Raw genomic sequence first — 288,358 nt, forward strand, 5'->3', positions numbered from 1 at the left:
TCCCAGGCTAATGGACAACATTATCATTTCTTCCCACCAAAAATATAATGAACCCTGCAGTGCTCGAATAACAATCGGGAAGATTAGCGTGTGAGGCGTCACTAAAAATGACCAATTTAATTTCTTCTGGGTCACCCAATGCTGGAAACTTTAGTGTACATTTGTTAAAACTCAATCTCTTCAATGACTTATTTGCTTTCAGCACTTCCCCAACAGTAGCATGTTTCAACATGGTGCTCAACTGCAATACGCCATTGCAAGCATCCAGCCTAGTTTGTGTGCACAACCAGTTCAACTGATCAATTAAGCTCCTTAACTGGTCTACTTCTTCCTTGGTTGCAGAGTCTTCCTTTTGTGAGGCTCTAGCCCGATTTATTGGGATCCTATTTCCATTCTTTAGCTAAGACTGTTGATTTAAGGTTACCCCCAACTTAGTTTGCCTACTATTCATTAATATATTTCAAAGCTAGTGAAGCCTGAGTTCCAATTTTAAATTCCTGCAGAACTTTACCTACCATAAATTTCTCAAATGCCTCAAATCCTCCCTACAGAAAATTGTCCACATGCATCAAGAAAATGCCTGATAGCTTTTCTTCATAGTACCAATAAAACATTGCTGGATCCACTTTTAGCTGAATACAACCAGCTTTTAGCAGGATGGACCTAAATGAAACATACCACACCCTGGATGCATTGTTTAATCTATAAACACACTTGTTTAACTTCCATAATTTCCCTTCTATATCGCCACCTTCTTTTGGTGGCTTTGAAAATGCTTCCCTTTGAAATTCCTCCCCTTGCAAAAATGCTGCTTTCATGTCAATGGACTTGAGTTCACATGAGTGTGTCGCTAAAAGGGCTAGAAAAATCCGCAAGCTTGCTTTTCCTGCTGTTGGGGAGTCCACTCTAACTTCTTGGTCGCCTAGTCGTTCCTCAAATTCCCGAACTACAAGTCTGGCCTTAGCTTTATACATACCATCGGGATGTACTTTCTCTGTACAGATCCATCTGTGGGACAATGCTGGTTGTCCTCTATATGACCCCTCTGTGTATATGCAAAACTCTCTCCAACTGTTAAGCTCTTTTTGCTTGGCATCCTTTATCAATTTACCATCTAGCTTGTTAGTAGCCACTACAGCTTCTCTATTGTAAGGGCTTCTACTTCTTGTGGCGATCCTCGCCTGCTCTCTGGTCCTTGCTCTTGTGAAACCATGTCCCCTACTAGAGTTCCTATCCCTTTCTGAACTGCTACTACTCAACCCGTACCTCCTACAACCAGACTTCCTTTCATAAGTTCGTGACCTTTTCCTTGGACTATGGTCATTTTCAGGCCCACTGTCTGAGCTTACACTACATTTTCTGGCTTTCCACATTTTCACTTCCTTCTGCCAATCTATAGGTCTGATATCCTGTCCCTTGTCTTGCACATTCAGCCAATGTTTATTTCCCTGTGACCTTTCCTGCCTTTCCTATAATGGTGGCTTCCCTCCGTTCTCTAGTCCCTTCTGGCATATATGTCACTCTAGTCCCAACTTTCAGTAGTTGACCTTTGGGATAAATGGCCTTATCTGGATCTTCACTATCACTTGGTCCACTCTCAGTCAGCCCAATTTCTGCCGCAATCTGTTGCTCGCAAAGGTCTGACATACGTGCATGCAAAGTACATGGTGCATCAGTGTCCGTCATTTGTTCAGATTCTGTCAATGTATAATCAGTGCCAATAAACCGCGAGGAATGTACTCTAATGGTTTGGTTGCCATGTTTCAAAATCACCGTTTTGCCATCAGTGCCTATAATTTTTCCTGGGCCTCTCCATTCTTTCTGCTCTTCTCTTTTGTAATACACCATATTCCCAGGATTAATTTTTTTTCCTGATGGCCTGATCCGATACCTTAAAGCACTCCTGATTTTTTCTGAAACCTCTGCCTTAATAAATGCTCTTTTCCCTGCGTGCATGGTATTTAAATATTCTGCAAAAAATGAACTAATTGTCATTCCCTCTAAAGCCGGGGGATGATGCCACATTACCGAGGATATTTTCGGATTCCTGCCATAAACTAATTGATAGGGGTTGCAGCCCCCAATCGTTTGAAGCATGTTTTTCGCATGTACTGCCCACGCCAGAGCAGTAGTCAATTTACAATTTGGCTGGTCAACTAAAATTTTTCAGAGCACTTCATCAAACACAGCATGATTTCTCTCACAAATCCCATACCTTCAAGTCCATTGCTACGGTTTCATTAAAGTCCCTTGCTAATGGGAAACTCACTATGAGTCGCAATGGGTCATGATGGTGTCCTTTTTTTTTTTACAGATTTCTCACTGATGTCTTTGATAAGTTTAGCATAGTCATCATTTATTAACCCTGCAACTTTTAACAGAATCTTCAACCTATGACAAGATGGATCTGCAAACTGTTGATGTAGTTTTGAAATTATTTGTCTTTTCTCCTTTAAATCCCTACCCCTGGATGCCATTAATACTTCTTTAACATCCTGATTAGAGATGTTAGGTCTCACTAAAGGAATACAATAATGTCCCGACTGTGTAAACCGCCAAGCTACAGATTTCCCAAAGACAATCGTCTGATCATGTTCCATATCCAATTTCATCCGAGCCTTTTTCATAGACGGTTTATTTAACAGCGAAGGTATTTCACTGAATACTACATCCGTACTAATAAAATGGTTTACCCCTGTTATTTTACATGGAATTACCACTCTTTTTAGTGATTTTAACATGTTGTCATCCCCAAACCTGAAACAGGTAGAACTGTCATATTCTTTGATCTTACTTCGGTCTGCCTTACTTAAAGAATCCATGTAACACCTTAATCAGTCCACTCCACAATCCGTGGACGTACACCCACTGTCTAGTACTGCGCAGTTGAACGAATCTGTGACTAAGGCGCTCATTACTGGACTGAAGCTTCTCGTGACCAGTACAATTCCTTCCAATTGATCAATAGCGTCATCCATGCCTTCCGAACCTTCCATGTCATATGTCATCTCAAAAACCCTGTTATTCCTTTTTGGACAATGCAATGCAAAGTGATAATTTGAATCACATGAGGAACACCTGTTGACCATCCCTTCATTATTCCTGGGGTTCATCCTTCTGCCATAATTGCCCAATTCCAGCCATCTGTTATAGCTGCCAAAAGGGTCTCTATCCTCATTCGTTTCGTATGTGATTCTCCTTTCGTACTGACGTTTGGGCCCCATATTTGAACAGCCTCAAAATGCTGTATCCTCCACCTTTGGTGTCACCGCTGAAGAGCCCATTTGCGCCATGAAAGTAGCCGGAAAGGAACGTTTTCCCCAAAATATTTTCAGAGCGTCAGACATCTGATCAAAAAGCGTATCTCTTTCTTTGAATCTAACTCTGGTTAATACCAAGAGCCTATCCATGTTTGATATCCTAGCACAATCCAACAATTTGAAGGCAAGTACTGATCTAGGAATTTCCAAGTAGAATTGCTGCACCCTTGCAAATAGTCAGTTAAACTCCATTTTTTGTTTTTTAGTTTAGTTTAGAGATACAGCACTGAAACAGGCCCTTCGGCCCACCGAGTCTGTGCCGACCATCAACCACCCGTTTACACTAATCCTACACTAATCCCATATCCCTATCACATCCCCACCTATCCCTATATATTTCCCTACCACCTACCTATGCTAGGGGCAATTTCTAATGGCCAATTTACCTATCAGCCTGCAAGTCTTTGGCATGTGGGAGGAAACCGGAGCACCCGGAGGAAACCCACGCAGACACAGGGAGAACTTGCAAACTCCACACAGGCAGTACCCGGAATTGAACCCGGGTCGCTGGAGCTGTGAGGCTGCGGTGCTAACCACTGCGCCACTGTGCCACCCATGATATATTCTTTTATGGAAGAACCATCCATTTTTCTAAATTTATCAAAGTCCGACCATGCCTCTTAGGCACTCAATAAGTCATCTTTCATATAAATTTTATGAGATTGTCCAAACCTTCCTCATTGTCCAAATGATGAGCCTCTAGCTCTGAGAATACTTTGCCCCTGATCTTGGGCTATTCTTTGCTTCTTTTTTGGTAAAGACGTAACCCAAGTCCAGAGATCAACTTCATTCTTCCATTGATCGTAAGGTTTGGCTTCACGAAACAGCGGTGGAAAATCACATCCCGACACCTTACACCTGGTTTCAGTCCTCTTTCTTCAAAAAAAACTCCAATTACAGCCTTCTCAAAACAAAAACTCCAATTCTAATCTCCCGTCTGAAAACAAATCTTAGCCTCCAATCTTCACTTCCAGGCAACCATTCTCTGCTACCAATGTTAGAGAAACTTCCAAGTCTGTTTGTGAAGAAGACACTGAGACTAGGATGCTTGGGTACAGATTGTTTATTGCTTGCCACAGAACTTACTTCTCCACTCCTAACAACACCCCAACCAGTGCTGGCTGGCTCTTCTTTATATATACATTTGAGTACAATTAACTAATCAACACCCAACAACTGTTCACCCTATTACCTTCAACTACCAGGTATTTAACATCCATTAACAGAACTTTAGACCCTAACAGTGGGGATGTTTGCTGATGATTGTAAAATGTTTAATACTATTTACAACTCCTAAGGCACTGAAGCAGTCCGCGTCCATATGCAGCAAGACCTGGACAACATTCAGGCTTGGGCTATTAAGTGGCAAGTGACATTCACGCCACACAATTGCCAGGCAACGATGATCTCCAACAAGAGAGAATTTAACTATCTTCCCTTGATATTCAATGGCATTACCAACGTTGAATCCCTGGGGGTTATCATTGACTAGAAACTGAACTGGAGTAGCCATATAAATATTGTGGCTACACGATCAGGTCAAAGGCTGGGAATTTTGCAGTGGGTAACCCACTTGCTGATTCCCCAAAACCTGTCCACTATCTACAAAGTACAAGTCAGGTGAGATGGAATATTCCCAACTTGCCTGAATGGGTGCAGCTCCAACAACACTCAGGAAATCCAACACCATCCAGGACAGAACATATTGTTTGCCTTTGCTCCATGACCTTCTGGTCAGCTATTCTGTGACCTTGTCCTATCAACACCTCTTTTGTTATCTTTTGCCCCACCCCTGTTTTACTTGCTTAAAATCTTTTACATTTCTTATATCTGTCAGTTCTGAAGCAGGGTCACTGACCTGAAATGTTAACTCTGTTTCTCTCTCCACAGATGCTGCCAGACCTGCTGAGTATTTCCAGCGTTTCTTGTTTTTATACCATCCAGGACAGAGCAGCCCACTTGATTGGCACCCCATTCACCACCTTAAACATACACTCTCTCCATCACTGATGCATAGTGGCAGCAGTGTGTATCCATGTACAACATACAATGCAGCAACTCACCACGGCTCCTTCAACAGCACCTTCCAAAACCGCAACCTCAACCACCTAGAAGGACAAGGGCAGCAGACGTATGGGAACACCATCTGCAAGTTCCCCACCAAGGCACACACCATCCTGACTTGGAAATATATCGCCGCTCCTTCACAGTTGCTGGATCAAAATCCTGGAACTCCCTCCCACGCCAGATGGACTATAACGGTTCAGGAAGGCAGCTCACCACTACCTTCTCAAGGGCAATTAAGGATGGGCAACAAATACTGGTCTTGCTAGTGACGGCCACATCCCATGAAACGAATAACAAAAATGCTACAAATGATGATTATCTGTTCACCTTCTCCCCTATCGTTTTCCCTCTGATGCTACAATCCTTTATCAATTCAAGACTGCATTTCTCCAATGCTGTCCTTCCTAGCCTTTCCACTTATACCCTCTATTAATCATAAATTGTCGAGGATGTTTTGTCTGCATTCTCATTCACACTGAGGCTCACATTCCCAGTCCTTGCCAAGCTCTTCTGAATCCCCATGAAAGTAACTTTTAAGATTCTCATCCTCAGCTTCAAATCCATCGACAACTTTGCTGTTATTTCCTCCAGTTGTATGTCTATGTGGAGCAAGAAATTAAATTGCTTTATAGGAGTGGCTCCTGTCCAATGGACTCAGGTAGGATCAGGCAGAAGCAGTGAATAGATGCCCAAGGGAGAAGAGGGGATAGAATGCATGGCAAGTGGAGAGGACAAAATGCATCACAATGGGAGGGAAGGGGTTAGAATATACAGCAAGGAAAGGAATAAAATGCCATGCAAAGTGGGAAATGAATTGGGAGGGGAGGGTCTGTGGATGGCAGGGAAGAAGAGAAGAAAGAGTGAAGTAGATTGCAATTGTTTTATATATGGTTAGTAGCATGGTGGAGGTTCATATTGCAGCACCAAGGTACAGCTGTGCAGGACAAAAGACCGGAGGTTCAAATCTCTGTCTGCTGTATTCTTGGTGCCAAGCCCACTGTGTGGTGAGTTTCTGGGAAAGGGACAGATGTCTGGATGAGAAGTGAGGAAAAGAGAAAATCAGAAGATATATTGTACCAGGCCATTGTGGTACACCTCCTTGTAGGTGACCGACAATATAGTGTGGTGAAGTAGCTGAGAGCAGAATATAAGGAAAAGCAGAAGGCTTAATTGGAGGGCAACATGCCGTCAAAATATTCATAAGAACAGCATCATTGAGAAAATTAGTATTATCCAGTAATGCCACTAATTGTGTCAAAATAAAATGAAGTATTTACTTTTTTCCTCAAAAGTCATACATTATTAAGGTAGGTTTTCTAATCTGAGACCTTGGAAATTAGATTGGAGTTAAGAAAAGATCATTCTGATACTAACAAATGACCTCCCAATTTAAGGAGCAAGAAATTAAATTGCTTCATAGAGTTTCATGGATTTTTCACCCACCATCTCTACAAAAAGTATAAGTGCATTGTACTGAAATGCTTTGGGATTGATGTGGTTATCTGAGATGTAAATGGATGTGTAAGCCTATAGTTTTCTTTGTGTTTATGTGTATGTGTGTATGATATACAGTCACATATAAGGAGTCAAACAACAGAGTGGAGGCAGACATAGCTGTAATGCGAACAGATGCCTCACACATTGATTCTGGTAGTTTCGGCAAAACAAGATTTGGAACTTCAGCAAAGTGATGATTCACTCTGCACTTGAACTTTTGTATCCAAGGGATAGAATTGCAGCCAACATCACAGCCTGGGAGAGAGTTCCAAAAGCAGTAAATATGATTTGTGAACTACTGGGATTCTATGCTGACTTCTTGGATTAGTGCAGAACATTGAGATGCAACAGTTCTTCTGGTGTAAACATTTAGCTGGTGTAGTGCCAGTTACTGCCATGATACTGCTCTTGACTGGGAAGTGGAACACATTCTCTGCTTTAGAAAACTGACTCAAATATCATTAAATCTACTGGCCTACACTCTTTTGGACTGCATTTTGTTCAGGAACAATAGATGTTTTCTTTCTCTATAGCTTACCAAGCAGGGTATAGTATTGCATGGGCGGAGATTTGCTTTTCAGAAAACTGAAGTTATTGATTTTGAGAATCTGGATTATTTTTATTCTTCTATTAGCTATTCCAGCCATCTTTATCATTGTTTGCATCAGCATAGTTCAATTAGGCTTCTCATTCTATTGAGCCAAATATTTGCAAATAAAGATTCACACTGTTATAGAGTCAAAGAGAAAAAAAGAAAGACTTGCATTTATATTGCACCTTTCACAACATCCCAGATCAATGAATTACTTTTGAAGTGTAGTCACTGTTGTAATGTAGGAAACACAACAGCAAATTTACACACAGCAAGTGCCACAAACAGCAATGTGATAATGACTAGATAATCTGTTTTTGTGACATTTATTGAGGGATAAATATTGGCCAGGACATCATGGATAACTTCCCTGCAGTTCTTTGAAATAGTGCCATGGGATCTTTTATGTCTGCCTGAGAAAGCAGACACATGCACTTGGAGATAAAAGCAACTGATTTCCCATGAATTTTTAATCAGAATTCAGATATCTTATTTTAGGGTTAAACCCAGTTAACAAATTCCTTTTCCTTTTCCCGAAAAGCTAAATTCAACCATGAAATGTCAAAATTGACAATACTCTGTTCTGGTGTGGAGCACACAACTATTTCTTCTATCCATCTCTGGGGATAGGTTGTCTACCAATATCCATTATAAGCCCACCGACTCCCACAGCTACCTCGACTACACTTCTTCACACCCTACCTCCTGTAAGGACTCCATTCCATTCTCCCAGTTTCTCCGTCTCCGACGCATCTGCTCTGATGATGCTACCTTCCATGACGGTGCTTCTGATATGACCTCCTTTTTCCTCAACCGAGGATTTCCCCCCACTGTGGTTGACAGGGCCCTCAACCGTGTCCGACCCATTCCCCGCACCTCTACCCTCACCCCTTCCCCTCCCTCCCAGAACCGTGACAGGGTTCCCCTTGTCCTCACTTTTCATCCCACCAGCCTCCATATCAAAAGGATCATCCTCCACCATTTTCGCCACCTCCAGCGTGATGCCACTACCAGTCACATCTTCCCCTCCCTTCCCCTGTCAGCATTCCGAAGGGATTTTACCCTCCGCGACACCCTGGTCCACTCCTCCATTACCCCCACCACCTCGTCCCCGTCCCAGGGCACCTTCCCCTGCAATCGCAGGAGGTGTAATACCTGCCCATTTACCTCCTCTCTCCTCAGTATCCCAGGCCCCAAACACTCCTTTCAGGTGAAGCAGCGATTTACTTGTACTTCTTTCAATGTAGTATACTGTATTCGCTGCTCACAGTGTGGTCTCCTCTACATTGGGGAGACCAAGCGCAGACTGGGTGACCGCTTTGCGGAACATCTCCGCTCAGTCCGCAAGCAGGACCCTGAGCTTCCGGTTGCTTGCCATTTCAACACTCCCCCCTGCTCTCATGCCCACATCTCTGTCCTGGGATTGCTGCAGTGTTCCAGTGAACATCAACGCAAGCTCGAGGAACAGCATCTCATCTACCGATTAGGCACACTACAGCCTGCCGGACTGAACATTGAGTTCAATAATTTCAGAGCATGACAGCCCCCCATTTTACTTTCATTTTTAGCTATTTTTTTCTTCCTTTTTTTTACATTCTTTTTTACATTTTTTACAATCTTTTTTTGCATTTATTTCATTTCATCTTAGTTTGTTCAGTTTGCTTACCCACTGTTTTTTTCAGGTTGTTTTTTTTCAGGTTTGCACTTGCTGCTGTTCAATATTCAGTGTATTCACACCTAATCTGTACTAATGCTTTGTCTTTCAACACACCATTAACATATTGTTTGCCTTTGCTCCGTGACCTTTTGGTCAGCTATGTGGCCTGGTCCAATCTGCACCTTCTCCTTTGTTATCTCTTGCCCCACCCCCACCTCACTTGCTTATAATCTGTGACTTTTCTAGTATTTGTCAGTTCCGAAGAAGGGTCACTGACCCGAAACGTTAACTCTGCTTCTCTTTCCACAGATGCTGCCAGACCTGCTGAGTGATTCCAGCATTTCTTGTTTTTGTTTGTGACTATTTCTTCTGTGTCGGCTGGGAGCATTTCATCTCTATGTAACAATGGGCTCCACAATGTAAAACTTGTCTTCTGTCACCTGCATCATCAATCAGTGGCTGAATGAAATTCTTGTAGGAGGAAGCACCAAAGATGCAGCTAATGAAATGCACATCAACTCTTTTTGGTATATTATTTATTATTTATTTATTCTTTTATTTAGATGCTGTATCTTACATTTCCTGTTTCAAAGGTTTTTCTTTTGCTGATTAAAGCTGAAATTATCTGATCATTCTTTGCTTTCTTTTTGACCCAGTAAAAGAATATATTATGCTTGATTTTTAATCAGATGATGAGATGAATTCTCCCATTGCTTTGACGGATGAGTGTTCAGCAAGGAGACTGGTTGGTCACAGTCTAGGTTCATGCTGTCTCATTTGTGATGTTAAACCAAATCTTGATTTGCAGATCTGATTGCAAATATTACATACAAAGTCACTTTTGGAGGGGTGGGTAAAGGTGGGTAGGTGACTTTGCATTGTGCTCGCTTATCCTGTAGGGACCTGATTCTTTTCTCCTCAGATGTTGAAATTGCTTGATCTCCATTTGGAAACATCTCCATTTGGATCTGTCCATGGTTGTTTCTGCACCCACCACCGCCACCCCTCCCCCTTCCCACCACCACCATGTAGTGGGGTCCAACTTACAGGCTCTGAGATTGGCTTTCAGAATGTCTTTGTATCTAGATTTGGGACGTCCTATGATGCGGTTCCCATGCTCAGCTGGCTGTAGAATACCACCTTTGGTATATGTAAATTCTCCACGTGCACCAAATTTTCCATGTGAATCTGAGCTCTGACAAGCATGCTCTCGATACCAGGTATGCGGCACCTTGCAAGAACTTCAGTGTTCGGGATTTTGACCTGCCACTTGATCTTGCAGATAGATCTTAAGCAGCGAAGGTGGAATGCATCTAGTTGCTGTATGTGACATTGGTAGGTTGTCCATGCCTCACAGCCATAGAGAAGTGATGTGAGAACCACTGCCTGGTAGACTTTGATCTTTGTTTTGAGGCAGACTCCATGATCACTCCAAAGCCTGTGGGTGAGCCTGCCAAATGCTGAGCTTGTTTTTGCCAGGCAAACATCCAATGTGGTGTTGTTGGAAAGCATGTTCCCAAGATAGCAGAATTTCTGAACTGAGCTGTGGAGTGTATTATTGATTGTGACTATAGGGTCTTGGGGTTTGTGGCCAGGGGCCAGTTAGTACAAGATCTCTGTCTTTTTCAGACTTATTGTAAGGTCGAAGCATTCTGAAGCTTGAGCAAAGCAGTCAACAAACAGCTGGATATATGCTATGAGAGCAGTCGTCAGCAAACAAGAGTTCACTTAGTAGCTGATAAACAAAAAAGCCTAGCACTCAGAAAAGCCTATTAATAATGTATTGCAGTTAATCCTAAACTAAATGCTACTTGTTCAGAGTCATTATTGATAATCAGCAATGTAAACAATTACATTTAGATACTACAGACCCAAAGTAGCAATCTTCAAGTTGAAATTGAAGTAGATTTCCTTAAGACAGTAATATTTTGCCAGTTCTCTTTTCAAAAATATTATTTGAAATTGTGAAGAATGCAACCTTCGCTAAAATGTTATTTATAATGCTGTAGGCAAAGCATTGTTCCTCTTTGTGCATGTGTTCTTAATAAGTATAAAGCACAATTGCCAATACTATGACATTAAAAACCAAAACATTTTATTATTTGGGAATCACTTCAAGGAATTTAGAATAATTTTCTTCCTCTGTTTGAATGAAACGTTTCTCTTAAATACTCATCAATTTTGATTGGTTTGCCATTCATCTTAACCATTTCCTTTTCTTGTGGCATTCTTGGTCTTTGCTTCTATTATACTCTTAGAGCCATAATTTGTAAGAAAATATTTTCAGTATTACCTGTTAGTAGAACAAGGTATTCAGATGATGCCTGCAGCTGGCAATATGAGATTACTGCTCACTGAATACCGACTGTAATATCGGTGTAAATGTCTTTTATTTAAAATGAACAAAATCAATTATATAAAATATTGCCTGGGGTTTCTAAACCATAAACTGCTGTTAAAAATCTTGTCAATATTTAAAGTAACACTAAATAATTTCAGTTTTCTTGTAGACAAATCAAGGAAATTTGATCTTCATTGGCACATATGGTAGTATGTTGATGAACAAAGCTATTTTTCATTATCACGGTTAGTTAACAAAGGAACTCCCAAAATTTACATGTATTCTGTTGCTGCACATATGCAATTATGATACATTAGCTTTAAGTGTACGAATGAAAATTGGCATAAAATCTTTATCAACATAAAATACATTGAAGAAAGGAGTAATGTCACACAATGAGTTTGGCAGGTTGAGCAGAATTAGTCTCCACAAAAGGTGCAATTGGGTTGCAGTCAATTCTCCAAGTGACCAGATTCTTCAATATATTCCTGTTCAGAACTAGACAGATGTGACAAATGTCAACCATTGGGAATGTCATTCTTTCATTTCTTTTGCTATGTAGCACCCCAAAATAAAATAATGCAGTTGCACCTTTGATGAATTTGCAAATGGTGTGAACTCTTGCTTCTCATAAATCGTGCTGCTAACACTGTTTCTGTGGCTCTCATTGCTTGCACACCACCCCCACAGTTGATGGAAACGGCAGCGCGCTGCGAGCCAGCCAGGAGCGCGCGAGCACGGTGACTGTCCCCGGAGCGCGGGCACGGTGACTGTCCCCGGAGCGCGGGCACAGCTGAGCATCATTCTCCCGGGGGGAGAACTACTTGCCACCCCTGAGCAAATGTTAAGGTGTGAATCCTGTGCTGGTCCTTAAGACTGAGTGGCAGCGTGATCCTTCTGCAGATTATATATATATATATATATATACACACACAGAGTTTGTGCACAACTTAAAAAGAATAATGTGCATTCCTGTGTTGCAGGGAGCTCTCGCTTGGCTGGCTCCTTGCATTCTTCAGTGTTTTTGCAGTTTGCCTCTGACAGTTTTGCAGCCGCTCACCTGGGCTGAGAGACCGGCACCAGGACATCTCCATCTCCCTCTCCCTCCCCTACCACACCCCCGTCCCTCTCCCACCCCCTCCCTCCTCCCAGTTTAAAGCGCTGCTGGGCTTGTAAAGCTCACATGGTCGGTCTCTTCGCCACTGGATACAGCCGTGGGCGGCTGCAGGCACTCGGCAAACATGAACGAAGAGTGTTCGAGTTCCTCGGGCTGTGCCAGCGGGAAAGGGCGAGAGAGAGAGAAACTTCCACCCATAGTGACAGTAGCCTCGCCAGGCGCACAGCCGCCCGCCACGGCACTTGCGGTATGTTTCACAAAAGTAGCAATGGTTCCATTGTGATATTATATTCACTCACTCAATAGTTTGGACAAGGAGAAGCCAGTACTGCAGTGAATTGTCACAAAATTAAAGAGCATCCTCTAGGGGAGCTGATAAAATGGCTGCTAGGAAACTCGATCCCAATGGGCAGTAACTTGTTTTTTTTAAAAAACTGGACTCTATGTTTATTTAAAATTACTGTACTAAATATGAATGATTTATTAAATAAAGACCAGAAACAAGTTATGGATAGGCATCTAAGAACCCGCCCCCAAACTGCCACTGGCTCCTTCAGTAATACCTTGTGACACCTCAACGGTTTGACACTTAACTAAACAAAAGTTTCAAACTGTCACGGGGAGATTCGACTTAGAAATTGCTACATGTGAAATGATGATATTCCTTATCTCTCCTCGACGGTGCCACACAAAATAGTGCATTTGATTTTAAATCATCTTCCAATTATGATTTGGCTCCTTCGACTGGCTGCAAATATGCCTGAGAAATTAATTTGCAACTTGTTAGCCAGTCTTTGTATTAAACTTAAAATCTACAACTATGTAAATGTTAATTGGTGATTGAGGCTGTAACGCGAGTATGGTCTATATTCTAGAAATAAAGTGCCGCCTGTCTTTTATGATTGTTTTCATTACAAAACATAATTTTAACATGGATTATTTGATCTGCAAACAACAGCTTGTGTACTCTTTTACTGGTGTTGAAAATATATAATAGTGAGTTTTTTTAAATATGTATGCTGAACTATTTGTCTATCAATCTCTGGGGAATTTATCAATTGTGATCATGCTTGAAACTGACAAGTAAAATGTTGTATTATAATAAAATGACAGATTCAGTTGAAGTTAATAGAATTGCCAATTAATGCATTTTTTTGGTGATTAACTTTTTAAAATGTATTAATTGCAGAAGTTACACAGACTGTTCCTTTTTGAGCTACAATTTAATACTTTAATGCCTTTAACAATGTAAAATGTTCCAACACACTTCATAGAAGAATAATCAAGCAAAAATTGGCACGAAGCCAACAAAGGAGACATTAGGACAGGTGACAAAAAACTTAATCAAAGATCGAGGTTTTAGGATTGTCTTAAAGAAGGACTGAGAGGTGGAGAGGGACATACGTTTAGCCAGGGAATTCCAGAGTTTAGGGCTTAGACAGCTGGAGGCACGGCTGCCAAAGGTGGGGCAAAGGAAGTGGATAGGAGACCAGAATTGGAGGAACACCGAGTTCTCAGAGTTGTAGGGCTGAGCAAGTTGTAGAAACAGACAGAGATGAGGCCATGGAGGGATTTAAACCAGAGAATGAGAATTTTTAAATCGAACTGTTTGTTGGTGGACTGGGAGCCAGTATAGGTCAGCAAGTGCAGGGGTGATGGGTAAGCAGGTCTTGGTGCAAATTAGTTTACAGGAAGCCGAGTTTTGGATAAACTTAAGTTTATAGAGGGCGGAAGATTGCAGGTCAGCCAGGGGAGCATTGAAATAATGGAGTCTGGTCTCAGCAGCAGATGGGCTAAGGCAGGGGTGGACAATTCTCACACTTCCAACCTGGCAGGAGGCTCAAACATTGGGAAATGAAAGGAATGAGGCAGCTCCTGAAACATGTGTAGCTATGTTAATTCACCTGCTGCACAGTTCCAACATCACATCGTTGCAGAACAGAAGAAGGAATGTCACAGAAACAATAAATATATCCTTTTCCCAGATTTAGGTCCCTGATTAGAGAAGGATAAGATCATAAAAAGACCACAAGTTCTCTGCCACGTCCTAAATTGACATGACAACTTGTTACTGAGCTTCTCAAAGTCACTTGCTCAGAAAAATAAACAGAGGCTGAGAACAGGCAAAAGCATTGATGGAGTTGGAGATCTATAGTTATTGTCAGCAGATATTGAAAAAAATTTTCAAGAAAGATTTGAACGAAAATTGGTTGCCCATTAAATTGTCATTAACATTTTATCAATGTTCTTATTTCTAAATCTGTATGACTGATTCAACTTGACGATGTATTATTCTTATATCGCTGTAGAATAATGCCAGCACACTCTGCTCAGGTATGGCGAGGCACAGAGATACTCAGGAGAGGAACAGAAGGTACAAAGACACATATGACTTCTCAACTTGGTGGTACTAGTTGTCAATTACATTGAAAGAAACTAAAATTAATTTCCTCTGGCTTCAACTTATGCATTGATTCTTGATAGTTTTAAAAAAAATTTTCATGGGATGTGGGCGCTGCTGGCAAGGCCAGCATTTGTTGCCCATCCCTAATTGCCCTTGAGAAGGTGGTGGTGAGCCACTGCCTTGAACTGCTGCATTCCATCTGGTGTGGGTACTGCCACAGTGCTGTTAGGAAGGGAGTTCCAGGATTTTGACCCAGTGACAGTGAAGGAACAGTGATATAGTACCAAGTCAGGATGGTGCGTGGCTTAGAGGGGAACTTGCAGGTGGTGATGTTCCCATGTATCTGCTGCCCTTGTCCTTCTAGGTGGTAGAGGTTGTGGGTTTGGAAGGTGCTGTCGAAGGAGCCTCGGTGACTTGCTGCAGGCCACCTTGTATATGGTACACACTGTTGCTACTGTGCGTTGGTGATGGAGTGAGTGAATATTTAAGGTGGTGGATGGGGTGCCGATCAAGCAGGCTGCTTTCTCCTGGATGGTGTCGACCTTCTTGAGTGTTCTTGGAGCCACACCCGTCCAGGCAAATTGAGATTATTCCATCACACTCCTGACTTGTGCCTTGTAGATGGTGGACAAGCTTTGGGGTGTCAGGAGGTGAGTTACTCATTTCAGGATTCCCAGTCTCTGACCTGCTCTTGTAGCCACAGAATCTAAGTGGCTGGTTCAGTTCAGTTTCTGGTCAATGGTAACCTTCAGGATGTTGTTACACTCCCAAAAGATATGGGCCTAGGTTAATCAATGTTATAACTGGAAAGTCTAGGCCGTGATGTGCATGCTATGCCAGGAGGCATTGACTCAGCGTAGCTTGGACTCAGTGACTGGAACAAGTCACCCTAAGTCAGTCATGTACACCACTGCACAGAAATATCTTTCTAGTGCTAAATTTCATGGCCTCTTCAGATCAGATTAGAGATTATAGGAAAATGGAGGAAAGTTGTGTGCACTTTCGATGTAATTCCGTTTCTGTGAACTCTTCTCACAGCAGAATACTCAAAACCTCTCCTTAAACCCATGGCCCACATAGAAGGAATATGCAAATATTTCAGTAAGTATTTCAGAAAGACATTTAAATAGAAAAACTGAATCACAATTGATATCTTCCAATTTTTTTGTAGAGCTGTTAACGATTTTTAAATATCTTTTCTGTAATTATTTTCTTCTTGTTATCTCCCACAAACAGCATCTCATGAGATTCAGTATCTGCAGTACAAATGATTTTTTGAAAATACAGCCAGTAAATACTAACATTAAAAAGTGTTAATGTGGTAGAATAATTTAAAAATGTAGGAAAGTAAAACCACTTTGTAAAATATGAAAACATCTGTTGATCCTAATTGATTGTTTAGGGTGAAACCCAAGGGCATGGAAATTCAACCACAAAAACGTAATCGTGGAAAATTGGTGCTGAGACCGCATTGTAATGAGACAGGCTTGTAGCCCTTGCTATTTGTTGGCTGTGCATGTGTTTTTGTTGGAAGCCGGGAAATTGGCCATCTCTGACACCACATAAAGGCAGCCAGTTCCTCTTAAAGGGGAGGTGCACTGTGTTGCAGACACCAGGAACCATGTAAAATGGCTGCAAGATGTCCAGGGAGGCTACTGTGGTTCTTTAATGCAGCAGTAGAGGCCATGGTCCAGGCTTTAGACAGAAGGAGAAAATGCTGTTCTTCCTCAGAGCAGACAGCCCTCAAGGCTACATCTGCGAAGACAGTGGGAAGAAATGAATACAAGGATCTTAGGATATGGCTATAATACCATAAAAAGTTCAATGATCTCACCAGAGTAGTTAAGGTAAGAATGCTTCCTCTCCCCTCAATTATTATCTCCTCACCTGCACCATTTGCAGCCCCACTATGCACTACACTCCCCTCCCCTTCCCTTCACTCTCCGACAATCATTGCACTACACTCCTTCTCTCACACTCTGCACCTTCCAACTCAACCTTATTCCAGCCCTCACTTCCCAACACCTCACATATTGCAAACAACATCAGCACTATTCAACCATAACAGGCACCTTCTCAAAACGGCTATGCAAGGCTGCCACTAACACGCTCCCTTCTTTCTTGTAAGCAAACGTCATGAAAACATAATGCAGCAGACAGTGATCAGAGAAAACAAAGACCACCTGCGCACCATCTCCTCACTAAAAGATGATGTTGTGGACATCATGGGCAGCGAACGCATCATGGCTGTGATGAACGACAACACTGGAGGAGACATTGCACAGAGTCTGCACATCTTACCTTTTTCTCTTTTCACTTCTATCTCACTCTGCATGTAATTCACATTAAAACCAAATCCATGTTGTTCTGTTACATTTCAGATGCAGAAGATGTCGAGGCTCCTGTGCCAGTTCAGGAAGAAGAGGCCTGTATGACCATAGCAAGCAGCAGTTCAGAGACTGGTACCACATGTTCTTTAGAGAGTAAGCTAGAATGGATCCACATGGTGAATCACCAAGCACAAGAGTGCATGAACTATGGTGGGCAACAGAACAGCAGAGGTGGCCAGCTGCATTAGCATGGCAGTAGACCCACCAAAATGGAGCCTCAGGTGACAGCTCTGACAGCATCCATGTCAGCTCATACTGCTCCCATCTTGGCTCTGGGAGCAAGTGTTAACAGGGGCTTCCAGAGTGTTCACGTTATTCCTTCACTCTGTTCTAATGCAGAACCATAGGAGTGTTGTAACCCAACCCAAGAGAATGGTACTGGCTCCATGGGAGGATGACCACAGGCCTGTGCCCCCATCACCCAATATATCTATTCCCTTGTTAATGTCACACAACCAGCTGGGCCCAGGACTGCTCTGTTTCCCCGTCATAGCCATCATGGCCTCAATGGATCAGCAGACTTCCAACTCTCAAGCTGTAGTCACTAAGGATACACTTTTTATTTTCATTCATTCATGGGATGTAGGCATCGCTGGCTAGGCCAGCATTTATTGCCCATCCCTAATTGCCCTTGAGAAGGTCGTGGAAAGCTGCCTTCTTGAACTGCTGCAGGCCATGTGAGGTAGGTACACCTAGAGTGCTGTTAGGAAGAGAGTTCCAGGATTTTGACCCAGCGACAGTGAAGGAATGGCAAGTCAGGATACTGTGTGACTTAGAGGGGAACTTGCAGGTGGTGGTATTCCCATGCATTTGCTGCCCTTGTCCTTCTAGTTGGTAGAGGTCGTGGGTTTGGAAGGTGCTGTCTAAGGAGCCTTGGTACATTGCTGCAGTGCATCTTGTAGATGGTACACACTGCTGCGACTGTGCATCGGTGGTGGAGGGAGTGAATGTTTGTGCATGGGGTGTCAATCAAGCGGGCTGCTTTGTCCTGGATGGTGTCGAGCTTCTTGAGTGTTGTTGGAGCTGCACCCATCCAGGCAAGTGGAGAGTATTCGATCACATTCCTGACTTGTGCCTTGTAGATGGTGGACAGGCTCTGGGGAGTCAGGAGGTGAGTTACTCGATGCAGGATTCCTAGCCTCTGACCTGCTTTTGTAGTCACTGTATTTATATGGCTACTGCAGTTCAGTTTCTGGTCAATGGTACCCCTAGGATATTGATAGTGGGGGATTCATCAATTGTAATGCCATTGAATGTCAAGGGGAGATGGTTAGATTCTCTCTTGTTGGAGATGGTCATTGCCTGGCACTTGTGTAGCGCAAATGTTACTTGCCACTTATCAGCCCAAGCCTGGATATTGTGCAGGTCTTGCTGCATTTCTACATGGACTGCTGCAGTATCTGAGGGGTCACAAATGGTGCTGAACATTGTGCAATCATCAGCAAACATCCCCACTTCTGACCTTATGATTGAAGGAAGGTCATTGATGAAGTAGCTGAAGATGGTTGGGCCTAGGACACTGCCGTGAGGAACTCCTTCAGTGATGTCCTGGAACTGAGATGATTGACCTCCAACAACCACAACCATCTTCCTTTGCGCTAGGTATGACTCCAACCAGCGGAGAGTTTTCCCCCTGATTCCGTTGACTTCAGTTTTGCTCGGGCTCCTTGATGCCATACTCTGTCAAATGCTGCCTTGATGTCAAGGGCAGTCACTCTCGCCTCACCTCTTGAGTTCAGCTCTTTTGTCCATGTTTGAACCAAGGGCTGTAATGAGGTCAGGAGCTGAGTGGCCCTGGCGGAACCCAAACTGAGCGTCACTGAGCAGGTTATTGCTAAGCAAGTGCCGCTTGATAGCACTGTCGATGACATCTTCCATCACTTTACTGATGATTGAGAGTAGACTGATGGGGTGGTAATTGGCCGGGTGGGACTTGTCCTGTTTTTTGTGTACAGGACATACCTGGGCAATTTTCCACATTGCCGGGTAGATGCTAGTGTTGTAGCTGTACTGGAACAACTTGGCTAGGCGCATGGCAAGTTCTGGAGCACAGGTCTTCAGTACTATTGCTGGAATATTGTCAGGGCCCATAGCCTTTGCAGTATCCAGTGCCTTCAGTCATTTTTTGATATCATGCGGAGTGACTCGAATTGGCTAACATCTGGCATCTGTGATGCTGGGGGATTCAGGAGGAGGCCGTGATGGATCATCAACTCGGCACTTCTGGCTGAAGATTGTTGCAAATGCTTCAGCCTTATCTTTCGCACTGATGTGCTGGGCTCCCCCATCATTGAGGATGGGGATATTTGTGGAGCCACCTCTTCCAGTTAGTTGTTTAATTGTCCACCACCATTCACGGCTGGATGTGGCAGAACTACAGAGCTTAGATCTGATCCGTTGGTTATGGGATCACTTAGCTCTGTCTATCGCATGCTGCTTACGCAGTTTGGCATGCAGGTAGTCCTGTGCTGTAGCTTCACCAGGTTGACACCTGATTTTGAGGTATGCCTGGTGATTCTCCTGGCATGCCTTCGTGCACTCTTCATTGAACCAGTGTTGGTCTCCTTGCTTGATGGTAATGGTAGAGTGGGGAATATGCCGGGCCATGACGTTACAGATTGTGGTTGAGTACAATTCTGCTGCTGCTGTTGGCCCACAGCGCCTCATGGATGCCCAGTTTTGCATTGCAAGATCTGTTTGAAATCTATCCCATTTAGCAAGGTGGTAGTGCCACACAACATGATGGAGGGTATCCTCAATGTGAAGGTGGGACTTCATCTCCACAAGGACTATGTGGTGGTCACTCCTACCAATACTGTCATAGACAGATGCATCTGCAGCAGGCAGATTGGTGAGGAGGAGGTCAAGTATGTTTTTTCCTCACAATCTGCCGCATACCCAGTCTAGCATCTATGTCCTTTTGGGCTCGGCCAGCTCGGTCAGTAGTGGTGCTACCAAGCTACTCTTGGTGATGGACACTGAAGTCCCCCACCCAGAGTACATTCTGCGCCCTTGCCACCCTCAGTGCTTCCCCCAAGTGGTGATCAACATGGAGGAGTACTGACTCATCAGCTGAGAGAGGGTGGTAGGTGGTAATCAGCAGCAGGTTTCCTTGCCCATGTTTGACCTGATGCCATGAGACTTCATGGGGTCTGGAGTTGATGTTGAGCACTCCCAGGGCAACTCCCTCCCTACTGTATACCACTGTGTTGCCCCCTCTGCTGGTCTGTCCTGCCGTGGGACAGGACATACCCGGGGATGGTGATGGCAGTGTCTGGGACATTGTAAGGTATGATTCCATGAGTATGACTAGTCTGTGGGACAGGGCTCTCCCAACTTTTGGCACAAGCCCCCAGCTGTTAGTAAGGAGGACTTTGCAGGGTCAACAGGGCTGGTTTTGCCATTGTCATTTCTGGTGCCTGGGTTGATGCTGGGTGGTCTGTCCAGTTTCATTCTGTTTTATTGACTTCGTACTGGTTAGATACAACTGAGTGGCTTGCTGGCCATTTCAGAGGGTATTTAAGAGTCAACCACATTTTGTGAGTCTGGAGTCACATGTAGGCCAGACCAGGTAAGGACAGCAGCTAAAGGACATTAATGATGGGTTTTTACAACAATGGTTTCATGGCCATCATTAGACTAGTTTTTAAAAAAAAATTCCAGACTTATTCCACTGTGGTGGGATTTGAACCCATGTCCCCAGAGAAATACCCTGGGTTTTTGGGTTACTAGTCCAGTGACAATACTACTATGCCACCAACTCTCCTCTAGTGTTGGTGCCCTAGGACAGGTAAATGAATACAGATGATAAGCACTCAGGGATTGTAGAGGATGCGTCTTAATTCTGCAAGTTAACTGTTATGCAGATATGAATTGAGTTGTTGAAGTGAAGTTATTTGTTCTGGATTTGGTGTCGGTGTTAATATTTGTCGTGAAGTGAGGGGAAAACCCATAAGGCTGAACCACAGAAAGTCAGTTGGATAGTGGTTGAGTGAACAGTAGTTTTAAGGATCGTGAGACTGTTGATGTATTGGTGGGGGCGGAGGGATGGTTCAGGTGAAGTACTCCTATATTAGTTGTTCTCTAAGAGCTCTGGTGGTTGATGCTGCTCCTGCTCTTGCTCCTCTTGCTGCTGTTCCTCCTACTACTCCTCTGCTACAGCCTCCTTGTTAAATCACAGGCACCTCACACATTATTCCATGGTTGGGTTCAGGTATGAAAAGTGTTCCCTGAAGATCTGCTGTGATAGGGCCTCCTGCAAAATGTTCTCCTCCACACACTTTTCCCAGCTGCTTCTGCTCATCGCTGTCTTCTTTAGTGTTTCCCCTCCTCCTCCAGCCCCAAAGGTAATTCTATCAGATCACTCAGGAATGAAATAAAATATTTTCAAGGCAGACAAGATGCCCAAGATGAGCACAAATTGTTTCAGAACTCCCAACGGCAATATTGGAATGGAGAAAATAACCCCCAAAAAAGGACTAGGGGTGGATTAGCGGCCTAACAGAACAAACCAGCAACTAACTTGTATGGAAGGGATAAACAGCACTCCTGCAGAGTCCTTGCTGACTTTTTCCACCATAAGTTTCTGGACGGGTTTATCACGAGACAGACGTTGGGACAGACCACTTTCACAAAAATATCCTGCAACCAGCTAGGAGCCTTATTTTAATACTATAATAAACTTCGTGAATAGCACTGCCATGCACCCTGAACACCCATGGAGAAACCCGAACCATTATGGTGGGGCACACTTCTGGCATTGCACCACCGCCCCCTCCCCCTCCCCCCCCCCCCCCCCGCCCCCAACCCCGTTAGAAGGGTCACTGACCCAAAACATTAACTCTGCTTCTCTTTCCACAGATGCTGCCAGACCTGCTGAGTGGTTCCAGCATTTCTTGTTTTTATTTCAGATTTCCAGCATCTGCAGTATTTTGCTTTTATTATATTGGACCCATAGTCGTTCATTGCATGTCTAAAAGACAGGATCGGTATCATTTAATTTCTCGACCATCCTCTGTTTTGTGTTCTTTAATACAAAAGTGTCAAAACCTGCTGAATAAAAGTTGATACTATGTAAACATCCTATCTCGCAGCATGCACTGACACATGGAGCGCATATATTTTTGTTAGACTGTCTGAACGTGAGATATGGCTTTGTTAATAAGATACTTCATCCACTGTTGTCTTAGGGATATGAGAAGCTGGCAACATGAAGCACTTTAACTTGCGTCATTGCTGCTGTCTCTTTTGTGAACTGTTTGATAAGTATCCTTTGTAGCTATGACACAATATGTTGATTTAGCTTTCCAGAATCCGATTTAAAACAGTCTTTCTTGCATTTTTCCGTTGCCTATTTCGCTTCTACAATTTGAGGAAATATTCAACACTGTGGAAAAATCACTTTTGCCAGTGTTATGAAAATTATTATGCTCTCAATGCTACCTATGTTTATTGGAATACAGTTTTTCAGAATTACCACTGCCAGAGAAACAAAAAAATCCCTCTGCAATCCACCTTTACCTTAGAACATTAAATAAGGTGTAAGACATTGAGAAGTAACGGCCCTTGGATTCCCGGGAGATTTGTGCCATTGTAATGGCGCATCAACGTCGCAGATTTACGGCGCAAAAATCGCAGGAAATTATGGCGTGTATCACTCTAACCATTATTTACGCCACTCCATTAGTTCCTAAGGCTTTTGTGCCGCTCCGCCGTTTTCTTCACCGAAACAGTTGAACGGCTAATTATCGTAGCCCCATTAAAATCAATGGCAGTATCGGGTTTACGAATTAAAGCCACTCAGATCGCCATTGCCGCTTACATTGTTGCAGACTGACACTGATATACAGGAATCAAAGCAGAGCCGCATTTAAAAGAGGCAGCATCGCTCCTTGACATTACAATGCAGTATCTATCTCAATTCAAAAATGTTCTTGATCAGAGTGATGAAAGCCCACATTTTTGAAGGGTTAATTTAATGCAATTTTTTATACTTATTTCTCACGCTGCTCATATTGTTGAAACTGTGAAATTGTCGATCGAGATTACTTTTATCTGCATTACTTCTGAAATCCCTTTCTGATGTCAGTTCACAAGTGATGTACAACACTCTTAAAATCTACAGCTCCCGGCCATAGCCTTGTGATACAGTGTGTCACAGAAAAGCTTTTTTAAATTCTTTTGGCCATATTTATTCAATATTCAACGCTGTTGATTTTCTTTTTATATAACATAATGGTATATAATCAGGATTGCCAACACTGGTTGGATTTATCCTGGAGATTCGGCCACACAACGTTTGCTGCAGTCTTCAAAGGTTGTTTCGTTTACTTAATGGCTTGTCAACTGCTCTCTCAGATTTATATGTTGCAGGGAGAGTAGTAACAAATTGTTTGCTGAGGAATGGGAATGCTCAGGTTGGTCTAGACAAACTTGCCCAGGCACCATATAATTGTGTCATGATGTTGGTACACGACGCCACAGCATCTTAACGGTACGGGAAAGCATCTGGTGTTGTGTGTAAAATGCATTTTCAAGGGTTTGAAGGGTCATCGACCTGAAACGTTAACGCTGTTTCTCTCTCCACACATACTGCCAGGTCCACTGAGTATTTCCAGCACTTTCTGTTTTTATTTCAGATTTCCAGCATCCGCAGTATTTTGCTTTTGTAATATAAAATAAGCCATTGTTTGTTTTCCTCCATATGTGAGACCTGTTGGGTTTTAAAATGGGTGGAATTACAGAAGGTAAATGAAACTCAACAAACTTAATAAATATGTGTAAAAACTTATTAGCAGTGTTGTATTACTGCGTTCAAATAAAGTTGGAGCACTTGCTGCACCTTACCGTTTGAAAGTGCAGTCACATGACCATTCAATAGATTTTACGCAAGGCTCAAGTTACACACCGGACATGAGAGAACTTTTCTCCCAGGTCGCCAGCAGCAGTGCCCAGGAGATCGATCGCCTGTTCCCAAAGACTCCGAAACAATCCAAGAGGATTGGCAACCTTAATACAACATGTTTATTGCATTGTATATTATGCTTCCATCCATCAATATTGGCGACCACGCTCTGGAAGTGGTTCAAGAGTTCACCTACCTAGGCTCAACTATCACCAGTAACCTGTCTCTAGATGCAGAAATCAACAAGCGCATGGGTAAGGCTTCCACTGCTATGTCCAGACTGGCCAAGAGAGTGTGGGAACATGGCGCACTGACATGGAACACAAAAGTCCGAGTGTATCAGGCCTGTGTCCTCAGTACCTTGCTCTACGGCAGCGAGGCCTGGACAACGTATGCCAGCCAAGAGCGACGTCTCAATTCATTCCATCTTCGCTGCCTTCGGAGAATACTTGGCATCAGGTGGCAGGACTATATCTCCAACACAGAAGTCCTTGAAGCGGCCAACACCCCCAGCTTATACACACTACTGAGTCAGCGGCGCTTGAGATGGCTTGGCCATGTGAGCCGCATGGAAGATGGCAGGATCCCCAAAGACACATTGTACAGCGAGCTCGCCACTGGTATCAGACCCACCGGCCGTCCATGTCTCCGTTATAAAGACGTCTGCAAACGCGACATGAAATCGTGTGACATTGATCACAAGTCGTGGGAGTCAGTTGCCAGCATTCGCCAGAGCTGGCGGGCAGCCATAAAGACAGGGCTAAATTGTGGCGAGTCGAAGAGACTTAGTAGTTGGCAGGAAAAAAGACAGAGGCGCAAGGGGAGAGCCAACTGTGCAACAGCCCCAACAAACAAATTTCTCTGCAGCACCTGTGGAAGAGCCTGTCACTCCAGAATTGGCCTTTATAGCCACTCCAGGCGCTGCTTCACAAACCACTGACCACCTCCAGGCGCGTATCCATTGTCTCTCGAGATAAGGAGGCCCAAAAGAATATTATGCAAGCTCTTGTATATAGTTACATTGTTTATTTGCTTTTCAAACTAATCCAGCTATAGTTCCAAATCAATTGCTTTTCTCTTGCTTTTATTGAAAAGTCAGTTACCTTCAAAGTCCTTACCCATCATAATAAGATTTCTCCTGGGTTTTAGTACTATCTTGTACTTTTTCCGTTGCTGGACAGAGAGAGGTTGGTACAACGGTTAGTCCTATGAATGGTTACTGTGCTATGAGTCATCAAACACGTGGAATACAGAATCATCCAATGATAACAGTTCAGAAGGAGGCCATTGTTGTGTCTGTGCTGGCTCTCTGCAACAGCAACTCAGCTGGTTCCATTCCCTTACACTTTCCCCTTAGCCTTGTAGATGTTTTCTCTTCAGTTGCTAATCCAATTTCCTTTTGAAAGCCACAATTGAATCTGCCTCCACCACTCTCCGGCAGTACATTCCTGATCTTAAAAACTTGATACATAAAACTAATTTTTCCCCATGTTTCTGTTTGTTCTTTTGCCAGTCACCTTATCACCAATTGGTGTCCTTTGGTTCTCGACCTCTCCACCAATGGGAACAGTTTTTATCTACTCTGTCTAATCCTCATTATTCACCTCTATCACCTCTATACACCCCCATCAAATCTCCTTTCAACTTTCTCTTCTCTAAGGAGAACAACTCCAACTTCTCCAATCCCACTAACTGAAGTCCCTGGTGCCTGGAACCATTCTCATAAATCTTTTCTGCACACATTTCAATACCTTCACATCCTTCCAAAAGTGTGGAGCCCAGAATTACATACAGTACTCGAGATGAGGCCAAATCAGTATTTTATAAAGGTTCACAATAACATCCTTGCTTTTGTACTCTATGCATGTATTTATGAAGCCCAGGATCTTGTGTGTCTTTTTCAACCACTTTCCCAACCTGCCCTGCCACCTTCAACAATTGTGCATATATACCCCTAGGTCTCTCTGTTCCTGCACCCCCTTTGGAATTGTACCCTTTATTTAATATTGCTTCTTTTCATTCTTCCTACCAAAATGCATGTCTTCACACTTCTGTGCATTACATTTCATCTGCTATGTGCCTATTTCACCAGCCTGTCTATGTCCTCTTGAAGTCTAACACTATCCTCCTCACAGTTCACAATACTTCCAAGTTTTGTGTCATCTGCAAATTTTGAAATTGTGCTCTGTACACTGAAGTCTAGGTCATTAATATATATCAAGAAAAGCAGTGGTCCTGACAACGACCCCTGGGGAACTCCACTATATACCTTCTTCCATTCCGGAACACTACAATTCACCACTAATCTCTGTTTCCTGTCACTCAGCTAACTACATATCCATGTTGCCACTGTCCCTTTTATTCCATTGTCTTCAACTTTGATGGCAAGCATATTTTGTGGCCCTTTAGCAATAGACATTTGGAAGTCCATATACACCACATCAACCACATTACCCTCATCAATCCTTTTTGTTAACTCATTAAAAAAAACTCAAATCAAGTTAGATAAACACAATTTGCCTTTAACAAATCCATGCTGACTTCCCTTAATTAATCCATACATGTCCAAAACATTCAATTTTGTCCCGGATTATTGATTCTAAAAGCTTTCCCACCACCAAGGTTAAACTCGCCTGTAGTTACTGGGTTTATCCTTACACCCTTTTTTGAACAAGGGTGTAATGTTTACAATTCCCCCAGTCCTCTGGCACCACCCCTGTATCTAAGGAGGATTGGAAGATAATGGCTAGTGCTTCTGCAATTTCCACCCTTACTTCCCTCAGCTTCTGCAGATGCATCCCTATCAACTTTTAAGTACAGTCAGCCTATCTAATATGTGCTCTTTATCAATTTTTAGGCCATCTAGTGTTTCAACTACCTCCTCTTCCACTATGACTTTGGCAGCATCTTCTTTCTTGATGCAAGACAGATGCAAAGTACTCATCATACCTTAGCATGCTCTCTGCCTCCATGTGCAGATCTCCTTTTTGGTCCCTAATTGGCCCCACCCCTTCTCTTACTACCCTTTTACTATTTATATGCCGATAGAAGACATTTGGATTCACCTTTATGTTAGCTGCCAGTCTCTTCTGATACTTTGTCTTTGCCTCTGTTATTTCCTTTTTCACTTCTCCTCTGAACTTTTTATATTCAGCCTGGTTCTCACTTGTATTATCAACCTGACATCTGTTATATGCACCCTTTTTCTGCTTCATCTTACTCTCTCTATGTCTTGTCATCTAAGGAGCTCTAGCTTTGGTTGCCCTACCTTTCATCCTTGTAGGAATGTACCTAGACACTGCCTGAACCATTTCTTCTTTAAAGGCAGCCCATTGTTCTGTTACAGTTTTGCCTGTCAATCTTTGATTCTAATTTACCTGGAACAGATCTGTTCTCACCCCATGGAAATTGGCCGTCCTCCAATTAAGTATTTTTACTCTAGAATGCTCCCTGTCCTTTTCCATTATTATCCTAAACCTTATGATACTATGATCACTGTTCCATAAATGTTCCCCTATTGACACTTGATCCATTTGACCCACTTCATTCCCCAGAACCAGATCCAGCAATGCATCCTTCCTTGTTGGGCCTAAAATGTACTGATCAAGAAAATTTTCCCCTCTCTGTCCTTTACACTATAAATATGCAAGTCAATATTAGAATAATTAAAGTACCCCTTTATCACTATATAGTTTTTGCATGGACTTTTCATACACTGCCATAAGTGTGATAGATGTGACCTAGATTTGAGACATGCAGTGAGATTACAATCAAAATCCAAACTTAGAGTTCATAGAAACTTCACAAACTACAGGAGCCTATTTTTCTTACCATGTAAACTCTAGGGTGTTAGTTACAGTTACAATAGTTACAATAAAATGACAAGACATTTGTCTTGTTCTTACAAATTTTTGAGTACACTGTGCTACATACTCTTGTCTAACTTTGCATCCTGATTATGTTGAAATCAAGATTCATTGTACAGTAACCTATTCTGACCTCCCACAGTCTTTCTCACTGTTTTCAATTTGGTGGTGGCTTTGTTTATAGGCGATGCCTTTCTTGTTGGTTTTTCAATGAGATTTTCTGTTCCCAACCTTGGTGTCACATTTGACCTCAAAATGAGCTTCCAACCTCATATTCACACCTTCACTAAGACCACCTATTTCTATCTCTGTAACATCGCCCAACTTCGCCCTGTCTCAGCTCATCTGCTGCTGAAACCTTCATTCATGCCATTGATACCTCGCGTCTTGACTATTCCAATGCACTCCTGGCTAATCTCCTACAATCCACCTTCCACAAACTTGAGGTCATCCAAATCTCTGCTGCCTGTGTCTTAACTTGCACCAAGTTCCATTCGCCTATCACCCCTGTGCTCGCTGACCTACGTTAGCTCACGGTCAAGCAACATCTCGATTTTAAAATTCTCATCCTTGTATTCAAATCCCTTCATGACCTCGCCCTCCCTATCTCTGTAATCTCTTCCAGCTCACAACCCTCCCAAGATATCTGCACTCCTCTTATTCTGTCCTCTTGAGCATCCCTCATTTTAATCACTCCACCATTGATAGCTGCACATTCAGTTGCCTAGGCTCTAAGTTCTAGAATACCCTCCCTACACCTCTCCGCCTCTCTAACTTGCTTTCTTTGTTTAAGACAATCCTTAAAACCTACCTCTTTGACCCAGCTTTTAGTCATCTGACCTAATATCTCCTTATGTGGCTCGGTATCATACTTTGTTTTATAATGCTCCTGTGAAGCGCTTTGGGATGTTTATTGCATTAAAGGTGCTATATAAATATAAGTTGTTGTTAAAAATTTAGCAAATATGGGAACATTCTTGCAGATTGTTCAGTGGGCTACATTAGTGCCCTAGAGTTTACATGGTAAGAAAAATAGGCTCCTGTAGTTTGTGAAGTTTCTATGAACTCTAAGTTTGGATTTTGGTTGTAATCTCACTTTCTGAGATCTGTTATTTGAAGTAACAGTCATTAGAATAGTGCTGACAGACACACAGACAGTATAAGCGGTGTGATAATATGTTTAAGTAATTAATTGAGTAGTGTAATTACATTGTATTTTGCACTAGATTGCTTTATATTTCATTCTGTATTGTAACATTTTTTTTGTTTGTGTCCTCAGATGATCCATAATGAAGGACTGTTATACTTAATGTGGGGATTCGTTTTTTTTGTGTAACTTGAAAGAATTTCAACCAGCTGTAAATGTTATCAATTATTTATTACTCACTGTAATAATTGTTACAGACTAATTTTTAAGCTAGTTTTAATCAGGCTACTTCTGCTTGTCTTGTTGCAGGGAGGTGAAAGAGGACCCAAAGTCCAATTTCCAACTTTTAGCAGTTTTATCTCCACTATCAACCAGAAGCAGGAAGCCATTGGTGGCATCAGTTCCCCCGCAAAACCTATCTTACCTAATGCCAAATATGGTAATTGAATGTCTGCTCTTAAGTAATGTTGACTACTGCTTGTTTTGTAGTTATGTTCAAATGTGCTTTTGTCTGTTTGACAGCATTTTGTAAATAATTCTCACTAAGTTTTGATTTTTTAAAATAATTTTTCAAGTTATATAGTTTTTCTTTTGAAACCTCCTCTTTACTTCACAGTGTGCCCCAAGGTAGGTTAGGCAGATGACATGTTCTCAGACATCTGCTGATGGCACTCTTGAGTTTGCTCCCAGAATTTGTGCGACCACCCCTTTCACAAGCCTTAAAATTAAAGCTGGGCTGTTCAGGGGTGATGTCAGAAAGCACTTCTTCATGCAGAGGATGGTGGAAATCTGCAACTCTTGGCCCTCAAAAAGCTGTTGAGGCGAGGTCAATTTGAAAATTTCAAAACTGAGATTGCTAAATTTTTATTATCCAAGGGTATTAGGGCTATGGAGCCAAAATGGGTAGATGGAGTTAAGATACATATCAGCCATGATCTAATTGAATAGCTGAACAGGCTCACAGGGTTTGAATGGCCTACTCCTGTTCCTATGTTCATAATATTGAGAAATCATGAGGAATTGTAATGGCTCAGATCTGCCTTATCATAGTGCAGTGTATCAGTATCCCAGCATCTATGAACTGCAATTATTTAACTCGCTTCATTTATAAAGTAAAATTCTAATGATTGCTCCAAGGAAGCATTGCCCAAGATAGTGGGAGGGTGCATTGTCAGTGTGTCAAGTTTACATAAGCAATTTCCATTCTAAATATGGACTGGGTGTTTATAGTGTGGAAAAATATTGACAGGATGTGTGCGCAGGTGCAAGGTTTTTAATATTACTATTCCATTTCCAGTGGCATTACACATGCCGAGTCAGGACCAAATGCAATCTTTGTGCAATGTCGGGTTGAAGGGTGAAGGATAATTGGACCAGGGTATGCAGATGTAATTCATTCCCAATTTTAAAATCATATATTGTGTCCTTATTTTTATACTTTGATCTTAAATTTATAATTTAATAGCAAAATGTACTGTAATTTGTGTACTAGAGAAGTAGAGTTGTTAGGGAACATAGGGGGTTTCTCTGCAATACAAGCTAAGAAGCTGAGATATTCATTTAAAAATGAGGCACCACATTAGCACCTCTGGCAGAAGAGTGCGGTTACATTGTGACAAGTTTAGATACGCGGTTCCCATTATAAGTGGATATAGGAACTTAAAATATCTCCACAATGAAAACAATATGCAATACGAAAGAGAAGGTATGAAACGGAAAGAGTGCGAGCATTACAGAAAGAATTGGTGTGGGAAAAGCAGAGATTTACAGGAAATACAATCCTAAACAAAATTTGGCTCATTTAGCAAACCCATTATTTTGATTTCATTTTAAACTTGGAAGACGTTCCATTTTTAATGTAGCTGAATTTGGTTAATTATTTTTCTGATCTGTAGAAAATGTAAAAATCCTGAATGTTATCACAAAAGCCAGCTTCCGATTTTCAAAACTCCATAATCTCTTAGTGCCAGGATGTGGATGCAGCATGCTTTTGCAAGAAGAATTAGAGTGAGCCATTTGCAAATGAGGTAAAAAGCTGAGTCTGGTAGAGTTCTTTATACTGTAATTTGAACACATTATTGAAGCTGTTCAATCAGGCAGCTACAGGCTTTCAGAAAACCACTTAATGACAATAACTAGTTGTGTAGAGCCTTATCGTAAGAAAACAAAGGGTAAAAAAAAACAAAAGGAAGTTTTTTAAAAAAGTGAGCCGTGCTGTGCGACGTGAACAAAAGCTTGATTTAAAAAATGGGTTTTGAGATTGTCTTGAAAGGTGGAGAACGAAGTCAGACTGAGTACTGCGAGCCAATGTCGGTCAGCAAGGATGGGAGCATTGAACAAATGAACAGGGTCCGGGCAGCTGAGTTTTGAATAAGTGAGAGTTTATGGAGGATGGGAGACCAGGAGGAAGGACATTGGGGGAATTTTACCCCGCAAGAATGGGTGGTTTGGGGGAGGGTGGGCAGGTAAAATAAGTGAATTTGAGATTGCGACTGCTAATCGGCTACAACGCGCCCATTTCTGGGTTTAACAGAGGTGTATTTGAATGCCTGTGAATAACCTACTCACTGAAGTCAGGATTTAATTTACGCAGGGGGCGGGTATTTATTGCTGCAATTAACATCGATGAGGTTTTTTCAATTGAATTTTACTGAGCTTTAAATTTAACTTGTCCAGTTCACGTTTCCCGGGGCTCAGGAACTGACCGGTGAAATGGAGGCAAGTTTCAGCCACAGTTCAGGTGGGTATTCAAGCTTGTTATTGCTCCATCTGAATAAAAACTCACTTATTACAGCTGATGACTCAGTTCCCTCTGGCAAATGTTTGGCAGAGAGTCCTTGCGTTGATACAGCTTTTTCTAAACGTTGGAGGCTTTCAAACCATTGGATGTGTTTGACAGCATATGAGAAGTGGAAGACAGCGGCAAAGAGGGCTGTGGTGAGAAAACTAATGGGAGGAAAGGCTGACAAGTCCTTTGGACCTGATGGCCTGCACCTTAGGGTCTTAAAAGAAGTGGCTGCAGAGATAGTGGATGCATTGGTTGTAATCTGCCAAAATTCTCTAGATTCTGGAAAGGTTCTAGCAGATTGGAAAACCACAAATATTCTATTCAAGAAATAGGGGAGACAAAAAGCAGGAAACTATAAGCCAGTTAGCCTAACACCTGTCATTGATAAAATGCTAGAATCCATTATTAGGAAGTAGTAGCAGGTTGTGAGTTGCCCAAGCGTCAAAGCCCCCCTCTCGGTCTTCCTGGTGGGGTCCAAAGGAGTGCAGAGCACGCGTTTGGCACCGGTATGGCTGCAGGAACTGCTGGAAACATGCCAAAGGTGACACATGACCAGCTTCGGAGTTCGACACTGAATTTTCTGTTAGGGTTTACTCCCTTAGCCTTGGTCTCTCCCGAGACGCCCACAAGGCAGTGGGGTTGTTAGGGCCCCTGTTCAGGGATAGGTGGATGCCGGTGGGAGGAGGTGGGGGGAAGGGGGTGCGGGGGGGAGGGGATGCAAGGTGAAGATGGTGCGAGGGGGGAGCTGGGAAGAGGGTGTGAGGGATGGGGGGAAGGGTGTGCGAGGGGGGTGAGCTGGGAGGGGGGAGCGGGGGAGGAGGGTGTGGAGGAAGGGGGTGCAGGTAATAAAACATTACATCAGCTCCCACTATTGTCCTCTAGTGATCTGAATGCTGGTGTGTTACCTTCATTAATTGGTTAGTAGTAATGCATTTAAGAAAGGACCTCATCAGGTAAATCGGGCTCTCGGTGAACATGTTCGCTTCCATCTGCATCGCCTTCGTCAACAAGTGGATCGCGACCCTGGTGAGCAGGCCAGCCCACAGCCTGCACGGCCTCCTCGATTTTATATACAAGAGGCCATTCCTTTTGGCATTTGTTCTCGATAACCGATGTGACATGTAAGTAAGAGTCTGTGCAAAAAGATGGGCGCTATGAGGTTTCTGGTTCGGAGAAATCTGTAAATTTGCATTGGCTTCTCAAAGACCTGCAAGAAAATCTCGTGGTCGGCCTGGATTTAGTCAATCGTGGGCTTCTTCACGGCGTTTTTGCCCCTTCCGTGCTTGTGAGGAGCCATAGTTTTGACGCTTGGGCAACTCACAACCTCCATACATCCGCCAGGCATGCACCATGGAGAGGTCACTCTATAGTCGCTTCACAGCAACCAAAACAACATGGAAGGCAGCAGTTATGGGTTATAAGTCCAGCTCAATTGGCGTAGAGATTGGGCGCCACGGGTTGCCTTTGTCGGTGGGAGAGGTCATCGCATCTCACTGGACAGCTACTGCCCGCCTCAAACCGGGCAGCCCCCGGTCAGTAAGGTTCTGTCCCGCCACAGTCCACCTGCTTCAATGGGTGCTTGGAGCTCATGGTCACTGCCCGACAATTGGACTGTACACCGCACCAAACAGCACGACCAAAAAAGGAAAGAAGGTACCAGCCCTTCGTTTTGCAAGCTGGAACATCAGAACTATGTGTCCTGGCCTTTCGGAAGACCTTACACAAATCAACGATTCTCGGAAGACCGCCATCGTTAATGACGAGCTCAGTAGACTCAATGTGGACATTGCAGCACTTCAGGAGACACGCCTCCCTGCGAGCGGATCTCTAAGAGAGCAAGACTACGCCTTCTTCTGGCAGGGTAGGGATCCTGAAGAACCAAGACAGCATGGAGTGGGCTTCGCCATCAGAAACTCTTTGCTCAGCATGATAGAGCCACCCTCAAATGGCTCGGAACGCATACTGTCCATCCAACTGTTCACCGCCTCCAGTCCAGTACACCTACTCAGCATCTAAGCTCCAACACTCTGCTCCCCACCTGAAGCTAAAGACCAGTTCTACGAGGAACTCCATAATATCATTAGTAGCATCCCCAATACTGAACACCTGCTTCTGCTGGGGGACTTTAATGCCAGGGTTGGGGCCTACCATGACTTATGGCCCTCCTGCCTTGGGCGCTATGGCATTGGAAGGATGAATGAGAATGGACAGAGACTGCTGGAGTTGTGTACCTATCACAACCTCTGCATCACCAACTCGTTCTTTCATACTAAAACCCTGTCACCAGGTTTCTTGGAGGTACCCAAGATCACGTCGTTGGCACCAGCTAGACCTCATCGTCACAAGGCGAGCCTCTATAAACAGTGTTCAAATCACACGCAGCTTCCACAGTGCGGACTGCGACACCGACCACTCCCTGGTGTGCAGCAAGGTTAGACTCAAACCAAAGAAGCTGCATCACTCCAAGCTGAAGGGCTGCCCGCGCATCAACACTAGCAGAATTTCTCATCCACAGCTGTTACAAAAGTTTCTAAATTCACTTGAAAAAGCCCTTCAGAACACTCCTACAGGGGATGCAGAGACCATGTGGGCCCACGTCAGAGATGCCATCTATGACTCAGCAATGACCACTGAATGGCAAACGTGAGAAGCAGAATGCAGACTGGTTTCAACCTCACTTTGAAGAGCTGGAACCTGTCATAGCCACTAAGCGCACTACACTGTTGAACTACAAGAAAGCCCCCAGCGAGTTAACATCCGTAGCACTTAAAGCAGCCAGAAGTGCTGCACAAAGAACAGCCAGGCGCTGCGCAAATGACTACTGGCAACACCTATGCAGTCGTATTCAGCTGGCCTCTGACACTGGAAACATCAGAGGAATGTATGATGGCATTAAGAGAGCTTTTGGACCAGCCATCAAGAAGATCGCCCCCCCTCAAATCTAAATCAGGGGACACAATCACTGACCAATGCAAGCAAATGGACCACTGGGTGGAGCACTACCTAGAACTGTACTCCAGGGAAAATGTTGTCACTGAGACCACCCTCAATGCAGCCCAGTCTCTGCCAGTCATGGATGAGCTGGATGTAGAGCCAACAAAATCGGAACTCAGTGATGCCATTGATTCTCTAGCCAGCGGAAAAGCCCCTGGGAAGGACGGCATTACCCCTGAAATAATCAAGAGTGCCAAGCCTGCTATACTTTCAGCACTCTACGAACTGCTTTGCCTGTGCTGGGATGAGGGAGCAGTACCACAGGACATGCACGATGCCAATATCGTCACCCTCTATAAGAACAAGGGTGACGGCGGTGACTGCAACAACGACCGTGGAATCTCCCTGCTCAGTATAGTGGGGAACGTCTTCGCTCGAGTCGTTTTAAACAGGCTCCAGAAGCTGGCTGAGCGTGTCTACCCTGAGGCACAGTGTGGCTTTCGAGCAGAGAGATCCACCATTGACATGCTGTTCTCCCTTCGCGAGCTACAGGAGAAATGCCGTGAACAACAGATGCCCCTCTACGTTGCTTTTATTGATCTCACCAAAGTCTTTGATCTCGTCAGCAGACGTGGTCTCTTCAGACTACTAGAAAAGATCGGATGTCCACCAAAGCTACTAAGTGTCATCACCTCATTCCATGACAATATGAAAGGCACAATTCAGCATAGCGGTGCCTCATCAGACCCCTTTCCTATCCTGAGTGGCGTGAAACAGGGCTGTGTTCTCGCACTTACACTGTTTGGGATCTTCTTCTCCCTGCTGCTCTCACATTCGTTCAAGTCTTCAGAAGAAGGAATTTTCCTCCACACAAGATCAGGGGGCAGGTTGTTCAACCTTGCCCGTCTAAGAGCGAAGTCCAAAGTACGGAAAGTCCTCATCAGGGAACTCCTCTTTGCTGACGATGCTGCAATAACATCTCACACAGAAGAGTGGCTGCAGAGACTCATCGATAGGTTTGCGGCTGCCTGCAACAAATTTGGCCTAACGATCAGCCTCAAGAAAACGAACATCATGGGACAGGACGTCACAAATGCTCCATCCATCAATATTGGCGACCACGCTCTGGAAGTGTTTCAAGAGTTCACCTACCTAGGCTCAACTATCACCAGTAACCTGTCTCTAGATGCAGAAATCAACAAGCGCATGGGAAAGGCTTCCATTGCTTTGTCCAGACTGGCCAAGAGGGTGTGGGAAAATGGCGCACTGCCACGGAACACAAAAGTCCGAGTGTATCAAGTCTGTGTCCTCAGTACCTTGCTCTATGGCAGCGAGGCCTGGACAACGTATGTCAGCCAAGAGCGACGTCTCAATTCATTCCATCCACGCTGCCTCCGGAGAATACTTGGCATCAGGTGGCAGGACCGTATCTCCAACGCAGAAGTCCTCGCGGCGGCCAACATCCCCAGCATAGACACCCTACTGAGACAGCGGCGCTTGCGATGGCTTGGCCATGTGAGCCACATGGAAGCTGGCAGGATCCCCAAGGACACATTGTACAGCGAGCTCGTCACTGGTATCAGACCCACCGGCCATCCATGTCTCAGCTTTAAAGACGTCTGCAAATGCGACATGAAGTCCTGTGACATTGATCACAAGTCGTGGGAGTCAGTTGCCAGTGATCACCAGAGCTGGCAGGCAACCATAAAGGCGGGGCTAAAGTGTGGCAAGTCGAAGAGACTTAGCAGTTGGCAGGAAAAAAGACAGAAGCGCAAGGGGAGAGCCAACTGTGTAACAGCCCCGACAACCAATTTTATCTGCAGCACCTGTGGAAGAGTCTGTCACTCTAGAATTGGCCTTTGTAGCCACTCCAGGCGCTGCTTCACAAACCACTGACCACCTCCAGGCGCTTACTCATTGTCTCTCAAGACAAGGAGGCCAAAGAAATAGCAGGACATTTAGAAAATCATAAAGCAATCAGACAGAGTCAACATGGGTTTTGTGAAAGGGAAATTGAGTTTGATAAATTTAGTAGAGTTCTTTGTGGATGTAACAAGCAGGTTGGATCAAGTGGAACCAGTCGAAGTTGAGTAATTGGATTCCCAAAAGGCATTTGACAAGGTGCCACATAAAAGGTTACTGCACAAGATAAGAGCTCATGGTGTTGGGGGTGATATATTAGCATGGATAGAGGACTGGCTAACTAACAGGAAACAGAGAGTCGGAATAAATGGGGCACTTTCAGGTTGGCAAACTGTAACTAGTGGAGTGCCACAGGGATCAATGCTGGGGCCTCAACTATTAACAATCTATATTAATGACTTGGTTGAAGGGACCGAGTGTATTGTCGCCAGATTTGCTGACGATACAAATGTAGGTAGGAAAGCAAGTTGTGAGGAGGACACAAAGTGTCTGCAAGGAAATATAGATAGGTTAAGTGAGTGGGCAGAAATTTTGTAGATGGAGTATAATGCGGGGAAATGTGAGGTTGTCCACTTTGGCAGGAAGAATAGAAAAGCTGAATATTATTTAAATGGAGAGAGACCACATAATGCTGCAGTGCAGTGGGAAAATCACAAAAGGTTAGCATGCAGGTACAACAAGTAATTAAGGAGGCAAATGGAATTTTGTCCATTATTGCAAGGGGGATGGAGTATAAAAGTCGGGAAGTCTTGCTACCACTGTACAGGGCATTGGTGAAACCATACCTGGAGTGCTGCATACAGTTTTGTTCTCCTTATTTAAGGAGGATATACTTGCATTGGAAGCAGTTCAGAGAAGATTCACTCAGCTGATTCCTGGGATGATGGGCTTGTCTTCTGAGGAAAGCTTGAGCAGTTTGGGCCTATACTCATTGGAGTTTAGAAGAATGAGAGGTGATCTTATTGTAATATATAAGATCCTGAGGTGCCTTGACAGGGTAGATGCTGAGAGGATGTTTCCCCTTATGGGGGAATCTAGAACTAGGGAGCACAGTTTCAAAATAAGGAGTCTCCCTTTTAAGACAGAGATGAGGAGGAATTTCTTAGAGGGTTGTTAATCTTTGGAATTCTCTTCCCCAGAAAGCAGTGGAGGCTGGGTTATCAAATATATTCAAGGCTGAGTTAGACAGAATTTTGATCTACGAGGGACTCAAGGGTTATGGAGGAAAGTGAAGTTAAGGTCACAATCAGATCAACCATGATCTTATTGAATGGTGGAGCAGGCTTGAGGGGCTGAATGGCCTACTCCTGCTCCTATTTCTTATGTTCTTATCAGCATGTGCACAGGAGGGAGGTGCACAGGAGAGAGGCCAAGGTTACAGGAGGCACTACACATGTCACAGAGTTACAGACAAAGGCTCAGCTTTCATATGTCAGGTGGTGGCAGTCATCTGCAGACTCCTATAAGAAATCCTACTGCTTGATGGATCTGGTGGCCGCACATTAATGGTGGCTGTGAAAGCTCAATTATTTTGCCTCTGGTTCCTTCCAGGGTGCTACTCAGGCCATCTCAAAGGTTTCTCGGGTCATGGATAGATTGTTGGCCAGGTCTGGGAGTTATGTAAACTTCCCATGTGATGACAACAGACAGAATGAGCAGCCATTCAGATTCCATCAGGTACAGGTGCCATTGATTGTACACACATGGCAATCCGAGCACCACTCACACAGGGAAACGTAACAAATGAAATCTTCTGGCCCACTACCATCACCAGCATCACCACCCCTACACTCCCCATCCCTTTGCAGTAAACAGTCCTTCAACCATACATCCACCCATTCCACATTCACCCAGTGGCCCTATCATGTATTGGCATTCATTATGAAACAAGTGAAAGGGTGAGTTGGCAATTCGGACGCAATAATGGGCAAGATGTGGAAGTGGTGCTAATCAATAAATCTTATCTGGCATTATAGAGAAAGGAAACTTAACAGCATTTTGTCAAACACCATGTGTGCACCCTCGGTGAATTGCAATTTCTTAACCTTACACTTCTTTACTGCTTCTACATGGTGCAACCTCTGTGGCTTCAGTAGAGATAGAAGCAGGCTGATTAGATCCCTGCTCTGACTGCTGCGATGCAGCTGGCCTATATCCTCTAGGTTTTGGAGCCTTTGAAGGCCCCGCCAAAGACTGCTCCACCTGCATCAGTGCAAGTATGAACTCAGCCATTGGGAGACAAGGCAGTATATCTGGTACCTACTGAAGAAGCTGCAAAAAAATGGGAGCCCTTTGAGTAGAGCTTCCAATTTCATGTTCCCTTTCACCATCATCCCTCTCCTGGGCCAGCAGCACATCAGTCCTACCACCCTGCTGCAGACCTTTTTGGTGAAGATTAGTGACACATTGTAAGGCCATGGATAAGGTATACTGTTTGAAGAGCAGACAAATTGGCATCTAAAATCTGCATGGTCTTGGTCATAGCCTATGTGAACCTATTTGAGAACTGTGCACCTCTCGCATTCTCCTGCTCCACGGCAGCCCCGAGCTTGGAGAGATTGCACCACCTGAGGCAGACTATCCACAGTTGTCCCTGCCACTAATGTCCACTTGTGTACATTTGTGTGTTGTGAATCATCAGGTGAAAACCCAATTTAGTCTTTGACTAGACCGACCAAAGTACAAGTATTTGCGCTGGTGCCTAGCTGTATGTCGTGTGACAGTGCATCCTGAGAAGGAATGAGATCCTCTGAGAAATCCTTCTCATGGCTGCCCTACAACACTTGTTGTATATGTAAAAGCCCTGGAAAACAAAAGAAAGGGATATGATTTTGTCATGGCAGAATCCCGATCTTGACAATCACCATACTCAGTCTTCTTATAGTTCAGTCAGTGATGAAATGAAGTCAGCATATGTGTGTCAGAGATATTTGTAATTCTGTCACCAGCTATCTGTGAGTTCCCTGTCTTTCTATCTCTGATTGAGAGGGACACAGACATGCCACCGACCTCCAGGGCCTCTTCTCTGTATCAATGAGCTGTGGCGCCACCTCCAGTCCTCTCCCTTGTGGTTTATGCATATTTCTCCTACAATGGGTGAAGAAACAGGCCTGTGAGTGAATGAAGTTGAGTTAATCACCCAATAGATGCAGTGTACTCGGGGGCGTAACTATGAGACACATGCATCACATTGCATAAGGATTGGGGTGAGTGTGAATGGTGGATGGATAAATGGGGAAGTGATTAAGTGCATAGAAAGTTCAGTCTGAGTGCTGCTGAAAGTTGGGTGGATGTGAGGAGTCATGTGATGGAGTATGCTCGACAAGAGAGAGTGGGCGGTGGGGGGGGGGGGGGGGGGGGTGGGGCTGCATGCTTAAACCATAGGATGTAGATGATTCAGTAAATGTACTCACCTTTCCTGACATGGTTAGATCATTCAACCGCTTCCTGCCCTATATACAAGACCTGGGGGCAATGCTCCTGCTGCTCACCTCCTCAGCCACCTCGAATTATGCTGCCTTGGTTAGAGCTGCGGAATCTTTCTTCCATTGTTGGAGAAAAATATATCCCACCTGCCCCTGACTGCCTCCAGTGATGCACCATTGAAACTGAGTGCTGCCCTTGCTTTATGTGCAGCATCCATCATGACCACCTCTTGGCTCTTCCAATTTCCATTTGTGGACTGTCCCTTCAAATACAGATGAGAGCACGTCATGCAGGCGTGCATCATTCCCATTGTGCAGCGTGCAGTCACGAAACCTGAAAGTCAAAATCTATTGCTTCAATTTAGTTGCCATTGTAGATTCCAACTCACTGGCCGGAATTTTACGCCGCCCCCAGTGGGCCGGATGAAAGGTCACAGACCTGAACGTTAACTCTGCTTCTCTCTCCACAGATGCTGCCTGACCTGCTGAGTATTTCCAACACTTTTTGTTTTTATTTCAGATTTCCAGCATCTGCAGTATTTTGCCTTTACTTAGGCTTATTGGGATGCTGGGGAAGATATTTTATTCAGCTGAGACAACTAAACATACTGTATTGTACGGCACAGTGGCGCAGTGGTTAGCACCGCAGCCTCACAGCTCCAGGGACCCGGGTTCGATTCCGGGTACTGCCTGTGTGGAGTTTGCAAGTTCTCCCTGTGTCTGCGTGGGTTTTCTCCGGGTGCTGCGGTTTCCCCCCACAAGCCAAAAGACTTGCAGGTTGATAGGTAAATTGGCCGTTATAAAATTGTCACTAGTATAGGTAGGTGGTAGGGAAATATAGGGACAGGTGGGGATGTTTGGTAGGAATATGGGATTAGTGTAGGATTAGTATAAATGGGTGGTTGATGTTCGGCACAAACTTGGTGGGCCGAAGGGCCTGTGTCAGTGCTGTATCTCTAATCTAATCTAATTAGGGCAGTTAAAGTTCATTCATAACATACTGTATTTAAGTATGTATGTCCTCTCAGCTGCTGATTAAATTATTGGGAATTGAATGTGTTATGACAATTCAACATTGTTTGAAGTGAAGACCATTGCACTGGAATATCCCCTCTGTTCCTATCGTGCTGAGGTGCTGACCTTCCAACCATCTCTACTCAACACTTATCTTCCATTTTGAGCCATTTGATGGAGAAATATGGTAAAGAATAATTGCGGTCATAGCAACCTTCAAATATAATATATTAAATCTGACATGATACAAATCAATTCCCACTCCATATATTCTTACAGACAATTGTTTTATAAATATCCCCAACATTGCTGATTGGTCTATGCCAACCATGTGATCCCATTGTCACCATTCCAAACTCATTCTAGCAACAAATTCCAAAAGAACAGGAATAGCCATTTAAAAAAAAACTACATTATCACTTTTAAAATCTATTTGTGTCTTTTTAAAATTCCTTACTTTTTATTTTTAGTTTTCTACCTTTAAATTATGATGAGCGCTTTTCACTATTTGGAACATGTTTTTCCTGAGCTACTCAGCCACTCTGGGAATGGGACGACCTCACTCCTGCAAGCAAGGCCACATGTCAAGTCCCCAGGCCATTCAGCCTTTCTACTTTACAAGACTTGACTTTCCTTTTCCTCTGAATGCAAAGGCGTAGCATTCTTTCTCTGTTCAACCTAAACTTTCCTTCTTGAGCCAGCTTGAGTTTCATTCTACAGGAATGGGCTTAGCCTCTGGTTCACTTCCTAGCTCAGGCACAAACTCTGCTCTACTCACCCATTCTGTGTAAAATTTTTGTTCCTTTCTCTCCTGGTCTGCGTTTGTAATACAGAAATTATTAACTTATTGATTTTGTAACATTTCATAAATTTTCAATGCCGTCTATTCAGCATTTATGTAAATAAAAAGATCTTGTCCACAATTCTCCATGTTTCACTGAAATGATTGGTTCATGCGAATCATATGATACAGCATTATTACTGGTGTGGTTATCAGGAATCAATCCCTGTTCTCCTGACCAGACCAACATGCAGCCAAACCAATTGTATTTTTGTTCTTGGCAAACTCAATCCCCTAATCCCTGGTCCCTCACAATTTAGGGCTCCCCATGCATGCAAAGGCAGCAAAATAAAACACAATCTATCCTTTAGTTTTCAGAAAGATGTTTCTGGGGTTTCAGCGTTGGGGTCCCAACTCTCACTCCAGTTCTTCGTGTAAAGTAAGAGGAAAAGGTAAGAGTGAGGGGTGAACAGGAAAAGAAAGTGATAGACATATGGAGAAAAAGTGAAAGAAATCATGTGAGAAGCATATTGTGTATGCAAGAATAGAGAGAAAAAGATAAAGTGTGCAGGGCATAAAGAGATTGTTAGAGATATACAAAATAAGAGAAAGGAAAAAGTTGGAAAAGGGAATGAATGAGAAGAGTCCTAGACAAACACATGAAGAGACCTCAACAAGAGAAAGTGAGAGAAAGTGACAGGGAGAGCAAGACAGAACGCATTAGAGTGGACAAGGAGAAAAACAGTTACAAGAGAGACATAATTTTATTTGTGCATTAGCAATGTAATAGGTGATTTAAAAAGTTATATTTACGTCTAAGTATTTTATTTACCGATTGGGATTAAATTAAACAGCAGATTGCTTCCATCGTCAACCAGTTTGGCACAAAAATATTACCATCAATTTTATGGGGTTTAAATTATTTGTGGCACCTCCAGTTACGTTTCAATGAATACAGAATAAATGCAGATTACTTATTTTCAGCTGTTAATTGGCTTTTAATAATTCTTCAGATCTTGTGTATTCTGTTTGAACTTCTTTCTTCACTTTTTTCAGTTTGTAAATGATTGAAGCTCAGATTGTTTTATATGCGAAAGGACTCTATTTTTTCTTGGCAATGTTTGTGTCACGTAGAGTTGTGTGCACACGACACTATTATGTACTTTATAAACATTCCACATGAGCAGACTCTCTGTCAGCTGATTTCAGCATTGTGTGTTCAAAAGCATGATTATGCAGAAAGTGCTCGAGTCCACTCTAATCTAACATTTTGTTAGCTTTTATGGAAATATAGATATTAAAAGAAATAATATTCGCCTTAAGTCTGCTGAAACAAGCCTTTCGGTACCTACAGATAATACAGCAGAAATTTAGATCTTTTAAAGCCTCTAATTAAATTACACTTTTGCTAAAAATCACAATGTACAGTGCTGCTTACAAATGGCAGCATGAGAGATTAAATTAATGTCTCTTTTCGTCATTCACAAGCTTGAACTATTTTTTGGACACATTTGTTTCAAGCAGATATATTTTGAATGCATTTGTATCGGTTGCCAAGTAACAGAGGTTTTTCCAAGAGCTTAATGCCATTATTGATTTCCATACTGCACTTATTCTCTTTCCACGGATTCTGTGTGTCTCATTATAAATATGTTTAGAAAAGATTTCAGGTTCCAGACCTGTCCTTAGCAACTGAGCAACAGTGACTCCGTTACCAGAGCAACGAGATTTTCCGAACATGTTAAAGCCAGCTTCAGTGAAGGAACATATTCATCCTTATTGTAATTATCTTTGCCAAGCAACATATGATAGAGCGACATTGTAATATTACAAGTCTGTGCTACAAAATTCTTAATATTTTGCAAACCCAAATTGAATTTTTAAATAATATTTAGCTTGGTCCGTATATTTCTGTTTGTGCTCAAATTGAAAACACAGCTGTTTTGCCTTGGGAATGGGGTGATGGGGAATAATTTAAACTGTTCCAAATTTAGCTGAACCTATGATACATGGTATATATTTAAGCAATATTTTTGTATTAATTATCGACCATCCTTATAATCATATTTCTACTTCGAACTTTGGTTACACTTTTTTTCTCAGATGAATGCTTGACTTTTATTTATTGTTAGTGCAAAATCAATACTTGTAGTTGCCAAAATATCCAGCTTTTCCTTTGCCAGACGCATTTTGTGCTATCAAGGAAGATTTTTATGCATTACTTATTTAACTTAAATTTTGCAATAAAATACTCTATGCTATCAATACCAAAATCAGACATGCAGTATATTTTCAGAAAGTGCTGGAAGACTCAGCTGGTCTGGCAGAAGAGAGAGAAAAAAATGTTTCAGGTCTATGACCTGTCGCCAGAAACATTTCACAGACCTAAAACGTTAACTCTGTTTCTCTCTCCACTTGCTGAGTATTTCCAGCACTTGCTGTCTTTATTTCAGATTTCCAGCATCAGCGGTATTTTGCTTTTATTTATACAGTTTATTTTTATGGATTCTTATGTGATGGTAGTTATTCCTACCATATTTTTTAAAATAATCTAAATCTAGCTATTTTTACAAGCTTCTTAACTGTCTCAAAACAATTTTATATGTGATGATGTACTGAAGTACCAAATATTGCAATTTATTAAAGACCTGTGCCTTGTCATTGCCACCAAGAATTAAGACTAGAATTTCCTCACAATTATGATGCCACCAAGTACATTTATCAATAGGGAGAAGGCCAGAAGGGATGGGATGTGGGTGGGGGCCTGGTGCGAACTATTGTAAATGTGCATTGAGGACTGATTTAATTTCCTGTACCTTTTTATTAGACTAGAACCTGCTCAATGGAGCTTAAAAATCATCTTGGTTGTGATCAAGATTATTTGCCACCATTTCCGAATATTTAATGAACCCTTCACTGTACAAGGGGAGAGTAGTCCAAGCAATTTGGGCCATCTAAAATTTTTAAGATGTTATCTAAAGTTATCCAGGTTTGCGGAAGATGGAGGAATGGCCCTGTATCTGCTTGAGTGTGTATGTGCTTGTTTGCATGCGTGTGCTTGGCAATTTTTCCTTGGTGCGTCAGCAGCCTAATGGTAATGAAATACAGAAGCAGTTTGTAAGGATATGTAACTTCATTAATTGTTTAGACTCAATCTTTGAGTAGTGTACCTCTCCAAACCATCAGAGAAAATCTCCTAGTGATGCTGTCGACTGAAAAATTCCATCAGAATATCTCCTGCAATATCAGCTGATTGATGTAAACCTGAGTTTCAAGTCAGGCTTATACTTGTTCCTCAAACAATTATGATTTTTGCTGCATTTCTTTCATTCATTTACACTCTATTACAGTAGTTTTACAGGTAGTAGATATCACTTTGTTTGCATTGTGTTTGAGTACAAAGCGTTGAATCTTTAATGCCTTTGTATTTTGGGCCTTATAGGCGTTTGGGTTGTTTCAAAACTCAAATTTTTATACATGCCTACTGCATTTTGCATGGACAGTATGTGTTTCTGACCCAGTTCTTGTATGTCAGCGTTTTGCAGTAAAAATAAGCATGTATTTAAACTTTTGCCCTATTCAAAAACCGTTAAATTTGGGGTAAAAACAGATAATTCTGGAAACACTCATCAGATCAGACTGTGGAGAGAGAAAAAGAGTTAACATTTCAGGTCAATGACTTTTCATTAGAACAGATGTCATGTTTGGAACTCATCAGTGTGTCTTCATATGCATTACTACGCTACATGCTCTGTGTGTTTTTTGTTCCACACATTAATTTGGCAACATATAATACTTTATCGTATTGCCAATTATATTATAATGGGGCAATGGTTCACCAGACTGAAAACATAAGTGTTGAAGTTCATATCAATAATGATCTCGGAATTACAAATTTCAGAACCGTTTTGAAGATTTTACAAATGCAGAATACTAGTAATTATGGTTATTCAGACATTAAGAGCTCCAACATGCTAGGACATGGAGTGATGGGATGTAGACGTAGGCTAACGATTTCCTGTCCACAACCATGATATCATAAAAAGACACTTAACTGAAACTGGGTGTTTCCCACGAAGGAAGAAGGGGCAAACCTCAGATTGCTTTTGTGAAACTCCCAAATTACTGATGATAATAGTGTTGGTCAATGATTGGGATCAGATTGCCTGCCCACCCTTTTAATCTTGTCTAGTACATCACCTGAGAGAAATAACAGAAATAGGAAGATGACAAAGGAAGTGAAAATGGAAATGGAGGCTGGCCCATTATGGATTTGAAAGGGTGCAGTGAATTGCTTCAAGTGAAGTGTTCAGTGTATGCTGAATTATGACACAAAAATGATTTAAACCCAAATTACATTGTTGTCTTACCATAGTAACAACAAGTGTAGGATAATTTGGGCACATTATAAAATATTATTTAAGATGCATTATTCCACTATAAGTTGGTTGTGATATGACATTCTTCCCTCTCCTCTCCTTACAGTGCGAGAGCTACCGCCTATTAACGCAGATGTACATCAAAAGCAACGCATCTCGATAGAGATTTTGCCCCCAGAAATTAAAGCCCCACTTCCTCCTGAACCTGTAGTTCCTATTCGTACCAAAACAGTAAAGGAATTTCAGTAAGTATTCAGAACGGACTGATTTAAATCTGTTTGCACACTCTGTATTGTGTTCTTTACTGCTTCCAATGTTTTATTAATTTGCCTTTTACCATGAATTCACAATAATACCAAAAACTGTAAACACAAGCTTAAACAAAAATAAAACATGAGAATGTGTAATTAGAGATGCAATTTGATAGCTCAAGTAAAGCCTGGCTCGGGTATAAAATTAAAACCCGACCCGGGCCCGACTAGACCACAGCCAACCCAAACCCGACCCAGGCCCGAGTCCTTTAATTTTTTTGCGTCCCACCAGACCCAACCCAACACAAATCTCCTTCATCCGTTCCGGCAGCAGGCTATTCCTGCAGTTGGAGTTGTGGGGTATCCTGGGTAAGCCTGATCCCGTGACATCCCAGAAGCAGTGTCCAGCCCAACCTGACCCGAGCCCGAATGCTGGACTCGGGAATTTCGACCTGACCTGACCTGAACCCGATACATGTAGTCAGGTCTAGTTGGGTTCCGGTTGGGTAACCAGGCTTTCAGCTCAAGTGCGATCAGCGATAAGATGACTGATTCGTTACAGGATATTTACCCAAGAATCATGGGACAATTGTACAAGAACAGAGGGAATATGTTTTTGAATTTAAGCACAGCTGATTGCTACTGAAACTCACTAACAATCCGGCATGGCAATTCAAATGTTATTTTTATGCTGCTTTGAACAAACATGATTTGCAAGTTCAAGTTACTGGAAACTTAAAATGGAGCACAAGTGGCTCACCAGTACTAGAGCCATTACTGCAGCTCCAGCTATAGCCAACCAGTATTACTGCAGCTCCAGCTATAGCCCACCAGTATTACTGCAGCTCCAGCTATAGCCCGCCAGTATTACTGCAGCTCCAGCTATAACCTGCCAGTATTACTGCCATTGCTGCATCTCCAGCTATAACCTGCCAGTATTACTGCCATTACTGGAGCTCCAGCTATAGCCCGCCAGTATTACTGCCATTACTGCAGCTCCAGCTATAACCCGCAAGTATTACTGCGATTACCGGAGCTCCAGCTATAACCCGCCAGTATTACTGCCATTACCGGAGCTCCAGCTATAACCCGCCAGTATTACTGCCATTACCGAAGCTCCAGCTATAACCTGCCAGTATTACTGCCATACTGCAGCTCCGACTATAGCCTGCCAGTGCTGCAGTTCCAGCTACTGCCTGCCAGTATTACTGCAGCTCCATCTGTAGCCCAACAGTATTACTTGCATTACTGCAGCTCCACCAATATTACTGCCATTCCTGCAGCTCCATCAGTATTACAGCCATTACTGCACCTCTAGCTATAGCCCATTTGTGTTACTGCCATTGCTGTAGCTCCACCAGTATTATTGCTATTACTGCAGCTCCAGTTATAGCCCACCAGTATTACTGTCATTACTGTAGCTCGAGCTGTAACTCACCGGTATTACTGCCGTTACTGCAGCTCTAGTATAGCCCTCCAGTATTATTGTCATTACTGCAGTTTCCGCTGTAGCCCACCAGTATTACTGCCATTACTGCAGCTTCAGGTCTAGCCCACCAGTATTACTGCCATTACTGCAGCTCTGGCTTTAGCCCTCTGGTATTATTGCCATTACTGCAGCTCCAGCTATAGGCCACCTGTATTATTGCTATTACTGCAGTTCCAACTAGAGCTCCCCCCACTATTTAATTGATCCCAGCCTAACAAAAAATCAAATAAATTCGTTGATAGTCACATAGTTTTAAAGGAGAAACATTGAAAATCAAAGTTGAAATCAAGCCACTTGGGGCATAATAGTGCTCACCGTGGCAGATTACAGAAATCATGGTGTGTCACACATCACTCGTCTTAATCATAGACACCAGTGTGTTAATATATTAAAACAAAATTGTCGTTTCTCCTCTGAAGAGGTGAGATCCACCAGTTCAAATCTCGGTATAAATGGAAAGAAAGGTTACGTCTCAAATGCAATATCTTAAAATGCTTGGTCTAAAAAGCAAATCTTTTATAAGTCAAGGTTTAGCAAACATATCTGTTGATAGCAGTAAATTTTTTCTGCAAATGTTATTGGAGTCATTGGGCAGAATCTTCCCAGCCCTGCAGAGGCGGCTTTGGAGACAGGGCTATGAGTAAATTTTAGAAAGTTGTGCATCGGGTCAGCTTCCTGACGTGTTCCCACCTCCATGCACTTTTGCTGGAGGTGGGCACAAAGCGGCAATGGCTACCCACCCAGCAGCAGTGGGTAGGCTATTACGCCAATTAAGGACCCACTTAGGGTGAAGTTGCAGATGCCACCATGATTATCCCGATGCAGCTGCTTGGAGGTGGCTTCCGGGCAGTAGGAGGGAGGGCCATCGGTGCCTCCTCTCACTGGCTCGATTATTACACTACATGAATGCCTGGGCCATGACCATGCAGGCGGAGGCCTACTCACGGCCCTAAGAGCTGTGGGCTTTTCTTATATTTAAATCTTAAGCAGGCTTCCAATTGCGCCTCCATCTTGAGACGCTTTCGTGCTTCCATACCTGCTTCATCAGTGCCCACCTCTCCTGGTAAGGTTGCAGTTGTCCAGTGCTGCGGGCCCTCCTATTGGGCCTCCTGTCTAGGGAACCTGCCTGCCATCCTTAACTGGACAGCTAATGCGGATGCAGCCTGTTTAATTGGCCGCCTCATGGAAGATTACCGCTGTTGCTGCAACTGTGACCCTTGCAGGGTCGGGATCCAGAAATGGTGCTGACGCCCAAAATTTTTCAAAGGGCAGAAGATTCTGCCCATCATGTCAGTTATCTATTGGTTTGTTTCAGCAGCAATCAACAGTTCTTTTTTTTCATTCTTTCATGGGATGTTGGTGTCGCTGACAAGCCCACCATTTGTTGCCCATCCCTAATTGCCCTTAACTGAATGACTTGATAGACCATTTCAGAGGGCAGTTAAGAGTCAACCACATTTCTGTGGGTCTGGAGTTATAAGTAGGCCAGACCAGGTAAGGATGGCAGATTTCCTTCCGTAAAGGACATTAGTGAACTAGATGGGTTTTTACGATAATCAATGCTAGTTTCATGGCACTGTTACTGAGGCTAGCTTTCAATTCCAGATTTTTATTATTAATTAATTGAACTCATTAAGTAATTGAATTTAAATTCCATCAGCTGCTTTGGTGGGATTTGAACCTGTGTCCCCAGCGCATTGGTTTGGGCCTCCGGATTACTAGTTCACTGACATTACCACTACGCCGTATTCTGATCAACCTTTTCTTCATTTTTACTGCAACTAACCTGGAATTTTTGGGCTAATTTACTGTGACAAATCATTAGGTTTTCATTTGGTGCAGTTTCAATCCCTTCCTAATTAATTAGGAATAATTAACAGCATAATATCATCATCATAAACCCGAGCCCTGCTTTTCCAAATCTTAACCATTCACATATGCTTTGCAACCATGTAAAATCTGTAATGGAATATCGGGATTGAATATCAAGATTGTGTACATATCTCACAGGTTTTATATACTTCAGGTGACATCTTGGAGCCAACCCCCAAATTTATTGTATTTATAGTTCCTCTCTGATGTCTACTCTAATATCAGCAGCCAAGAAGGTAGGCATATAATGTATTCCCTGAGCTGTAATTACCCTTTGGTGTCAGCCACAAAAATTTAGGAGAAGTGACCAAAAGTGAACTCAAACTCATTTGTCTCAAATCAATGAATTTTGCATTGTCAGTGTTTGAGTCAAGTGATTTAACTTCTCTCTCTGCCCCACCCCCCCAATATATGCTCCCTTTGATTCTTTAATTTAGTTGGATTCAGTGAGCCTTCCAAAAGTGAGCAACAAGGAAACTAAATTACAATATACTGTCATGTTCCACTGGTACTGAAATGTGTCATACCCATGTCTGTTTTTGGTGTGTTTAGGTCGCTCAATCTTTAATCGTAAAGATTGATGGGCGGCACAGTGGCGCAGTGGTTAGCACTGCAGCCTCACAGCTCCAGCGACCCGGGTTCAATTCTGGGTACTGCCTGTGTGGAGTTTGCAAGTTCTCCCTGTGTCTGCGTGGGTTTCCTCCGGGTGCTCCGGTTTCCTCCCACAGCCAAAAGACTTGCAGGTTGATAGGTAAATTGGCCATTATAAATTGCCCCTAGTATAGGTAGGTGGTAGGGGAATATAGGGACAGGTGAGGATGTGGTAGGAATATGGGATTAGTGTAGGATTAGTACAAATGGGTGGTTAATGGTCGGCACAGACTCGGTGGGCCGAAGGGCCTGTTTCAGTGCTGTATCTCTAAATCTAAATCTAAATGATACGATTTTTGCTGGAACTTTTTCCATCCTAAGTAAAGACACATGACTCTAAGAAATATAAATTAGTTGATGACTTAATGCTCCATATAAATCATTGACTCCCATTTAGTCCTGTACAACATTTTTCATAGTGGCAATATGATCTTGTCACTGCTGTGCACTGAACAAAGGATAGTAACTTCATTAGAATGCTATTGAAATTCTTCAAGCATAAGGCCCACACATTACAAACATGATCCGCAATTTAAAAATAGTACAAGTAGTTTAACCAAATCTTTAAAAAAAAATTGAGGACATATGGTATGAATAGAAAACAGGTCGGGTTCCTGTTGACCGTGTTGAATATCAATTGAACAGCCCAGTCCCTTGATGCATGCATCACTTATTCAAACATTATTTATGCTGAAATGTTTATTCTGATATTTAAACATGCGCCCTAACCAATCCCGATGTGGATTGTATACCAGTAGGCTAAATTGACTCTCCAATAGACATAAGAGTTGAATTATAATCAGGATTACTGTAATTGGTTTATACGCATCCATTCATTTCCCCCAATCTGTGCTATTTAAAGGGATCATCAACTATTTTTAGGTTAGTTGCTGATTGCTTTCTGCTGGCTGTTGCTGAGTTAATAGAAGTGTTTGGTGGTTTGTATTGTTATTTAAAGTTGATAAAGTCTACAGGGAGTGGCTTGGCATGGCATGTGGTGAAGGCCTTGGTTTTCACTTAAAGGATTCTTGTCATACCACTTACTCCCATTAATGTGTACTGTAGTTCCCATCCCTCTTGGCCTGCAGCATGACAGAGAGATTGAGCACAGGCAGTACGGAAGAGGACAAGCTGCTCAAAGAGGGTGACGGAGGAGGAGGGGGAGAAGAGCTCTCAGCAGGAGGTCTTATCCACTAGAGTCTTCAGGGAGCATTTCTCCAATCTCAACCTCAGTGAGCAACAGTGTCTACAATGCGAACATTTCACTAAGTAGGTGCTCACTGAAATCTGCCACCTTGTGCAGACAGACTTACACCCTCAGAGAAGGGCACAGACAGCATTTTCAGAGGCTGTATTGTTGACATGGCCATGAACATCTTCACATTGGGTTCCTTCCAGACTGGAGGGAACATCTCCAACAGTCACAGTTCGCTGTCCATGGTTGTACAAGGGAGGTGACTGATGCACTGCACGCGAAGAGAGGGAAATATATTTCCTTTTTTCTTTCCAGAGAGAAGCAAGTGGAGCATTCACATGGCTTTGCCAGAATAGCTGGCTTCCTCATGATGCAGGATGGCATTGACCGCACATACATTACAGTACAGCAACTGCAAAGAGTTCCACTCCCTCAATGCGCAGCTGGTGAACAACCATGCTCAGCGCATCATGCTGGCCAATGCCCGCTATCCTGGCAGCAGTCATGATGCCTTTATTCTATCATCATTTGAGCCACCACGAGAAACCAGAAGGTGGCTACTGGGCAACAAAGTCTATCTGCTGACCACCTGGCTCATGACTCCAGTGCACAACTCATGCAAACTTGGGGAGCACACATATAACGAGAGCCATGCTGTCACACAACATATCACCGAGTAGACCGTTGTGTTTCTTAAACAACGCTTCCACTGCCTGAACCACTCTGGAGGAACCCTGCAATTCTATGCACATCATGTGTCACAATTTGTTGTGGTCTGCTGCATCCTGCACAACCTTGCCATCACAAGGGCACAGCCCTTGTCACCAGGTATATGCGAGCAGCTGAGGAGGAGGAAGAGGAGGAGAAGAAGGAAGGGAGGAGGTAGCCTAACCATTCCCTTTCTAGCTGGGTTGTTTGTAATTGGCTCATCCGACTGCAGCACTAGTGAACACAGCCCCAATTCCCCATTCATATCAGTCCCACACCTAACCATCCCTCTGTCACTGACCATCACAGTGTACTTTTGTCCACAAATATGAAATGAAAGCCACCACAAAACAATCATTCCATACCAACCTCATCAAAGAAAATCCCATATTCCATGAAGACGTCAACTAATTGTCCTTGTGCATTCCTTCAACCCCTGTCTTCCATGTGCCTTTTCCTTGTCTAGTGCTTTTATGCAGTGCTATCCGCTGCTGCTTCTGGTTTAGTGATACCTTATCTGCAAGAGAAAAGAGAGTGCGTCAGTTAGAGTGGTGCAATGTGATTGAGTGATGTGACTGTCATGGTTGAATAGCTGACAGAGTGTGAGGCTTACAGAAGTGCTAAGTGTGTGTGAGGGTGACGTGAAGCAATGGCCCGGATTTTGCGATAATAATAAGAGTGAAACTGTCTCTGTCATTACTCCTCTGAGACAGCCAACAACTTCTGGAGTCCTCATATGTGCAGTTAAATGTGGAAATCAGAAGTTGCTGTCAGTGATTCACTTCTTCAGAGGGTTCACTTTTGAGTTCCCCAAGAATGCTATCAATTAGATATCATTGAACTGACGAGAAATTCTATTCCTGCGCTTTTAGTCTCGCTGTAAAAACCCTTTAAAAAGTGGTATAACTGGGTTTTTAACAGTGTACTAAGTTCATAATTACTGCTGATCAGTCTCACTGCCCCTAAACGATTAATTTTATATTAGTGGAATGTCAATTTTCTCCATTGTGATAAGTAACACATTTATAAAATAATTTTGAAAGCTTGTTTATGATATTTTTGCTTCTACCTTAATCTAATGTGTATGTCCCAATCATTTATTTCACTATCTGAAAATTTAAGTTAAAAATGGGAAGGATGAAGTGCTTTTAATTTCCTGGTTTGCTGTCTGTGAGAATGCTTCAATGTGATTGGCTGCTTACCTTTCTTGATGACATCACTGCAGCTTGATGCCTAGAGTGGTTAGCACCGCAGCCTCACAGCTCCATCGACCCGGTTTCAATTCTGGGTACTGCCTGTGTGGAGTTTGCAAGTTCTCCCTGTGTCTGCGTGGGTTTCCTCCGGGTGCTTCGGTTTCCTCCCACAGCCAAAAGACTTGCAGGTTGATAGGTAAATTGGCCATTATAAATAGTCACTAGTATAGGTAGGTGGTAGGGAAATATAGGGACAGATGAGGTTGTGATAGGAATATGGGATTAGTGTAGGATTAGTATAAGTGGGTGGTTAATGGTCGGCACAGACTCGGTGGGTTGAAGGGCCTGTTTCAGTGCTGTATCTCTAAATCTAAAATCTAAATCTAGAGTTAAAGGCCTGCTCAGTTATAAAATTAAAATCTGACCCGGGCCCGATCCGACCACAGCCAAACCGAACCCAACTGAAGCCTGAGTCCTTTTAATTGTTTTTCATGCCCGACCTAACCCGAAAATATCAAACATATTATTGAAACAGAAAAAAATTGCATTAAAATGTATATTAAAAAGAAAACAATACAAAACAAAGCAGTACTGTCCAGCCCAACCCGACCCGAGCTTGAATGCTGGACACAGAATATAGACCCGACCCACCTGAACCCGACACATGTAGTCGGGTTCGGGTGGGTTCGGGTCTGGTGGCCAGGCTTTACCTAGAGGTGTCCTATACTTGGCCTCAGATTCAAACTGATATTGGGAAAGGTGACATGCATGGTACAGAGATAACGAGATCTTTGTGGGCCTCATTCGTGGAGGCCAGCAGTGAATGCCGTTACTTCACTTATGACCCTATTGTTACAGCCACATGTTGAGAGCTTCAGGTGGTTCCCACTATTCAACTCCCACTTGACCGCAGCAAGTGTGTTTTGTTATTAGGGTTTAACCCCTTTATGTTTTATTTGTCAAATAAACAGATAGTGACAGGTTTTCTTGTAGGTTTAAAACAGAAACTCAATTATTTAATGATCAATACGCCTTAACCTGAAATTGTCACAATCGCATCCACTCATGCATTCACTTGCGCGCACATGGACACACGTACATGCACACACACACGCAAAAAAGAAGAGGCAGGTAGAGAGGAAAGGGGGTAAGCGATTGTGGGAGGGGTGATCACGGTAAACCTGTTGAAGTCTCGCTGTATAAATGTAGAATTTTGCAGCAGGGTGCGCTCCTTCTGGTTTACTGGATGCTCTCCCAGCCCCTTAGTGGGAAAAGCTGTTTTGGTGATGCTTCTTTCTGGTGTCCTTCTCTCTCTCCGAGGCTGCTCTTTTAAGGTTAAAAAGTTTGCCACATCACCTTCTGGTAGGAGACGCTTTGGTCTCTCATCCATGGTGATCACACAATGGCCCAGGATAAGAATAATCCTGTTATGATGTTTTCATTTCACACCTTCTTTGTTTCAGAAGAACCCATTCAATTCGGGAATGTTTCAGGATGGGTTTAGGATGGGTGCAATTGACACCTCTTAGCTTTGAAGATATTCCTTTGCCCCTGTCAAGACAGTTTGAATGTATAAAGGCCACGTTTTTTAAACTTCTGCTGTTATTTTGGACCACACTTCACTTTTTAAAAGAAAGGTCTGTTTTTTCACACCAAGTCAATTTTTCTATCTCTTCAGTTTTATGAATGTGAGGTGTGAATCATGGTTAATAGTGATTGTTAGTAAGTGAATGAAATAGGTGTGGTGAATTGAGCAGTGTGTGAAGCTACTGGTTTAGCTATAAGGATAATGCATTTGAGGATTAATTCATTGAACTTGACCACTCGTGTGAGGTCATTAAATTGCTTCTTGCACTGCATCCAGGTCCTTGGGGCTACACTGCTGGCATTGACAGCAATCGATATTTGCTCCCACTGCCTTCACAAAGTTTATCTGCAGGACTTCCTGGCCCGTTATGGATAGAGGTGCTCACTCCCTTGTTCACCTCCTTCACCAAGGCCTCCCAGTGCTGGTTTAGAAAGCCTTGCAGCATGCTCTCTGACCTGTTCTGCCATATTCATTCCTCTTGCAAGTCAGAGACTCTTCTCAGCCACTTCCAGCACCTGTGCAGCCAGAATGCACCTCCCCTTTAAGAGGGGCAGACTGGCTTTGAGTGGTGCTCGCCTTGCACTAACTTGGGCATACTGCTGAGCCATACAGTCACTCAAAGTGTTTAGCATGAGGCTGCATGCACATATCATTTAAATTAGCAGGCAGCACAAAGTTTGTGTTCTGTCTGCATCGGAAAGAATGGGCATGGATTAATCCCACAGCACAATCCTCACACCTGTTTTTGAGAGCTATTGAATTTTGCCCAGTAGTTCCTACCTGGAAGACAGCATTATTGTTAATGCCAGTTTCAGCCCACAGCATTAGTGAGTTACAGGGTCAGTGAACTGCATGCTTTAGTTATAGGTTGTCTCTCTTTGATATGAGCATGAAGATAAAGCAGTTCTTGGCCTTGCCCAGGGCTTTCCCCCAAGGTGGACTCACAGTTTTATTTCAACAAAGAGATTTTTGTACACTTTTTTTTCAATCTGCCAATTAATTGGGTGAAGATTGCAGGTTACATTGTGCAGTGGAGAGAGAGCAACAAAAGCACCTTTCATTTATATAGGACCTTTAACATAATAAACTATTCCAAGGCATTTTACAAGTATTATGAAACAAAATTAACACAGCCACATTAGGAGATATTAGGCCAGATGACCAAAAGCTTGGTCAAAGGTGTTATATATGTATATATTGTTATACTATCTGTAAAGTGTTAGGAACTAATTAGCTAGGAACTAGTTGTTATGTGTAAGTGTTTCAGTGGGGACCTCATTCATGGCTGCACTGGGGAGTCATGTTATAAGTAACACAAGAACCAGTTGAACCAGGTTCCGCAGCACAAATCTTCGTGCTGAATTAAACAAGACTGACTCCAGCCTCTGCCAAGTTTAAAGTGTGATTCTTTCCAACATCTGGGAACCAGAAACAACATAAAGATGAAATTTGGTGGCAGCGAGTATCTGTGAGTAAACCTACAACATTTTTGAAAACATCAGATTGAGAAAAGTGACCCAAAATTAGTGCCAGAGAGAGACGCAGGAAAACTGAGAAAACTCTAAAGATAAAGATCAAAATGTCAGCTGGGACAGGAATGAAAGCACTACTACAGCCCTTCATGAATTGGGAAGCTGATGATGTCGTAGAGGCTTTTCAGAAGTTGAAACAAAAATGCAATTTGGCATTCAGTAGTTTCCTAAAGAGCACTAGTGAAGAGTAGAGGGTCAGCTATATCCTTCTGTGCGCTGGAGATAAAGGATTAAATTTATTTAACAGCTGGGACCTAAGCGAAGAGGATAGCAGAAACCCAGATAAAATGTTTGAAAGATTCAGCACCCAGCTCCAGCCAAAATCAAATCATTGGATATACCAATATGAATTCCAAGGCCTCAGACAGGAACTAGGTGAGCCTACTGACAATTTTGTAGCAAGATTGAAAAATGCGGCCAGAAAATGTAAATTTAAGAACACAGATGAATGGCTGATAGATCAGCTCATTTAGGGTTCTGCATATCCTGAAGTACAGAAAGCTCTAATCGGACAGGACAAGCTCACAATATCGCAGGCTATAGACATTGCCAGAGCACATGAAGCCACGAGCAGACAGATGAAGACTCTGACCTCCCAAATGGCTAGCTTTCAGTTAAGCCAAGAGACAGGCAGCAGGGTCGATGCAGTGAAACAACTAAAGAATGTACACCAAACAGCGAGAAAGACGTTCAGGAGCTGAGGATGACCACATGAATTGACAGATAGAAGGAAGTGTCCCGCATATGGATCAATCTGCAGAGCTTGAGGAAAGACCAATGACTGGGAAACGATGTGCAGAACAAGGCAAGAAGGGGGTAGATAAGTCATCAGAGCCAGAGTAACAGGGCGAAGGAATAGTGAAAGAAACCAAAACATCCATGCCCTGGAAGATGGTGATGGGTGTGAGAACACGATAGACATAGGAACCATATAATTGCACGAAATGTATGAATGTGACAGTTCCCACAGAACAGAAATTCACACAACTGTTCAGATCAGGAAGAGGCCAACCAATAAGTCCACAACGTTAAATCTGAAGGTGAAGATTGACACTGGGGCGCAGAGTAACATCATCCCGCTCAGACTATACCAGAAGATCCTTCCTGAAAATTTGGAGAAAAATGGTTATCCAAGGAAAGGTGCTCTGAAACCAAACAACATCATGCTAACAGCAAATGGGGGATCTGAGATTCGACAGCTAGGAACAACTCAAATCAGAGGGACACATAAGGAAGAGATGTTAACTGTATGTTCTACATCACAGAAACAGATGGTCCAGCAATGCTGGCGTTGAGCAGTTGCGAAGAGCTGCAGATATTCTCAATAAATGAGGTGAAGGAGGTGACACTGAGGGTTGAAGACATGACACCCATTGTAAAGCGCCCTCCGATCAGAAGCAAAGAAGATCTGGTACAAATGTAACCAGAGTGTTTTGATGAGACGGTTGGATGCTTTGAAGATTTTGAGTATCACATCACTATTGACCCAGCAATAAAACCAGTGATTCATCCCCCACCAGTCGAACTAAAAGGAAAGCTTGAAAGAGAGCTCCAAGAAATGGAAGAAAAGAAGATGATCGCCAGAGTCACAGAGCCTACAGATTGGGTAATTCCATCATGGTGAGCGAGAAACCAAATGGACGGCTAAGAATTTGCCTAGATCCCAACAATAAAGAGGGATCACTACCCTATTCCATCATTGGAAGAAATCACACCAGCACTGGCAGGGGCAAAGGTTTTCAGCAAGCTTGATGCCAGAAATGGCTACTGGAATGTGAAACTAGACACAGAATCTTCACTGTTGACAACATTCAACACACAGTTTGGATGGTACAAATTCCTGCATCTGCCCTTTGATCTCAAAGTGAGCCAGGATGTGTTCCAACAGAAAGTAGACAAGACGTACAGGGGATCCAAAGGAGCAGTCGGCATAGCTGATAATATCCAGATATATGGTGTAGGTGGAAAAGATCACGACAACCATCTACATGAGAGAACCAAGAAAGCTGGAATTAAGATAAACGTAGACAAATTGATTGTGAAAGTGACAGAATGCCAGTTCTTTGGAATGGTGTACACACCTGACAGAGTTAAGCCGAGCCCTGAAAGAATCTCAGCCATCTCGGGGATGGAAGCCCCAAGAGATAAGAGAGAGTTGAGAAGTTTCCTTGGTTTGATACAATACATGAGCTCCTTTATTCCGCACATGTCAGAACACACGGCAAACCTGCGGGAGCTGATGAAAGAAGATGCAGAGTACCAGTGGTCACATGACAGAAGTTTCAACAAACTCAGAAAGGTAGTATGCAAGGAGACAAGTCTGTCCTACTACGACAGAAAGAAACCTGTCACTCTACAAGTAGATGCTTCCACAAAAGGAATGGGAACAGCTTTGGTACAAGAGGGAAAGACAATAGCATTTGCATCCAAAGCTCTGACATCAGCTGAGACAAGATATGCCAACATAGAGAGAGAGCTTTTGGCAGTCGTGTATGGATGTGAGAAGTTCCACACGTATCTCTATGGGAGGAAGTTCATAGTGGAGAGTGATCATCGTCCACTGGAGCAGGTCTATAAGAAAAATCTATGTAAAGCACCAGAAAGACTGCAGAGGTTACTCTTGAGGCTTCAGAGTTATAATTTCACTCTGAAGTATAAGCCAGGAAGAGACATGGTAGACACCCTATCTCGGTTGTCACCACAGGAAAAACATGAGATAGAAGATCTAGTGAATGTAACACCACCGAAACTGAATCAAATTAGAGATGAGACCAGCAAAGATGAGGAGTTACAGATGCTATCTCAGCAAGTGATCCAAGGATGGCCTGATAAGATACAGCACACACAGCCAGCAATACGGCAGTACTGGTCTATCAGATGATATCTCACTAGAAGATGGTGTCCTGCTGGCCGGATCCAGAATAATCATACCCAAAACAATGCAGGAAGAACTTCTCCAAAAGATACACGAAGGCCACATGAGAATGGAGAAGTGTAATCTCAGAGTCAAATCAGCTGTGTACTGGATAGGCATATACAAAGATATCGAAAATATGGTGTCCAAGTGCAATGTATACCAAAAGTATAGAAACTCACAACAGAAAGAGGAGATGATAGCTACTGAAGTACCACCCAGACCATGACATACTGTAGGAGTTGATTTATTCACACATAATCAAGAATGGTATCTTATAGTCGCAGACTACTACTCAAAATTCCCTTTTATCCGGAAGATGAAAGACTTGAGAGCCACAACAATGATCTTAGCAGTACGAGTTCTGTTCGCTGAGCAAGGGATTCCTGAAAGGTTAATATGTGACAATGGCACCCAATTTACATCCAGAGAATTTAAGGAATTTGCTGACCAGTATGGGTTGAACACCATCACCTCATCACCACACTACCCACGGGGACACGGATTCATAGAAAGACACGTCCAGACAGTCAAAAGAACACTTGTGAAATGCCAAGAGATGAGGGCAGACCCAAACCTGGCCTTATTGTCATTCCGATCCACACTTCTCAAGGCTGACATGAAATCACCTGCAGAGCTGTTAAATGGAAGAAAATATAAAACAACTCTGCCAAGCAAAATATATCCTTTAAGTGACCAGGAGGAAGTGAGACAACAACTCACTGAAGCACAGGTAAGGGGAGAGCAACACTTCCACAAATATGCTAAACCCCTACCCAAGCTGTTGAAAGGACAAATTGTGCACACACAGGATCCAATCATGAAAACCTAGAATAAAAACAAGAAATGCTGGAAATACTCAGCAGGTCTGGCCGCATCTGTGGAGAGAGAAGCAGAGTTAACATTTCAGGTCAGTGACCCTTCATCAGAACTGACAAATATTAGAAATGTAAAAGGTTTCAAGCAAGTAAAGCGGGGTTGGGGCAAGAGATAACAAAAGAGGTGTTGATAGGACAAGAAAACCTGGAACCCAGCAAAGGTTGTTAGTAAAGCTGAGACTCCAAGGTCATATATCATTGAGACCGAAACCGGTAACCAAATGAGAAGGAACAGAATCCATATTCGACCTACACCTGAGCTGGAACAACAGAAAAGACCATCGACAACATCGGAAACATCACTATCCAGCGAGACAATATTAACAACATCACCAGCAAGTGACACAACATCGTCTGTACAGCATGCCAACTCACCACTAAGAGCAACTAATGCCAAATCTACAAGATAGAGGCACAACATCTTACCATCCAAGCAATACCGTGAATAATATTTTTTATAAAAATTTTTTATAAAAGACTCTAAAAAGGGGTTCAGATTATTTCCACAAGTCAGATTATAATCTTCATTTATATTGACAGTTATATTGATATAGGGGCATTATGTTTTAAAGAAAGAGGGATTTTTATTTTTGTGTATATTGTTATACTATCTGTAAAGTGTTAGGAACTAATTAGCTAGGAACTAGTTGTTATGTGTAAGTGTTCCAGTGGGGGCCTCATTCATGGCTGCACTGGGGAGTTATGTTATAAGTAATACAAGAACCAGTTGAACCAGGTTCCACAGCATAAAGCATCGTGCTGAATTAAACAAGACTGATTCTGGCCTTTTCCAAGTTTAAAGTTTGATTCTTTCCAACAGCTGGGAACCAGAAACAACATAAAGACGAAACAAAAGGGATAGGTTTTGAGGAGCGCCTTAAAGGAAGAAAGAGAGGTAGAGAGGGAATTCCAGAGCTTAGGGCCTTAGCAGCTGAAGGCATGGCTGCCAATGGTGGAACAATTAAAATCAAGACTGTTCAAGAGGCCAGAATTAGTGGAGGGTAGAACAAAGATCAAGAACAAAGAACAGTACAGCACAGGAACAGGCCATTCGGCCCTCCAAGCCTGTGCCGAAGAGACCTTGGGGGGCTGTGGGCTGGAGGAGATCACAGAGATAGGAAGGAGTGAGGCCATGGACAGATTTGGCAACAAGGTTGATAATTTTAAAATTGAGGAGTTGCTTGACTGGGAGCCAGTGTAGATCAGTGAGCACAGGGGGGGTAGATGACCAGGACTTGGTGTGAGTTAGGACTTGGCAGCAGAATTTTGAATGACCTCCAGTTTGCAGATAGTAGAACTAGGAAGGCTGGTCAGGAGTGTGTTGGAATATTCAAGTCTAGAGGTAACAGAGGTATGGATGAGGGCGTCAGCGTCAGATAATATGTTACAGAGGTGGAAACAGGCAACCTTAGTGATGGTGTGGAAATGTGATAGGAAGTGCATCTCGAGGTCAAATATAGGGCGGCACAGTGGCGCAGTGGTTAGCACCGCAGCCTCACAGCTCCAGGGACCCAGGTTCGATTCTGGGTACTGCCTGTGCGGAATTTGCAAGTTCTCCCTGTGACCGCGTGGGTTTTCGCCAGGTGCTCCGGTTTCCTCCCACAGCCAAAGACTTGCAGGTGATAGGTAAGTTGGCTGTTGTAAATTGCCCCTAGTGTAGGGTTAGTATAAATGGGCGGTTGTTGGTCGGCACAGACTCGGTGGGTCGAAGGATCTGTTTCAGTGCTGTATCTCCAAAATAAAAAAAAATAACATCTGGTTTGTGAACAGTCTGGTTCAGCTTCAGACATTTGCCAAGGAGACGGATGGAGTCGGTGGCGAGGGAATGGAGGTTGTAATGGGAACTTCATCTTTATGTTCACCAAGATAGGCAGTTCAGGCAGTTATTTGTCTAGTTTTGAAAGAAGACCTTAGTTGGTTCTGTGAAATGCAGCACATAGTGAAATAGTTAATGAAGTGTATTCTCCATGGTACCATTTAACCAGTAAACATCCCTGAGGTCTGGTTGAGGATCATTCTAGTTGCTCCATGAGGATACATTAATACGCAGAAAGCTGAAAGCACCTCCAACCCATCCACTTTCACGTTTAACAGAGGCAGGACGAGGAACAGGCAGCCAGCATGTTCCCAGGAGGTGAGTTGGCGATTTAATTATTTTAATGATGCTGGTAGCCTCTGATTTAACCTGCTTTGCGGGTTTTGCAGTAGCTGAGTGAGTTTCCCAGGCCTTGGGAAACCTGGCAGCTGAAGGGAGAAGAGGATACCTTCTGGAGAAGGTAAGTGCATTTACAGCATTGCTTGTGGACCAGTAGGAGCAGGAGGGCTTCCCCCAAGCCCCCAAACTCCTTCCCACGCCATACAAAGACCCCGGGGTTGGAGGTTGCAGCCCACCTCAGGTTTGGGGATCGGCCCTCTGCCCAGGAGAACGTGCATCAGAGCTACTGATCGGAGCTACTTGCGACTGCTCCGGTGTCCTCCCCACCCAACTGGAAGTCAAGCCCGTCAATCATGCAGACTTCTGGGTAGGGAACCTACCAAGGACAAAAAAGGACTCCAGAGTTTCTCATCCAAAACTGCCCCCACCTGTGTAACCCAATCGGTTAATAGCCAGGCTATGGTCTATATTTTATTTTCCGCAGGAAGATTTAAAAAAAAAATCATAGGCAGTGAATAATTATCTAATTCTGAACCAAGGTAGACCTTAATTAATGAGTACAGCATCATTCATCATTCAGTATTGCAGATGTTTAATTAAGCTAAACCTTATTAGTTTGATTAACAAATGTAATATACAAGTTCTTTTTGATTGCAGAGAAGATGTGGAAAAGGCCAAGATTTCAGGAGACTGGAAAGTTGTACATGATTTTTATTCAACAACATTTGATTCTTTTCTGGAAATTAATGCAGCTTTCAAGGTAAACAGACCACAGACACTATTTCATTTTGCTCTAGTAATAATTCACCCATTACATCCATTGATTATAAATGCATAGAACACCTAATCTGCTCTTAAGATGATTTTGAAGTTGTTTGGTATCTGTTTCTAATGAGACATATTTCAGAATTGTGTCAATGTGGTATTCCCATAAAGTGCTGTGGTCCAAGTGAGATGCGGATCACAATAAACTGCTTTCTAAATGTATTATTTATTTGATTTCGAGTAGTGTCTAATTCTGACTCCATTTCCTGGTATTACTTAGATCCAATGGCTTCATGTAGAAAAGGAAAACCATATAATTTGCCTTTTGGCAGCCTGCTTCTAAATGTAACTTGATTCATTCATGGCTTCCAAAGGGACCATTTTTTAAAAATAGCATTAATCTTGAATTTGATGAATATGTGAAAATCCAGCTCAACAGAGAAAAGAGATTTATCTTTAACAGACATGAGGTTACGAGTTTGTAAAATAATCCTCAGTCATAAAATGTGCATAATAGCTGGTCCAACTGCCAACAAAACAAGAGAAACATAAAGTGGTAAACTAAAGCAATAAAATAATGTGGAGAAATTAAAATACACACAATTATAGACAGGATAGTGGTGTTAGGCATGATACTATCCATGTTAGTTAATGGTTCTTATTAGGACATTTATCTAATGGAACATTTGCTATGTTCACACATTCTTCAACATTTGTGAAGTTTGCACATTAGGATTTCCAACAGCTTCTATTAAATGTTTGATTGGCGGCCCACAAATGTACAATTTTTTTGTGCCAGAATTTTTTTTTAAAATCATAGGCAGTGGACAATGGGCTGAAAACTATGCTTATTGAAACTGGGATGTAGCAAAGCTGAAGAAGAATTTACTGATTTAGCAGGTAGACGTGTGAACATTGACTGCATGGTAAAATAAATCATAGCAGAAAAAATGATGATTATTAAAATATTTGTATACTAATAAACTGAACTGAAACTGTGATCCCTAGTTCATCAGACCAGTTTGAGACTTTCTCAGTTGGACAATAATATTGAAATGGGGGCAATGCTCTGTGTAGAATAAGGAGCAGAGTGTGCTGATCAGCCTAGAGCACAGAGACCAGAGAGTACAGATCAGTGTAAAGATGAGCACAGAGACCAGAGTGCTGAGTTAGTTGTTTTCAGCCAAGGTAGAAGCTGGGGCACTAACATTCACCTCAGCAACCCTGGACTGAGGAGGGGAAAATTCAGTAAGGTCCTTAATCCTGATTGCTGTCCAGTGACTGCTGCTGGTATGTGTGCTCAGCCCAATCCTGTTCTCGCATTAGGGAGCAGTTTGGTGGGAGGCTTCCTGACACTAAAGTGGCTATGTGTATGAAGAACAGCCACAGCTGTACTAACACAGAAAGCAGCAGCATCTATAACAGGAGGAGTTAAAGCAGTTGTGGCTGCATCGGGAATACAGTGACAGTACCATGAAACCAAAGAGTACTGGTAGTTATGAGGATCCTTGATGGGGGATGTGTGGAAGAGAAAGCAACCCAGGTCATATCAGCACCCAGTAGCAGCTTGGAGCCACAACAGAGGGATGGAAAGTACCTTTGGGCACCTGGAGCAGGGATGGTAACTGTGACTGCACCAGCAGTAGTGGTAATCATGCATCAATAGTGGCCATGACGACACCAGAAACACAGACACTCTGCACCAGGAGCACAGACTGCAGCTACTGATGAGTGCAAAATCCAAGAAAGGGTCAACACTGGAGCCCCAGTTACCCATAAAGGATTAGGCCTGTAGATGCAAAACTTATTGGAAAGATTTCCATCAGAACTAGGGCAATTTTATCAGTAAGCTCAATTTTTCTTTCCACAGTTCCACACGGGCGGCACAGTGGCGCAGTGGTTAGCACCGCAGCCTCACAGCTCCAGCGACCTGGGTTCGATTCTGGGTACTGCCTGTGCGGAGTTTGCAAGTTCTCCCTGTGTCTGCGTGGATTTCCGCCGGGTGCTCCGGTTTCCTCCCACCCCCAAAAGACTTGCGGGTTGATAGGTAAATTGGCCATTGTAAATTGCCCCTAGTGTAGGTAGATGGTAGGAGAATGGTGGGGATGTGGTAGAAAATATGGGGGTAGTGTAGGGTTAGTATAAATGGGTGGTTGTTGGTCGGCACAGACCCGGTGGGCCGAAAGGCCTGTTTCAGTGCTGTATCTCTAAATAAAATATAAATATTACTAAATATTTTATTTGCTTGTTATGCTATAAGTTTTATTTTTTAATCAGTCTATAGTTGGATGGCTGAAGAACAGCATGTAGCTGAAAGAAATTGGGATGAATTATTTTGAATATTTTAACTTTTTTTACTACAGTAGCTGATGCCTAGTTGGTAAGTTTGGGCCATGAATGAAGAATTTAATTGGTTTTGTGTGTGGGTCAATGTCTCATGATTGATAGGTTTTTTTTACCTACATGTATGTGAGGAAAATAGTGGATTAATTTTCCAGGTAATGGTTACTTGACCCAATCATGTGTGATTGTAACACTTTCAAATTTGACACTGTGAGGTGTGATGTATATAGATCAGACACAAAACTTTTAAAACAGTTCTTTAAAAAACTATTTGTGCTTATATTTATAATATCAGTGAATTATGGAGATGGAAATTTCAACTAGTACATTGACAGATTATTAAAATGCTCTTTTTCTGAAGAATTAGCAAGGCAAGCTGACCAACCTTTTAGATTGGGGCAAAACCATTGAGTTGTATTGCACATGAATGAAAATTCAACTCTCCACACTAAAAACCAAAACTACCCCTCTCCCCTTCTACCTTCCCCCAGCGCTGGAAAAATTTAAATGCCCGAAATTGCTCACAGACATGCCCCCTCTCACATTAGCCATGCTAAATGCTAATAAACACCAACACAGTCCCACCGAACTCCCAGACTCTTCCCTCATCCCACTGCAGAACACTGACAGACTCCAAAAACTAGTCTCCCCCACTTCCCCATCACACGCTCACAGATTCTTCCTTCCACTCTCACTGCTCTGAGGCACCAGACCTATGCCTCTTAACTCCTATCCTAAATGAGTACTCTCACCCATGTGTCCAGCTTTTTATGCCGTATGCTAACTGCAGGCTCTCACTATCTATGACCCCTGCCTTCCCACTCCTTCCCAGCTTGAGTTTCCAGACCCCACTTTTTCTCTAATTTGCTGTGTTCCACTACCTTCCAGCCAACCTCTTCCGTGCCTGATCCTGATACCTATAATGTACATGTTGCCAAACATCTTTCGGCTAACCTTGAGCTTTGGAAAAGGATAAGCAAAATGAGTTTAGTACAAGTGCCATTGGCAGATGCATAAGATATAGAAAAAAGAGAAGGCATAGCGAAAGAGAGTGTAAGAAAAAGATTCATCGACAAATGTATGCACCATAAATACATAAGACTATACAGGGAAATAATGAAAAAAATCAAGATAGAAGCCGACAGAAAAATTCAGAGAGTGACATGAAGGAATAAGAGTAAGAAGGAATGAGGAGAGAGTTGCAGAAAGAGAGGGACTTTTTTTTTATTTTAATAACACAAGAGATCACCTGTATTATATAAAACTTATTATCTTATGCAAGACATGCATTGGTAGGCCTAAACATTTATGGAGGGCATGAAAAATTCCATAGAGCAGGAAGCATTGGCTCATATTTCCCAAGAAACAAAGATAACTTCAGCATTTACTTCACTGTATCTGGGCATATCTCCTCAAACACTATTTTCCAAGTCCTTTTGGTGCCCTTATTGTTTTCTTACTTATAAATATACCCTGATTAATAGGATTTATGACATAATAAACACCTTAAAAATTCTGCAATATTAGCAGGAAATATAAACACATATTTATTTAGCTATACTTCCTTCACCTGGTCATCTGCTCAGTAGCAGCACAGTTCAGTAACCCTACTATCTATCTGTCACCCACCTCTGCCTCCTCCCTATCACCATCCAGACTTCTCTCATTTCTTTTGGTCCAGCTTCTACTTCCCAAATGAGCCTTCACACTGCAGTGGACTGAGAATTGTCCTTCTCCTGCTTTGTTCATTGAAACATAGAAACATAAAGCATAGAAGGAGTTCATTCAGCCCATTGTGATTATGCTAGCCGAAAAAGAGCTATCCAGCGGAATCCACTTTCCAATTAAGTGCAGATCCAAGTATTTTTTAAATGCGCTGAGGGTTTCTACTTCTACCACCCTTTCAGGGTTGAGTTCCAGACTCCCACCACCCTCTGGGTGAAACTTTGTTTTCCTTAATTCTCCTCTAATCCTTCTGCCAATTAATTTAAATATATGATCCCTGGTTAGTGATCTCTTTGCTCAGGGAAATATGTCCTTCCTATCCAGTCTATCTAGGCCCCCCATAATTTTATACACTTCAGTTAAATCTCCCCTTAGCCTTCTCTGTTCCAAAGAAAACAACCCCAGCCTATCCAAACTTACCTAATAGCTAAAGTTCTCCATTCCTGGCAATATCCTTGTATACCGTCTCTGTACTCTAGTGCAATCACATCCTTCTTGTAATGCGGTGACCTAAAGTGTAGGCCGATTTCTAGCTGTGGTTTTACACAGTTCTAGTGTGCCGTACCTGTTCTTATATTCTATGCCTTTGATAATAAAGGAAAGTATCCCCTATTCCTTCTTAACCACCTTATCTTCCAATCTGTTACCTTCAGGGATGTGCATTCCAAGGTCCCTCTGTTCATCTACACTTTCCAGATTCCTACCAGTTAATTGTGTATTCCCTTGCCTTGTTTGCCCTCCCCAAATGCATTACCGCACACTTCACCAGATTGAATTACATTTGCCACTTTTCTGCCCACCTGACTAATCCATTGATATCTTCCTGCAGTCTACAGCTTTCTTCCTTACTATTGACCACATGGCTAATTTTTGCATCATCTGTAAACATCTTAATCATGCCTCCTACATTTAAAACTAAATAATTGATATATACCATGAAAAGCAAGGAAACTCGTACTGAGTCCTACAGAACCCCACAGGAAACAGCCTTCCAGTCACAAAATCACCTGTCAACCATTACCCTTTACTTCCTGTCATCGAGCTAATTTTCGATCTAACTTGCCACTTTTCCTTGGATCCCATGGTCTTTTACTTTTCTAGCCTGTCTGCCATGGGGACCTTGTCAAAAGCCTTGCTAAAATCCATGTTGACTACAACAACCATGCTACCCTCATCAACCCTCCTTATTACCACCTCAAAAAATTCAATCAGGTTAGTCAGACATGACCTTCCCATAGCAAATTCTTGCTAACTGCTCTTGATTAATCATGGTTTTCTAAATGATGATTTATACAGTCCTTCAGAATTTTTTTTCCAATAATTTGTCCACCTTTGAGGTTAGGCTGACTGGCCTATAATTACTCGGTCTATCCCCTCTTCCCTTTTCAAACAACAGTTAACAGTCCTTCAGTCTTCTGTCACCATGCGTGTAGCCAGATAGGATCGGAAAATAATGGTCAGAGCCGCCGCTATTTCCTCCCTTGCTTGTCTTAGCTGCCTGGGACACATTTCATCTGGGCCAGGTGATGTATCTACTTTCAAAGATACTAAACCCCTTAATAGTTCCTCTTTCACTATGTTTATCCCATTCAATATTTCACACTCCTCCTCCTTAACTACAATGGTCTGAATTTAGTTCCACCCCAGGCATCAGGATTTGTGGTGGGGGAGGCCTGAAGATCGCTCCATACACAGTGAGGGCCCGGCCCAATCTTCACAGAGGCAGAGAGGCCTTGTGGCGGCACCCCACCACCCCTCAGCCCTTGGCGACAGGCCCAGCATTTACATATTTAAATACATTTAAATACTTGACTAATTGCAAGCCCGCTGCCACCTCCGGTCCCAGTGCAATCTTCGTGATACTGGCCAGCACTCCCGAGCCTTCCGATCCCCATCCAGGGAATCGAGTTGCCACACTGGTTGGGAGGAAGGAGCAGGTAATTTTTTCAGTGCGAGGGTGGGGGAACAGTGATAAAGGGCTTTCATTTCAATGGAGGGGATGGTGAGAAGGGGTAAAGTTGATAGTTTATGCACTTTGATGGGGGAAAGGTCAGTTGGAAAACATGTGTTTTGGGTTGGAGAGGGAAAGCATTTAATATTGTGATTATTGGAGGGGGGATGTTGGAGAGGTCCAAAAATGCTGCTTTTAATTTTTTCAAAACTATTTCCTGATTCCATTAAAAATCCTGGAAGGACTCCAAGCCCTTTAAAAATGGCGTCAGCACCTCTGCACAGGTCCGACCCGCCACACTGAAGATTGCAGCAGCTCACCGACATGCAACCGGCGCGGGCTGGGCGCCGCTTCCTTCACCCGCCGCTGACCTTGGTGGCGGCAGAAGATGATTCCGGCCAATGTCTGCATCGTCCTCCTCTTTTGTGAAGACAGGCCCAAAGTATTCACTAAGAACCGTGCCCACCTATTCTGCCTCCAAACATAGGTTACCTTTTGGTCTTTAATAGGCCTTACTGTTTCCTTAGTTATCCTCTTGTTCTTTGGGTTTTCCTTAATTTTATTTGCCAATATTTTTCATGCCCTCTCTTTGCTTTCCTAATTTTCTTTTTAATTTCTCCCTTGCACTTTCTATTCTCTTCTAGGCTTTCTACAGTATTGAGCTCTCAGTATCTGACATAAGCTTCCATTTTTTACCTTATCCTACCTATAACATCTCGGGGGCAGGGGCGGTCTAGATTTGGGAGTCCCACCCTTTTTCTTGTGGGAACATATTTGTTTTGAACCCTCTGTATCTCCTCCTTGAATACCTCCCACTACTGCACTTCATTCTGCTTCCTCTTCTGGTAAGAATCAAACATATACCTTATTTGACTACTATTTACCTCATTATTATAATCTATAACATGCATTTGCATGCACCCAGAAAATTACCTCTTCTTTTCAAATATCTAAACCACTGAACTCCACCAATGTAAGTCTGTGAGCATATGGCATGCTAAATCCATTCATATGACTTTAAAGTGGAATTTCATCAAAATATGGAAGCAGTAATGTGCCCTTCTAACTAGCAGTTAGCATGGCAAGGGAATGCCAGCACCAATGAAATGTAACTTTCCATTGTATTTGCCTCTAATCTCCAAATGCACTGTTTCTCCTTCCAACATCCTTTGTGTGTTGAAACCAAGACTCATTGCAATCCCTTCTTAACTTATTCTTTCCCTAGGACACAAAATCTTTGAATTACCTTACTTCCAGCACTCTTTACTTTGTCCTACAATTATCAGGATTTTACAACTCCCACTTGGCATCATTTATTTACTACTTCCTGAATTACTTCATCCCTCTTATCCTATTCAATCCTTGCAAGTGTCTTTCACCTTGGTTTTTACATAAAGAAATATAATTGTTCTGGTTTTAGTAAGATATATTTGGAGAGTTCTTCAAACAGGAATTGTATATATAACGAAGAGCTAGGTTTATTTCAAGCCCTTCAAAATGATAGTACTGTAAGTGTGGCTGGTACAGAAGCGGGACACAAGATGGTGTGTAGACATGTTTTGACACTGTTTTGCTTCTACATTGAGTCAACAGTTTATAGCAGTGAGAAAGTGGTATGAATGCTGCATCTTCTAAATTTTTGAAACTCACTTGCATAGAGGGTTTGTATGGTTTGGATTTACAATGTTTATAATAGTTATTGAGAGTTGCATTGGCTCCTTTTTAATGATTTTGTTTTTTTCTGCCATTTAAAGCAAATTATTATTCACTGAAATATAGGTTTTATTTTTACTGTGTTAAGCTTTCTTTATTCTTGTCCAAACTATGTCATTATATTTTATTATATCTTCCATTAATTCATAGCGGGATGCCAGTGCACCTTTTAACACAATAGACGATCCAGGTATTAATGTTAAATTTACAAACAGTGTCTATGACGCCTTGCTGAACACAGTGAGTATATTTTTAGCATCTTCGCTAAATATAAAAAGTTAAAAAATTCAGTTTGTACATTGAATACCTTCCAGGGAAAGACACTTCCGCAACTTTTAAAGATTGCCACATAATAAAATACAATAACAGCACTGTAATGCTACAGCAATCAGTTTGAGACTGGTAGGTGCTTAGAATGATAGGTTATGCTGCTAGCAAAACTTTACTGACTAGCCAGAAAAGAAGTTGTTATATGTATATGTGCTTGCTGTGGTACAAATCTATAAAAGTCAATTATAAGTTTGAATCAATTCAGAAATATTTGCAATATTGCATATTATTAATTTATAATAAACATTAATTATGAAACATTTACAAATGTTTCTGTCACATTGCAAGCCATCAAATAATTGCAAAAGGTCTTCACTTCAAATATGCAGTTAGTTAAGGTGATGCACCAAGTTACGCACAGCTATACTTCAGCAACAGAAGAATAATGTGTACATTATAGTATAGTGCTCCTGTCCTGATAAAACAGTGCATCCCTCAATCTACCATATACAATACCTAATATCATAAGAAGTTAGGAGTAGGCCATTCAGCCCCTCGGGCCTGCTCCATCATTCATTAAGATCATGGCTGATCTGGTTGTGGCTTCAACTCCACTTTCCTGCCTGCCCCCCATAACCCTTGACTCCCTTGTAGATCAAAAATCTGTCTAACTCAGCTTAGAATATATTCAATGACACAGCCTCCACTGCTCACTGGGGAAGAGAATTCCAAATATTAATGACCCTCTGAGAGAAGAAATTCCTTCTCATTTCCATCGTAAATGGGAGCCCCCTTATTCTGAAACTGTGCCTCCTAGTTCTATAATAAAAGCAAAATACTGCGGATGCTGGAAATCTGAAATAAAAACAAGAAATGCTGGAACCACTCAGCAGGTCTGGCAGCATCTGTGGAAAGAGAAGCAGAGTTAACGTTTCAGGTCAGTGACCCTTCTTCGGAACTGACAAATATTAAAAATGTCACAGGTTATAAGCAAGTGAGGTGGGGGTGGGGCAAGAGATAACAAAGGAGAAGGTGCAGATTGGACAAGGCCACATAGCTGACCAAAAGGTCATGGAGCAAAGGCAAACAATATGTTAATGGTGTGTTGAAAGACAAAGCATTAGTACAGAATAGGTGTTAACGGACTGAATATTGAACAGCAGCAAGTGCAAACATGAAAAAAAACAGTGGGTAAGCAAACTGAACAAACTAAGATGAAATGAAATAAATGCAAATAAAGAGGTTGTAAAAAATGTAAAAAAGAAAAAAACAACTAAAAATGAAAGTAAAATGGGGGGCTGTCATGCTCTGAAATATTGAACTCATTTTACTTTCATTTTTAGTTGTTTTTTCTTTTTTCTTTTTTACATTTTTTACAACTTTTTTTTTGCATTTATTTCATTTCATCTTAGTTTGTTCAGTTTGCTTACCCACTGTTTTTTTTCATGTTTGCACTTGCTGCTGTTCAATATTCAGTCCGTTAACACCTATTCTGTACTAATGCTTTGTCTTTCAACACACCATTAACATATTGTTTGCCTTTGCTCCATGACCAGCGATGAGGCCTTGTCCAATCTGCACCTTCTCCTTTGTTATCTCTTGTCCCACCCCCACCTCACTTGCTTATAACCTGTGACACTTTTAATATTTGTCAGTTCCGAAGAAGGGTCACTGACCTGAAACATTAACTCTGCTTCTCTTTCTACAGATCCTCCTAGTTCTAGATTCCCCACGAGGGGAAGCATCCTCTCAGTATTTACTTTGTCAAGCCCCTCAGAATCTTGTATGTTTCAACCGGATCACCTCTCATTCTTCTAAACTTCAATGAGTATAGGCCCAACCTACTCAGCCTTTCCTCATAAAATAACCCCTTCATCCCAGGAATAAGCCTAGCGAACCTTCTCTGAACTTTTAATATTTGTCAGTTCCGAAGAAGGGTCACTGACCTGAAACATTAACTCTGCTTCTCTTTCTACAGATCCTCCTAGTTCTAGATTCCCCACGAGGGGAAGCATCCTCTCAGTATTTACTTTGTCAAGCCCCTCAGAATCTTGTATGTTTCAACCGGATCACCTCTCATTCTTCTAAACTTCAATGAGTATAGGCCCAACCTACTCAGCCTTTCCTCATAAAATAACCCCTTCATCCCAGGAATAAGCCTAGCGAACCTTCTCTGAACTGCCTCCAATGCAAGTATATCCCTCATTAAGTAAGGAGTACAAAACAGTACGCAATATTCTAGGTGCAGTCTCACCAATGCCCTGCAGAGTTATAGCAAGACTTCCCTACTATTATACTTCATCCCCCTTGCAATAAATGCCAACATTCTATTTGCCTTCCTAATTACTTGCTGTACCTGCATGCTAACCTTTTCTGATTCATGTACAAGGACACTCAGATCCCTCTCTACCGCATTATTCTGTAATCTCTATTTAAATAATATTTTGCTTTTCTGTTCTTCCTACCAAAGCTCACTTAACCTATCTATAACTCTTTGCAGACTCTCTGCATCCTCCTCATAACTTGCTTTCCCACCTGCCTTTGTACTGTCAGCTAATTTAGCTATCATACACTCCAAGTCATTAATATAGATTGTAAATAGTTGAGGCCCCAGCAACCCTGTTGTACCATGGGAGATATGGTAGTACTTTGCTAAACATTTAGCATTTGTTTATAGTGAATACTGGTATATTGTGGTTATTAATTAATATAGTACATCAAGAATGACATATTGCTCTATTTTGTAAAATTAAAATCAACTGAATATATATAATAATCACTTACTGTTGCTATTTTCAGCCCCAGGATATCCAGAAAACTGTATTGAAAGGGATTATTAACAGTCTGCTGAGAGAATGGAAAGGGTAAGACTCAGATGTATCTTTCTAAATAAAGCTAACAATTATTTTGATGTTCCATCTGTAGATTTGTTCAGTGGTTTGGAATGTATTTGTAACAAATGCGCATGGATGATAAATTATTTTCTGATCTGCTGTGTATAGGGAAAAGCAAGATTATTACTGAGCATGTTCCCAGTGATTTGATGACAGCATGCAAGGGCAGGAAAAATTCCATTTTACACATGCTCCTCCATTATTTTCAGTTTGAGAAGACAGTACCATCTCTGCAATCACCAAAGACTAAGAGTTCTCAGCCAAAAGAATAAGAAAAGGCAAATCCCTAAATAGCAATGAAGGATATTTATGTTCTCTACAAACATTTAGATGCGGTTTTTGGAGTCTTGAGCAGAATTACAATAAACAGTAAGATTATGGGCTACAAAATTCCTGAGTCTGAGACGCTGGCACTGGAGGCAGTATGAGGATAGGGGCAGAATTTGAAGAAGGACTTGGTAACATGTTACCATCTTACATGCACAGAGAAATATTGTCAGGCACTTTTTGTTTCCTTCCCATTCTGATGTAATTGAAAGAAATGAGATTAGCAGAGTGATGTCCCTAGTCAAAAGTCCCACCCATTATTCCTGCATGATATTATTCAAAGGCAGGTGTGGGGAACTAATGCCGATCACACAGCTATCCACTGCATTTATGTAAACGGCTCCCCCAGATTAATAGTATTTCTGGACAAAGGAAATACTAATTTTCTTTTGATTTCTGTCTATTGTAATGTGTCTTGTAACGTGTGTAAGCTGGTTAATTAAACAGTCTACAGTGGTTTATATTTGCCTTGGATGGCGTAACCCTTATGGAAATGGTAAAGTACGTTTACACAAAGTATTTATGAACGGTGTATACTTATCACTATCACATAAGAATGGTATTGCAGTTTGCAGTCATGCATGGCAAATTGCCACAAACAATGCTTCATTAAGCGTTGTAAGCAGCTAAATAGGCCTAATGATAAGCTTTTGATTTCTGAAGACTGTCACATTGGCCAATGATGGGCCAAAGCTGAGGAATATGGTTAACATGCGAAGAAGATTGAGGAGCCATGCTTTATAGACCAGCTGGTGGATCTCATGGTGGTTAAGATACTAAAGGGGAGGCAAGCAATTTTTGATCTCAGTGGCCATTCCCCAAGGCATGTTTAAGACTGTTAAAGGAAGTCATAAACTGCAGGACATGAACCTCCACATAAGTAGAACACAAATGGATATCTTGAAAGACTGCAAAGGTTTAGTTTTATGTGGTTTCTTGGCTCACGTAGACCCTGGTTTGCACCTGTCCATGCTAAGAAAAGGTTGCACCAAAAAACTTCCAGTCATATGACCAGGACCAATCTAAACACATTGCACGCAGTAACCAACATGCAGCAGCACCAGAGGATCAGACAATGCTAAGGGTCAAAATGCTTCTCAAAAACTCCCAATCCTAATGACAACTTCTTTTGCTTCAGAGAATTTTGGCCTAGTCTCAGTGAGTTACGTCCTCCACCACAGCACAGAATTATAATTTACCTATCTTAACAACGACAGGTTGGTCACCTATAACTCAAAGCTTAAGACCAAGGAAGAATAAGAATAAACCAATAAGAACTACAAGTTCTGTATTTCTGCTGCTTGATATTTTCACTGTAACTACAAACATAGCATGCAAAACAATTTGAATTCATTGGATAATATGTATGAGTGTTGACATGTTTTATTTCCAACTGTTTTATTAAATCTGACTAGGTTTTTTAATGCCTCTTTCTTCCCATTCATTCTTTTCTTCTCAATTACCCTTCTTTCTTTTTCATTCTCTTGTCCGTCGATTATATGTACTATCTATTATTCCTTCTTTGCTGCCTCTCTGAATCCATTGTTTCTTAATCCTTTTTCCAAACTTTTTCTCATTGTTTCAGTTCCTTTCACACTACCACCTCTCATTTGAAGTCCTTGTTCCACTATCTTTATCTTATCGTAAGTGCTACCTCCATTCCAGGCACCACGCAGACTTACATCGATTCCCCAGGGGCAGGCAGTACTATGGGCTGCTACGTGCACAGCCCATGTGGCTTTCTTCATTGATTTTTTAAAATTCATTCATAGGATGTGGCTGGAAAGACCAGCATTTGTTGCCCATCCCTAATTGCCCTTAAGAAGGTGGTGATGAGCTGCCTTCTTAAACCACTGCAGTCAATGGTACAAGCACAGTGCTGTTAGGGAGGAAGTTCCAGAATTTTGACCCAGTGACAGTGAAGGAGTGGTGATATAGTTCCAAGTCAGGATGATGTGTGGCTTGGAAGGGAACTTACAGGTGGTGATGTTCCCATGCATTTGCTGCCCTTGTCCTTCTAGGGGTAGAGAGTGGGGGTTTGGAAGGTGCTGTTGAAGGAGGCTTGGCGAGTTCCTGCAATGCATCTTGCATATGGTACACACTGCTGCCACTGTGCGTCGGTGGTGGAGGGAGTGAATGTTTGTGGATGGGGTGCCGATCAAGCGGGCTGCTTTGTCCTGGATGGTATTGAGCTTCTTAAGTGTTGTTGAAGCTGCACCCATCCAGGCAAGTGGACAGTATTCCATCACACTCCTGACTTGTGCCTTGTAGATGGTGGACAGGCTTTGGGCAGTCAGGAGAATTCCCAGCCTCTGACCTGCTCTTGAAGCCACAGTATTTATTTGGCTGGTTCAATTGAGTTTCTGGTCAATGGTAACCCCCAGGATATTGATGGTGGGGGATTCAGCAATGGTAATGCCATTGAACGCCAAGGGGAGATGGTTAGATTCTCTCTTGTTGGAGATTGTCATTGCCTGGCACTTGTGTGGCTCGAATGTCACTTGCCACTTATCAGCCCCAGCCTGAACGTTGTCCAGGTCTTGCTGCATATGGGCACGGACTGCTTCAGTGTCTGAGGAGTCTCGAATGGCTCTGAACACTGTGCAATTATCAGCGAACATCCCCACTTCTGACCTTATGATGGGGGAAGGTCATTGATGAAGTCAAATGTGGACAGCCCTTGTTGCCCAGCAGCCACTCTCTGGTTTGACATGGTGGCTCAAATACTGAGGGAACAGCGGACTGGCGCGGAATGAAGGCACCATGACTGCAGGATACCGGGCATTCACCAGCATGATGTGCTAAACATGGTCACACAGCAACTGCCATATTCAGGGAGTGGAACCCTTTGTGGTTTATTATATCTCAGCATTTAAATGCGGTGCCTGCAAAGTCACATGATGGCAGTCAATGGCACCCTGCAGCACAGGGAAGTCCACTATCCTGGCAAAGCCACGTGCATGCTCCGCCTGCTTCTCTCTCCTCAGAGAGAACATAATTTACTCCCCTCTCCTGGCATATAGAGCGTCTGTCACCTCACTCATGCAGCAGTGGACAGCAAACTGGCAGATATCACAGATGTTGCCTGCTCCAACCGGGAAGGATCTTGATACAAAGAAATTCATGGTCACTGTTACCTTCACAGCCACTGGCAGTGCCATCCATGCCCTGCTCTGAGGCTACAGATCTTACTGCAAGAGGTGGCAGAGTTCTGTGAGCACCTCCTTTGTAAGATGGAGATGACGCACACAGTGTTCCTGTCTTAGGTGAGGTAAGAGAAAAGCTGCTGGAAGATGCGAGGTGAATATCCTGCTGAGAGCCCTTCTCCCCTCCATCCTCCCTCTGCGAGCAGCTTGTCATCTTTTGTGATGTCTTTGCTCAAATCTCTCTCTCATGATGCAGGTCAAGCTGGATGCTAACTACAGCAATCTTGACTGGGAGCATGTGGTCTGACCACAAGGCAGATGACTTGAGGTTGTTGATTAACACATGGGAATGTGATATTATTGCTACCACAGAGACATGGTTGAGGGAAGGGCAGGACTAACAGCTCAATATTCCAGGATATAGAATCTTCAGGCGTGACAGGGGTGGGGGGGGGGGGGGGGGGGGGGGCGGTGAGGTGTAAAAGAGAAGGTGGCATTGCACTGTTGATCAAGGAGTCAATTACTGCAGTAAGGAGGGATGATATCTTAGAAGTTTCCTCAAATGAGGCCATATGGGTAGAACTTAAAAACAAAAAGGGGGCAATCACTTGGCTGGGAGTGTACTACAGGCCTCCAAATAGTCAGGGAGAGATAGAGGAGCAGATATGTAGGCAAATCTCAGAGGTGTAAAAATAATAGGGTAATAAGAGTAGGGGATTTCAACTTCCCCAATATTAACTGGGATAGTCTCAGTCCGAGTGTATCAGGCCTGTGTCCTCAGTACCTTGCTCTACGGCAGCGAGGCCTGGACAACGTATGCCAGCCAAGAGCGACGTCTCAATTCATTCCATCTTCGCTGCCTTCGGAGAATACTTGGCATCAGGTGGCAGGACTATATCTCCAACACAGAAGTCCTTGAAGCGGCCAACACCCCCAGCTTATACACACTACTGAGTCAGCGGCGCTTGAGATGGCTTGGCCATGTGAGCCGCATGGAAGATGGCAGGATCCCCAAAGACACATTGTACAGCGAGCTCGCCACTGGTATCAGACCCACCGGCCGTCCATGTCTCCGTTATAAAGACGTCTGCAAACGCGACATGAAATCGTGTGACATTGATCACAAGTCGTGGGAGTCAGTTGCCAGCATTCGCCAGAGCTGGCGGGCAGCCATAAAGACAGGGCTAAATTGTGGCGAGTCGAAGAGACTTAGTAGTTGGCAGGAAAAAAGACAGAGGCGCAAGGGGAGAGCCAACTGTGCAACAGCCCCAACAAACAAATTTCTCTGCAGCACCTGTGGAAGAGCCTGTCACTCCAGAATTGGCCTTTATAGCCACTCCAGGCGCTGCTTCACAAACCACTGACCACCTCCAGGCGCGTATCCATTGTCTCTCGAGATAAGGAGGCCCAAAAGAAAGTCTTAGTGCAAAAGGCTTAAAGGGGGCAGAATTCTTAAAGTGCATATAGGAGAACTTTTTAAGCCAGCACGTAGAAAGTCCTACAAGAGAAGGGTCAGTACTGGACCTAATCCTGGGGATTGAAGCCGGACAAGTGTTATAAGTGTCAGTGAGGGAGCATTTCGGGGATAGTGACCAAAACTCTGTAAGATTTAAGATAGTTATGGAAAAGGACAAAGATGGACCTGAAATAAAGGTAATGATTTGGGGGAAAGTGGATTTCAATATGAGAAAACAGGATCTGGCCAAAGTGGACTGGGAGCAGCTACTTGTAGGTAAGTCTACATCATATCAGTAGGAGTCATTCAAAAAGGAAATAGTGAGAGTTCAGAGCCAACATGTTCCCGTAAAGGTGAAGGGTAGGACCAACAAGTCCAGGGAACCCTGGATGCCAAGGGATATAGAGCATTTGATAAGGAAAAAGAAGGCTTATGGCAGATTCAGGGCGCTGAGAACAGTGGAGTAAAGAAAGTGTACTTAAAAAAAAGTAATTAGGAGAGCGAAGAGGGGGCATGAAAAAACACTGGCGGGCAAGATAAAGGAACATTCCAAGGCATTTTATAAGTATATTAAGGTCAAGAGGATAACCAGGGAAAGAGTAGGGCCCATTAAGGACCGAAGTGGCAATCTGTGTGTGGAGGCAGAGGACTTAGGTGAGGTTTTAAATGATTACTTTTCATCTGTGTTCATGATGGAGAAGGACGATGTAGGTGTAGAGATCAGGGAGGAGGATTGTGATATACTTGAACAAATTAGCATTGAAAGGGAGGAGGTATTAGTGGTTTTAGTGGGCTTAAAAGTGGATAAATCCCCAGGCCCAGATGAGATGTATCCCAGGCTGTTATGTGAGGCAAGAGAGGAGATAGCAAGGGCTCTGACACAAATTTTCAAATCCTCTCTGGCCACAGGAAAGGTGCCAGAAGACTGGAGGACAGCGAATGTGGTACCATAATTCAAGAAGGGTAGCAGGGATAAACCAGGTAATTACAGGCCAGTGAGTCTAACATCAGTGGTAGGGAAACTATTTGAAAAAATTCTGAGGGGCAGGATTAATCCCTTCTTGGAGAGGCAGGGATTAATCATGGATAGTCAGCATGGCTTTGTCAGGGGGAGATCATGTCTGACAGACTTGACTGAATTTTTCAAGGAGGTGACTAGATGTGTAGATGAAGGTAAAGCAGTTGATGTAGTCTACATGGAAGTCAGTAAGGCTTTTGATATGGTCCTGCATGGGAGATTGGCTAAGAAGATAAGAACCTATGGGATCGAGGGTAATTTGGCAAATTGGATCCAAAATTGGCTTAGTGGCAGGAGGCAGAGGGTAATAGTCGAGGGTTGTTTTTGTGATTGGAAACCTGTGACCAGTGGTGTACCGCAGGGATCGGTGCTGGAACCCTTTGCTGTTTGTAGTGTACTTTAATGATTTAGACGTGAATATAGGAGGTATGATCAGTAAGTTCGCGGATGACACGAAAATTGGTGGTGTCATAAATAGTGAGGAGGAAAGCCTTAGATTTCAGGACGATATAGATGGGCTGGTAAGATTGGCAGAGCAGTGGCAAATGGAATTTAATGCTGAGAAGTGTGAGGTGATGCATTTTGGGAGGACTAACAGGGCAAGGGAATAGACAATGGATGGTAGGACCCTAGGAAGTACAGAAGGTCAGAGGGATGTTGGTGTACTTGTCTATAGATCACTGAAGGCAGCAGCACAGGTAGATAAGGTGGTTAGGAAGGCATATGGGATACTTGCCTTTATTAGCCAAGGCATAGAATATAAGAGCAGGAAGGTTATGATGGAGCTGTATAAAATGCTAGTTAGGCCACAGCTGGAGTACTGTGTTCCATTCTGGGCACCACACTATAGGAAGGATGTGATTGCACTGGAGAGGGTGCAGAGGGGATTCACCAGGATGTTGCCTGGGCTGGAGCATTTCATCTATGAAGAGAAACTGGATAGGCTAGGGTTATTTTCCTTAGAGCAGAGAAAGCTGAAACTTGATTGAGGTGTACAAAATTATGAGGGGCATACACAGGGTAGATAGGAAGAAACGTTTTCCCTTAGTGGAGGTGTCAATAACCAGGGGACATAGATTTAAGGTCTGAGGCAGGAGGTTTAGAGGGGATTTGCGGAAAATATTTTTTCACCCAGAGGATGGTTGGAATCTGGAATACACTGCCTGAAGAGGTGGTAGAGGCAGGAAACCTCACAACATTTAAGAAGTATTGAAATGAGCACTTGAAATACCATAGCATACAAGGCTATGGGCCAAGTGCTGGAAAATGAGATTAGAATAGATAGGTGCCTGATGGCTGGCATGGACACGATGGGCTGAAGGGCCTGTTTCTGAGCTGTATAACTCTATGACTCTATGACCAGCATCCTTAAAGTCAGAACCGAGGCCTCGTCCACATGCTGCACCACTCCCAGTTGCCTTCACCAACTTTAAATAACTCAGGAAGCCACCAAGCACTTCTACAAACTCAGACAGGGCCAGTAGCAGATAATCAGCAACCAACCTGAGAGCAACTGGTGACTCCTTTAAATAGCACTGATGGCGAGTCCTTCCTGAATACATGTTCATCTGTTCTTTGGTTGAGATAGGGTGTTAGCTGGAGTGGTGAGGTCAAAACTTGACAGCACCACTGCCAGTTAACATTTCATGCTGACTGACGATCTGCCTACTCTACATACTTTGAGCGCGCCTTCCTGACCCTTGTGCTACCGACCTACCCAGGGGAGGCAATGGCGTAGTGGTAATGTCACTGGACTGGTAATCCAAAGGCCTAGGCTAGTGCTCTGGGGACATGGGCTTGAATCCCACCACGGCAGATGATGAAATTTGAATTCAATTAACAAATCTGGAATTCAAGAGCTAGCCTAATAGTGACCATGAAAGCATTGTTTGATTGTTGTAAAAACACATCTCATTCACTAATGTTCTTTAGGGAAGGAAATCTACTGTCCTTACCTGGATCTGGTCTACATGTGACTCCAGACCCACAGCAATGTGATTGACTCTTAACTGCCCACTAAAATGGCCTAGCAAGCCACTCAGTTCAAGAGCAATTAGGGATGGGCAATAAATGCTAGCCTAACCAGTGACGCCCACATCCCACGAACGAGTGAAAAAAAGAGTCCCAGCATAGGCAACGCCGCAAGTATACGTGCGCGTTGTGAACACTATTTAGAAACCATAACAGTACCCATAGCACCAAAACTACAGGGGCTACAGAGCCAAATTGTGTAGCCAGTGTATATTTGATGCCCACACATGCATGGGCAAAGAGCTTCACATTAATCACAAAAAAGCCCGATGGCTCGCAAGATGCCAATTGGTCTCAGTTACTTTAAAGGATTGCACATGGAAAGAAAAATATCAGCAGAGCCGTTCTTGTGGACACCTCATTAAACAAACTTTGAGCTGTAAATTGCTAGTGTTACCAATGACCAACTCTATCTATTCTCGACGTCCTGTTCCCAGATCTACATTTGAAGGAAATGTGTGATTCACTCACAGTGGAACTCCTCATCCTAATAAGGTCAGAAACTTAGACAGTTGGCAGCTGTTTAAAATGACATTTACTGGGTGGAATTTAGTTAGTGATAAATCTTGACGATTAACTGAGTGGGATTTACAGACTACCCAATGTAGTGCAGTTGCATTTACAGAACACATTCCATACACTTTGCTCAGCAGCTGGACTCCTATTTGTGTTTGTCACACATAATTTTATAGTGTATGATGATTGTACTTTTTTGTGTTAAACTGAGTCTTAAAATGTACCCAAGGGTTTTACTGAAGGAAAAGAGATGGTTTTAAAGATTTTTTTTCGTTAAAAATTTGCTTACCGCATCTGATGAGTTCTGGCATATTTGTGTCTGCTGCCAATGAAGGTTATCTGGTAAAATTGAAGAAGATATTAATTTAACTGAGATTGTAAAGGGAGGATGTTGCTATGAAAGGGTACTTTCAGGGAGTTTTACCAACCACGTCCATAAAAAGTAGCATTCTCTGTGGAAGCAGTGTGCATGTTTGTTGGCAGGGATCCTAGAAGCCCCAGACTGGTTTAAAATACTGTCGCCAAACTCTGAGCTGCCACCAGCACTGTAAAAGGGTTGGAATCTGTTGGGGAGAGAAGATTTGTATACCTGTATTGTATTTTTGGTATTGATATTGTTTAAAAACTGTTAATTTTGGTTACAGAAACAATGGGCTGAATTTTAAGGGAACGATGTGGATGGTTATGGAGATGTGAGGGGACATAAAATCGAGATGGGACACATTGACAGGATGTCTAACGTCATGATGTCCCATCCTGATTTTGTCCATGGTGATAAACAGGGAGGGCGGAGGTCTGATGACGATACGTCATCACTAGTTAAATGGCCAATTGAAAGTGATTTTATTTGTCGGATGCAATTTTATAAATGTTTTACAGGGTTTCACACATATTGAGGTGGTAGATCATGCCTGCCTGGAAGGGGAGGCTATCGAAACGGCAAACATCGAGGGCCTGGAAGGGCCACGATGGGAGAGCTGTGTGTCAGGAGGAAGGGGAAGGTTGCCTGTGTTACAGGGGGGCCAATTCAAGAGGGCAATGGGCAAGTGACAGCTGGGCAAGGGTCACAAGTGTGGCCATCAAGAGGGGGCCACTGACAGTGGAAGACTGCCTTTAAGTCAGAGGCCACTTATCATGAGCTTCATTCACCCAGGTTTTGGGAACCCCATTGAAGACAAAGTGCACTTGAACAGGAGGAAGGGCACCTTCAGTGACACCACAACAGACTATGAGCCCACAAGAGAGACCTCAGTGGCTTCCAGATCCAGCAGAAGGGTGAGGAGGAGAGAGAGAGAGAGGGAGGTTGCCAGTGCAGAAAGAGGTACCCTCCAGAAAAATGTACAGCTCGAGGCTCAACTACCTGCAGATGCCTGTGAGGCAATGGCAGTGAAGACTACTGCTCTCTGGGAAGGGTGGTAATCCAATGCCAATGGCCCTGAAGGTCACAGTGGTGCTGAACTTCTGTGCCACTGGATTATTCCAGGGATCCACAGGGGGCATTTGTGGAATCTCACAGTCCGTGCTGCATCGGTGCATCAAGGAGGTCACCAATGTCCTATACAGGTGGGCCAGAGATTACATGCACTTCCGCATGGATCCTAACTCACAGGCAGAGAAGGCCATTGGTTTCTAGGCCATTGCTGGATACCCCCAGGTGCAGGGGTCATCGACTGCACGCATGCGGCCATCAAGGTTCCAAAACACCAGCCAGTGGCCTTCATCAACGGGAAGGGCTTCCACTCCCTCAATGTACAACTGATCTCTGACCACCATAAGTGAATCCTGCAGATCTGTACACGCTTCCCGGAAAGTCGCCACGATGCCTATATTTTGAGGCAGTCCCAGGTTCCTGAACTTTTCTGCCCTTCCTCCAGCCATCAGGGATAGACCCTTGGACTACCCAGTGAGAACATGGCTGATGACACCTGTGAGGAACACACACATGGTTACAGAGAAGAGGTACAACGCATGGCACGGGACAACGCGAGCTACCATTGAGCAGGCCAATGGTCTGTTGAAGATGAGACTCAGATGCCTAGTTCAATCCGGGGGAGCCCTTCAGTATGCCCCGGCGAGGGTCTCCCATATCTTCAAGGTTTGCTGTGTGCAGCACAGCTTTACCCTGCAGAGGGATGAGCCGATTAGCAACCAGGAAGGTGAGGAGCGGACTGTCTCCTCAGATGGTGAGAAAGTGGAGTGGGAAGATGGGCATGCTGGGCCAGATGAAGAACCCCAGGGGGAGAATGATATTGGACATGAGAGAGTTGCAAGGGAGGCTCACGGTGCCCTTATACATTCGCAGTTCATTTGATCCTTTATGGCTCTTGTACCTTATCCAATAAAGGCTATCCTTTCTGTAGTCATCTTTCACCATTCCTTCCTTAACAATGTATTGTCTTATTGAACATTCGTGCTTAGCTGATCTGGTGAGGCTCTAGAGTTGAGCCCTCAGTGTTCTCCTTCAGCTTCTTACTAGAGGCTGGGATGCATTGAAGGGTCAAGCCCTTGATAGAGGAAAGAGGGAGGGAGTCATAATGGAGGCGGACTGAGTAGTGATAGACAAACGCTCACCCATGAAAATCCAGTGATTTTAAGAGCACTTCTTAATTCGCTTACGTGAATGCCCACGCAGTGCTGTCCCTGCGCTGAGGTTGAGGCCGCCTACTGAAAACGGTGCCCTGTGGCTACAAATGACCTTGGTATCCGTCCTCAGGATGCCTTGGGCTGGAGAGCCCCAACATGCTGTGGGCCTCCCGCAAAGCAGCACCGTCCTCTTTCAGCTGGGGTGTTGGATGAACTAGAGCCACTGGCAGAGGAGCAGAGGAGCTGCTGCCCGCACCAGGATCACCCTGAGAGGAGCCCCCAGCTGCAAGAGGCATACACTCCTCCACCCTATCAAGGCAGAATTCTGCCTCCCTGCTGACCTGAGAGGACAGAGGACCTGTTGGTGATTTGAGGACCCCTTTCCCCCTCTCGCCTTGCTACTGCTGCCTTGTGCCCATGGTCAGGATGAGGATATGCACAAATATCCAACAAACACTGAGTGGGAGTGATCCACCAACCTGTCAATGGAGGAGGCCACCCTTGCACCAGTCAGAGACAATGTCGAAGTCAAGGCTTCATGAACTCCTCCATCGACCGCGCTTGGGCACGCATAGCCTCTGGCATCTCTGCCAGATGTTGCCACACCTCTCGCTGCAGCTCCAGCATTTCTCTTGTTGCTGCTGAAACTAGAGGCATGTCATGAACCTGAGGCTCGGCATGGGTCTGGCCTCCCACAGTCTTCTGACTGTCAGAGGCATGGTCTGTCACCATCTCCGTCAGCTGCTGAGGTGTGTGCTATGCTCACCATATTCTGTGCCCAGATTTAAACTCGCGGGCAATCCCACCGAGGTGCATATATCTGTGCTGGTGGAGGGTGGAGCAGTAGGAGGGGCCGATGGATCCTCTGAGGCTCCTTCCTATCCCTCAGGGATAGCAGGATCTGCAGCACTTTTAATTGGTGTCTGCTTTGGCACAGCTTGACCTGCATGATAGAGCAAAGACCTGTGAAGGTCAAGGACCTGCCGTCCCTGCTTTGCAGATCCCTGTCTGCACCAGATGCCTGATGAACAACATGGCTCCATCTTTGCAGATACAGCGTTGTGCCCCATGTAGACCCTACTTACTATCTTGGGAGGGTGTCCCTGTCTCTTCGATCACAATGCTCCTTAGTAATAACAATAATAATGTGGAAAGATGTAGTTATCCACTTTGGTAAAAAAAAGAACTGCAGAGTATTTCTTAAATGGTGAGAGATTAGGAAGTGTTGATGACCAAAGGAACCTGGGTGTCCTTGTTCATAAGTCACTGAAAGCTGACATGTAGGTGGAGCAAGCAATTAGGTAGTGTTACAACTGAGGCGAGAGGAGTGCACTGTTTATTCTAGTTCCACTTCTCCACGGGTCACAATATATATTTAAATTTCTTCCCACTTGCCCATAAGGCCAATCATAGACTACTTTTATCCCAGAATAAAACACATCAACCAGGTTTCTTTAGTAAACAACAAAATTATCAGTCTATTATAAAACAAGTCTTAACCAGTAATGAAGTAAAGCATAAACACACAGATTGAAATACTAAAGTTCCCTTTTTACCTTAGCCCCTCACACCCACATACATACACTGGTTAACTGGAAAAATAAAGGGATTTTTGTTTGTAGAGCTCCGTTACAGACAAAAAAACACTTGGGCTGAATACTTGCTCATTCTTGAAGAAAAGGCAGATGAGATACGCTGTGTTCCAAAACTGGCATACAGTCTGGCCTCTGAGTACACGTAATCAGGTCACTGGGATCTTTTCGAACAGTTCTTTTCAGGTGGCGTTGAGAATTAATTTAGCAGGCTTTTCTTCAAAGACAGGAGATGAGATGAGTTGACACAGTGGACTTTTCAGGGTCTTTTAGAGAGGTGCTGGAAAGCTGGGTTGTAGTCTTCTCTCCTTCCTTGGGAATTCTCTTCTCTCCTTGGAAGTTCTCTTCTCTCCTTGGATGTTCTCTCCGTTTTTATACAGTTCAACCCTAACTCAAAACAATTCAAAAGCAAAACCGACAACAGGAGGTCAGCCTTTTGACCTCCATCAATCTTGACCTGTCATTTCTTTGTAAACAACTTCTCCAGGTGTCCAAAGTTCTCTGTTGTTTATTGAGCTGGAAGTCAGGTGGTTTCTCGGAAAGGTTTGTTGTTGCTGGAAGTCAAGTGATTTCCCGGAAAGGCTTGTTTTCCTCACAAAACCTCTCAGTGCCCCTTTAAAAAAAAAACATTTCCAGGGACTGTTTTTTCAAAGTCAAGTAGCCTTTACATGATCCCCTTTGAAAACCATAAAGTTTAACATTTCTTCAATCTTTCAAAAATGAATCCTCAAAAAATATATTTAACAAAACACAGAAGCACTTTTGTAACAAAAGGCAAATGGTGTGTTGGTCTTTATTGCAAGAGGAATTGAGTACAGTAGTAAAGAAGTCTTGCTGCAATTGTATAGAGCCTTGGTGAGACTGCAACTGAAGTATTGTGTACAGTTTTGGTCTTTAAGGAAGGATATAATGCCATAGAGGGAGTGCAATGAAGGTTCACCAGACTGATTCCTGGGATGGCGGGATTGTCCTCTGAGGAGTGATTGAGAAGACTGGGCCTATATTCTCTAGAGTTTAGAAGAATGAGAGGTGATCTCGTTGAAGCATACAAAATTCTTACAGGGCTCAACAAGGTTGATGCAGGAAGGATGTTTCCCCTGGATGGGGTGGGGGGGGGGTTCTAGAACCAGGGGACACAGTCTCAGAATAAGAGGTAGACCATTTAGGACTGAGCTGAGAAATTTCTTCACTCAGAGGGTAGTGAATCTGTTGAATTCTCTACCCAAGAGGTCTGTGGAGGCTCAGTCATTGAGTAAGTTCAAGACAGAGATTGATAGATTTCTAGATATTAAAGATATCAAGGGATATGGGATAGTGCAGGAATATGGTGTTGAGGTAGAAGATCAGCCACGATATAGTTGAATGGCGGAGCAGGCTCTAGGGGCCGAATGGCCTACTCCTGCTCCTATTTCCTGTGTTCCTGTGTGGGTTCTTTCCATCCTGTGGTCTGGCCAGTTTCATGGCTGCCTCCTCCATTGGCAAAATAGCATGCAGAAATGGCAGCCCACCCACTCCCTGTGGTTATGTGCTATCTTCTCCTACAGACAGAGGGAAAGGAAATGTTGGACCCTTAGCCACATCAACTCCAACACACAGGCTGCTGGCAGTGTAGTTGCACACAGACACCTCCTGCATGTGTTCCCTTCCCAGGGATCTCGCAAGATTCAAGTATGACAAGAGGCCTGCTTTCAGGACCACCATGAGAGGCCGCTGGCAGACATGTGCGTTCCCTGTTCCTTTGCCCGCGTCTGGGGTGGGGGTGGTGTGGTAGGTAGATCACCCAACGCCATGTCCTACTTCAAAATGTGCAATGCTCAAGAGGATGAAGGGATTAAATGATACTCCCTTTTGAAGCTCAGATGAAGTCATTGAGCCACTTGCGGCACTAAATCCATGTGAGCATTATAGAGTCATAGAGTTATACAGTAAAGAAACAGGCCCTTCAGCAATCTGGAGCCAGGTCTGCTTGGTTTGGTTCACTGGTCTCCTCCTCCCCTCCCTTGCAAACAAAATATCCCTCCTCTCCCTGACAGCCTGTAGTAGCACTTGGAGGGAGGCATCAGAAAAGCATGGGACCTCACGGGGTCTCCTGTTAGCCATCTCTAATCATCCAATGTCACCTCCTCCTCTTCCAGACCTTCCCAATGCAGAGTTCAATGCAGGGTTGGCAGCCCTTTAAAAATGGAGCCAGACCCTGCCAATGCATCACCTGACACTGTGGTCCCCGCCTCCAGGCCCGACTCCGACCATGCAATTGGTTGGAATTCATGGCTCATTAGTCTTAATTGGCTGGCCACCATTGAATTGCATGCAGCAGGTCGTTCCATCTCCCAATGTGTCTTGTGCCCAACGCTAGGACCGACATTCAAAACATAAAATTCAGTCCAATATCAATTAACTTCTGTGAATTAAGTACAATTGGTATCATTACAGTGTTAACTAAATGATATGAACAATATCTCTCTGTATGAGGAGCTACGATTTTCACTTTTGTACAGCAAGATTCTCAATTTATACTGAATGTATTGAACAGCACTAGAACAGTAAAAAAAAACAATTCTTTCGAAGTCACATTTCATCACTTTGTATCTGGCCATTATATCTCCTCCAGTGACTGAGGAAGGTATGTACATGGCTACAAATATTACTAAATCTCTGGCTTGTCCTTGCTTCTAGGCAATTGAATCCCTGGGAGCTGGGGTATAAAAGATGTTTCAGTGTTGATATCACTGCTGGGGGCACTGGTGCCTTTCGAAGGATTACTTGCTTCTGGAGGAACCTATCTCTTTAGAAAATCCTGGGTTCATTTACTAATCTATATTGAGTTAACTGGCCTCAGCTGAAGTGGCAGTGGGACTGTTACAGTGAACTCAGAGCTCCTTGTGTAGAGAGGGGAAGCTCAACTGGGGTTCCTGCTTCCATTTACTATCCACCAATGCCTCATAAAAATGCATGTGTAAGGATGTTGTGTATGAGGACTGGGTTGGCTACTCTTTCCCCATGGCCAAACAGCCTGCCAACACCCTCCCACAGGAGGAAGGGCCAGTTGGGTGATGTATCAGAATGTGAAAAGTGCCGTGGAACTGTACCCCAGCAAATATCAATGCCTTTCGGAGAGCAGGAGGGGTAAATCTGGCAAGAAAAGTACTATTTGTTTCAAGAGGATAATATTAATTGCTTTCATTAGTTAATTATAGTAGTTCTGCAGTTGTATTTTGCTGCCAATGTTATTGATGAAGAATTTGCATGTCGTTGTAACTTTGTACAGAGACTTCACCCTCCCCTTTCCTCCTTTATGCTGATTCATGTTGAATTTCTTTTGTTGTCTTTCTAGACCACGGACAAAAGACGATCTTCGAGCTTATTTTTTACTTGTACAGGTATGAAACTATTTTCTGTTATTTTCTTAAAAGAGATCACTAATATCAAATGCACGGGGTATAGTTCACAGTGAAATAATACAATAACCACTCACGATACCTGTAAAATATTCCTCCTGAATCTGTTGCTAACATGTTACCTTTAAAAGGCTGATCTTGCATACAAACTCCACCATAGACGAGTTGGGCCCAGTGGCCTGTTTTTGTGCTGTAGATTCTGGGTAATATGCTAATCATGCAATATGTTGTTCCACATTCTGCATGCTGAAACTATTAAATATGACTGTTGTCATTTGTTTGGATCCTAGGTTTCTAATCCGATAATTAATGCTAAGTATTAGTTTTTCTTTCCTGTAGAATCCTCAGTTTACAAGCACATCGACATACGTCATCTACGCCCATTTGTTACGGCAGACTGCTACTTTGTCAGAAGCGGATCACCACTTTCTGGTCCACTGGTTTAAAAAGTAAAATATTTTCTTTCTTTAGTGGACCTAAAATAATTTGAGTAGGATATGGTTAGAAAAGTTTCACACGGTTAACATTAACTTGAGTACAAATTATGAGATGTAGATTTGTTCTGGAATCTCTGTTAGTCTCATCGATGTTATGATGCTTAACAGGAGAGTCACATCTATAAATACCTTTCAACTGGGATAAAATTTACCTGCATGAATAAAGATTGCCAAATGGGGGTGTTGATGGACTCTACTCTGATGCAAGTATCAGCAACCAACTTCAGGACACATTCACTGAGAGAGCTTTAGAAGAGCTGAAATTGATTTGGAAATTTATTGGATTGCTGAACTAATTTTACCAACATGAATAGTTTATAAAAAATGTAATTTGTGAACAGTGGTATGGCTAAAGCATTTCCCCTCTCTGTTGCCTTCCATTTCTCCAATCCTTGAGGGTAATTTTGACTTCGGCAGAAATAAAATATGGGAGAGATGTAAAATGCATTGCCAATTCATTCTAACCCATTTCATACTCACAAAAAGTTTACCTCCCCATTGTCCATAAATCATTAATGCAGCTGGAAGAATGCTAATTCCCTTCCTGCCAATCAATCATAAAGCTGATAATGGTGTAATTAACATTCCTGTAAACCCTAATCTACAATTCAGTTGAGACTATGATTTGCAATTTTGATCTAGCTTTGTTATTTCCCTTCTCCCACCAACTTCTGGTTGTGATTGCTATTGATGTTGTTGCATTCCCAGGTGACTAGAAGTACTGTTTTGGCAAGACCAACCAGAAAATATGAGATTCTTCTCCTGTTAGGGAGCGAATAGTCTGTTATTAAGAAGTGCTTGAATGACTGTTAGAGATGAAAACTGAGCAGGCGTCACTGGGACCTGTATCTATAACTATGATTAATTTGATGCTGGGCTACCAGCGCAGAAATTATTTTGTGCATGATATGCTGTATAAACCCTTATTACAGAGGATTTTCTGAAACTTCCTAATTTTCTACTTACCCCTCCTAGCCTGAAAATCTTGGCTATTCTAGGGCCACCCAAGTAGCTAATATTTATTTGTGGTCCTTGACAGCGTTTACTAACTGGTTATTTGATCATATGTCCAATCCTATATTCATTCGTTAATGCTCAGACGGACAAACTTCCAATAGGACTTGCTGTTTAGTGAGCAGAAAAAATAAACCTAGTTAAATTTAACCTCCCTAAACCAAGCTTGCAAGGAAAATTATAGCACCCATCCTGCTGCTGTGGCTGAAGTGAGCACAGGTCAGAAATCAAAGATGGGACATTCTTTGCCTGTGTGGCTCAATTATCATAAGATAAACTCAAAAATCCATTTCTGAAAACATTTCATTAAATTATTTAAACATAGAAACCGCCACAGGAGATTAGCTAACTGCAAGATTGACTTGTGTTTTCATCAGATTGCCCCTAAGGCGATTTAAGCAGTTGGTAGAGCGAGTGCTGCAGTTCGTGTCTCTACGCCTGTTTCCGGCAAAGCCAGATGAACTACCGCCCATGGCAAAGTGTACATGGTGGATTCCTTCAGCAACCAGAGTTTTGGCTTTGCTTAGTGAGTATCTGTTACTTTGTGTATCTCAAATGTAGATAATGACATGAAACTAAAATATGCTTCTTGGAGTGCAACACAAGCAATTTGAACAAGATCATTGCAGCACCTGCATTTAAAACACACCGGGGCAAAATTGAGCTCTGTAGCACCCATTTTTTGGGGCACTATGAGACATTTTAAGATAACAAAATGGAATTTCTAATGTGCGTGCATAGATCTGACAGGAAGTGTGACTGAGGTCATGTTTGTAAAGGGGTTTGCGTGCTCACACCTACCAACCATCGGCAACATGCAGAGTAGGCAAATGATGACATGCTGCTTTGACACCAGCATTGCCATGTTGGAGTGCCACACTCCAGCCTACGCCCTTTTTTAACATTGCAAAGCTGAACACATGTGCAATGGCATGAAGGACCCTCATACTTGTTTACAGTTTCAATATTCTACAAGGAGTGGTCTGACTGGTGCTAAAGTACTTCTTTGGTGAGTTAAAGGCTTGTTCTCAAACCAGTTACTTCCAGACATGGGTGGCCTAGTAGGGCTTCCTCTTCGCATTGAGCATGACTGGGAGAACGAGCAAAGGCCAGACAGAACAGGCCAAGCTGCTAGATGGGGGAGGAGACCTCCTATATGCCCTCTGGCGAGCTGGCACCTACATTATCCATTCACCAGTCCTGGCTCCCGTGCAGTTGTGCCCTGTGTCTCACCAAATGCAGATACCTCCTAAATTATGCTCAGTGTCATTAACTGAGTTGGTGGCTGCAACTGAAATCAAGTGATGGTGTCGCTTCATCATAAGAGGTTAGTGTGCAAAATTAAAGCACATGGGATTGGCGGTAATATACTGGCATGGATTGAGAATTGGTTGACAGACAGGAAACAAAGAGTAGGAATAAATGGGTCTTTTTCCAGGTGGGGTACTGCAGGGATCAGTGCTTGGGCCCCAGCTATTCACAATATATATTAATGACTTGGATGAGGGAACTAAATGTAACATTTCCAAGTTTGCAGTCGACACAAAGCTGGGTGGGAACGTGAGCTGTGAGGAGGATGCAAAGAGTCTCCAATGTGATTTGGACAAGTTGGGTGAGTGGGCAAATGCGTGGCAGATGCAGTATAACGTGGATAAATGTGAGGTTATACACTTTGGTTGTAAAAACAGAAAGGCAGATTATTATCTGAATGGTGATAGTTTGGGAAAGGGGGAGGTGCAACGAGACCTGGGTGTCCTTGTACTAGTCGCTGAAAACATGCATTCAGGAGCAGCAAGCAGTAAGGAAGGCGAATGGCATGTTGGCCTTCATTGCAAGAGGATTTGAGTACAGGAGCAAGGACGTCTTACTGCAGTTATACAGGGCCTTGGTGAGACCACATTTGGAGTATTGTGTGCAGTTTTGGTCTCCTTATCTGAGGAAGGATGTTCTTGCCATGGAGGGAGTGCAAAGAAGATTTACTAGGCTGATTCCTAGGATGGCAAGATTGACGATTGAGGAGAGATTGGGTCAACTGGGCCTATATTCACTAGCGTTTAGAAGAATGAGAGGGGATCTCATAGAAACCTATAAAATTCTAACAGGACTAGACAGGCTAAATGCAGGGAGGATGTTCCCGATAGCTGGGGTGTCCAGAACCAGGGGTCACAGTCTCAGGATACAGGGTATGCCATTTAGAACTGAGATGAGGAGAAATGTCTTCACTCAGAGGGTGGTGAACCTGTGGAATTCTCTAAAATAAAAGCAAAATACTGCGGATGCTGGAAATCTGAAATAAAAACAAGAAATGTGAGAAATATTCAGCAGGTCTGGCAGCATCTCTGGATTCTCTACCGCAGAAGGCAGTGCAGGCCAAGTCATTAAATATATTCAAGAAGGAGATAGATATATTTCTTAATGCCAAAGGGATCACGGGATAAGGGGAGAAAGTGGGTTCAGGGTACTGAATTAGATGATCAGCCATTATCTTTTTTGAATGGCAGAGCAGGCCCAAAGGGCCAAATGGCCTATTCCTGCTCCTATTTTCTATGTTTCTATGTTCCTATCTTCATTGTCTTCTTGCTCTTCCTCCACTGCTTAGGCAGGTTCTTGTTCTTGAGTATTTGAAATGAAAAAGGGATAAAGGTTGTTTGTGGTGAGGGGAGAGGAGAAAGTAAGAAGTGCACGCTTGCACCATCAGCAGCTTCTCAGTCAGAACAGATTAAGTGATGAGGGAGGAGTGGGACAAGAGAAAGAGGATTAGGTATGCGGATATCCTCATCCTTAGTGGTTTCAGCACCGTTGGTGGCCACAGACTGAGCAATGACCCTTCCCAAAATAGCCAACACTGTCTCCCTCATGGGGATGAAAGCATGCAGGTAAACCTCCCCCTTCCTGTTAATTCCTTCTGCCCCTGGTTGTGTGCTACCTTCCCTTGCAAGAAAGAAGGAAGTGTGTCAGTGAGTGTCATGCTATAGATTTGGGTGATGATGCTGTCATGGTTGAATAGCAACTTTGAGATGTGGATGCAAAGCTTACAACAGTGCTAAGTGAAAACATGTAAGTGTTAGGTATGAATCCTGATTAGAGAATTGTTGGTAGATGAGTGATGGGGGTGTAGTGAATTCAGCAGTGGATAAGGCTAGTGGTGCAGTTGAATGGATATGGCATTTGCAGATGCATTCACTGGCCTTGACCATTCGTGAGATCATTGAACTTGTTCCTCCACTGCATCAAGATCCTTGGGGCTATTTTCCTGGCATTGACCTCTGCCACTATCTCTTCCCATTGCCTTCTGAAAATGTGTCCAACCCTTCGGAGGATATAGCACATTTCTCATTCTTTCTACTTCTTCCACCAAGACCACCAGTACAGCATCCAAAAATCCTGGTGGCAATTCTCGCCCATGGTCAGCTATTATTGATTCTTTAACCGTGCAATATTTAGAATGAGGTCAGCACCACCAGCAATGACAATGCACCTTCCCCTTTAAGTAGTGTTAGCCACTCACAGTATTGGCTGCCCTGCTGATGTCTGCAGCCCGTGAACAGTGTAGGAAACACAGGCTGCATGCAGAAATTGTGGAAATTGTGGGCAGGCAGCACGAGGTTGTGCTCCTGCTTGCAGTACAATCAAAGGGTGTGGGTTAATCACAATCCATGTGCCCGCTTCCAGGGTTATCTAATTTAACTCCACAGCCTTTGGCTCCAGGTCTCACCACTGACCCCCCTGTTAAGTTGCCTTTGAAACTAAACTGCTAATCTAATAATTGAAAATATTGAATTGGATATTATTTAGGATTTGGAAGTATTTTGCTCATCGTTTGGAAAGTAGGCATGCTGACACCCGTTTGTTAGAAAGAGTTGTGAAACTTAACACCTTAGTAATATTTAGAGCGTAGGTTGCCTACTCCTACACTTTGTAGAAAAGTCTCCATGATGGTTGTGCCAGGCACCATCAGTACATAAGGAATTATTTATTGTTCCTCAAGTTTCATTTATTACTGCAATAAAGAAATTCCTTTACGTTTGATAACTGGTCTCCGCTAATAAGTTTCTAGGGACTTGGCCTATCTTGTGAGACATTATCACACAAGTGCTTCATGTACTCGTGTGAAATTCTTTCCTCTAATATTTTAGGAGATGTGCGTTTGTGCACAAATTAGAGTCATAGAGTCATTTACGGCACAGAAGGAGGCCATTCACGCATCAAGTCCAAGCCGGCTCTGCTCAGAGCTATCCAGTCAGTCCCACTCCACCATTCAATCCCCTTGGCCCTGCAAGTCTCTTTCCCTCAAGTGGCCATCCAACTTCCTCTTGAAGTCATTGTCTCTGCTTCCACCACCCTTGTGGGCAGCAAGTTCCAGGTCATTATCACTCACTGTGTAAAAAAATGCTTCTTCATATTCCCCCTGCATCTCTTGCCCAAAACATCCAATCTGTGTCTCCTAGTCCTTGTACCAATAGTTAATGGGAACACTTTTTCCTTGTGTAACTTATCTGAGCCTATCATAATCTTGTACACTTCTATTAATGCCATTGTTGCTTTCTAAAATGAGTCCTGGAAGCCAATAAATGCTATATTGTCACTTTAGTAATGTATAAATACTCTATTAGATGTTAAAGTTCCTGTGTGACTTTTCCTAATTAGACTCTGGGTTGTTTTTGGAAATTTGACTTACTAAAATGGTTTTTCTCTAAAGGTAAGTCAGCATTTTTATTGACAGCAGATCTAAAATGTGCTGTGATCAAATGACCCGAGGAAGGAATGAGTGATGATCCAAATGTCATGTTGTAGTTCCGTACGTTTCTAAATTGCAAATATCTTTTTTATTCTTAAAATCATAGAATGGTACAGCACAGAAGGAGGTCATTCGGCCCATTGTGTCTGTGCAAACCCTTTGGTAGAGCTATCCAGTTAACCCCAGTCCCCTGCCCTTTCCTCACAGTTCTGTAAATTCTTTCCCTTCAGGTATTTATCTGCTTCTCTTTTGAATATTACTGTTGAATCTGCTTCCACTATCTTTCCAGAGTGCAACAACTCGTTGTGTTTAAAAAAAAAAGTTTCTTCATGTCATTTCTATTCCTTTGCCAATCACCTTAAATCTGTGTCTTCTGTTTACTACCCTCTCTGCCACTGGAAACAATTTCTCCTTATTTACTCTGTCACACCCTGGATGATTTTGAACACCTCTATCAAATTTCCTCTTAACCTTCTCTTCCCAAAGGTGAACAATCCCAGCTTCTTTAATTTCTCCATATAACTTAAGTTCTGATCCATGGTACCATTCTAGTAAATCTCTTCTGCACCCTCTCCAAGGCCTTGACATCCTTCCTGAAGTGTAGCACCCAGAATTGGCCACAGTACTCTAGCTGGAGCCTAAGCAGTGTTTTATAAAGGTTTAGCATAACTTCCTTGCTTATGTACTCTATTTCTCTATTAATAAAGCCAAGGATCCCATATGCTTTCTAACAGTCTTCTCAACTTGCCACCTGCAAAGACAGGTGTACATATACCTCCAAGTCTTTCCTTTAAAATTGTACCATTTATTTCATAAAGGACAGTGAGGGATGGGCAAGAAATGTTGGCCTCGTGCGACATCCACAACCCATGAAACGAATTTTTAAAAATGCCTGTCCTTATTCTTTCTGCCAAAATGCATTGTTTCATACTTCCCTGCATTAAATTACATCTGTCATGTGTCTACCCATTTCACCAGTCTGTTGATGTCCTCCTTGAGTTCTGTTACTATCTGTCTTATTATTTACTACATTTGAGTCCTGTATCATCTGCAGACTTTGAAGTTATGCCCTGTATACCCAAGTTCAGGTCATTAATATACATATATTCAAAAAGACCAGTAGACTAACACCAACCCCTGGGGAACACAACTATATGCTTCCCACCAGTCTGAAGAACAACCACTCACCACAACTCTCTGCTCTCTGTCCCTCAGCCAATTTTGTATCCATGCTGACACTGTCCCATGGGCTTTAACTTTGCTAACAAGTCTATTATGTGGTACTATGTCAAATGCCTTTTGAAAATCCATATACACAACACAACATCAATGGCACTAAATATGCTGTTCTAAAATTGCACACAACATCATTCTGCCTCCCAATCTCCAAAATTGTGCAAACGCACAATTAAATTAAAGCAGATCTTTGAAAATCAGCAATTGTAATTTGGGTGCAGGTTAAACAGAGGAGGAATTTTTTACAGCCCCTTGGAGATGGGTTTGGAGGTGGGGATGCTGGGAAAATTGTATAAAAATGCTTTGGTTGGCTGCATTTTCCAGGGGCAGACTGCATGTGTGCAGGGCAACCCTCTCGGCCGGAGGTGCACAGGACCCCGTTGTGTCTGCAGCTTATTGCCTCATAGGAGGGGAGAGCACAGCGGGAGGTCAGAGCACCATGAGATGCATATGCAGAGTTATCTTTAAAGGCACACATTGGTAATCTTCAGGGCAGCTGCAGGCAAATGCATTCAATTGGAAGTGTTTCGCCTGCAGACAGATCCACCCAATAGTGCTGAGCATGAAGAGTTGACTGCTGGATCCAGCTGCCCTCTCTCCATTTACCTGAACAGCACACAGAATTCACAAAGAGGCTGCCAGATGCCCCTCACTTTGGGCACTCTGATTGGCCCTCCCATGTCTGTAGCCCGCCCACTGTCCCTAATTGGAAGGCTGTCCCAGAGGCGGCTTCTTAATTGGCTGCCTCCAGGAAGATTGCACCCATTGTCCCGCCATGCACACTTCCGGGTTTTACTCTATTTGAATGGCTTTGTTTTCCAACACTTGTGAAAATCCATGATGGCCCACATATTTCTTTCCAAGCACAAGAATTCCTTGCACTGCTATCTCTCTAACTGAACTTTGCCTCTAGCATGCTGTTCACAACGTCAGGATGATTTCCGGGTCGGGAACCCGGATGTGTGCATGGCGGAACATATTCAGCAGGTCAGGCAACATCTGTGGAGAGAGAAGCAAAGTTAACCTTTCAGGTCAGTGACCTTTCATCAGAACTGACAAGGGAGAGGAGGTAAAAAGGCAGGTATTACACCTCCTGCAATTGCATGTGAAGGTACCGTGGGAAGGGGACGAGGTGTCGGGGGTAATGTAGGAATGGACCAGGGTATCGCGGAGGGAACGATCCCTTTGGAACGCTGACAGGTGAGGGGAGGGGAAGATACATTTGGTGGTGGTATCACGCTGGAGGTGGTGGAAATGGCGGAGGATTTTTGTTTTATTTTATTTCTTTTCATCATTTTTATTTTAACCATGTGCCTGCCCACTGTTTTTTTCCATTTTTTTCATGTTTGTGCTTTTGGCAGGGGCTATTCATTATTGTGATATTTAACACCTTCTCTGCACTAATGCATTGTCTTTCACCACACCATTAGCACATTTGCTTTGCCTTTGCCCCATGACCTGCTTGTCAGTTAATCTCTCCGGCCCACTGTCCTATCAACACCTTCCCTTTTGTTCTCTTTTCCCCCTCCCCTGCTTGATTTTCTTAAAACCTATTATATTTCTAACCTTTGCCAGTTCATCTCTGTTTTAAATAGGCGACGCCTTATTTTTAAACAGTGATCCCCTAGTTCTAGATTCTCCCCCAAGAGGAAGCATCCTTTCCACATCCACCCTGTCAAGACCCCTCAGGATCTTGTATGTTTCAATCAAGTCACCTCTTACTCTTCTAGACTCCAGCAGATACAAGTCTAGCCTGTCCAATCTTTCCTCATAAGACAACCCGCCCATTCCAGGTATGAGTCTAGTAAAGCTTCTCTGAACTTTTTCCAAAGCATTTACATACTTCCTTAAATAAGGAGACTAATACTGTACTCAGTACTCCAGATGCGGTCTCACCAATGCCCTGTATAACTGTAGCATAACCTCCCTACTTTTGTATTCAATTCCCCTCGCAATATATGATAACATTCCATTAGCTTTCCTAATTACTTGCTGTACCTGCATACTAACCTTTTGTGATTCATGCACTAGGACACCCAGATCCCTCTGCATCTCAAAGTTCCGCAGTCTCTGACCATTTCGATAATATGCTTATTTTTTATTCTTCCTGCCAAAATGGACAATTTCACATTTTACCACGATACTCCATTTGCCAGATCTTTGCCCACACACTGAACCTATCCAAGTCCCTTTGTAGCCTCCTTATGTCCTCTTCACAACTGTATGTGTGCATTCACTCTACTAGCAGCTGTCATGACATCTTCATCCTGCGGCAGTTCAGGGTGCTGCAGCTCTAGATGCCACCACCCAAACTTCGTGAATGGATTGAAGTGGATTATAATCCTAGCACCTTGTTGGGACCATCACAGATCAGGCATACTCCTTAGATGATCACTCTCACTTAATGTTGAGAAAGACAGAAGAACTTATCTAACTCTCCCCAAAGGAGAGGAACCAGCTGAGAATATTACTGTACTCCAGGTTGCCTTTTTAACAAGTTTTAGCCAGATTATAACAATACAGATATCATAAGGGTCCGAGCATCTTTTCTCAATAATATACTTCCCCACTGTAGCATGTACGCAGATGGGTTCTCAAGTTTGGGATACAGAAGACCATATGAGACAATATAAATTCCAAATTATATAAATATTTGTTAAAGAACCGAACATTCAATTCACATTTGGTGGGAAAGTCAATCACAACTTAATAGTTCTAGGAAAAGAAAGTATAATCTTGTTCCTAGTAGAGAATGCAATTATTAAGTCTAAATATATTGTTACAGTAAAATATTTGATACGGATCAGCATTTAAAGTAACATTTACCTTAAATCCCCGAGTAGAAAGCTACGGAGTTTAGCGAGATACCGCTATCCCAATTAAGAGAACTATCGCCGCACACCACAGTAACTGTACCTTTACCATGAGAAAGGTTGGAGCGAATCCAGTGAATCCAAAGATCCACTGTGTGGTTCCAGTATTTATACTGTTTCTAAGATGCATAACTAATTTTTTTACGTATGGGTGTGTTACCACTTCGCAAGTAGGTTTGTCCCCCTCTATTTCCCAGGCTGCATAACTGTTAATTGCTAGTTAAAATCTGTAGAAAATCATGCTATCCATTGTTATACTGTGGTAACTTACAATGATTATCTATGAAACCTGTATTATCAGTGCCTTACTGAGCTGATGATATTCATGATTTTATAGGAGCGAGTTCCTGTCTTCAGAACTTGCCATTGTATTCTAGGAAGAGGCCATTATACTGTGTCCTTGACCACAGGGGCATGTCCTGGCATGCCTATGAACTTCTTACAACCTTTCAGGCAGATGAACTCTGCTTTTAATTTTTAATCTCTGATTCATAAGAAAATAACTCATTTAACCATATAACTGGATTCCTTCACAGGAATTTTGGGGATGAGGGGCATCTCTTGAAGAGATGGCTACTCTCCCCTTTATGTGACCCCAAAACGGAGGTATAGAGGTGCTTCAAGCCATCTGCACACTAGGACCACAATGCAGCAAGCCACCGGGCTTCTGAACATGCGGTTTCGGTGCCTGGACCGGTCGGGTGGCACCCAGCAGAACACTCCTATAATGGTCTCGTGCATTGTGGTGGGCTACTACACTCTCCATAACAGAGCCCTCCAGACAAGAGTGGACCTTGAAGAGAGTGAAGTGCTAGATCGACACAGCTCATCGGAGGAGGAAGAGGAGGAAGATGCAGAGCAGAATGGCACCCATGCTGTGCAGGGAGGTGGTCGGGGCCAGCTCAGGAGTCAAAGGCTTCATCAGGATGGTGTGAACGCCAGGACGCATCTGATCCAGGCACATTTTAAAAAAAAAATTCATTCATGGGATGTGGGCGTCGCAGGCCAGGCCAGCATTTATTGCCCATCCCTAATTGCCCTTGAACTGAGTGGCTTGCTAGGCCATTTCGAGGGCATGTAAGAGTCAACCACATTGCTGTGGATCTGGAGTCACATGTAGGCCAGACCAGGTAAGGACAGCAGATTTCCTTCCCTAAAGGACATTAGAGAACCAGATGGGTTTTTACAACAATCGACAATGGTTTCATGGCCATCATTAGACTAGCTTTTAATTCCAGATTTATTAATTGAATTCAAATTCCACCTTCTGCTGTGGTGGGATTCGAACCCATGTCCCCAGAGCAATACCCTGGGTCTCTGGGTTACTAGTCCAGCGACAATAACAGTACGCCACCGCCACCCCCATTTCACCTGAGTGCTTCTCATCCAGCAGGACTGCAAGCTCTGGCAGTCACTTTGATCTGCCTGTGAGAACACATCCATTGAGCACACAACCTTGAATAGATCTCTCCAGCAGTCTCAGTGTCCCCATTCAAAGACCACTGCTTCCCTTCACCACTTTTTTCCTCTTTTGCAGTTGTGCCATTAAAGAATGGAAGCTCACACAGTCTGGGATCTTGGCACAACTTTTCCAGCTAGTGTTAATAATAAATTACAATGTCCACATTCACAAGCGAAGTACACCCCAGTGAACCACTCAGTGCTCTGGTCGACACAGTTGCCTCCGCTCTCAGCCACTTCTATGTGGTGCTCCCCTTGTGGCCTTGGATGAGGTGGAGGCAGCCTGCTCGCATGTGTCTGCCTGTGGCCGAGATGTCCATGGCAGTCGTCCTCATTGTGGAGGTGCCAGTTGGGTCACCTCTGGAGGCTGCTGCACTGGCATCAATGCAGGGGCTGCCTCTGTCAGGGCCCTGCTGCATAGTTGATCCCTGAGTCAGAGGGTCCAAGGAGGCCGATGATGATGATGACGCGCTGTGAGGGGTGACACCCTCATCCTCATCGGTGACTGCCTCAGCCCTTGGATGGCACTCTGGATCACTCGAGAGACCATCAGCTGGTGCACAACTGGCCTCAACTCCATGTCTATTTGCGCCATCAGCACCACTGACCAGTCAATGCTACAGAGCGTTGCATGCATTCTGTGCATGTCGTGCTTTGTTTCTGCATCCACTCAGAGTGCTGCTGCAGATGGCTCTCCATGAGATTTGGCCATTCTTTCAGTGGAGGAGCTCATGTGTTCAAAGCCCTGAGCCATGGTGGTGCAAATGAGCTGTATGGGCTCCTTTATTCTGAGCTCATGACTTTGCACTGTCTCAGGGAATTCTGACATGTGCACAGACATTTTGCGCTGCTGGTCAAAGTAGAACTGCCTTGCTTGTGACTCCCGAGGCCCTGCATCTGCGCCTAGTTGAGCATGGCTGTCTTGGTCTTCCATCTTCTGAGGGGGGCTGCCCACAGCTGCCTCTGCCTCTCTCTCCTCCTCCTGCTCACTAGTGCCATGCTCTTCACTAGTGCCACCCTTTCTAACCGCACGTGAAGACCCACCGATGTGTATATCTGCACTGGTGGACGCTACGCTTGAATGATGTGACGGCGTTGGCTCTGTTGTTTTGGTTTCCTCAGAGGACCTCTCTGGCCTGCTCTTCTCCAGGACTGACCCTGTGGGAGATATGAGACCATGAGAACTCACCTGTGACAGCAGAAACCGCTGCAGAGCTGAGGCTTCCCAATGCTTCCCAAGGTTTTGGCATGCTGTCTCTCCCCTTCATCTACAAATTTCAGTATCTTTTCACCCTCTCCACTGGGTATTCCTATCTCTCCATCTTCTTCATGCGGCACTACCCTCCAGATGTCCGTTGCCGCCTCCTCCATGGCTGTTGGAATGGCGAGTTGGGGCACTCATCCTCCTGTGCCTGCCCTCTCCCATGCATCCTCTTCTCCTTCAAGAACAAAAGAGAGATAAGACACTATTGGCCTCTCTCACTAATGCCAATGACTCATTTAAATAAGAAGCTGCAAGTCTCAGTGCTGCCAGGTCCTAAACAGCGCAAGGGCTCTGAGCCTTGCTGACAGGTCAGTAATTACCCTGGGCACACAACACTCCCATGCGGAGGAGCACCATGCACCCTCAGGCTGCTCAGCTGGTGTGTCCACTGGTGGCTACGTACCTAGAGGCCTATCATCTGGGCATCTTATTGCACTCACCTTGCCAGAGCGAAGAAGATCATTAAACCTTTTGTGGCACCAGGTCCTCCGGCCAACACTACAGCTGCTGCCATGTTCTGCCACCACCAGCCAGGCCTGCTTAGTTTAGCTGGGTGACTCTGTGAACAAAACCCCTCATGTCTTGCATACTGCTGTCAACATAACTCAAGGGCTGCATCGGTAAACCATGGGGCAGTGCTGCCAGGCCTCTGCCTCTCCTCCTGCTGACTTTGGGCTTCCATTGCTATGCAAGATGGCTGCCACTAAAATGGCTGCCGTCATGCCTTTAAGAGTCCTGCCTCCATCCCATGCCTGCCACCACTAATTGACCATCAAACTCACCCTCCAATCAGTTAGCTGCTGACCTTAGACAAAATCGTGGGCTGTGACTACTTCACCTCCGGTGCGGGATGGGGACCTGGAAATGATTCCAACATCGGGGCCCCAACCCCAAACACAACCTCTGCCCTGGAACAATTTCTACTTCAGTAAAGAAGGCTAAGATGAAGTCTAATAGAGGTTTTTTTAACATTTAAAATAGTTTTGATGGTGAATAGAGAAAGGCTGTTTCCTCTGGTTGGGGAATCAGTGGTGAGAGTTACCAATTTAAAAACGTTGCCAAGAGATCGAGGAGAAACTTTAGGAGAAATGTCTTTGTGCAGCAGGTTTTGGAGCATTGCATGTTTTGCCATAGGGAGTGGTTGAAGCAGAGACCACAGGCTAGATTTTCATTACAGATGCAGGAAATAGGAACCGGCTCGGTTCTGGGTCAGAAACCCGCCTGCCGTGGGAAACTGATTCAGACTGCAATTTTCAAATGGCTGAGCCCTTAATTGATATGTAGATGAGCTTCCTGTCCACTTAGAGCCAATTGGGCCCGGGAATGGAGATGAGTCAGATCAAGTGTGGGACTCATGAAGACTCCCATGGCAATTATCACTGAGGCTGTCCTGAGGGAGAAATCTGCCTTCCACTGCACCAGAGGGAGATGTCACAGGGGAGCTGGAGGGCTGGCATGGAGCAGGACAGGCCCTCGCTTCATTGATGCCAACCTGCATCTAATGCTGAGTCTGTGAGGAGAGAAGGGAGGTCCTCTTCCCAGAGGGGGAGGCCGCCTTGTTGTTCAGCAGAGGCACCTCTCTGTTCAGTGTTATCCACCTCCACCCCCTTTTCCTCCTCCCCTCTTACCTCCTGTTCCTCCCCTGATGAGCTGTTTCCTTCCAGGGCCTCACTGTCCTCAAGGTCCACACCTCTCTGGAGGGCCATGTTATGGAGAGCACAGCAGACCACCACAATGACAGAGACCCTTGCAGGAGGGTATTGGAGGGAACCACCTGACTGGTCTGGGCACCAGAATTGCTGCTTCAGATGCCCGATGGCCTGCTTAATGGTTGGCCTGCTGAGCAGGTGGCATTGGTTATATCACTTCTGTGCCTCTGTCTGGGGCTCCCATAGATGGGTCAGTGGCCATGTCTTCAAGGGATTTCCCTTGTTCCCTTGGATCCATCCACTAATGTTGGGGGATGGAGTGAGGATCTGAGGCAGCCTGGACTGGCAGAGCGTGAAAGAGCCATGGCAGCGACCAGGAAAGGGAGCGCACACAGGGACGAAGCTCTGCTTGTAGCCTCGGACCAGTTAGATGCTGAGGGAGTGGAAGCCCTTCCTGTTGCTGGATCTCACTGGTCAGTCACTGGGTGCCTTGATGGCCACATTGATGATACCCTGCACCTGGGGGAATCCAGCGATGCAGGCGAAATCCAGCGATGGAGTCGAAATCCAGTGCCCTCTGTGCCGGCGATGTCCCATCTATGACACAGTGGATATAGTCCCCTGCCCTCCGGAATATGGCAACTATGACCTGCCTGATGGCATGATGAGCTGCCGACTGCGAGATGCCACCTAGGTCTGCGGAAGATCACTGGTCCAGGACAATCTGCCTGGATAGGCACAGCCTCCTACAGCATTGGCACTCTGAGATTTGCAGGCAGCTGACTCTTAGGCGGTAGACCTGATGTTTGGTTAGTGCCTTCTTCCCCTTGCAGCCCCTCGCTGTGATTCTCTGGCCTCCTGCTGTCCAGGAGGTTGTATCTGGCACAGCTCATCCTGGCTGCTCTGTCCAATGTCAGAGTAGCCAGTTCTCAGCTGGGGTTCACCAGGCCTTCCCCTGCCAACCACAGGTGCCCTAGTGATAGTATTAATAAGCTCCACAATGAGCTCAATGGGCACTTAATTGGAGGTGTGTAGGGTTGCCATTCCTACCCTCCCGGCATCCGTTTAAAAATAGCTTCGCATTCCGGAGGCAGCGGGACACAGTGCCGACCTCCGAGAACACAATCTTGAAATCGTGCTCGCACCTGCACTCAGCAGACTTTAAAAATCCGGCCCCATGATATCTTTGAAAATTGAAAACGCATTTGAAATAGAGGAAGAAATAATGCTAATTAGTGAGGTCGAGGCAATGGGATAAGTCTTGGATTGCTCTAGCAAAGTGCCCATCACAGGTACAATGGGCCGAATGGTCTCCTTTTCTGTGAATTGAGTTTGCTGCATATTCAGTATTTTTGATAGTTAGTCGTAGAGTTATACAACACAGAAACAGGCCCTTCAGCCCGTCGTGTCTGTGCCAGCCATCAAGCACCTAACTATTCTAATCCCATTTTCCAGCACTTGGCCCGTAGCCTTGTATGCTATGGTGTTTCAAGTGACCATCTAAATACTTCTTAAATGTTGTGAGGTTTCCTGCCTCTACCCCCTCTTCAGGCAGTCCGTTCCAGATTCCAACCACCCTCTGGGTGAAACATTTATTCCTCAAATCCCTTCTAAACCTCCTGCTCCTTACCTTAAATCTGTGCCCCCTTGTTATTGACACCTCCACTAAGGGAAAAAGTTTCTTCCTATCTAACCTATCAATGCCCCTCATAATTTTGTATACCTCAATCATGTCCTCCCTCAGCCTTCTCTGCTCTAAGGAAAACAACCCTAGCCTTTTCAGTCTCTCTCCATAGCTGAAATGCTCCAGCCCAGGCAGCATTCTGGTGAATCTCCTCTGCACCCTCTCCAGTGCAATCACATCCTTCCAATAGTGTGGTGACCAGAACTGTACACAGTATTCCAGCTGTGGCCTAACTAGCGTTTTATACAGCTCCATCATCCATCTTTGCTGCTGCCTTCAGTGATCTATGGATAAGTATGCCTCTGACCTTCTGTACTTCCTAGGTTCTTACCATCCATTGTATATTCCCTTGCCTTGTTAGTCCTCCCAAAATGCATCACTTCACACTTCTCAGGATTAAATTCCATTTGCCACTGCTCCGTCCATCTTACCAGCCCATCTATATCATCCTGTCTTCTAAGGCTTTCCTCCTCACTATTTACGACACCACCAATTTTCGTGTCATCTGCGAATTTACTGATCATACCGCCTATATTCACATCTAAATCACTAACGTACACTACAAACAGCAAGGGTCCCAGCACCGATCCCTGTGGTACACCACTGGTCATAGGCTTCCACTCGCAAAAGCAACCCTCGACCATCACCCTCTGCCTCCTGCCACGAAGACAATTTTGGATCCAATTGCCAAATTGCTCTGGATCTCATGGGCTCTTACCTTCTTAACCAATCTCCCATACTGGACCTTATCAAAAGCCTCACTGAAGTACATGTAGACTACATCAACTGCTTTACCCTCATCTACACATCTAGTCACCACCTCGAAAAATTCAATCAAGTTAGTTAGACACAATCTCCCCCTGATAAAGCCATGCTGACTATCCCTGATTAATCCCTGCCACTCCAAGAGGAGATTAATCCTGTCCCTCTGAATTTTTTCCAATAGTTTCCCAACCACTGATGTTAGACTCACCAGCCTATAATTACCTCGTTTATCCCTGCTACCCTTCTTGAATAATGGTACCACATTTGCTGTCCTCCAGTCCTCTGGTACCTCTCCTGTGGCCAGAGAGGATTTGAAAATTTGTGTCAGAACCCTTGCTATCTCCTTCCTTGCCTCACATAACAACCTGGGATACATCTCATCTGGGCCTGGGGATTTATCCACTTTTAAACCTGCTAAAACAGCTAATACTTCTTCCCTTTCAATGCTAATATGTTCAAGTATATCACAATCCCCCTCCTTGATCTCTACACCTACATCGTCCTTCTCCATAGTGAACACAGATGAAAAGTAAACATTTAAAACCTCGCCTATGTCCCCCGGCTCCACAACAGATTGCCCCTTTGGTCCCTAGTGGGCCCTACTCTTTTTGCTTTCCAACAGTTCAAACACTGTCTCTCCAGTTTAAAACTCTCAGTTCAACCTCTGCAACAGCCAGTTAGTCATGTGACTAACTGATCTGACCACATCTGTTTGTGGATTGAATTGGAGCAGGGAATAGTCTACAAGCATTGTCTGTTAATATGTAAATGTGTCTTTCCAGCCAGGGGCCTGGCAACCCCTTGTCACAGGCCTTTTCTTCTTCCCAGCAAAAATTTGAAATTTAATGTCCATGTGGCAAAATTAATATGTCTCATTCTTGGCAGGTGGGGGCCTGCATGACACTACAGATTTTAATTTTTTGTGGTGTTTTACTGATTACTATTGCTACAGATGCAGCTAACAGTCTGGCGAATCCTCCAATTATTCCTTTCATGGATTTCTACAACTCTACCTTGGACCATATTGACCTCCTGGAGGAGTATCATATCTGGCAGTGTTATGGAAATTCTCACAGGTAAGAAAGAAGGAAGGCAGATGCACAGTTTAACCCAGATGAAAGTAAACTTTGTCCAAAATATTTTTTTTTAAAACACAAGTCTGTAGTATACTTAGTCAAGATTTTCTGTGTTTTTGCATCCATGGTTCTCAAATCTTTTTGGTTGAAGGACCCCTTTTCAAATGAATTAGTATTCACAGACCCAAAATCTATATTATAATACTTTTTGATACTCATAATATGTAAGTCCTAATGTAAAGATTAATAATGCTTTTCAAAAAACAGGTGAGAGTAGCAATTTGAGAACTAATTCACTAATACTGATTGTGAGACAGAGCAGACAAACCATATAAAAATGATGTGCAACTCCACTAACATTCTATTGCATGCCAACTGAACTGCTTTTAATATAGTTAAATATTGCCTGTTAATGGCATACAACCCAATCAGTTCACAGATCAGATCTGGTACAAACAGCTATATCAGTACTAACAGCAGTCTCAACATATATAGATGTCCAACAGGTTCAAAGGAGGTTACCATTTTAATTTCTGAAAAAATAACATACCATAGACATACAAATTTCCTTCCCTTTAATTCTATTACAGAGTACTCACTTGAACATGATATTTTCAGGAATATTTTACAGATCTGCATAAACCCAGCCCAGTTTTTCAGTGTTATTTAATCATGCAAGGAATTTACATTATTGCAACATGTTGAAAGATGTAAGTAAGTCAAACTGACAGCTTTTCCACAATTACAAGAATCAAACTAAGAGATTCATATAAACAATAAATGCTGAAAAGACTCAGCAGGCCAGGCAGCATTATAATGGCATTGTATGAGTCCAAATTGAATGCACCCAAGCATTACAGCAGCAGCTGGCCTCCTACCTCCTCTCCCTGCTACCAAAAGTAAATGTGAGAATCACCGCTGAAAACCATGGCAGCCAACGCAGACATCACTGTGAATAAGGCTGAGTATTCGGGAGCTTGGGGAATGGACATCTTGTCAGATACTCATGCAGGACTAACACTAACTACCATTTATTTATACAAAAGCGAATGGCTTGCCTTTTTTTCTTTCACTTTTCCCCCCTTGTGTTTTTCTGTCTCCCACTACAGAGATTATTTTGTGAACCCTCTGGAAAATCTCTACGGACCCCTAGGGGTTTAGTGCTCCAGTTTGAGAACCACTTTCTATATCAACATATTTATAAGTTTAAAAAAATCTGTTAAGTTTGTTCAGTTTAATTTAGCAATTTTTAAATAAATAAGCCAAGAATAAAGTATCAGAAGGCGAAATAAGGCACAAATTACCTACATTATCTTCCCCCAAGTCTGTGGTTAATGTCTGAGGCACTGATTTTCTAGTAAATTTTCTCTTCAAGCTAAAATTGTTTCCAAGTTTAGTTAATTTACACTTTGGGAATTATACGAAAAAGTGTTGAATAGATGAAAAAAAAATTGTGATTTACATCTCAGATTTTCTAGAATAGTGGCTCCTGGTTATCTTTCTGGTTTTCTATGTTTAGCTGATTTGTGCTTTATGTATTCCAAAAGATATGCTATGAAAAGCATACATTTTGGAACATGCACAAGGGTTGAACTTCCATCAAAGCAGATGTGTCAGAGACGGAGAAACTGGGAGAATGGAATGGAGTCCTTACAGGAGGCAGGGTGTGAAGAAGTGTATCGAGGTAGCTGTGGGAGTCGGTGGGCTTATAATGAATATTCGTAGACAGCCTATCTCCAGAGATGGAGACAGAGAAGTCGAGGAAGGGAAGGGAAGTGTCAGAGATGGACCATGTAAAGGTGAGAGAAGGGTGGAAATTAGAAGCAAAGTTGATGAAGTTTTCCAGTTCCGGGCAGGAGCAGGGAACAGCACCGATATAGTCATCAATGTACCGGAAAAAAGAGTTGGGGGAAGGGGCCTGAGTAGGACTGGAACAAGGAATATTCAACATATCCCAGTACAAGACAGGCATAGCTAGGACGCATGTGGGTACCCATAGCAACATCTTTTACTTGAAGGAAGCGAGTGGAGTTGAAAGAGAAGTTGTTCAATGTGAGAACAAGTTCAGCCAGGTGGAGGAGGGTGGCGGTGGATGGGGACTGGTTGGGCCTCTGTTCAAGGAAGAAGCGGAGAGCCTTCAAACCATCCTGGTGGGGGGTGGAGGTGTAGAGAGATAGGACGTCCATAGTGAAGAGTTGGTGGTTAGGACCAGGAAACTGGAAATTGTCAAAATGACGTTGGGCGTTAGAAAAGTCACAGATGTAGGTGGGAAGAGACTGGACCAGGGGAGAAAAGATAGAGTCAAGATAGGAAGAAATAAATTCAGTGGGGTAGGAACAGGCTGAAACAATGGGTCTGCCGGGACAGTCCTGTTTGTGGATTTTAGGAAGGAGGCAGAAGCGGGCTGTCTGGGGTTGCTTCACTATGAGGTTGGAAGCTGTAGAGGGAAGATCTGCTGAGGAGATGAGATCAGTGACAATCCTGTGGACTGTCGGGTGATGTTCGGTGGTGGGATTCATGGTCATGAATTTCCATAACGGGTTCTTCTGGGGTAGGAATGATGTACAGCAAGAGGATCCAGAGTACTGCATTCCGCCATTCTCGGTTGTCGGCCTAGTTAATTATGCAGGCTATAATAAAAGCAAAATACTGCAGATACTGGAAATCTGAAACAAAAACATTAAAGTGCTGGAAATACTCAGCACGTCAGGCAGCATCTGTGGTGAGAGAAGCAGTTTTAGGTCTGTGACCTTCCATCAGAACTGGCCTAAGAACTAATTATGCAGGCTATCTCTTTAAGTTTGTACACAGAGATGGGATTAAGAGTTCTGCTGAAGCCATTTAAAGAGAAGCATTGCAGTCTATGATGGAGCACGGAGCAGGGATGTCTTTATTGGAATTCGCAGTGGTAAACGTCCTAGCCCTTTTTGGAATATATCTTATGAATGCTCGGATTGCTGCTATAAATGTCTTGGGTTTACATCTATGACAGGCTGGTGGATCACATTGAGAGGCAGGGCTTCATTAATCAAATTGCTGTCAAATGTCTACTACTCCCAGGTCACTGGACATACTGAGTAGTGGCGAGTGGCAGCATGGTCATGACTGGCTATCAGTCAAGGTGATGTCACATCCAGCCATCCAGCTCCTCCCACAGTAGATGTGCCAAAAAGCAACAGTAAGCCATTTCTCAGGACCCAGAGGGAGGTACAGGGCTTCTTTAATCTTGGGAAGATCCCATTAAGATCTAGCAGCCAATCATCGCACTTACTGTTCAAATTGGGTTGTTACTTAGAAGTTACAAGTCAAAATTGAAAAGGCCCTCAGACACTTCCACTCACTAGAGGGGAAGAACTGAGGCAAGAAACCCACAAAAATGACCTTCACCTAATACAAAGTAGGTAAATAAATTGGTGGCACTTTATTTGACCTTTTGCATGGAGTTCCAGATGATGCAGATGTGCCCAGACAGTAGTCAAGGTGATGCAGAGGACAATAATAGTAAATGGATGCAATCAGCCATCCAGGCACAAATTGGACCCAAAGATTTTGCCCATTTTAGGATGTGCTTTTTTTTCTCAAGTTTCAACTCAAACAGCATTTTGAACTCAAATTCTGCCATGAACTATGTAATGTAGTGCAATGGTGACTTCACCTTTAAGAAACCATACCTTTAAGAGATCAGGCCACTGAGGCAGCTGATGACATCATCAGATATATATAAGGAGACACCATTTTGTGAGGTAGACTCAACACATGGCTTTACAAAGAACATATGTACACTAGCAAAGAAAGACTTGTATCTGAAATTATGCAATGTAAATAAGTTGGACAATAAACCGTGTTTGTGTTGAATCTGAATATAAAGCCCGTGGTTGTTGTTTAAAGAAGACTACAAAGAACACAGCGCAACACTACAAACCAGCACAATCAGACAGGGTTTTAGGACGTTATTTTGTTTTAAATGTCACATTAAAAATATTCCTTGATATAAATTTCATATATATATGTGTGTAAGTGTAGTAACTTGGTGCAAATTGATTAATACAGCTGAAAATATGATGATCACAAAAAATAAGTATTTTTTAATCTTCGTGTCAATCATATAATCTGATTTTTAAATTATCGAAAATTACTTTTTAAAAACCAAACCATTTGATAATTATATTGTGCTACAGTACTAAATTTCTTAATAATTTTTTAAGTTACATTCAAGAGCTTTTGAATTGTGCATATTAGTGCCTCTGCACCCAAAAGAACCCGCTGAATCTGTAGAGCTTACATGAAGGCCTCCCAATGAACAGAATTAGTGGAAACTCCGAGTGGTGAGTAATTCATCCTGGGAGCATACCCAACGTTTAGCATGGTGTTTCTTAAAGGTTACAGAGGTAGTGAGGGGCGAGGCCAAAGCAGGATTTGAAAACAAGCCTAAGAATTTTTTAATTGAGGCGTAGTCCGACCGGGAGACAATGTAAGTCAGTGAGCACAGGAGTGATGGATAAACAAGACTAGTGTGAGTTGTAAAGTCTTAGAGCAGGATTTCCATTGCGGGGTTGGTACCCTGATGTCGCGTTCATTCCAGGTTCTGACCCCGCATCGCGTCGGTAACACATGCATGCCAATTTTAATTGGCAAAGCAGTTAATTGGTCTAGAGTCGTGTTCTCCACCCAATTAGCGGCAGCGTACGCAGGGAGGAGCGGGCCTAATTTAAAGGCCGAGCAATTGCCATTGCTGTGGTTGCCATGCACCTCACGAATGGAGGGGGAAGCTGAGCAGAGGGCAATGGATAGGGAGGGCCCCCCCCCCCCCACCCACCACCACCAGGAAGATCACCCCCCTCCCCCCCCCCCGTTTTTCGATTGCCTCACTTGAGGTGTTGCTGGAGGCGATGACAGCACAGAAAAGCATCCTGTTCCCTGCCAGTGGCAATAGAAAGCCTACAAAGCTGACCAAGAAGGCATGGCTGGAGGTGGCTCATGAAATCAGCAGAAGCGGAGTGGTGAGGAGGAACTGGGTCCAGTGCAGGAAATGTTTCAATGACCTGCTTAGATCTGGCAAGGTGAGTCCAAAGATAGACCCAGATGGAATGCCTCCTACTCAACAGTCACCAAAATGCAAAAGAGAGGGGCATCCTAAGGGCACATCCTGACCATAGGATAGATGTGTGCTCAGCAGCATTGATGACCAGTTCATTATCTGAGCACTATTGGATAGTGGGTTACAGGGAAGTCTGCAACATCCTATGTGAATGAAATGCTGCAATTGGTGAGAGAGAGAGGCATTGTCCTAACAACATCTTTTTTCACCTCGCAGGCCAAACAGGAAAACAATGCCAGGGAGAATGAGTGGGCACATTTAGACAGTGGGATCCCCCAGCGTCACCGATGCATTTTGAACAGCTGGCCCTTGATCTGGCCAGAGTGGCAAGTCATGGGCACGTTGGAGACAGAGAAACGGGAGTTCAGCATAGACAGGGTGAAAAGATCTCAAGAGTCCCAGGTTCAGGGGATGCATGGCAATCCTCCCCCTGCAATGAGCTGTCAGTGCATAAGCTATCATGTCATTATTTCATGCAGCTGAAGCATCTGTTGATTGTGCCAATTTCTCATAACCACCTTGTGTTATGTCTTACACAGGGCCAGCTGCAGAGGGGAGACGTCAAGACACCACCAACCTGCTCTGGAAGAGTTAGGAGGAAGACACCTTGGATCTTGCACCATCACATCTTCCTTGCAAACCCTCCACCAGCACAGATACTAGCACTTCAGTGGGTCCTCGCCTGTTATTAAAGGCAATGGCACAGGGTAAAGAGCACATCACTTCAGAGCAGGAGAATACAGGGGAGGCAGAGTCAGCTGCGGCCAGTCTCCCTCGGAGGATGGAGGACAGATGCAGCCCTGCTCAGCAGGGCAGAGATGCAGAACCTAGGGAGTCACAAAACAGGTGTCTCTACCTGGAGAACCAGCATGAGATGTGTGTCCACATGTCAGAGTTACCTGAGGCACTGAGGAGTCCATTCATCTCATGTTCCTCAATATCTCAATGCTTTGAGCACATGAGCTCCTCCATTGAGAGAGTAGCCAACCTCATGAAGAGCCATCTGCAGCATCACTCAGAGTGGATGCAGGAATAGCACACTAACATGCAGAGAATGCCATAGTCTGTAGCAATGACCCAGTGGTGCACATGGTGCAACAAAGCATGGAGTGGATGCCAGTTGCACCCCAGCTGGTGTTTCCCTCTAGCAATCGTCTGTCTTGAAAGGGCTGAGGTGGCAACAGATAGTGATGAGGGGGCCACTCCTGAAGTGGCTCCATCATCATCATCCACTATCATGGCCCTTCCAATGCACGGTGCATTTGTCGAGTTATGTCCTGTAACAGAGACTACCCCTGCAGTGATGCCAGTGCAGCAGTCTTTGGAGGTGCCCCCCCACCCTGGCACCTCCACCACGAAGCTGACCACCAATGGCATCTCAGTCCCAGATAGGGACCAGTGAGCAGCCTGCCTCCACCTCATCTGCTGCCACAGGGGAAGCAATTCGTAGGAGGGCCTGTGAGCACAGGCCATCGCATCGGTAATGTCACTTTGTGGGTCACTTTGGTGTTTCTGTTGTAAATGATATCAAACTGTAAGTCAATAAAGCACAGGGCATGTTGTTACACTAAGACAGACTTGTGTGTCTTCTCGTCATGGCAAAAAGCTGGGGAAGGGAAAATAAGTGTTGGTAAAGCAAATAGTGTGTCAGGGAAGACTGTGTCAGGTGGAGACTCGAGAGCCTTGCTGTGTTTGTGCCATTAGATGGTTGCTGACTTTTGCTCTTAATGGACGCTTGCTGTCACTCAGTTGAAGAAGAATCTCTCTCCAAATGTCCTGCAGACTGAGTGTCGCTCAGGTGAATTGTGTCTGGATCAGAGTGGCCCTAGTGTCCCTGCCATCCTGTAAAGCCCTCTGCCTCCTTTGCCTACCACAGTGACATCCTTGCAAAGCGCAGTGACCGTTCTCCATTCTCTAGTTCTCCTTCAGCCTCTTCCACATCTACAGTTTCCTCCTTCTCTTCCTAATCCTCCTCCTCTCCAGTTCTCCCTCAGCCTTTTACTTGTCCACAGCTTCCTCCTTCTCCTCTTCCTCATCCTCTTCCTCCTCCAACAAGCTGTGCCATTCCAGCACTTCTCCCTCTTCAAGGTCCATACCTCTCTGGAGGGCCATGTTATGAAGTGCACAACAGACCACCTTGATGGAGTGTACTGGAGGGTGCAATCCGACCGATCAAGGCACCTGAACCACATCTTCAGGAGGCCATTGGCCTACTTAATGATGACCCTTGTGCTCAGGTGGCATCGGTTGTATTGCCTCTCAGTCTGTGCGGCAGGGTTACACACTGGAGTCATCAGCCATCTCCTCATGGGATAAGCCTTATCCACTAACAGCCATCCATGGATCCATGAAGAGCTGCATCGCCTGTGATTGCCGGAGGATGATGATGTTACGACAGATTCCAGGATAGTGTGCACACACCTGCATGAAGCTCATGCTGTGGTCACATACCAGCTGAACGTTTAGGGAGTGGAATCCTTCCTGTTGAAGAATCTCCCCGGCTGGTCAGTCAGTACCTTGATGGCCACCTGGGTGTAATCGATGATCCCCTGCACCTGAGGGAATCCGGCGACGGAGGCAAATCCCACTGTCCTTTGAGCTTGAGTGCCGCTATCCGTCTGGAATTTGATGTCATCCCCTGCGCTCTCGAACACAACATCCGTTATCTCCTTGCTGCAATGATGTGCTGCTGCCTGTGAGATGCCACCTATGTCTGCTGCCACTGCTTGGAAGGACCTGGTTGCAAAAGGGTGCAAAGCCACTGTGACTTTTACAGCCACAGGAAGGCCATGGCAACAATTCTTGCAAACCCTCAGATGATCCTTAATGAGGGCATGAATGTCAAAAACCATCTGCCTGCTCATCACTAGTCAATCCTATCTTAAAGTAGCTTAATCCCATTTCCTGTTATGTCCTTCCTTTCTTTCTATTGGAATGCGCTGTCTTCCTGAACCCACTTCTCATGAACCCATGAGGCCCAAAAGCTTACCCACCCATCCCCAAATCTGTCCCCCCCGCACCCCCCCCACAAAATGCCCTTGTCAAGTGTGAAGAGATATGACAGACAATTCTCCTGACTCTGTAGAAACGACTGCCTATGAATGAGGGCCTTTTCTGAGCCTTCCCTCTTTAATGGAGCTTCTTGCTGCTGTACTGCTGTTCTGAGTGGCTCCTCACTTTGTTTGTGCCTCCTCCTCCCTGTCATGGTTGAGACTCTGTGTGGACCTCCTGCCTTAGAAAGAAAATTCAAAACTGGCTGCTAACGAACCGGCAACAAGCTCATTAAGAGGCTTAACTGGCCATTTTGTGAGCTCGGGCGGGTTGCCTCCTCCACCTCTCGGCGGAGCATTTTAAACTTTGAGCATGTCAGTTTCGTATTGGGAAACCGGCACATTGACATGAGGGGTGGGTTGAAGTAACTGCCTGCCCCTGTTGCTGCCCTCACATTGAAATAAAATTGCCACCGATACAGTTATTACAGCATAGGAGGAGGCTATTCGGCCCATCGAGTCCATGCCAGCTCTCTGTAGAGCAATCCAATCAGTCCCATTCCCCTGCTCTATCCCCTAGCCCTGCAAGTATACCTCCCATCCAATATCCTTTTGAAATCATTGTCTCCGCTTCCGCCACCCTCGTAGGCAGTGAGTTCCAGGTCATTGCCACTTGCTGCGTACAAATGTTCTTCCTCACATCTGCCCTGCATCTCTTGCCCAAAACCTTAAATCTGTATCCCCTAGTCCTTAAACCATCAGTTAATGGAAACAGTTTTTCTTTGTCTACCTTATCTAAAGCTGTCATAATCTTGTACATCTCTATCAAATCTCCTCTTAATCTCCTCAGCTTCTCCAACCTAACTTTATAACTAAAATCCTCCATTCCTGGAACCATTCTGGTAAATCTCTCCACTTTCTCCAGGACCCTCACATCCTTCCTGAAATGTGATGACCAGAACTGGATGCAATACTCCAGTTGTGGCCTAATCAGAGCTTTATAAAGGTTCAGCATAACTTCCCTGCTTTTGTGCTCAATACCTCTATTCATGAAACCCAAGATCCCATTTGCTTTGCTAACCACTCTCTCAATATGTCCTGCCACTTTCAAAGATCTATGCACACCAACCCCCCAGGTCTCTCTGGCTCTGTACACTCTTTAGAACTGTGCCATTTCGTCTATATTGACTCTCCCTATCCCTTCTGCCAAAACGCATCACTTCGCACATCTCCGTATTAAATTCCATCTGCCATTTGTCTGTGCATTCCGCTACCTTGTCTTTACCCTGTCGCAGTCGATTGGTATCATCCTCACTGTCTGCCATTCCTCCAAGTTCGGTATCACAGCAAATTTTGAAATTTTACTCTGTATTTCAATATCCAAGTCATTTACATATATCAGAAAAAGCAGTGGTCCTAGTACTGACCCTTGGGGAACACTGCTGTCTATCAATCTCCAGTCTGAAAAACAACCATTTACCACAACTCTCTTTTCTGTCCTTAAACCAATTCTTTATCCAAGCTGACACTTACCCTCCTATTCCCTGAGCCTCAATTTTCTTAACCAGTCTTTTATGTGGTGCTTTGTCAAGCACTTTCCTAAAATCCATTTAGCAACATCCATTGCTTTCCCTTCATCAACCTTCTCTGTTGCTTCATCAAAAAATCAATTAGATTAGTCAAGCACAATCTGCCTTTTACAAATCCATGCCAGCTCTCCTTAATTAACTCAAATCTCTCCAATGCCTGTTGATTTTTTTTCCCCCTGATTATTGTTTCTAAAATCTTACCTACCACTGATGTTAAACTGACTGGCCTGTAGCTACTAGGAATGTCCTAACACCCTTTCTTGAGTAAGGGTATTTCATTTGCCAGTCTCCAATCCTTTGGCACCTCCCCCATATCTAGGAAAAATTGGCAGATTATGGCAAACTCTTCTGATATCTCCACCCCCACTTCCTTTAGCGACTTGGGATGCAAGCCATCCAGACCAGTTAGGAAACAGGCAGCGGAATTTTTGATGACCTCAAGTTTACAGAGGGTAAAATGTGGGAGGCCAGCCAGGGGTTTGTTGGAATAGTCACGTTAGAAGAAACAAAGGGTTTCAGCAGCAGGTGAGCTGAGACAGGACAGAGTTGAGCGATGTTACAGAGCTGGAAATAGGCAACCTTGGTGATGTCATGATTATGTGGTCAGAAGCTCATGCTCATCTTAGGGTCAAATATCACACCAAGGTTGTGTAAAATACAGAAAAGTTATAATTTTGAAAGCCTGTGAATAATATATCGTTTGTCTATTTATCCTGGCATTTCATGATCAACATTTCGGTCTTCACCAGAACCATGCTGGGACAAGTGTTCTGGCGAGTCATATAACTAGGGCGGTAGAGAGGGCTTCAAACGAAATAGTGAGGGTGAGGGATTAAGTGAGAGAAGATAGCATAAATTAAAGAGAGAGAACAAGACAAGAGAGCAAGGTAGCAATAAGGGAAATAATAATCAGAGAATGGCAGGAAGGGACAGAATGTACAAAATTAAGAGTGTGCAAGCAGCTTAGGCTAGAGATTGCGTAAATAGTAAAAAGACAGAACTAAAGGCTCTATTTGAATGCGTGTAGCATTCATAACAAAACAAATGAATTGATAGCTCAAATAGAAATAAATATGTATGATCTGATGGCTGCAAGATGACAAAGACTGGGACCTGAATATTCAAGGGTACATGACATTTCGGAAGGACAGGAAACGACGAAAAGGTGAAGGGGTAGCTCTGTTAATTAAGGATGATATTAGTACAATAGAGAGAGATGGGCTTAGTTCTAAACATTAAGATGTAGAATCAGTTTGGATAGAGTTAAGAAATGGTAGGAAGTCACTTGTGGGAGTAGTTTGTAGGTCCCCTAACAGTGACCATACTGTAGGACGGGGAATACAGAAAGAAATAATGGGGCTTGTGAGAAAGGTACGGTGATAATCATGGGTGATTTTAATCCAGAGATAGATTGGAAGAATCAGATTGGCAAAGGTAGTCTGGAAGATGAGTTCGTGGAGTGTTTTTGGGACAGTTTCTTAGAGCAGCACATTTTAAAACCAACCAGAGAGCAGGTTACTCTAAATCTGGTGATGTGCAACGAGACAGGATTAATTAATGGCCTCAATGTAAAAGTGCCGCTAGGTAGCAGTGATCACAACATGATTGAATTTCGCATTCAGTTTGAGGGTGAGAAGAGCAGATCTTGGACTAGTGTTTTAAATTTAAATAAGGGTAATTATGAGGGTTTGAGGACAGAGCTGGCTAAAGTAAACCGGGAAATTAGCTTAAGGGATAGGTCATTAGAGATGCAGTGGTAAACATTTAAGAAGATATGTCATAGCACTCAACAAAGATACATTCCAGTGAGAAAGCAAGACTCTAGGGGAAGGATGCACCATCCATTGGCTAACTCAGGAAGTTAAAGATAGTATCAAATTGAAAGAAAAAGCGTACAAATCAACAAAGAGTAGTGGCAGGTCAGGAGATTGGTTAGAAGGTAAAAAACAGCAAAGAATGATTAAAAGAATAATGAGAGAGAAATTAAAGTATGAGAGAAAGCTAGCTAGAAATATAAAAACAGGATAGTAAGAGTTTCTACAGGAACTTAAGAAGGAATAGAGTAAGTAAAATGAGTCCTCTAGAGAGAGAGTCTCGGGAGTTAATAATGGAAAATAAGGAAATGACGGAGGAATTGAACTGATTTTTTGCATCTGCCTTCACTGTAGAGGACACAAATAACATCCCGGAAATAATTGTGAATCAAGAGTTAAAAGGGAGGGAGGAACTTAAAACAATTACCATCACCAGGGAGAGGGTACTGAGAAAATTATTGGAACTAAAAGCTGACAAGTCCCCAGATCCTGATGGACTTCATCCAAGGGTCTTAAAAGAAGTGGCTGCTGAGATAGTGGATGCAGTGGTTTTAATTTTCCAAAGTTCCCTAGATTCTGGAAAGGTCCCATCAGATTGGAAAATAACGAATGTAACTCCACAGGAAACAGGAAACTTGTCCACTTTGGCCGGAAAAATAGGAAAGAAACATATTATTTAAATGGAGAGAGATTGCAGAACCCCGAGATGCAGAGGGATCTGGGTGTCCTAGTACACGAAACACAAAAAGTTAGTATGCAGGTACAGCAGGTGATTAAGAAGGCAAATGCAATGTTGTTGTTTATTGCAAGGGGAATGGAATATAAAAGTAGAGATGTTTTGCTACAGTTGTACAGGGAATTGGTGAGACCACATCTAGAGTATTGTGTACAGTTTTGGCCTCCTTACTTAAGAAAGGATACAATTGCATTGGAAGCAGTTCAGAGAAGGTTCAGTTGACTGATCCCAGTTGACTGGGATGAGAGAGTTATCTTATGAGGAAAGGTTGAATCTATAGTCATTGGAGTTTAGAAGGATGAGAGGTGAGCTTATTGAAGCATATAAGATCCTGAGGGGACTTGACAGGGTGGATGTTGAATTTCCCCTTGTGGGAGAGACTAAAATAGGGGACACAGTTTAAAAATAAGGGCTCTCCCATTTAAGACAGAGATGAAGAAAATTTTTTTCTGAGGGTGGTGAGTCTGTGGAACTCTCTTCCCCGGAGGCAGGATCATTGAATGTTTTTAAGGCGGAGGTGGACAGATTCTTGATTAACAAGGGAGTCAAAGGGTAATGCGTGTAGGCGGTAAAGTGGAGTGGTGTCCACAAACAGATCAGCCATGATCTTATAGAATGGTGGAGCAGGCTCAAGGGGCCAAATAGCCTACTCCTGCTCCAAGTTTGTATGTTCGTATGCATGTACTTGCTTGAAATTCTGACTTTTGGAAAGTGGAAATTTCTCTCTTTTCCCCATGTTTTTCTAATTTAATCCAGAGTTGAAAAATTATGTTCATTTAATTGTTTTTTAAACATGGTACAAGAGTGCCCCCATGAGCACATTCGATATATTACAAGTGTTTTTGCAGTATTGTTACATTTATGGAAATTTTTGTCATCATATTTTCACATGTATCATACTAAACATAACCTTCAAGCACAGATGGGTCATGGTCGGCTTCACAATCACATTGCACCTTCTGAAACATCCAGTTATCAACAATTGTGATATCTGTATTTAAACAAAACATTTTTATGGTTTTCAAATTGGGAGATTTTAGGTTATATCAATGCTTCATTGTGCTGTAAGTGTTGGAAGCATAAGATTTAATGCTGTTAACATATTTATATTCAGAATAAATGTGTTTAGATGTACAGACAAGCTGATTTACTGAAATTGAACATGTACTACAGTTGAAAGTGATCGATATCTATATCAATGTCTTGCATCTATTCTGCATCCATCATGTCACACCTCCAAGTGTCTTGCCCACTCTGTGCAGAGTATGCAACCCAAGTATTTCTTCACCCATGGTCCTTCCATTAGCTGTGATCTTAATTATTAGTTACAGTAAGAGCTAAATTTCTCAACAATTGATAAGAAAATTATGGATGAAGAAAACTTCAGATGGAAATGACTCATAAGCTGGAGAGTGGGGAATAATGCTAAGAGATTGAGTGGACTGACTCTACAGGCTGTTCAAGTCTCCTACCTTCCCATCCAACTGCTACTCAGCATATCATTGCACCCAACTAATCAGCTCAAGTGGGTTGCTGCTTGCCCTCTACCTGTCCTGCCTACATTTTGGCCCTGCTAGTGGTTCATCTGGCCTGAGTGCTTGCACACCACCTGCTCCTTCATCCTGTACAAATGTTTTCTGGCTCATCAACCATGACTGTCTCCCACCTTGTCCCGGCTGCCATCAAGCCTGCCTGCTCCATCTGCTTCTCACCTACTTGAATGGTTCTTGGTCCACCTATGTGACTGTCTCTTGACCCAGATAGTTACCAAAATACCTGCCCATGCATCCAAAGCTGTGGCACTCTCGCCTCTGAGTCAAATGGTTCTGGGTTCAAGTCCCACTACAGAGACTTGAACATAAAAATCTAGGCTGACACTCCAGTCTATTACTGAGAGAGTGCTGCACTGTTGGAGGTACCATCTTTTAGATGAGGCATTAAACCAAGGCCCCAAGTGCTCTCTCTGGTGGACGTAAAAGATCCCATAACACTATTTTGAAGGCAAGCAGGGGAGTTATTCCTAGTGTCCTGGCCAATATTTAGGCCTCAATCAACATCATGAAAACAGATTATCTGGTCATTATCATATTGTTGTTTGCGGGAGCTTGCTGTGCACAATTTAGCTGCTGCATTACAACAGTGACTACATTTCAAAAGTACTTCATTAGCTATAATGTGCTTTGGGACATCCTGAGGTCAGGGAAGGCTTTCTTTCCTTCCGCTGAGTGTTCTGTGGCGTCCCTTTGTACTCTGCTACATGTTGAAGTGCTTCACAGCTGGACATGCGTTGCATTGCGGCATAAAACTTTCAGCTGTAATGCCTTTGAAAGGTCTGACATAATATACAGTGGCACAGTGGCTAGCACCGCAGCTTCACAGCTCCAGCGACCCGGGTTCAATTCTGGGTACTGCCTGTGCGGAGTTTGCAAGTTCTCCCTGTGACCGCATGGGTTTTCGCGGGGTGCTCCGGTTTCCTCCCAAAGCCAAAGACTTGCAGGTGATAGGTAAATTGGCCATTGTAAATTGCCCCTAGTGTAGGTAGGTGATAGGGAATATGGGATTACTGTAGGGTTAGTATAAATGGGTGGTTGTTGCTCGGCACAGACTCGGTGGGCTGAAGGGCCTGTTTCAGTGCTGTATCTCTAAATAATAAAATAAATAAAAAATACATACTGATGCAGGACTTGTAATTATAAAGATAGGTTGCAACAGTATTGTGTTACTAATTCAGATGCCTAAATACTCTGAGGACTATTTTTTGTTTCTGCTTTCTTTCAATTGAATTATAGGTTTTCCTTCTGCCAGTTTCCTTTTATTCTGTCCTTAGCAGCTAAGAAAGTTATTATCCAGAGGGACTCTGAACAGCAGATGATCACAGTAGCTAGGGTAAGTGAATATTAGGCAACTTCTTTGGAAGCAAACTTCAGTGAATGCTTGTTATTAGATCATCTAAATGGGTAGGCACAACATTTTTTACCAATGCATTATTATCCCTTTTATTTCTTTTCCTATCTTATCCTCTTAGCAAGATGTTTGTTAGCAGGATATTCCCAGACTCCCACATTAGGAGCTAATGTTCAAATTCCAGTCTCAACTGCCATTTGAACTTGGCATCCTTACTGGGTAAGCTTTTAATCAGTCCCTCGCAGGACTTGCTCGATGAGTATTCCATGTAATTATTATAGCTCTCATACAATGAGTTTGGGATTGGGGACTCTCAACCTACTTTTTAGTGGGTACGAGTTCAAGGTGTAATAGATACAAACATGCAATCTCAATAGACAGCTATTGGTAAAAACGAAACCATCTGTGGTGCAGGAAGTTAGAAACTATTTTTTTAAAAAATCCATATGATATTGGAGTGCTTGAGGCAAATAATAAATGTAAAATGGGAAAAGTTCCATTTCCTAGCATTGTTCTCTCCCACTTGATATAAAAAAACAACATAAGATGTGTCTTATTGTATTTATTATGCATTCGCAAATGTTTAAAACTCAGCACTCCACAGTCAGAATTCCCGCCTTTTCTTTCTGTACAGCAAAGTTTGGTTGATAAAGTGTCTCGCAGACAGAGGCCAGACATGAACATGCTTTTTCTAAATATTAAAGTGAGGCGGTTGCATTTGGTTCACGATTCGCTGGATGAGGTAATGTGAATTCTTGAATCGTTTTTTAAGTTGAATTTACCATGATTATTTAAATAAATGAATCATTTCCTCTTTATCAGGACTGTAATAAACCAATTATGAATAGCTAAATATTGCTGATATGATCAGGTGAGAAAGGTGTCTAAGGGTCCCTCTCAGCCTTCAACTGGTCTTACTGTAACAGTGTTTCATTTTAAACACACTGTGCTTTTAGCTCCCCCTTGATGAATCCTTGTTCACCGCTTTCCAATTATAAGGCAAAGAAATCAGCACAAACAGGCTTTCTTAGGTTTAAAGAAAAAAAGTTGAAATTTATTAAACTCAAACTTAAACTCTAATTCGGTTAACACCTATGGATACACGACGCACCCATGCTAACATGCATATGCGATACACACTTGCAGTTTAGTCATGTGACTAGCTGGTTTGACCATGTCCATTTGTGTATTTGGCCATCTTAGCAGTCAACCTGGAATGCAAGCTCCCCCACCTTCAAAGTCTTGTGATCAAAAGTCCATTGTGGGTTGAATGCGTCAGGAAGTGGCTGCTTTGTCCTTCCAAACACTGTGTGTCAATATGCAAATATCTTTTCCAGCCCCGGCTGATCTATTTAATAAGTCCTTTCTTCACTCCAGTAACAGTTTAAAATCAATATTCAGGGCAAAATTAATGTCCCTCATTCTTGGCAGGTGGGGACCTAGCATGACACCTCCATACCCAGCAGAATGAAATGCTATTTGAGAACAGCACATTTCATTAAAAGGGTCGAGAGAAAAATGTAAGATACAGAAAAATCCATGCTAAAACTTATTACAGCCTGTCTTCTCTTGGTGCCTGTGCTGGCTGCTTTAATTGCCTCCTTTTTGGCATCCCAATAAACATGTGGTTCTTTTTTTTGGGAAGTTTCTCTTCTGTTTGCACATTTCATTGGCTGTCCTGGGTCTTTGATCCTGCTGAGATAATTTTTTTAAAAAAGAGTCAGTAGTGGGCGGGTCTATCCTGAACTCTCTTTCTGTGCTTTGCTCAGTCATGCAAAGACTTTTGACTTAAGTGATGGGTGGTTCACTATTTTTCTGACTGTGGGGAGGATTCTTTGCTAATCTCCCCTTTGTCCCAGAGGACACTCCTGCCTGCAGGCATTTGTGCAGACTCTACTGCACTCCTGCACTCCCCTGTGGCACTTCGACTAGATCAGACATCACCCTCACGGTTTCTCTACCCCCTAGAGGTCTTTCTTTGTCTCTGCAGGTTCCTGTAAATGCTGTTAGGAACTCTGGTGGGGTGCTTCTAGTGTCTGCATTTACTTATGAGGATGTGGGGATCTAACTTTTCACATTTTTCAGGGTTGGCTGACCGTACAGTAGGGGTTTTCATCCGGGATTCCTCCCGGACTTCCTTTAACCTGCCCTTTTGGTCACTTATTCCCCTTCTCTGTCTAACCTTTTTTCAGCCTTGTGACTGCTTGTCCCTTTTTGTTCTTGGCGGGGTCCCTTACAGTTCACCAGTCCTCTGCTGGAGGGTCCTCCTAGCACCGGTACAGGACTTAGGGGTGCAGGTTTCACTGTAGGTTGGTGTTTCCCTTCAACCCGACACATGTGGCAACTCCTGCAGTACTCCACCACATCTTTGTAGAATTTTGGCCAGTCAAACTGCTGTCTTATATGGGCTTTGGTCTTTCATATACCAGCATGTACAGCCACTGTAGTCTTGTGGACCGTTCTTAATATTTCTCTCTGGTACCTCTGCAGCACCACTAACTGGTGAATTACTGTCCATTCCTTGCTCTCAGATCTGTGAGGAAAACTCAATTTCCTCAACAGTACCTCATTCTTTAAATGGTAGCAATCAGGGACTCCCTCTGCTTTACTTTCAGACTGGGCAGCCTGTGCTAACTCTCCCAATACTGGGTCGGCTCACTAAGCCCCAGCTAGGGAAAATCCATTTAATTCATTCCCTGGGTCTCCTGACTTTCCAAAGGAAGTCTTTGACAGGCAGACCTCATGGTCATCTACCTGTAGTGCCAATGCAGTCTCCTCTGGGGGAGCTGGTTTGATCATGCCCTGACCCATTACACATTCAGGAAAACTGCAGGGGTCCGTCTCCCGCCACTGCCCTGTCTCTCTGACCTCCTGCAGTCTTTCTTTCACTACTGGGGGGCTACCACCTTCACCCCCACCAGATCATTACCTAGGAGCAGCTTAACCCCGTCCACAGTCACCGAACCCAAAACTAGGTTGCACTCCAGGTGCACCCAATGTACAGGTACAGGCATATACTGCTCTCCAATACCATTCACCACCATTTGGTGTTCACTGCACTCTCTGGGGGAAAGGTCAGGCCTTTTCCCAGTAAAAGGGATCTAGTGGCCCCTGTGTCCCTGAGAAACTCTATGGGCTTGCTTGTCCCACTCGATGGGTATCGGGTTACTCTCCCTTCAGACACAAAACCCTGATAACCCTCAGGAACCCCATTAAATTTTCCTGCACTTGCAGTGGTAGACTTCCTGGGTCTCACTCTTACTGCAGTTAAAGCCACAGCTTGTTGTGCTTTCCATCAGGTTCACTTCGTCACTGATCGGGTGTGCCCTGATTAACCCTACAGGTTTTCCCTTTAGTTTCCAGCAGTCAGCTCTTAATTGCCCTGCTTTATTACAATGGAAACAGGCAGGTCTCTGGGTCTCACTCTTTCTCACAGCACCTTCCTTTTTGGCTAGAGGAGGGCCCCCTGTGTCTCTTGCTTTCCTTTCTCTCCCAGGACTGCTTGGGCTCCTGTCACCTTCCCACCCTTTGTCCCTTTCAGATTTGTGGAGGCGAGTAGGAAAGTTTCTCCCCTGGGAAACCGACTTATAAATTGAAGCAAACTCATCGGCCAGAATGGCCGCTTGCCGAGCTCTCTGGACCTGCTGCTCCTCTACATTGGTCTTTATGGAGAGTGGGAGAGAGTGTTTAAATTTCTCTAACCGAATTACTTCTCTGAAATTCTCATATCTCAGCTGTACTTTAAGAGTTTCAGTTAAAAGCCAGCTGCTTACTTCTTTCAAACTCCAGATAAGTTTGATTAGCTTGCTTCTTGAGGATTCTAAACTTTAGGCGATAGATTTCGGGTACTAATTCATATGCCCCGAAGATAGCATTTTTGGTCTATTCATAATTTGATGAATTCTCATCTGGCAACAGGTAATAAACCTCATGGGCTTTTCCAGTTAGCTTGCTTTGTAGTAAAAGAGGCCAGATCTCAGCTGACCATTTTAGCTGCCTTGCCAGTTTCTCAAAGGACACAGAAAATTCTTCTACATCCTCATCATTGAATTTTGAAATTAGTTGAGCTAGTTTTAACAATTTTGTACCCAGCCCTGAATTATGCTGCTCCATATTGGCCAGGCTTTCACTAGGATTACTCTGTCACCCCTAGTTAACTGAAGCTGCTTCAACTCTCTCTCTTTGCATCCCTTCCAGAATATTCTTTCTCTCTCCCTCTCCTCAAATTCAAGTTTCCTCTGTTCCAATTGTATCTTTGCTAACATGTTAGAGTCTGCTTCTAACCCTGTTGCTACATGTTCAGATTCAAGGGAAAAATGGTTGGCCACTAGCCTTAGGAGTTTAGACTTCATAGCCTTGCCACGTACAGTGATCCCACACTGCTCAGCCATTTTCCTCAACTCCTCCATAGACAGTGCTTTTAACTTATCCCAAGGTACTTCACCCTGGCTTGGAGAGCTACTAGCTTCAGTTGCAGACATGTTAGTATGCAAGTACATGCAACCACAAGAAAACCTGTGTTGAAATCTTGCTCTTTTTTGATTGGGAATAATTTGGCTTCCGACTTCTAATGTCTCTCGTTTGTGGGTAAAATCCTGGACGAGCCCCCAAATTTCTGTTATGACCTAGTGAGAAAGGTGTCTAGGGGTCCCTCTCAGCCCTCACCTGGTCTTACCATAACAGGGTTTAATTTTAAACACACAGTGTTTTTAGCTCCCCCTTGATGAATCCTTGTTCACCACTTTCCAATTACAAGGCAAAGAAACCAGCACAAACAAGCTTTCTTAGGTTTAACGAAAAAAAAGTTGAAATTTATTAAACTCAAACTTAAACTCTAATTTGGTTAACACCTACGGATACATGACGTGCCCATGCTAGCATGCATACGCGATACACACTTGCAAATAGAGACAGAAAAGAGCAGAAGAAAAATAAAGTGGAAAATTTTGGGACACTATCTGAAGAGTTTTTGTTAGGGTTCTTCGAGCTCGCTGTAGAGTCCTTGATTGTAGGTAGATCTTGCTTTTTGTTGGGGCCCAGTATTCTTCTTAAAGCTTGTTCACTGTAGGAGACTTTTCTCTCTTGGGGTTCATGTGTCTTCAGTGGATTTAGAGGCTTGTGAGAAAGAGATGGGAGCAGACAGGAGAGAGATCTTCTCAGTCCAGGAGCAAACAGACTTTCTGCCCAAACTGTTTGTACAAATTCAAAAAACTCAGGTTGCCCAGCAGGTTAGTCATGTGACCAGCTGGTTTGACCATGTCCGTTTCTGTATTCGGCCATCTTAGCAGTCAACCTGGAATGTGAGCTCCCCCACCTTCAACGTCTTGTGATCAAAAGTCCATTGTGGGTTGAATGTCAGGGAATGGCTGCTTTGTCCTTCCAAACACTGTCTGTTAATATGCAAATGTATTTTCCAGCCCCGGCTGATCTGTTTAACAAGTTCTTTGTTCACTCCAGTAACAGTTTAAAATCAATGTTCATGGCAAAATCAATGTCCCTCATTATTGACAGGTAGGGACCTGGCATGACAATTGCTAACTGGTATATGTTTCTGAAAGTGTCTTATGAACTATGAAATAATAATGTTTGCATTTATATGAAGTGCTGCACGTGGTGAATTACTTTTGCAGAGGAGAAACAGCTTTTATATCCATAGATGCAGCAGCAATAATGTGCTAGCAGCCTCTCACAAACAATGGTGAGATGAATGGCTAATTTATTAGTTATTATGTCAGTATATGCTGAGGGAGCAATATTGGTCAGGAACCCAGGAGAATTTAATGCCCCTCTTCAAGTAGGACCATGGACCTTCCTCACCCATCTGATTGGAAAATCCATTAAAATACATTTCCAAAGTTGTCATACATAATTATATTTGAAAGTTTTTTGAAAACTAAAACTTGCTTGTGGCAAAGGAATTATTAGATACTACAAACTCTACAACCTATTGCATGTTTAAACAATACAGAATAACAGTTTACTGCTCTTCTGGGTGTTTAATATGGGATGTGGATAATTCACAGGATCCATTCACATGGAATGTAAAAGCCTGAGATGGTCTTCAAAGCCCTGCCAATGGGATGTGATTTCAGTTCTTTTCAGTCCAAAAGCGCTGTTAATTCATCAGAACTATTTATTTGGGTCGAAGTTTTCTTGACCTGGTGCTGCTGGCTTTGAGTTTATTTCTTTCAGTACCTTCTCAAGTAAGAGGCAGAATTATATTAGGGTAGGAAAGGTGAGGGCCACAATATCATATGCCGATATCCTCAGTGAAGGAAGTGTCTATTCCGTTTTTTTGCCTTTTGAACATCCCAAAGGACAAACTCTGGGTAATGACAAATACTTCCATGGAAAAATAAAGTAAAAGGAGTCAGTCACCTGGTAAAATATCCTCCTTTTGGCCTGGTTTCAGCATTAAGCATGTTATAGATGGGAGGATTTTCTTTTCAGAAGTCTAAACATATTCTTTGAATGACCATATATGATTTCCTTGGTTATAGACTCAGCAACCTACTCCTATTTCCTGTGGGAGGTAACCAAAGGTAAACTTTCAAAAAAGCAATATTTGACAGTATGTCTCCCGTTTGCCAATGAAAACCAAAACAAAATTTCCAGGATATCCATTCAACCTCACTATCCATGGTACTTAACTCTGAACAGTTGCAATTCCACAGATGTCGTGTCCATAATCCCAGTAGCACAACAACGATTAGATAGTGTATAATATCCTTAAACCTTTCATCATATTTTTAGAAACTTATGCTTTTCAAATATGTTGATTGTTGTCAAGATATCTGCGTTTGGTGAATAATTTATAACTATATACCCATTACTCCGCAAAGACATTTTATTCTTTCAGCTTTATGATAAGTCTAAGTAAGATAACCCGCATTACCCACAGAACTCTACATTTTAAGTTTTAGATTGTGTCCAATTGAATCTTTTCTCCAATTAAAACAGGTTGGCTGCAAAATGGGGCTCCATAGTGGCAGCAGTTTTAGTGCTGTGGGTGTTGTTTTGGTACGCAAATGGAACACACACTTCCAGCCTGACTTGTGCCTGATGCCTTCTTGGTGAGGACCTTAGTGTAGACATTAGGAGTGTGCGTTGAAAGTATGCAGAGTAGGCAGATCGTGATGTCAGTCAGTGTGTAATGCTGATTTGACGCCAGTGCTGTCAGTTTCGACCTCAACTCTCCAGCTAACACCCTCTCTTAAACATGCAAGACTGCTTATGCGTTCCGCAGCAGGAAGGACTCCCCACCAGAGCTATTTAAAGGGGTCATCAACTGCTTTCAGGTTAGTTGCTGATTGATTTCTAGCGGCTCTGTTTGAGTTTGTAGAAGTGCTGTGAGTTTTCTCGTGTAGTTTAAAGTTGGTGAAGTCAAGTTGGTGCTCCACATGGTGAAGGTCTTGCTTCTCACTTCAAGGGTTCTACTCAGACCACTTGCTCCCAGTCATGAGTGTGTAGTTATCATCCACCTTGGCCTACAGTGTGACAGGGAGATTGAGCAAAGGCAGCACAGAAGAGGACATGCTGCTCAAAGAGGGGAAGAAGGGCTCTCAGCAGGAGGTCTTATCCACCCTAGTTCTTCAAGAGCATTTTTCTTACCTTAACCTAAAGCAGGAACAGTGTGCACATCGTCTGTTTTACGAAAGAGGAGCCCATGGAAATCTGCCACCTCTTGCAGGCAGACCTGCAGCCTCAGAGCAGGGAATGGATGGTGCTGCCAGCGGCTGTAAAGGTGACCATGGCCTTGAATTTCTTTGCATTGGGATTCTTCCAAGCTGGAGCATGTGTTATCTCTAATATCTCCTAGTTTGCTGTCCACTGCTGCCTAAGGGAGGTGACTAACGCTCTTTATGGCAGGAGATGGGAGTGTTTGGGCTCCATCTGATCAGAGAGAAGTAGTGACGCAAGCTCATGGCTTTACCAGGATAGCGGCTTCCAAATGGTGCAGGGGGCCATCGACTGCACAAACATGGCTTTCCGGGCACCACATCTAAATGCGGAGATGTACCACAACCGCAAAGGTTCCACTCCCTGAATGTGCAGTTGATGTGTGACCGTACTCAGCACATCATGCTGGTGAATGCTCGCTATCCTAGCAGCAGTCATAATGCCTTTACGCTGTGCCAGTCCACTGTACCATCAGCATTTGAGCCACCAAGTCAAACCAGAGGGTGGGTGCTTGGTGACAAAAGCTGTTTGCTGACCACCTGACACATGATTTCGGTGCACAACCCAATCACACATGGCGAGCTTGCATATAATAAAGAGCCATGCTGCCACTCGCAATACCATAGAGCAGATCATTGGGGTGCGCAAGCAACGGTTCTACTGCTTGGACCTCTCTGGAGGAGACCTGTAGTAGTCACTGCAGGGAGTGTCACAATTTGTTGTGGTCTACTGTATCCTGCACAACCTTGCCATCATGAGGGCACAGCCCTTAGCACCAGGGATATGGTGAGCAGCTGAGAAGGAGGTGGAGAAGCGGAGGAAGTGAGGAGGCAATCTCCCTTTGCTCAATCTCCCTGTCACGCTGCAGGCCAAGGGGTATGGTAACTACAGCACCCATGACCGGGAGCACGTGTTCTGGCCAGAACCCTTGAAGTCAGAACCAAGGCCTTCACCATGTGCATCACCACTCCCTGTCATCTTCACCAACTTTAAACAGCACTAGAAGACTCACAGCACTTCTACAAACACATCCCCCATCCAGCCTGGCTGTCCATTGAACTGTGGTACCCGTGAACACAATCCCAACTCTCCATTCACCGTCACACACCTTACCATCCCTCTCTTATGGACCATCACAAATCCTCTTAGCCACAGTGCTGAAGTAAAAGCCACAACAAAACCAACATTCCAAACTAACTTGATCATACAAACCATCCAGTATTCCATACAAAAGTCAACTAATGAGCCTTGTGCATTTCCTTAGTGTCTGTCTTCCATGTGCCTTTCCCTGACCTAGCGCTCCTATGCAGTGCTAAGCCAGTGACTGCAGCGTGGCTTTCAGTAGGAGATATTGCACATGGTCTTGAAGGATGCTTTCGAGCAGCTCTGGCCCTAGAGGGCCTAGTTTCGGTCTGTACCGCTTCGGCATAGGCAGCAGCAGTCTGAGCCAGCTGACTCTGTGATTCTGATTCTGTGACTGACAGGCAACAGCAATGGCACTGGTGGAGTAGCAGTGGTGGGAGGACAAATGTTGTCATCCTGAGAAAGGATAGCAGGTTTGTGCTTCATGTAGCCACTACCAATCCTCCAGGGCAGAACCTCAGCATTCCTAGTAATCTGTTGGAAGATAGATTGCTGGACTGCCGTGAGACCCTGCAAGCCCCTTCGAGCCATGATGGCAGAAGTTTCAGCCTGCTTGGCAACATGCTGCCACTGCAGCACTCACATGTTGGGTGGTTTCTACATGTGCTGCAATGGAAACCATCAGCCCCTGCATCATAGTTGGAACTGCAAGTGTTCTTGTTGGGTTGGCCACCATTTCCATATTGGAAAGGATGGGCTCCAAGCTCTGCACAAAGCCCTGTGCCAAGTTGGTGCCGGACTCCTCCATGCTTCTTGATAGTGAAAGCAGACTTTCCGGCAAGCCTGCCAATGTACCAACCATTTCAGTGTGCATACCCATCAGCCTTTTTCCATACACCGCCCCATCAAAGTCCTCATCTGGGACGTCTGCAGTGGAACTCATGTGCAACCTCACCCACCAGGGAGCTGACACCAGCGCTACCCTTTATCCCCTGTCGTGGCTTCAGGTCACTCATGCCCAGTAACTCACCATGTGCAGATCCCCCCTCTATGCTACCCTCTAAAGAACGTGCAGTGGCAACATCTGAGCTGGAGGCTGAAAATATCAGATTGAGTGATGGTGTTCTATCATCAGTGTTCTACTCTTCTTCGACTTCACACTTCTGCACCACTGCCTGGCCAGGTGGCAGTTTATGGTTATCTGAAAGAGGAAAACCACAAGGGTAGGGCTGCGCTGAGGAAAGGGGGAAAAAGCAAGAGGTGCATGCTTACACCATCTGCAGCTTATAAATCAGAGAGATTGTGTGATGAGAGGGAAGTAAGAAGTGAGAAGACGAATTAGGTAGAAATATACCGTCATCTTGTACGGTTTCAGCCCCGCTGTTGTCGATGACCTTAGTTGTGGCTCTTCCAATGATGATGACCACTGTTTCCTCCATTGAGGTAAGGACATGCAGCTGCACCTCCACACTACCACCGCCTCCCCCCCACCCCCCCCCCCCCCCCCACCCCCGCACCCACTCACACTGGTTAGATATAGCTCCCTCCGGTTATACACCACCTGGTCCTGCAAGAGCGAGGGAAGTGAGTCAGTGAGTGTGGCGCAATGTGTTTTGGTAGTGTGTGCAATCTGAGAGATGTGGGTGTGAGACTTGCAGCAGTTGTGTGATGGGAGACTCAATGTTAGGTATAGTCGTACATGATGAAGATTGTGATGTGAATGGAGCAGTATGTGAGTTTAGTGGTTCATTGTAAGGATATGGCATTTGAAGATACATTCGCTGCCCTAGACCACTCATGTGAGGTCATTAAACTTCATCCTGTACAAAAAATAGATCCTCGGGGCTACAGAGCTTACATTGACAGTAATGGCTATCTGCTTCTACTCCCTTCTTAGTGTCTGTCTGGAGGGCCTCCTGGCCCCTCTGGACAGGGGATGTCTCTCCTCCTTTGGGAGGAATGAGAAGAAAATTGGTGAGAGTAAAAGAGCACCACAAAATAAATGCTACATTTCTTTGAATGGAATTGTCGTTTTGGGCTGCCAGTGCTCGTTCAGCACTTATGAGGTGTAGGTCTTCTGATAATTTAATTTAGTTACTACAAACTTTTATTTTCCTCAGTTTCCAGCATTAGACTAAGGTTTTAGGCCTAAAATGGTAGGCATTTAGGGTAAAACTTAGGAATGGTTAAGAAAATAGCTGAAGGGTATGAAACACTTCGTATTTGTTAGAGGAGTTGTCTCAGGTTGAGGTAATTTGCTCAGTGGGTGCCTCAGAAATTAATATTGGGAACCCTAACGTTTTCACAATTGTGTTAGCAACCTCTGGCAAAAGAACCAGAGGGGCAATATGGATACTTTTTTTTTACACAGCAAGTTGTTATGATCTAGATTGCACTGCCTAAATGGGTGGTGGAAGCAGATTCAATAGTAAGTTTCAAAAGAGAATTGGATATGGACTTGAAAAGGGAAGATATGCAGGGCAATGGGAAAAGAGCAGGAGAGTGGGACTAATTAGATAGCTCTTTCAAAGAGCTGGAACAGGCACGATGGACCAAATGTGCTCTTTCTGTGCTGTAAGGTTCTGAATTCAGGATTCTGGATTCAGAAGCTCCGTGTAAGCTGGTTAAATTTGCAGATGATACCAAAGTAAGAGAGACAGTTGAGTCTGAGCAGGCACTTTGGGAATTTCAAAATGAGTTAGACAATTGCCGGAATTTTACGCCCCTCTCTGGAGCGGGCTGGGAGGTGGTGGGGCGGGCATAAAATCAAGTGGGAGACGGGGGCACCGTTCCTGTTGCCTACCCGCTCCTGCTGCTATTTTACCAGCAGTGGGGGGAGGTGACAAATAGCCTGCCCACCCCAGGCCAATTGAGGCCCTGAAGTGGCCAATTAATTGCCACTTAAGGGCCTCCTCCCGCTGCCGCTATCTCACCAGCGGTGGACAGGCACTTCAGCACCTGAGGAGGCCACCCAATAATACAGGGCGGCCTCCTTGCGAGCTGAGGGGTGGGGTCTTCCTAATCGGGCACCCTGTGCCCCATGGAGGGCCCCTTAGCAGCACAGGCTGCCCCTGCTAAACTATCCCCTCGCCCTAGACTCCAACTCCCAGCCCCCTTGTCATGGCCCAACCAATTGTCCCCAGCTAGGCCCGAACCCCACTTAACTTATTGAAGGGCAACGTGCATCATCCTTTTCTGGCTGGGTGCAGTCCCAGCAGTGGCCACCACTCCCTGTGGTGCTACTGGAACTGAGGAGCTGCCAGCCCTCTGATTGGCTGGCAGCTCTTGGAAATGGGACTTCCTGCCTCAAAGGGGTGGAACACCCGACCGAGGCCAATTGTTGCTTGGCAGAGGTGGGCTCTCCCCCGACATTTTAACCAGTGGCCAGGGCTACTGCTTCAATGTAAAATTCCAGCAAATATATTTTATCTGCCATTTTATATTTAATATGGATAATTAGAAAATGCTGCAGAAATGAAGAAAAAATACAATGGCACATGTACATCACGGATGGTGTTAAAGAAGTTGAGAGATCTATGAGTTTTATTTGACATGAAGGTCAACATGTCTGATCACTGTGAAGCAACAAATAAACAAAACTAATAAAATGCAGAACTATGTAGCCTATAGTACAAGTTGGAGGAAGTTATGCTCAAACTACATAGTGCTCTGGTCAGACCATATCTTGAATACAGAGTGTAGCTCTGGTTACCAAGAAAAGACCAAAGCAACTTGGGGTTTTCTGCTTTGAAAGGCAAATGAGGGTGACTGACTCTAGAAGCAGCATAATCAATAGATTTGGAAGACTACTTGAAACTTAACTCATGACAAAAGAACAAGGAGATGCAGGTTCAATCTAGTTGAAGGAAAATTTAGGACTGTCATCTGAAAGATTTTCACAGAAGAGTGATCAATACATAGAAAGAATTTATGAATTTGCAGATACAGTTGTGGAGGCAAAAGTGTTGGAATCATTTGGGAAAAAGTGGATGCTGTGATTGGAGGGCAAGGAATCTGTGGGATTTTTCTAGACAAAGACGCTAAGATAAAGTGAGTAAAGTGTTATTTCTGTACCTATCTTGCTCTTCCATCATGTCACCATACAGTGACAAACTTCGATTACATCAATTGTTGTTAAAGAATCAATTTGACCAAAAGCACTATGCAATTTTTAAACATTTGTGCATTAAATGTATGGTATAAGGTATATTTGAAAAGGGTTTAATACCTTTCCTCTGTTAGAAAAAGATCCAGTTAAAAATCTGCAATACACATATATGGTTATATATGAGAATACTGTGGAACGACCACAGATGTAGGTAAGTAATATAAATTTTTCCAGCATCGCACTACAAGGACTATATTATTAATATATACTAATTCATTTCCCATGGCATTGCAAGCGTGAGTCAAGCTCAAGTAAAGTCTTAAAGTGAAGCTGAGTTGGTATTGTGGGGAGGGGATAAGAAAGGAATTACTGAAGAACACACTTCCCTTGCAAGCCCCACTGCAATTGCAGCCTGCAGCCTTTGGTGGGTTATTTTCCTGCCATATCAGCCACACCTGAAAAGAACGAAGAAAAAAGTGTAATTGCTAATGATAAGTACGATGTATGACTGAAGTACAAATGGCGTTCTGCACAACTGTTTTGATTGATCTGAGATATAGAAAAAAACACTTTAGCTGTGGTCTTGTAACTGCATCTAATTACTTGACCAACAAAATATTTTAACAACAGCAAACAGCAAACTTCAGTACAATTTAACATGGAACTTACAGCACTAGGCTTACAGATTCATCCTTGTCATTTCAGGGTTATGTTTTCTATTTAACCATTTTATTTTTTAATTTGATGTGTCGTTTACTTGTAATGTTCTGTTTGTCATCTACACTCTGACACCTCATTATATTACAGTTAACCAGAAAAAGGGCAGATTTGAAAAAAAAGTTGAAAGTCACCTTTGTTGGAGAAGCTGGATTAGACATGGGCGGTCTCACAAAAGAATGGTTTCTTCTGCTTATTCGACAGATCTTCCAACCTGATTATGGTAAGATTTAAAAATAATAACATTGATAAATGAGTTGACTGAAAGAGTGAATCTGTGGAATGGGTGAGTAATTTCATCCTCCAATTCTCTATCCTACATCATCTCAAGTAAAGGTAACACTCTGTTGTCCTAGATTTAAATTTGTAGCCCTTTACGTTCTCCTGGACCACAATTTGAGGGGCTGCTCCTCAACTTCTGGTTCCATGTCAGTCCTACATTTATAAACTTTGGCCACCGGGTAGGGGGATGGGTGGTGGGTGGTGATCAGGCAAGTTGGAAGACTTCCTCGTGGGTCTGCGCCTGGACTTGGCCAAGGTGGCCATTTACAGGTTAGGTTGGATGCACCCATGTGGGCAGTCGCTTAGGCTGCCTGCCTCTCTTCTGTGGTCTTATCCATGCCCAAGTGGCCCTGGAGAAGTCCATGAGTGCACTTGAGACCTTCCATGACTGGAGCCAATAGTGGACATCGATAACAATATAATTTAATTTTATAGGTTTCTTTTGTTTTTCATTGTTTAGTTCTTTATTAGTTGGAAAAGGGATATTTTTGTTTGCTTTTGCTTTCATGACTCTGGGGTAACCCTATGTGTCCTTAGTGGTTTATTTAGAAAAGGTAAAAGTGGTGTGAAGCTTCCTTTTGATATGTGTCAAGCTGCCCTTTAACAACATTTATGAATTCAGTATTATTGCAGCAGGTGGCAGCCTATTCCACAGATTGGTAACTGTGGGCAGATAAGCCAAATGACATATTGTCAGATAAATTTCAGACATACCTCTTTCTTGCTTAGTTTAGAAGAAACAATTCATTAGGACATTTATAATTCAAATAAATTATGTGAGCTTATATAATTCAAGATGTAATCTTAGAAAATTGTAATGGTATATTTTTCAATTATAGAATCAAAACAAAGAAAAATTTACATTTATATAGCGCCTTTCACGACCTCAGGACGGCTCAAAGCGCTTTACTGCTAATGAAGTACTTCTGAAGCATAGTCACTGTTGTAATGTAGGAAATACAGTAGCCAATTTACACACAGCAAGCTCCCACAAACAAAAATGTGACAATGACCAGGACTTGAACGCAAAATTCAAGGCTAACACTCCAGTGCAGTATTGAGGGAGTGCTGCGCTGTCGGAAGTGCCTTCTTTCAGATGAGATGTCAAACCAAGACCCTGTCTACCCTCGTAGGTGGATGTTAAAAAATCCCATGGCATTATTTCGAAGAAGAGCAGAAGAGTTATCCCCAGTGTCCTAGTTAATATTTTAACCCTCAATCAACATCACAAAGAAACAGATGATCTAGTCATTATCACGTTGTTGTTTGTGGGAGCTTGCTGTACGCAAATTGGCTGCCAGGTTTCCTGCTTTACAACAATGACTACACTTCAAAAGTACATAATTGGCTGTAAAGTGCTTTGCGACATCCTGTGGTTATCAAACACACTATATAAATGCAAGTCTTTCTTTCTTTAGATTTTTTTTGTGATGTTGAATCAGGGATAACTTATTGGTTAGGACACTGGGGATAACTCCCCAAACTTAATGATAAGCGCCAGTTAATCCCAACCTGGAATGCTCCTGCAATCTTGGTCACTCATGCACTAGATTTGTGGCTTTGGAGCGGATATAGGAGAAGGGTACTAGTCACATGACAATAATCACTGTAATTAATTTTTGACTTTCATTTTGAGATAGAGAATCTGAGGTCCAGATTGCAATGTCTATTTTGTGGAACTATACTTAAATAAAATAAAGTTCCTGCTAAGAGCTTAAAATAATGGCAGACAAACAGCAAATACAGAGGAATATGCATTGACTGCAATATTGAGCAGATGAATTATTGATGTCACTTTTTGTGGGCAAATTCAATGAAATCTATGTGGGATTCAGGAAATTCCAAACATACCTATTCCGTACAGGAATATCCATGAAAATAAACTGAACGAGATGGGCTGGAGGGAGGTGTTGTGGTGGAGGTAATTGTCTGTTCGAGGTACACAAGTAGGGTGAGGTTGTTGTCGGAAAAACAAATGAGGCTTTAGGTTCTATTGCTATAAACATTCAGTATAAAACCAAGAGTACTATGCTGAGGACAATAGAAGGCTCTGAAATGTCTGCATTTGAATCATTGTGTTCAGTTTTGGCCTCATACATGATGAAGGATAGCGAGGCTATGAAGAGGAGGGTAAGCAGGATGAAAGCAAATAATAGTAATGAGCATATGCTCCAAGAATTCGGTTGATTTACTCTGGCAAAATGCAGGATTAGAGGGGATATGGTTGAAGTTTTTAAAATGATGAAGGAGCTGGATAGGTTATTTGAAATAGATATGGATGGTAGGATTAGCAATCATGCTTATGAAATCTGTCAACAAGAGTTAGGCTTGGTGCCAGGTAGTATTTCTTTTCACAGTTCTGTAGAAAAAACTGGATCTCAATGTAAGTATAGGGCTGCTACAGTATTTTAAAAAGTGAACTTGACAAGTTCCTGAGAAAAGAGAACATTGCCAGTTATAATTGGTAAGTTGCTACTTAATTGAAATTGTAATGAGTTGTGGCATTTTCCTGGAGTTCGCCTTGATTGAGAGGAATTTCCAAAACCTTTCCTGAATTGACCACAGTTTTTTTCCGACATTTTGCCTGTCACGAGGCAGTGTTGCTAGGGGTGGATGGGTAATGTGCGAGGTTGGATCATTGACTGACAATACGCACAAGCTTATTATACCTGATATTGATGCGTTTATTATTTAGTGTTCCTTTTTCTTATGTTTATAAATGATGAGACTGGGATTCCAGAACAGACAATTGGAATATAAAAAGGGATACGATGGGGGTGTGGAGGAGAACTGGTAGGTAGATCTTTGAAGCCATCATACAGTGTAGAACAGCAATAAAAGTGACAAGATGATCTTGGATGTATAGGCAAAGGATAGGACATAAGCCCCACACTTAATAAGCAATAGTTCATCCCAACCTGAAATGCTCCTGCACTAGATTTCTGGCTTTGGAGAGAATATAGGAGAAGGGTACTAGTCACATGCAGGGAATTAGGTCATCAGCTACAATAGGCTAAGTAAGTTGGGAATGTTTACACGGGAGAAAAGCCACATTGGAAAACTTCACAAAACTGTATTGATAAACTGACCCTAATAAATAAAGTTGCATTATCACAAAGCTCAGAAGACAGAAAGTGAACAAACTTACCTACTTCACACAATGGATGGCGAATGCGTGGAAGAAGCTACCTGATAAAATGGTGGAGGCAGATAGGGTAACAAACTCAAGAAAAAATTGAATGGATCTTTTGGCCAAAAATGTCATTGTGAGCTGTAACAGAGAATGGTATTTCCTAAACATTGGGAGCCTCTGGATGGAAAGCAATGGTCCTTTCTGGTCCTCTACATTTTTTTTCCCGAAGTACAGAAAAAAGATCTATCTAAAACTTAATTTTCAATATCAGTTTAGGCGGTGGTTTTACTTTTACGTAAATACCTTTTTAAATGGCAATCATTTAGCAGATGAATTGGTATATTTATTAACTCATCATGCAATTTCATTACTTATTTAGTTTAATACTTCATTTAATATTGGTGAGCCTATAAGGTCAAATCCCTGTAAGGAAAACCGTTGACCTATTGACAATGTAAAACATTGGGAGAAATAAAATGCAAGACACTATTAGAAGTATAGTGGTAGCAATCTATAGAATGTTCTTCATCTCCGTAGACAAAAAAGGAAAACTGTGAGACGTAGCTCTGCAGGGAATGAATCGATACTTAATTCACTCCACACCTAACCTATTACACATTATTCACATTTTTAAAAAATGATAGGACAATGATCAATAACTCACACATCTGTAAGACAATAGAAAATGTTACTGATTATACTATTTAACGAATGATTGGCAAAATTTTGGCCCTCGTTTACAAAAATATGAATCAACATAGAGGGAAAATTCTTGTACTTAGTACTCATTGAAGTTTTCAAAGCTGCCACCCCTGAAAGTATGAGCTCCAGAGGCATCACACCTGAAGAGTGTTGCACTTCAGGGCACCAACCTCAAAATGTCACATGTCCATGGAGAAAAATTAGTGCCTGGCTGATCAGCTAAGAACAAAGAACAAAGAACAGTACAGCACAGGAACAGGCCATTCAGCCCTGCAAGCCTGCGCCGATCTTGATGCCTGCCTAAACTAACACCTTCTGCACTTCCGGGGCCCATATCCCTCTATTCCCTTCCTATTCATATATTTGTCAAGATGTCTCTTAAACGTTGCTATCGTATCTGCTTCCACCACCTCCCCTGGCAAGTTCCAGGAACTCACCACCCTCTGTGTAAAAAACTTGCTTCGCACATCCCCTCTAAACTTTGCCCCTCGCACCTTAAACCTATGTCTCCTAGTAACTGACTCTTCCACCCTGGGAAAAAGCTTCTGACTATCCACTCTGTCCATGCCGCTCATAACTTTGTAAACCTCTATCATGTCGCCCCTCCACCTCCGTCGTTCCAGTGAAAACAATCCGAGTTTTTCCAACCTCTCCTCATAGCTAATGCCCTCCATACCAGGCAACATCCTGGTAAACCTCCTCTGTACCCTCTCCAAAGCCTCCACGTCCTTCTGGTAGTGTGGCAACCAGAATTGCACGCAATATTATAATTGTGGCCTAACTAAGGTTCTGTACAGCTGCAACATGACTTGCCAATTTTTATACTCTATGCCCCGACCGATGAAGGCAAGCTTGCCGTAGGCCTTCTTGACTACCTTATCCACCTGCGTTGCCACTTTCAGTGACCTGTGGACCTGTACGTCCAGATCTCTCTGTCTGTCAATACTCCTAAGGGTTCTGCCATTTACTGTATACTTCCCACCTGCATTAGACCTTCCAAAATGCATTACCTCACATTTGTCCGGATTAAACTCCATCTGCCATTTCTCCGCCCAAGTCTCCAACCCATCTATATCCTGCTGTATCCTCTGACAATCCTCATCATTATCCGCAACTCCACCAACCTTTGTGTCGTCCACAAACTTACTAATCAGACCAGCTACATTTTCCTCCAAATCATTTATATATACTACAAACAGCAAAGGTCCCAGCACTGATCCCTGCGGAACACCACTAGTCACATCCCTCCATTCAGAAAAACACCCATCCACTGATACCCTCTGTCTTCTATGACCGAGCCAGTTCTGTATCCATCTTGCCAGCTCACCTCTGATCCCGTGTGACTTCACCTTTTGTACCAGTCTGCCATGCGGGACCAATTAATTGCATTGACTTAAATAAATTGATTAAATGTGAACAAAAGTGTCTCAATTCAGTCAGTTAAGTACTAATAGAATGATTTTTTTCCTGAATTGATAAATTTAGCTTTTTACTGCGGGTTGAACGAGGCCTGGTCCTGTAAGTATTAGATTGTTTTGCATATTAAAGTAGTTTGTGCAATGAACAATTCTATGCTAACATGTAAACCTCTCTCACTTGGATACAGTGCTAGGTATGTGAAATTTTCTATGCCCAGTATCCCAGATTTTGAGACCTTATTCTCCCAATATACAAACTGGGTGGTTTTATTTTAATAAAAAAAAGTCAACAGATGAAACTCTCCGCCGAACAAAGGCGGTGGAGGGGTGCCACCACCCGGTAAACGGGACCTGGAACAAGCAGAGATCAGCAGACGCCAGCCTCTCAATCCGGTGCCGGGGAGGAGGGTGGGTGGGGGTGGGGGGGGGTAAGGGGTAAGAACTTGAAAGCAAGTTCTTTTTTGGTTGTACGTGTAATTGCATCAGGCAGTTTTACAATATTTTTACAGGTTCAAAAACTGAAGAGCTTTTATTTTTAACCAGAATGCCAAATTACTAGCTGTCGTGCAACTAGTGCATTAGTTACTTCATACTTGAACTACATAGTTCAATAACTACCTCTTTAACTTCAAACTTCAGCTGGAGATCTGTGAGCTCCTCGTGTGGACTCTCAATATCCACTTTCTGAAGTTCATATAGCGGTGCATCGCCCGCTGCCATTGTTAGTTTACTCGGCAATTTAGCTTCTTCGTTTTCATTAGTCACATAATGTTATAGTTACAGGTCACCTACAGGTGCAGCAACATTGGAGGTTTGAGACTGCACAACATTTCTAATATATAAACATATATATAATAAAACACTAAACAAAAGCTACTTCAGATGTGTCATTTGTAAAGTATGGCAGAACTGCATTTATTTTATTTCTGTATATCTAAGAACTCAAAACAATCATGTAAACTGTCACAAGTTCTTGAGGGGCCTTACAATTATTTAAATTATGAAGGCAGTTCCAAATAAAAATCCTGAAGTTAAACAGTTTTAATTAAGAATGTATTTTGGAAACACTAGGTTCTGTTATAGAGACACTTGGTAAAGAAGGAAAGATGCAAATCAGTTTAGTATTTTATGATTTTTAGGTCTTTGTCATAGAAACCCATAATCTAAACCAATGGACAGTAAATGTAAAAAGCTACTCCCCCATATACATACAGATTTATTTACATAGCTGCAGTATGTCATGGCACCATTTTTAAAAAAGCTACTGGTTGCAGGTAAAGTAAATACTATTTGTTTTCTAAGAACCAATCAAAAAACATAATGTACATTTCGTGGTATGATGCTCTTATCTTCATAAAACACTATATCCGCAGACTTACTGTGAGTAATGACATGGGAGATATACTATTGTTTAAAAGTAAATTATGCCTTTAGGTTAGCTGTGCTCATTCCCCTATTTATATCTATCTATTCTATCTTTCTATCTATTCTCTATAACTCCTTTCCTAACAGCACTGTGGGTGTACCTACACCCCAAGGACTACAGCAGTTCAAGAAGGCAGCTCATCACCACCTTCAAGGTGCCATATAATTGCAAATCTTTCCTTTTTTCTTTTTCCACCTTTCAATTCCATCATGGTTGATCTGTATCCTAAATCCATTTACAGACTTAGTTCCATATCCCTTAAGTCCCCTTACCTAACAAATATCTAACAATCTAGTTTTGAAATTGTCAATTGACCTAGCTCCACCAGTCTTTTCGGGGGAGGAGTGGCGGAATTCCAGATTTCCGCTTCCCTTGTGTGAAGAATTTCTTCCTGACACCAGGCCTGTACAGCCTAGCTCTAATTATAAGGTTATACCTCCTTGTTCTGGACCCCCTCCCCCCCCCCTCCCCCCTCCACCTTAGTGGGAAGGGGACAAGTAATGTTAAAAAGACAAGGCTTAAGGCTTTGTGCCTTAACGCACGGAGCATTCACAATAAAGTGGATGAAATAATCGCGCAAATAGATGTAAACGGGTATGATATAGTCGGATTACTGAGACATGGCTGCAAGGTGACCAGGGATGGGAAATGAACATCCAGGGTTATTTAGTATTTAGGAAGGGCAGACAAAAAACAAAAGGCGGTGGAGTTGTATTGCTGGTTAAAGAGGAAATTAACGCAATAGTGAGGAAAGATATTAGCTCTGACGATGTGGAATCTGTATGGGTGGAGCTGAGAAACACTAAGGGGCAAAAAACTTTAATGGGGCTTGTATATAGACCCCCAAACTGTAGTGGTGATGTTGGGAATGGCATTAAACAGGAAATTAGAGATGCATGAGATAAAGGAACATTGGTAATTATGGGTGATTTTAATCTGCATATAGATTAGGCAAATCAAATTAGTTACAATACCGTAGAGGAGGAATTCTTGGAGTGTATACGGACCAATACGTTGAGGAACCAACTAGAGAACAGGCCATCCTAGACCGGGTATTGTGTAATGAGAGAGGAATAATTGACAGTTTAGTAGTGCGAGACCCCTTGGGGATGAGCAACCATAATATGATAGAATTCTTCATCAAGATGGAGAGTGATGTAGTTGATTCTGAGACAAGGGTCCTGAATCTTAGTAAAGGAAACTACGAAGGTATGAGGTATGAGTTGACCATGATGGATTGGGAAACGTTACTTAAAGGGATGACGGTGGATAGGCAATGGCAAACATTTAAAGAGCGCATGGATGAACTGCAACAATTGTTTATCCCTGTCTGGCGCAAAAGTAAAATGGGAAAGGTAGCCAAACCATGGCTTACAAGGCAAGTTAGAGATAGCATTAGATCCAAGGAAGAGACATAGAAATTTGCCAGGAAAAACAACAGACCTGAGGATTGGGAGCAGTTTAGAATTCAGCAAAGGAGGACCAAAGGATTGATTAAGAAGGGGAAAATAGAGTACGAGAGCAAGCTTGCGGGGAACATAAAAACTGACTGTAAAAATTTCTATCGGTATGTGAAGAGAAAAAGCTTGGTGAAGACAAATGTAGGTCCCTTACAGTCAGAAACAGGGGAATATATTATGGGGAATAAAGAAATGGCTGACCAACTAAATGCATACTTTGGTTCTGTCTTCACAAAAGAGGACACAAATATCATACAAGAAATGTTGGGGAACACAGAGAGAGAGGCACTGAAAGAAATCGGTATTAGTAGAGAAATGGTGTTGGGGAAATTGATGGGATTGAAGGCCGATAAATCCCCAGGGCCCAATGGTATGCATCCCAGAGTACTTAAGGAAGTGACCCTAGAAATAGTGGATGTATTGGTGGTCATCTTCCAAGATTGTATAGACTCTGGAACAGTTCCTACAGATTGGAAGGTAGCTAATGTAATCCCACTATTTAAAAAGGGAGGTAGAGAGAAAGCAGGGAATTATAGACCAGTCAGCCTGACGTCGGTAGTGGGGAAAATTCTAGAGTCCATTATCAAAGATTTTATAGCAGAGCACTAAGAGAACAGTGGTAGAATCGGGCAGAGTCAGCATGGATTTACGAAAAGGAAATCATGCTTGACAAATCTACTAGAACTCTTCGAGGATGTAACTAGTAGAATTGATGAGGGGGAGCCAGTGGATGTGGTTTATTTGGTCTTTCAGAAGGCTTTCGACAAAGTCCCACATAAGACAGTAGCGTGTAAAATTAAAGCATATGGAATTGGAGGTAGTGTATTGCGATGGATAGAAAATTGGTTGGCGGACAGGAAACAAAGAGTAGGGATAAATGAGTCTTTTTCCGAATGGCAGGCAGTGACTAGTGGGGTATCATTGAGATCGGTGCTAGGACCCCAGCTATTCACAATATACATTAATGATTTCGATGACGGAACTAAATGTAATATCTCCAAATGTGCAGATGACACAAAACAGGGTGGGAGGGTGAGTTGTGAGGAGGATGCAGTGAGGCTTCAGGGTGATTTGGACAAGTTGAGTGAGTGGGCTAATGCATGGCAGATGCAATATAATGTGAATAAATGTGAGGTTATCCACTTTGGTAGCAAAAACAGGAAGGCAGATTATTATCTGAAGGGCTATAAACTGAGAGAGGGGAATATGCAACGAGACCTGGGTGTTCTCACACACCTGTCACTGAAGGTAAGCATGCAGGTGTAACAGGCGGTAAAAAAGGCAAATTGTATGTTGGCCTTCGTAGTGAGAGGATTCGAGTACAGGAGCAGGGATGTCTTGCTGCAATTATATAGGGCCTTGGTAAGGCCACACCTGGAATATTGTGTGCAGTTTTGGTCTCCTTATCTGAGGAAGGATGTTCTTGCTATAGAGGGAGTGCAGCGAAGGTTTACCAGACTGATTCCTGGGATGGCGGGTCTGACGTATGAGAAAAGATTGAGTCGGTTAGGATTATATTCGCTGGAGTTCAGAAGAGTGAGGGGGAATCTCATAGAAACCGATAAAATTCTAACAGGACTTGACAGGGTAGCTGCAGGAAGGATGTTCCCAATGGTGGGGGAGTCCAGAACCAGGGGTCATAGTCTAAGGATATGGGGTAAACCTTTCAGGACTGAGATGAGGAGAAATTTCTTCACCCAGAGAGTGGTGAGCCTGTGGAATTTGCTACCACAGAAAGCAGTTGAGGCCAAAACATTGTATGTTTTCAAGAAGGAGTTAGATATAGCTCTTGGGTCTAAAGGGATCAAAGGGTATGGGGCGAAAGTGGGAACAGGCTACTGAGTTGGATGATCAGCCATGATCATAATGAATGGCGGATCAGGCTCGAAGGGCCGAATGGCCTACTCCTGCTCCTATTTTCTATGTTTCTATCAAGAGTGTTCATTTTGAAAAGGACCAGAAAATGGTTCCATGCAATCTTTTGATAGGATTCCACTATACATATAAGCACATATAAGCTACTGTATTATCACAAAAAACCTTGTAAATTGAGCATTCCTGTAATGGATGTGAACATTATTTTTCAACTAGCATGTATTCCCATTGTAATGCTACACTTCTAATGCATCTGTCCATCATTCACCACTTGCAATCTATGATACAGTGCTAATCATTTCAAACAAGAAAGAAAATGATGAAACAATATCTTTCATATACCAAAAATGTATTATGCAAAGTAATAGTTAGCCAGAGTAATTACAGACATTTTGAGATGTTGCTTTGCATTATTCTTATATGAGTGCTAAAAACCACCTCAGGACCATACGCATCTGTAATTCGCTCATCATTTGTACATATACTTTTTAAGAAGTGTCAGAAATGTCAGTGCTTTTTCTTTAACAGGAATGTTTTCATATCAGTGGGATTCACGGTTTTATTGGTTCAGCAGCTTTAAATGTGAAAGCTACTCTGAATTTCGATTAGTCGGAGCTGTATCCTTTGCAGTTTTATGTCAATGCACCTTGCAATCAGTAATAAATGCTACAAGGGAAGTATATTGAATTTGAAATCATATTGTTGTTTTGTAAGAACTTTCGGGATTGCCGGTCTAAGAAAAGGGAGAAATCTCTTATGAACATTAGTTATGAGCACACATGAAATTAGTTAAATAGTTTGAATCCAATCCCAAGTCCACAGCACAAAACTACCCCATATTAAACACAAAGTGGCACAAGTTTGCCAAATTGCCTCTGAGAATCAACAAGAGTAGAGTAAGAAAATATCCTGTCGCAGTCAGAATACAGTATTTAAAATCCTCTGTGGGCCAGGAACTGATTTTAAACTTTGCTCTTACTGAATATAGTTACTGGCTACCTGCCTTGATATTCTCCGAAAATTCCTTTCATCACTACCAAGGTCATCTGTGTGTTCAGTAATATAAACCTATTCTTAAATATCCACATTCTAAACCTTGAAATCAGATTCAAACATGCATAGGGACTCAAGTTGTATTCAGTTGGAAGTACGGGAGCCATGACTCACCAAATCCATATTGTGCAGACATTTGTGAATATTGACATTGTGAAAATTGAGGTCACAAGGGGATTCTGCATTGCACTAGACAATTACAATTTAAAGTAAAATAGGATTCTTTATGTAAATTATTAACTGCTCTGGGTTTTTGTCCCCTGAATTAAGGCAACTTGCTGGAGTTGGAGCTAAATTTAGTTTATATTTCTTGCTTGCCTCTCCTTGATAGTTCCAAACAATCACTCTTGCCAGGTTTATCCTTCTTTTGGAGCAGCAGTTCTTCTCCTTGATTTTAATAATTAGCCTATTTCTGTAGATTGTACTTTGCAAACCTATTTACATGATTTATGGCTCACAATTTGCTGAAAAGTAACAGTGTGTGTAATAGACATATGCCATTATTCAGGTATAAATCAGCCAGCTCTGTTCCAACAAGCTCTGGACCGATAGATCAACGTCTTTTCTGGTCAGCAGTTCCTATTTGTAGTATTGCAAGGTTAGTTGTCATATAGAAGTTCTAGTTTTTCAATGTAATGGCCCAAAATTTGCTGGGAAAATAATGGTGAGTCAAGCATACACTAGTGAGTATATAAAACAAAACAGCAATTTGTGTGGAGAAAGAGACATGCCGTGAGTTATGTGTCACGACAGATTTGATGTCATTAGCTGCTCAAAAACAGAAGTTTGTCTCTAACCTCCCTTTAAATTTTAAGAAATTGCAACATTTGTGCTGTTGAAACTAACTAAACTCACTTCAGGTAGTTAGGGCTAATATTTACCAGCGACTCTTTTAATGGCAAGGTTATGTTCCTGCAATCTCACTTAACCTCTCAAACCCAGAAAGGAAACAATTGAAACTGGAGTTTTCACTACTATAGGTAGTAATTTGTTCCTGGAGAATTTTAAATTTTAAATATGTTTTTTATTTTTTTTCAGAGAAATCCAATTTTTTTTTGGTCGCATTCACTTGCATGTTGTGCTTTTACCTTAATATTTCCATTGTGTAGCTGATGGGTCTAGCTGTTTATAATAGTATCACCTTGGATGTTCGGTTTCCACCCTGCTGCTACAAGAAGCTGCTAAGTCCTCCTGTTGTTCCATGTAATCAGAATGCTACAGTTGGAGTAACAATGTTTACACTTGATGACCTGCGCCAGCTTATGCCAGTGAGTGTCTTTGTCGGATCAAGAGTTCAACATCTTAGTATTGGACCACAGCTTTTAAAGATTATTTCTGTTGTGCAATTTACACTTGTACAATTTTATTTTTATATAAAACATCACACAGTCTAAATCTGTCATTACTTAACTCTATCATTCATTACAATGAGCTGCTTTGAATCATGAGAGTCCTCTGAAAATATATGGAGGATATATTGCCCAGGTAATGCAAGTTTTTTTCCCCATAACTGTAAGTGTCAAAGCCTTGTAGAAGGCAGCACTTGTTATGATCTTTTACATAATTGAAAGGAAACATGATTTCTGCCGTTACAGCTAAGAGATTCTGTAAATTCTACTGCTCAGTTTCTTGGAGTAGAATTTGAAAGGTAACTTTGGATAAGTTCGTTGCATCATTGTCTGCAGTGATAACATAACATTACTTATTATGGAAGATTTTTTTGCAGAAACAATGTTTCATTTAAAGCAGCAATGGCCAAATATTCTGGATGCTACAAACTAATACCTAACAAATGTACTTGCCTGTTTGTGCTTACAACAGTAAACCAGAACCAAATTTTGACCAATTGATCATTTTGCCTTCACCTATAGTTTTTTTTTTAAATGTTGTCCCTTACCCCGACCCCAGCATCCTTCCCTCATCTTCTGAAGTTGTTGACTCCTTGCTTAGGTTCTACATCTTAGGGGCTAGCACCCACTAACACTTTTCTCAAATAGCCAGACTTCCATGTATGAGCATAGACTGTCCATGTTGGCTGGCTATTCATGGCTGTGTGTGATGGTGCCGTTCCTGTCGTTACTTAGTGTTCATTGCATCACTGCATATCAATCAGTAATGAGAATGCTGACTTTTTTTCCTCCATTGGCATGCTCCCTTGACTCAGAATGAACTATGCACAAACTGGAATCAAGCCCAGGATTCCTCTGGCCTGTTCTTTGTTCAGTTGAGATTTTTATCACTGTATCAACAGTATTGATGTTAAAAATGCCATTAACAACTTAAATAAAATTTCAGCTGATAAGTAGACAGAAATTTGATGGGCAGATTCAGTACAAAATTAATGTGCTCAAGTGGCTCCAGGAATGTACTATTAAATGTACAGTAAAAGAAGTTTCATGTTCAACTGCTAGTTAAAACTGATATTTGAATTCATATGCTGAATGAGATTAGCTTGTTAGAACCGTTAGAATATGGACTCCTCACAGGAATGTCTATGTGGAAAAGAACAGAGAACATCTTTTCTCCCTGAAAAGTATCCCTCCAATTGCTGATTATGAAACAGCTCTATAGTTGTCCTAAATTAAGCCATTATACTCCTGGCTAAAGGGCGATGTGACATAAAGCTATACTGGAGTGACAGACAATATTAATGAGTGAACTTTATGAAATAAATTATTAACATTTTAACGTGTCATTTGAAGGACTTAGCTCAAGGACTTACGGAACTTATAAATTATGAAGGGAATATTGAGGAAGATGTTTGTTCCACATTTCAAGTAAGTTTCAAATTTTAGTTTGATTTCAAACATCCTTTTTTATTATTGTGAAGCAAACCTCTAATTAATCAATTGTTGAAATCCTGATGATGTAATATTGTAGATATATTTATTATGCATGAAAAATAATGTTCTATAGAGGGAATAATGCATCCGAGTTTTTATTTACCAGTCTAATATTGTTCTCAGCCTGTACCAATGAATTTCTTACTAATTATATTTATTTGAACTGGATTTGCTGAGCAGAATTTGCTCATTTACGTACTTCAAAATATGCATGGGGAGGAATTGTGGCAGTTTTCATTAGATTGGAGTAGGCTGAGAGATCTAATAAAAGGTGTTCAAAATTGAGTGTTTTCTGATGAAGTAACTAGGGTTGCGTAAATCTAGGAAGAGGTTTAGGATGTTTTCTAAAAAACAGAGGGTTGTTAGGACATGGAATATTCTAGCAAGAACAGTGATGGATGCAGAATCTATACTAGCTTTAAAAAGGGAAATGGATAAATAGTTAAGAAAAATTTAAAGGGAGCAGAGGAGAAGGGCAGGGCAGCTGCCACAGACACAATGTTCCCCCCCCCCCTCCCCACCTACTCTACACACACACCGGCCCACTGTGCTGGAAAATTCTAATGAAAGACGTGAAGGTAAGCACAATTGTCATGATGCCACAATTAATTCTTAAGATGTTTCTGTCATCTTGCTGGAACAATCTAATTCTAAAATAATGCAACACTTTGCAATGGCGATTCTTCTCTCACGAAAAGAAATGATACTTTCTGTAACAACTGTAGAAATATGTGGCTGGATTTTATTTCGGCAGTGGGGGGTCCCCGCAACAGGCTGGGAGGCAGGGGGGTGGGGCAACCCTGCCTCAGCCATTTGTCGGACCCCTGGCCAAAATCAACGATGGGCAGGCAATTAACTGCCATCCTCTTTAAGGGACAAGATCCCATCCCATGAGCTGCTGGCCAATCAGAGGGCTGGCAGCTCAACAATCCAAGCAACGCCACCTGGAGCAGTGGCCACTGCTGGTACTGCAGGAGGGCAGGAGCAACAGCCAGCAAGGAGGCCCCAGAAGACAAATGAGTGGGATCAGGCTTGCTGGGCAAGCCCCAGCGAGAGGAGGTTGGGGGAGGGGGAGCGTGCTCTTTCAGCAAGGATGGTCCTTGTCACCAGGTGGCTCTCAATGAACCACAGGGTGCTTGATCAGGAGCCCCCCACCCCCACAGACCCACAAGCCCACGAGGACGCTGCCAGCTTTTAATAGTGGGCCTTCCCTCATGGCAGAGGGCCCCCCCCCCCCCCCCCCCACCCCACACAGCCACTGGTAAAGGATCAGCAGCGGTGGGAAGAAGCCTTTAAGTGGCCCTTAATTGGCTACTTAAGGGCATCAGTTGGCCTCCTCCAGCCAGGAAGGCCATCCTCGACCTTACCTGCCCCAGTAAATTTCCATGGCATCGGGAAACTCCACCTTCCCTCACCATTTTATGCCCCCACCTCTCAGCCCATCCATCGAGGGCTGATAAAATCCAGCCCATATGCCTTCAAATTAGGCCCTTTGTGCACAAATATCTCATGTGTTTGCGTCAGATTTCTCTGCTGTTGTTACAGAGGCACTGCAATATTTAAAACAAACTGATTACCTTCTCTATTAAAACAGTGGACAAAGAATTCCATGTGAACACGTTCAATATTCAGATCACCTTTCAATCCTGTTCTCCAATGGAAACTGATCACCCATTGCTTTTATCTTATATTAATTTCAGGTATTTCAAGAAGAATTTGGAAACATTAAATCATATAACCTCAAACCAGGTGGTGACAAAATCCCTGTAACCAATCAGAACAGACAAGGCAAGCGAGTGACAGTTCTTCTTCAACAGCTGCACTTTACATTGCTACATGAATGAATGTATTGTTCGCGCACAGACACACTGAAAAGCTGAAAGCATTGGCAAGCTTTTTTTTTCTTTCATGGGATGTGAGTGTCGCTGGCGAGGCCAGCATTTATTGGAGATGGTCATTGCCTGGCACTTGTTTTACTCAAAAGTGTTTTAAAAGTATTTCGCTGATTTATTTTTGCCTTCTGCAAACATTGTAGGAACATTGTCACAATTGTGATTCATTTCTTTCCGTATGAAAATTCTGTTGTCAATGGTATTTGATGAAGCAGGTAGCATGACTTTAAGATTGTGCTTGGCTGTGCAGTTAAATTGCAAATTGATTTTAAAAGAAAGTTAGAAAATAGTCGTTTAGTAGTACAGAACTTTAGTATGGCTGAAAATAGAGACATGCTGTTGAAGCTTTTCATCTTGCACTCATCAGGACAATCTGCAAGAATAACCAATGTCAGGGAAAACAACAATTTAAACTGCTTTAGAAGAGAGTGCTGATTGGTTGGCAAGTGAACTCTGGTTGATAGAGACATTGCCATTGGAGAATGCACCAGTTTACGGTGACTGAACCCTGAACTTCTATCAACATGTCCCTTCTGCTGTTTGCATTGGGCAAGGTATGGGCTGTACCCAACCAGCCCATGCTTGCAAAACTCAAAATACAGTGTCTAACATTAGATGTGATTCCGCGATTGGACAACATTTGCTAAATAATCCTCGGTCTACTAAGAATTACACTGACAACCAATTTAACATTGTCAGTAGGGCTCGTAGTGTGGCACATTTGCACGTACCGGAAGCTACATGTATTCATACACAGTGCCCTGTTCTTTGCAGACAGAAAGAATATGTGCAAACATTGCGCCTGTTTCAGCTAAACAAAATAAGTGACAGCCATTTTCTGATTTATTCCTCAATCAGGGTTAAGCTGCCTAGTTTAAGTTTCAAACAAAGCTTGGCAGTTAACTATCACCGTAAATTGGTGCATTCTCCATAGTAATGCCTCGATCAATCAGAGTTCACTTGCCAACCAATCAGCACTCTCTTCTCATGCAGTATAAATTGTTGTTTTCCCTTACATTGGTCATTCTTGCAGATTGTCCTGATGAGTGCAAGACAAAAATCTTCGATAACATGTCTCTATTTTCAGCAATACTAAAGTTAGAAAAATTCAATCAGATGCCTGTTTGTTAAAAGCTAAGGGAGGAATAAACTAGGCTGTTTACATAATGAATATTTTTGTTTTTCCAGAGTATGTACAGCTCTATATAGATTTTCTTCTCAATAAGTCTATATACAAGCAGTTTGCAGCGTTCTATTATGGGTTTCACAGTGTATGTGCCTCCAATGCTTTAATGGTAAGTGTTTCTTTTCCAAACAGTCAATTGTTAAAGGTACAACATTTTTTACTGCTCAGAATTGACTCAATTCTAGTAAGCAAAAAGACTGGTCTCAAGAGGAAAGTAATCTTAATTGGGGTGTATCTTAACACCTTCCACTGTACGAAGCATAGTATTTCTGTTGAAGCATAAAATGTTTCTTGTTTCTGTCTTGGATCTCATTATTTGACTTCATCTCCAGGTAAACATTTATTATTGCACAGCTGAAATTTGAATGTAGAACATATTTCACAATTTATTTCAAAATGGACCAATTTAATTTTCTGTGAATGTTATTTTTACAGTTAATTTTAAATTTCAGTCCATTTATATTCTTTTAAAGGCAATGTATGTGTAATTAAATGCTTCAGGGAGTTCTAGTTTGATGTCACCACTTATACAATTGCACATGATAAGGAGCCTTCTTCAAAACCATTAAAATGGAAGTTGGAATTCATGAGTTGGGAACAATAAATTTTGGAAAGTTCACACTTGTTTTCTTTCTCATGCTTCTGCTGACTTAAGAAAAATCTGCATTCCTTGTTACTTTCTCTAATCTAAAAGTAACAGTAAAACTATTGCCACATTGCTCATTTACTACAGAGAGTCCAGAAACAATGTGAAATTCCTGCTTTTTACTTTTATCCAAAATATTTAAAAATGGAATAATGCTTGCCACTGCCTTAGCAATGAGTATATATTTTAACTGGTACAGTGTTGCTTTCAACTATTCTCATTTTAATGGACACATCAGAAATTTAATCCACCTTCATTGCTGTCTTTCTTGATATGTTTTGATGTTGCCACTAAGATATGGTGTTAGACCAGAGTAGAGGGAACTTTATTCGGTAGCTGGCAGTGTTGAATGCAGATGATGCCCACCAAAAAATTGGAAAATAACCCATTTCCCTACAGCTGAAAGCCCTCGCTTTCTTTGATGGTTGCAGAAAGAGTCTGAGTATTACCAAGTTGTATTTTGAAATAGAAAACAAGTATGCCTAAATTAAAATGGTTCTTGCTGGGATACTCTAGAAATCTTGTATCTCAGTAATACCCTGAACTTCTGTCATATCCTTTATATAACAAACCATCACATGGCACTCTTTTCGGAGCACTGGTGACCCAAACAGAGGAGGAAACTAGCAGATTCCTGAAATCACAGTCAAAGTTGTAGGCAGCCTTTAACAATCAGAATTAAGGTAGAAAGGTGGAGCTGTTTGTCTGGCAGCATCAAATTGATGGGGATGATGGACAACAGGGAGAGTGTGTATTCCCATCGGCAAGATCCGCACAGAAACTGGCATCAATGTATTAAGTGCAAGGAAATTCCAGCGTGTTGCATCACATAATACTTATGCCACATATTTCATTGCCTGAATACTATATAGTTACATTTTCTAATACAATATTGTAATTAAACTAGGATGGAAACTGATTGTTAGCTTTGCTGATCCTTGCTCTCTGCTTCACAGAAACATCCCAGTAGTCATTAAATTACATTAACTGTCATATAGTTCCTGAGTAGCAATGAAGAATAAGTATACACATCTGAGGTTGTTAGTGCTGCGTGTGGTTATGTTTGTTCTGATACCCCTGCTGCTAAAGTTAGCTCAATTGAGTCATCTGACTGACCTCCTGTAGTTAAAAATATCTCCCCTTCAACTCGTTAAATTAATCTGTATCCTCTATCACTCTTCTAACCTTCATAATACTCTAAGGGAAAAATGTTCTCCTATGTAAAGCATATTTTTAAAGATATTTTACAAAAGTACCATTATACTCCTCCCCAGTTCAAACAATTTTACTCTCTCTTTGGCCTCCTTGTCTCGAGAGACAATGGGTAAGCGCCTGAAGGTGGTCAGTGGTTTGTGAAACAGCGCCTGGAGTGGCTATAAAGGCCAATGCGAGAGTGACAGACTCTTCCACAGTCACTGCAGATAAAATTGGTTGTCGGGACTGTTACACAGTTGGCTCTCTCCTTGCGCTTCTGTCTTTTTTCCTGCCAACTGCTAAGTCTCTTCGACTCGCCACTCTATGGCCCCGCCTTTATGGCTGTCCGCCAGCTCTGGCGATCACTGGCAACTGACTCCCACGACTTGTGATCAATGTCACAGGACTTCATGTCGTGTTTGCAGACGTCTTTAAAGTGGAGACATGGATGGCCGGTGGGTCTGATACCAGTGACGAGCTCGCTTTACAATGTGTCCTTGGGGATCCTGCCATCTTCCATGCGGCTCACATCGCAAGCGTCGCTGGCTCAGTAGGGTGTATATGCTGGGCATGTTTGCCGCCTCGAGGACTTCTGTGTTGGAGATACAGTCCTGCCACCTGATGCCAAGGATTCTCCGGAGGCAGCGAAGATGGAATGAATTGAGACGTCGCTCTTGGCTGACGTACGTTGTCCAGGCCTCGCTGCTGTAGAGCAAGGTACTGAGTACACAGGCGTGATACACTCGGACTTTTGTGTTCCGTGTCAGTGCACCATTTTCCCACACCCTCTTGGCCAGTCTGAACATAGCAGTGGATGCCTTTCCCATGCGCTTGTTGATTTCTGCATCGAGAGACAGGTTACTGGTGATAGTTGAGCCTAGGTAGGTGAACTCTTGAACCACTTTCAGACTGTGGTCACCAATATTGATGGATGGAGCATTTCTGACATTCTATCCCATGATGTTCATTTTCTTGAGGCTGATGGTTAGGCCAAATTCGTTGCAGGCAGCCGCAATCCTGTTGATGAGTCTCTGCAGACATTTTTCTGTGTGGGATGTTACTGCAGCATCGTCAGCAAAGAGGAGTTCCCTGATGAGGACCTTCCGTACTTTGGTCTTCGCTCTTAGACAGGCAAAGTTGAACAACCTGCCATCTGATCTTGTGTGGAGGAAAATTCCTTCTTCTGAAGACTTGAACGCGTGTGAGAGCAGCAGGGAGAAGAAGATCCCAAACAGTGTAGATGCGAGAACACAGCCCTGTTTCACGCCACTCCTTATTCCTGTACTCCAATCCCCTTACAATAAAGGCCAACATGCCATTTGCCTTCCTAAGTGTTTGCTGTGCCTGCATGTTTACTTTCTGCATTCCTTGTACAAGCACACCCAAGTCTCTTTGAACATCGACACTTACAAGTTTCACACGTTTTAAAAAATATTCTGCTTTTCTATTCTTATGACCAAATTAATAACTTCACACTTCCCTACATTATACTCCATCTGCAATCTTGTTGCCCATTCATTTAACCTGTCTATATCTCTTTGCTGTCTCTGTGTGTCCTCCTCACAGCCTACCTTTCCACCTACCTTTGTATCAGCAAACTTAACTACATTACTCTCTATCTCTTCATCTAAGTCATTAATATAGATTGTAAATAGTTGAGGCCCCAACACCGATCCTTGCGGCAGTCCACTATTTACTGCTTCCCAACTTGAAAACACCCTGTTTATGCCCACTTGCTGCTTCCTGTCTGTTAACCAATCCTCTATCCATGCTAATATAATACCTCCAACTCCATGAGCCCTTGACTTACCTATTAACCTTTTGTGTGGCAACTTATCGAATGCCTTTTGGAAATCTAGGGATACTGCATCTACTGGTTCCCCTTCATCTACCCTACTAGTTACATCCTCAAAAAACTCTAATAAATTAGCCAAACAGGATTTCCCTATAGTAAAACCATGTTGACTTGTTCTAATCATACTGTGCATTGTTAAGAATTCCTTAATAATAGATTCCAGCATTTTCCCAACGACTGAAGTTAGGGTAAGGTTCCCTGTTTTCTCTCTCCTTCCTTTCTTGAAAAGCAGTGTAACATTTGCCAAATTCCAATCTGATGGGACTGTTCCCGAATCTAAGGAATTTTCGAAAATCATAGCTAGCGTATCCACCATCTCAGCAGCTATCTCTTTTAGAACCCGAGGGTGTAGGCCATCAGTTCCTGGAGATTTGTCAGGTTTTAGTCCCTTAAGTTTCTCCAATGCTTTTTCTCTGCTGATATGAATGTCCTTAATTTCCTCACTCTTTTTAGCCCCTAGCTTACTGCCTATTTGTGGTATGGAACTTGTGTCTTCTACTGTGAAGACAGACACAAAATATTTGTTCAATGCCTCTGCCATTTCCTCATTCCCCATGATAATTTCTCCTGTCTCTGCTTCTAACAGACCAATATTTACTTGAGCTACTCTCTTCCTTTTGATATACCTATAAAAGTTCTTACAATCTGTTTTTAAATGACTGGCGAGTTTACTCTCATTCTATTTTTTCCTTTTTTTATCAACTTTTTAGTGGCCCTTTGCTGGTTTCTAAAACACTCCCAATCCTCAGACTAGCTACTCTTTTTTGCAACATTGTAAGCCTTTTCTTTTAACTTAATATTGTCCTTAACTTCCTGAGTGAGCCACGGATGGGTCTTGTTGCATTTTTGTTTTTCAAAGGAATGTATTTTTGTTGAACATTTTGAATTATTTCTTTAAAGGTTTCCCATTATTCATTTATACTATACCTTTTAGTCTATTTACCCAATTTACCTTAGCCAGTTCTCCCCTCATACCAATGTAATTGGTTTTGTTTAAGTTTAAGATTTTTGTTTGTGATTGGAGTTTGTCAGTTTCCAACTTAACATGGAATTCAATGGTATATGATCACTGTTTCCCAGTGGATCGTTTACTATGACTTTGTTAATTAACCCTGCTTCATTACACAATACTAATATAGCTTTATCCCTAGTTGGCTCCACAACATATTGCTCCAAGAAACTGTCCCAAAAACGTTCGATAAATTCATCTTTTAGACCACTCCTGCAAATTTCATTGTCCCAGCCTATATGAAGATTAAATTCCCCCACAATTATTACATTGCCTTTGTTACTTGAACTTTACACAAAGAGCAGAACATACCCCGGACCTGTTCAACATTTTGTCGTGCAAAATGGCACCTATGAACTGCTGAAATTTCATAGGCAGCTTCAGTGTTCACCATTAATAGTGCCTTGATATCTCCTTTTCTACTGATTAAACCAGCACAAATGCCAATTCCTTTGCTATCCTGAATGACCTTAATGAAGTATCAGTCAGCCTATCGGTAAATATCTGGATACCAATGACATCAAGGGATAGAGCGTGGGAAAGTGGCATTGAGGTAGGTGATAAGCCATGGTCTAATTGAATGACGGAGCAGGCTCAACGGGCTGAATAGCCTACTCCTGATCTTATGTTCCTATCCATATCCTTGATCATTCCAGTAAGTTAACTCCAATCCTAACTCTTCCACTTTTCCTGCTTCGTCACTGCTATGCTCTACTGGCCACTGAATCATACTTATCGCTTACAGAATACCAAGAAACAAATTACACTTTGTAAATTAGTCTCTTCCTATTTGAATTTTCAGCAGCACCTCACAACCCTGTGACCTCCACCACCTAGAAGGAAGAAGGCAGCAGCTGCATGAGAGCACCATCACCTCAAAATTCCCCTCCTAACACACCATCCTGACTTGGACATAGACCACTGTTCATTTGTTGCTGCGTTCCTACCTAATAGCGTTGTGGGAATACCTTTACACGGATTGGTGAGGTTCAAGAAGAAGGCCCACTGCCTTCTCAAGGACAACTAGGGATGAATATTAAATGCTGGACTTACAAGCGGTCCCTACATCCCGAGAACAAATATATAAAAAAACTAGCTCAGCCAACTGGGACAATGTTTGGAAGTGCTTAACTCCTTTTACTTGGTCCAACTGCTGTTTTCACTCTACTGACCATTCTTTCTATGCCAGTGAAGTAACCAATACTATTCCAGCTGGCATTGAAGGTTTCACTAATGCTGTTCTGTCAAATCAAGTGCTACATTTTAGTTAAATTGTTCTGTTGTCTGTTGTAACAATTCCGCCTAACATGTTGGATCAGTTGAAAGCATCCCTCCCAACTTTATTACTGCTCATAATTTATGAACATCCACTATTGGAGCTGTTAAATGTAGCTTTATTCAATAAGGAGCATTATTTCCCACCTCCCTGCCAATCAGCAGCCATTCCTTTTGATCCCATATTAAAGATGTCTGTTGTGACCTCCCCTCCATCCCTCCCCGCCCCCCCCCCCCCCCCCCCACCCCACCGGCTTCCATCCATTCTTGTATTGGTAGTGAAGTTTGTTCTATTCCAGAAAGCCAGGTGGTGAAGGATAGAACTGGAACTTAATCTTTACACATTTTATAAGCTTTTATTTACAGAGATACACATTGCAAACATGCACCTCCAAACACAACAACCACAGTTTCAGTCTGCTGTTATGTATTGGAGCACAAGTGAATCCCCAGTTAATGCCCACCACCTGAATACAATTAAACACTCAATTAATATAAACTAGCACAGTTGCTAGCTCCTTTAACAAGAAAGATGATTTCTTGCCTCACTTTTCTCCCCAACTCTAATCTCAATCTTGGTGAAGGACCTCTCATTGTTGTTCCACTCAGTTTGACTGACATCAAGCTTCATCCCTATGAGGACTTTTCCTGCTGTTTGGATTCCAATAAAACCCATGATGTTGATGGTATTTCTCCTATTATCCTCGATGTGTGCCCTAAATGTACCTTTTGTTATTTTTTCGTGTGATGTGGGAGTTGCTGGCAAGGCCAGCATTTGTTGCCCATCCCTAATTGTCCTTGAGAAGCTAGTAATGAGCTGCCTTCTTGAACCACTGCAGTCCATGTACACACGCAATGCTGTTAGGGAGGGAGTTCCAGGCTTTTCACCCAGCGACTGTGAAGGAACAGCGATATAGTTCCAAGTCAGGATGGTGCGTGGCTTGGAGGAGAACTTGTAGGTGATGCCCTTGTCCTTCTAGGTTGTCAAGGTTGTGGGTTTGGAAAGTACTGTTAAAGGAGTACAAATTAAAATGTATTTCTCCCTATTTAGTGAGATACCTAGCATTGTTTTTGCTTGCACAAGTAGACAATGTCTGCCTGCACACTTGATGTAGTGAAGCAGAGAATCCGGATAGATGTTCATCTCTTCAGCAGTGATCTTGATCTCTTTCTATCCCCTCTTGCTCTCTCTCTCTCCCTCTCTGTGTCAATCCCCATCCCCTCACTGTGTCCATCACTGACCCCTCTCTCCCCTCTATCTCACTCCAGTCTCAGTGTCCATCTCTCTCTCCTGTCTCTCTCCTTGCTCCTCCCTCTTCCCTCTTTGTCCATCCCTCTCTCCCCCCTCTCTCTCTCCCCTCTCTCTGTGTCCATCTCGCTCCTCTCTCTCTCTCCCCTTTCTCTCTCTCCCCCCCCATTTACCCCTTCTCCCCCTCTCTCCCCTCCTCCCCTCTCTCGCCCCTCTCTCCTCCCCCCTCACTCCCTTTCTCTCCCCTCTCTCTCTCTCCCCCCTCTCTTCCTCCCCCTCCCTTCTCTCCTCTCTCTCTCCCTCCCCTCTCTCCCTCTCCTCTCTCTCCCCCCTCTCTCTCTGTCCTCCCTACCTCTCTCTCCTCCCTCTCTCTCTCTCCTCTCTCTCCCCTCCCTCCCTCTCCCCCTCTCTCCCCTCTCTTTCTCTCCCCCTACCTCTCTCTCCCCCCTACTTTCTGTTCCTCCCTCTCTCTCTCCCTCCCTCTCCCCTCTCCCTCCCCGTCTCCCTCTCCCTCTCTCCACATCCCTCCCTCCACCTCCCTCCCTCTCCTTCCTTTCTCTCCCTCTCCCTGCTTTCCCTCCCTCTCCCCCCTCTTCCTCCCTCTCCCCCATTTCCTTTCTTTTCCACTCCCCCCTTTCCCTTCCTCTGCCCCTCTCCCTCTCCCTTCCTCTCCCCCTGTCTCTCTCTCTGATAGTTGCTGAGAGTGGGAATAGCGGTTTGAACTTCAGACATATTCAGGGTTTTTCAGTGGGCTTTTAAAACAAAAATTGGAACCTGCTAGAAAACCCCAAAACTGCCCGAAGTTCAGAGCTGTCAGCTGTGAAACTGACATTTGCGATTTCTTTTTACACCCGTTTTGCTTGGAAAGAAGGCAATGGGAAATTTCTCATCCATGAAATTACCAGTCACAGACCTCAGCGCCTTTTACCACGGACACTGGTGTCCGTGTACGGACATGTTGCCAACCCCTGCTTGTAGATGGTGCACAGGCTTTGGGGAGCCAAGAGTTGAGTTACTCGCCGCAGAATTCCCAGTCTCTGACCTGTCCTTGTAGCTACAGTTATTATATGGCAGTTAAGCTTCTGGTTAATGGTGACCCCCAAGATGTTGAAGGTGGAGGATTCAACAATGCTAATACCGTTGAATGTCAAGGGGAGATGGCTAGATACTATTGTTACCCTATGGGTCTGTCTTACTCCTAGTTTACTTGAGTTTCTACCCCCTAAAAAGGTGTTCTCTTTTGCCATTCTAACTGCTGTCTATTGCCTTTGCATTAGTACCTTGTACAGTTAGGGAAGCTAGTATCAACTCTTAAATTGTCCGTCATGAAAATTATAGGCTGAGATTCCCCATATGGGAAGGTGAACCACCCATTCCTGACCTTAAAATGGAGGGGGAAGTGCATGGATGAAGCAGCTATAGATGGTTGGGCCAAAGACATGGCACTGAGTAACTCTTGCAGCAATGTCTTATGCCTGTGATCATTGAAGTCTAATAACTACTGGAGGGTTTTCCATGTTGCATACAATTGTGGTAGGGTTCCTTGGTGCTGTATTTAGTCAAATGTTGCCTTGATTTAAAGAGGAGTTACACTGATGTCTTCTCTGGCATTCAGCTATTGGCTGGATATTTAAAGCCCACTGGTGAAGGGGGTGGGTGTGAGTGTGATTTAATGATCACGTTCTTGGAGGTTGACACTGGGTCCTGCTGCCTCCAGAGCGTGATGTAATTTTTAAAGGGACACCGGGAGGAAGGGAACAGCAACCCCGCATGCCTCCAATTACATGCCTGTTGAGATCATTGAGGAGCTCATTAACAGGCTTGTCAGCAGCAGCTGACAATTCTTTAAAGGAAGGTGTCATGCAGGCCCCACCTGCCAAGACTGAGGCACACATTATTTCGCCACATGAACATTAAAACTTAAAATTGTGGCTGGGACGAAAAGAGGGCCTATCACAAGGAATTGCCAAGCCCCTGACTGGAAAGACATTTGCATAGTAACAGAGAGTGTTGGAACAAAGGACCCAGGCCCTGCATCTCCAAAGACAGAAGACCTGGTAAGGCCAGTTTAGTCACATGACTAAAGAGAAAGAAACTCAGAAAGCTGTTCACTCCTGGACTGGAAAAGATCTCTCCTCTGTCTGCTCTCATGTCGTTCTCACCAGCTTTGGAAACAACTGAAGACACGTAAACTCAAAGAGAGAAAAGTCTCCTACGTGAACAAGGTTTAAGAAGAATACTGGGCCCCAACGAAAAGTAAGAGCTGTCTACAATCAAGGACTCTACGGCGAGCTGGAAACACAGAAACACTAACAAGAAACCCCCTTCAGAGACTGCCTCAAACTCTCTACATGACTTCTCTTCTGCTCTTTACTGCCCCTATTTGCATGTGTGTATCACGTGTGCATGCTAGCGTGGACGCGCTGTATATCTGTAGGTGTTAACTGAATTAGAGTTTAAGTTTTAATAAATTTCACTTTTCTTCTTTAAACCTAAGAAGACCTGGTGTGCTCATTTCTTCATCTTATAATTGAAAAGTGGTGAACAAGGATTCACCAAGGCGGGAGCTCATAACACAGTATGTTTAAAAGTCAAACCCTGTTACAATAAGATCAGGTGAAGACAGTAAAAGACCTCTAGACACCTTTATCACCTGGTCGTAACAAAGGGAACATGGAAAATGCCGTGTCTGGAACCCAGCAGGATGTACAAGTCGTGAATTCTGTTGGGGGGTCGGCATAAAGGCTATGGGAAGGGCTGAGTAACATATTGGAGTGGTACAAAATAAAGCTCACTGCTTCAAAAATACCACAGGATAGCCATTGTTGGAGCTGGAAGACTTACGTTTCTCAGTGGTGCATGACAGGAATCCGGAGAGGGACGTGAGATTGCTGGCATCACTTGGGACGGGAACAGGCTACTCTGACATTGGACAGAGCAGCCAGGATGAGCTTCAGCAGGTACAACCTCCTGGGCAGCAGGAGGCCAGAGGATCACAGTGGGAGGCTGCCAAGGGAAGAAGGTGCTACCCAAGACATCAGGTCTACTGGCCAAGAGTCAGCTACCTGCAAATGTCAGAGTGCCAGTGCTGTAGGAGGCTGTGCCATCCAGGCAGATGGTCTTGGATCTTTGTACTCTGATCCACAATGACCTGAGTCCTCGCTGATCCCTGCAACCATCAAGGTCACCGTCGCCCTGAATTTCTAGGGTTGTTCCTGGGATCAGCTGTGGATCTAGGTGGTATCTCACGTCGTCAGGCAAGTCACAGATGCCACATTCAGGAGTGTGGGGGATACATCCGCTGACACAGATAGGCCTGTGCTAGCAAGGAGGGCATTGGGTTTTGCCTCCATTGCCAGATTCACCCAGGTGCAGGGCATCATCAATTGAGCCCTTGTGGCCATCAAGGTACCCAGTGACTGGCCATTGAAATCCATCAACAGGAAGGGCTTTGACTCCCTCAACATCCAACTAGTCTGTGGCCACAGCAAGAGTTTCCTACCTATGTGCGCTTGCTTTCCTGGCAGTTGCCATGACTCCCTTATCCTCCACCAGTCCATTCTGCCTCAGATCTTCACTCCGTCCCTCAAAGTGTGTGGTTGAATCCAAGTGGACAATGGAAATCCCTTGAAGACATGGCTACTGACCCCTCTACGGGAGCCCCAGACAGAGGCACAAAGATGTTACAACCGGTGCCACCTGATCAGTAGGACAACCATTGAATAGGCCATCAGGCTTCTGAAGATGTAATTCTGGTGCCTGGACCAGTCGGGTGGTACCCTCCAATACCCTCCTGCAATGGTCTCTGTCATTGTCGTGGTCTGCTGCGCTCTCCATAATATGGCCCTCCAGGAACATGTGGACCTTGAGGACAGTGAGGCCAGGGAAGGCGACAGCTCATCGGGGCAGGAGTGGGAGGTAAGAGAGGAGGGGGAGGTGGATAACACTGAACAGAGAGGTGCCCCTGCTGCACAACTTCCTCCTGCCACCCTCTGGGAAGAGGACCTCCCTCCTCTCCCTCAAGGCCTCCAGCATTAGATCCAGATCAGCATCGATGAAGCGAGGGTCTGTCCTGCCCCTAGTGCTAGGCCTGCAGCTCCCCTGTGACATTTCGCTTTCCTCTGGCGCAGTGAAAGGCAGATCTCTCCCTCAGGACAACCGGCAGCCTCAGTGATGGCTGCTGTGGGAGTCTACATGAGTCCCACACTTGATCTGACTCACCTCCATTCCCAGGCCCACTGGCTCTAAGTGGACAGGAAACCCGTCTCTACACCAATTAAAGGCTTACCCATTTGAAAATCTGAACCTGAATCAGTTTCCCACCAGAGGTGGGTTTCTGACCCAAAACCAGACTCGGTTCCTACTTCCCACCTCCATAACAAAAGTCCAGTCCCTTGTATCCATTCCTGGATCAAGACTGTGATGAGGTCTGAAACTAAGGGCTGAATTTTTCCAGCTCGCCGCGGAGCTTCAAAAGCGGCGCAGCACACACATAAGAAGTGCTCTGCGGAGCCGCCGTGATATTTAGCATGGTGGCTCATTTACATGACCGGCAATGATGTTTGGCGCCACCACGCAGGCACCGGCGCCATTTTTAAAGGGCTCCCAGCCCTTCAGTTCAATTTAAATTTTTAAAGTAACAGGACCTGAAAATGTAAAATGAAAAATTTATTAAAAGTTTAATTGCCTCTCCCACCCGCTGCCCCCTCCCCCAATGAGTAAACAATTTATTAGTTCCCCTCACACCCCAAATTTCTGACATTAAGATCCTGAGTTTCCCCCACACCCCCCCAAAGTTTATTAACTCTGACCTTTACCTCTTCATACTACCCTCTATCCCAATCGGGAAGGTTTCACCCTGTACCAACCCTGCCACCCTGAAAACTTAGCTCTCCACCCCCCCCCACTAGTGTTCCACCTCAGATCTCCGAACGGAGTTCCAAAGGCACAGGAATTCCGGCATCCAGTCACGACGAGGTAAGTATTTATTTATTAATTAAAATAAATTTACATATTTAAATGAAGTTGCCATCGCCGAGTGGCAAGGGGCAGGCCGCCACGACGCCTCATTGCCGCCAGTAATATGGGGCGTGGCCTTCCTGGCATTGAGGTCTGTGGCGGGCTTCTCCCAGAGATATTTTTCGAGCCCTCCCACCACAACCCCCAACATCAGGCAGTTGGTAAAATCCAACCCTAAGTGTTGCTGGTGAAATGAGAATTGAGCTTTGGCAAACAGCTTATTGGTGAGTAGGTGTCACTCAATGGCACAATTGATGGCTCCTTCTATCTCTTTTCTATTGTTTGGGAGGAGGCTGACAGGGTAATTAGCCAGTTTCAATTCATTCTGCTTTTTGTCAATACAACATGCCTGCATAGTTTTCACACTGTTGGATAGATGCCAATGTTATGCCTACACTGGAATAATTTAGCTAGGGGTGGGTGACTAGTTTAGGTGTGCAGGTCTTTCACACTATGGCTGGGTTTTTGTCAGGCCATGTAGCCTTCTCCATGCCCAGTGCACTCAACTATTTCTTAATGTCACATAAATTGAAATGGCTGCTTATTGACATCAATGATGGTGGGGACCTCAAGTTGAGGTCAAGTAGAATGGTCCACTTGTCACTTCTGGTTGAAGAACCATGCAAATGCTTTGTCACTTACACTCACATGCTGGGCCTATGGTTGAAGATGGGAATAATCATGGAGGCTTCTCCTCCCATTAATTTCCAGTTTGCCTACCACCATTTTTGACCTAGATGTGATAGAGTTGCTGAGATGTGATCTGATCCATTTTTTGTGGGACTGCTTAGCTCTGTGTCTGTTGCCTACTACCTCTGCTACATGGCATGCAGATAGCCCCGTTGTAGCTTCAGTAGGTTTACGTCTCAGGACTATGTCTGTTGCTGCTTCTGGCACACTATTCTACACTCCCCATTGAGCCAGGATTGGTCTCCTATTTGATGTAGTGGAGGAGTGAGGAATGTGTCAAGATTTCAGGTTATATATTATACACAATACTGATGCTACTGATGGTTCAGAATGACTCAAGAGTGCCCAGTTCTGGCTGCTAGATCTGTCTTTTCTCTGTCCCACTTAGCACAGTGGTCATACTACACTGCATAATGGTTGGCATCCTTATTCTGGCATTGCCTTCACAAGTACTGTGGAGTGATTCCCTCCGACCAATGATTTTATGAACAAGCCACCTGTGACAGGTAAGGATTGTTGAGGACAAGATGAAGTGGCTTCCTTTCATATGTTGGTTGCCTTACCACATGACACAGGCCTAGTTTTAAGAACTTGGCCAGCTCAGCTATTGATAGCCCTAGTGTTCCAATTGTAGTAATTGGGTGATACACACTGAAGTCCCCATCCAAGATTACATTCTCTGCCCTTGTCTTTCCTCGGTGCTTCCTCGAAATGATATTCAAAATAAGACTATTTATTGGTCATCTGAGGTGGGGATAGTAAGTGGCAAATGCCGGAAGGTTTCCTTGGACTTGTTTGACTTGAAACCATGAGACTTTATGGGGTCTGGAGTTAAAGTTAAGGACTTCCAGGGCTGCAACCACCCCACCCCCATTTCTGGAGGTCTATCCTGCCAATGGCAGTAGTATTTTCTCAGTAAACCAGCGAGATCACATACCAAAGAATAGTTTTCTATCAACTTGCCTTTATATTATGAAATCTGTGAACATCAAAACTATTAAAACAGCTCTATGTCTTATAACCAATTCAATATTCCAAGATGTTAAAATAATTGCTTTTTAAAAAAGAGTAGGGCATTTTAAATGGTCCGGTCACATATCATTCACAGAATGGTATTATAAAGTGTTTGCCCATAGCTTCTTACATATCATGTTGTTAATGTTGGCCAAGCCACAGTGACTGGAGGCAAGGTGAAGAATTTCCACAAAAGGAGCTATGGCGAGGACGTTCAGCAAGGTCACTTGTGTATCTTCACATGGATAATTGTCGAGTTGTTAGAACAATATTAGAGCCACAGGAGAGGAGTCTTAACCATTCTCTTATCCAGGAAATGGTGCTTGATACTAGGGAACACCTCAAATAGTCATTAGTAATTTTATTGCCATTTTTATCATTTTGTAAAATTATTTATCTTTTTTTTTAACAGCATAAAACCACCACACAAAAATGCTTTAATGTGGTAATGTAATAGTATCAAATGATGTCCATATGAGATGGTTTTCTTAACCTCATAACCTTCCAGTCAGACTTATTAATTTAGTTTACCAGGAAAGTCAGTTTCAGTTGAAGCTGTCGAGGAACAGTGAAAATCTTACACTTTGACATTTCATAGTGTAAATGTGATTGATTTCTTTGACAGTAATGTAAGAGCAAAAATTTCATTTTGGTTTCCAAATATGCAGAACAAATGAAAATAAAAGATTGGTCCCTCCACAGCTGCTTCTCCCAGAGGAAGTGGAAATTCTTGTGTGTGGGAGCCCTGAGCTGGACATTTGCGCGCTGCAGAAGATCACACAGTACGAGGGTTACTCCAAGATAGACCCCACAATAAGGTAACTGCTCCTTTACATAGAGCTGTACTGCTGGTGCAGGTTTGAACTTTTATAGTGAAAGTACAAAAAAGTGTTTAAGTACTACCCTGGACTGTATGATATTCACACAGGACGTCTATTTTCAGAGGTGTCAGTCATGGCTCTGTGATAGCATTCTCGCCTTTAGGCTGGCACTTCAATGCAGTACTGAGGAATAAAAATACTGTTCTCTGAATTGTGTTGGTGAACAAACCTTTATAAAACAGTTGGTTTGGTCTCAACTTTAGTATTGTGTCCAGTTCCGAGCACCACAATTTAGGAAGGATTTGAAGGCATTGGAGAGGGTGCAGAAAAGATTTGTGAGAATGGTTCCAGGGATGAGAAACTTCAGTTACATGGATAGATTGGCAAAGCCGAGGCTGTTCGCTTTAGAGAAGAGAAGGTTGAAAGGAGATTTGACAGAGGTGTTCAAAATCACAAGGGCTCTGCACAGAGTAGATAGGGAGAAACTGTTCCCTTTGATAGGTTGAGAACCAGAGGACATCGATTTACAGTGATTGGCAAAAGAACCAGAAGCGAATGAGGAAAAAAATGTTTATGCAGTGTAAGGTTAGGATCTGGAATGCAATACCTGAGAGTGTAGTGGAGGCAAATTCAACCATGGCTTTCAAAAGGGAATTGGATAATTATCCAAAAAGAAAACATTTTACAGGCTGTGGGGAAAAGGCAGGGGAGTGGGACAAGCTGAGTTGCTCTTGCGGCGAGCCTGGCACAAACATGATGAGCTGAATGGCCTCCTTCTATGCTGTAACCATTCTATGATTCTTAATTTCAGTCCTGTGGTTGTTTAATAACGTTTTAGAGTAGCTTCCCTTCTATAAGGAAGGATATGTAAACACAACCAACAACTTTCTGAAATGAATCCACCAGAGAGACACCAGAATGCTATCTGGATTATTGTTTGTTACAAGTCAGTGTGGATTTATTTTCCATTTTTATGCCCTGTTATAATCAGTGAGAATATGCTTACAACTTTATTATAGAGTTTTGTATTTGCTTTTATTTCTGCAGTTCAGAGGAGCTTACACCACATTGTTGAGGAATTACTGACTGGTTCTAATTGTTCTGTGGAGCCATCAAATTAGTGAGTTGTACCTGAGTTAATTTTATAGCTGGAAGTGTTATAGCAAGGGTAATTAGATACACCAGGGAGGAGGGAGACCAGTGAGATAATGGCTAGTTCTGTGCCGCAGTGAGCAGCAACTTACATTTTCATAGTGCCTTTAATGTAGAAACCGTTCGCAATGAGCTTCACATGGGGGAAAATGGATGCTGATCAGCACTGGGAGATTTAGGAGAGATGACTGTGTCAAATGAAAGGAAGGAAATTTAAGATGGAGCGGCAGAAGGGCATGGAGAGTAGGTTCTAGAGATTAAAACCATGTTGGTTAGCTTGCCCTGATCTTTATTTACCTGTGGTTTCCTGACAGAAATATGATTGGATTTTTCACCATCATAATTCTTCCTTTCACCTGTGGGAGCTAGGTTCCAATCCAGCTCAGATAGGTGGGATGGCAGTCTCCTCTATCTGCCTGTAAGTTCCTATATAAAATAATTATTTGAGCAGTCTCAACCAAGTTACCACTGATTATGAGCAAACAGCACAAAACTGGCACTCTAACAGAGATTGCCATATAGTTGGTGTGAGAAATGGAAAGTGTTACACCTCTGCAGTAGAATTGCTTCTTTTCATTGGAGGTGAGGCATATTTGTGTGCTAAATGAAAGATGGATGCTAAGCTAGTTGGTTTCCACCATGGGAGACTACTCTTACGCCTGTAACTTGTTTATAGAACTAGGTACATCTACTGGGGATTTCCTAGGAAAACTACCTTCAAGGGCTCCAATTGACCAGGAAGTCAATGACAGTTATGACATCTTCTGGAATCTGACCTGCAGACAACTTCCACTGCAGAGGCAGCATTTCCTGGGGCATTCAAAGTCACCACAGCCATAAACATTTATGTCTCAAACTCATTCCAAATTGAGCCTGATCTATATTCCAGATCTATATCCCCACCTCAACCAGAAACAGGTCCAGTTCTCTCAAAGGAATACAGCGAATTAGTATTCAGCACAAGAGCCGGTAACCTGTTCCATAGGTCCATTATTTTTCAGGTAAAGAAAAACTGCTTAACATCCAACATTGTTCTGCCCTTACGTAGCTTGTAAATGTTACCCTTGGTCCTCCCTAAACTATTCATAGAACCATAGAACCACAGAAAGGTTATGGCACAGAAGGAGGCCATTCTGCCCGTCGTGTCTGCGCCAATTATATAGTATGTAATATATAATAATTCTAATTATTATATATTCTATATTATATATTCAATTGAGGTAATTGGTCACGTAATGACAATTTTGTCACTTCAGTATTTTATAAACCTCAATCAAATTGTCCCCGAGTCTACACTTCTCTGAAGTACGCAGACCAGCTCATTCAGCCAATCTGGTGTATTAAACCACGAAGCAAATCTTGTGGCCCTTCTCTACACCCTTTCAAAATCTTCAATGTGCCCCAACTGTGCGAGTGTACGAAAATAGGACACAGTGGGCTAGATTTTACAGCCCCCCCGCCGACAGCGGGGGTCATGGCTGGGGGCCGGAAAATGCCTCCAGGAAAGGCCTGCCATGGGCCTTGATGCCAGGGAGGCCCGGCCCTATATTGCCTGTGGCGGCGAGGCCTCGTGGTGGACATATAAAACGCAACCCGCAATTTTAACTAAGGCCTAACTTGTCCAAGGCCAAAAGTTATGCTTTGTTTTATAGTGTGAATATAACCGAGAACCCAAATTGTTTTATTAATGGCACCAATATCCAGGCCCCTACACACAATCCTATGACTTTTGTGAACTGGGTTCCACTTCATTGCACAGGTGCTCTGCGACAAGCAACACAGGGTCATGCCTGTTACTCAAGCAACAATCAGGATAATTTCATTTTAAGATTGCCCTTTGCATCTGGATTATTTAAATGAGAAGAAAATCAAAGGATGTCTTCTGGGAGACAAAGGCTACCTGTTCACCTCTGGTTTATGACACCTTTGTGATAGTCAAGAATATTAGGTGAATGCAGATACAATTAGACCCATACAGTCACTTGAATCAATATTGGCCATCTACACACCCTGCCAGAATGTCCAAGACCATAATTTACATGGTGCAGAACTCCAGCATACAGAAAGGCTAATCACAAAGCAGATGGATGAGTAGGTCCACACACAGTGATGGGCAGAGCAGGACACTGACAATGACCCAGAAGGGATCCATGCTGAAACAGCTTTATGATTAGTAATAGTCATATATTGGGATATCACAAAGAAGGTACCCAGCTAAATCTCAGAGCACCCAGTAATGTATTTGTGCGAAATATGCAGTGGCCCAGTACCTCCACTGATGTTGCTCTCTGCACGAATCAAATACCAGAGGTAACTATTCTTTCATGCCTCTTATCAAGGTCACAAATGACATCCTATGTTAATGTGACTGTGGTGAACTATACCTCCTCATCCTTCTCGATCTGTCTGCAGCCTTTGGCACAATTGACCACACCATCTTCTTCCATCGCCTCTTCTATGTCATCCAGCTGGGTGGGACTGCACTTGCTTGGTTCCAGTCTTATCTTTGCGATCATAGTCAGAGAATCACTTGCAATGGCTTCTCTTCCCATTCTCCTGCACCATTACTTCTGGAGTCCCCCAAGGGTCAATCCTGGCCCCTTCCTCTCTCATCTACATGTGCCTCAGCGACATCATCTGAAAACACATCATGGTCCATATGTGCGCTGACAGTTCTATCTCACCACCTCTCCCGACCCCTCCACTGTCTTTAAATTGTCAGTCTGCTTGTCCAAAATCCAATAGTAGATGAGCAGACGCTTCTTCCAAATAAATATTAGAAGACCAAAGCTGTTGTCTTTGATCCCTGTCACAAAATCTGCCCTGTTTCCTAGTGACTAACTGTGTCCTTCTTCCTGACAACTTTCTGAGACTGAACTACACTGTTCACAACTTTGACGTCATATTTGAGCCTGAGATGAGCTTCCAACCACATATCGATGCCATTACTAAGACCACCTATTTCCACCTCAGTAACATTGCCCGACTCCACACCTGTCTCAGCCCACCTGCTGAAACCCTCATCCATGCCTTTGTTACCTCTAGATGTGACTGTTCCAATGCTCTCCCTGTCAGCCTCCATCTTCCACCCTCCATTAACATGAGGTCATCCAAAACTCTGCTGCCCATATTCTAACTCACGCCAAATCCAGTTCACCCATCACCCCTGTGCTCGCTGACCTATATTAGCTCCTGGTTTAGCAATGCCTCAATTTTAAAATCTCAAATGAAAACTGAAAATGCTGGAAATATTAAGGTCTGGCAGCATCTGTAGAGAAAGAAACAGAGCTATCATTTCAGGTCGATAACCTTTCATCAGAACAGATCTCATCCTTGTTTTCAAATCCCTCCATAGCCTTGCACTTTCCCAAATCTCTGTACCCTCTTTCGGCCCTACAACTCTCCAAGATTTTTTGCACTCTTCTAATTCTGGCCTCATTAGCATCCCCAGTTTTAATTGCTCCACCATTGGTGACCGTGCCTTTAGCTGCTGGGGTCCTAAGCTCTGAATTCCAGCCCTAAACCTCTCCCCTTCCCTACCTCCCTTTCCTCCTTTCAGACTATCCTTGAAACCTCTTTAATCATCCATTTGGTATCTGTCCTAATATTTTCTTATGTGGCTCAGTGTCAAAGTATGTTTGATAGTGCTCCTTGGGGCATTTTACTACATTAAAGATACTATATAAATGCAAGTTGAGTATTTCTGAAAATAGAGACACATTGACGAGGCTTTTAGTCTTGCACTCATCAGGACAATCTGCAAGAATACCAATGTAAGAGAAAACAACAACTTTATGCTGTATGAGAAGAGAGTGCTGATTGATTGGCAAGTGAACTCTGATTGGTAGAGGTGTTGCCATGGAGAATGCACCAGTTAACAGTGACTGACAGTTAACTGCCAAGTTTTGTTTGAAATTTAAACCGGGCAGCTTGACTCTGATTGGTCAAGGCATTGCCCTGAGGAATGAACCAGTGGATGGCTGTCACTTATTTTGTTTAGCTGAAAGAGGTGCTATGTTTGTACATATTCTTTCTATCTGCAAAGAACAGAGCCCTGTGTATTAATATATGTAGCTTCCTTTACGTGCAAATGCGCCACACTGCGAGCCCTACTGACAATCTTAAATTGGTTGTCAGTGTAATTCTTAGCACACTGAGGATTATTTAGCAAATGTTGTCCAATCGCAGAATCACATCTAATGTTGGACACTGTGTTTTGAGTTTTGCAAGCATGGGCTGGTTGGGTACGGCCTGTACCTTGCCCCATTGCGAACAGCAGAAGGGACATAAACAAGAAATGCTGGATTCACTCAGCAGGTCTGGCAGCATCTGTGGAAAGAGAAGCAGAGTTAACGTTTTGGGTCAGTGACCCTTCTTCGGAACTGACCCGAAACGTTAACTCTGCTTCTCTTTCCACAGATGCTGCCAGACCTGCTGAGTGAATCCAGCATTTCTTGTTTTTGTTTCAGATTTCCAGCATCCGCAGTATTTTGCTTTTATTATAGCAGAAGGGACATGTTGGTTGATATGATCCACCAGTCATTGGGACGTAATGTCTATATACCTAGCATCACACTGGCATTGAAATTCATATATCACATTACTCATTTGTGTCATGGGCAGGATGTCTTCTTGGCTTGAAGGCAGCATCCTATTAGTGACGAACATCACACGTGTTGATGCTGCATATTAGTGAAACAGCTAGCTTCACCTGTTGCTCAAATGTCTCAAATCAAACACATCCTGCGTGACCTTGATCAGATAATTTCTCACTGTATATCACGCAAACTTATGAATGGGCCTAAGGCCATCATTTTTGGCCCTGAAAAGTGCCCAGTCTACCTCAAATTACCCTGGGGCCTTAGGCCCATTCATAAGTTTATGTGATATACAGTGAGAAACTATCTGATCAGGGTAGCCATTGACAGGCAGGATGTCTTTGATTTGCCCTATTTCAGCATTAGGCTTGCATGGTGAGTAAATGGCTCGGGTCCTATTTATGAGGTTGCCGACGAGGCCAATCTTATAAGGCATGGAACCGTAAGAATCTCAACATGTGTATTGACCAGTGAAGGTAGGTTTGAGGTAGACCGTGGTGGAGAACCCCTTAGCAGATTTCTCAACCAGTACCTCAAGGAAAGGAAGCTCATTTGACTGCTCCATTTCAAAGGTGAATTTATGCAAGATGAGTATGAACAGATTGGTAATAGGGTTACTAATTTACGGCGTGCCCTCCGCTGCACTTGGTCTGATGTGCACAAATTTCTTTCATTTTTCGATTTGATCCGTTTATGCCACTATATTGCTTCAATAAGCAGGACCCGATTGACACATGCCCGCACCGTAAACTCACTTAAGCGGAAGTGGTTTGGCAATGCGATCAACAACACCACTAAACACATAACGAATCTCTGACCATGTATTCTCAGAAAGCGAGGAGTTTGTTCTTGCACACGGTTTCAATTTTGGTGTGCCTTCATCCCAAATCAAACAGGAAGAGTTATTTGCTGAGTTCGAGCTCCTCTACTCCCAAATGTCCCGCCACAAACCAGCGTCCACTGAAGATGCTGAACCCTCGAAAGCATACCTCGCTGATCTAGCGCACACAGATTGTGGGATTCCAAACGACTTGTCTGATTTCCACATGCAACGTGAATGTCTGACAACGTTGCAAGGCCTTAAGACCAACCCGGACATCCTCTTCTTCTTTGGCCTCCTTGTCTCGAGAGACAATGGGTAAGAGCCTAGAGGTGGTCAGTGGTTTGTGGAGCAGCGCCTGGAGTGGCTATAAAGGCCTTTTCAAACAGACTCTTTCAAAGGCGCTGCAGATAAAATTGGTTGTCGGGGCTGTTACACAGTTGACTCTCTCCTTGCACTTCTGTCTTTTTTCCTGTCAACCGCTAAGTCTCTTCAACTCGCCACTCTTTAGCTCCGCCTTTATGGCTGTCTGCCAGCTCTGGCGATCACTGGCAACTGACTCCCACGACATGTGATCAATGTCACAAGACTTCATGTCGCGTTTGCAGACGTCTTTAAAGCGGAGACGTGGACGGCTGGTGGGTCTGATACCAGTGATGAGCTCGCTGTACAATGCGTTTTTGGAGATCCTGCCATCTTCCATTCTTCATTTTCCCACACCCTCTTGGCCAGTCTGAACATAGCAGCGGACGTCTTTCCCATGTGCTTGTTGATTTCGGCATCGAGAGACAGTTTACTGGTGATAGTTGAGCCTAGGTAGGTGAACTCTTGAACCACTTCCAGAGTGTGGTCGCCGATATTGATGGATGGAGCATTTCTGATGTCCTGTCCCATGATGTTCATTTTCTTGAGGCTGATGGTTAGGCCAAATTCGTTGCAGGCAGCCACAGGCCTGTCGATGAGTCTCTGCAGACACTCTTCTGTGTGGGATGTTAATGCAGCATCGTAAGCAAAGAGGAGTTCCCTGATGAGGACTTTCCGTACTTTGGTCCTCGCTCTAAGATGGGCAAGGTTGAAGAACCTGCCATCTGATCTTGTGTGGAGGAAAATTCCTTCTTCTGATGACTTGAACGCATGTGAGAGCAGCAGTAAGAAGAAGATCCCAAACAGTGTAGGTGCGAGAACACAGCCCTATTTCACACCTCTCAGGATAGGAAAGGGGTCTGATAAGGCACCGCTATGCTGAATTGTGCCTTTCATATTGTCATGGAATGAGGTGATGATACTTAGTAGCTTTGGTGGACATCTGATCTTTGCTAATAGTCTGAAGAGACAACGTCTGCTGACGAGGTAAAAGGCTTTGGTGAGATCTATGAAAGCAACGTAAAGGGGCATCTGTTGTTCGCGGCATTTCTCCTGTAGCTGGCGAATAGAGAACAGCTTGTCAATGGCAGATCTCTCTGCTCGGAAGCCGCACTGTGCCTCAGGGTAGACACTCTCAGCCAGCTTCTGGAGTCTGTTTAAAACGACTCGAGCAAAGACTTTTCCCACTATACTGAGCAGGGAGATTCCATGGTAGTTGTTGCAGTCACCGCGGTCACCCTTATTCTTATAGAGGGTGATGATATTGGCATTGCGCATGTCCTGTGGTACTGCTCCCTCATCCCAGCACAGGCAAAGCAGTTCATGGAGTGCTGAGAGTATAGCAGGCTTGGCACTCTTGATTATTTCAGGTGTAATGCCGTCCTTTCCAGGGGCTTTTCCACTGGCTAGAGAATCAATGGCATCACTGAGTTCCAATTTTGTTGGCTGTCCGTCCAGCTCATCCATGACTGGCAGAGACTGGGCTGCATTGAGGGTGGTATCAGTGACAACATTTTCCCTGGAGTACAGTTCTAGGTAGTGTTCCACCCAGCAGTCCATTTGCTTGTGTTGTTCAGTGATTGTTTCCCCTGATTTAGACTTGAGGGGGGGCGATCTGCTTGATGGTTGGCCCAAAAGCTCTCTTAATGCCATCATACATTCCTCTGATGTTTCCGGTGTCGGAGGCCAGCTGAAGATGACTGCATAGGTGTTGCCAGTAGTCATTTGCACAGCGCCTGGCTGTTCTTTGTGCAGTGCCTCTGGCTACTTTAAGTGCTACGGATGTTAACTCGCTGGTGGATTTCTTGTAGTTCAGCAGTGCAGTGCGCTTAGCGGCTATGACAGGTTCCAGCTCTTCGAAGTGAGATTGAAACCAGTCTGCATTCTGCTTCTCACGTTTGCCATAGGTGGTCATTGCTGAGTCATAGATGGCATCTCTGATGTGGCCCGACTTCATCTCTGCATCCCCTGCAGGAATGTTTTGAAGAGCTTTTTCAAGTGAATTTAGAAACTTACGTAACAGCTGTGGATAAGAAATTCTGTTAGTGTTAATGCGCAGGCAGCCCTTCTGCTTGGAGTGATGCAGCTTCTTTGGTTTGAGTCTAACTTTGCTGCACGCCAGGGAGTGGTCGGTGTCGTAGTCCGCACTGTGGAAGCTGCGTGTGATTTGCACACTGTTTATAGAGGCTCACCTTGTGACGATGAGGTACAGCTGGTGCCAACGACGTGATCTTGGGTGCCTCCATGAAACCTGGTGACAGGGTTTAGTATGAAAGAACGAGTTGGTGATACAGAGGTTGTGATAGGTACACAACTCCAGCAGTCTCTGTCCATTCTCATTCATCCTTCCAATGCCATAGCACCCAAGGCAGGAGGACCATGAGTCTTGGTCGGCCCCAACCCTAGCTTTAAAGTCCCCCAGCAGGAACAAATATTCGGTATTAGGAATGCAACTAATGATATTATGGAGTTCCTCGTAGAACTGGTCTTTAACTTCAGGTGAGGTGCAGAGTGTTGGAGCATATATGCTGAGTAGGTGTACTGGGCCAGAGGCGGTGAGCAGTCGGATGGACAGTATGCGTTCCGAGCATTTGAAGGTGGCCAACCCGGACATACACGTCAGTAAACCTGACAAACGGGCGGGAATAGTCATCCTTAACAAGCGTGACTATATCAACAAAATGCATGCCATTCCTAATGACGGGTCCAAATTCATATCCATTGGACCTGCCGTTCAACATGACCGGAAAGCCTTGCTGTAAGCTAAAGTAAGATAAAAAGCACTTGCTGGACTTGTGTAAGAGCAATGAGCTGCCAGGTGATATATATGACAGGGTTCATCCTCACGGCTCGCTCAGCGTACGTTTGGCTGCCCAAGACACACAAAAGTGATGTCCCTCTACGCCCTATCTTATCTATGACCAGTTCTGCACAACATGAATTGGCCAAATGGTTGGATGAATTGTTACAAACAGTTTTGAGCAAGTGCTCCACATACACGGTGAAGGATTCCTTCACATTTGCGAAGACCATACAGGACTTGCATATCGATAGTAATGCTGTGTCCATGTGCTCATTTGACATTACTAGCCTATTCACCAATGTTCTTTCTTTTTTTTTCTTTTGGGCCTCCTTATCTCGAGAGACAATGGATACGCGCCTGGAGGTGGTCAGTGGTTTGTGAAGCAGCGCCTGGAGTGGCTATAAAGGCCAATTCTAGAGTGACAGGCTCTTCCACAGGTGCTGCAGAGAAATTTGTTTGTCGGGGCTGTTGCACAGTTGGCTCTCCCCTTGCGCTTCTGTCTTTTTTCCTGCCAACTACTAAGTCTCTTCGACTCGCCACATTTTAGCCCTCTCTTTATGGCTGCCCACCAGCTTTCGCGAACGCTGGCAACTGACTCCCACGACTTGTGATCAATGTCACAGGATTTCATGTCGCGTTTGCAGACGTCTTTAAAGCGGAGACGTGGACGGCCGGTGGGTCTGATACCAGTGGCGAGCTCGCTGTACAATGTGTCTTTGGGGATCCTGCCATCTTCCATGCGGTTCACATGGCCAAGCCATCTCAAGCGCCGCTGACTCAGTCGTGTGTACAAGCTGGGGATGTTGGCTGCCTCGAGGACTTCTGTGTTGGAGATACGGTCCTGCCACCTGATGCCAAGTATTCTCCGGAGGCAGCAAATATGGAATGAATTGAGACGTCGCTCTTGGCTGACATACGTTGTCCAGGCCTCGCTGCCATTGAGCAAGGTACTGAGGACACAGGTCTGATACACTCGGACTTTTGTGTTCCGTGTCAGTGCGCCATTTTCCCATACTCTCTTGGCCAGTCTGGACATAGCAGTGGAAGCCTTTCCCATGCGCTTGTTGATTTCTGCATCAAGAGACAGGTTACTGGTGATAGTTGAGCCTAGGTAGGTGAACTCTTGAACCACTTCCAGAGCGTGGTCGCCAATATTGATGGATGGAGCATTTCTGACATCCAGTCCCATGATGTTCGTTTTCTTGAGGCTGATGGTTAGGCCAAATTCATTGCAGGCAGCTGCAAACCTGTCGATGAGACTCTGCAGGCACTCTTCAGTGTGAGATGTTAAAGCAGCATCGTCAGCAAAGAGGAGTTCCTGATGAGGACTTTCCGTACTTTGGACTTCGCTCTTAGACGGGCAAGGTTCAACAACCTGCCCCCTGATCTTGTGTGGAGGAAAATTCCTTCTTCAGAGGACTTGAACGTATGTGAAAGCAGCAGGGAGAAGAAAATCCCAAAAAGTGTGGGTGCGAGAACACAGCCCTGTTTCACGCCACTCAGGATAGGATGGGGCTCTGATGAGGAGCCACCATGTTGAATTGTGCCTTTCATATTGTCATGGAATGAGGTGATGATACTTGGTAGCTTTGGTGGACATCCAATCTTTTCTAGTAGTCTGAAGAGACCACGTCTGCTGACGAGGTCAAAGGCTTTGGTGAGATCAATGAAAGCAATGTAGAGGGGCATCTGTTGTTCGCGGCATTTCTCCTGTATCTGACGAAGGGAGAACAGCATGTCCACGGTCGATCTCTCTGCACGAAAGCCACACTGTGCCTCAGGGTAGACGCGCTCGGCCAGCTTCTGGAGCCTGTTCAGCGCGACTCGAGCAAAGACTTTCCCCACTATGCTGAGCAGGGAGATTCCACGGTAGTTGTTGCAGTCACCGCGGTCACCTTGGTTTTTATAGAGGGTGATGATATTGGCATTGTGCATGTCCTGTGGTACTGCTCCCTCGTCCCAGCACAGGCAAAGCAGTTCATGTAGTGCTGAGAGTATAGCAGGCTTGGCACTCTTGATTATTTCAGGGGTAATGCTGTCCTTCCCAGGGGCTTTTCCACTGGCTAGAGAATCAATGGCATCACTGAGTTCCGATTTGGTTGGCTGCATGTCCAGCACATCCATGACTGGTAGAGGCTGGGCTGCATTGAGGGCAGTCTCAGTGACAGCATTCTCCCTGGAGTACAGTTCTAGGTAGTGCTCAACCCAGCGGTCCATCTGTTTGCGTTGGTCAGTGATTATGTCCCCTGATTTAGATTTGAGGGGGGCGATCTTCTTGATGGTTGGCCCAAGAGCTCTCTTCATGCCATCATACATTCCTCTGATGTTTCCGGTGTCTGAGGCCAGCTGAATATGACTGCATAGGTGTTGCCAGTAGTCGTTTGCGCAGCGCCTGGCTGTTCTTTGTGCAGTGCTTCTGGCTGCTTTAAGTGCTGCGGATGTTAAATCGCTGGGGGCTTTCTTGTAGTTCAACAGTGCAATGCGCTTAGCGGCTATGACAGGTTCCAGCTCTTCATTTGAGATTGAAACCAGTCTGCATTTCTCTTCGCACTTTTGCCGTAGGTGGTCAAAGCTGACTTATAGATGGCGTCTCTGATGTGGGCCCACTTGGTCTCAGCATCCCCTGTGGGAGTGTTTTGAAGGGCTGTTACAAGTGAATGTAAAAATTTTTGTAACAGCTGTGGGTGAGAAATTCTGCTCGTGTTGATGCGCGGGTGGCCCTTCTGCTTGGAATGATGCAACTTCTTTAGTCTGAGTCTAACCTTGCTGCACACCAGGGAGTGGTCGGTGTCGCAGTCCGCACTGTGGAAGCTGCGTGTGATTTGAACACTGTTTAAGGCGGCTCGCCTTGTGACAATGAGGTCTAACTGGTGCCAACGACGCGATCTTGGGTGCCTCCATGAAACCTGGTGACAGGGTTTAGTGTGAAAGAACGAGTTGGTGATGCAGAGGTTATGATAGGTACACAACTCAAGCAGTCTCTGCCCGTTCTCATTCATCCTTCCAACGCCATAGCGCCCAAGGCAGGAGGGCCATGAGTCATGGTCGGCCCCAACCCTGGCATTAAAGTCCCCCAGCAGGAATAGGTGTTCGGTGTTGGGGATGCTGCTAATGTACCACTTAAGGAAGCCATAGATATGTCTCAAGGCAGTTCACAGGAGGTTATTGAAGCAAAAGGAGATATTTGAACAGTTGATTAAAAACATCAGAAAAGAAGGGGACATAGAGAATGAGGGCTGGAGATTTTGAGGACACGAGTTCCAGTGTTTAGAACCAAGACAATCGAAGGCCTGGCCCCCAATGCTGGAACGGTTAAAATTGGAGATGGTAAGAGGTCTGAATGGGAGGTGCGTGGCTATCTCAGAGGGTTGTAGGGCTGGAGAAGGTTACAGAGGTAGAAAGGGATGAGACCTTAGTGGAATTTAAAAAGAAAGACTAGAAATTTAAAATCAATGTGTTGCTGGTCTGGGAGCTAGTGTAGATCACTGAGCATAGGGCTGGCTGGTTGGTGAAAGGGACTTGGTGTGAGTTTGGATGAGTTCAACACTGTATCATGGCGATCTAGACCCACCACCATTGTGTCAATCAGTATTCATTGAACTTATGAACTCAGCAATTTGCGCAGTTGAATTCAGTTTTAACGACACCATGTATGCCCAAATAGATGGTGTTGCCATTGAATTCCCTCTAGGCCCAGCTCTTTTAAACATCTTTGTTGGGTTCCATGAGAAACGTGTCTTTGAGGGAATGACTTCTAACCTCCTACCTCTTGCATATTTCCAATATGTAGATGATATGGTTGCTATATTTGAATCCGCAGCTACGTGCAATAATTTCCTTACACATCTTAATGGGCTCCATCCTGCACTCAAATTCACCTTTGAAATGGAACAGTCAAATGAGCTCCCTTTCCTTGACCTACTAGTTGAGAAATCTGCTAAGGGGGTTTTCTACCATGGTCTGCCGCAAACCTACATTCACTGGTCAATACACATGTTGGGATTCTTACAGTTCCACGCGCTATAAGATTGCCCTTATCGGCAACCTCGTAAATAGGGCCTGAGCTATTTGCTCACCATGCAAGCTTGATGCTGAAATAGGGCAAATCAAAGACATCTTGTGTAACAATGGGTACCCTGATCAGATAGTTTCTCACTGTATATCGTGCAAATCTATGAACAGGCCTAAGGCCATCATTTCTGGCCCTGAAAAGTGCCCAGTCTGCCTCAAATTACCCTGGAGGGCTAATGTATCCCAAAAATTTGAGTAACGGGTGAAGCTAGCTGTTTCACACTGATACTATGTAGTAGCAACACGTGTGGTGTTTGCCACTAATAGGATGCTGCCGTCCAGCCAAAAAGACGTCCTGTCTATCACACAAATGAGTAATGTGATATATGAATTTCAATGCCAGTGTGATGTTAGGTAAATAGGCCATACTTCCCAAAGACTGGTGGATCGTATCAACCAACATGTCCCTTCTGCTGTTCACAATGGGGCAAGGTACAGGCCGTACCCAACCAGCCTGTGCTTGCAAAACTCAAAACAGTGTCCCACATTAGATGTGATTCCGTGATCAGACAACATTTGCTAAATAATCCTCAGTGTGCTAAGAATTACGATGACAACCAATTTAAGATTCAGTAGGGCTCGCAGTGTGGCGCGTTTCCGCGTACTGGAAGCTACATATATTAATACACAGGGCCTTGTTATTTGCAGACAGAAAGAATATGTACAAACATAGCACCTGTTTCAGCTGAACAAAATTAGGGACAGCCATTCACTGGTTCATTCCTCAGGGCAATGCCTTGACCAATCAGGGTCAAGCTGCCTGGCTTAAATTTCAAACAAAACTTGGCAGTTAACTGTCAGTCACTGTTAACTGGTGCATTCTCCATGGCAACACCTCTACCAATCAGAGTTCACTTGCCAATCAATCAGCACTCTCTTCTCATACAGCATAAAGTTGTTGTTTTCTCTTACATTGGTATTCTTGCAGATTGTCCTGATGAGTGCAAGACTAAAAGCCTCGTCAATGTGTCTCTATTTTCAGCACTACTCAAGTTCTGTACTACCAAATGACTATTTAAATGTAAGTTGTTGTTTATCTGCTAATTTATTCTGCACCATCAAAAGTAATAAAAGGCTATTTTCCTGATCCAGTCCTTGAAGGGAGCGAGACCCCAAAGGAATGCATCTCTGAAATCTGAGACACACAGCCCCTAATTTTATGCACAGGATCATGCAATTGCCCATCAAGTGCTACTAAATCATACATTGTGAATTTAATCTATATATGCCTAGTCTGTTTCACCCTAATGTTTCTACTTAGTGACTGTATATATGTTTTCTGCAATATAATCTTGTGTTCCTCTAAGTGTTTCCACAATTGCAGCAATAAGTAAATTGGCTGGCTATTGGATGTCATGGAAGCCATGCGATGCTATGAAAATGTTGCTGCCACATCCAATGCTGCAATAGCTGTCTGCTCCTGCTCAGTTCTGCCACATTTTCTTCTGCCATTTGAAACACAAAGCTGGACGGATCAGTTTTGGCATTACCCTGAGTGGTGGCAGCCTCATCCATGCCTACTCCAGCCATGCCCTTGCTGCTGGGTCTCCCTCTGCATGTCCACTAATTGTTTTGAGAGCAGTTCTTTGGGCAGTTATGAAGACAGTGAACCCCTGTGTAATGGCTCTGAACATCCAATCCCCAAAGAGGTAGAAGCTGAACACAAGAGTCTCTTGTACATTTGGCCCTAAGGCCTCCATATTAATTATATGAGCATTTGCAAGAGGCTACTAAGCAAAGGATGTCACAGGATGCTCCACAGAAGTTCCTGTAACTGTTTGCAACTTCACGGTGAATGACAGATCCAAAAAGCCATCATGCAGGACTGCAAAGATGTGGGTAGTGGACTCCTCCAGAGCAGCCACTATACCTTACAGAATTCGGACAGCCCCAAATGACTGCAGGTAACACTTGTGCTCAGATAGTAACCTTTTATATTGGAGTCTTGCTTTGCACCCTACTGGCAACCAGTTTGTCCCTGGCTCCATATTCAGTCTGCACTTGTACGATTACTGCAGTATCAATGCAAAGCAAAGCCACTTCACACTGATGCTACAGTTGTAGTGTGAATACACCCTTAGCCTAATAGATTATGAATATATACTCCTTGTATAAATCATATTGTGATATTTAGTGCTCCCATCTTTTTGTGGTAGGTACTTCTGGGATGTGGTTTTAGGATTCAGTCTTGAGCTCCAGAAACAGCTTCTGCATTTTACTACAGGAAGTGATAGAGTTCCAGTCGGAGGACTCGCTGACCTTAGTTTTAAAATTACAAAGATTGACGTGCCCACTGATTGGTAAGAGGCTTTCATTATTGCAATTTCCATTTGTTGCATTCTTTCCTATATTGTTTGCCTCAAAGAACACAATTACTTCTGACATTGTTTAGACTACTGGAAAACACTGCTGCGAATAGACTATAAGGAATTTGGAGCCAAAAATTAAGATGCAGCTTCCTTCCTTAGTCCACTAAAAGATGACATTATAAAAGCTAAATAAGAAAACAACAGTATCTTTGATTGTAGCCTCAGACAATAACTACTCAGTGTAATGCAGAAAACATTGCAACATAACACTGTAGCACATACACAAAGATGTGATTCCCAAAAAAAACGAGTAATGTCCAAAGTGCTCTGAAATGGGCTAACTTAAATGCTGAATAGTCAGAATGCAGTCAAATAAAATACAACAGTTCTCTCTGATCTTCGTAAAGAAGAATTTAAAAGTAGTCATCCCTGTTACAATTATAATGGAAATCCTGTCCTCTTACAAAACATTAAAATTCTAGAGTATCTGTTGAATAATATAATAAAACACACAAATTTTTGGGCGGCGCAGTGGTTAGCACCGTAGCCTCACAGCTCCAGCGACCCGGGTTCAGTTCTGGGTACTGCCTGTGTGGAGTTTGCAAGTTCTCCCTGTGTCTGTGTGGGTTTTCCCCGGGTGCTCCGGTTTCCTCCCACAGCCAAAGACTTGCAGGTTGATAGGTAAATTGGCCACTGTAAATTGCCCCTAGTGTAGGTAGATGGTAGGAGAATGGTGGGGATGTGGTAGAGAATATGGGGTTAATGTAGGATTAGTATAAATGGGTGGTTGTTGGTCGGCACAGACTCGGTGGGCCGAAGGGCCTGTTTCAGTGCTGTATCTCTAAATAAATAAATAAATAAAAACAATGCCTGTAACCTTTTATTGGAATTCAGGCTACTTCAATCTTCACTATCAACTTCTAATGTCATCTGAGCTTCCTGATCACGTTGATACGTCAAGACCAAGGGGGAATTTTCCCAGGCCTGTGGACGCAGGTTCAGAGACGGGTGGAGGGGGTTCGGGAAAATCAGACAAAATAGTGTCAGATGGGTATGCCAATGTGTTTCCGCCTCCTCCCGCTTTTCCCCGAGTCAACTTGCGTGCACTGCTGGCAACCCGTCCAGCAGTAGCAGGAAGCCAATTGAACTTGATAATGATTCAATTATCAGCCACTTTGCCAAGACATTGGAATCTTCCCAGTGTCCAGAACCCGTGAACTCCCAGGAGGTGTGTGCACAGTGGGAGGGCGGAGCTGCCTGAAAGCAACATGCAGTTTGAACGTTAAATGGGAAAAATGGCAAGCTTGAGATCATCGTCTGGCAGAGGCTTGCTTTTTCATGAGAAGCTCCTGGAGACTGCTGTCACGAATAGTGCTGGAAGTGAAGAAATGCTACTGGTTCCTTCAACCTTATCTCACATTCATTTCGTTCCACCCTCTTTTGTCCTATTGACCTCTGCAGTACTCTCACTGCAGCCACAGTGAAGGCCTTTCAATAGTGCATGCTAAATTGCCCTCTTTCCTCTTCAACCCACCCACCATCCCTAATTGGATGGCGAATGCGGAAGCAGGTTCATAATCCGATTCCTTCTAGAAGATTGAAGCGGAGGGTCCGCCACTCTCGGTTCTGGGTTATGGACCAGGAAATAAAGCCACCTTGCATTTATAAACGAAGCTCCGAAAATGCAGTTCTACATTTCCAGCTTTTGAATCATTGTATGCTTTTCTATCTAGTGTACAGAGCTGTGGCTTCTATGTAGACAGGAAAGATCAGAAAAAATTGTGAAACTTTTTTGAAAAACTTCCAGACCTTTATTGTACTAAACTAATTTTAAAATACAAGTTGATACTGGTTTTGGTACAGTTCTTGGTAATGATAGCTTGCAACTGCACATTTAAGGATGCATTTACACTGCGGGTAATGATCTGTACTTGTAGCTGTAGTTTGGGTTCCAGCCAGGGAGAACCGTTTTCACGTTAATAAAAGCAAAATACTGCAGATACTGGAAATCTGAAATAAAAACAAAGCATGCTGAAAAATACTCAGCAGGTCTGGCAGCATCTGTGGGAAGAGAAGCAAAGTTGAGAACTGATGTAAGGTCACTTACCTGAAATGTTAACTCCACGGATGCTGCCAGACCTACTGAGTATATTCCTGCACTTTTTGTTTTTATTACCCTTTTCACGTTATTTGGCTCCCTCACTAGCACTTAGAAAAAACTTCTGTGTCTGTGCCTGACTGGATACACCCATAGGCAGAGCTGTTTAGAGATACAGCACTGAAACAGGCCCTTCGGCCCACCGAGTCTGTGCCGACCATCAACCACCCATTTATACTAATCCTACACTAATCCCATATTCCTACCACATCCCCACCTGTCCCTATATTCCCCTACCAGCTACCTATACTAGGGGCAATTTATAATGACCAATTTACCTACCAACCTGCAAGTCTTTTGGCTGTGGGAGGAAACCGGAGCACCCGGAGAAAACCCATGCAGACACAGGGAGAACTTGCAAGCTCCACACAGGCAGTACCCAGAATTGAACCCGGGTCGCTGGAGCTGTGAGGCTGCGGTGCTAACCACTGCGCCACTGTGCCACCCCAAAAGATAGAAATTAAATGGGGCAGGGCGTATCTCTGTTTTCCAAAAATCTAAATCAAGGGTTGGCCCCTTTACTGCACTTTTCAAATCAGGTTTGATTTGCAGTAACTTAATGTGATGTCAAATTGAAGTGATATGGAACTACCTCCTCCAGGAGGACCCCAACTCTGGATTTATACTACCAGTTTAGGGCCAGTACAAAGCTGAGATCACGTTGCTCCAATGCTAAACTTGCAATGTAAATAAAGAGTATTAGTTGGGAAGCAAATGACAGTATACTTAAGAACATGTTTTCTATCTAATTTTGTAAATCATGCTAAACACAGAACAAAATCTTGAGTAGTTAGTACAATGAAAGGCTCATTTTTCAAAGAGTCTGTGAACAAGCCTTTCTAAAGTTCACCTTTCCGGTCCCACAGGTTACCGATTGCCCACACGTGTTTCAATCAACTCTGCCTGCCTCCGTACAAGAATAAGAAAGAACTCAAACAGAAGCTAACAATTGCTATTTCAAATGCCGAGGGCTTTGGTCTGGAATAATAAAGGAACAACTTTACCACAACACCAACTTGTGTTTATAGAGAGCTTTTAATGTAGAACAATAACCCAAAATTGGTGCAATATACTTGCTGGAAATTTTGTTTCTCTTTAATGTGCCTGTACTTTAGGGTGAGTGGATCCCAAATTCCATTCCATTTCGTTTACTTTTAACCATATAAAACCTAACTTTATAGTGAGCTCCAGAAAACCAAAAAAATATATGGATTTTTAAATACTGCGGAACACTGTAATGTTTTGTGATGTACAGTAATTGTTGCTAGATTTGTAAAACTAGATTAATATTCACTAGAAATTAAGACATTTGGCCCAATTTTAACTCTAAGTGAATGGGTTTTGATGATTTAAAATCTCACATTGCATCTTACTAGATCCAGATTTGGAACAAACCATGGACGGAATTTTATGTTGGGCGGGAGGCCCCGCCCACTGGCCAAAAAGTCAATGATGTGTCTGCCTCCGCCGGGCTTGGGGAGCCAGGCCAGAATTTTTTGCTCCCTGGGCCCTTAATTGGTCTTGGACGGGACTTCCAGCTTCTTGAGGCAGAAAGTCCCGCTTAATGGAGCTGGCAGCTCTTAGTCCCAGCTGCACCACGGGGAGCGGTGGCCACTGCTGGGACTACATCCAGCTAACGGAGGCAACAGGAAGGACGGCCCCGGAACTCAGATAAATTTTTAGGCCCTTGGCGGGGGCAAATGACTGGGCTCTGCAAGGGGGGTGGGGGGGGTGGTGGTGAGTGTTGTACGTGGGGGCAGTTGGGGCTTTGGGGGCGGCCCTCCATGGGGCACAGGGTGTCCAATCAGAAGGGCCACCCCGTCCCCCATCCCACTAGAAGGCTGCCTGGTTTTACTAGGCGGGGTTCTTGAGGCATTTGCTGTCCGGCCGTCGAGGGTAAAATACCCGCTGTGGTGGGAGGAGGCCCTTAAGTGGCAGCTACTTGGCCACTTAAAAGTCTTGATTGGCCTGGGGCGGGCGGGCCATTTCTCGCCACCATCGCCCCGTGTAAAATCGCAGGAGGGGGTCAGGAACGGCCCCTCTGCCTCCCACTCAAATTTACACCGCCCCCCACCCCCCCCCACCCCCAGTCTCCCTCCACTACTGCCACCAGCTTGTTGGGGGGCCATAAGATCCTGGCCCATGTTTTTGAATTGTAACGTTATTTGTTGAGAACACCCTGAGTTGGGATTATATCGATCCATCTACAATCGCACTAAACTATTAGATTAAAAAAAGTTATTGGATAGTACACCTGAACTCCAGCTGAGCCATGAGATAATAAAATCAGTTTCTGAATCCAGACATGAGAAGATAAGGAATCAATATTTTATTTATATTTCTTGCTTTTAAAATCTAGAACCATAGCAATAAAACAGTGCAATTTGTCCGGCCCCATGGAGATGTGTTTGGAGTGGAGTTTGGGGAAAGTAGCAGGAAACCCCATTGGAAAAGCTCCCGCCTCTGGGCAGCCTTCCCAGCATCGCACAGGTCCTTCCCCACCCTCACCACCACACCCCCCGTCCCCTCCCCCCACCCGGTGTGGCGGGAGGCCAGCAACATTGAGGAGACAGCTTCCTGCCAGGAAGTTGGCGAGCCATGGGTGGCTGAATTAATTGCAGCATCAGGAGGCTGCAATGCCCCCAGAGGTCCAGGAAAGGCCATGGGCACTCTTCTGGAGGGGTCAGCCCTCTGCCCTGAGATCCCACACATTACTTTGTCATCTTTCTCACCACTGAAGAAGGAGGCCTTCTTGAGCACTTCCATTTTGAGGCATTTCTTAGGTGTTTTCTCTTCTCTAGCAGTGCTCATCTCTCACAGTGGGGTTGCCATCTGGACATTGCTGTGAGCCCTCCTATTGGGCCACCCACTTCCCTGGTCTGCTTGCCTTCCCTAATTGGATGGCAAATGCGGAGGCGGCCAATTAGGAAGCCGCCTCATGTAAAGATGCTCTGGTGGGCACGTTGAGGCCATGCACGGGCTCAGGACCCACATATGGTTCAGACCCAGGGGAAAATTTAGTCCCTTGGGTCGAATACCAGATTTTACAGCACCTTAATGAATTGTTGAGCTTTATTATTTTTCTCATAAGCCTTTAGGGTTGGTATGTCATACCAGTGTGCAATAATTCTATTCAGGCGATGTCAAAAAATAAATTAGGCTGAATTTAATGACTAGCGGTGGGCCCGAAAATGGACGCTGTTCCTGCCACATGGGCGGCTGCCCCACCGCGATCACATGGGAGGCAATTTTGCATATTGTATCTGCATCCTCTCACCACCGCTGAGGAAGAGGCCTTGGAACTGGTGGGGACCCAGGGCACCGTGCAATTTCGGATGGAGAGACTGGCGTCCCTGCACAAGAGAATGGGGATTGCCTCCTTCGACATACTGATTAATTATGGCAAATTGCATCATGCATGGTTGACATGACAAGATCTGCGCAGCCTAACCCACACATCTTTGTGATCTCTCATGCAGGTCAGCATCTACAGGAGATCACAGCCACAGAGGGTCAGTCATCCACCTCTGAGGAGGAGGACCACTCAGAGGATGCACCATCCCATGAATATCTTACACCTTCTATGAGCACAGATACTTTCACCTCGGTGGATATCCACTCGGCTTTAGAATTGAGGTCACAAACTGATGAGAGCTCTGCACATATGCCCGAGCAGCTGGCTGAGGCTGAGACAGCAGAGTCCTCTGACAGTCGGAGGACTGTGGGTGGCCAGGCCCGTGCTAAGCTCCTGGCTGATGACAAGACTCAGGTGTTGACAGCACAGGGCATACTGGAGTTACAGAGAGAGGTAAGGCAGCATATGGCAGGGATGCCAGAGGCCATGCGCAGGCACGAGCAGACTAAGTTCTTTTATAAAAATCCTTAGCTTTCATTGTTTGAATGCCATGTTCAATTATGCCTTAACTGTAAGCTGCTAACCTCCCCCTTCGCCCTTAGTGCTATGTGAATGTGACCACAGTCCTCATTAACATATGTTCTTGCAATTGGTTGCAAGTCAGGGGACACAAATAGAAAGGAGGCAACAGAATTCATGCCTGAAGGTGAGACTTTATTACATTCTCAGTGAGTGGCCATCAGGGAGGCTGGAAACAGGTAATTACGAGGTTGTCTCTTGCCTCCTTTGCGCATCTCCCAACCTGTCTTCCTCCAGCGCTGTCTCTTCAACATCCATTGCTGTTGGCCCTTCTCCCTCCTCGGCATTCTCCTTGTTGGTGGATGAATGTCACTCAGGCATCTCATCGTCATCTAGGGTCTCCCACTTCTGCAGTGCTAGATTGTGCAGAGCACAGCAGACCGCCACGATACACGAGACCCTCGCTGGGCAATACTGCAGGGCTGCACCAGATCGATCAAGGCAGAGGAACCTCACCTTCAGTAGCCCGATGGCCTGCTCGATGGTCACTCGGGTGGAGCCGTGGCAATTGTTGTCCCTCTCTGCTGCATTGTGAGGGTTCCTCAAAGATGTAAGAAGCCATGACTTCAATGGTTAGCCCTGGTCCCGAAGAATCCATCCCTGAAGGTAAGCTGGAGGCCTGAAAAGCCGCGGCACCTGGTACTGTCGAAGTATGTAAGCATTGTGGCTGTTTCCTGGGAAGCGGGCACACGCCTGCAGGAAACGCTTCGATGGTCGCAGACCAGTTGAATGTTGAATGAATGGAAGCCCTTCCTGTTGATGAAGGCAGCTGGTGGTTTGTGGGAGCCTTGATAGCTACATGTGTGCAGTCTATCACACCTTACACCTGGGAAATCCAGCGATGTCGGTCCGGTAGCACACATAGTCGCTGTCCCTCTTGAACAAGGCATTGGTCACCTCCTTGATGCAGCGGTGGGCTGCTGCCTAGGAGACCCCACACATGTCCCCATTGGATCCCTGGAAAGATACAGATGCGTAGAAGTTTAGTGCCATGGTGATCTTCAGGATCACTGGCATGGGATGACCCCCAAATCTCAGGTGGCATTCATCTTGCAACAGGGCGCATAAATTGATGAGCTATAGTCTTTGTTGACAATGGCGCTTGGACATTTGGAGGTAGCTGATCCAAGTCTGGTGCACTCTCTGGCGAACGTGGGCCCTTCTTGGCCTGGCAGACTGCTGTTGCTCTCATCGTGGAGCTTCATGGACAGGCGCAGCTGCCTCCATTGGAGGCATTGCATCACGCCACCTGGCCTGCTGCCAGGGGGTCCATTCGCTGTCCAGAAGATCCCGGCAGCATTACTAAGTGGGGACTTAATTGAGCCTAATGGGCTTCCTGCCACTGTCTGGCAGATGGCCAATGCCAGTCAGGCCCCACCTGTAACTAGATCATTCAGAAAGCCACCCAAATGCGAGATTCTCTAATTTTCCTCCCAGTCCTGCCTCCAAACCCCTCTCCGCAGGACTGGGAAAGTTCAGCCCAATATTTACAGGTTGATATTCAAGAAGGTGCGTGTGAATTGCAAATTCCTTGATGGAATCGACTCACACACAGCTGACAACAGAGTAATGACATTCTTGTTGATGGTCGTTTTATTAATCAGTAATGTGATACTGTAATTTTCATTGATAGTCTTTACCAAGTATTGTACCGAATAATCATTTTGAAATTCAGGGTAGCCTTTGAATGAATGGAATATTGTACAAGTGATGGTGTATCATCAATATTTTATTCATGTGAAAGAATATTGGTAACACACCCATGGTGCACCATTCTACACACACTGAGATTTGTGACTGCTGAATTATATTGCCAGATATGATAATCTGGAACTGAGAGAATGTTGGTTGATTTCTTACTGCTACAGTTTAGGATAAAGTTTGACAAGTACAGTGATGAGACATAATTCAGAGTTTTGTTCCTATCTAAATGGTATTTGAAAATGTTAAAACTGGGATTGGCTGATTTGCAAGGGTGTTAAGGGCCATGGGCCCAAGGCAGGCAAATGGAATTAAGATACAAATCAACCATGTTCCAATTAAATGGCAGAATAGGCTCAAGGGGCTGAATGGACTATTCCTGCTCCTGTGTTATTTGTAGTATTGAGATCCAAACTCCTGAACGAGGAGATGTTATTTGTTCAAGAATGGGGCAGCTAATAATAGGTAATGACTTATTTTCAGTGAAGAGTAGCATTATAGAGTACACAGCAATAATTTACAGCATAGCATTTATTCTCAGTATTTTACTTTTCTTGAAAAAAATTCTTAGAACTAAAGAATTTTATAAAAATAGTAATTTTTTAAGAAACTATTTATACTAAGAATCTTATGAAATGAAGTGTTTGCTGTTTAACAAAAAGCTTGTTAATTTTAATCAAAAGTCATGGTTGACCAACAGGCCATGAAAATGGGCAGATCTGAAAATTTGTGTACTACCTGTGCTGCTGAAGATGTTATTATTTCATTTGATATTATACATAATATATAGAAAATGCACTCATATGGTGAGATGAAAAGTATGTTTATAAGTAAATACCATAATACATACATATTGCACCCATATATTGCTGCCTTTTGGTCCTTATATATGAAAGTTTTGTTTCATAAACACTTCATTAGGAGGAGCCCATTCAGCCCATCATGCTAGTGCCATTATCAGCTACATGCTTTCATCCCATTTTCCTGCTCTTTCCCTGTATCTGTTAATATATTTTTCCTCTTCATTGTTTCTTTAAACATGATTGGCCCAGCTTCAATCACCATTTTGGTAATGCATTCCATAGTCTAACAATTCTACATGAAAAAACCTGCTAACCTCTCCCTTTTATGTTTTAGTGCTAATCCTGAGTTTAAGCCTTCTTATTCACCAACCAATGGACATACTTCTTCATTGGTTATCCTCTCAAACACTTTCAAAATTTTGAACACTTCTGTTGGATCCCCCCTCTCCTTAATCTCCAGTGCTCCTGTGATATTGCCCTAGTTTTTCAAATACCGCATCATAGTTATATCTGTACGTCCCTTGCTGTTATCCTAGTGAACATTTGTTGCCTCCTTTCCCATGGTTTCAATAGCATTTCCATATCGCATGTCCAAAACTCTGTATGATACCCCCACTATGACCTGACCAGTATCTTGTATTACTGCCTTTGAATTTTAGTACCTCCAGATAGAAATATATATGATTATAGGTATGTAAAGTCACAACAAACTTTGACATTTTAATTAGGGGCATAGATTATGAAAGCAAAGACATAATGATAAATTTATTCAAGACATGAGCTGAAGTACTTTGTGCAGTTTTGGATGCCTCATTATAGAAAAGGCATTAACACCATAATCTTCTGTCTAGCTTCACTGGGGATCAGGAGTAATGGTTATTAGAAGAGATTTGAGATACTGGGACTATTTCCATTGAAGCAGAGAAAGTTGATAGAAGACATTCCTCATTATTGGCGTTCAGATGTTTTTGCATTATACGTTGGCTGTGGTTTGTGAAAAGTGTTATGAGTGCAAGTTTTTTTTTAAAAATCATTTTTTACTTCTTTACAAACACATTTACTGAACACAGGAAGACTTCAGACTTTCAAAGTACAGCTGATTTTTCATTCACCCAGATATCAATTGGCATTGGTTAAAATAGATATAGAAATCAGTATAACTTTACTGAAGGAGGTTTTCTCAACAGGAAGAATTGTCCAAATAAACCAAACTTCATATTGGAAATTCAAGAACCTGCCAGTAGTTTACATCCATTTTCACCCATATTCCCAGTATACATTTGCCTGTGGACAACGTGCTGCTCCAGGCACAGGAATTGACAGAATTACCGCTGCAATGTAACAGTAAGGAAGACGAGTTTATTTTTACTGATGCTCGTCCATCTGAACAGTTTGTTTGAGTGTGTACATTAACGAAATCACTGAAGTATTTACACAAACAGCTGGATTTTTCTATTCCTTTTTATTTCTAATACGTACTTGGAAATTGTGATCCAATCTGGCAAAGACCAATGATGTCAAATCTGGGTAATACAGGCCACGCATGGCTCATGCTGCACAGCTTATGGTTGAACAAGATTTTTCTGCAGTGTTTAAATTGGGTGAAATTCTCTTAGTCTGGTTTTCATAGTGTCTTCTTTCTGTCTGCTTTTAAGTAGCGCTGGCGCTTTGTGACTCGGAAGAAATCTGTTCATTGGGAAATAGCAACAATTGAATATTGCACAGTGTATAATAATGGAAATATTGTTCGTAACAGTATAGAATTTGTGATGTGCTATTTTATTTATTGCTATAGATTTTATGTGACTAGAAATCAGTTATAATTATTCCTATATTTGAATGCTAATTTAGTAATCCATTTTAATAAATCTGTTTAGAAAATTGATCTTTGTTCCATGAGAGTTATCTGCATTAAATTATATTCAATGATATTCAGATGTTTTTGCAATATACGTTGGCTGTGGTTTGTGAAAAGTGTTATGAGTGCAAGTTTTTCAAAAAAAATCATTTTTTGCTTCTTTACAAACACATTTACTGAACACAGGAAGACTTCAGACTTTCAAAGTACAGCTGATTTTTCATTCAGCAGCAGCTTTTTCTGAAGCAGCGATACTGCGAGCGAGGTATCAGCTGGGAAGGTGAGTTTCAGCTTAAAGTAAATTACCTTTTGTTTCGGCTGACCAGGGGACTGCTGGGTAAGTAAACCTATATATTTGGGCAGTTTAAAATAACTTACCTTTTGTTGCAGCAGCTTTTTCTGAAGCAGCAATAGTGCGAGCCAGGTATCAGCTGGGAAGGTGAGTTTCAGCTTAAAGTAAATTACCTTTTGTTTCGGCTGACCAGGGGACTGCTGGGTAAGTAAACCTATATATTTGGGCAGTGGCAAAACCCGAAACACTACAAGTGTAGTGTCTCCCACCCATCCTCCTCCTCTAACCAAAAAAAAAAGGACTCTTGTGTGGAGGGAAGGTTTTCCTTTTTTTTAATCTCTGTTGTCAATTTAGAGCGGAGGGGATGGAAGCTAGGGCAGTTGCATGCTCCTCTTGCAGGATGTGGGAGGTGAGGGTCACCACTTGTGTCCCTGCTGACTTCACCTGTGAGAAGTGCACCTAACTCCAGCTCCTCGCAGACCGCGTTAGGGAACTGGAGCTGGAGCTGGATGAACTTCGGATCATTCAGGAGGCTGAGGGGGTGATAGCGAGCAGTTATAGGGAAGTAGTGACACCTAAGTTACAGGATAAAGGTAGCTGGGTGACCGTCAGGGGAGGGAAAGGGAATAGGCGCACAGTGCAGAGATCCCCTGTGGCCGTTCCCCTCAATAATACGTATACCGTTTTGGATACTGTTGGGGGGACGACCTACCAGAGGAAAGCCACAATGGCCAGGTCTCTGGCACTGAGCCTGGCTCAGTGGCTCAGAAGGGAAGGGGGGAGAATAGGAGAGCGATAGTGATAGGAGATTCAATGGTTAGAGGAACAGACAGGAGATTTTGTGGTCGCGAACGAGACCCCCGGATGGTATGTTGCCTCCCGGGTGCCAGGGTCAGGGATGTCTCGGATCGAGTCTATAGGATTCTTAAGGGGGAGGGGGAGCAGCCAGAGGTCGTAGTACATATCGGTACCAATGACATAGCTAGGAAAAGGGATGAGGACCTGAAAAGCGAATATAGGGAGTTAGGTTGGAAGCTGAAAGGCAGGACGAGCAGAGTAGTAATCTCAGGATTGTTACCGGTGCCACGTGCTAGTGAGGCTAGAAACAGGGAGCGAGTGCAGCTGAACACGTGGCTACAGAACTGGTGTAGGAGGGAGGGATTCAGATATGTGGATCATTGGGATACCTTCTGGGGAAGGTGGGACCTGTACAAGAAGGACGGGTTGCATCTGAACTGGAGGGGCACCAATATCCTGGGCGGGAGGTTTGCTAGAGCTCTTCGGGAGGGTTTAAACTAGTTTGGCAGGGGGATGGGAACCGGAGTCACGGATCAGTGGATGGGGTAGCTGTTGAACAGGCAGATACAGAGTGCAGAGAGTCTGTGAGGAAGGTTAGACAGTTGACAGGGCAAAGTTGCAGCCAGTATGATGGGTTGAAGTGTGTCTATTTTAACGCAAGAAGTGTCAGGAATAAGGGTGATGAACTTAGAGCATGGATCAGTACTTGGAGCTACGATGTTGTGGCCATTACGGAGACGTGGATATCACAGGGGCAGGAATGGTTGTTGGATGTTCCAGGGTTTAGATGTTTCAAAAGGAATAGGGAGGGAGGTAAAAGAGGTGGGGGAGTGGCATTGTTAATCAGGGATAGTATCACAGCTGCAGAAAGGGAGGTCGTCGAGGAGGGTTTGTCTACTGAGTCAGTATGGGTGGAAGTCAGAAACAGGAAAGGAGCAGTCACTTTGTTGGGAGTTTTCTATAGACCCCCCAATAGCAGCAGAGACATGGAGGAACAGATTGGGAGGCAGATTTTGGAAAGGTGCAGAAGTAACAGGTTTGTTGTCATGGGTGACTTCAACTTCCCTAATATTGATTGGAACCTCCTTAGTGCAAATAGTTTGGATGGAGCAGTTTTTGTCAGGTGTGTCCAGGAAGGTTTTCTGACTCAATATGTACACAGGCCGACTAGAGGGGAGACTATGTTGGACTTGGTGCTTGGCAACGAACCAGGCCAGGTGGCAGATCTCTCGGTGGGAGAGCATTTCGGTGACAGTGATCACAACTCCCTGACCTTTACTATAGTCATGGAGAGGGACAGGAGTAGACGGGATGGGAAAATATTTAATTGGGGGAGGGGGAATTACAATGCTATTAGGCAGGAACTGGGGAGCATAAATTGGGAACAGATGTTCTCAGGGAAATGCACGACAGAAATGTGGAGGTTGTTTAGGGAGCACTTGCTGCGACTGCTGGATAGGTTTGTCCCGATGAGGCAGGGAAGGGATGGTAGGGTGAAGGAACCTTGGATGACAAGAGATGTGGAACAGCTAGTCAAGAGGAAGAAGGAAGCTTACTTAGGGTTGAGGAAGCAAGGATCAGACAGGGCTCTAGAGGGTTACAAGGTAGCCAGGAAGGAACTGAAGAATGGACTTAGGAGAGCTAGAAGGGGACATGAAAAAGTCTTGGCGGGTAGGATTAAGGAAAATCCCAAGGCGTTCTACACTTATGTGAGGAACAAGAGGATGGCCAGAGTAAGGGTAGGGCCAATCAGGGATAGTGGAGGGAACTTGTGCCTGGAGTCGGAGGAGGTAGGGGAGGTCCTAAATGAATACTTTGCTTCAGTATTCACTAGTGAGAGGAACCTGGTCGTTTGTGAGGACAGCGTGGAACAGGCTGATATGCTCGAAGAGGTTGAGGTTAAGAGGGAGGATGTGCTGGAAATTTTGAATGATATGAGGACAGATAAGTCCCCGGGGCCAGACGGGATATACACAAGGATATTACGGGAAGCGAGGGAAGAGATTGCCGCGCCTTTGGCGATGATCTTTGCATCTTCACTGTCCACTGGAGTAGTACCAGATGATTGGAGGGTGGCAAATGTTGTTCCCTTGTTCAAGAAAGGGAATAGGGATAACCCTGGCAATTATAGACCAGTCAGTCTTATGTCGGTAGTGGGCAAATTATTGGAGAGGATTCTGAGAGGCAGGATTTATGATTACTTGGAAAAGCATGGTTTGATTAGAGACAGTCAGCATGGCTTTGTGAGGGGCAGGTCATGCCTCACAAGCCTTATTGAATTCTTTGAAGATGTGAAAAAACACATTGATGAAGGAAGAGCAGTGGATGTGGTGTATATGGATTTTAGCAAGGCGTTTGATAAGGTTCCCCATGGTAGTCTCATTCAGAAAGTAAGGAGGCGTGGGATACAGGGAAAGTTGGCTGTCTGGATACAAAATTGGCTGGCCCATAGAAGACAGAGGGTGACAGTAGATGGAAAGTATTCAGCATGGAGCTCGGTGACCAGTGGTGTTCCACAAGGATCTGTTCTGGGACCTCTTCTCTTTGTGATTTTTATAAATGACTTGGATGAGGAAGTGGAAGGCTGGGTTAGCAAGTTTGCCGATGACACGAAGGTTGCTGGAGTTGTGGATCGTGTGGAAGGCTGTTGTAGGTTGCAACGGGACATTGACAGGGTGCAGAGCTGGGCTGAGAAGTGGCAGATGGAGTTCAACCTGGAAAAGTGTGAAGTGATTCATTTTGGAAGGTCGAATTTGAATGCAGAATACAGGCTTAAAGACAGGATTCTTGGTAGTATGGAGGAACAGAGGGATCTTGGGGTCCATGTCCATGGATCCCTCAAAGTTGCCACCCAAGTTGATCGGGTTGTTAAGAAAGCGTATGGTGTCTTGGCTTTCATTAACAGGGGGATTGAGTTTAAGAGCCGCGAGGTTATGCTGCAGCTCTATAAGGCCCTGGTTCGACCACACTTGGAATATTGTGTTCAGTTCTGGTCGCCTCATTATAGGAAGGATGTGGAAGCTTTAGAGAGGGTGCAGAGGAGATTTACCAGGATGCTGCCTGGACTGGAGGGCATGTCCTCCGAAGAAAGATTGAGGGAGCTAGGGCTTTTCTCATTGGAGCGAAGAAGGATGAGAGGTGACTTGATAGAGGGGTACAAGATGATGAGAGGCATAGATAGAGTGGATAGTCAGAGACTTTTTCCCAGGGTGGAAAGGGCTATCACCAGGGGACATAATTTTAGGGTGATTGGAGGAAGGTTTCGGGGAGATGTCAGAGGTAGGTTCTTTCCGCAGAGAGTGGTGGGTGTGTGGAATGCGCTGCCAGCGGTGGTAGTAGAAGCAGATACATTAGGGGCATTTAAGCGACTCTTGGATAGGTACATGGATGATAGTAGAATGAAGGGTAGGTAGTTACTTAGATCTTAGAGTAGGTTAAAGTTTCGGCACAACATCGTGGGCCGAAGGGCCTGTACTGTGCTGTACTGTTCTATGTTCTATGTTCTATGATATCGGGTTGATTTAGCAGCTCTTTTAAAAAAAAAAGTAATTGAAAGACCTCACTCAGCACTTCATTAGTTGGGTAGTTTTTACATGACACTGACAACAGCACAGCCATGTGGGGAATTTTCCCAGGCCATCAGAGGCAGGTTTGGAGGTGGGGAGGGTCAGGAAAATGGGCGGGGGGGTGGGGGGAGACTTTGGGGCGGTAACCTGCCGTCTTTCTGCTTCCCTTTGGATTTCCCAAGGACGGGTTGGAAGTGAGGTTGGGAACCCCCGTGGGTGAAACGCACAACCAATAAGGACAATTAAGAAGTCAATTAAGAGCCATTTTACAGGTGCAATGGTTCGCACATTGTGTCAGCAAGGTAAGGAAGGTGAGTGCACAGCAGACAGTCATTGAGTGCTCAATCCACCATCATTGCAGCACTATAAAGGGGGAAACTGGCATTCAATGTGTCAGCCATAGTTGAAGGCTAGAGCTGATGGGAGCAACTCCTTGAAGCAAGTACTTTGGATAGTTTGCAGCAAGAGGAACTTGTTATTCCATTGAGGCCCATTGGAGAGATAAATGTCTGTATTTATTGGCCTTTAGCGCTGTATCCTTACATGGAGAGATGGGCTCTGAGGCTGGCTGGCCGGCTACCTCCTGCCATCCTCTGGGAAGAGCACTTGCCTCCATGCTCTCACACCATGACCTCAAGTGGCACATCCGTGAATCGTGGGGCTGCCCTTCCCCTCTCGCATCCATCTTATCCTTTTGCTACTACAAATTTGCTGTCCAAAATGCACAGTTATGCCACTCTGCATACTGCCAATGTCCCTTTCAATAATCCGCCCTCATTCGGGCTTCTGACTGCTTCTCCCACCCGCTGCACCTAATTGGACACCAATCCTGGAGGCACTCTCTTCATTAACTGGTCCCTGCAAAATTCAACTGGATGTCCTGCTACTAGCAGGGTTGGGTTGCTGACCCAGATCTGGTCCCAACACTCTGTCAAAAACCAAGTCAGTAATATTCTGCCCAGTGTCTCAATTTGAATGCTATATAAAGCAATTTTGATGATGGAGATATCATGTTAAAACAAAATTAAAATAATTGCTGTTACTTATCTAACAAAGAATTCTGATGGTATATCACATCAAGCTTTAATAGCGATATTTAATGTTAGAACCCACACTAAACTTTTAGTTAGCTAACAGTCTACTCATCCAATTCTTCATTCCATGTTAAATAATCCAAGACCATCTTTACTGGACCCAAATTGTTAAACTCAGAGGTTCCATTTTGCATGCTGTGAGCTCTTTATTGGACCTATGCTCAGTTATGCTATCCAGCCATAGCTGCTAGAGGGCTCCAGAGACTGCCCGTTTCACCAACTTAAAGCTGTACCATCAATGGAATTTTGTAAGACTTTTGCCATGTGGAACTCTGCAATATATGAGAGAAAGATAGATATAGGTAAATAGACAGAGCTATAAATAGAGATATATAGATCATAACTATAAAGATATATTAATTGATAGATGGCTGTAGAGATATATCAATAGATATATAGAAATAGATAGATAATCAGCATAATTTGAAGGCCAAGTTTTCATCCATTGACTATCAATGGATGCAAACTAGTCGAGAGAAAGTAATACTTTCCCAACAGTGTTAGTCCCCCAAAAATCATCCTTGTGCCTCTTCTATTTCTCATCAATATGCTGCCTGTCAGCAACATCATCTGAAAATACAATGTCACATTCTACATGTACACTGATGCCATCCAGCTCTACCTCACCAAGACCTCTCTCAACTCCTCTACTATTTCTGATTTGTCATGCTACTTGTCCAACATCCAGACCTGCAGAAATTTCCTCCAACTAAATCTTGGGAAGACCAAAGACTTGGGGGCTAAATTGGATAGTCCCCAAAAAAGGGGCCCAGCTATTACAATGTCAGTGGCAGGGCTGAAATCATAGAAGATGATGGTATCTTCATATCTAATCCCCCTTCTCACCTCCCACTTCCCCCTCATTCCACAATCACTCCTGATTGCAGGGTGTAAGAATGCATCTTTTACGTTACCCCCCGCTCTGCACCAGAACCCTACCCTTGTGCCTTCTTCCTTACAGGTACACAAGAAGTGTAACCTGGCTAGGCAGTGGAGGAACACTGTCGCTTGATTTCACTCGCCGCCACCAGCTCAGATATTGACACTGTGCATATCTTAGATGATAGATTTGATCAGCACATGGTGGGCTGGATTTCACTAGCCCAGGGAAATGGGGAGGCCCATAAATGGCAATGGACGGCGGGAGTTGGAGAGCCTGTCATCTTCCTGCCACCATGCCAATTTACCAGAGGCAGGGAAGGTGGAGGACGGCTCTCCCACCTAGAGGCCAAATGACCCACTTTAAGTGGCTAATTAAGAGCCTCTTCACTTCGTTGCATTTTACTAGTGGCAGGTGGGCCCTCTGCCATGTGGGGAGACCACCTGGTAAACCCTGGCAGCCTCGCTGTGGGCTCAGGGGATGGAGCCCTACTATTGGGGCACTCTGTGACTCACGGAGGTGGCCCTTGGTGGCATTGGCCGCCCCACGGCAACACCCCCCTGCCCCCACCACCCCCCCGCCCCAACACTTGCCGGGGCTTGTCTGACTGGCCCCAGCATGCCCACCTGGTTAGGATGGTGGCCTGCTTCCATGGCATCCTCTCTTCCAAGCGTAGTCCCAGCATTGATCTCCACTTCCAGTGATGCTGCTGAGTTGTTGGCCCTCCAATTGGCCGGCAGCTCCTGGGGCCGGGCGCCCATCCTTTAAAGGGACGGGAGCCCCAATGGCAACTAATTAGTTGCCAGATGGCTGAAAAATGCAGCTGGGTTTCACACAAATGGCTGAGGTGGGGTTGCCCCCAGCTTTCAGGCCATCATCAGGACCCCCGCCATGCTGATAAAATTCCAGCCAGTGAGATATCAGGCATGAGTGGCCTGCAGCCAGGGCAAGAGCCTAGGATAGCACAGGTGCGAGCTCACCAGAGGGCAAGATTGTGCACATGTTCCCCTCAGAGAACTCAAATGAGCACTTCAATGGAGCAGCCTACACAGAACACTAATGCACAATGAAATTCTTGGTGCATTGCGAAGCCTGCCAGAAAAACTGCGAACGATTTCAAAGCGCACAAAGGAGTCCAGCACCAACTTGGCACAGGACTTTGCTCGGAGCTTGGAGCCCATCCTTTCCAGCATAGAAGTAGGTCACATGCTTGTGGTGTCGTGGATTATAATCCTATCCCCTTTTTGGGGCCATTCTGGATCAGGTGTACTTCTCAGATGATCACTCTCATCGAAAGGTTGAGAAAGACAGATCCCAAAGACACTCAATGGGTTTGAAGGACTGATCTAACTCTCCCTAATGGAAAGGAACCAGCTGAAAATATTACCGTCCTCCAGATATCCTTTTTAACAAATTTCAGCCAGATTATAATATCCCAGATATTATAAGGGTCCGGGAATCTCTTCTCAGTAAGATACCTCCCCACCAGAGTGTACAGAGATGGGATCATGAGTTAGTGATACAGAAGACTATGTATGACAATATAAATTCTAATTTATATAGAAGTAAGAACCGAGCATGCAATTCACAGTTGGTGAGACAGTCAATTGCAACGTTAATACCTCTAGGAATAGATAGAAAGTACAATCTTGTCTCATCGAGAATCCAATTTTTAAATTTAAATATTGTTACAGTAAAATATTTAAGTAGGATATCCATCAATTATTAAAGTAACATTTACCTTAAATGCCTGAGTAGAAGCCTACTGAATTAGGGAGATACCTCTGTCCCAGTTAAGGGGAGAATTATCATCGGCTTACTCCAATAGTCATACCTTTACTGTGACAAGACATTGGAGCGAGTCCAATGAATAGAAAAATCCAATGTTTGCTTCCAATATTTATACTGTTTTCCAAGTTGCATAACTAATCTTACGTATGGGGGTGTTACTTCAACAGTAAGTAAGTTCGTCCCCCTTACTTCCCAAATAAGTATAATTGTTAATTTCTAAGTAAGGTCCATCTTCTTTGATTCCTAGGAAAGGTTGTATAACTGTTAATTTCTAGGTAAGGTCCATCTTTTTTGATTCCTAAGAAAGCCAAACTGTAAGCTTCTTGATGGTCAATTTCTCATTAGTCATCTAACTGTGTTTAAAGATTATAATTCAGGTTTTGGATTTGGTTAGCTTTGTCAAGAATTCATTTGACTGTGGTTTAGGGCTATCAGTATAAAATCCTCTTATCAAATATTACACTGTGATAGCTTTTGTGACAGTTTGCAAGACTATGTTATCAATGTTTTACCGTGTGATGAGGTTTGTGACTTTGGAGTGAGTCCCTCTTATCAGAAACTGACTTTATGGTTCTAAGATGAGGCAAACTTTTTCACTGAGGCTTTTAGCATCATTGAGATAAACCTTTTTAACCTTTTAGGCAGATAACTAATTTCATTTTATAACCCCTCATTATGGTCGGATTCCTAAACATGCGAACCCAACTGTGACAGTTTGGCCGCTGTCACAGCTTTCATTGCAGCACAAGCAGCAGCCACCCAATGTCTGAGAGCTGCAGTGAAAGCTCAGACTGCAGCCATTGTGGCTGCAGATTACAGTGCAAAGGGGCTTGCAGGGTTTCACAACAGTCCAGCAATCTTTTCTCCAACAGATTACTAGAATTCCTGAGATGGCACTCTGGGGGGAGTAGCAGTGGTTCCATGGAGCACGGGCCAACTGTCCTCTCTCAGGATGACAGCATTCGTCCTCCCACCATTGGCATTCTGCCAGTGCCCTGTCAGCCAGCCAACCCAGACTACTGCCACAATGCCAAGATGGTGCAGTCTGCAGCCAGACCTTCTAGGACCAGAGCTGCTTGAGATTGTTCTCCAGGGACTCCTCCACTGAAAGTCAGCAGCCTTCCACCGACTATACTGCAGACACTGGGGTAGCACTACGTAGGAGCACTAGGACACATGAAAACAGGCACCAAGAAGAAACATAAGCAAGATTAGTTGATATTTATAAGTAATATGGCATGATTTGATGTATAAATTTGCTTTGGAAGGTTTATTTTGTGGTTATTCCATTGCTGTCTTGGCCAAACTCCCATCTTCCATCCTCCATAAACATGAACTCATTCAAAACTCTGCTGCCCTTATCCGAACTCGCACCAAGTCCTGTTCACCTACCCCAGTTCTTACTCACCTACACTGGCTCCCGGCATGGCAATGCCTTTAATTTAAAATTCTCATCCTTGTTTTCAATTCCCTTCATTGGCTCGCCCTCACTATCTCTGTAATCTCATCCAGCCTCACAACCCTCCGAGATCTCTTTTCCTCCAATTCTGGCCTCTTGCACATCCCCAATTTTAATCGCTCCATGATTGCTGCCCACGTCTGCAGCTGCCAAGAGCCTAAACTCAGGAATTCCCTCCCTAAATCTCTCTCTCCTCCTTTAAGACATTCATTAAACCCACGTCTTTGACCAAGCTTTTGGTCATCTGCCCTAATACCTCCTTATATGGCTCAGTGTGAAATTTTGTTTGATAATGCTCCTTGGGACATTTTACTATATTAAAGGTGTTATATAAATGCACACTGTTGTTGATCAAAAATGCAGTATTAAACAAACTAAAGCAATATTTTTGGTAGCGATATATAACTGTGAGAACAACTGATGTATATAAACGCTTTAAATAATTAATCAGCAGTGTTAATAGAGCTAAATAAGGCAAACATAGTTTGGTATAAATTAATGCAGAGCCAGCTCTGAAACCAAATGTTAGGTTATAGCTGTATGAAAATAAATGACTGGGGAGGTGGGGGGGGGGGTGCGGGGTGGTGGTTAAGGAAATACTAAGGCAACAATAGAAGTCGGCTCTGTTAATCTTTTTAATGATCACAAGCAAAAGAAAAATATATTTCTCCCAAATGTTCTTTTTTATGTGTTAACTGTAGTGGAAAAATCAAATGAGTACCTTTATATTTCCTAGGTTGCCTGGTGTGAAGACCTGTTAATATTTTGAGTGCAATGCAAAGTAAATGTTAGTTTACAAAGCCAGTAGCAGGTAAATGTGAAACAAAAGCTGATTAAATGACATTTAGTATTTTCCAACTGGACAAATGGGTAACTTTGGTTTGCATGAAGTATAGACTACAACAGAGGTGACTCACTTGGAATTTTACCAGTCAAACCAGTCTAAATCAGTATTATTCTACAGTATAATTTTCCAATGCATGAAATATGATCTGTTATCATCATTCTGCATTTTGTGCAGTGAGCCATTACTGACAAAATGGCAAAAACAATGTGTCATTTGGAAAATGCCAACAAGTGTGAAATGAACATTCAGAGATTCAGTTATTAGGGGTTGATGTGAAAAATCCTAGACATCACGTATGTAAAACTGGGAATGTTAAAAACTGTGACCAACTTTCCTTGCCCGACCTGAAATTCTAAAAATATGGGGAAGATTTATTTTGTTCTGTAGGTGTCATGAAACTTCAGGCTCATTAATAAAGAATGTGCTTAGAACTTCTGATACATCTAGTGCATTGCATCCTTTCCCAATTGAATATAAGGTACTGTGGTGCAGAGCTGATATTTAATTGATAATGCTCAAATTTGCTTCCATGTCTTTTGAAAAAATATTTCAGTGAGTGACAAACTCATTAATGTAATTCGTAAATGTAACAAGATATGTTTAAAAATAGCATTCAACTGTATTCCAAATATCAGAAAGTATTTGTAAAAGTCACTTAATGAATGCAGAAAAGGATGGTAGTGATGCAGGATTACAGGGTTGCTATAGGATTGTACGGTGACATCAGACTCATGTAAAGGCCAGTTAGGCTGCACTCATGCAGAAAGTTACTTCACAAGCTTCATGAAATGGTTAGAGAACAATTTATGCCAGTGTGTAGAGTAGATTGCTTTCATCTGTTTTATTAGGTGGTCTACAGGCCAGATGGCATGGATTGTATGTGATATATAGAAGGAGCAAGCCAAATGAACCAAATGTTTTTTTTCGCATTTCATGCTTTTGTAATGGGTTAATAAAAGAGTTACGTACTTCAGGATGTTCAGACTGCAAGAGAAAATTTAACCAGTGCCCTCGCTCCTCTGTCAAAAGTTCATGACCATGAACGTCAGTTTAGGTTAGGATCAAGCTCATCGCTGTGTGATGTTACCATTGTCGAAAAGTTAACAAACCCTCAGGGAGGTAAATTGGTTAGCCCCCAAAAACAGCGCCAGGATTGCAATGCATGATTAACTTGCTCCCATTCAGTGTAATGTAGGCAGGATGCCAACGTTGTGCTGCTTGCTCATTATCATGGTTGTTGCAAGCAGCCAGAAGACCCCTCGCAGTTCACTCGCTGCACATATTAGCAGGGGGTGCAATTTTGTGCATGTTTAGCAATACTTAAAACTAGCTTTTACCACTTAAAGCTAAAAAGGAGGCATATTGTGGCTGGAATAGGTGCTGGGAGTCTTTCTCCAAGTGAGTCTGGCCTAGAAAATCTTAGAAGAGAACGGGAACACAGGTTTCTGGATGCTGCAGAGGTGAAGAGGTGGAAAAGAGGAGAAATGTCCCCTATCCACAGGAGGTCTGGAGGTCCTCCAAGTACTTGCTCAGAAGGCAAGAGATAGCAGGGGAGTTCAATGATCAGACTATAGATCCAAGAACATAAATGCAATACAGGAAGAAACTTAACGATCTCAAATGAGTGGTCAAAGCTAGTGAATGCATCTTCAAATGCCATAACCTATTGACTAGCCTCAGCCACTGAACATAACATAAGGGCTTAAGAAATAGGAGGAGTAGGCTATTCGGCCCTCAAGCCTGGTCCACCATTCAATAAGATCATGGCTGATCTGATTGTGGCCTTAACTCCACTTTCCTGCCTGTCCCCCATAACCCTTGACTCCCTTGTCAATCAAAAATCCATCTAACTCGGCCTTGAATATATTCAATGACCCAGCCTCCACTGCTCGCTGGGGAACAGAATTCCTAAAACTAATGACCCTCTGAGAGAAGAAATTTCTCCTCATCTCAGTCTTAAATGGGAGACCTCTTAATTTGAATCCATGCCCCCTGGTTCTAGATTCTCCCACGAGGGGACACATCCTCTCAGCATCTACCCTGTCAAGCCCCCTCAGAATTTTATGTTTCAATAAGCTTACCTCTTAATCTTCTAATCTCCAATGAGTATAGGCTCAACCTTTCCTCACAAGACAACCCTTCATCCCAGGATCAGCCCAGTGAACCTTCTCTGAACTGCTTAAATAAGGTGACCAAAACTGTACACAGTACTCTAGGTCTTCTTTGGCCTCCTTATCTCGAGAGACAATAGGTAAGCACCTGGAGGTGGTCAGTGGTGTGTGGAGCAGCGCCTGGAGTGGCTATAAAGACCAATTCTAGAGTGACAGGCTCTTTCACAGGTGCTGCAGAAAAATTTGTTTGTCGGGACTGTTACACAGTTGGCTCTCCCCTTGCACTTCTGTCTTTTTTCCTGCCAACTGCTAAGTCTTTTCGACTCGCCACACTTTAGCCCCGCCTTTATGGCTGCCCGCCAGCTCTGGCGAACGCTGGCAACTGACTCCCACGACTTGTGATCAATGTCACAGGACTTCATGTCGCGTTTGCAGACGTCTTTAAAGCGGAGACATGGACGGCCGGTGGGTCTGATACCAATGGCGAGCTCGCTGTACAATGTGTCTTTGGGGATCCTGACATCTTCCATGCGGCTCACATGGCCAAGCCATCTCAAGCGGCGCTGACTCAGTAGTGTGTATAAGCTGGGGATGTTGGCCGTCTCGAGGACTTCTGTGTTGGAGATACGGTCCTGCCACCTGATGCCAAGTATTCTCCGGAGGCAGCGAAGATGGAATGAATTGAGACGTCGCTCTTGGCTGACATACGTTGTCCAGGCCTCGCTGCCATAGAGCAAGGTACTGAGCACACAGGCTTGATACACTTGGACTTTTGTGTTCTGTGTCAGTGCGCCATTTTCCCACACTCTCTTGGCCAGTCTGGACATAGCAGTGGAAGCCTTTCCCATGCGCTTGTTTAATTCTGCATCGAGAGACAGGTTACTGGTGATAGTTGAGCCTAGGTAGGTGAACTCTTGAACCACTTCCAGAGTGTGGTCGCCGATATTGATAGATGGGGCATTTCTGACGTCCTGTCCCATGATGTTCGTTTTCTTGAGGCTGATGGTTAGGCCAAATTCATTGCAGGCAGCTGCAATCCTGTCGATGAGTCTCTGCAGACACTCTTCAGTGTGAGATGTTAATGCAGCATCGTCAGCAAAGGGGAGTTCCCTGATGAGGACTTTCCGTACTTTGGTCTTCGCGTTTAGACGGACAAAGTTGAACAACCTGCTGCCTGATCTTGTGTGGAGGAAAATTCCTTCTTCTGAGAACTTGAATGCATGTGAGAGCGGCAGGGAGAAGAAGATCCCAAACAGTGTAGGTACGAGAACACAGCCCTGTTTCACGCCACTCAGGATTGGAAAGGGGTCTGATGAGGTGCCGCTATGCTGAATTGTGCCTTTCATATTGTCATGGAATGAGGTGATGATACTTAGTAGCTTTGGTGGACATCCAATCTTTTCTAGTAGTCTGAAGAGACCACTTCTGCTGATGAGGTCAAAGGCTTTGGTGAGATCAATGAAAGCAACGTAGAAGGGCATCTGTTGTTCACGGCATTTCTCCTGTAGCTGGCGAAGGGAGAACAGCATGTCAATGGTGGATCTCTCTGCTCGAAAGCCACACTGTGCCTCAGGGTAGACACGCTCAGCCAGCTTCTGGTGCCTGTTTAAAGCAACACGAGCGAAGACTTTCCCCACTATGCTGAGCAGGGAGATTCCACGGTAGTTGTTGCAGTCACCGTGGTCACCCTTGTTCTTATAGAGGGTGATGATATTGGCATCGCGCATGTCCTGTGGTACTGCTCCCTCATCCCAGCACAGGCAAAGCAGTTCGTGGAGTGCTGAGAGTATAGCAGGCTTGGCACTCTTGATTATTTCAGGGGTAATGCCGTCCGTCCCAGGGGCTTTTCCGCTGGCTAGAGATTCAATGGCATCACTGAGTTCCGATTTTGTTGGCTGTACGTCCAGCTCATCCATGACTGGCAGAGACAGGGTTGCATTGAGGGCAGTCTCAGTGACAACATTTTCCCTGGAGTACAGTTCTAGGTAGTGTTCCACCCAGCGGTCCATTTGCTTGCGTTGGTCAGTGATTGTGTCCCCTGATTTAGATTTGAGGGGGGCAATCTTCTTGATGGTTGGTCCAAAAGCTCTCTTAATGCCATCATACATTCCTCTGATATTTCCTGTGTCTTAGGCCAGCTGAATATGACTGCATAGGTGTTGCCAGTAGTCATTTGCGCAGCGCCTGGCTATTCTTTGTGCAGCGCTTCTGGCAACTTTAAGTGCTATGGATGTTAACTCGCTGGGGGCTTTCTTGTAGTTCAGCAGTGCAATGCGCTTAGCGGCTATGACAGGTTCCAGCTCTTCAATGTGAGATTGAAACCAGTCTGCATTCCGCTTCACACAATTGCCATAGGTGGTCATTGCTGAGTCATAGATGGCCTCTCTGATGTGGGCCCACTTGGTCCCTGCATCCTCTGTGGGAGTGTTTTGGAGGGCTTTTTCAAGTGAATTTAGAAACTTGTGTAACAGCTGTGGATAAAAATTCTGTTCGTGTTGATGCGCGGGCGGCCCTTCTGCTTGGAGTGATGTAGCTTCTTTGGTTTGAGTTTAACTTTGCTGCACACCAGGGAGTGGTCGGTGTCGCAGTCCGCACTGTGGAAGCTGCGTGTGATTTGAACACTGTTTAAAGAGACTCGCCTTGTGACGATGAGGTCCAGCTGGTGCCAATGACGTGATCTTGGGTACCTCCAAGAAACCTGGTGACAGGGTTTAGTGTGAAAGAATGAGTTGGTGATGCAGAGGTTGTGATAGGTACACAACTCAAGCAGTCTCTGCCCATTCTCATTCATCCTTCCAATGCCATAGCGCCCAAGGCAGGAAGGCCGTGAATCATGGTCGGTCCCAACCCTGGCATTAAAGTCCCCCAGCAGGAATAGGTGTTCGATGTTGGGGATGCTACTAATGATATTATGGAGTTCCTCATAGAACTGGTCTTTAACTTCAGGTGAGGAGCAGAGTGTTGGAGCTTAGATGCTGAGTAGTTGTACTAGACCAGAGGCAGTGAACAGTCGGATGGACAGTATGCATTCCGAGCCATTTGAGGGTGGCTCTATCATGCTGAGCAAAGAGTTTCTGATGGCGAAGCCCACTCCATGCTGTCTTGGTTCTTCAGGATCCCTGCCCTGCCAGAAGAAGGTGTAGTCTTGCTCTCTTAGAGATCTGCTCGCAGGGAGGCGTGTCTCCTGAAGTGCTGCAATGTCTACATTGAGTCTATTGAGCTCGTTGTTGATGATGGCGGTCTTCCGAGAATCGTTGATTTGTGTAAAGTCTTCCGACAGGCCAGGACACATAGTTCTGACATTCCAGCTTGTAAAACGAAGGGCTGGTACCTTCTTTCCTTTTTTGGTCGTGCTGTTTGGTGCGGTGTTACAGTCCACTTGTTGGGCAATGACCCTGAGCTCCAAGCACCCATTGAAGCAGGGGGACTGTGGCGGGACAGAACCTTACTGACCGGGGGTTGCCCGGTTTGAGGCGGGCAGTAGCTGTCCAGTGAGATGCGATGACCTTTCCCACCGACAAAGGCAACCCGTGGCGCCCAATCTCTACGCCAATTGAGCTGGACTTATAACCTGTAACTGCTGCCTTCCGTGTTGATTTGGTCACTGTGAGGCGACTATGGAGTGACCTCTCCATGGCACATGCCTGGGCGGATGTATGGAGGTTGCGAGTTGCCCGAGCGTCAAAACTTCCCTCCCGGCCTTCCTCGTGGCGTCCAAAGGAGTGCAGAGCACGACGTTTGGCATCAATATGGCTGCAGGAACTGCCGGAAACATGCCAAAGGTGACACATGACCGCCTTCGGGGTTCCGCTCCGGATTTTCTGTTAGGGTTTACTCCCTTAGCCTTGGTCTCTCCCGAGACGCCCACAAGGCAGTGGAGTTGTTGGGGCCCCCACACAGGGGTAGGTGGATGCCGGGGGAAGGAGGTGCAGAGGGGGGGCGGTGTGAGGAGGAGGAGTGCGGTGGGAAGGGGGTGCGGGGGGAGCTGGGAGGGGGGCTGCAGGGGGTAGGGGAGAGGGGTGCAGGGGAAGGGGGTGCGAGGGGAAGATGGTGCAAGGGGGTTGGGGGGGAAAGGGGTTGCGAGGGGAGTGAGCTGGGAGCTGGGGGCGGTGGGGGGGGGGCTGGAGGTAGGGGGTGCAGGTAGTAAAACATTGCATCAAGTCCCACCATTGTCCCTTTTACAATGGTGTAGTACTACTGGGATCGGGATCCGAGAGCCGAGCGGAGTTGAGGGAAAGTTTGTGTGGAAGCAGTTCTGTTCGATGGGTGCTTAAGATGCTGGCGTCCAGGACGGTGGTCGCGTAAGGCTGGGGGAGGAATTCGCCGCAGAGACAGCGTGAACGGCTGGCTATCCGGAAAAAGACTGCTGATGATGACCCTGCCAGTTGTGGCCAAGCTTGGAAGGCCACTTGGCTATGTTCGGGGAGCCCGTCCACGGCGACGATCAGGAGGAAGAGCGGCCACATGATCCCGGCAGCGGCTCTCGCTCACTCGGCGACTCCGCACTGCTTCCATCTTCTAGATCATTAAAATAAAAATCAACTATCCAGCATATTCGAACAATGCACAGTATTTTGGAAACAAAGTCAATATGACCTTGGAGTGCTAGATTTACCCAACTAATTACTTGTTTATTGACTGATGGCACATGGACCATTTAGTGTTGACTAGTTGTACATCAGCAGGGGCCAATGTTATTATAATTGGCAAAGGACATAAATGTCACAGGCTTTTATTACCTCCCCTGGCTTTTTACGTCAACCGGTTTACAATCATCAGATTATCAATGATCAAAAGCAACACAGCAGACCATCACTTAGCTCCAAAACATATAGAAACTGACACCTTTGTTTTGAGTTAGGTGCAGCACAACAATTTAACCGAATCAATAATTACCACGTCAAGTCTCATGCTGAAAGGTCACATAAGGAAGTTAAATGGAAACTCAGATTAGGATCAGTATTTTCCATTCGTTAGAGGAATACTTAGGAAAATAATTTGCCTATATCATTTATGTTTAGAATTAAAATGTACAATATGCAGTAAAATACTTAGCTTTCATTTGTGTTAAAATTTCAAAAAAGGATTTTTTCCCAGTTTTTGACTAAAAATATCTTATGCAGACTAGAGGTCATTGGGTTCTCCATTGCATCTCTCATATCCTGTCCCGACATGCATCCTTAATGATGACATTTGTAAAAGAATGCTAGTTAGCCTCTGGTTCAAAATGTAATGTGTTTGGGTTAGCGAAGTGATATATTAAAACATTTATGAAACAATTGGATTATATCACTTGAATTGGGGAAGGGAAATCTCCTTTACTGATGCAATCACCCTAATTTTGGCAAAAAGAAGCCTGTAAAACTCTAAACATCCCGACCTACTCAAGAATTATTTTGACCATTTTTTGTTTTAAATCTTTTCATGCAATTATGAAAAGATGGCATAGCATTCGAAGTTTTCCTTATTGTAAGACTGATGCAATCTAGCAATAGCCAGGTAAATATTCCATTGCAGAATCAGGCTACTCACTACTGAACGTTCACATGTACAGTACTAACAGAAAAAGGATCTCTGATACCAGTCCACTTAAAGGCAGTTACTAGAATTGGCTCTATTTCAAAACTTATTTGAATAAAGTACACTTTTTCAAAGCTTCTCTTCCCTCGATTTCAGAGTTGAGAAGTAAACTGCAGAATGCCAGCAAGATCATTCAGGTAATCTCTGTCTGAAGGCCTTTAATGGTCCAAATGAAAAAAGGTATAACTGACCTAAATATGACCATCAATCCCCTGTAAGTTTCCTGCATATCATAGGACCATAGGATGATATAGCACAGATGGTGGCCAATTGGTCTATCCTTGATATGTGACCTCAAATATGAATTACTTTCATTTCAGCAGGAATGCAAATAACACCATGGTGATAGTATTGAATAAATACAGCTGCTGTGCTGTAGATGATAAGTTAATCTCTTCACCAGACAAGAACAAAGCATAACCTCACTGGTTTCTAGAGAGATAATAGCAATCATCTTAGCTTCACAAATACTGCATGTAGTTTGACTTTAATACATTTATCTATCTATATAGAGAGCAGCCATCACACTGTTGATGTCACACTTCAAAGCACCAGAAGTATAGGAGAAATGAAGAAGGAAAGGCAATCATTTTATTTTTGAGCTGGAAATTTCCATGCACCTTCTTATCGCTAAACAATTAACAATGGAACTTCACTCTCTCAGCTTTTTTAGGGAAAAGGCATAGCTGACCCAAATATGACCATCTAAGTTTCCTGCATAAAGCTAGCCTTCCTTAATATGCGACCTCAAACATGAACTACTTTCATTTCTGCAGTAATGGAAATATCACTGTCATGACATTATTGAAAAAACACAGCTGTTATATTTCAACTTATCAAATATTTAGACCAAATCCTCCCCCAAAGGTATTATCTGAGCTGTCGCCCTGAAAAGTCAGTCAGGTTAGCAGCTAAGAGCTAGACCTTTATATGAATTATACCAGAGACACTGTGGGACTAGAAGCTGCCTCAGAGGAGGTGAGAGTGCAGCAAAGATTCACGCAATGGGGCAGAAGCAGGGAGGTCAGGTGCTGTGATAATCAGAAAGGGAAAGCGCGTCGAGAAGGAGAATAGCCAAGAGGAATGAGAAAGACTCCCAAATAAATGGTCACCTTTATATCGGTCAGTAGGTGCAGTCAATGTGCATGAGACCTACAAGTACAAAGGTAGGTTAGTGCAGGCCTGGAACCAAGGATCGGAGAATACACAACTGTGTTACAGAATATCATGTAAGTAAACTGTAGTTTTTTGGGAAAATAATTCAATCTGTGAGTGAGATTGGGAGTAAGATAATTGGGAATAAGGTAATCCAAGAGCTATTAATTGATCACCTGTAAATAAATTATTGTTTAATAGTACAAACCTTTTTTTGTTTACCAGGCCTTGTTTAAGAATATTAATAGCAAGCGAGGCCCGTAAGCACATCAGTATACTAACCAACTGAACAGGGAAACCCGTCAGCTAAAGGGAGGTGAGGATGTCTGGATTCAGGATGGAAGTACCTTTCCACTTACCTCCTGAATCTATTATACCTGCTTCACGCACACCTGCAATCAAATATGCCCCCAATCCTTCCAATCTTCCCACCTCAACCCTTCCAATCTCCCCCACAACCTATCCAATCTCTCCCGGAGATTTTACTGATATCATCCCAACACTGACTCTTCTGATTTTCTCCTAACTCTTACAATCTCCTCCCCTCAGACCTCAATTTCCCCCATACAAAAGCAAAATATTGTGGATGCTGGAAATCTGAAACAAAACCAGAAAATGCTGGAAAGCTCAGAAGGTCAAGCAGCATCTGTGGAGAGAAAAGCAGAGTTGCTGGCCAATTCTTCTCTCCACAGATGCTGCCTGACCTGCTGAGTATTTCCAGCATTTTCCATCCCATTTCCCCATCTCTTCCGATCTCCCCGAGACCCTCAATTTCTCCACTATTCCAATTTCCCCCACTGACACTTTCAATCTCCCCTGAGGCTCCCAATCTCACCTCTGCACCACCACAACCCCTTCCACCCCCCCCCCACCCCTCCAACCCCAAATCAGGCCTCCAATCTCCTCCACCACATGCCATCCAATCCCTTCCCCAACACCATTTCCGATCTTCCCCAAGGCCTCTGATCTTCCTTCCTCTCTGCTCCTTGACTTGGCCTGTTGCCAATTGCCTACCTTCCTGACAGTCAGCCTGCCTCTCAATCTGGCTGGCTGTGGCCAGTAAACAGAGACAAAAAAAGTTAATCAATTCCTGCCATTAAATTGGTCAGGACCTGACGGAAATGTGTTCTTCTGGGTTTCCTGACCTCAAAACAAGTCCCCGCTCCCTCCCCAAGTCCAAGTTAATATCCAGCTAAATGACCGTAAATAACTTCTAAAAAATATGCAACACTATTTTCCAGTTAGATTTGCAATATAGTATTCAGTTCATAAGTAATTTAAACAAAATTACAATCAAAACCTTTTAAAACCAACCTATTCGTGTCCTTGCACCCAAAAAATGTGGCTTAATTTTTAGAGCCTCTTCAATGAGTGCAATTAATAGAAACACCCAATGGAGATTATTTCACCCTGAGGACATGGCCATGCTTTGTGGGTGTGGCTGGCTTCTAGCAGGATGTTCAAAAGATTGCGGAAACTCAATTTGCGCTGCATGCAATTTGTGCTTAAAATTCCCCAATACTTTGTGTTGGTTATGTCAATTTCAGGTGAATGGCTCTGGGAAAAAAACAGCAGAAACTCCAGGCTGTTCCCATTCCTGTTGTCTGATAAATTGAACTAAAATCACTATTTTACATAGCAAAGTTAAAAGCAGGCTTAAATTCACATGTTAATCATAAAGTACATGCAAATATTTCATTGGCATATGTAATTACTTTCTGTGGTATTGTCTTGATAACCGATAAAGTACTGTCAGACTGACACATTCCTCCAATATTCAAACCTTTGCTAGTGCTTCTCCTTGTTAAATCAGACAAATTTTAGAAGTCTTTTGACCTAAGATGCGTGGTAGAAAACGATGAAGTAATTAAGCTACCTCAAAGAGCTTATATCCTTTTCAGATACATAAAGACTTTCGACTTTTTATATTTGTGTGAAACATGCTTTGTAAGATATTCAATTATAAAGGCTTTGAACGGAATGGTTATTGCAGCTAAGGTCATTTTTTTTAAAAAAAGCTGGTTATGACATTGTTTCATTGAATCTGAACCGTAGTTACGTCAATGCCAGTGACTGTCAAGGATCACACCTTTGGTTACACAGCAACCCTCCAACAGGGCATCAACAACAATAGTGGACCTGAATTTGTCTGATCCTATTTATGCCACAATTACACTGAATTTTAGGCTGATCTTGTCAACAGGAACATCCCACAGAGCTACATCGGAATGTTAAAACTGGTGTAAAACAAGCGTAAATGCTATGCCATCGATAGGGGTAATAGCAAGTGGACTGCTGTCATTTTCCAGTCACTTGTGATTTTAATTCTCCACTCCCACTCTGTCCTCAGCTTCCAATTGTCATGCAGGCCCCCACCTGCCAAGAATGAGACACATTAATTTCGCCAAATGGACATTAAATTTCAAATTGTTGCTGGGAAGAAGAGAAGGCCTGTGACAAGGGGTTGCCAGGCCCCGAGCAGGAAATACATTTTTGCACATTAACAGACAGTGCTTGAAAGGACAAAGGGGCTAATCCTTGCTCCAATTTAACCCACAATGGACCTTTGATAACCAGGTATTGTGCGATTGTGTGTACAGGAGACATTCCAGGGTCTGCTAGGACAAGACAATTCACAAAACCAGAAGTGGTTATACCAGCTGGTCAAATGACTAACTGGATGTTGCAGGGGTTTGTTTTTGAACTTGCCACAGAGTTTTGAAGGCAGAAAGCTGTTTCCTCCTGGATTGAAAAGACCTCTCCTGTCTGCTCCAATCTCTTTCTCACAGAACTCTAAAACCCACTAAAGACACATGAATTCCAAGAGAGAAAAGTCTCCTACAGTGAACAAGGTTTAAGAAGAATATTGGGCCCCAACGAAAAGCAAGATCTACCTACAATCAAGGATTCTACAGTGAGCTTGAAGCACAGTAATAAAAAAAAACTCTCCTTCAGGGATTGCCTCAAACTTTTACACTTTATTTTTCTACTGCTCTTTTCTGTCCCTATTTGCATGTGTGTAACGTGTATACATGCTAGCATGGATGCGTCGTGTATCCATAGGCGTTAACTGAATTAGAGTTTAAGTTTAATAAATTTCAATCTTTCTTCTTTAAACCTAAGAAAACCTGTGTGTGTGTACTGGTTTCTTTGCCTTATGATTGGAAAGTGGTGAACAAGGATTCACCAAGGGGGAGCTAAAAACACGGTGTGTTTAAAATTAAACCCTGTTACAGTAAGACCAGGTGAGGGCTGAAAGGGAACCCTAGACCTCTTTGTCACCTGGTCGTAACACAAGGAAGCTCAACATAAGCTCAAGGAACAGCACCTCATCCTTCGATTAGGCACTTTCCAGCCTTCCAGTCTCAACACAGAGTTCAACAATTTCAGATCAAACCTCTGCTCCCTTTTTTTTGGTTTGTTGGTTTTTGAATGGCATTTTCCCATTAACACCTCCTCGAGACACATCTTTTGTTTCTTTACTTGTCCCACTAACTTTTGCTTGCAACATCATCTATTATCCTTTAATTTTTCCTGTCCTCCACCCTATCACAGACATTCCCTTTTAGTTCGTTTCCCTCTTTCCACCCTTTATCTGCCTTTGTACTTGTTTTAAACCCATTACATCTTTTCCAGTTCTGATGAAGGGTCATCGACCTGAAACATTGGTCAGGATTTTATATCAGTGACGGGGGTTTGTGGCAACTGGTTGGTAGGTGGGTTGTCGGGAGGTGGGGAGACAACCCACGGCGGCCCTCTGTCAGACTCCAGGCGGAATTTAACATCGGGCAAGCAATTAATTGCCCACCTCCAAGAGTTACTGGCCAATCAGAGGGCTGGCAGCTCAGCTGTACCAGCAGTGCCATCAGGAGCAGTGGCCACTGCCAGTACTTCCTTTCAACCACAGTGCCCGCCGTAGATAAAATGGCATGGGGACAGGACAATGTCAGGCATGTCACCCCATGCCATTTTGTGTGTCCCCATGCCTCCCACCCCATCTCCAAGGGCAATCAGCCCATTAACTCTGTTTCTCTCTCCACAGATGCTGCCAGGCTTGCTGAGTTTTACCAGTATTTTCTGTTTTTGTTGCAAGTAAAGCTTGTTCAACTGGCACAACAATGTACCTTACCTTCAACTCTCAAAGAACACTGCCTACCCAGGTAGATTTTTCCATGTTTTACTCCAGTGAACCACGTGACCTTTATTGAGTAATAATTTTGTTAAAGGTCAAATAAGTAACTATGCTAAACTTTACACTGTTTTGTACCATGATTAGACCCTGGGTTGATATTACCTGAACTAGTTCAAGCCCAAGTCTCAGAGGTAACTAGACTGAATTCCATCCCATGACACCATTACTCCCTCAGTAATTAATTGTAATTCTGAAATATGTCAATTAACCTAATAAAGTGTAACTATTTGTCACGTATCTAAATATTGTAAAACCTTAACTGCAGTGTGACTGTGTTCTGCGAAGTCACTAGGCGGCGGGTGAAAAAATGGTGCCCCGCACACACGGGGCACACATCGCAGAGCCGCCATGATTCCAAACGCAGCAGCTAATTAGCATGGCTGGGGCAGCTGCCCCTTAACAATGTGGAGGGGGTGGGCAAGCTGTCCCCGGCAACGGTGTCCACTGCCACTGTGCAGGTGCCGGCGCCAATTTTAAAGGGCTTAGAGCCCTAAATAATTAACCTTGATTATATGACATTCCCTCCCACCAAAGTTCAGAACCTTTTTCCTTTATCCCTTCCCATCACACCCTCGACCAATCAGGTAAGTTTGAGCCGCTCCACCCCTCCCGCACTGAGAAAAGTACCTCCTACCACCCACCCCCCCACCCCCCTCACCTCCGCACAGGTGTCATGCCTCGTTTTCCCGGACAGGGATTCGAAGGCGTGGCAGTGCCGGCCGGCAGGAAGTAGATTGGTGCAGCAAATCAGGAGGCGATGGGACCTTCATTAATTCAGGTAGGTTAATTCATTTACATATGGAAATCGTGGTCCCCTTGCCAAGCGGCAGGAGGGCCGCCACGAGGCGTCTCGGCCTCCGTTGAGATCGGGCCACGCCCTGACGGGGTCGATGGCGGGCCTCATTTGTAGCGATCTTCATGCCCCACCTGCCATCATTCCTGGCGTCAGGGACCCTATAAAATCCAACCCACTAGATCAAATCTAACATTGTCAGCTTAAGAGTCTGCAGGCTAGAAAAGCTGCAATTAACTGCAGACTGAAATCACTGTGGGTCAGACTGTGCTATGAAACAATGAAGTCTTTCATTCTCAAAGCCTTGTAGAGTCAACATGATTTGTTGGCTCCCTCAGTGGAACTCACATATTCGTATAGATGCATTGGAATGTACAGGACTGGAAGGGAGGGTGCCAATCGAGCTGGTTCCTGTTTATCTATATATCTGTTTATCTATACATCTATGTATCTAGATAGATCTATCTATCTAGCTATCAATCACTATTACTTCAGAAACTTTGAGGTCTGTTACTTCTGTGGCATATTTGTGGTTTGACAGGACTATGGGTGATTTAAAAGTCAAAATGGTAATATAAGCAGATTAAATTGAGTATTTTAAAGTCAGCCATGAAAAAAAACAGTTTGGAAGCTCAAAATAATTAACCAGTACATTTACCTACACGGGTGGAAGGTTGCTATGTTACTAACCAAATAAGGAGACTAAATCACCTTTGAAGTTCATAGGCATGCTTTGTGATTAGCTGCAAATTACTTGTTAAGAGTTGTTTTTTAATATTTACTTCCTCCAGTCGACAGCATATAATCCAGATAGATGGACAGACTGGCAAAGATAAATACTTACAATATAGTTTGCAGCATGCAAACAACATTTTCATTTTTATTTAATATATGTTTATTGTTTTAAATGTGTAGTATTGCAAATCGTGTCAGTTCTAATAAGAATGACTTATTTTAAGAAGCTAACACAATTACCATTGTTCAACATTGCAAAAAAGGGAGGGATAATTAAAATTATCAGGTTGCAGCCAAAACTCAAATGGAAGATTACTGAAGTTGGGTTTCTGGCATCACTAACTGTTTTGGAGTTGTTTCCCTTCAAATCAAGTTATGCTTGTTCACTGTTACCTACCTATTCAGCTGAATTTTTCAGTGGGTATCGGGACCACATGCGTGTCCCAACCCCGATGGTGTCCAAGTCCCCCCCTCGTGCACGATCTTCCCAAGCCGCCTCCAGGAGCCCCATCCAATTAAGGACAGTGGGTGAGCTCCACAGGTAGGAGGACCAATTGGAGCTCCTGAGGCTGCAGGTAGCTGGCAGCCCCACCAGTGGAGTTGAACACTGCTGACATAGGTGGGGGATTGTGAGGGTGCCTCAAGATGGAGGAACCCTCTGAAGACTTCTAAACTTGTTAAAAGTGAGCATGGCCACAGTTGCTAGGCCATCATTATGGAGGAAGAACCATTCACAGAATGACCTGCATCCACAGTTGTGGCTCACTGACTGCCGTAGCTCCAGGAGGGGGTGGGGGATATTTCAAGGAGGCACTGTTGGACCCTCCCCCCACCGGCTTGTCACCTTTCTGCCCTGCCCGCTCTGGGAATTTCTACCAGAGGCAGGAATACATCAAGGAGCCACCCTGGCATACTTCTACCTACTTCCCCATCCCTCTGAGACTGTGCTCCCATGCTCTAGGTTCTCCAGCCTGGGGAAATAACCTCTCAGTATCTACCCTTCAGAATCTTGCATGTTTCAATGACATCACCGCTCATTCTTCCAAAGTCCAGGAGTATAGGCCCAATTTAGTTACATCATAGGACAACCCTCTCATTCCAGGGACCAATCTAGTGAACCTTTGCTGTACTGCCTCCAATGCAAGTACATCTTTCCTTAAAGATGGAGACCAAAACTGCGCACAGTACTCCAGGTGTGGTCTCACCAAAGTCCTGTACAACTGTAGCAATACTTCCTTATTCTCGTACTCCAGTCCCCTTGCAATGAAGGCCAATATTCCATTTGTCTTCCTAATTGATTACTCCACCTGCATGCTAACTTTCCACGTTCCATGTACAAGTACACCTCTGAACATCAACATTTCCAAGTTTCACACCTTTTAAAAAAATTCTGCTTTTCTATTCTTACTACCAAAGTGAATCACCTCACACTTTCACACATTATATATACTCCATCTGCCCCCTTGTTACTCACTCTCTCTGCAGCCTCTTTGGTCCTTCTCACAGCTTACATTCTCACCTAGCTTTTTATCATCAGCAAACTTAGACACATTACTCTTAATCTCTTCATCTAAGTCATTTAGATTGTAAAGAATTGAGGGCCTAGCACTGATCCTTGTGGCACTCCACTAGTCACAGCCTACCAACTTGAAAATGCCCAATTTATCCCTACTCTCTGCTTCCTGTCTGTTAAACAATTCTTTATCCATGCTAATATATTACTGCCAACTCCATGAGCCTTTATCTTGTGTATGTGGAATCTGTTTGGGTGGAGCTAAGAAACAGCAAGGGGCAGCAAACATTGGTAGGAGTTGTTTATAGACCACCAAACAGCAGTGGTAGTGTGGGGCATGGTATTAATCAGGAGATTAGAAAAGCATGTAGCATAGGTAATACAGTAATTATGTGTGATTTAAATCTGCAATAGATGGTAAACCTAATGAGCACTAATGCTGTGGAGGATGAATTTCTGGAGTGTATTAGGGATGGTTTTCTAGAGCAGTATGTTGAGGAACCAACGAGAGAACAGGCTATTTTAGATCTAGTATTATGTAATGAGAAAGGGCTAATTAATAATCTTGTTGTAAAAGAACCTTTAGGGATGCCTGACCACAATATGATTGAATTTTACATTATGTTTGAAAGTGAGCTAGTTCAATCTGAAGCCAGGGTGGTAAATTTGAAAAAGGAAGTTATGAAGGTAAATTATGAGGGGTAAATTGGCTGAGGTGGATTGGGAAAATACATTAAAAGGTATGACAGTGCATAGACAATGGATAGTCTTTAAAGAATTATTACATAGTTTACAGCAACTATACATTCCTTCAAGGCACAAAACCCCCAAAAGTAAAGGCAGTCAACTGTGGATAACAAAGGAAGTTAAGGATTGAATAAAATAAAAAGAAAAGGCATATAAAGTTGCCAGAAATAGTAGTTATCCTGAGGATTGGGAGGATTTTAGAATACAGCAAAGGAGGACCAAGAAATTGATAAAGAAAGGGAGAATAGATTATGAATGTAAACTAGCAAAAAACATAAAAACGGACTGTAAAAGCTTCTATAGGTACGTAAAAAGGAAACGTTTGGCTAAGACAAATGTGGGTCCATTACAGGCAGAGTCAGGAAAATTTATAATGGGGAATAGAGAAATGGCAGAGAAGATAAATGATTACTTTGTGTTTGTCTTCACTGAGGAAGATACAAGAAATCTCCCAGAATTAGGGATCCAAGGGGCTAGGGAGATTGAGGAATTAAAGGAAATTAGTATCAGTAAGAAGATTGTACTGGAGACATTAATGGGGCTGAAGGTTGATAAGTCCCCAGAGCCTGATATTCTACATTCCAGAGTGTTAAAAGAGGTAGCTACGGAGATAGTGGATGCATTGGTGATCTATGGATTTTGGAACGGTTCCTGCAGATTGAAAGGTAGCAAATATCAACCCACTATTTAAGAAGGGAGGGAGAGAGAAAACAGGGAACTACAATTCTGTTAGCCTTACATCAATAGTAGGGAAAATGTTAGAATCTATTCTAAAGAATGTGATAAATGGACACTTGGATAATAATGATCTGATTGGGCATAGTCAACATGGATTTATGAATGGGAAATCATGTTTGTGAAAGCTGTTGGAGTTTTTTGAGGATGTTACTAACAGAATTGATAAAGGGGAGTCAGTGGACGTAGAACACTTGGATTTTCAGAAGGCTTTTGATAAAGTCCCCCACAGGAGTTTGGTTAGCAAAGTTAAAGCACACGGGATAGGATGTCATACACTGGCATGGATTAAAGATTGGTTAACAGGCAGAAATTGGAGAGTAGGAATAAATGAGTCATTCTCACGTTGGCAGGCTGTGACTAGTGGGGTACTGCAAGGATCAGTACTTGGGCCCCAGCTGTTCACAATATATATCAATGATTTGGATGTGGAGACCAAGTGTAATATTTCCAAGTTCGCAGATGACACAAAACTAGGTAGGAATGTGTGTTGTGAGGAAAATGCAAAGCGGCTTCAAGGGGATTTGGACAGATTTAGTGAGTAGGCAAGAATGTGGCAGATGGAATATAATGTGAAAAATGTGAGGTTATCCATTTTGGTAGGAGGAATAGATGTGCAGAAATTAGAAAGTGTAGATGTACAAAGGGACCTAGGTGTCCTCATCAGTAAGTCACTGAAAGCTAACATGCAGGTGCAGCAAACAATTAGGAAGGCTAATGATAAGTTAGCCTTTATCACAAGAGGATTTGAGTACAGGAGTAGTGAAGTCTTGCTTCAATTGTATCGAACCTTGGTTAGACCACACCTGGAGTACTGTGTGCAGTTTTGGTCCCCTTACCTTAGGAAGGATATTATTGCCATAGAGAGAATGCAACGAAGGTTCACCAGACTTGTTCCCGGGATGGCGAGACTGTCCTATGAAGAGAGATTGGGGAAACTGGGCCTGTATTCTCTAGAGTTTTGAAGAATGAGAGGTGATCTCATTGAAACCTACAAAATACTTAAAGGGATAGACAGGGTAGATGCAGGTAAGATGTTTCTTCTGGTTGGGGAGTCTAGAACCAGGGGACACAATTTCAAAATAAGGGGGAAGCCACTTAGGACAGCGATGAGGAAAATTTTTTTTACTCAGAGGATTGTGAATCTTTGGAAGTCTCTCCCCCAGAGGGCTGTGGAAGCTGAGTCATTGAGTATGTTTAAAGTAGAGATTGACAGATTTCTAAATACCAATCGCATAAAGGGATATGGGGATAGTTGGGGAAAAGGGCATTTACGTGGATGATCAGCCATGATCATATTGAATGGTGGAGCAGGCGCGATGGGCTGAATGGCCTACTTCTGCTCCTATGTTCCTATGTATTAACCTTCTGTTATAGTGGATTATAATCCTAGGCCCTTTTTGGGGCTATCCCAGATCAGGCATACATCTCAGATGATCACTCTCACTCGAAGTTGAGAAAGACAGATCCTAAAAACACTTGACTGGGTCTGAAGAACTGATCTAACTCTCCCTAAAGGAAAGAAACCAGCTGAGAATATTACCATCCTCCAGATAGCCTTTTTAATAATTTTCAGCCAGATTATAATAATCTGGATATTATAAGGGTTCAGGAATCTCTCCTCAGTAATGTACCTCCCCACGAAAAAGTGTACAGATATGGGTTCATGAGTTAGTGACACAGAAGACTAAGTGAGACAAAATGATTTCTAAATTATATAAAAGTTCATTAAAGAACCAAACATGCAATTCACAATTAGTGAGAAAGAAAGTATAGGGCTGGATTTCAAAGGCTCTCCGACACGGGGAACGGTGACAGGGGTGGTGGGGGGAATGAAGATAGCAACAGATGAGGCCCACCACTGACCCTGACGCCGACAGGCCCTGTCTCGATCTTGGCAGCAGCAGCGAGACCTCGTGGCGGCCGCCCCACTGCTCGGCAACAGGACCTGCATTATAATATGCAAATGGATACTTACCCTCAATTAATATGCAGACGGCAACAATTCTGTCAGCAGATTGGGATCTTCATTCCAGCGGCTGGCAATGCTGCGCCTTCGAATCTCCATTCAGGGAAACGAGGCACGACACCTTTGGGGGAGGGGGAAGGAGGCGCTTTTCTCAGTGCGGGAGTGGGGAGCGGGGTCAAACACTTCGGATTGGTTGTGGGAGTGATGGGAAGGGATATAGGACAAAGGTTCTGAACTTTAGTGGGTTGTGGGGGAAGGTCATATAATCATGGTAGGTATTCTGGGGGGAGGGAGGAAAGGGCAGGAATGATGTTTAATGTCATTGCAGGGGTGGGAGAGGGCATGGTAAAACTTTTCTATTTATTTATTTAAACTGTACAGTAACTGGCCCTTTAATAATTGCACTTGACATTTAGGGCTTTAAGCCTTTTAAAAATGGCGTCTGTGCATTGGCACCGGACGCCTTTGCCGGGGAAGGCTCTCCCGTCCCCTCCACATCATTGGAGTGGGGTGTGGGGGGGTGAGTGGTGCGGCCACCCCGGCCATGCTCATGAGCCGCTGCATTTGGAATCACTGTGTTTCCATGACATGGGCCCCATGTGTGTGGGCCACAAATTTTTCCTCCCGCCGCCTATTTTGGCATCGGGCTTTTAAAGTGCAGCCCATAATCTTGTTTCTAGTAGAGAATCCAATTTTTAAATCTAAATATTGTTACAGTAAAATTGTTTTGATATCCATCAATTGTTAAAATAACATTTACCTTAAATCCCCGAGTAGAAGGCTACAGAGTTTAATGAGATACCTCTGTCCCAGTTAAGGGGACAACTATCATCGCCCCGCCCCTCGCCTTTACAATGAAACATGTTGGAGCGAGTCTGACGAATCTAAAAATACACTGTGTGGTTCCAATATTTATTCAGTTTCTAAGTTGCATAACTGATTTTTTACATATGGGGGTGTTACTTCTTTTGCAAGTAGGTTCGTTCCCCCTTTATTCCCCAAATAAGGCTGTATAACTGTTCATTTCTAATTAAGATCCACCACCTTTGATTTCTAAGAAGGTCAAGGCTAGCAGAAAGCTGCGAGTCTCTTGTGGTGGTTAATTTCCCATTAGTCATCTAACTGTGTTTCAAGATTATAGTTCAGTTTTTTGGGTTTGGTCAGTTTTATCAAACATTCAGTTGATTGTGGTTTAGAGCTGTCCACATCAAACCATCTTATCAACTATTGCACTGTGGCAGCAAGCGTGACCATTTATAAAACTAGGTTATCAATGTTTTACCATGTGATGAAGTTTGTGACTTATAGGAGTGAATCCCTCTTATCAGAAGCTGCCTTTATGTTCTAAGATGAGGCATGCCCTTGAAATTCTTTTAACCTTTTAGGAAGATGAACCCTGCTTTTAACTTTTTAATCCCTAATTCATAGGAAAATAACTCTTTTAACCTTATAACCACTCATTATGACTGTATTCCTTCACACTGTGCGGCACCTTATCAAATGCTTTTTGGAACTCCAAATATACTACATCTACTGGTTCCCCTTTATCTACCCTTCTAGTTACATCCTCAAAAAACTCTAACAAATTTGTCAAACAGGATTTCCTCTTCATAAAACCATGTTGACATTGACTGATCATACTATGATTTTCTAAGTGCATTGTTAAGACTTCCTTGATAACAGATTCCAGGATTTTCCCAACAACTAATTGGTCTGTTGTTCCCCATTTTCTCTCTCCCTTCTTTCTTGGGTAGCAGAGTTACATTTGCTAACTTCCAATCTACTGGGACCATACTAGAATCTATGGAATTTTGGAAAATCACAACCAGCGCATCCAGTACTGTGAAGACAGACACAAAGGGTTGGATTTTACCTTAGACGGACGGGAATTCACCGCCAACACGAATGTCGGTGGCGAACCCAGTTCCGCCTAGCCTGGGGATCTGTCCTGCATTTTACAGATCCCTGGGCTTTAATTGTCCCGAGGTGGAACTTTCACCAACTTGAGGGAGGAGGTCCTGCCTCAGTGAGCTGCCAGCCAATCAGCGGGCCGGCAGCTCTTAGTCTCAGCAGCACCACTCGAGCAGTGGCTACTACTGGGACTGCAGCACAGCTGACGCCAGGGACCCTGGAGGGAAGGTAAGTTGAGGTTGCCTCACCATGGGGATTGGTCCTTCCCTGGTGCGGCTGGCGTGGTCATTTGGGGGGAGGGGGTGTCATGGGTCCCAAGGATGTGTTGGGAGGCGGGGGCGGACCTTAATCGGGCACCCTGTGCCTGACTCCCATTTCCGCCCCCGGGGAGCGGAAGGTCCGGCAGCTGTCACTGGGTGGCCTTTCACGTCCCCAGCATGCCCGCTTGCCACGGGTAAAATACCCGTGGAGGCGTGCGAGGGCTCTGAAGTGGTCACTAAGTGGCCACTTAAGGGTCCTGATTGGCCTCGGGCGGCCAGGTCGTTCACCCAACGCCGTAAACTTGGCCGGAGGCGATAGCAGGGCAGGTAGGCCTCCCTGAGCCTCCTGCTCAATTTTACGCTGCCCTCACGCCACCATCCGACTCACTGGGGCGGCGCAAAATTCAGCCCATAGGGCTGGATTTTACCAGCCCCTTGATGCCGTGGGTTGTGGCAGGGCGGCCCATAAAATGCTAGTGAGAGCAGCCCCCCACGACGCCGAGAAGGCCCTGTCGGATATTAGCAGCGGTGGTGAGGCCTCGGTGCAGCCCCCCAGTGCCAAGCGGCGGGGCCTTCATTAAAATATTTAAATGAGGATAATAAGCATGCAAATGAACTTGCCTGCGACCGCCCGCCATCCCACGATGATTTTATGGCCACCGGCCGCAACTTGCACGTCTTCGGAACCTCATATGGAGTTCCGAGATGACACACTGGTGGGCAAGGGGGAGGACCAAAATTATCAGGGCGGATGGGGGGAGGAGCAGGGAAAAATATTCCTATTGATTGTGGGGATGGTAGGAAAAGGTTGAAGGTCAAAGATGCTGAAGTTCCGGGGGGAAAGTTCGGAATTTCAAAAAGTGTTTTTTTGGGTGGGATAGGTTAATTTATGTATTGAGTACTCAGTGGGGGAGGGGGGTGGTGGGAGAGGGGATTCAGAGTTAAATTAAACTTTAACTGAAATATTTATCAAACTGGCACTCTCATGAAGGGCTTGAAGCTCTTTAAAAATCGTGCCTGCGCGGTGGCACCGGACGCCGTTGTCAGGGACACGGCGGACGCCCCCGATGACGTCATCAGGGGCGGCCGCTCTTCTCCCTCCATTTAAGTGAGCACTCGCGTGTAATACCGCGGGGGCTCTGCGGCGGCCGCACAGTGCGGGCAGGCCACCGACTTCAAAGTGTGCCACCGCAATGTGCGGCGTGCTAATAAAATTCATCCCAAAATATTTGTTCAATGTCACTGCCATTTCCTCATTCCCCATGATAATTTCTCCTGACTCTGGCTCTAAGGGACCAATGTTTACTTGGGTTACACTCCTTTTTATATACTTGTAAAAGCTCTTACAATCTGTTTTTACATTCCTGACTCGTTTACTCTCCTATTTGTTTCCCTTTTTATCAACTTTCTGGTGGTCCTTTCCTGGTTTCTAAAACACTTCCAATCCTCAGGCTTACTACTATTCTTTGCCACATTATAAGCCTCTTTTAAACTAATACTATCCTTAACTCCCTTAGTAAGCCATGGATGGATATTTCTTGCTAAGTTTTTGTTTTTTAATGGAATATGTTTTAGTTGAACATTTTGAATTGTTTCTTTAAATGTTTCCCACTGTTTATTTACTGCCATACCTTTTGCTGTACCCAATTAGTCAGCTGTTCTCTCATACATATGTAATTAGCTCTTTGTAAGTTTAAGATTCTTGTTTGGGACTGGAGAATGTCACTTTCAAGCTTAATATGTAATTCAATTGTATTGTAATCACTTTTACCCATGGGTCTTTTACTATGAGATTACTAATTAATCCTGCACAATAATAGATCTAAAATAGCTTTTATCCCTAGTTGGTTCCACAACGTATTGTTCCAGGAAACTGTCACAAAAGCATTCTACAAACTCATCTTCCAGACCAGCTCTGCCAATTTGATTGGGCCAGTCTCCATGAAGATTATTAAATTGCCACAGGACCTGGAAAATTCAGCCTAATGAGTTTCCTTCGAAACCTGACAGAGATAGGTAATTCAGACATACATTAATAATATCTGTTATGATGTTGTCTTGTTTAACTATGCTGCTTGCACATATGGGTCATTCCAGAATTAGCTTTTTGCTTCAAATGTTGAAACAAAGTATACTTCATAATGTTGGAAAAAGCATCAGAAAGTATCAAAAGTAAACATTTCTTGTGGAACATGACTGCAGTTCCTCCTTGGAAGTAAGTGTCATGCCCTTGCATAAATTTCTAAATTTGCTCCTGTCAAACAACTGATGAAATAATGGGTACAGCTAAAGTTATGACAAGTTCATGTCCCACTGTATTCTCTTTGTAACTACTTATTTTTCTATGGCATATGTGAGGCCATTGGGTTTCAGTTTTCACCAGAAACAAACTGAATTGTGGATTATGATCAGAAAACCATAATAAAAATCTTATAATAAAAACTGATTTAACTCAGTCACATTGAATCAGTAACCATGGCCAAATTCCTTGATTCAAGTCTGTTATAGAGTTTTATGTTGTTTTTGAATTGACAGCTTTCAGCTTTTGGTGGGGTATGTTTCAGCTTCTATGAGTTTTATAGGGTTGCATCTACATAAGGACGGTGTGAAAAGTTATTAATCCTTACTTTATTGTGATAAGAATGCAGCCTCATAACATAAAAGCTCCTGCTTTTTCTACCAGACATTGAGGACGTTCGGACATCATAAATCCACAGCCACAAACTTTCCTCTCTGGGCAAACTGCTTGAGCCTGAAATATCATATGGCTTACAGGGTCATTGATCATCCAATTGTTATTGGGTGTACTTCATTTAATAAGCAGCTATCAATTTAGAACTAATTGAATTTGACATGGTTCCTTTCGAGTCAAACTTCGGATGTGAATCACAGCTGATAATAATACTGAACAGTAAATTAAATTGAGCTTTCCTTCACGCTCCCTCAAGTAATTTGTTCTGCCTGCAATAAACACCAAGCATTGAAAAAAGTATATTAAACTGAGCACATTTACAATTTCTGTTTTGTACTGTGGCAAAACTTTGCCTGAACTTTGTTCAGAGGTGTTTAAAATAGAAAACAAACATTCTGCTCAGCTCTACAAATCAGTATTTCAAGAGGACCAGTGACCTGAGACAGAACTTGCTAATCTTATTTGGTTTCACTGACTCATGCAATTGGAAACTGATCTTCCATAGCTCTGTGTGAAATGCTCACGTCCATTGGAATTGCAGCTGGCAGGATTGCTATGTTCTAAAAAAAGGCTTTAAGCAATATTGGAAATGCGAGCTCACAGTTACATTTCATGGCAATCTGTTTAAGTGAGTTAGGAGTTTAATGTGGATGAGGCTTCTTTTCTTCTTTTCTCTTGGAATTTAAAATAGTTACTAAATTATAAATGACCTATTTAATACGATAAATTTGACTTGCTGTGTGGGGGAGGAGGGTGGGGGAGGGTAAGTTCTGGTTTCTTGGATTATTTTTGATAAATTCAGCAAACCATCAAAATACTATCAGTTACTGCTGGAGGAGAGCTAAATAAACCATATTTTCTAAGAGATAATCCCAAATTATAATTAAATTAAGTAAAATAGGAAAGAATGGTTTATGAACATAAGAACATAAAAACAAGGAGCAGGAGTAGGCCATATGGGTCCTCGAGCCTGCTCCGCTATTCAGTAAGGTCATGGCTGATCTGATCTTGGCCTCAACTCCACTTTCCTGCCTGGCCCCCATAATCCTTGACACCCCTATAGTTCAAATATCTGTCTATCTTAGCCTTGAATATATTCAATGACCCAGCCTCCACAGTTCTCTGGGGTTGGGAATACCAAAGATTCATGATCCTCAGAGAGAAGAACTTCCTCCTCATTTCCATCTTAAATGGGAGACCCCTTATTCTGAATCTGTACCCCCTCATTCTAGATTTCCCCACAAGGGGAAATGGCATCTACCCTGTCAAGCCCCCTCAGAATCTTGTATATTTCATTAAGATCACTTTTCATTCTTCTAAACTCCATTGAGAATAGGCCGAACCTGCTCTACCATTCCTTATCAGACAAGTTCTTCATCCCAGGAATCAACCCAGTGAACCTTCTCCGAACTGCCTCCAATGCAAGTATATCCCTCCTTAAATAAGGAGACCAAAACTGTATGCAGTACTCTCAGTGTGGTCTCATCAACACCCTGTGCAGTTGTAGTAAGACTTTCTTACTTTTATACTCCACCTGTAAACCAACATTCCATTTGCCTTCCTAATTACTTGCTGTACCTGCATGCTGATTTTTTGAACATCCAGCTCCCTCTGTACCTCAGCTTTCTGTAGTTTCTCTCCATTTACATAATATTCTGCTTTCCTATTCATCCTACCGAAGTGGATAACCTCACATTTTCCCGCATTATACTCCATCTGCCAATTTTTTACCCCCTCACTTATCCTATCTATATAGAATCATAGAATGATTACAACATAGAAGTAGGCCATCGACCCATTGTGTCCATGCCGGCTGTCTGCGACAGCAACTCAGCTAGTCCCACTCCCCTGCCTTTACCCCATCACCCTGCAAATCTTTTCTCTTCAGACAATTATTCAATTCCCTTTTGAAAGCCATGATTGAATCTGCCTCCACTACACTCTAAAGCAGTGCTTTCCAGATCCTAACCACTCACTGTATAAAAGTTTTTTTTCCTCATGTTGCCTCTGGTTCTTTTGCCAATCATTTTAAATCCCTGTCCTCTGGTTCTCGACCTTTCCACTAAAGGGAACAGTTTCTCCCCATCTACTCTGTGCACATCCCTCATGATTGTGAACACCTCTATCAAATATCCTCTCAGCCTTCTCGTCTCTCAACCTTCTCTTTAATGAGAACAGTCCCAGCTTCTCCAATCTATCCTCGAACTGAAGTCCCTCATCCCTGGAACCATTCTCGAAAATCTTTTCTGCACCCTTTCCAATGCCTTCACATCCTTCCTAGAGTGTGGTGCCCAGAATTGGACACCGTACTCCAGTTGAGGCCAAACCAGTCTTTGATAAAGGTTCACCATAATGCCCTTGCTTTTGTACCCAGTGCCTCTATTTATAAAGCCCAGGATGCTGTAAGCCATATTCAACACTTTCTTAACCTGCCCTGCCACCTTTATCCCTTTGCAGACTCTTTGGGCTAAATTTTCTGGAGACAGCAGAAGACCTGCCACCAGGGCAAAAAGCGTAAGATGATCCCGCTTCGGTAGGCAGCGGGACCCAGGGCGACATATTGCCCATGGCAGCCAATTAAGAGGCCGTCTGTTGTCCAGTTCACCACTGCTAAGACTTCAGCTGCAGGGAGAGGACGCCTCAATGGCCAGGCACCCTCGGAGACAGTTAAGCTGGGTTAGGGTAGCCAGGCCTGGCTGCCAGGCTCTGTGATCGGGGGAGCTGGGGGGGGGGGGGGGGGAGCGATGTTTAAAGCACCTGCAATACCAGTGCCTCGAGGGCATCCATTGCACCAGAGAACCCCTCCATGGGCTATGGAGTGCCTCAAAAGGAAGGCTCCCCCCACCCCACCCCGAGAGCCCACTGGGCGGTCCCCCCATGCAGCAGTAGGCCCTCCCAATGCAGGCAAAATGCCCACAGAGGCAGGGTGGCCCTTAAATGGCCACTTAGGTGGTTCAATTGGCCTTCCAGCAGGCATTCGACTGCCAATTTTCCCACTGCTGGCAAAATGGCATGGCGGGTGGACACAGGGCAACCCCTGATGGCTTCCGTGCCATTTTGTCAGCTTTCCCAACCCGTCCCCACAGGGACTGGAAAATTCCAGCCCATGTGTCTTCTTTACAACTTGCTTTCCCACCTATCTTTGTATCATCAGCAAATTTGGCTAAAATACACTTGGTCCCTTCCTCCAAGTCATTAATATAGATTGCAAATAGTTGAGGCCACAACAGATCCCTGTGGAACTCCACTAGTTACAATTTGCCAACCTGAAAATGACTCATTTATCCCGACTGCTGTTTTCTGTTATTTAGCCAATCCTCTATCCATGCTAATATATTACCCCAACACCTGGAGCTCTTATCTTGGGCAGTAACCTTATTGAATGTCTTTTGGAAATCCAAATGCACTACATCTACTGGTTCCCCATTATCCTCCCTGCTCATTACATCCTCAAAGAACTCTAATAAATTTGTCAAACACGATTTCCCTTTCATTAAACCATGTTGGCTTTGCTTGATTGTATTATGACTTTCTAAATGTCCTGCTGCTACTCTCTTAACAATTGATTCCAGCATTTTCCCAATGACAGATGTGAGGCTAACTTGCCTACAGTTTCCTACTTTCTGCATTCCTCCTTTCTTGAATAGAGACATTATATTTGTGGTTTTCCAATCCACTAGGACCTTTCCAGGATCTAGGGAATTTTGCAAGATTGCAACCAACGCATCCACTATCTCTGCAGCCACTTCTTTTAAGACCCTAGGATGCAGGCCATCAGGTCCAGAGGACTTGTCAACCTTTAGTCCCATTAGTCAGCCTTTAGGCCCATTAGTTTGCCTAGTGCTTTTCCTCCAGTGATGGTGATTGTTTAAGTTCCTCCCTCCATTTTGCTGCCTGATTTTTTATTATTATTAGAATGCTTTTAGTGTCTTCTACCATGAAGACAGATACAAAATATTTGTTCAAAGTCTAAGCCATTTTCTTGTTTCGTATTATTAATTAATTAATTCCCCAGTCTCATCCTCTAATGGACCAATGTTTACTTTAGCTACTCTTTTTATATACATGTAAAAGCTCCTTCTGTCTGTTTTTATATTTCATGCTAGTTTACTCTCATAATCTATTTTCTCCCCTTTTTGGTCATCCTTAGCTTGTTTCTAAAATGTTCCCAACCTTCTGGTCTACCACTAATCTTTGCAACATTGCATGATTTTTCTTTCAGTTTGATACTATCCTTAACTTCCTTAGTTAGCCACGGATGGTTCACCTTCTCATAGTCTTTCTTTCTCAAGGGAATATATTTTTGTTGAGAATTATGAAATATCTCCTTTAATGCCTGCCAGTGCTTATCTGCCGTCTTACCTTTTCATCTATTTTCCCAGTCCACTTCAGCCATCTCTGTCTTCAGACCTTTGTAATTGCCTTTATTTACATTAAGGCATTAGTTTCAGACCCAAAAATCACCTTCCTGAAAGTATTTTGTGACCATGTTATAAGTGCAAAAATGCTCCTTGCCAAATGGTTTACAATATTTGCCAACGTGTGCTGTTTGAAGTTTCTGAAATTCTTTTATTACAAAAGGAAAGTCCTTCTTCTTTGGTTTTTGATTGAATTTCCCTACACTAAATACTGCAGATGCTGGAAATCTGAAATAAAAACCTTGCAAAGCATGGAATGGTTCATGGCACAGAAAAAAACAAAGGAGAAGGACTTTTTGCTCACGTTGGCAAATGTTGTAAACCATTTGGCAAGCAGTATGTTGGCACTTATAACATGGTCACAAAAAACTTTCAGAAGGCCACATAATGGTGTAGAATTTGTCTCGAATGATTCAGATTTTCCACATGTGCAGCAGTGCGGCCATCATTCTGAATATCATTTGGTCAAACATTTAAGCAGAAATATTAGCTCATTGCAGAAACGATCAGCTTGTACGAGTTCAGTGCCAATTTCAATTTACATTGTTTTATATCTGAATTAAAATACTTTGGGCAGAATTTTACGGACATGAAAAATTTTTGGCCATTGGGACCATTTTTGGGTCCAAACCCCGTTCGCAGCAGCAGTGCATTGTCCAGCTGAATCTTCCCAAAGGTGGCCAAATAAGAACCCGCCTGTGGGATTGGCATCCAATGAGGAACAGTGGGTGGCATGAGGAGGCTGGAGGTCAATTCAGTGCACCCCATTGCAAGGGCAGTTGGCAGCCTTCCCTGTGTTTGCAGTGACAGTGCTGCTGAAGGAAATGCTGCAGGAGCCGGTAGGACGTAACGGAGTCGCTATCAGTCTGATGGGAGTGGCTGTCACTGCATCACCCCCAGTACTATTAGAAACATCAGACTCCAGCAGCTCCTCACACCAGAGGAAGACATCAGTCTCTCCATTTTTGTCCGTTAATGGTTAGAAAGCCTTGTACTCTCAAGCCGCTCTGATCTCCCACTGTGCAGCTGCCACTTCTGAGTTGCCGAGGTGCTGACACAGCGTGGGGGCACATGCGATGCTTGGAAAATTGCAATGTCTGTAGAAGATTGCAGTTAATTGTCTAATTATCAACCACAATTGGCTTCCCGTCACTACCAGGCAGGTTGCCAACATTGGACTCAGCCCACCATGGGAAAAGTAGCCAGAGACAAAACACGTCAACAAACTTGCTCGATGCATTTTTCTCTAATTTTCTCCCACTGCCTCCAAACCCGCCTCCTAGGGCCTGTTAAAATTCACCCCCACCCCCAATTTTGTAGATTAAATCAGACAAATTGTTCCCATGAATATTACTCCAGAGTATTATCGGTAACTATGTAGCACCTCAGGATGATATGGGTACAGTTTGCTCTGCAACATTGAAACCTGCATTAGCAACACTCTGGCACTTTGCAAAGTAAAATGCCTCCTTTTATTGGTACGGGGTGGATAATATAGCCTGCTAATAGGGGCTGGCAGATGAAAAAAATTACAAATACTTCTGGAAGAGTTGCAGAGTGTAAGGGCAAGATGGGTTGAAGGCTCTGTCACTGATGGTGAACCAGAAAGGGGAGACGGGGAGATGCATGATAGACCAGAGCTGGAGGAAAATCTGGAATATCAGGTTGGAAGGGATTGCAGGGTAGGCTAGGATGAGGTCATGGGGTTATTTTAAAACAGAAAACCAAGTCTAAAAATCAGCCTGCTGAGGGATTGAGAGTCAGTCAACACCAGCCAGATGAGAACTGACAACTGAGTGGGACTTATTGTTGGATAGAATGTGGGTCTTTTAAAATCATAGAATGTTACAGCACACAGGCAAACTATTTGGTTCATTGAGCCTATGGCAGTGCTTATCTCCATATGATTCATCTAGTTCCAATCCCATTCTTTTACTACCTCCTGCATCCTCCAGGATCCATGTAATGTATGTCAAGTTCACAGACCGCAGAGCTCAGAGAAGAGAATATGTAAAAGTTGATTTGAGCATTTCAGTGATCATACCTATTCTAGTGACAATATCTTGCATTATTTGAACTCAGCAGGAATAGTTGCCAGGGGAGTCTGGTCAGATTCCAAAGGTGAGATTTCTTTTATTCCTTCACAAAATGTGGGCGTCCCTGGCAAGGCCAGCATTTATTGTCCATCTCTAATTGCCCTTAAGAAGGTGATGGTGAGTCGCCTTCTTGAACTGCTGCTGTCCATGTGGTGTAGATGCACCCACAGTGCTGGTAGGAAGGCAGTTCCAGGATTTTGTCCCAGCGACAGTGAAGGAACAGAGATATAGTTCCAAGTCAGGATGGTGTGTGGCTTGGAGAGGGGCTTGCAGGTGTTGGTGTTCCAATGTATCTGCTGCCCTTGTCCTTCTAGGTGGTAGAGGTCGCGGATTTGGAAGGCGCTGTTGAAGGAGGCTTGGTGAGTTGCTGCAGTGCATCTTGTATATGGTACACAGTGCTGCAGCTATGTGTCGATGGTGGATGGGGTGTCAATCAAGGGCTGCTTTTTCCTGGATAGTGTCGAGCATCTTGAGTGCTGTTGGAGCTGCATCCATCCAGGCAAGTGGACAGTATTCCATCACACTTCTGACTTGTACCTTGTAGATGTTGGACAGGCTTTGGGGAGTCAGGAGGTGAGGTACTTGCCTCAGAATTCCCAGCCTCTGACTCGCTCTTGTAGCGACAGTATTTATATGCCTGGTCCAGTTCAATTTTTGCTCAATGGTAACCCCCAGGATGTCGATGATGGGGGATTCAGCGATGGTAATGCAATTGAATGTCAAGGGGAGATGGTTAGATTCTCTCTTGTTGGAGATGGTCATTGCCTGGCACTTGTGTGGCACGAATGTAACTTGCCATTTATCAGCCCATGTTGTCCAGGTCTTGCAGCATATGGACATGGACTGCTTCAGTATCTGAGAAATTGCAGATGGTGCTGAACATTGTGCAATCATCAGCGAACATCCCCACTTCTGACCTTATGATGGAAGAAAATGATTTTATCCATCTCATGGCATTTCCGACGACAGAACCAGGAGTTGGCGGCACTTCCGCTCCCTCCCTTTTTACTGGTTCCCACGTAATTATTATGTAAAATTTAAAGTTCCGGCGGCAAGCATGGGAGACACGTACGATCATGAGGCGGGGAACACTTTTTACCCGCCATCAATCTGCTCAGCACCAGTAGCAACAGGGCTATAAATCAGTCTGCATTGCAATCATGGAGGATCATCAGCTTTGCCAATGGTCTTCAGGTGGCAGAGATTTTTAGCTTCTTTCAGCTGAAATACTTTAATTTCTTACCCACCCTCACTTGTCTTTTCATCTCTCCCACATCATTACCACTTCCCTTTGCTTTCATCCTCATCTTTCCATCACCACCACCAGCAAAATGGCAGCCAGTAGGCAGAGACCAGCTGCACAGTTCAGTGATGCCTCCCTGCAGGTGCTGCTCCAGGCCATCAGGGGCCTCTTCCCTGCACATGGCATCAGGAGACCTTCCCGCCTGACCAAGGTGGCCTTGATGGAGGTGGCAAAGGAGGTGTTGAACCGTGGGGTTACACAAAGAACCTGGGTGCAGTGTAGGAAATGTGTTGATGACCTGCTCAAATCGGTGAGGGTAAATGATGCATCCAAAGCTTAACAAATGGTATCTGTGGGATCTGTAAAACATCATGCCTGTCAGTGGGTATCCATGCCAGGTGGGTGAATGTGTGATCAGCCTTGGTGTCACATAGCAATTGTGTTCAGTGAATGTGCAAGTCTGGCATCTGGTTGCACTTGGATGCAGCGTGCGACTGACAGGCCAGAATGAGTGATGGGGATGCATGTAGACAAGAGGTATTAAGCATCACTTGACATTTCATTAACTCAGCACTTTCCCATGCATGACAAGCATACCCAGAATGAACGTAAGTGCAACAAGATAGGGGGAGGTGTGCCTGACCTGAGACTCCTGACCCCAGCAGAGGAGAAGGCGGTCCAGAGTGCTGGAAAGAGGACGAGCCAATGCGCATGGCGAGGCCGGATCATCCAGGCATAAGGATGAAGTGCGAACCTTGATGTTGAAGCCATTTGGGCACACTGGATGATCGTGGGAAAAAGTGATGAGCTCATGCTGTGATGATGCTTAATGTGCTTCTGCTTGTTTTCCACTGCAGGTGCCCACAATCAAACGACAGCACACCATCAAAATGCTGACTCCACTTCTGGGGACGATGATGCCATGGAGAGGGTGGTGAACACCATGGAGAGCCAGCACTCGACCCATAGCCGTTCTGACCTGCATTCCATCGCTGTGGCCATGGGTTCTGTGCAACAGTGGATAAGCGAGAGGGGAATGAGGTACCTGGACCTCCCTCCAGGTGCCCCTCCCCCTCGGGGAGACAGGCAGGTGCCAATGGGCACCTAGTTGGAGGAGAAGCATGTCCTAGCTGCCCCAGGGTCTATCTCTCAGGACACTCCCAGGATAAGCGATGTCCCCTTATCCCCCCCCCCCCCAGCATTGACCCCCTTACCTCCAGCACGTGAGCCCAAGGGGGATGCTCCTGCACCAGTGCAGGAGACTCCAGTAGGATGCAGCCATCAAGGCTCCATACTGCCAGAGAACGCCCGCCACGGTCATCCAGGGCAACAGGGCAGTGCAATGAGCAGACTGCCTCCACCTCAGCTGCTGATGTCAGGGTTGCACCAATCCACTGTAGTAGGAAGAGAAAAATTAAAGAATTATGAGCATGAAGGTGGCACGGGTGATCAAATTAACATTTTAAGACATTGTAAATATTTATCAATACATTTGTTTGCTTCATTATTTGATATACTCTCGTCGTTCACTGAAAGTTGCCGAGTTAAGAAGCTAAATGTAATGGCACACCACATGGCTGGCATGCTTTAATGCTTATAAAGGACTGACGGACATAGACATTCTTGTTTCAATTTTGCCATCAGTCTTCACTGATAGATGGTTGGACTTTGCAGTTTTGTAAACATCAATCGTTGCAACATGCCTTCGTATGTAGGCTTAGCAGGCCATCCCTTCTATGCCTTGCAAAGGAATTTGTCCGAGTTCAATCACAACTCGGAGACATTAGATGGTGCAGATATGCTCAAAGTGACAAAATGATCTCGCTGGTTCTGATTGAGTGATCATGGCTGGATAGTAGACATATCTCCAAGTGGCACAGATTTTTTATTATTCAACAGCAAAGCTGCGCTCCCCGTGCAATTATAGATGGCAGAGGATGCCTGCTTTTAGACTGGAGACTGGTTAAGCTGGTGTAATGTTGTGGTGCTTTGAAATTGTAATTGCATTGTGCACTGTATACGCGAGAGGCCACTGTAGAATACATATGCTAGCAATGTGAAACTAAGGGCTGGATTCTGTTCTCCTCCTGACGCCGGGCTCTGCGGCAGAGGGGGGGGGCCGGAAGATTGGAGTGGCAATGACCTGCCATGGAACCCGATGCAGGGATTGCCGGGCCCGATCTTCCCGGCGGCAGGGAAGCTCTGTGGCAGGCCCCGACTTTACATATTTAAATTAGCTGCTTGCATTAATTAAAATCTAATCTGCAGCGATCTTACTTGCAGTTCCAGATCTTCAATGGGATGGGCAGTACTCACGCACCTTCAATTTCCCGTCCAGGGAAAGCTGGCGCCACTGAGGTGAGGAAAGAGGGCGCTCTGCATTTGTAGTGTAGTGGGGGGGGAGGGAAGGAGTGAACTCTGCATTTTTAATGTGGGGGATGGGGGAAGGGTTGAACTCATGAGCACATAGGTTGTATGTGCCTCCCATTATGCACAGCCGCAACTCCACCCACTCAACAGTGGCCTCCCTCCCACTTCAATCTGCAATCCTGGCATATCCACGTGATTTTTTGACTGTTTGAAAAATGGTGCACATCAGATTCCAGGCAAGATTCTCCACCTTCCACCCTCCTCCTGCCACCTTCCAGCCTGTCCCCATCACCCTTGACCCACCCAAGATCACCTTGAACCTTCCCTCTGTGACCCTTGAACCTGCCCTCATTACCCTGCACCATGTCATTACTGACATATACATGCCATCTCTCCCCTGTGCCTTCACCCGTCACCATCGAAATGTCCACTCTCATCCCAGATCCTCCAGTTCTCCAACTTAATGTAGTCATCCTATCCCATGCCCCGCCCCACAATTCCTTCCAATACACAACCATGACTCTGGATTTGCCCTCCCGACTGAATCGAACTGCCCCCGAGACTGTGACCATTTCCTCTGCCAGCCAGCACCCTGAGTTCGCGCCACAAGACGCCAATGTTGATGGTACTCACCCCTCCGTTTAGGCCCATCATGTACCTCACCTACATTATCTGCCCCAATCAAACCCTGCTACCCCCACCCCCCAACACCTACACCACTACCACCATCTCCACAACCAGCACGCTAGACCATTTCCTCCCCCACACCTCCAGGCACCCGAGACCCCACCCTCTGCTCTCCCTGGCTTCCCTCTGCCACACCTCTAGGCACCCAAGACCCCACCCACTACAACCCTCCCCTCTCACAAAAATCATCCTTGCTGGTCCCGAGCCAGGTATTAAACATCCATTCTCATGTTACCCTTCCTTGTGCCAAAGAGTTCAAGAAAGAAAACCACTGACCTCAGACACAACTGCACAAAGCCACCTGGCGTATGCTACCGTTAAACGAACGTGAACCGGGTGCCATGAGATTGCCATGTACCACTGACCTAATCTGGCAGGTGGGACTTAATTTCAAATAATTATAAGGTAGCTGGGGGGATGTAACAGTGAACCATGAGTATTCATGGCATGCAAATGTATGAAAAGTTGGAACCCGCCACATGATGGCGTGAGGCCCGATCTGCAACAAACAAGCCACTGACATAATTTATAGAATTAAACCCGCTGTTGGGAAATCGAAATATCACCTCTCGCCTAATTATGTCACCCCGCCTGCCACAATTTCTACTCATGCAGGCCCCATAAAACTACCCTCACCCCCAAGAGTCACATGTTCACATGAACACATGTTCACTATCAATCAGGCCCATCAACACTGCAAGAAAGTATTTCTTTACCTGATCAGTTTTCTTAGCTGGAAGCTAACCCAAAAAGAAATAAAATCAAAAGCAAAAAATCATCCATGATTCAGGACATCATAGCATATTTTGGTGCTAGAAGAAGCATTTGAGAAGCTTTTTCAAGTCTGGAATTACTACTCTTGTTCAGGCATGTGTATTCTGCAAAATAAACCATCTCCTTGATTTATTGTCAACTTCATCGTACCAGAGTGTTCATCAGTTACGCCCATTGAGAGATTGGAGAAGGGCCCCTGGGGACACATGCACATTTGGGCTATCAGTTGGTAGGACATCGAGGGTTCACTGTTGCATCCCCCTGGCTACGTTATCATTTAGGGAGGTGCTGAGCAGTGCAAGTGAACTGTGAAATGAAAGAGGTGCAAGCTCTGCTTACAGGAGTAAACTGTGCCGTTGACTCCAGGAGACTATCTACAGCTGACTCACAATCTGTAATACCTCCCCATACCCGTTAATATTCCTCTTGTCCAAGGAACTATCGGGATTCTCTTTTGCAATAATTTATGCATTCTCCTCCAACAAGGGTTTGTGACAGAAAATACCACATTCTACCCATCCTCTGTGTCAAGAATGTTTTACTAACCTCACTTTTAATTGGCTTTGTGATCATCAGCACTCACGTTACAACTTGTTGACTAGTGGAAACAATGGGAAGAATTTTAACCTCCAACCCGTCCATTTCCCATTTTAAAGGAGATGGGATCAGGGTGGGGGGCGGTGGAGGACTGGCAACCGACCTGTTCGCAGGAAGCTATTTGGCAATTTAAGTACTCTAATCAGCCTGTGTGCCTCATATTTAGTCACCATTTAGATTTAACCCTGATCGGTCGAGTTTTCCAGGCCTTGCAAAACTCGCCTGATAAAGGGAGGCGAGGACTGCTAAATCCAGAAGGTAGGTGCCTTTCCTAGTAGATCTAGCATACACAGTTCACCAACCCTCTGTAATTGGATCTCTCCCCCCAACCCTCTCGATCTTCTCCACGAGACCTCTGATCTCTCCATGAGACCTCATATCTCCGCCCACAACCCTCCCCGCTGACCTTTTTGATCTCTCCTGACACCGGCCTCAATCTACCTCAGGCCAGCAATCTCCTCTGACCCCGGCCTCCCTGATAATGCCTGGCTCTATGCCCCCATTACCCTCTGCTCCAGCCTCTCCTATCTTCCCCGGCTCAAGGTTCTGTTTTTCCTGGCTTTGGTTTTGCCAGTGTTAAACTGGAGAAGATTCTGACTCATCCATGGCCCAATAACAGATGGGCAATCAGATAACATGGCAACAGTCATGGAGCAGAGATTCGTGGAGAGGTAAAATGGAAAGGCATCATCAGAAAACATATTGGGTTGGTCCCCAGCCTTAACCCCAACCTTAGCAGAGTACATCTATGCACCAGTGTGGTATTTCAATCTCCCAGACCAGCTATCCTGGGGGAAGATTTTTTCTGTGCAGTGGCAAATCATAAACTCAGTTTTAAAATATACATTACTGTTTTGATCCACCAATCACAACTCATGTGAATTGCCTGAGGTTGAGGTTGCCAAATCAGTGTTGAAGTAGTCGTAGTTTTTTGTGGTGGACCCATACTCACTGGGAGCTGAGTTGATTGCATCTAAACTCATTTCACACTGGACCTTTGCCACAGAGAAATAAACTTTCATCCGATCAGGTTGGTCTGGATTTGAATGTAGGTCCCAAAGGTGAAAGGTCAATGAAGTATCTCACCACTTCAACATGACTACTGTTGCTGTCATTTGATGATGGATCATACTGCACTGGGACTTACAGGGGTGCACATGACAAACGTAAACATATAGTAAAAAATAGGTCCAAATGACACAACTATAACAGACTATTAGAGGAAATAGTAACAAAAACAAGTTCTGCATAATCTCGAAAAGGAAAGAAAAGCGCATCTCAATGCCTGACAGCGTATGAATGTGGGCTTTCCTGTCTCTTCCCTAATATAACAAGTTGATAAAAAAAAACTGTCAATAAGCCAATGGGATCCTATAATTTCTAACTAGGTCTATAGAGTACAGAAGCAAAGGTTGGTTGGTTGGCGTCCGTCCATCTACAAAAACTGATGGACACGCAGCAAACAATCCATTTAGGTGGGGTGTCTTCTCTTGGTGCACCTTTGTTGATGGCTGTGAAGGCCAATCCTCAAGAGGCAGTTTCTGCCACAAGTGCTGCACGTGAAGCTGCCAAGTGACGCACTGAGTTGTTGTTTTTGATGTTGGCGCCTGTTGTCCAGCTGCTGTAGCAGCTGGTCATCGTGGTAGTGCACACCAGTCCACAGAGTGTGTCGCTATTTCCCTCTTTCGCCAGCTAGTGACTCCCAGGTGTGATAGTCAACATTTAGGGCTTTCATGCCACATTTGCAAGCATCGTTGAAGCGGAGCATTGGGCACCCCACTGGTCATCTGGCCCCAGCTACCTCACAATACAGAGGGTCTTTGGGTATGTGACTGTCTTCCATCCTGCGGACATGTCCGATCCACCAAAGCCACCTCTGTTTGATTAGTGCCAGCGCACCTGGGAGCTCTGCCTTTGAGAGGACTACCGCATTTGTGATTTTGTCCTGCCAGAATATACCCATAAAGCAATGCGGACAGCGAAGATGGAAATTATTGAGCTTCTTTTCCTGGTAGCTGTAAGTTGCCCATGTTTCACGACCATACAGCAAGGTGCTGAGAACACAGGCCTTATAAACATCAGCTTGGTCCTAAGGGTCAGATTGGTGTTATCCCATGCCTGTTTTGCAAGCCGGCCAAAAGGTGGTAGCTGCTTTCCCTATGTTTGTATCGAGCTCTGCATCAAGGGACAGATGTCTGTCACCATGGACCCAAGGTAGCAGAAGTTCCTAACCACTTCCAGTGGGAAGCTATTTAGTGTGAGCAGGGGCGGAGATGCAACACCTTGTCCCATGACCACAGTATTCTTGACACATATAGTCAAGGGGAACAAGTTACAGGCACAGGAGAGACAGTCCGTGAGTCCTTTGTAGCTGAGTTTCCCTGTGGGTGACTTGTGCAGCATCATCAGTATAGAGGAGTTCTCTGATCAGGATGTGATGTGTTTTTGTCTTCACTTTCAGCCTTGATAGATTGTACAGCATGCCGTGTGACCTAGTGTACAAATAGACTCCTTCCATATCTGCAGGGAAGGTAAAGGTCAGGAGCATGGAGAGGAAGATGCCGAACAGAGTGGGGGCTAGGACACAACCCTGTTTCACTCTGTTGTTCACTCCAAAATTGTCGGAAATGGAGCCACCAAACTGCACAGTGCAGTGTATGTTGTCATGGAAGAAGCAGGTGAGACTGAGGAGCTTTGGTGGACAGCCAATTTTTTCCAAAATCTTGTACAGCCCTGCTCTGCTGACAGTGTTGAATGCCTTAGTGAGATCTACAAAAGTAAGGTAAAGGGGTATACACTGTTACCTACACTTCTCTTGTAGCTGGCGTATTGGTGAAGATCTGCAGTAGATCTGCCAGCAGGGCACAGAAGCAAACAGGTGACAGGAAACCCACTGGTTAGGCTGCAGTTAGATTATTGTTTCCAGTTCTGGATGGCTTATTCTAAAAATGATGTCAAGGCCAAGTGTACAAAAGACATTCACTAAAATGTAATAAGCAATGCGAGGCTTTAGTTATGAGAGACTACATATACTTGAAAAGGAAAACTTTAAAAGTTGTATGGGAAGAGGGCAGGGAATGGGACTAAATGAATAACTCAGTAAAGCCAGCATGAGAGTGTTGAGCCAAATGGCTCCTTCTGCACCATAAAATTCTGTGATTCTATGACCTCCACCCTTTCGCAGTGGAGTGCTTAATTCTGCAGTGCTACAAATGTGCAATGCATTAGAATTTGTTTTTATTCAGTTCTAAAGTCTATTAGTGTCACGGATGGTGCTTGAATGTTATCTAGTGGCAATGCAAACATAATAGTACCTTGTTCCATTTGCTCAAGCCTGGACATTAGTCAGTTGGAGGATATAAATAGCCAGTCTTTCAGATTATTCCAGAGTCAGCATTACTCCAGGTCGTTCAGGTTAAAACTTCCTTCAATGTTACTTGTTTGTTTAACTTTTATATCCTGAATTTTCATTGCAGTACCTTCAAACCCTGTCACACTCACACCAGCACCAAAAGCACACAAAACATTAATTTACTGTTGACATTAAAGTTTACAGCATCATTTTTCTTCATTTCTTTAGTAAAATTGTTTATGAAAGCCTCCTGAGGAACACAAGTTTCATGTTTCAGATGTAGGATTCCTTTAAATGAAACAGGTAATCACTCGTTCAGAAAACTAATCACTTGCAACAAGCAATCTTCATGATTCCTAGGCAATAATCAGCATTGAAAAAAGTACAAAACTGTAAGAGAGACAACAGAGAACTGGAAATTCATGGTCTCAAAAAAGACAGTGGTGAGGGTGAATTTTGTGCAAAACATTGGTGGAGCTGCAACATTGAAGAATCCCCATCGCAAAGGCAAGTACTGTACTATTCCGATCAGGCAGCATCAGTGGAGAGAGAAACAAAGTTAACATTTCAAGTTGATGGCCTTCCATCAGAACTGAAATAAGTTAGAGCTGTAACAAGTCTTAAGCATTTAGAGGCAGGGAAAGGAGGAGGGGAGGAAAGAACAACAGAGAAGGTCTGTGATAGAGTGGAAGACGGGAGAGATAAAATGGCTAAAGGGATGATGGTGCAAGGCAAAAGGGGATGATAATGGAACAAGTAAAGAAATAAAAAATGGGTCTAGAGGAGATATAAATGAGAATAGCACAATCATCACCAACAGCTCCTGTCTGGAAAAAATGGGGGCAGTGGTTATTATCTGAAATTTTTGCACTCAGTGTTGAGTCCAGAAGGTTGTCAAATGCCTAATTGCATAATGAGGTGCTGATCTCCAGCTTACGTTCAGCTTCATTGGAACAATGTAGAAAGTCGAGGACGGAGAGGCCAGAGTGGGAGTGGGCAGAGAATTAAAATGACAGGTGACCAGAAGCTTGGGACCACGCTAACGGACTGAATGGAGCTGTTCTGCAAAGCGGTCACTCAGTCTGCGTTTGGTTTCCCCACTGTTGAGGATACTGCATCATGAGCACTGGAATTGTAGACCTGTTCTTTCTAAACAGCTTTATGCTTTGGATAAATGTACTGCAGAGAGGGAACCTTCCATCTTTGATAACTCAATAAATTGCCCACCTAGTGTCCAGTGACAGCTGTTTCTACTTGCAACTGGCAGTGCAGAACCAATTTGGGGTTGCTCCATTTCTATTCCAGTGCTGCCACTGGACATAGAGCAGCTGATGGGGAGATTATGTAATTTACATGCAGCATGAGCAGAATCCAGTGCTGTGGTGTAATATGATGGATTGTTGTATGGCCCTGTGTGGACAGCTTTGCATCATTTGAAGGGATACTTTCCCAGCATAAAATCACAATATAGGGAATCTTCCCTCTTTCTACTTAAACAATAACCCACAAAGTCAAGTTATTGCTTTGTAGCACTGCATCAGCCATTAACTAAATTAAAAAATAATAGATTGACCTCCAAGAAAAATTAAAGGTCCTTAGGCTTCAATACATTTGTGGCAAGCTGATGGATTCATGTATTTTATTTTGTATGATTTTAGACAGGCAGAGCAAATGTGTTTTAAGAGCTGACTTCAACCAGCAGTACTTCTAAGGGAAGTTTATATCATCTGCAACATGTGAACTGCAGTCTATGACAGAGACCCTGGGCTGAATTTGATCATTGGAGATCTGGCTGCTCACGGAACCTTTCTTTTTTGCTGTGACTACAAGTTAAAAATGTTGGAGAAAGCCCAACCTGTAACAGCATCAACACTTGTGTTAAAGCATGTGACAAAAGCTCTGTTTACAGCAGGGGGCTGAGGTTGTTGTTGAGAGTTGCTGGAGGAACATCAAACTTAATACTAACTCTGAGTAGAAAGAAGAAAATATTTATTTTCTCAGTATTGTCCTCCATTTTGATAAATGAAAGTATTCAAATGGAATAAAATGTACAAACCTCTTCATCAAATTGAAAATAGCTGGTTCCCAGAGGTGAATGAGTCCTTCATGCAGATGATTTTGTGTTGCTTCTGAAGCTAAGGTGTAGCAGTATTAATCAATATGGGGCCTAGCACATAGTGAGGCCTAGCACATAGTGCAGCCTAGCCCCTGGTGTGGCCTAGCACAGCAGTACTCAATAATAAGTGAAACTAGTATCCAAGAAACTTTCAAGCACACTCTGATTTATTACTGTTAAGAGTTGCTGCTAGATAATTTTCTGCTTCATCTCTTTAAGATTATATTTACTGTGAAATCTCCATTGTATTTAAGAGCCCTTGGATTTGAGGGCCGAGATCTGTCGTTGAAATTTCCAATTGAAATCTCCATTGATCTCGCAAGTTCAAGATTTTTTTTCACAAGATTTCACAACATGAAAACTCAAGTCTCAGAATGTTGGATTAGTGCATTACCAGCTGTGATTCCCCTGTGACTTGCTGTTGCAAAGAACATGAGATAGTGTTATATTGACCTCAATGCAGTCTCCCATAAATGTTGTCAGTCCAACTTCTGATCAAACAGCATCTATAAAGCTCAGCTATGTAAAGCTCTTGCTTCAGGTTTCCTTTAATGAATCACGATTGCAGACACTTTTATTACTTTCATGCCAGGTTTGGAAAATACTTTTCCCTCAAGAAACCTACAATTTGATCACATTTTATCTTCAGTATCTTATTGAAACTTTTGCATAGATAATATAAACATTCAGATTGAAAACATCGAAAAGAAATGCATTGACTTTATTTCAGCTAATATTTCCCCATTCACCATCTGTGTTTTGTACAAGCACTTTACATTAGGCCATTCTCACAGCTTGCAGCAGCTGATTGTATTGGCACAGCACTACAGGGAAAGCACTGACTTGGAGATACAGTGTAACACAAACACCCCCACAAGTATGGGATAAACATTCCATTATAGAAAGACATAGCCATACAAAGAGACAGATACTCTGAATTAAAGGCACAGCAGAACTAAGGGAAAAGCATTTGTTGACTGAAGGTTAATCAGGTCAGAAAAATATTCCTCAGTGAAGAATCATTGCTGACGAGAAAACAATGAAAAAGATTTTTGTTTAAAGTCTGCTGCAAGCCCAAATAGGTAAGAATGTTGCCATCATTATTTGAGGATCATGGGAGTATTTCAGTCGAATAATTTCCTTCCCTCCTCTCCTGAACTTTGTCTTAGGAGTTTAAAGCCCTGATTTTAATGCTGGGTGGGAATTTGGAGTTGCAAGGGTGAAACAGAGTGCAGAACCAATCAGCTCTTCGTTTCATCCCACCTCCCCTCCCCCACCCCTCCCCCTCCCCCCCCCTCCCAACAACCCCAAGCTCAAGTCCCAAGATATTTTATGTCCTGGGCCTCATTAGCTTTTCCACCTGACACTGATGAGAATGACGTCATTGCCGGCAGTTGGAAATCGCAATTCATAGCGGGGAGAATTCAGAGCATGGAAAAGGTCCCCATGCGGGAAAGTAATTATGGAATGAGGGAGTGATTGAGATCTGGTGTGGGTGGGAAACTGCTGTTCCTGTTGGCCCACAAGAGCCTTATACCTGAGCCACTTCTGGCAGGGATGCTGTCTGAGCCAGCTTTTGCTGGCAGATTTGAGACTGCTGGTCTTAGTCGGGCCCATGGTTAAAATGGTGTACATGTTTCAATGACATCATAGTGTTGTGACTTTTCCATTTAAATTAAGTCCCCAGTCTTCTGGGGTAGCTGGTCTTCCTGTGCCCGATTTCAGGTTGGTTTAAATGGCAGGTGCGGAAATGCATTAAGACGATGGCAAATTAACAGATGGTATAAGATCTAGGGGACACAGTTTAAAGGTTTTGGGCAAGAGATGCAGGAAGAATGTGAGGAAGAACTTTTTCACTCAGCGAGTGATAATGACCTGGAGGTGGTGGAAGTGGAGATAATCAATGATTTCAAAAGGAAATTGGATGGGCACTTGAAGGAAATAAACCTGCAGGGCTATGGGGATCGAGCGAGGGAGTGGAACTGACTGGATTGTTCCGCGGAGAGCTGGCATGGACTCGATGGGCCAAATGGCTTCCCTCTATGCTGTAAATGACTCTATGACTCTACCACCCACCCACCACCAACCCCTTTGCCATCTAACCTCTTCCCACACCTTTCCTGATGATCATTTGGGGCAAGTTAAGGAACCCCATAAATAGATATAGTCACAAAAAGATAGGTTGTACATCGACTGTGGAAATGGCAAGTTTGATAGTCCAAAGTCAATTTCATTTCCATGTTTTCTTATGTTCTTATATTTAGTAGCAGTTCACCCAAACCTGTAATTGCTATCCTTTGAAAGAGTGTAACAACAAGGCAGTGGATATGAAATGCTACTGTAGAGAAAAGCAGGGATTCTCCCCTTCCAGGTTTGCAAGCACACTCCAGATGGATAATCCAGCATATGAAGATGTTCATGACCATGTTCAATACAGCTCCTTGGTTCACCCTGTGCACAAGAACTGGCCTTAACCTAATCAAACTGTTCCAGTTCAGCTATGAATCTACACAAAAATAAAAAGAACTTACATTTATTAATACACAGATGCTGCCAGGCCTGCTGAGTATTTCCAGCATTTCTTGTTTTTATTGCATTTATTAATGCTTTTCACAACTTCAAGATGCCTTAAGTAATTCACAATTAAATAGTTTTGAAGTATAGTCATTGTCGTAATGTAAGAAAATGTGACAGCCAATTTGCCTACAGCAAGCTTCCAGAAACAGCAACAAGGTAAGTGATCTGATAATAAGAACAAGAAATGCTGGAAATACTCAGCAGGTCTGGCAGCATCTGTGGAGAGAGAAGCAGAGTCAATGTTTCAGGTCAGTGACCCTTCTTCAGAACTAGTGATCTGATAATCTGTTTTAATGAAATAAAATGCTGGAAATACTTAAAAATCAGGCAGCATCTGTGGAGAAAGAAACAGAGTTAACGTTTCAGATTGATGACCTCTCGTAAGAACTTTTGTTTTTGTATCTGTTTTAATGATGTTGGTTGAGAGATAAATGCTGGCCAGGACACCAGGATAACTCCTTCTTCAAATACCACCATGGAATCTTTCATGTCCGCCTTCATAAATGGGGCCATGGTTTTATATCTCATCTGAAAGGCACCTCTGACAGTGGAGCACTCCCTCACTACTTAAATGTTAGCCTGGATTACGTGGTCCTTTCTGTAATCAGAGGTGGGAGTGCAACCACTGAACTGAGCCATCTCTCTTTGACCTTCAACACTATTCAATCAGCTAAGATTATGAGGGGCCTAGATAGAGTAGACAGGAAGGACCTGTTTCCCCTAGTGGAGAGGTCAGTTACCAGGGGGCACAGGTTTAAGGTGATTGGTAGAAGGATTAGAGGTGACATGAGGAAAAACTTTTTCATCCAGAGGGTGGTGGGTGTCTGGAATTCACTGCCAGGAATGGTGGTGGAGGCAGAAACCCTCAATTCTTTGAAAACATGCCTGGACATGCACCTGTAGTTGTGTAACCTGTAAGGCTATGGACCAGGTGCTGGAAGGTGGAATTAGATTGGGCAGCTAGTTTTCGGCTGGCACAGACTTGACGGGCGGAATGGCTTCCTTCTGTGCTGTAATTTTGCAATGGTTCTATGGACCCCAGCGTCAACATTGTAGGGTCTTCTGAAGCATAACTGAATCAGCCATCACAGTAACACAACCACAAAAGTTGGTCAGAGGCTGTGTCCTCTGTGACAAGTGGCTCACATTTTAAACTCTCACTACTATCACCATGGTTCAACCTGTAAAAATTGGGAGTGATTATCACCAGATCATACCACACCTCTAAAAAAACTTTATAGACCACATCAATCTGATAAAGATATCAGTGAGGACCACTACATGAAGAACTATATCCACGATCATCTGCCCAGATAGCTGTGCCTGGACTATGAGGTGCCCTCAATGCTAATGCCACAGACTCATCTGAAGCAGCCACAGAGGATCAGTATAATGTGTTGTCAGTTAGAATTTCAAAAGCAAATTCAGAAAAGTGGGAACACATCGACTTCTGTGGCAAATTTTCCAATCTGATCTCCCATTGAGCTCTGATCTGTTTTGGCAACTGACCCTTGTAAAATGTATTTTGTATTAAATTGCATGGATTTTTTTGCTGCCAGTTTCTGCTCAGAAGCAGCCTATGTACACAGAAGTGACTGGTACAACAATTCACTGTTCATAAAATTATTACAACTGGTGTACTGCACCTTTTAAGATTTATTTTACAAAAAAGTTTTAACAACCAATTTGCAGAATTTGGCTATTTTCTTCAGGGCATAGACCTCATTCTAGAAGATTTGGTTTTGCAGAATTAGTTATCACGGAGTAATGATGTATTACCATATTAGGAATGAGAGAGATCATATTATGTGAGGACAACTTTAATTATTGACATAACTTCTGTTTGTCACATGCTGTTTGGGTGCTGCTGTGTGTAAGATGATGCTGTTAAAGATTATCTTTAGTCTGTGATTATTTACTGAAGTAAACTAAATTCGATACCTTATTACAAAATCTACTTCCAAATCCTAAATGTTTGATTGAGTATGCCTCTGATAATGAAATAAAAAACTGCTTAGGGGTTTGCTTTTTATGATTTGTTCTTGAAATGTGGTCACAATGATAGGACTACATTTATTGCCCACCCGTAGCTGATGAACACCTCAGAAGGCATGCCACTTGAGAGTAGCTTTTCTCAGGCATATTCCTCTCCACCACTAAGGCAAGCTCCCTGCCTTATGAAAGAATCCCACCAGGCGAAGGCCAAAGTTAGTATAACTAGGCTCACCTCTTCGCAGCAACCCAGTTGAGCTGGCACAAAGACCAGCACATCGAGTTTCCACTGGCTTTACAAAACGGAAAATCCTGTCTCACCGATCTTTTTGAAATTGCAGCAAGTTGACCTTCCCTCACCAACTGCAGGGACTGTTTCTTCCTTGTTGCATTATTTTTCCAAGAAAAATCTTGCATTTGCATAGTGCCTTTCTCAATCACCGAACGACTCAAAGTGCTTTACAGCCAATGCAATACTTTTTGAAGTTTAGTCACTGTTGTAATGCAGGAAACACAGCCGCCAGGTTTGGGCACAGCAAACTCCCACAAACAGCAATATGATCATGACCAGATAATCTGTTTTTCTGATGTTTATTGAGGAATAAATATTGGCCAGATCACCAGGGATAATTCCCCTGCTCTTCTTTGAAATAGAGCCATGGGATCTTTTACACCCACCCAAGGAGGCAGATGGAGCCTCTGATTACACGTCTTGTTTGAAAGACAGCACTCCCTCAGTACTGCATTGGTATATCAGCCTAGATTTTTATGCTCAAGGCCTGGAATGGGACTTGAATGCTGAACCTTGTGACTTTGAGGCAAGAGTGCAACCAACAGAGCCACAGCCGACACCCTTAGAGGCTCTCATCAGTCTTGATTCAGGCTCACTTCAACTATTATTCAGCTATTCTACTCGATGCACCAGTGGCCTAATATTTGAAAGAGAAATCCTAATCAAATACAGTATTAAAGAGAGGGATTTTCCTTCAATCCCCTTTACATTTTCATAATGCAGGCCTGCTAAAAATACAATAAAGTTGCACTATAAATTCAATATCTTAACACAAGACTGTTGAAACATCACTCCACCAAAGAGGAGGGGAGAAGTATGGCGTAATGATATATATCAATTTGAGTATACAAAATTAGAGATGTTCCTTTGAAAGTAATAAATCCTGCAAGTCAGAGTTGAAAGCCTGGAAGCTGAAGTGATCTCCCTTTCTCTATTTGTTACACTGCAGATAGATGGGGAAACAGAATCTGAGTTATGCCCCTTGAAAGACGGGAGGCCTCATTAGAGAAATACTAAAGCAGATGAGGATGAAGCCATGCCTAGTGAAAATGTGAGGATTACTTAGCAGGATTCTTGATAGACTTTCTGCAAATTGGAAATACTAGCTCATGAAGTGACTGCTACTTTAGCAGAGTGACCTTGAAACTTTACCAGGTGATAACAGAGAACCGTACAGTACACTGTCCAATTGATATGAGAGCAGGAGTATGTTCTAAGTGATTGGATGCACTCTCTGACAGATGGGTATTGCACAACACTTGGTCTGTGTACCGGAATTTTTTGGTACATAATTCAGCCCTGTTCGCAGTTCAAGTAAGAATTGACTTAAGGTACCTAGTAGCTAGGGGTGGAAAAATCTTGTTCAGCCATTCATAGTGCTAAATTGTTACAGAGTCATAGAGAGATACAGCACTGAAACAGGCCCTTCGGCCCAACGAGTCCACGCCAACCATCAACCACCCATTTATACTAATCCTACATTAATCCCATTTTCCCTCTCACAGCCCCACCTTCCCTCAATTCTCCTACCACCTACCTACACTAGGGGCAATTTTTACAATGGCCAATTTACCTATCAACCTGTAAGTCTTTGGCATGTGGGAGGAAACCGGAGCACCCGGAGGAAACCCATGCAGTCACAGGGAGAACTTGCAAACTCCGCACAGGCAGTACCCAAATCCAAACCCGGGTCACTGGAGCTGTGAGGCTGCGGTGCTAGCCACTGTTGCTAGCCTAGATTATCTGCTAAGGTGTGTAAGTGATAGGAATTCATTGTAAGCAGACACTCTGTACTATAAGACGAATCACCATTGTGATGATCAACAATGGACCAGAGGGTTGTTTCACAATCCTTGATGAACAAAGAACAAAGAACAGTACAGCACAGGAACAGGCCATTCGGCCCTCCAAGCCTGCGCCGATCTTGATGACTGCCTAAACTAAAACCTTCTGTACTTCCGGGGACCGTATCCCTCTATTCCCAGCCTATTCATGTATTTGTCAAGATGCCTCTTAAACGTCGCTATCATACCTGCTTCCACCACCTCCCCCGGCAACAAGTTCCAGGCACTCACCACCCTCTGTGTAAAGAACTTGCCTCGCACATCCCCTCTAAACTTTGCCCCTCTCACCTTAAACCTATGTCCCCGAGTAACTGACTGTTCCACCCTGGGAAAAAGCTTCTGACTATCCACTCTGTCCATGCCACTTAGAACTTTGTAAACCTCTATCATGTCGCCCCTCCACCTCCGTCGTTCCAGTGAAAACAATCCGAGTTTATCCAACCTCTTTTCATAGCTAATGCCCTCCAGACCAGGCAACATCCTGGTAAACCTCTTCTGTACCCTCTCCAAAGCCTCCACGTCCTTCTGGTAGTGTGGCGACCAGAATTGCACGCAATATTCTAAGTGTGGCCTAAATAAAGTTCTGTACAGCTGCAGCATGACTTGCCAATTTTTATACTCTATGCCCCGACCGATGAAGGCAAGGATGCCGTATGCCTTCTTGACTACCTCATCCACCTGCGTTGCCACTTTCAGTGACCTGTGGACCTGTACGCCCAGATCACTCTGCCTGTCAATACTCCTAAGGGTTCTGCCATTTACTGTATACTTCCCACCTGCATTAGACCTTCCAAAATGCATTACCTCACATTTGTCCGGATTAAACTCCATCTGCCATTTCTCTGCCCAAGTCTCCAACCGATTTATATCTTGCTGTATCCTCTGACAATCTTCATCATTATCCGCAACTCCACCAACCTTTGTGTCATCCGTAAACTTACTAATCAGACCAGCTACATTTTCCTCCAGATCATTTATACATACGACAAACAGCAAAGGTCCCAGCACTGATCCCTGCGGAACACCACTGGTCACATCCCTCGATTCAGAAAAGCACCCTTCCACTGCTACCCTCTGTCTTCTATGACTGAGCCAGTTCTGTATCCATCTTGCCAGCTCACCTCTGATCCCGTGTGACTTCACCTTTTGTATCAGTCTGCCATGAGGGACCTTGTCAAAGGCTTTACTGAAGTCCATATAGATAACATCCACTGCCCTTCCTTCATCAATCATCTTTGTCACTTCCTCAAAAAACTCAATCAAATTAGCGAGACACGACCTCCCCTTCACAAAACCATGCTGTCTCTCGCTAATAAGTTCGTTTGTTTCCAAATGGGAGTAAATCCTGTCCCGAAGAATCCTCTCTAATAATTTCCCTACCACTGATGTAAGGCTCACCGGCCTATAATTTCCTAGATTATCCTTGCTACCCTTCTTAAACAAAGGAACAACATTGGCTATTCTCCAGTCCTCTGGGACCTCACCTGTAGCCAATGAGGATGCAAAGATTTCTGTCAAGGCCCCAGCAATTTCTTCCCTTGCCTCCCTCAGTATTCTGGGGTAGATCCCATCAGGCCCTGGGGACTTATCTACCTTAATGCTTTGCAAGACACCCAACACCTCCTCCTTTTTGATCATGAGTTGACTGAGACTATCTACACTCCCCTAGGCTCATCATCCACCAAGTCCTTCTCTTTGGTAAATACTGATGCAAAGTACTCATTCAGTACCTCGCCCATTTCCTCTGGCTCCACACGTAGATTCCCTTCTCTGTCCTTGAGTGGGCCAACCCTTTCCCTAGTTACCCTCTTGTTCTTTATATACATATAAAAAGCCTTGGGATTTTCCTTAATCCTGTTTGCCAATGACTTTTCATGACCCCTTTTAGCCCTCCTGACTCTTTGCTTAAGTTCCTTCCTGCTGTCTTTATATTCCTCAAGGGATTCGTCTGTTCCTAGCCTTCCAGTCCTTACGAATGCTTCCTTTTTCTTTTTGACTAGGCTCACAATATCACACGTTATCCAAGGTTCCCGAAACTTGCCAAACTTATCCTTCTTCCTCACAGGAACATGCTGGTTCTGGATTCGAATCAACTGACGTTTGAAAGACTCCCACATGTCAGCTGTTGATTTACCCTCAAACAGCCGCCCCCAATCTAAATTCTTCAGTTCCTGCCTAATATTGTTATAATTTGCCTTCCCCCAATTTAGCACCTTCACCTGAGGACTACTCTTATCCTTATCCACAAGTACCTTAAAACTTACGGAATTATGGTCACTGTTCCCGAAATGCTCCCCTACTGAAATTTCGACCACCTGGCCGGGCTTATTCCCCAATACCAGGTCCAGTACAGCCCCATCCCTAGTTGGACTATCTACATACTGTTTCAAGAAGCCCTCCTGGATGCTCCTTACAAATTCTGCCCCATCCAAGTCCCTAGCACTAAGTGAGTCCCAGTCAATAGGGGAAGTTAAAATCACCCACCACTACAACCCTGTTACCTTTACATCTTTCCAAAATCCGTCTACATATCGGCTCCTCTACCTCCCGCTGGCTGTTGGGAGGCCTGTAGTAAACCCCCAACATCGTGACTGCACCCTTCCTAGTCCTGAGCTCCACCCATATTGGCTCGCTGCACGACCCCTCCGAGGTGTCCTCCCGCAGTACAGCTGTGATATTCTCCTGAACATGTAATGCAACTCCCCCACCCCCTTTACATCTTCCTCTATCCCGCCTGAAGCTTCTAAATCCTGGAACATTTAGCTGCCAATCCTGTCCTTCCCTCAACCAAGTCTCTGTAATAGCAACAACTTCATAGTTCCAAGCGCTAATCCAAGCTCTAAGTTCATCTGCCTTACCTGTTATACTTCTCGCATTGAAACAAATGCACTTCAGACCACCAGTCCCGCTGTACTCCACAACATCTCCCTGCCTGCTCTTCCTCTTAGTCTTACTGGCCTTATTTACTAGTCCCCCCTCATTTATTTCACTTTCTGTCCTACTGCTCTTGTTCCCACCCCCTTGCCACACTAGTTTAAACCCTCCCGAGTGACGCTAGTAAACCTCGCAGCCAGGATATTTGTGCCCCTCCAGTTTAGATGCAACCCGTCCTTCTTGTACAGGTCCCATCTGTCCCTGAAGAGATCCCAATGGTCCAGATATCTGAAACCCTCCCTTCTACACCAGCTGTTCAGCCACGTGTTTAGCTGCACTATCTTCCTATTTCTAGCCTCACTGGCACGTGGCACAGGGAGTAATCCAAAGATTACAACCCTAGAGGTCCTGTCTTTTAACTTTCTACCTAACTCCCTAAACTCCCCCTGCAGGACCTCGTCGCTCTTCCTGCCTATGTCATTGGTACCGATGTGTACCACAACCTCTGGTTGTTCACCCTCCCCCTTCAGAATGCCCCCTGTCCGTTCAGAGACATCCTTGACCCTGGCACCAGGGGGGCAACATACCATCCTGGAGTCTCTTTCACGTCCACAGAAGCGCCTATCTGTGCCCCTGATGCTCCACACTTCTGCCACAACTCAAAGCCAGTTGTATCTACTGGGCTAGGGATCAGTATTTTGGAGTCAATTGTACCAGCAAGTTCAGTCACCACGAACACATAAATAACCTGATATCAGGTGTAACAATTCTAATTGCTATCAAACCCACAACTGCACTAAATTCTTGCTGCAATTTAGTTGCTCATTCTGAAAATTTTAATGTCACCAGTGAGATTTTGGAAACTGTAAGTTGAGAGAACTTGCTCCTATGAAAGGAATGTCTTTAAAATAAAGACTTGCATTTGCACAGATCCTTTCATCACCTCAGCACATCCCAAAGCACTTTACAGCCAATGAAGTACTTTTGAAGTGTAGTCACTCTTGACGTGCAGGGAATGCAACGGCCAATTTGTGCATAACAAGCTCCTACAAACAGCAATGTGATAATGATCAGATAATCTGTTTTAGTGATATTGATTGAAGGGTAATTTATTAGCTGAGGTATAGAATATAAGAGCAGTAAGGTTATGCTGGAACTGTTTAACTCATTGGTTAGGTCACAAATTGAGTACTGTGTACAGTTCTGGTCACCTTATTACAGAAAGGATGCAATTGTACTAGAGAGGGTACGGAGGAGATTTACGAGGATATTGCCAGGACTGGAAAAATGCAGCTAAGAGGAAAGATTGGATAGGCTGGGGTTGTTCTCTTGGAACAGAGAAGGCTGAGGGGAGATTTGATTGAGATGTACAAAATCATGAGGGGCCTGGATAGAGTGGAGGTGAAGGGTCTATTCGGCTTAGCAGAGAGGTCAGTGACGACGGGGCATAGATTTAAAGTGATTGGTAGAAAAATTAGAGGGGAGATGAGGAAAAGCATTTTCACCTAGAGGATGGTGGGGGGTCTGGAACTCACTGCCTGAAAGGGTAGTTGAGGCAGAAACCCTCAACTCATTCAAAAGGAGTCTGGCTATGCACCTCAAGTGCCGTAATCTGCAGGGCTACGGACCAAATGCTGGAAGGTGGGATTAGAATAGGTGGATCATTTTTCATCCACCACAGACACGATGGGCCAAGTGGCCGCTTTCTGTGCCTTAAACTTTCTATGATTCTATAATAAATATTGGAAGGACACCAGGGTTAACTCCACACTCTTCTTCAAAATAGTTCCATGGGATCTTTTACATCCACCACAGAGAGCAAACAGGGCATCCATTTAACATCTCATCTGAGCGGCAACATCTCCAACAAGACAGCACTCCCTCTCCAGGTTTTTGTGTTCAAGTCTGTTGAGTGTGACATAAACCACAAATTTCTGAGTCAGAGCTAAAAGTGCTACCAACTGAGCTGCTGCTGACACCAATGGGTCAAATGGCTTACAACTGTCCCTTTTCTCCTATCATTGAGTAAACACTGGAATGCAGGTTAATTTCAAACTATGGTCTTGAGCTGTCAGTCATGGAAGGAAGATTGGGTGTGTCTATTTTGAGTGTCAGGGGTGTGGTTATCACTGCTAGGCACTTTATGAAGGCCTTGACACAGAGATAATACCAAAGGGCTGCACCTTGTATTGAGTAATATGTATATTAAGTTCTTCCATGTCACTTGAAATCAGGGAAAGCCACAGAAAGTCGGTTATAGTTGAAATTTTTGACTGTGAATCAGACCTCAATGTATAATGTTACACATTGCTTCATCAGTTTATTCAAGTGGCTAAGATTAAAAATGCATCAAACTCTTCTGTTCTTTTAAGGATTACAAAATAATGAAAATAAAGCTTCCACACATCACTCCTAACCTTTACGCACATTTTGGACAGTGAGCATCATAAAAATCTTTCTTCTGAAAATACATTGCGCTGTGGTGATTTTTTACATTTTTTTCATTTCTCTCTCATCTAGAAGCTTATGCACAGATGATGTTGTGGTCAAAAAATGAGGGACTGGAGGTAATGAAGAAGGTCTTTAGTAATGAAGAAGGGTTTTCAATAGCTAGCACAAAGCATGAAACTGAAAATGAACTCAAACATATAGTGCTCAAATGCGTGGTGAATAGTAAATTGTATGAAAAGTGCAATAGCTGTACTGGCCTGCTAATATTAGCATGTTAGGGCTCACATATAAATATGACCACTTGGTAAAGATACAAGAAAGCATCCTGTACAACCAAGGAGTCAATACTTTCAGGACAGGTTGTTGGATCCCATTAGTTACACAAACAGAGACGAAGTCCGACTGTAGCTTTAAGAAACTTTATTGCAGTACCTCTTGGTTATGTCATCAGCAAAGCAAACAACAACAACACCTGGGCTCTTCTCTCCTCTCCTGCGTGAGCAGGGAAATCAAGCCTTTCTTACAGTTCTTCATACAAATCAGTGACACCCCCTTTATGTTCACAATTGGTTTACAAACTCTGCAGTTTCTTGGTGTCATGGCCTGATTGGGGTACTGCCTTGTCATCTTCCCTTCTAGCAGTTTCTCATCCCCCCTATCTCCTGGAATGTTAGGCTGATTGCTAAACAATAGGCTACTATGAAGCGGCTTACAACTGTCCTGTTAGTTTTCTCTTCTTAGTCTATTCCTACTGATAAGCTGTCTGTGCAGCCCTGAAGCTATGAAGTCATTTCTGATAAGCTGTCCCTTGCTGCAGCTCCGAAGTTAGTTTATTAATAGTACATGATTGATTAATTATTTCACCTTAAATGTTCCCATATTATTCTGTTCTCGAAAATTCTGTTCCCACAGTCCCCCCTTTGATTCTTCAAAACACTTTTAAGAATCATTCCCTTGATCCCACCTAGGTGCCTTTAATGGTCTCTACTTGTTTAGAAACAGCCTTCACCACCCGGAGGAGTCACACTCAATACATTGCCTGCTTGTGCCACAAGAGGGGCCCATGGGAGCTCTGTAAAGGCATAAGTTTTGCAGGGGCTTCAGTTACTTGTTTACAACAACACTTCATAAGCAAAAATGTCAAATACAGAAATACAATCATCACTAAAAAGAAGACCAAACCCTATACCACCGAGGTCCCTATCGAGCCCAACCAACTGGTCGCCCAACTCCATAAGGTGGAAGCTGGGGGTTGTTTTAGCTTTTCCACCTCCTTTCGGATGTGTTCTGCCAGATCGGAAATTTCTTCAGCGCTATCTGGAATGTAAGTACAGCACTCGGGTCCTATCAGGGCACATGTACCCCCCTTTTCTGCTAGGACAAAATCTAAGGCCATTTGGTTCTGGAGTGCCACAGTGCGGATCGCTACCATTTCTGCATTTAATTTAACGAGGGCTTCGGCGGTGTCATTGGTCACTTTTTCTAGGACCGAAGCCATATTGATGGATTCCCTAGCTACCTTAGCTGTCCCATACCACGGGAACATGATGGAGAAAAACCTCTCCATCTCAGTGATAGCTCATCTCGTCCTTTGTCCCTGAGATGGCTTAGGCAGGGAGGTCAAATGATGAATGTAAGGTGTAACATAGCCTAAGTAACACGATCCTGTCCAAAATTTCGGTAACCAGGGATAGACTTTATTGCCACAAATAAAATAAGTACCATTATAGGCAATGGGGTTTCTAGCCGTTTCGGGGCCCACCCGCCAGGTGGCGTCCCGCCCTTTTAGTTCCTCAAGGTCCCGCAGGAGAATAGCTTTAGCGCCTGGAGTTACATTGAAGTAGTGGGAGCAGTTACTTCATCCCACTTCTTGCCCACCCCTTTGGTCTCTAACCAGCCATACGAATCCCAGTGGTCTTTCCACACCTGAGGTGTTAGTAAGCACCAAGAACGGGGATTCTTGGGTCCGATCATAATGGGGCCGGTACCATCCCATGAAGGTCCTTATGTTCCGGGACCCTTTTTCGATCCATGCCGCAGTCTCCGACGCATTAAAGGGGACGGGGCGCAAAGGGATGCCCCCCCTTGAGTGGATGGGCACGTGTGCACATACCCAGCAGTGGGAGAGGTTAGCTTCTTTGGCATATGTATAGGTCATATAAAGGAAAGAGTTAACATGTAATTCCCTGGACACTCGATTAGTTTCCCCGTGTGGACAGGCTTGGTTAGTCAAAGGTGAGCAACTACTTAAAATACATGCAAAGAAGATAATACAAATTCTAAACATATCAGCAATTAATAATTAGCAGCAATTAATAATTCGGCATTCAATCACGGGTCGCTCGTGTTACGTGAGAGGCGTGTATCCAGGTTTTCTTTCCTTCGACTTTAACTGCTGACTGGGTGGTCAGTAGTACTTGGAAAGATCTCTCCCACTTGGCACCCATAGGTTCTTTGTGTATTTTCTTCACGTATACCCAGACTTCAGGGATGATATCGTGCCCTCCTTCTGGTGGGTCACCCCAAGCTGCCGATACCTGTGAGGAAGCAGAACTGACAGCATTTGTTAAGATCTGGCAATATTCTAGTAAAGCGTCATTCATCAAGTGACAATCAGCTTTACGCAGATCAATTGTTCCCGGTAAAGACATGGGTCTTCCTGTTATTACTTCAAACGGACTCAAGCCTGTCGTTCTGTTCGGGGTCGCTCTGATACTACACAGAACTATTGGCAATGCCTGAGATCACTTTATTCCTTCCTGGTGATACTTGGATAGTTGCTGCTTTAGCGTCTGATTCATTCGTTCCACTTGGCCTGATGACTGGGGATGATGAGGACAGTGTAAATCCCACGTAATGTTCAGTAGTCGACTGACTTCCTGACAGACTGCGCCTGTGAAATGAGTTCCTTGGTCAGAGTCAATGCTGACCGGTACTCCCCATCTGGGGATGTAATCCTTACACAGGACCTTAGCGGTGTGATTGGCCGTGGCTTTTCTGGCTGGGACGGCCTCGACCCATCTAGAAAATTTATCGACGATGACTAAAATGCCGGTGTATCCCTGACCAGATGGCAGAGTGATATAGTCGATTTGTAAGCACTGGAATGGGCCGGCTGGAGCAGGGGCTTTCAGTTGAGGCATTATCGTACTGGGTCCTGGATTGTTTTTCTGACAGACCACACAGCGGTCAGTCACCAGCTGTGCGTGCTTTTTGAACCCTCGACCCCACCAGCTTCTCTGGAACCATGCAGTCATCTGTTGCATGGCCAGGTGGCCCCAGGAGTGAATTTGTTGGGCTAAAAAGGGCATCAGCGCCTGTGGTGCGACAGGTTTCTCGGTGTTCCTTTGCCTCCATATGCCGTCGTCACATATCTTCATCCCTGCTTCTATCCAGGTCCATTTTTCCTCCTTGGAACATTCACTCTGCATCACTTGTAGGTCTTGTGTCAGATAGGACGCATTCAGTTTACATATTTGCATCCGTGCGTCCGGGGGATCACCTTGCGAGGCGGCTTCCTTGGCTGCCTTGTCGGCAAGGGCATTCCCCTTTACCTCTATGGTGTTGTCTTTCGTATGGGCTTTACATTTCAATATGGATACCTTTTGTGGCAATTGCATCACCTCCAGTAGGTCTCGGACCTCTTTCCCATTTCAAATAGGTGTACCAGCAGCAATGAGAAATCCTCTTTTGCACCACAGCTGACCAAAGTCGTGAGCGACTCCAAAAGCATACCGTGAGTCTGTGTAAATATTAGCTGTCTTCCCCTCTGCTATTCGACATACTTCCAATAGGGCTCGCAGTTCGGCTTGTTGGGCCGATGTCCCTGAAGGCAGGCATCCCACTTCCACAAATGCATGTAGGGTTGTAACTGCCCATCCTGCTTTCCGTGTACTGTTGTCAACAAAGGAGGATCCGTCTGTGAAAAGGATTAAGTCTGGGTTGAGCAATGCTTCCTCTGCTGCTAGGGTTACCTCCTCTGTTTCCTCCATAATCTCCACACAATCATGTTCTTCTTCCTCCATCTCTCCAGGCCACGGGAGCATAGTCGCTGGATTTACCGGGCTGGCCCGGACGATGTGGAGATTGGGAGCCTCTAGGACTGTTGTCCATCGGGTCCATCTAGCTGCTGTCACTTGGGATACTCTGTTCATAGATAGCAATGTGTGGACTGTGTGCGGACACTTAACGGTTAACTTTTGATCTAATACCAGACCTGCAGTAGCCATTACTGCTTGGCATGTAGCTTCCATAGCTCTTAAACAACTGCCCCATCCTAGGGCGACAGTGTCCAGTCTTTTCTAATAGTATCCAATAGGTCTCTGTTTGTCCCCGTGCTCCTGTGTCAGTATGGCAGTCATATATCCCTCTTTTTCGTGTACAAACAGGGTAAACGGTTCCCCGTTGTCGGGGATTCCCGGGGCTGGCGCTGAGCACAAAGCCCTCTTTAATTTTTCCAAAGATTCTTGTTGTTCTTTGGTTAGGGTAACTGATTCTTTAGAGGCCCGCTTTCCCTTCAAGAGATCAGTTAATGGTTGAGCTGTGCGTAGGAGTCGATCCAGTTTCTGTTGAAGTTACACAAACCCAAAAAGGACCTAAGCTCCTGGATAGTGCTGGGCAGTTTGGCAGCTCGAATAGCGGCGGTCCTGTCCTGGGTGAGTTCTCTCTTTCCTTTCGAAATCTTTTGTCCCAGGTACACGACCTCTCCTTCTGCTATCTGTGCTTTGTCAATACTGGCTTTGTGTCCTCTCTGATGAAGGTGGTCCAGCAGGGTATGCAGATCTTGTTCGTGCTGTTCTTCTGTCTCAGAGCTAACAGAATGTCATCCACGTACTGAATGACCGTGGAGTACATGGAAGGTAACTCCCTCAAATGGTTTTGTAGGGCCATATGAAATACCGTAGGGCTGTTGTGGAAACCCTGCGGCAGGCGAGTCCAGGTGTACTGTTGTTGTTGTACAGTAAAGGCGAACCACGGTTGGACATCGGGTGCCAGTGGCACCGACCAAAATCCGTTGGCCATATTGATAACAGAGAACCATTCGTGTTCCGGCTTCAGGGCATTAAATACCATAGAGGGGTCAGCTACCAGAGGGACCTTTTAATCAATACACTGGTTAGACTTTCTATAGTCGACAGTAAGCTGCCAGGTCCCGTTTGGTTTCCGTACTGGCCACACAGGGCTGTTTGGGGTACTGTGTGTTTTAACCAGCACGCCTCGCTCCTCTCGCTGTCTAATTACGGGTAGGATTCCTGCAATAGATGTTTGACTGATGGGGTATTGCCTAGTACAGGGTGGAGCAGATCCTGTAAACGTTGCCGGTTCCATCTGAAGTAGCCCACAATCGTTCTTATCCTGGGCCCATATTGGGTGATCCCTCAGCTGCTCTTTCTTCAAACTTCTGATAGACCAAGTTACCTGGCTGCCTTCGAAATGCAATGAGGAGTTCAGCTGAGTGAGAACGTCCATACCGAGGAGTGCTTGGTCCACCGGACCTACCCAGACCAGTGTTATCAATTCGTGCGGACCAAGACCGATGCGTACGGGCTGGGTCCTCTTAATTACCAACCCATGGCCCCCAGCTACGTGAGCTGTTTTAGTCTTACCGTCCATCGGTAGGGAGTTTTTTGTCGCATCGAGTAAGGAGGACATCTCCTTCTGTTGCTGGGGCGTCAACTGTTTGACCTTCTCAAAGAGGTTGTTGGCATCAGGGGAGGGAGCTGGTTTGGGTACCGGGTTGCATCCTTGGCGTCCTCTGCCTCGTCCTCTTGCTCTACACGCCTTAGCCCAATGGCCTTCCTTCCGGCAGTAATAACAGGGACCGGGTCGCCTAACTTGCACTTTGTCAGGCTCTTTCGGTACTGGATCCGTCTGCACGGCTCGAAGCTTGACTCCCATATCCCTGTCCAGCTGAGCACATCTGTCAATTAACTCTGAGTATTTTACTCTTACTGCGTCCCACTCCGGTAGAGTGGCCTTCAGTATTTTAGACAGTTCTGGCTTTAGTCCATCAATAAAAGCGGATTTTAAGAGTCCAAAACTGGTGTCGTCCAGATCCTCTGGAGTAGGGTCTACTATCCCTGAGTATTCCACCCAGGTGGACCTAAACCTCTCTTCATACTCCCGCACGTCCTCGGAGTTCTTCTGCTGACAGGCTGCAACTTTGCCCCAGTCCGTTTTTGCAGGACAAAACTCTCGCAACCACGTGTTAATCGCAACCCATCCGGCGTCTAGTAGTTGACCATCTTCACCCAAAGCAATTTGGACCTCTCTCCTTAGCTTTCGGCTCACTCGTCCAGGAACCATTACGGCTAGAATCTGTACCCCGTCCCATGGATGGAGATCGTAAATTCCCTTCAGTCGTTCCAGCTGCTCCCACGTTTTCAGACCCCCTTTCTTCGGGTCGGGCAATCTTGTGGACCACTTGTCGATTTTCTCAGGGGAAGCCGGGACGTGTGTCCAGTATGCGTTGTGCTCGGCCGTGGTGACCTTGCTACCGTTCACAGTCTCCTTTTCCGTCTTGACCTTAACGCGTTTCTGTTTAAGGGGAGCTAGTCGCGGAAACGGTAACCCATCATCATTGTCACTTTCTTCACTGGAAGACTCGGCTAGACCTGCTTCACACAGTTGCATCTTCCGTTGTTCCGTTTGTAACGACTTCAAACTCAGATACAAGTTAGTCGGAGATGGCCGGCGGGGTTCACAGAGCTGTCCCGGTTCCTTCGGTTGGGTCGTCTGCTGGTCTTGTAGTTGTTTTTTAAGCTCTTTAATTTCAATCTGTAGCCTTTCCTTTTCAGATTGTTTTTCAGCCTCTAGCTTTTCCTTTGCAAGCTTTTCCTTTTTCAGTTGTTCGCAGACCGCCTTCAATTAATCCTTTGCACTCGTTATGTCGCGATCACATAGGGCTTGTCGCATAATCTCATTGCGCTGCTGAATCTGGCCCATTACGGCTAGGGACCATTGGGTCCGTTCTTTATCCTTTAAATGGGTTGTTTTTCCCCAGACTCTTTATATCTTCTAGGGACCACTGTCCCGTGGAGGTGCCATATTTTTGCCCAATTTCGGTGTACGCTTTAGCTAGATTAAACTGTTGCTCTATATATTCTTTCAACTGCCGAAGTATTTCATCTTCGGGAACGTCAAGTGGGGCCCGCCCACCTTTGACGGTAGTTGGTAACTGTCGGTTGCCTTTGTCTGTCATTTTATCCATTCAAGTAGGGAAGTAGGTCTCGAGCCATCAGGCTTTTCCGCCAAGTAGGTATTTCGTCAAATACCGCCATGTTAGACGTCTATAAAGGGGTCTCGAGCCGCACAAGAAAGGGTATTTCCGTCAAATACCGCCAAGTTCTGGATCGCGTGGCAGGGAACCGAAATTTAGATAGCGACCAAGGACTTTTAACATAAAGAGGAGTCCTTACGTCCGGGGCGCCGATATCGGTCCAATGTCTGTGGCTTCGGTCTTTATCCTCCAGCGACCCTGCCGACTACGCCAAGTTGTTGGATCCCATTGGTTACACAAACAGAGACGAAGTCTGACTGTAGCTTTAAGAAACTTTATTGCAGTACTTCTTGGTTACATCATCAGCAATGCAAACAACAACAACACCTGGGCTCTTCTCTCCTCTCCTGCGTGAGCAGGGAAATCAAGCATTTCTTACAGTTCTTCATACAAATCAGTGACACCCCCTTTATGTTCCCAATTGGTTTACAAACTCTGCAGTTTCTTGGTGTCATGGCCTGATTGGGGTACTGCCTTGTCATCTTCCCTTCTAGCAGTTTCTCATCCCCCCTATCTCCTGGAATGTTAGGCTGATTGCTAAACAATAGGCTACTATGAAGCGGCTTACAACTGCCCTGTTAGTTTTCTCTTCTTAGTCTACTCCTACTGATAAGCTGTCTGTGCAGCCCTGAAGCTATGGTCATTTCTGATAAGCTGTCCCTTCCTGCAGCTCCGAAGTTAGTTTATTAATAGTACATGATTGATTAATTATTTCACCTTAAATGTTCCCATATTATTCTGTTCTCGAAAATTCTGTTCCCGCAGTCAAGAAGGAAAAGGGAGGGAGGAAACTGATGAGAATAGGAAGAAATAAATTGTGTCCATTTCTGTAGAGAGATGTGTAGACGGGGTTGATCTTGGACTTGCTTGGGCCTAATCGTCTGTCCCTACTCCAAAATGTCTATGCTCTTGCATTTGCTAGTAACATTTAGTTTTGAGTAGAGCAGAAAAAGTTATTTTCTAATTACTAGTTAGTGAAACAAAATAGGAGCTAATTTAATATAAATTATATTGATATAGCTGCTTATCAGTCCAAACTTCTCAAATCACTTCAAGCAATGAATTGCGTATTTAACAGTGCAGTGGCTTACGTTTAGAACTTATTACCTTACTGTTTTTGCCTATTTATATGAATTTTAATAAAGGTTCCCAACCCTTCTGCTAATACATCCTAGTTTAAAAGGCAGGCCTTATTTTCAGAAGTCAGGCTAAATATTTATAGATTTAATACCTGCCATGTAGTCAGGGAATACTGAGTGAGCATCTGCTCAATAATGTGCATATTTCACCAGTCTAATATCAACCAGAAGGCACTTCCAGAATATGGAATATAGCCCATCACTCTGGTGCTGAAAAAAATGCAATGTTATAGATATTTTTCCACAACATTGCATCATGGTTCAGAAAAATTTTGTGACTCACTATTTTGGTAAGATACCGATATTCATCATTTCTAATCTTGGGACAAGTTCCAGGGTGTTCCAAGTACATCATTCTGAAATCAATACATACTTAATGGAACAGAAACCTTAGAAAAGCTAACATTTGAAACAGTTACCACATCTCATTTAACCCTAAAGATTGTTTACAAACTATATACCAGGTACAGAATTCCTTTCCTTCCATTTTATCCCCTTCTCTCCTGAAACCAAAAGCTCACACTGCAAAGTGATTCCACAATGTTGGGGAGAATTTACATTTTGAGAATGTTTGCGTGAGTTTTAACTGCCCCAGAGTCAGTTGCAGTCATGCGAGATTTTGACATTCAGGGTTGTGTCATTATAAGATTACTGTCATCAGTTATTAGATTTGGGATTTGCAACACTTCCTTTAAAATAGCCAGTATTGGAGAAGCAGGAGAACTGCATATCTGAAGCTTGCTGAGTTTTTCTTCAATGGTGTAGCTTTCCATTAGAATTGAGAGTCAGTGCTGAGTTTTAATGCTGTAATGCTTGAATATTGTCCTTTGGAACTGTTCTGGGGGCAGCAGTGATGTCCAGGTCTTGCTGCAGGTGAGCATGGACTGCTTCAGTATCTGAGGAGTCTCAAATGATATTGAAAACTATGCAATCAGCAGCGAACATCCCCACTTTTGACATAATGATGGAGGGAAGGTCATTGATGAAGCAGCTGAAGTTGGTTGGGCCTAGGGCAGTACCCTGAGGAACTCCTACAGCAATGTCCTGGGGGTGAAATGATTGGCCTCCAACAACCACAACCTTTGTGCTAGGTATGAATTCAACCAGTGAAGAGCTTTCCCCCAATTCCCATTGACATCAATTTTGCTAGGGCTCCTTGATGCCAAAGGCAGTCACTCTCACCTCACCTCTGGAATTCAGCTCTTTTGTCTATGTTTGGACCAAGGCTGTAATGAGGTCTAGACTGGTGCCCCTGGTGGAACTCAAACTGAGCGTCAGTGAACCGGTTATTGCTGAGTAGGTGTTGCTCAATAGCACTGTCAATGGCACCTTCCATCATTTTGCTGATGATTGAGAGTAGACAGATGGGGCAGTAATTGGGCGGATTGGATTTGTCCTGCCTTTTGTGGATAGGGCATACCTGGGCAATTTTCCATATTGTCAGGTAGATGCCAGTGTTGTAGCTGTACTGGAACAGCTTGGCTAGGGACATGGATAGTTCTGGAGAACAAGTCTACAGTACTACAGCTGGGATCTTGTAGAGGCCCATAACCTTTACTGTATTCAGTGGCTTCAACCTATTCTTGATATCACATAGAGTGAATCGAATTGGCTGAAGACTGATTTCTGTGATGCTGGGGATCTCAAGGAGGAGGTTGTGATGGATAATCCACTCGGTACTTCTGGCTGAAGATGCTTTACCTTTCCTTTTGCACTGATGTGCTGGGCTCCCCCATCATTGTAAATGGAGATATTTGTGGCGACTCCTCCTCCAGTTAGTCGTTTAATTATCCACCACCATTCACGATTGGATGTGGTAGAATTGCAGAGCTTTGATCTGATCGGTTGGTTCTGGGATTGCTTTGCCCTGTCTATTGCTTGCTGCTTCCCCTGTTCAGCATACATGTAGTACTGTGTTGTAGCTTCATCAGATTGTAATTTTTAGGTATACCTAGTGCTGCTCCTGGCATGTTCTCCTGCATGCCTCATTGAGCCAGGTTGATCCCCTAGCCTGATGATAATGCTAGTGTAGCAGATATGCCAGGCCATGAGATTACAGATTGTGGTGAAATACAATTCTGCTGCTACTAATGGCCCACAGCACCTCACGGATGCCCAGTTTTGAGTTGCTCAATCTATCCCATTTCGCACAGTAGTAGTGCCACATAACACAATGGAAACTCAAGTGGTGTTCAACATGGAGGAGTACTGATTCATCAGCTGAGGGAGAGTTGTAGGTGGTAATCAGCAGGAGATTTCCTTGCCCATATTTGAGGACTCCCAGGGCCATTCCCTCTCAACTATATATCAGTGTGCCACCACCTCTGGTGGGCCTGTCCTACCAGTGTGATGGGACCTACCAGGGATGTTGTTGGAAAACTCTGGGACATTGGTTGCAATGTATGATTCAGTAAGTATGACTGTGTCAGGTTGTTGTTTGACTAGTCTGTGGCACAAGTCCTCAGATGTTAGTAAGGAGAACTTTACAGGGTCAACTGGGCAGGGGGTGCCTTTGTTGTTTCTGGTGCCTAGGTCAGTTTTATTCTTATTCAACTTTTCTGTAGTGGTTTAATACAACTGAGCGGCTTGCTAAGCCATTGCAGAGCGCAGTTAAGAGTCAATCACATTGCTATGGGTCTGAAGTCACATGTAGGCCAGACTGGGTGAGGACTGCAGGTTTCCTCCCTTCATCTTAGTGAACCAGATGGGTTTTCAAACAAGTCAGAAATTTCATGGCCACCATTATTGGGGATAGCTCTTTATTCCAGATTTATTAATTAATCGATTTTTTAAATTCCACCAGCTGCTGTGGTGGAGTTTGAACTCACATTTCTGGATTGTTAGACCAGACTGCTGGATTACTAGTCCAGTACTGTTACCACTAGGTTACCTTCCCCCTGTGACCATGAAAATACTTCTCCCTAATGTCAATGGTATTATAAGCAGCTGGTGGCTGTTCTGCTTCCCCCCACTCCATATCCCCTGTCCATGTGACCCCAGAAACTTGGATGCAAGGCCTAGTCTCACCATACCCAGCCATTCCCATGAATGTATTCCAAAGTTATTGCAGAAGTCCATCAGAACAGCTGTGGAGTTTTGGGACCCTGATATCCGGTAATGTAGCAAACCCAGACTTTGAACAGAAACCCTTATTACTGTATTTAGTTTACTGACTGTCACGAGCCCGTCTATCATACTGGTTTAGGCTATAAAATATGTAATTGACAAGCAGTGGCAAAGACATTACAGCAGGTTACTGTCTTTTACAGAACAGATCAACTCTTCCCTTATGCAGAACATAATAAACTGACTTGATTACTTGCTAATACCCTTGTTAATACTAAGCCTGGGAGACTGCCCTTTAACAGTAATTTTACACAAAATGTCTCATCTATCCCCCCATGGAAATTCCTGCCTTGTACTTACTAGCCCAAAAAGGACTGGATCATGCTCCGTGATATATCCTAATATCCTTTCAAGTTTGACCAAGACCAAAAGGAAATCAATAATGTATCTTTTAAAATGAAATAAAGCTGACTTATAATTAAAAACACAGATGATGTCTGCAATTCTAAGGCTTGCACCTCAAGTGTCAGCAGCATTCACCTCCATATTAATGGCCAGGTCCAAATCCATTTACCACGTCTTAGAGTCACAGACCTGACTGCAAGCTCCTTTTTGACAATAGATCATTCACAGAACAAAGCAAGCCATTATGTCAAATGGCTGTCAGTTGAAAGTACGCCTACTCTTGTTTTGCAAACTAATAACATTTGTATGGAAAGAGAGTCAATTGAATATGAACACCATGAATCTTATCTACAGTCACTTGTGAAATTTCAAGTTGAATAATGATCATGGCAATTAGCAAAATTTAAGTGACTATATCCATAGATAACACCAGAAAGGCCGAGAGGGGGGTTTTGACGACTGGGCAACTCTCAACCTCCATAAATTTGCCCAGGCATGCGCCATGGAGAGGTCACTCCACTGACCACCTCCAGGCGCGTATCCATTGTCTCTCGAGATAAGGAGGCCCAAAAGAAAGAAAGAAAGAAGAAAAAATATATAGCCTTTATGATTAGAATTGTGACCAAAACTCCATATTCATCGCAGGGTGCAGCTTTTCAAAGATGATGCATTATTATATATAAATGACATGCATGCCATCATAGTTTGAACACTGCTAGTGAAGAGTAGGGAGCTGCTCAATGACTGTGCATCTGCAAAATGTATTTTAAATAGAGATGACCTTTGCCCATTGGCAAGCAATGTCTGTCATCCTGTATTCATCAGAGAGTTCAAGGTCATCTCATTCCTTTCAACTGACTGCACAACTTAGTCATTTTCAATGACCCTCTGTTGCTCACTGGAGCAGCAGCCTGTTAACATGTGATGATATCCAAAGAATATTTTATGACAAACAGAATCAACGAAGTGTAATCTGAGGACATTAATGATCTAATAGTATAGCTTGAACTAAATGTTATTATTTAGAAAATTCAGTAAGAACAGTAAGTAATTAGTCACAGTGACTTTGTTCTAAATTAACAATTTCCATTCAACGTTGTAACTTTGATCTTATAACATTTTAACATGTTGCTCCTTTATGGACAGAAAGTCCCTACTGACACCAGTCTGTGCTGAGCGGATTTAAATTAGGTTCATCAGCGTGCTTGCAAGTCCAGGTACTGTGTCTGTGTTCCCAGATATGGGGCTGAATTTTCAGGTGCATCGGAGGTGGGAATGGAGGTGGTCGGGGAATAAAATACTACGCCAACCGGCATGCTGGTTTCCCGATGCCATTCCTGGTGCCAGTGAGTTTCAACAGGGTGACCCCAAGGGGATGGTAGTGTAGTGGTTAGGGAATGGTAGCATAGCGGTAATGTTACTGTACTAGTAATCCCGAACCCAGACTAATGCTTTGGAAACACAAGTTGAAATCCCACCATGGCAGCTGATGGAATTTAAATTCAATTAATTAATAAATCTGGAATATAAAGCTATTCTCAGTAATGGTGACCATGAAACTACTGGATTGTCGTAAAAATCCATCGGGTTCACAAATGTCCTTTGGGGAATGAAAACTGCCGTTCTTATCCGATCTGACCTCCATGTAAGCCCAGACCCAAAGCAATTTGGTTGACTCTTAACTGCCCTCTGAAATGGTCTAGCAAGCCAATCAGATGTATCAAACCACTACAGAAAAGTCGAAAAAGAATAAAACCGGACAGACCACCTGGCATCAACCTAGGCACCGGAAATAACAAAGGCATACGCTGGCCAGTCAGCCCTGTGAAGATCTCTCACTAACATCTGGGGACTTGTGCCAAAATTGGGAGAGCTGTCCCACAGTTGGTCAAGCAACAGCCTGACATGGTCATACTCACATAATCATACCCGACAGGCAATGTCCCAGACTCCTCCATCACCAGCCTGGGTATGTCCTGTCCCAGCGGCAGGGCAGACACACCAGAAGTGTCACAGTGGTATACAGTAGGGAGGGAGTAGCCCTGGAAGTCCTTAACATTGACTCTAGACCCCATGAAGTTTCATGGCATCAGGTCAAAGATGGGCAAGAAAACCTCTTGTTGATTATCAGTTACCAACCACCCCCCACCCCACTGCCCCCCCCCCCACCCCCTGGTCAGCTGATAAATTAGTGCTTCTCCTTTCTCCTTGTTGAACACCACTTGGAAGAAGCACTGAGGGTAGCAAGGGCACAGAATGTATTCCAGGGTGGGAACTTGAATGTCCATCACCAAGAGTGGCTCAGAAGCACCACTACTGACCCAGCTGGATGAGTCCTAAAGGACATATCTGCCAGACTGGGCCTGTGGCATGTGGTGATAGAACCCAAAAGAGGGAAAAACCTTCTTAACCTCACCCTCCTCAATCTACCTGTTGCAGATGCATCTGTCCATGACAGTATTGGTAGGAGTGACCACCACACAGTCCTTGTGGCGGCGACGTCCCAACTTCACACTGAGGAGACCCTTCACCAGTGTTGCGTGGCACTACCACCATGCTAAATGGGATAAGTTGGGAGCAGATCTAGCATTTCTAAACTGGGCATCCATGAGGCACTATGGACCATCAGCAGCAGCAGAATTGTATTCCACCACAATCTGTAAACTCATGGCCCAGCATATTCCTCACCCTACCATTACCATCAAGCCAAGAGATCAACCCTGGTTCAATCAGGATTGCAGGAGAGTGTGCCAGGAGAACCACCAGACATATCTAAAAATGAGGTGCCAACCTTGTGAAGCCACAACACTGGACTGCATGAACATTCAACAGCGGAAGCAGCATGGTGGTGGACAATTAAACAACTAACTGGAGGACGGTCCACAACCATCCCCATCCTCAATGATTGGGGAGCCCAGCATGTCAGTGCAAAAGACAAGGCCAGAAGTGCTGAGTGGATGATCCAGCAGCCCTCCTTCTGAAGTCCCCAGCATCACTGATGCCAGTCTTCAGCCAATTCGATTCACTCCAATCGGCTAAAGGTACTTGATAGTGCAAAGGCTATGGGCCCCTACAAGCTCCCAGCTGTTGTACTGAAAACTTGTGCTCCAGAACTAGATGCCCCCCTAGCCAAGCTGTTCCAGCAGCTGCAACACTACCTGACAATGAGGAAAATTGCCCAAGTATGCCTTATCCACAAAAAACAGGACAAATCCAATCCGGCCAATTACAACCCAATCAGTCTAATCTCAATCATCAGCAAAGTGATGAAAGATGTTGTCAACAGTGCTATCAAGCAGCACTTACTCAGCAATAACCTGCTAACAGATGTTCAGTTTGGGTTCCATCAGGGGCACTTGGCTGCAGATCTCATTAAAGCCTTGGTCCAAACATGGACAAAACAGCTGAATTCCAGAGATGAGGTGAGAGTGACTGCCTTTGACATCAAGGCAGCATTTGACCAAGTATGGCATCAAGGAGCCCTAGTAAAATTGTAGTCAATGGGAATCAGGGGGAAGACTTTCCACTGTCTGGTGTCATACCTAGAACAAAGGAAGTTGATTGTGGTTGTTGGAAGCCAATCATCTCAGACCCAGGACATCGCTGTAGGAGTTCCTCAGGATAGTGTCCTAGGCCCAACCATCTTCAGCTGCTTCATCAATGACCTTCCCTCCATCATAAGGTGAGAAGTTAGGATATTCGCTGATGATTGGATAGTTTTCAGTACTATTTGAGACTGCTCAGATACAGAAGCAGGCCATGCCTGCATGCAGCAAGATCCGGACAACATTCAGGCTTGGGTTGGTAAGGGACAAGTCACATTTGCACCACATGAGAGCCAGGCATTGACTATCTCCAACAAGAGTGAATCTAACCATCTCGCCTTGACATTTAACAGCATTATCATTGCTAAATTGCCCACCATCAACATCCTGGGTGTTTCCATTGACCAGAAACATAACTGGACCAGCTATATAAATACTGTGGCTACAAGAGCAGGTCTGGAAATTCTGTGGCAAGTAACTCACTTCCTGACTTCCCAAAGCCTGTCCACCATCTACAAGGTGTAAGTTAGGGGTGTGATGGAATACTCTCCACTTGCCTGGATAGGTGTAGCTCCAACGACGCTCAAAAGACTCAACACATTCCAGGATACCAGCCCATTTGATCAGCACCCTATCCACCACCTTAAACATTCACTCCCTCCACCTCTGGCGCACAGTAACTGCAGTGCGTACCATCTACAAGATGCACTGCAGCAACTCACCAAGCCTCCTTTGAAGATACCTTCCAAACCTGCGACCTCTACCACCTAGAAGGACAAGGGCAGCAGACACATTGGAATACCACCAGCAATAAGTTCCCCTCCAAGTCACATATCATCCTGACTTGGAACTATAACACTGTCTCTGGGTAAAAAACATAGAACTCTCCGAACAGCACTGTGGGTGTACCTACACCACATGGACTGCAGCAGTTCAAGAAGGCAGCTCACTGCCATCTTCCCAAGGGCAATACGGATGAGTAACAAATGCTGGCCTTACCAGTGCTGCTAACATCCCATGAAAGAATAAAAAAAATCCTCCCCAATTCATTAACCATGGCAATAATGACTGTTAAAGTGCTCATTGAAAGCTCATTGAGGGACATGTTCAGATTTTGACAGAGGCACACAGGCTGCACGCATTGTCTGGGGCAGACCAGGTGCATGCAGGCAGAAACATAGTGGGAAGCCATCTATGGCTGGCCAAAGGGTGAATGGCTCAGAAGATAACAATGGTGCTATCACGTCAGTGCAAGTTGTAGGGACAGAGGTCAGTAAGTGCTGATGCAGTACAGAGGGTTGTCACTCTGCTGACATCGCGTGTCCATAAGAGATGGAGGTAAGGCTGCTAAACACAATTGGGGGATCACCTGAGCACAAAAAAGGCTGCAGCTGACACTGGGGGCACAACCCTCAGATTCTGGCGTAGAGGCAATGTGGAGCAACATCCTCCTGAGAAAGAGCAGAGCCCCGGGCATCAGGAGAGCAGAGAAGAGGGACAAAGGGCAGGAAGGACACAGAAGCCATATCCTCAGCACAGGGTTTACCCCTAAAGATGCAGCTACCGAGAGATGACCGAGAACCAATGCCGCAGAAGACCACTATCATTGCTGAAGACCTAACACTTTGCAGCACTGGTCACCACACCCTACCAGTAGCCGTCAAAGTCACTAAAATAAAAGTAAAATACTGCGGATGCTGGAAATCTGAAACAAAAACAAGAAATGCTGGAATCACTCAGCAGGTCTGGCAGCATCTGTGGAAAGAGAAGCAGAGTTAACGTTTCGGGTCAGCGACCCTTCTTCAGAACTCCGAAGAAGGGTCACTGACCCGAAACGTTAACTCTGCTTCTCTTTCCACAGATGCTGCCAGACCTGCTGAGTGATTCCAGCATTTCTTGTTTTTGTTGCTGTCAAAGTCACTGTGGCCTTGAACTCCTTCACTTCTAGCTGTTTCCATGGATCAGCTACAAACCTTGGTGGCATCTCGCAACTAACTGTACAACAATTGCATCTCACAGGTCACTGATGCCCTATTTGCAAGAGCTAGACAGTACATTCAATTTCAGACAGATGCGGCCTCGCAGACACAGAGGGCAATGGATTTTGCCACCATCACTGGATTCCCCCAGGTGCAGGGCTTCATTGATTGCACTCATTGAAGGCACCGACTGACCGCCAGTGAGATTCACCAACAGGAAGAACTTCCATTCCCTCAACATTCAACTGGTCTGCAAACACAATAAGAGCTTCCTTCATGTGTGCGCTCACTTTCCTGGCAGTTACCATGACTCCTTCATCCACCATCAGTGCAGGGTTCTGCAGCTCTTCCCTCCATCCCCCAAACTCCATGGATGGATTCTAAGGGTCAAGGGATATCCCTTGAAGAGATAGCCCTGTATGAGAACCTGAGACAGAGGCACAGAGGTGCTAAAACTGAAGCCATCTTCTCTCTAGGACAATCATTGGCCTTTTGGCGATGCGGTTTCCATTTCAATCTGATTGGCTGGTGCTCTGCAATACATTCCTGCAAGGGTCTCGCTCATTGCGGTGGTCTGCTGTGCTCTCCATAACACGGCTCTCCAGAGAGGAGTGGTAAAGCGATGGACGTACACAGCTTATCAGAGGAAGATGAAGAGCAGGATGTGGAAGAGGAGGAGGAGGAAGCAGTGAGGTGCCCCATTTACACAGGGAGCTAGTCAGAACTAGTGCAGGGCTCGAGAGAATTGTCAGGATGCCAGCATCAGGGATCATCTGATCCAGGCACGTTTCAGCTGAGCCCATCTGACCCGAGAGGAATGGCATAGTATGGAACTCACTTTGAGATGCTTGTGAGAAAACATCCATTGAAGACAGCCTGGAGTAGCTCAACTCTTACCTGCCCAGGGTAGCTGTTCCCCCAGACAGGGAGTCTGTGATTCCAACGCACAGTATCTGTACTACCAGACAGGGTGTCTCTGTCCCCATGCAGAATGTCTGTGCTCCCAAGGCAGTATGTCTGTGTTCGAAGACAGGGTGTCTGCCCCCGCCACAGACAGGGTGCAGGATTTTCCTTCTGGGGCGGGGAATGAACGTCAGGACCATTTCCGTATGCCGAACCACCACCACCCCCCCCCACCACACCCTCCCCCCAGGGAGACGGTCACCGGCCCCAATTTTGATGGGGGTGGCCCCTTAATTGGCTTGGAGATGGGTGTCGTGGCCAATAGCAGCTGCAGGTGCAGGAAAGGAAATGGGACTGTGCCCTATTTAAGCAGGCCACGGCAGCCATTACTTTGGCTGCTGTTTCATTGCATTGCCTACCGTTGGAAAGATGTCTTAGGAGAGGCCGGCAGGGCAGTCTTTCAATTGCGGATATGGACCTGGGGGTCAAGAGTGTGAGTGTTGGCTGCAGCAGGACATCCAGGTAAGAGTGAGAGACCCAGGGCGCAGCCCTCCGAGGAATACTCTCCATTCTTGTGGTTGCTGCAGCCTTAAAAATCCAAGTGCTGGCGAGCCCTTGTAACCTGTGTTGTGGTCCCTTTAATTAGAAATCCTTCCTTTTGTCTGTGGGACTGTGGTGCGGTGAGCTCTCCCAAGGACAGGAGGAAGAGGCCAACCTCTCAACCAAGCAGGCATAGATGGAAGTGACCAAGGAAGCCAACAAAAGAAATGCGTTCCCTCTGACCTGGAGACAGTACACAAAGAGGATCCAGGACCTCAGGAGGGTGGAAAGGATGGGTGGTGTAACACTTTCATGTGCCAAGCCCCACACTATGACTTCCGCAGCATTCTGAACAGCACGCAACAGGTCAACACACCCTGCATCGCCACTCATTCCTCTCTCTGCAGGCACCTCACATCCCCAGCTGAACCGCCAACACCCACCCTCATCCTATTGCCGTCACAATCACCCTTCACAAATGGTATCCTTCCTCATCTTCACACAATCCATTTCTCACACTCAGGTCTCTCTGCTTTCTCTCCTTGCAGGAGAAGAGTGCATACAACTTGGCAAGACACAGAGACCCAGTTGGGTTGGGGGGTAGGTGCAGTGGTGAGGGGGATGGTCCTCCAGTAGCAGGCAGCTTGTATACCTTTAGTAATGAATGCCCACCTGATCCTCCAGGAGGATGCGGATGTCAGCAGCGACCTGCTGTGAGAACCTAAGACTCCCGAGGCACTGGTGCTCAGACATTTCGAGGGAGCTGATCCTCTGTAAACTGTATGTTGGGGGTCTCACCACCTTCCAGCTGGATCTTGGTGTCCATCCTCTTTGTTCTTTGGAGAAGGCAGCCTGTGCTGCTGGGTGTTGCTCCTGCTACATTCACGGAGAAGACTCGGAGGGCGGAGTTCCGGACCAGTAAGTATAAAAAACTTACCTCGGGGATTCGTGGCCTACATTCATGGAGAAGACTCGGAGGGCGGAGTTCCGGACCGGTAAGGATAAAAAACTTACCTATGGTAAAAAAAAACCTGAAAAGTGACGTCACAGGAAAGCTGTGACCTGATTGGCTGGTAGGGAATTTGTACTGAATTTGAAAATAAAACATTGGTAAAAATTGATTAAAACACTAATTAACTAATTAATAAGTAGAGTAACTAAACCAGAGGGAGGAGATTACTGTATTTAGTTAGCATTTAATATTTATAGTAGAAATCTAGCACTAGGGACCATATAGTTAATTATAAAAATTTCGTAAGGATTTAATAAGTATTTATTTATTTTATATTAATTAACTAATTAGTGCTAGAAATGTCAGTTAGAGGGGTGAAGTGCTTCACCTGTGAGATGTGGGAGGTCCGTGACGCTTCCAGCGTTCCGGACGACTACATCTGCAGGAAGTGTACCCAGTTGCAGCTCCTCACAGACCGCATGGATCGGTTGGAGCGGCAACTGGATGCACTTAGGAGCATGCAGGTGGCAGAAAGTGTCATAGACAGGAGTTTTAGAGAAGGGGTTACACCCAAGGTGCAGGTAGATAGATGGGTGTCCGCTAGAAGGGGCAGGCAGTCAGTGCAGGAATCCCCTGTGGCTATCCCCCTCTCTAACAAGTATACCGTTTTGGATACTGTTGGGGGGGATGGCCTATCGGGGGAAAACAACAGAAGCCAGAGCAGTGGCACCACGGCTGGCACTGTTGTTCAGCAGGGAGGGACAAAGCGCAGAAGAGCAATAGTTATAGGGGACCCTAGTCAGGGGCACAGATAGGCGCTTCTGTGGACGTGAAAGAGACTCCAGGATGGTATGTTGCCTCCCTGGTGCCAGGGTCAAGGATGTCTCTGAACAGACAGGGGGCATTCTGAAGGGGGAGGGTGAACAGCCAGAGGTTGTGGTACACATCGGTACAAACGACATAGGCAGGAAGAGTGATGAGGTCCTGCAGGAGGAGTTTAGGGAGTTAGGTAGAAAGTTAAAAAACAGGACCTCTAGGGTTGTAATCTCGGGATTACTCCCTGTGCCATGTGCCAGTGAGGCTAGAAATAGGAAGATAGTGCAGCTAAACACGTGGCTGAACAGCTGGTGTAGAAGGGAGGGTTTCAGATATCTGGACCATTGGGATCTCTTCAGGGACAGATGGGACCTGTACAAGAAGGACGGGTTGCATCTAAACTGGAGGGGCACAAATATCTTGGCTGCGAGGTTTGCTAGCATCACTTGGGAGGGTTTAAACTAGTGTGGCAGGCGGGTGGGAACCAGAGCAGTAGGACAGCAAGTGAAATAAATGAAGGGGAACTAGTAAATAAGGCCAGTAAGACTGAGAGGAAGAGCAGGCAGGGAGATGTTGCGGAGAACAGTGGGACTGGTGGTCTGAAGTGCATTTGTTTCAATGCAAGAGGTATAACAGGTAAGGCAGATGAACTTAGAGCTTGGATTAATACTTGGAACTATGATGTTTTTGCGGTTACTGAGACTTGGTTGAGGGAAGGACAGGATTGGCAGCTAAATATTCCAGGAATTAGAAGCTTCAGGCGGGATTGAGGGGGATGTAAAAGGGTTGGGGGAGTTGCATTACTGGTTAAGGAGAATATCACAGCTGTACTGTGGGAGGATACCTCGGAGGGGTCGTGCAGCGAGGCAATATGGGTGGAGCTCAGGAATAGGAAGGGTGCAGTCACGATGTTGGGGATTTAATACAGGCCTCCCAACAGCCAGCAGGAGGTAGAGGAGCAGAAATGTAGACAGATTTTGGAAAGATGTAAAGGTAACAGGGTTGTAGTGGTGGGTGATTTTAACTTCCCCTATATTGACTGGGACTCACTTAGTGCTAGGGGCTTGGATGGGGCAGAATTTGTAAGGAGCATCCAGGAGGGCTTCTTGAAACAATATGTAGATAGTCCAACTAGGGATGGGGCTGTACTGGACCTGGTATTGGGGAATGAGCCCGGCCAGGTGGTCGAAGTTTCAGTAGGGGAGCATTTTGGGAACAGTGATCATAATTCCGTAAGTTTTAAGGTACTTGTGGATAAGGATAAGAGTAGTCCTCGGGTGAAGGTGCTAAATTGGGGGAAGGCAAATTATAACAATATTAGGCAGGAACTGAAGAATTTAGACTGGGGGCGGCTGTTTGAGGGTAAATCAACAGCTGACATGTGGGAGTCTTTCAAACGTCAGTTGATTAGAATCCAGGACCAGCATGTTCCTGTGAGGAAGAAGGAGAAGTTTGGCAAGTTTCGGGAACCTTGGATAACGTGTGATATTGTGAGCCTAGTCAAAAAGAAAAAGGAAGCATTCTTAAGGGCTGCAAGGCTGGGAACAGACGAATCCCTTGAGGAATATAAAGACAGTAGGAAGGAACTTAAGCAAGGAGTCACGAGGGCTAAAAGGGGTTATGAGAAGTCATTGACAAACAGGATTAAGGAAAATCCCAAGGCTTTTTATACGTATATAAAGAGCAAGAGGGTAACCAGGGAAAGGGTTGGCCCACTCAAGGACAGAGAAGGGAATCTATGTGTGGAGCCAGACGAAATGGGCGAGGTACTAAATGAGTACTTTGCATCAGTATTCACCAAGGAGAAGGACTTGGTGGATGATGAGCCTAGGGAAGGGAGTGTAGATAGTCTCAGTCATCTCATTATCAAAAAGGAGGGGTTGTTGGATGTCTTGCAAAGCATTAAGGTAGATAAGTCCCCAGGGCAATATGTTTGTGCCCCCAGTTAGGGTGTGTTTCCAGATAGGGTGTCTGTGTTCCCAGGCAGGATGTCTGTGTTCCTGGACATGGTGTCTGTGTTCCCAGGCAGGATGCCTGTGTTCCCAGGCAGCGTGTCTGTGTTCCCAGGCAGGATATCTGTGTTCCAGGACAGGGTGTCTGTGTTCCCATGCAGGTTGTCTGTGTTTTTAGGCTGGGTGTTTTTGTTCCAGGACAGGGTGTCTGTGTTTCCAGGCAGAGTTTCTCAGTTCCCAGGCAATGTGTCTGTGTTTCCAGGCAGGGTGTCTCAGTTCCCAGGCAAAATGTCTGTGCCCCGAGACTGGGTGCCTGTGTTTCTAGGCTGGGTGTCCATGTTCCAGGACAGGGTGTCTGTGTTTCCAGGCAGGGTGTCTGTGTTCCCAGGCAGGATGTCTGTGTTCCCAGGCAGGTTGTCTGTGTTCCCAGGCTGGGTGTCTGTGTTCCCAAGCAGGTTGTCTGTGTTCCCAGGCAGGTTGTCTGTGTTCCCAGGCAGTTTGTCTCTGTTCCCAGGCTGGGTGTCTGTGTTCCAAGGCTGGGTGTCTGTGTTCCCAGGCAGGTTGTCTGTGTTTCTAGGCTGGGTGTCTGTGTTCCAGGACAGGGTGTCTGTGTTCCCAGGCAGGTTGTCTGTGGTTCTAGGCAGGTTGTCTGTGTTTCTAGGCTGGGTGTCCATGTTCCAGGACAGGGTGTCTGTGTTCCCAGGCAGGTTGTCTGTGTTCCCAAGCAGGTTGTCTGTGTTCCCAGGCAGGTTGTCTGTGTTCCCAGGCAGTTTGTCTCTGTTCCCAGGCTGGGTGTCTGTGTTCCAAGGCTGGGTGTCTGTGTTCCCAGGCAGGTTGTCTGTGGTTCTAGGCAGGTTGTCTGTGTTTCTAGGCTGGGTGTCTATGTTCCAGGACAGGGTGTCTGTGCTCCCAGGCAGGTTGTCTGTGTTTCTAGGCAGGGTGTTTTTGTTCCAGGACAGGGTGTCTGTGTTTCTAGGCAGGTTGTCTGTGTTTCTAGGCAGGGTGTCTTTGTTCCAGGACCGGGTGTCTGTGTTTCTAGGCAGGTTGTCTGTGTTTCTAGGCAGGGTGTCTGTGTTTCTAGGCTGGGTGTCTATGTTCCAGGACAGGGTGTCTGTGTTCCCAGGCAGGTTGTCTGTGTTCCCAGGCAGGTTGTCTGTGTTCCCAGGCAGGTTGTCTGTGTTCCCAGGCTGGGTGTCTGTGTTCCAGGACAGGGTGTCTGTGTTCCCAGGCAGGTTGTCTGTGGTTCTAGGCAGGTTGTCTGTGTTTCTAGGCTGGGTGTCTATGTTCCAGGACAGGGTGTCTGTGCTCCCAGGCAGGTTGTCTGTGTTTCTAGGCAGGGTGTTTTTGTTCCAGGACAGGGTGTCTGTGTTTCTAGGCAGGTTGTCTGTGTTTCTAGGCAGGGTGTCTTTGTTCCAGGACCGGGTGTCTGTGTTTCTAGGCAGGTTGTCTGTGTTTCTAGGCAGGGTGTCTGTGTTTCTAGGCAGGGTGTCTGTGTTTCTAGGCTGGGTGTCTATGTTCCAGGACAGGGTGTCTGTGTTCCCAGGCAGGTTGTCTGTGTTCCCAGGCAGGTTGTCTGTGTTCCCAGGCTGGGTGTCTGTGTTCCCAAGCAGGTTGTCTGTGTTCCCAGGCAGGTTGTCTGTGTTCCCAGGCTGGGTGTTTGTGTTCCCAGGCAGTTTGTCTCTGTTCCCAGGCTGGGTGTTTGTGTTCCAAGGCTGGGTGTCTGTGTTCCCAGGCAGGTTGTCTGTGTATCTAGGCTGGGTGTCTGTGTTCCAGGACAGGGTGTCTGTGTTCCCAGGCAGGTTGTCTGTGTTTCTAGGCTGGGTGTCTGTGTTCCAGGACAGGGTGTCTGTGTTCCCAGGCAGGTTGTCTGTGGTTCTAGGCTGGGTGTCTGTGTTTCTAGGCTGGGTGTCTATGTTCCAGGCTGGGTGTCTGTGTTCCCAAGCAGGTTGTCTGTGTTCCCAGGCAGGTTGTCTGTGTTCCAGGACAGGGTGTCTGTGTTTCTAGGCAGGTTGTCTGTGTTTCTAGGCTGGGTGTCTATGTTCCAGGACAGGGTGTCTGTGCTCCCAGGCAGGTTGTCTGTGTTTCTAGGCAGGGTTTCTTTGTTCCAGGACAGGGTGTCTGTGTTTCTAAGCAGGTTGTCTGTGTTTCTAGGCAGGGTGTCTGTGTTTCTAGGCTGGGTGTCTTTGTTCCAGGACCGGGTGTCTGTGTTTCTAGGCAGGTTGTCTGTGTTTCTAGGCAGGGTGTCTGTGTTTCTAGGCTGGGTGTCTATGTTCCAGGACAGGGTGTCTGTGTTTCTAGGCAGGTTGTCTGTGTTTCTAGGCAGGGTGTCTGTGTTTCTAGGCTGGGTGTCTATGTTCCAGGACAGGGTGTCTGTGTTCCCAGGCAGGTTGTCTGTGTTCCCAGGCAGGTTGTCTGTGTTCCCAGGCAGGTTGTCTGTGTTTCTAGGCAGGGTTTCTTTGTTCCAGGACAGGGTGTCTGTGTTTCTAAGCAGGTTGTCTGTGTTTCTAGGCAGGGTGTCTGTGTTTCTAGGCTGGGTGTCTTTGTTCCAGGACCGGGTGTCTGTGTTTCTAAGCAGGTTGTCTGTGTTTCTAGGCAGGGTGTCTGTGTTTCTAGGCTGGGTGTCTTTGTTCCAGGACCGGGTGTCTGTGTTTCTAGGCAGGTTGTCTGTGTTTCTAGGCAGGGTGTCTGTGTTTCTAGGCTGGGTGTCTATGTTCCAGGACAGGGTGTCTGTGTTCCCAGGCAGGTTGTCTGTGTTCCCAGGCAGGTTGTCTGTGTTTCTAGGCTGGGTGTCTGTGTTCCAGGACAGGGTGTCTGTGTTCCCAGGCAGGTTGTCTGTGGTTCTAGGCAGGTTGTCTATGTTTCTAGGCTGGGTGTCTATGTTCCAGGACAGGGTGTCTGTGCCCCCAGGCAGGTTGTCTGTGTTTCTAGGCAGGGTGTCTTTGTTCCAGGACAGGGTGTCTGTGTTTCTAGGCAGGTTGTCTGTGTTTCTAGGCTGGGTGTCTTTGTTCCAGGACAGGGTGTCTGTGTTTCTAGGCAGGCTGTCCGCCAAACAAAGAGATACTTTAATTCTATTTCAAAATACCTCAAAATTATCCAATTGCAAGCAGTTCAAATTCAGATGGCTAGTCATTTGAAGACAAATGTTATAGATGAATAAAGTAACTTTTGTGTATGTTTGTTGCTCTTATCAGATTTTGTTAAAGTCTCCCTGCATCAAGGTAATACAATGTGATGAATTCTATCTGATGAAAGGTCACAGACCTGAAATGTTAACTCTGCTTCTCTCTCGACAGATGCTGCCTGACCTGCTGAGTATTTCTAGCATCTACAGTATTTTGCTTTTATTACTATGGTAATTCTCATCTTTAATTTGCAGGGGAGGAAGAGGGATTGAAATGTAAACAAGGAAATCTAATTAGCAGAGTGTTCAGGCTGGCAAGGTGCTCTGCACCCTTGGTATTGACCTACTTTTTAGACCACAAGCCTCCTGGCCCATTCGAGCCTGCTCGAGTTTTTCATACTTCGCATTTTACTTGCCGTAGGCAGAGTATCCGATTTCCAGCATCTGGAGTATTTTGCTTTTTGTTCATCTCGGGGAAAGTTGGGTGGGACACAGAAGGCTGGCAATCAATGAAGACTTTGAAGTAGGGCCAAGAGATGTGAAGCAAGGTGTGATGCTGGAAGGAACCAAAAAGCTAGGAAGAGGGACTAAGGTGTAACTTAGTCATAAGGACCCACCGCCAACATGATACAAACAAGAATATCTTTTGTTTTATAATGGCGATGGACAGCAAGACTGAGACACTTGATATCCTGTATCTTCTCTCGGTTCAAAGCACAGTCTATTTAAGACACTGCTATTGGAATAGGATAGGATATTAATTAACCTGTTATTATCACAGCCTGGACGATGTCACACATTTCCTTCTTTTATTTACTATCATATCTTTCTATCATGATTGTATTAGTTATTTTTTAACAACTTTATTGAAATTGCACCAGAGCTTGAAGGGTTATTAAACTTTATTTTAATTTTTAGTTGCAATGCCTGCCTGTGGCATGTTAATTGTAAAGTGAGCTACTTCGAATGTTGCTCTGTGCCTGGTGACTTAGAGATGCGAGACAGTAGGGTGGGAGATTATCTTCTGGTGTTCACTCTTTCTGTCCCACTGAGGAAGCACCAATTCTCTCCTCATCATCAGCGTCAGCTGAGCCAGGTTAGATTAAGAGGACTTCATATACGTAAAATTCCAGGTGGAAGCCTACGCAGTACCCTTCCTCACCGTAGTACATTACACCACCAGATTGTCCCACTCAGGTGTCCATCTGGGCTTCTGACTTCATTTCAAAGATTAGGGGCACAAAATTGATAGTATCGGATTGACCACCCATTAAATACAGTGCCTGATATTCAGTTGCATTGCAGTCTGATCTGCCACTGCCTGAGACAAATTTCTACCCCTGTACATTAAAAAGGAATCCAAAAGCAACAAACAAAGACAAAGTGAATTTCCTTAAAGCCCCTCTCACTCCCTCGGCAGAACTTCAGCAGAAACCCTGTTTATGTGAGAAGGCCTGTGGAAATTCTCCACCTTAGTTTCCAATCAAATCTCTTAAATTGAGTTGACCTTATATACTCGATTGTGAACAGAGCAACTTTAAAAAAAAATGCCTGTAATCAATTACAGATG

The 288,358-nt window shown here is 44.0% G+C and overlaps 2 protein-coding genes and 1 long non-coding RNA gene across 12 annotated transcripts in view; 1 reads left to right on the forward strand and 2 right to left on the reverse strand.

The window, feature by feature from the left end:
• The first annotated feature begins 12,503 nt into the window (after nucleotides 1–12,503).
• On the forward strand, nucleotides 12,504–240,323 carry hectd2 (HECT domain containing 2). Of its 10 annotated transcripts, none has more exons than XR_010977048.1 (22): nucleotides 12,504–12,838; nucleotides 29,612–29,741; nucleotides 46,653–46,791; nucleotides 63,630–63,732; nucleotides 71,620–71,709; nucleotides 74,539–74,603; nucleotides 90,637–90,682; nucleotides 91,040–91,149; nucleotides 92,589–92,737; nucleotides 108,834–108,957; nucleotides 123,974–124,070; nucleotides 124,723–124,830; nucleotides 137,767–137,899; nucleotides 148,501–148,589; nucleotides 150,135–150,293; nucleotides 151,728–151,802; nucleotides 153,569–153,656; nucleotides 154,949–155,055; nucleotides 169,600–169,715; nucleotides 185,682–185,825; nucleotides 191,472–191,800; nucleotides 195,618–196,288. XR_010977048.1 is itself a non-coding variant. In XM_068052587.1 (21 exons), the coding sequence occupies exons 1-21, from the start codon at nucleotides 12,716–12,718 to the stop codon at nucleotides 191,521–191,523; spliced, it is 2,247 nt and encodes a 748-aa protein (XP_067908688.1). In that variant the 5' UTR covers nucleotides 12,504–12,715; the 3' UTR covers nucleotides 191,524–196,291. The 10 variants fall into 10 exon arrangements, 7 of the variants coding, with proteins under 7 accessions (XP_067908688.1, XP_067908690.1, XP_067908689.1 ...); XR_010977047.1 differs by lacking the exons at nucleotides 191,472–191,800; nucleotides 195,618–196,288 and adding exons at nucleotides 188,859–189,108; nucleotides 240,023–240,323 and having other exon boundaries at nucleotides 12,506–12,838; XR_010977046.1 differs by lacking the exon at nucleotides 195,618–196,288 and adding an exon at nucleotides 188,859–189,108 and having other exon boundaries at nucleotides 12,506–12,838; nucleotides 191,472–191,523.
• Nucleotides 136,433–151,061, reverse strand: LOC137380566 (uncharacterized). Its single transcript, XR_010977049.1, has 3 exons — nucleotides 150,923–151,061; nucleotides 137,811–137,890; nucleotides 136,433–137,414 (listed from the first exon to the last, which is right to left on the reverse strand). It is a non-coding gene; the product is annotated as an uncharacterized lncRNA (long non-coding RNA).
• A 43,616-nt stretch (nucleotides 240,324–283,939) lies between the features above and the next one.
• LOC137380864 (putative uncharacterized protein DDB_G0282133) overlaps nucleotides 283,940–288,358 on the reverse strand; it is a 4,762-nt gene continuing 343 nt past the window's right edge. The window contains exons 2-4 of the mRNA XM_068053273.1: nucleotides 287,205–287,362; nucleotides 285,716–286,705; nucleotides 283,940–285,596 (exon numbers count right to left, since the gene is read on the reverse strand). Of these exons, the coding sequence (XP_067909374.1) occupies nucleotides 283,940–285,596; nucleotides 285,716–286,705; nucleotides 287,205–287,362 (2,805 nt within the window). The remainder of the gene's footprint in view (nucleotides 285,597–285,715; nucleotides 286,706–287,204; nucleotides 287,363–288,358) is intronic.

Source organism: Heterodontus francisci, chromosome 20 (assembly GCF_036365525.1).
Source record: "Heterodontus francisci isolate sHetFra1 chromosome 20, sHetFra1.hap1, whole genome shotgun sequence".
NCBI classification, from domain to species: Eukaryota; Metazoa; Chordata; class Chondrichthyes; order Heterodontiformes; family Heterodontidae; genus Heterodontus; species Heterodontus francisci.

Excerpts from the sequence above, each read along its gene's own strand:
- hectd2 (XM_068052586.1), top strand. The coding sequence starts at position 12,716 with ATGAACGAAGAGTGTTCGAGTTCCTCGGGCTGTGCCAGCGGGAAAGGG. Across the intron at positions 12,839-29,611 it reads CGCCCGCCACGGCACTTGCG|GGAGGTGAAAGAGGACCCAA; the intron begins GTATGTTTCACA and ends GTCTTGTTGCAG. Across the intron at positions 90,683-91,039 it reads CTTATTTTTTACTTGTACAG|AATCCTCAGTTTACAAGCAC; the intron begins GTATGAAACTAT and ends TCTTTCCTGTAG.